Here is a 230,109-nt window from a genome sequence, read left to right as displayed (position 1 = left end):
TGTCTGATTGACACCATTACATCATACCTTTCACAAATGTTTTCATTGGGAGGAGTTATGTGATGCAAACAAATAAAGAAAAAGAAACTAATTAACATACAAATCAAAACATCCCAGAGTTGTGCTGCCTGTTATGTGATGATATTTCCAAGTATAATGACTTGTTTGAAGCCTGAGGGAATCATCTTGCAAAGTATAAACAATCTTGGTTGTCAGTCTCTATCTATGGCACTATTTCTGGCATTCTGCCCTTAGGTAAGTGATCCTTCTTCCCACCCCAGGGCAGACACTCTGCTCTCTGCCCTGGATACTCTGCATGTGTTTGGACAATATTACATGGAGTTCTGGGAAAGCCGCTGGTGGTGCAAAGGCCCTGCAGCGTTTAGTTTCTCTGCAAGAAGTAGTTCATCAACTGAATATTCATCATAATCAAGTTCGAGCATCATAATTACTCAACGTCACTTCATTTGCCTTTTATCTCAGTTCAGCTTTTTATGTTGTAAGTCACAAATATATAGACTAAATGTGCTTTTATGCAGTTACTGAAGCGTTCAAACGTTTCATGGACAAGAGCGGAAAATGTGTTTTGGTTGGATTTATATGCTAAACGTGACCTCGCATTGGTGTGATGACTGTTGCACAATTTGCATACAAGCACATTTTGTACTTTTACACCTATTGAGCAACATCCATCAGGATCATCAAAATATGATAATACAATAATATAATTTTTGATGAGAAATGAAATGAAATGAGAAGTGAACTTCAGGACTGAGGTCAGATTTGTAGGATTCAGTGTGGAAAAAGAAACAAAAACAGTGAAATTATGAATTTTTATATTATGAAATATAAACCGGAAAAACAGACTCAGCATGGAGCCAAGTACAACTCCAGGGTTATTACAGTAGTAGAATTACATGCATATACTCTCTCTCTCTCTCTCTCTCTCTCTCTCTCTCTCTCTCTCTCTCTCTCTCTCTTCCTCTCTCTCTCTCTCTCCTTCCTCCCTCCCTCTCATACACTGTGTACAGTCCATTGAACGATCAGCGGTCCCTGATTAGAGGGAGATTATCAGCGCAGCTCTCCGCAGAGAAGCTGCCGTGTCACCGCTCGAGCAAATAACAATTCATCTCCGTGTGCGGCATCATCCACTGTGAGCAATCTAATTAAACATAATGTCAAACACAGCACATTTACACACTTCCAGAGTAGTCGTACAGTAATCACGACTTTCTGTTCACTAAACCAAACACAGCACGATGGAAACACACTTCCCATGCATTCACCTGCTGGGGGTTGATAAGGATCAATCCCCTTAAGATATTTTGTATTTACTCTGTATGTGCTGTATGTGTGTTTGTGTGTGTGTGAGTGTGTGTGTGTGTGTGTGTGTGAGAAGCAGACTGATGAAGTATCTTGCTGTGAGTAAATATATTGTAAACAGCAGCTCTATTAACTCTAATACAATAACATATTACTGATAAGACAAGCTAGTGAGCTCTATTAAGGTGCACATGCAGTGATATTTAGCTCAGGCCTTTATCTGAACTATTCATCTGCATTTGGAATTCACACGATTGTAAGTTTGATAAGAGAAAGCTGGAAGTAATTCAGGGATATTTAGAGACGTTGCAAAATTGCAGTGGTGTCAGCGAGCGCACAAAGTATTTCAAGAGTTTACAGACATGGCTTTGGCTCTTCAACTGTATTTATAGCCTGTTTGGGGCTTCATACATTGATGCAATCTCACAGGCTCTTTCACTGCTTTGCTGACAGACAGGAAACACACACACACACACACACACACACACACACACACACACACACACACACACACACACACACACACACACGCACGCACACAGACACGCACAGACACGCACAAATGAGATATTGCTGCAAACCATCAACAGGGTCTCATCTTACTGAGCGTCTGAGGATTTCTGCTGTTATTCCTGGAATCAATTAACTGATTCGACATTCGACAGTCATTTGATAATTATTACAAAATCAAACTTTTTGGTTGAACTAGCAGGATGTTTCAAGCAATTAAGGATGGATTTCAGTTAAATCTGGTGGACAGGTCGGACATGAGTCACAACCTTGAAACCCAACACCTGGATTCCTTGGGTACACCTCCAGTTACCATGTAGGCCACGCCCCTTTCTGCCTAATGTGCCGCAATTTTTACATTCCTGTTTTTCCTGTATTTCCTCCTACAGTTTGGGGTTGAAGTGTTCTGCTCTTAACATGCCGTTATGTGGGAAAGTGAATCTTTGTTTTTTTTTCTGAACATTTACCAAAGGTCCAAAATCCTCTAATCCTCTTCAAAGTAGATACTGTATGTCGTCGTCCCGCTGATCCGTTTCTCTACCTTTGTGCAGTTCTCACAGGATATCTTTGCACCTCTCATTCAAAGGAATGGTGTGTCTCACCAGGCCTGAGAAGTCGGCTATTAAGTGGACACTTTTGCCAAATTCAGGCCAGTTGAGGCTCCGCCAGACACAAATTGGTCTCTGTCCGCTCCATGACAGTGTGATTGCTGAACATCGGCGCAAAACTAATTCTGAGGGGCTGACAGACAAAAACTGAACATTAACCAGATATTTTAGAAAGCTGAGAAGAATCCTGCCGTAAAACGCCAGTGTCATCACCCCATGACATCACTGTAAAGAGCCAAAGATGTGTTGCAATAAAGGAACACAGAGGGGCACCACTAAAAAGGAGGATAGGTGAAATGGGGGCATTGATAAGTGATGCTTGAAATGTGCAAAGGTTGTGTCAGGCATTCAACCAGACTTCAATTACAAAGTCCAAGCCAGTTGCGAGGGACATTAGCGTCTCCCGTGTTTAGGGACGACGCATTGCAGTACAAAGAGTGTTTGAGCAGTGAAATGAACAGAACACAGACACAGAGCGAGACAAATGGTCCAACTTGGAACAATTCACGGCAGATGAACCCCCAAGATCTGGTTTGTAGTTGCACTCAAATGCAAGACCACCAAATACTGCAAGGCAAATCGACTGCCTCATAAGAACTACAATTAATAAAGGCTATCCGGATCGACGACGGAGCGGTGTTAAGTGCTTATGCAACGTTTTAGACCGTATGTGGCAGCGGCTAAGGATTATTAGAGTATTAATAGTATTAGAGGAGATGGACGATCTCACAAACAACTGACAATGTTTGCATACTGCGTTGCGAGGTTTGATGATTTGTTGGGCGACCTACACCAAACCTTAACTAGAAAGACAAGACAAGTTAAGTCTAAGTTTAAGTTTAATAGTTCATGGAAAAGACTTTGGCTCAAAGGGATACTTGATGATTGCTCGTCTAAGAGCATGAGGTTGATTAGATGAGTAAGTTCCAGCATGAGGCCTATACTGTTTTAAAAGTGTGAGATCTTTGCTGTAATTCTTTTAGTTTAGATGACATCAATGGTTTGTTTGATGAAATCATTTAAACATTGGAAGCAACACAGTTAATTGACCTCAGAAAGTACAGTTCGAACATGAAACATTTAAAGGACGTCGGCGTGACAAATGCTGTTTGTAAAGCTCATCTAAGAGGACAAAATACTAAACTTGAAAGTATTTTCATACATATTAGATCTGGATGTCTGGTGTTTTGCATTTCACGTCCCTATCTATCCCTGTTACTAACTCGCTAATGAAATGTAGGAGGATGTTGCAGAGTGTGACAGGGTTAGTAGAAGAAAGTACTGCAGGACCATGGCCATCATCTTCTTTGTCCTTTAATGGCGGGTGGATTCCAGCTGAGTCACCACCAACCATTACGCAACAGTGTACCTCTCAAATACACACATACTCACATAACTACTGATCACATACAACTCGGGACTGAGTCTGGAGCAGCGAGAGCCTGATGGAGCAGCCAGTGGAGAGTCATACTGGGACAATCTCTCTGAAGGGGGTCACGTTATCCTCCCTCAGGACCTGGATCTCCACAGTCCGGGTCTCCTTTTCCTCCTGGCGCAGCTGGAGCTCTGGGTTTTGGTTTCAAGTGGAGATGCTGACTCATCAGAGGAGGAAGTACAAAATCCTCTGGAAGTTTCCATCAATCAGGTTTAATAAGGGGTCAGTGATGCAAAGAAAGTGAAAGCTGGTGAGCTGTCACTGCTGATTTTGTCCAAACGTGTCCATTGATCTTGACCGAGCTGTGCAGAGAGACAAGAGGACATTAAGAGAAGAGAAGACGTGCTGACACTGATACTCCAGAGTTCACCTAAGGTACTGACATCAGGAAGAAGTAGAAGAATCCTCTCAGAACCATAAATTAATCATTATTAGTAAATGCATTAAATCAAACTGTTAGCAGAGGCTGTTAAATATGTGACGGTGATAAAGAGAAGATTTAATAGCCACTACAGAAAATATCTATAAAATCATTTTCATTTTATTGAATGCCAATTAGTCTGAATATTGATTTACGCACAAGCACGTCTGGAAACATTGTTTCACTCTAAAGTGTGAGAACAGCAGGATTTCAGCTCATCGCTTCTTGTTAATAGAATTTCAAATGTATGTAAATTAAGTAAAAAAGAAACTGCAAACCAAGATTCAAAACCTGATCCTGCTCCTCCTCAGGTAGACGTGCCGGCTTCTTTCATCTCCAAAGGTGCAGATGAAGCTCCACCAGGCACTAAAAAGATCATAGCATGAAGAAATTATAAACATTTTGCTGAAATATTATAGACTGCTGCTTAGTGACCACAGTGTGTTCTACCTAGACTGAACAATCTGCTTCCATGGAACTGCAGACACACACACACTGCTCAGCCTGAACAAGAGTGACGCTGTGATTACAACAAAAAAAGAAGAAGAAAAGAAAATTCTAGATCACATAAGTTTGTATGGGACTGGAACATCAGAGTGAAAATTGTCCAGTCTGAGTGAAGCAGAGGGAGTCGGCTGTGGAACAAAGAGATTCAGCAATCTGGTGTCATCGCTGCTCCGTGTCACACCAACCAGAACTGGTGACGACTGGAAAACCACTAAAGAATGAAAATGGATCAAATAAAGATTAAACATTGAAGCAACAACAAAAGAGAAATGACACGTTTGATTGAATCAGTCAGTCAATCTGGAAATTTAGATCAAGAAATATACACAGCTTATAGAACATTATTTAGGAATTTAGCATTTACTGTACTTCCTCCCAATGTGTGTGTGTGTGTGTGTGTGTGTGTGTGCGTGGTGGTGGGGGCGGGGGAGGTGCCTAGTGCTGAAATCTGCACTTTTAATCTCATATTAGACATCTGTTTAGTTGTATACAGTTGTATGAAATTCACATAACGGCAGCATGAAATTGAGCTTTGTAGAGATTTAAACTGTTTCTTCTGGGTTTTGTTGCAGGTAAAGAGGAGAAAGAGGCAGAATGACCTGCCTGAGATGATCCATGCATGTAACAGCACCGCCTGCTGTGCAACAGGGAGATGCGGCGTCCTCTTTTTGCAAAATTCTTTTTTTCTTGATGTCTGGGAGGCGGTGATTTCCTCCCCGGGGTTGCGTAATAGGCTCCTTGGAAAATGTGGGCCGCTCATCAAAAAGATGAATCAGTGAAGTTCCTCCAGAAATGACTCAAATATGCCTTTGATACGGACCAGGAGTACAGAGGAAGAGACATTTCCAGACAAAAAGAATATTATGATCACAGGGCTCCCCCTCCCTCTCCCCCCCATTACATCCTGGAGAAAGGCTTCTGCTGCATCACACACACACGTCAAAGTGATGGCCAGACCCATTTTCCCCATCTTACTGTGATGTGTGTGAGCCACACACAGCAGATTTGTGAACCTGCACCTCAGGACGTTTCTTTTGAACTTTTAAATCATTAGCCACAGAACAAACTGAGCCCCCTTGGATCCCTGGGAGTTGTTTCGTCGGCGCCCCTTAAGTTGATATACGAGAGTGTGTCCAGACCCCCAGATGATCCACAAGAGCAACCAGAGCAGCTCCTGGGACTGGGACCATTACGGCAAGACCTGCAAGTTGATCGTTTCCCCTCACAATGACTGTAAATCAATGAATATAATGCTGAATCTGTTCCAGTCTGTGCTCACCTGTATGCAGCTTTAGTTTGATTGATTAGTTTGTGTTCCCTGAACAGGCTGACCAGTAGCTGTTGATTATTCTAATTTGATTGATTTCACTGCGTGGCAAGCTGCAGTTCGCTTCCGATTGCAGATGTCTGAAGGCTTTTGAGTGCAGAGGACCTGCATCGTAGCTGTAACCAGCCTGGTTCTGCTGTATGGCAACCGTGAGTCACCAAGTTGCAGAACGACACAGAAAGCAGGTGGTAAAGCGACATGGTAGCTAACAGGGTGGTGGATGTTCTGTCTGGTTGTGAGCCTAACAGGCTGTGGGCAGCATGAAGTCCATTCGGTGGTCCTCTGCCTGCTTCCATTCTACTTAGCCGACTCGGTACCTGCAAGTCAATTGTGGGGGTTTGACTAACAAGTGCATTCAGCTGTGTGTTGTGTTTGTGTGTAGGAGGGGAGAACAATAACGACTGTGATTATGGGAAAACAGTGGGAGGTTCCAGATGCAAAAAGTGTTTGGCCCTTAAAACACAAACGACAGAAAAATGACATTGTCGGAGAGTCACATGCAATTAAACCTGAACATGGAAGGAAGATCTATTTCCAAACCCACCTTGTTAAATCTTAAATATGCCACTTTTTAAAAGTCCCATGAAAGCCTCATTTCACCCTGATAGAATCCATGAATGCTCAGTAAAGGATCGTCTCTCTTCTCTCTGCATCATCACATCATCAACGACTCCACCAAACTGCACCTTATCTTCCATCTTCACATTTCTGCTGCACCATAACAATGCAAAGACAACAAAGAAGAAGATTTACATTCTCTCATTACCTCCAATACTTTACTCTGGACCGGTTTTTGCTTTGGTGTCTCTCTGTACCCGACCATGCGTCCCTGCAGGCTCTCTGGGTTGGACGCGGTTCAGCCACTCAAAAGAAAACACAGTAAACAAATAGTTTAGATCAGCACTGAGAGAGAGAGAGAGAGAGGGAGAGCGAGGGAGAGAGAGAGAGAGAGGCCTTGCACACTAGGGAGCGAGTCAAAGAACAGATTGCCGGTGGAATCCCTTCGTTATTGCTCAAAATAAACCTTTTCAAAAAGAAGCTCCACCGTGCAGATAATTGCTGCCTGTGCAAAGCGTTTCCTCTGAGATAAAGGTCACTCGATTCATAACGCGCCGCGCCGAGTAGCCGTCCCTCATTAGAAGTTTCGCTGAGCTATCTAACCCTGCAATCTGCTGTTATTCCAGATCAAAAGCATGCTTCAGGCCCACTTATTTAACAAACTAATAGGCCAGGAACACCGCCACTGGACACGAGACCGGCGTTACACGGCAAAGCGTTTGGCGTCGACGGATCACGGATTAGTTTGTTAAAAAAAGTACAGAGAAACTTTTATAGCTTTTTGCTTCTTTCCATTAGAGGCATTGGATGCTTGGTGGGTGAAAACACCTTCTGGGCAGCTCCCCTGCTGTGCTTTAAACTATTTCTCACTTTGTATGATGATCGATGATTAGGGAAGAAGGGAGACAAAGACAGACAGCGTGAAGGAGGGAGCAAGGGAGAGAGAGAGACGCATAGTTTGTCATACTGAAATACGCAGCTTAATATCCAAACCCCAGACACCCTAGAGAACGAGCTGTGGAGCGATTATTCCAACACTTGCCATTCATTCAAGCTAAAAGTGCATGTAATCCTCTGAACACACTGAAACAGAGGAAACAAAAACATATAAAACATGATTTGCCACCCGCCAAACTAATAATCCTCAAAGAAATGGAAATCTCTTTCGTTCTAGCGTGAATATTCCATCTTTTCCACTCTTGTGTGCTTCTAAGATGTGATTCCAAGTGCCTGCAGGCGAGTGCATCTCTGCAGTGCAGGCTCCCAGGGACAAGTGGGGGAAATTTAAGGCGTTTTTTAGTTTATACGTGTGGAGGAATTACTGCGGCGTGTGCAGGGTTTATGGAGTTTGAATCCCATGAGAGGGGGAAACTGGCCTGTGATGTGACCGCCCGGACTTCTGGAGGGGGAACGGCTCAGGGGTGTAGTTTCTACTCTGGCCCAACAGGAGGAGCTATTGACTCATCGCCTTAAACCACCAGGGGCTGAGCTGTATGTTGGTGATATCAGGCTGAGATCTGGTAAACGTGGTGACGGGAAAAACACGCTTGTCTTTACTCACCGGCTGCAAACCTGCTGGACTGTGACCATTGTTGTGAACAGGAGCCTGAATCTGATCCTCTTTCCGTGTTCGTCTCATCCAATCATTCTGGACCACATGCACAATCCACTACACACACACACACACACACACTCCCATTATCCTGCTCAGCAGAGGTCGTAAACAGACTGAGGCGTGGATTAAGGTGTATTAAAGATATCTGGAGCATCATATCATCACCCAGAAGGACACGTTATCGCCTCACACCCCAATTACACTGACATGGAACATGATGTCAGCATGTATACACACGCCATCTGTAACTCATCCCACCTGAACGACACTAATGCCTTCATATTTAAAATTCAAGCTTGCTATTTGCTCAAGATTAACAGCCGCAGATTTCCAAAGAACGTCCACAGGCGTGTCTCCTGGTGAATGTACAAGGTGGGACTCTCACCCTTTAAGAGCTTTCACACACATCAACCCTGAATTGAATTAATAAGGAGGATCCTCACTGTGTCACAGCAACCAAAAGACAACAGTGAATGGAGAGCGGCACTCACCAGGGACTGCTAGTGGATTTAATTAGTCTGTGTTTACCTCTTTGTTTGATAGCTGAGAACCTGATGCACTATCACAAACACACACGCACACACACATACACACACACAGCTGTAAATGGATAGAATATGAATGCCTTCAGTTTATCAGCGAGTAAAGCATGGGCGCTCAGGAAATGCCAGACGGAAAGCAGCGTCTAAAGAAAAAAAGACAACAAGAAACAACGACATCGACGTGCAATATTAGTGTTTTGTTTGCATCAGGGGGAAGAGCAAGAGAGAGAGAGAGAGAGAGAGAGCGAGAGAGAGAGAGAGAGAGAGAGAGGGGAAACTAACAAGCGAGAGATGAAGCTGGTGTGAGATGAACGGTTTGTCATCAGTGCTGTTCTATGGCTATCAAGTGCTGGTGTGGGAAAGAGAGTGAAGCCGTGCAGAGGAAACATCTCTGTGTCTCTGTGTCATCTCCTCTCAATGTGCACTCACCCAGTAACACCACCACATCTCTGACCATTAGTGGAAACATCAAATGAACCGTCAGATACTCACGTCACAGCTACATGATGTCAGTACGGGTGTAAACAGGTATGCACAAATACATTTTTCACACTTTACAGCACCACTGGGCTCACAGAGTGAAAACTAACCGTCACCGTCTCTTTAAGTAGCTCCTTCTAGGTTCTGATTGCCCACAACAAAGTGGATGCAGTTGAAGGCCACATACACACAGGCAGAGGAAATACTTCGCTGTAGTACTTAAAGTGTGTTTTGGGAGAATTTGCACTAAAGTGGAGTTTCTAGTTTTCCAATTAATTGGTTTTACTGCAATACATTCACTGAAATAAAACGCATACTTACGCCAATACATTTGTTGAAACTACAAAAGCGGATTAAGGCCACTGCTGATAAAAATAAGAGAGAATTCTGGAATAAGCAAATACTGTGAAGAGAAAAAAGTAAAAATGTGTGGAGAATAAAGTTGTAACGTGGGTCCAAGTGTACTGAAGTGTGACTGTGATGTACTTTATCCAGCACGATCAGATTTATGGAGAGTATTAAGAGCTGGTGTTGGAGTCATCCTTGCCAAAAATTGCAATGTGGACGATTATGTTGTTTCCAAATATTTCTCACTGAAATAGTATTAACTCTAAAGCTTTGGTTGTGGGCTTTGCTCCTTATCGCTGAAATATGTCTTCCACCAGAGCAGCAGCTGATCTTTGAACCAGCGCACCGTGATGACTACATTTTAAGTGGCGCACTTACCGCACCAGCGTTTGCTCTCGCCTCATGGTGCTCGACGGAGCCTACAGACTGAGTGGGTTGTGGGTTAGAGCTTTAATATGCATAAACTCCACTCCCACATACATGACAGATAGTTTACTCACCACCCCATGAAACCCATCTTCTCTTTCAAACCTGCTCCTGTTAATAATGGATGCCAAGACGAATATGCGAATACACAGGGAAAGCCTTGTAGGCAAAACATGTCCGTTCGCTATTATTAATTCAGCTACAAGGACTGGTGTGCTGACAAGTGTACCGGCGTTAATTTTTTTCCAATGCGCTCGCCGCCTGTAGGAGATGGAGGAAGCCGAAGAGAGCAAATAATGTGTAATAATAAACCTTTGTTTCTCAGAACACCGGGGGAAAGAGTGCACGTCGCCAAATAGCCCAGTGGAGGCGCATTAAGAATGCTTGACTGGGCTTTTGGGAGGAACCTGCAGTCCTGCTGGCGAGCGAGTGAGCGGGCGAGCTCTCCATCAGGCTGAGGAAGAGAGGAAAGCAAACCAACCCCCCCCCGCCCCCCCGCCCCGCACACACACACATCCCCAGCCCGCCGTTGTATAACAGCCTTAATGTATGGATCAAGGCGAGGGTCGCAAGCAGGAACGGACGGGAGCACAGATATTTTGTTTCCGCACGGCTCGCCATGGCAACAAGTGCCTGACCAATTAAAAATCATTAACAGGATCCCTTAGGTGTGTTTGTGGCTTGAGTGCGATGCGGCTGTGCTGTGCTCTTAGCCAGCGTAATTGGATTTTCTGATATAAATGTCCTTGCACGAAGGCTGAAACACCATGAGGCCTTGGGTGCAGCGACAGTGTGAACAGGCTTCAGGACAAACGGCCTTCAAGCAAGAATGGGCACAAACTTTGAATTAAACCATTTGTCCTGTTTGTGTGTGTGTGTGTGTGTGTGTGATTGATAGGTGTTACGAGGTGAAAGACGTTTATATAACTGAAGACCACACTTGACATCATCTCTCTTTCTCTCACACACACACACACACACACACACACAGGCGGCACGTGCACACACACACATGTAAAATCAAACTCAATCACTTTTGAACAATTCTTTTATAATCAAAAATATCATCCAAGCATTTACAGTGTATAACAACCAATGATTCTATAGGACTGTTAACAGCCTTTACCAAATATATCCACTTTGATCTATGTTACAAACCAGGAACAGCAAAAAAGCGACGTGAGGGAGGCCCAGGGGGGTCAGGGGGGCTCAAAGTGTTCAGTTAGACCCTGACCCCCCTCCCTGGGTGGCCCTGTAGTCCTGGCCCACACTGACAGCATACAGAGCCAGACACAGGCTCAGACAGTACAGCGCCCTGCCCGCTGGGGGCGCTCATTACATCACAGTCCAGTGGCTATAGAGTCGATGCTCACTGGCGACTTCCGCAGAGTGACGTCTGATGATGTTTGGAGACTGAGGAGCTCGTCGAGGCTTTGCTGCGGTTTGACGTCGGCTCTCTTGTAACCATGGTAAAGCTGCGCTAACGCCTCTGCCGCCTCCGCCGGCTTCCTGAAATGCTCAGGCAAGATTCCTTCCTGATCCCGAGATCGTCGCTGAATTTTTCAGTGTCCTTGTAAAATGGGGTGCAGTCCGCTGTGTCCGACTGATGTGGGCTTCAGACGGTTTCCCTCCTTCGTGGTTTTGCGCGTCGATCTGCCCGCCCGCCGTCTCGTCCTCCTGCTGCGCAGAGTCTACGTGCTCTTGATTCCCTGGAAGCCGCAGAAGTTCCAGCGTTTTTCCAGGCTGGCTCCCACCCCGGTCAGCTCCTGCCTGAAGGTGCAGGGAAGCCGGGAGAGCAGGGCCTCCACCTCGCCTGGGTTAATCTGTGGGCACACACACACATAAACACACACAGCAGGCTATGATTAGATACAGCATGCATTTACGATGATGGAATCACACGCAGTAGAGAACGCCGGTCGCCGCCAGCCGAACCTTTGCCACCAGCATCTGCCAGTTGAAAGAGTCGGAGACGCGGCCGGTTTCACAGAGCAACCGGTCGGAAAAAAGTTTCATCTTTATGAAAATAACACACAGACGCGGCAACCATGAAGGTTTGGGTCGACTCCAGCAGGAAACGGAGGAACAGCTTTGTCTGCTCAACTTTAAACGAAACAGAGGAAAAAAAGCCATCACATCTGTCTCGGGCTTTTCCAGTTCCGCATGACGCAACTCCGGCCAGCTGCAGAGACACACAGCACGTGAGGAAAAGGAGAGCTGTAAACACACATCTGAGATATGAGAGCGTCTGTGCTGTTTATAGCTCAGACACACTCGGACCATCGCCAAGAGACAGGCCACCTCTTTGCGTTTGCGTGTCTGAAGGGGCGTTAAGGATCGCCTGGATGACAACTGAGGACAATTTAACACCTGCTAACAAGAACGCACGAGCACTAATGTGGCTGCTGATGAGCACAGTTCCATATACGGTCTCATATGGAAGCAGGCCTCAACGCCAAGCTGCAGCCTGTAACTCCGTCTCACTCCCTCCTCCAAGTGCTTATGGCTCACCTAAAGTTGGCGGAGAAGGAGGAATAGATACTGTAAAATATACTGAGACACCTTCCAACTTCTAAGCTGTGTGTGTGTGTGTATGTGTGTGTGTGCAGTTAGATTGAACAGTCTGTCCATTTTCACATCTGATCCGCATTGTGGAGGCAGAACGCTCATCAAAGTTTCCTGGCGGTTCCCGAGACGTTCCCTGGCCTGTTGGGATGTATAATCCCGATGACATAATCCCTCTGGGGACTCGGGGCTCTGCTTATTTTGCTGCAGACACACTGCAAATTGGTCCACTACATATAAGTGAAGTCGACAAAGCCTAAAGTGGACACATTATACAATTTCCGTGTTCTTCTTTTCATCTAGGGCCCTAGTTTAAAATCTTCCCTATGCTTTACCACCAAATCTGCGCCCTCTATCTATTGTTGCCGCACCACCATGCACACTGAGTGGAAACCGGCCGTTTAAAGTGATAGCTCTGCGGACTTGGGAGGGCTACTCTAAGATGCAGCACCTTAAACGCCCTCCTGAAGGCTCCTCATCTTACAAATGAGGGAAAGGAACAAAAAGAACAGAGTGCCCTCCACGTGGAAACACCACACTTTGTCGCCACGCTCACACTTCCATCGTCGCCGCACCTCCTCTCACTCCTCTAAACGTAGTCACACTCGCAACATATTCACTCACCACACATCACACCCCCAGAGAATCACCGCGTAAGCAAACCTAGAAGTGCATAGTTAGAGGCACGCGCACACACACAGGCACGCACACACACAGGCACGCACACACACAGGCACGCACACACACAGGCACGCACACACACGTCGCGTTGGGCTGAGGTACAAGAGTGGGTAAGAAGCCTGAGGTGACACGGTGCCAAACTCTATTGTCGAGGCCGGTGTGGGCGACCCGCCACCAGATTGTGCCGAGCCCCGCGGAGGTGTCGCGACGTATTAACGGGCCGGCGTGGAGATGCGAGTGGCGTGTCGCCGCAGACAATGGCGTCGTGTGTGGAGCCCGTTGATAAGCAGGGAGGATGAGGCCGGTTGTGAGCGTGTCTAGTCGGCGGTATTGACAAAACTGTGGGCTGTTTGATGTGTGCTGTGGAGAGTTGGTGTGGGAACAACAGATGCACAGGCAAACTCAGACGCACACAGGCAGAGATGTGTGGGTGATCAGACGCGCACACACACACGCACACGCACACACACCCGCACGCACATTAGACAAACCTGAGGGAGATCTTACACTTCTGTTCCTTGCGTGTGTGAGCGTGAGTCAGGGTGATGATGGGCATATTCACACTCATTTCTTGGGCCAAACCTTGCCGATTTGGTAATTATTAAGTTTTTGTAGATGACAAATTTGTTTATCTAAATGAAGAGGAAGTGCGGGTGGTCGCAATTTTAAGGTTGTGGAGAGCTGAGCGCGTCTGTATGCTGTGTGACTCAGCGTGACTTGACAGCGAGAAGGTTTCACAGACCGCTCCCGTTATTGTGGAGCCTCTCGTAAGTGACTTCAAAAGCTGGTCTTACTGTAACTTTGCCGAGGTTACGCTGAAAATTGCCATTTTCCAAGTGTGTCCCTGCGAATGAGGCGGTGAAGAGTGATAACAACCGCCACGGATTGGGGATAAAATGGCTTCAGACGGGCCAGAATCTAAGGGTGTGTGGGGATTTGGGAAGGTGTTTGGCTTATAGTGTCAGAATGAAGGATCTTGCATCAATATGCTCCAACATCAAGGGAAATCACACAACAAAGCAGATATGAGTGAGATAGTGTCGTCATGTGTGTGAGTGGAGCAGGAGACCAGTCTGTGCATACGTTTGAAAGTATTTCAACACAAACTGGACTCCTCATCTTCTTGTGACCAAATGCTATTTTGCCCCAGAGTATACAGCATATATCAGCAAAAACTCTACATTCTATTTCCTCCTTTTGGGGAATTTAATGTTGATTTAAAACGCTCTGGCTTCACTCGCAGACTAAGTGAATCCATTTCCTGGGAAATGGGTTGTCAAAGCATCAGCGAGTGCTGCCTGTGTCAAAGGCTGTAAGAAGTGCACAGCAGGACCCTGGCATAGCGCGCACCCATACGCCGGCTCTCTCCGAAGAACTGACACACCACGCTTGTGTGTTTCCATGTGTGCGTGTGTTTGTGTGTCTGCCTGTCGATAGGAAATGACTGTAGAGTGTCAGTTTCTGCAAAAGCTGCTCTGGATTTGTATGTAGCGGCTTGTGCAGTCTTAAGAGTCTTCATTCCGGTGTGCTGGTTACCTTGGTATCCAGGCGCTGCAGGTAGGAGCAGATGTACTCGATGCTGGCTCCAAATGGGTGAACGTGAAGGAACGTCGAAATAATCCCTGGGGAAGAACGAGCAGAGGGAAGGTAATGTAAAGACATACAGTGCATCCGTTATCACTTTCAGTCACCTGTCAAACATGAAAGCGTGACGCAACACCTGACTGTCTGGATTCTCTTGTATATTGTGGCTCTAGACAGAACAGACAGAGTGCTTAATCACAGCTTTGATGCTGTTTTCTCTCCCATCTGCTGCCACTTCACTGATAGGGCCACCACAAACATAATCCTCCACCATTGTTTGCTAACCGGCAATAGACCAACAAGGGAGAGCTGAAACAAACACCTGTGCTGCTAACGGCACCTAGTTTTCCACTGGTTGAAACGCCGGAGGAAGAAAATCGCTATCACTTGCGATGACAAGAGCAAAATGCGACTCAGAGACTGTGTTCCTGCCACCTGCGGGAGCTTAGTCGATACTTGCACACAAACAATGTGGCAGCCTGGAGCTGCTCCAATGACAACAAATGAGAGGCTGATTTGTGGAGTCCAATGGTGCATTCAGATCTAGTACAAAGTGGAATTTCATGTCGTTTTATTTTCATGAATTTAACTGCTGGAGGGCAATCTGTGTCTGACGCTCACAGCTAATAGAGGTGATCACCAGTATGGACGTGTGCTGTAACAACATGGATCCACTGTGAGTGTGTGTTAGTGTGGAGACTGATGACATAAGAGTAGCAAAGCTCATACTTGGAGCATTCATACATGCATGTTCAAACTAGTATGTGAGTAGCAGTAGATCTTTGCCTGCAGCCACATCCAATTCCGAGACTCCCAGGGCAGATAGGACATTTCATCCCTTCAGCATATTCTGGGTCTGTCCCTTGGTCTCTCCCCAGCTGGAGGTGGATGGTAAAACCTTCCTAGAGGAGGCTTACCGCTACACCGTATTCTCTGGTTCCTTTCAGTGCAAGCTCTTCATCTCAATCCAGAAAGGTGATACTGGAAATTTAGACTAATAAGTAATTTGAGTGCTTCTCCTTCTGGCTCAGCTACAACTCCGCCTTGACAGTCAGTTTCCCGCTCCTCACCAGTGAACAAGAACTTTCAAGATACTTCAACTCCCTCACTTGCAGCAGCAGCACTCCTCCACTGTTTCAGTATCAGAAATCTATTTATGCTTGCATATTTTATCAGTGTTATTACTGAGACCTGATGTGTTGCATGTTCACCTCATCAGGTGGATGTGTGATTTCTAGGTTAGAATTTCCATAATGTAATAATTAGACCTGCAAACTCAAGAGCAGTGGAAAAGTCTACAAGGTGTAAAGATACATTTAAATATACATATAAAGTAAACACATGCTCACGGATTTCAAAAACTATGGCCACTAAACTACATTTCCTTCAAATCTAGGAAAATACATTACGAATTGTGTTATAGACAACAAACAAAATCCAAGGAACAATCAGCTGTCACACTGGCAGCAACCTCAACTGCAAAAGGAAGTAGGACCCTGCACCGCGTTCTTTTGCCCTGGGAGAGGAAATCAGGAGCTGGGAAACGCTTATTCAGTTCATTAAGTGCTTGAAACTCTGCAAATACTAAAAAGTGTATAGTATATTGTATTTTTGCAGCAATGGGCCTTTGTTTTTAAACTTGCAGGTCGGGCTTTTTGGTCAAATGGGACGTTTTTGGAACTATTGGAATGTCGGAATAAAGGACCTACAGACGAATGGCACAGCTCTTTTTGAAGATCCACATTCTGATTTACTCTGACACAGCGTAGACTCAACAAAGCTCCGAGCAGACGGTGCTCTGATCTACACACATGCGCCGAGTTAACGAGTCTGTGTGATGAGAAACAGAAACTTAACTTTCATGCTTCTGAGCCAAAGGTTTTGTATAAGATTGGTGTGATGTTAATAAAATAACAAAAGCACCTGCAGGAGACGAGGTTCCAAACCTGCTGCGATCCAGGAATCCTCCTCCTCATATTCTTACTTTCTCATTTGTGTAACAACAGGATCTCAGGAAGGCAGAACAACCACACACTGTGACTTCAGGTTTCCTCTCCCATTTTGTTATTTGCGCCGTCTGCTGGGAATCCTAGGCAAATGGCGCCACCTATAGAGAGTCACTGCTCTACGGAAGCTACCGTCTGCATTTTTTTAATTTCAGAGTGACCTTCGTGCATCAGTGTGTAGATCTGAATACCACACGGACGAATATTAAAGCAGGATGAGGCGACGGAGGCGTCAGTTGTGTCAGCGTACCGACGAGCAGCGCTTCCCTCTCAGAGTGAACGGGACTCTGTGGACTCTTCTCTGGAGGAGCTTCCTTCTCCTGACTGCAGGACACCACGGAGGACACGGGAGCTTCCTGAACACACAAGCAGACACACACACACACACACACACACACACACACACACACACAGTTAAATGAGATAAAACCGCCGCCACTGTTTACGCCGACTCCTGCAAAACAGAAGTCCAAATTTGAGTGGATCCATGGAACACAATTAAAAATAAACACAAAGCAGTGGAGTGTAGGCACTTCGATGACAACAACAACAACAACAACACAATCCAGAGAGACAAATAGAATACGCATAATGAGGAGAGAGAGGATTCCGCCGGCAGCTCTTCCAGAAAGAAGGACGAAGTGCATGTCAAACCCACCCACACACACACAGGCGGCGAGAGTAGGAAACTGATCAAGCATTGTGGGTCAGGACTTTGACAGGTGCCAGCGAAAGTCGCGAGGAACAAGGGGAGCCTCTTTGTATGCTTCTTGCGCTACATAATAATGTGTGTAGCATTTTCTCTCCTTTCGCAGAATGGCTGCTGGCCCTTTTTCTGTTTGCAATCTGTCCCCGACACCCGGCGAGTGTGCGTCTGTGTGTATGCATGCACAAGTGCAAAGTGATTTTGACTTATGCGTCTCCTCCAGGCCACGCAATAGTCAATAGCGCTTGTGGTTGTTATGCGTGCGCGTGTGTGCGTGTTTGTGTGGGTGCCAGATTCTTTATTTTGTAGCCCAGTTGTGTCTGGGTGATTTATTCAATGACAAATACAGACGCTGTGAACTGGATTGGCCTGTAATGATCTGTCATGTCACTGGAGGGGTTAGGGAGGGAAGTCAGACGAGGAAGACGAAGGGAGACCTTAGCAGGAGAAAAAAAAAAGACAACAAACATTTGGAGAGGAGCGGAGAGGGCTCAGCCTTTTACACTTACATTGGTTTGATTGGCGCTCTCCTCGCTGCCTCTGTCGTCCTTCCTCGACTTCTCTAGCTGCAGTGTATAGAAGCATATGAGGGAAAGTCGATGAGAAACAAAGAAAGTGCAAATGTAGTCAGACTGCTGAGCCGGGAAACAAACACACACACACACACACACACACACACAGGCGCACCCACACCCACACAAATAGCAGCATAGATATCATTTTTAACAATGCTCAGGCTTTTTCCTTTTGTTTCATCTTAGTCAGACCACACAAAGACACGTAGAGAGTGTGTGTGGCTTGTGACGCTAATGGTGGTAATAGTATAATGAGCTGCACTTGTGCGATGCAGAAACGTGAAGTGGCAGCTCGGTGACAGTGATCGGACGAGTGAGGCCGAAGCGGTGGCGCACGCAGATCTCGTCGCCATGACAAATCACTCCTCAATGCCCACTAATCTACCCAGAAAGCCCCCCCTAAAATTGATTTCTCTTTCTGCTGTTAATGAGACTGCCTCTGATGATTCATGATTGCCCATATGCAGGATTTAATCACCATATTTCCCTCGACCCTCTGTTGCGGGGACACATTTCAGTGCTGTGCGACATTCTAATCAAAGTCATCAGCACTACGCCGCGTATTGACAACTCTGTCACACAGCTCCGGCGTGGAGAAACACATGGAGCACGCTCCCCACATGGTTTGCCTTTGTATTATAATCATCCAATTTAATAGACGATTGAACCTGCGCCTCATCTTAATGACAGCTCTTCCGCTCATTATACTGAGCCAGAAGGAACATTAACAAACATTAGAATTTGAATACTGGGAAAGGGGGATAACACCTGAAACATTAGTAAAACACGACACGCCTAACTGAGAAAAATGATCCATGAAACTTGAGAAATCGATGCGTGTGTGTAGCCGTGCACCAGAGGTGAATGCAGCTGGACCAAATGAGTTACAGTGACATTAGTTACGATTGGGGGGAAAAAGACATTTCTCTGAAAAAGGGGTGAGAAGCTCGTTTTGATCAATTACGAGTGTGTGATGTTGAGATAGATGACGGTAACGGGGAGGCAGTAGCTCAGTGGGTAGAGCTTCCACTTGGTAACCGGAGGGTTACCGTTTCGAGTCCCTGCCGAGGTGCCCCTGAGCAAGGTACCGAACCCTAAATTGCTCCCCCCTCTGCGAAGGGTGGTAATGTAATGTAAGTCGCTTTGGATAAAAGCGTCTGCCAAATGATTGTATTGTAATGTAATGTAATATAACTGCTGACGTGACCAGCGATTAGACAGCACCATTCCTTTACATTAGCACAGCGACTCTCAGTGAGGGGGGCGGGGGGGGGAATTGAGATTGGAACTTATGAATAACTGGATTTCAGGAGGGAGCAATGAAGAGCAGGACCGAATTTTAAATTACATGACGGTGACCAAAGGAACAGGTTGGCTGAAAGTCAAGAAAATACGAGTCTAATTTGCTTAGCTTGTTAGCTGAGAGTGTGAAACCAATAGAAGAAGACACACAGCCCCCATTTACAAATTGCATTAACTGTTTCCAGATACGGTGTCCTGATAATGTTAACTGTATGGTGTGGGAGGCTGAGAGCCGGCCCTCCTCCTTGCAGGTGCCTGAACGGCCAGTAGGAGTCGCTAGTGTAGAGACAAGGACTTGCCGGCATCCAAGCCACAAGCCCGGGCCTTTGCGGTGGTGCTGTTTGTCCTTGTTAATACAATTGTGGCTCATCATTAAATGAGTGTATTTGTATTTGTATTTGTGTGTGTGTGTGTGTGTGTGTGTGTGTGTGTGTGTGCGCCTGGAACATGGGCAGGAATGGGCCACTCAATAAAAGGTATTGATTGAACTTGAAAAAAAATGGTTAAGGCTCATCCACGGAGCGAGGAGGGAACGCTGGCGTCAATGCATGCAGAGACAGAAATCACATTTGTACGCAAGGTCACAACATCGCCCTCTGCGTTCACACTGACAACCACCTGCCTGCCTGGATGAGCCTGTGTCACTGTGGTGCCTGTGCTGCTGTAGCAACGGGTACAGAATGTTCAGGAAAGGACAGAGCACGAGCGGTCAATGTGAAAGAAAAACCCAAGCTGCAGATGAAGAGTCCTTGCCTCGCCAAAGAAAGAAGCACTTTGAATGAGGGTCGGCCTTGCTCGGTGCGTTTCCAAATGGGGAATGAAATAGAAAAACATTATTGAGAAAAATGTCCCGATTGTTGGACGAGTACAAAGTGGAGTTGAGTTGCGTTTAGTTTGTGTGATGAGGCCCGGAACGACAGTGGGTTCATGAACTTCTGGGTGAATTAGACATAGACCTACAGGGGAAAGTGAAGTGAAACAAAGATATTATAGTATCGCCAGTACACCAGTGATGGAACAGCTTTCAATGGGAACCTTCTGAAGTGATTCAAAATGCTGCATTCGGTAAAAAGACGGCGAAGAGTCCTTCATGGCGATTGCGACTTGTAAATATATCTGGTGGAACATACTGTTCTGCAAGAGTAAAAGCAACATTTAGGGCGATCATAAATATCACTTTAGCGCCCCACTTAAAGCTTCAAAGCTGTAATATCCACATTTCATTGGGGAAATGAGAAAGTGTGTGTTGGAGTGTGCGTTTAAAGAATGAATTAAGACGCCTGAGAGGAAACAGCAGAACACAGATTGAAGCGAGGACTGATCTGTTCGCTGCGGTCGACTCGCACTCCTGCAATGTTGATAAGAGAAACATGCAGCCGAGTAACTAATCTGGGACATCTGACGAGCTTTGAAAATCAGTTCAAGACTATTTCTAATCAATAACTAATCTTCGCGATATGTTATAACCGGCGCGTTCCTTCGTTGTGTTTATGATGAGATATCTCTCCGGTGTCTTCCATGCGTTAAAACTCATCCGAAGCTCATTTTTCTCTGATTAAAGTGCAAATCACATACGGTTTACTTCAAAACAAAGAGTTGCCCCCAAACTACATTCCTCATAAAACACAAGCAGCCTTCAGAGCTCCTTTGCTCAAACCAACCTGTAGTAAGTGTGTGTCCTGCAGGTTCTGGAGTCCTTCCTTCAGGTTCAGCACTTGGTTCTTGAGCTGCAGTTTGTCCTCCGTGCTCTTCTCCAGCTCGGCCTCCCGCTGTTTCAATTCTTCCCTCATCTTTAACAGTTGCTGTGAGACGAGAACAGCGGGACAGGTGATGAATTCACTGATATCAACAATTCATTTGAATCTCAGTGGTTCTGACAGGAGAGCGTGCTGACATCACTTGCATAACACAGCTACTTGTTAAAAGGTGCTAATTAAAACATTTCCCGAGTGAAAAAAAAACACGTTTGATTGCATTCCAACCTCTTATTCGTCTGAGAAAAGTAATTTACCAAATCATTTGCAAGAAAAACAAAATTGCACATAGGACAAAAAGGAGAAAATGATCCTTAATTGGGTTTGTCATCTCTTTGGGTGATGCTAGCATTGTTTTTGACAAAGCTTTGATCCGTAAAAAGCTATTAATCAACAAATTGCCCTCTGAAGTGATTTTTTTTTTCTTAACACCAAAAGAAAGGATTCACCCCCACTGTGCTCGTTTCACAAGAGAGACGCTCTGCGAGGGTGTGGGCATGAAAGCGTTTCTCATCAGCACAGCGGTGCTTTTGTGTTCCAACAGTCACATGCACCGTAATTCACAAAGAGGAAACAGGCTGCAATTACATGGTGATAGTATTTCATGGACGTTTGTGTGGCAGTGATGTACAGCGCGCTGACTCGGGCAATGAGAGGTTTCCAATTTCAGCGTCTTCCATTTCATTTAATCCATTCAGCTAATCTTTTCATAAACACACCAAGAGAGACGTATGTTGGAAAGGTAATTACTCTCTGCAAGGCAAAATGAACAGCGGGGCCTTAATGGATTCTCTTCTTCTAGACATGAATCGATCATAATTTCCATTGCCTGTGACAGCTACCTGATAGGGCCACTTGACAAATGAGAGAACGAATCAATTCTGTATTCCAAATTCAAAAGGTAAATTGAGGCCTTTTTGAATATGACGAGGTTTGTGCCGTTTCTTTACTTGGAAAATCTGTCAGTCAGCCTGTACCCTAATGGTTAATATGGCTTTTAAGGTTTGAAGACATTGAAACATCAGAGGATTAGAAACGTACGCTTTTCCCATTTGGAAAGCTTTTACCATGACTCAGCTTTGTGCACAAATGCCTCACAGGCATAAAAGCTGGGGGGGTTTAACTCGGAAATTGAGGGTTGGAGGTAACAATTACGGGCAAATATGATGTTCCAGACATATTTTCAAGGACCATTCTTTATTCTAACAGCCTTGTATTTGCCAAATGTTTGACTGTTTGCCCGATACAAACAACGCTCCAATTCAAAGAAATATCCATTCCACAGGTGATATTAATGTATAAGGTTTCACTAAACCAGAATAGAACCAGATTATTTTGCTTTTTGTTCCTGCTGCAGACTGCTGCACACACTCACTCCTTCCCTCACGACTTCCTTCAAAGTTCTACGTCAAAATCATATGTCTGTGGTGTCTTTCATTCAATACGGAAACCTAAAATAGCCTTTGTTTTTAATATAACTGTCAGGAGATGTGCTCGTGGACACACACACACACACACACACGCACGCACACACACACACGCTACCTTCTGCATGCCTTGCAGAGCCTGCTGTAGGAAGCTGAGCTGTGCGTGGTCCTCCTCGCTCCGCATCGGTTGATTCTTCCCCTGTTCCTGTTTCAGGAGTTCCAGTTCGTTCCTGTAGGCGTCCAGCTGGCAGCGCAGGGAATCATTCTCCTCCTTTAAGGCTTCTGCTTGGGATACACCTACAGGGGACATGGTGTTTATTACAGCTTTCAACTCATTTGCACGTCCCGTCCCCCCCACCTGGGCCTTGCATCAACACCTGTCCTCCTCGATAATGTCTCGATAATGAGGTCATGTGTTAATAAAGGTATAAAGGCTCACGGAGCACACTGTGATCAGATCGCTGTCCCGCTTGTCTCGCGTTGTGACTGAATCTTTGTCACAAGTATCCAGGTGTAAGCACATTCATTCACGTGAACGTCACTCCACCTCCTCGTCACCACTCTGCTCGCTCCCATTCATAAGAAGCTAAGTGAACGGGGGATCTGTCACCGAAACGCCGCAGTGACAGCCGAGCACAGAGCGTATTAGTTATTTCATGAATGAATGAATGATGATCGTCCGCTGTGCAGGGTGGAAGGATGGACTTAAGGAGTGTGACTGGTGGTCTATTGAGATCTCGGTATCTGGAGGAAGTACGTATACGGACGGTAAGGTTGAACAGACACAGTACTTATGAGAAGTACTGAGGAAAGGTAGGCAATTTCCGGGCATGATAGTGAGAGAGTGGAGTCAGACTGACAGCTGTCTACTTGATTTATGTCTCCTGTAACCTAAACAGCATTAAGGGGCCCCATAGCTGCAACTCTGCATACACCCATTCCTACCCTACAAAGGTAAATTGATGTCACACAGTGGGTATCAGTCACTTATTTGCCACATCTGGAGATCCAACAGTCTTGTATGGCAGCACCGTGCACACTGGAGTGAAACCTGTAATAATCCCACGGTGCTGCTTTGACTGGACACCTCCTGGACATCTGACCTGACCTATTAAACAAACAGAGAAGACGGTGGGTGTTGCTGTATGAGACCTACTCAGCTGGAGAGCTATCCTGATTCATCAGCTCTGCTCTCCTGTGGGCCTTGAGGGAAAGCGCCTTGGGAAAGTGCAACACACCGACTGGACTGCGGAGATAACGCCTGTCGTGTGTGTGTGTGTGTGTGTGTGTGTGTGTGTGTGTGTGTGTGTGTGTGTGTGTGTGTGTGTGTGTGTGTGTGCATGAGCGCTTGTCTGCTTAGATTTTGTGTGGGTGTTCACGAGTGCTGCCTGCAGTCTATCATGAGAGACCATTGGCAGTACTAATGAACTCTTGCTGTATGTGTCTGTGTGTGCGTGTGTGTGTGTGTGGGTGTGCGTGTGCGTGTGCGCGTGTATTTTCCTCTCGGCAGAATGAAGGTTTTGGGGTGAGAGGGGTATTGATCACAAAGTCTCATCATCTTGGTGTGAGGGGTTGTCAACCGCTTGGTGAGATTCGGAGCAATTACCGTTGTGTTACATAACAGGCAGCGCTATCGACCAAAAAAAAACATTGCTGTGTGTGTGTCCATACACAGGAGCGCACACACGCCCGCTTTCGATTGTGGAACCGTGTGAGAGGACGAGTGGAATCAATTAACTTTTTTAAGTGGCTGCAGATGTAACGCAGGTGTTTGGGCTGACGTGTAAACACGGCCCTTTGCTGAAAGGTTACTGAGCAAAAGGAAGGCAGGTTAACACAAATACCAAGGAGTTTACACCTGTCACCTCAGCCAATACTGTAGCATCAAACTAAATGACAGATCTCTGACAGCGATGCTAATTAGAATATCTAAATAGCAGGGTTGCCATAGAGAAGAGGCTGCGCTAATGACTATATTTACATACATTTGCATGTTGATCAGAGAAGCTGTCATATCTGCAAATGCCAGAGATCGGAACGATTAAAAGGAAAGGGGAAAGAAACAAGCAGATTGGAACAACACAGAAAATCATATGACCCCACGTGCTGTGCAGAACGTTGCCCTGGCGACTGCTGATGAATGTTAAGGGATATTATAATGCTGGTATATAACAGTGGCATGGTTTGTTTTTCTCCTTTGTGTAGGAACGGGATATTGTCGCCCCTTAGAGCTCTGGCGGCTGTGCGCACACACACACACACACACACACACACACACAGGCACGTGGTCACATCCGCAAGGGAGCATCTAATTTGGCAGTTATGTTCAACATCAGCTCGGTAACCCCTGCGTGGTGTCGACATCTTGATGTACTTGGAGGGTGTTTTTTTATTCATGTGGCGTTGTCAGACGCTTGTCAGATGCCTGTGCATGATTACTGTCATCCCAGTCAAACGCCACTTATTTAACATTCTCTGTGTTCTACCTCGGGAGATCTGGATCAATCTCTGCGCTGTCATTTTGAAAGAGGTGTCGAACGCTCAACACGTCGTCCCTGCCGCGCATGCATATGCATACCTGAGTCCTCCGAGTCCTTGCAGTCGAGAGCGGGGGCGTCCTCCATGTCATCGTCCGACATTTCCATTTCTTCCTCCCTCCTGATGCCCATCAACTGCTCGTTATGCATGTTTCTGATCTCCTGTAAACACAATGTAAAGCGAGGCGGGTCAAAACAGCAAAGACTCTGGGGGTGATGCACCCTGCAGCAGGTGATGAACTACACAGCAGGTTCATCCCGAAGAAACACTAATGAATGTAGGACCTCCTTACTCCATAGTGTAGATGAAAAAAGATGGAGGGTGGTCTCTTTCTCTGTCACATGCAGTAGAGCCAGACATGACAGCACATTTAATGCAGCTACTGCGCAACGCAAGCCGCAGCCCCTGACAAAAACAACACAGCATCGCGGCGGCAGAAGGTTAGGCGTGACTGGTGTGTATCGATTCAGAACAACAAAGCATGAGATGAGTTTCAATACTTGTCTCGAATCTGAGCTAGGTTCACACCTCTCTCCTATTCTACGTGTCTACGTGTGAACATCTGGAAAGTCCAGCTGTGGCAGCGCAAAATGCCATCGCTCTGTTTCTTCTCACCAACGCCAACGCCAACGGAAACGATTACTGGGCTGCAGCAATCTGGACACCAGAACCAGTAGCAGCTTTTAAATGGTTAAGGGATTAAGGTCAAGTCTCTGAATTGGACTGGCTGGAAATTAAACCAAACCGTCCACGTCTTGAGTCTAAAGAAGCAAAATCCTTATGATAGATGACACGCTCCATGCTTACACTACACCATGACATCATGCCTTTCAGAATTTGTGTTTGTGTTGGGTTTTCTAATAGCATTCATGCTTTTGCTCCCTGATGGGAGTAGATGTTGTGGCCACAGTGGCGCTCTGTGTGTCTCCCTGCTCCACAGTGCCGCCCTGCAGCTAACGGAGCAGGAGAATTGGGAGCACAGCTAAATGTTCTGTAAAGAGACACAGACTGATACAGTTGACCGTCGGGGGGTAAAATGCTGCACTGTGGCAAGCGATCCAAACAGACGACCTACAGTGAGATGTGGGTTGGACCTGTGTGTTTAACAAGGGACATTTCTCATCTCAAAATCTATCATTTTCAAACACTTGTTCTCAAGTAAGTGTGTAAGTATCTCACTTAGAAACAAGCAAGTCCACAAACCACCACTGAATACAGACATACAGAAAGGGCTCTGTTGAAAACACCACAGACTGTGAAGAACTCTCAGGAGTAAAGAAACTTGCAACCATCTGGAAACCGACTTCATCAACCTGAGCACACGGCAGAGGTCAACCAGGTAGACAGCACACACACATCCCAGAGTGGAGCGAGCCCTGCGTATCCCCCTCACTCTTGCATACACCCCACCCACGTGCGCACTAAACACCGACACACACGAGCACACGCCGTCTCATTGAAGCCTGGGAGCTGCAGCTGGCCTGCTGGAGATTCACACTGAATGTACAACAACACGACCAAGAGTGAGACTGGCTGCCTTCGTGACGATCAACTGGCCCTTGGCAACTGCACTTACCTGCCTATGCAAACGCCACCGTGGCGTTTGAGATTTAAAATGGCCGCAAACGATTATACACAAAGGAGTATGATCAGTAAAATATCTTACAAGTATCCACTGTTGCAGTCAATCTGTTTGCACCCTCTGTCATCTTAAATGGCATGTACTGTATTTCTTTTAAAAATGGGATTCTAACTTTTACCAGGGTTGATGTTTTCCTTCTTTTTACCAGGGTTAAACTTTGACAATTTGTGTGTGGTCTTACCTAAAGTAGCTGCTGCTGAGATAATTCCCTAGTGTGCAAACGTTTTTTAAAACCTGGATAGATGGAGATGACTCAGATCTCTCACACACACACACACACACACACACACACACACACACACACACACACACACACACACACACACACACACACACACACACACACACACACACACACACACACACACACACACACACACACACACACACACACACACACACACACGGCTGGTATATCGAATAGCACTAAACTCTATTCTCATGGCTGTTGTAAAGTATAAAAAAGCCAGAAGAGATTTTTCTTTAATGGGATGAAGATGGATTATGTCAAAACGATAAGTTAGTGTTATTTAAATGAGCACCTTTGCAGTTTCGTGTGAATACTGTTGCAATGGAACATTTATGAAAATAGTAAGGTGGTATTACTAAAGTCACACATTGAGGCATTTACTCAAGCGTTCTCACATAAGCACGTACCAGCCGTCTTCCTACTTGCTCAAGTGGGTGTGAAAGAGGCCGCCACACAAGCTACCAACGCAGGCACACCATCCATTATTGTGATGCACATTGTTCCAGTGAGCACTTGGAATGACGAGTGTGTGTAAGACACGCACGACACTCGCGTTCTCCCACCAGCTGCCGTTCAAATGGAAACGTTTTGTGTTTGTTCATGTTGGTCTTTTCATGTTTCTCCGATGACGTGGACCGACACCTACCTTCAAAGAAGTTTTTCAAATAGTTTCAGAGGGTCGATGATTAATTACAGCATTAATTAGCTGTGTGTTTTTGGACTCATGATCAAAGAAACTTACCGATCAAATACGATCACATATGGTCCATTAGACCCATGACTGTGCCACACCCCACAACCCTCCATTATATACTGTACACACACACACACAATTATGCTAATTAATGCACCATTCAGGCGGACAGAAAAAGATGAGAAAACAGTGAATGGCAAAAAAAACACGCTTCAGTGTCTCAAACTATTGAACGCAACATTTTCAACTCAAACAACCCGGAGATTAGTTCTGTGTATCCGAATAAACACAACGAGTAATGAGGCAGGTCAATGTTGTACAGAGTTACCTGTGTCCTGGACACCTTTAGACATGGAACACTCACCCAGCAGCTTGTATCCCTTCATGGGGGAGGACAGTGATGAAGGGAGGGGAGGAGGAAGGGCCTGTGTGCATCTCTGGGCAGGCACTAATGCTGCAACCTAGCTTATTTAAAAAAAAAGTACTTACTGTACTGTGAAAAGAGTCTTCACTCCTGATCCTCAACCTAGTTTTAAAATGCCCTCTCTATGCCTTTTACAGTGTAGGCTCAAAATATTATATCAATAGAAAAATCAAGACCTCTGAGGAGGAACACAAATTAAATGGGGGTCAAATTATAGGACAAAATGGGATAAAGACTAATTTTCAATGAGAAAAGTGATCAAAGGAGTGAAATCAGAGAGTACCAACCTCTGCTTGTTTTCGCCAAATGTCCAGGTTCTTGCGCTGAGCTTTGGAGAAATGGTCCCATGCCTTTTGTTTGGAAGCAGCTTGGAATACAGAGACAATCTGCTCAACTGTGGTAGGACGCAGGGAAGGACCAGAGACCATCCAGAGACAGAGAGAGAGAAAGACAGGGCGGGTGGGAAGGAGCAGAGGAGTGAGAAAGTGGAGTCAACTAGGGATGTACTATATTTACCTGTGTGTGTGTGTGTGTGTGTGTGTGTGTGTGTGTGTGTGTATATAGAGTGTTTCTGTTGGTGTGTGATCAACTTACCAGCAGATGCTAATGCATCATCTCGAAAACCATTGGTCAAACAATTCCGACATTGATTTTGATAAATAAATACTTAGACTTGAAACGATAATCCAATTTTACAAAATGTAACGACTTTCAGTGAGGTCAGTTGCATCATTTGTTGGAGCATTGTTGGAGATAGTTGCAAATTTGCTTACCAGGTCCGTATGCCTTTGAATGGACCCTTATGGATGTTGATTCCCAAAAAGAACAGTTTCATGCTGGTGGTAACGGTGCTAAGGTATTTTTCCTTTGAAAATCTGGCACTTGCACATCTTCACCACATTCTCTCAGCTACATCACATGAGGTGACATAGTGCAGAGCAGCAAACTGATGTGTGAAACCACGGAGAAGTTGCGGTAGGATAGAGAGCCATGAAAAATAACTTTAAACATGTGACTTCTATAGCCTTTCAGTGCTTTTCAGTGCGTTCCCTGGATTGTTTTCTGTGCCCATTAGGGTCCATTGAATAGACAGATCTGGTAAGTGAACACAAAAAGCAGCAGAGCTATAACCGACAAAAGACAAACAAACAATGTCAATGACCTAGTTTGGTCATAATTTCTCGAAAAACGTGGAGTTGTGTGAAAGCAAAAAGGAAAAAGAAAAGTATCACTTTGATTTAGAACAGGGCCTTGTCCCCCATTAACACTGATACTCTGCTGCTATTGACTTCTGTAACCTTTATTTAATGAGGGAACATTAGCAAAACATGTTCACAAGTGGCAGTTGCCAAAAATAACCCATGCCTGCCACTGTTGACCACTGTGCTGCTGCACTACGGCACTGGCAGGTAATTCATCTCCGAAAAACAACCTGATGAAGGAACATTTCAGTTTTCCCAGTCCAGCTGTGGCTGCAAGACTGAGATTGATGGCCTCCGACCAAATCTCCCCTTTGCTTGTAACCTATGGATTTGCAATCCAATGGAAAAATCAATGTATCCTTGTCATCTAACCTCTACTTTACAATTCATCCATAAACAGGTGTAACCCCAAGAGACCAGCCAGCCACTGTAACGCACCCAACAGGAAGAGGCCTTTTGCTACTGACAACCAACATCGTGATCATTTGCAAGGAATGGAACACCTGGAGGGTGGGAAGGTCAAAGATCAAACAAGAAGACCTCAGTGGATTTAGCTCAGATGGGTCCTTGTTGCTTGCTGTGATCCTCGTTATCCACCATGCGATTCTGATGATGACATCACCAAGACCGATTGGCATCAAGTCTGGGGCATGCACCCGACATTATGCTTCTGTCCCCTTGACCTTTCCTTCACACATGTCAGGATGATGTGCGACTGAGTGACGGTGTAAAGAAATGGAGCCACCGCTTCGTGCAAACAGCATCAGGCAGCTTCACTAACGATGCATTTCTTCATCTTGCTCACTCAGAGGCTGAAGTGTCCCACAAATGCACAAATTGTGTGCTTTTGCCGGGATGCCCTGTTGGGTTAGCTTTTGCAGTGCTCTCATTAAGCTGCATTATTATCCTTGGGATGTTCCTCAATGGAATGCCAACAGGTAATATCACTTATTTCCCAGCTGATCCTACATGTACTAATTTGGCCTCAAATGACATAGTGTTAGATCCAATTATCTCCTTCCAGAGCCACTATGAATAATTTATCCCCAAAATCCGACCACAGTTCCTTGAATCTAATCTCATTAACTCCCGTGGTACATCTGTTATTAGGCAGATGGACCTGAAATGGGGCAGCATACCTTCTACTGTTTGGTATGTAAGTTAAATGGGTATAGTACAGTAGTTCATTGCTCCCTATCAGATGCTGCAACAACTGTTTGAGTCAGGAATTGATTATTAGATTACTTATAGATATTGATTACTATGTCACAGTCTGCAGATATGTGATATAAAAAGACTTTTTAACTTACAATCCAATCCATTTTCTACAACACATGGGATTTTAATTAGATCTGATCTCTTATTTGTTTCTAAGCCTAGCAGTTACAGAATGCTGAGTAAGGATTTTAGAGGTACAATGATTCCCCATCACTCTGGGATTGGGCATTCCCATTGATGGATCGTGTGTCTGTGCTCATCCAATAAATGTTCATAACTGGGGATGTTCCAAACCACAGCCCAGCCTTTCATTTTTCTGGAAACATCTATCTCGTGTGATGTGGGTAGTCACAGACTCCATGGGTGCTCAGTATATCCCTGAAGCCCTAATGTACACAGGTGGAGTCAATAAGTCCACCAACTAAGTGTGTATGTGTGTTTGCAGAGTGCTGAGAGAGAACAGTACAAGGATCAATAGCATCTTCCGAGAACCCTGTAATTTGATGGAGCAGATCGATGGTGAAGGCAGAGAAGAGAGGAAAGGACATGGACAGACTCTTAGGGCTGCAAGAGTTTATGGTGGTGAGAGTGTGTGTGTGTGCGCGCATTTTGCTGATATCTGACCTTCATTAATAGATCACGTCATGAACTCAAACTCTACAATTGAACAGGTGGACTCTAAAGAAAGATGATGAGGAAAGCAACAGAGACGGGTGGTCCAAACAATATTTGCTTGATAAAACAACCTTCAAGAGTCAAAGTCTCATTCTCTACCCTAATATTTCTATTTTACTTATTTGGAGAAGATTGTTTTCAAGTGAGACAAATAAAACCGCTGCACAAATCAATTCTTTGCGCTATCATCAGTAAAAGCGGCAATGCAAGATGGTTAAGGAGGGTTCCTGATTAAGTGTATGTTTGTGCTGTTATGCGGGGGATGACTAATACAAAGACAAGTCTCTCTCGCTGTCACACACACACACACACACACACACACACACACACACACACACAAACCTCTATAACCTTCTACACTTAGTTTCTTTTCTCATAAACAAAAAAGGGACTCTGTGTTCAGAATGTTTACCTTCTACTTAACATGCACATACTCCATGTTGGTGTGAGACCTGCAGACAAAGTGCTGCGGGCAGTAAAGACAAAGCAGCAAGGGCAGTCGATATTGCCTTTGGCCTTTCATCACTTTAAAAGGATCTAATAAGGCATTTATAGCTTTAGCCTCGACTGTCCAACATGAAACAAATGTGTTGGGCTTCTGACTATTTCCAAATGGAGGCCAACTTAATAACATTCTACTGCTTTCACTTCATCCATGTGTAGTATAGGCATTAAGGAGCAGGACACTGAATCACAAACGGTGCTGCAGACTGCTTTCGAGTACAACACTTACCTTTATGCTGGGCCCCCAACAACAAACTAACAAGCACGGGGACCTCCATGACCCTATTGAAGTTTAAATGCATCATATATAGTGTGTTTACTGCGATGGCATTTGCATTTTGTGAGAGTGCGTAGGGGGTTGTGAACAATATTGTACTTACTTTTGAATGTCAATCAGTGCTCCAGCCACAACTGTGTTGTCTGTGACCTGGTCTCATATTCCGCTGTAAATGGTTGTAAACTGTATTGCATTGTGTGTACAGTTCTACCATGAGAAACTTACACTGAACCAGTAACGGACGTATACAACACAAGAAGAAGCATGCCAAGTGTAATAAGTGGTGGTGAACTGAGTTAAGGCCAAATTTTACTTTCCGTGTCTACATAACATTAAGATTTCATCAGCTGGTTACATCAGTCGATGTCGGTGCAGATGTCCATGAACCACCCACGCGGTGTGGAGTCGCACGTGGAAAGCACCGACTGGATATGCATAAGACTGTGGGAGGGGTTGGAAATGTATGCAGGCAGACGTAGAAGTGGAAAAACGGTATAAGCAGCCATGCCGCCTGGCTGCGCCTCTGGCTTCATTAAACACTTGGGACATATTATGTTTTCTCCCCCATGCTCTGCTGGTCCTCCCTGCAGGGAGACTCGATGATGATGATGAAACTGTCTTTGCAGTGGGACAGGAGACCGGAGCACGGGACGCTCCCACAGTCAAAGCATTCAGGTTAGGTGAATTGGAAACTACATTTGCTGAGAGTGTGAACAGGTTTGTGTGTTTGTAAGAGATCGCCCTGTTTGCGATCAAATCCAAGATCGGCTTCAGCTTTCCATGACCCTACAGTGGATATCAGGGACTTTGTGGATCGCACCCACCCAGCAGACATTAAAATGTAGTGTACGCAGGGCACAGACGATTGCTGCTGACCATGCAATCGGTTCTGTCCGCTACTGCCCGTGTCTGCAACCGTTCTGAAGTATAATTTGGCCTTTACTCTCCCAGTGTAAGCAATGCTGAATTCATACAAACATGACTTTATACTGTGTATTCCCATCAACATCTATAGATGTGTAAGTGTGTATATATAGACTCACATTGGCCCAGTATTCCGGCTAAGGCGATCTTGAACTTGTCTTTTGCCTCCTCCACCTCCTTCTCGTGCTGAGATTTCTCACTCATTAGTCGGCGGATGTGGCTGTTAGAGGACTGGATCATGGAGTAGAAGTTGTTGGCGTTCCTGCGGTTGACTTCACCTCGTTCCAACCAGGTGAAGAGGACGCGCACTGCTTCAGCGAACTTGCCGTCATCTGTGCAACGGGAAGAGATGAGGTGGAGAATTCAAGTGTCAGGCTCTTCACAGGAGAGTAGTTAAATAAAGCATTGTGTCAAAAGTCCTAAAACACTTGGTGGTGTTGAAAGCAACAGCTGATGAGCTAAATATACGAAAAGTGAATATAAATTAGCCATAATTCATGATAGGGAAATGTAACCAAAAGAGCTTAGTGTAGTATCAATTGGAACAAATTGAAAAAAGGATAGCAACAAGTGTATTTTTCTGTGATGGGGAGGAAAGTACAGAAGTCAGGGTCAATTTAACCAAGGTCATACTGGGAAAAAAAAAGAATAAATCCTCAGCAAAGTGAAGAGAACAAGGACAAGGGAACAAAGAGACAATTGTAGTGGCAGATGAAAAGGAAAAGATGAAACATGGAGAAAACTGTCATATGTACTTGGTAACAAAGAGCGGTTTCACAAACCTCAATGACACCTGAGGGACAGAGGAGGAGAGGCATTTATAGGAAAAGGTAACCGGTTCTAGATAGACCTCATTTTGTCTTCTGGGTGGAAAATCTAGGATAGATTAAACCTAAATCCGTAACATATAGCCTCAAACCTGATGCTCAGTAGGATTGATCAAAATCTGTGCGAGAACCCACAAACAAAACCAACATACAGTGGCTAATATCACAATTTTTGGCTCTCTGGTGTGAACGGTTTGACCACAGCTGCACACCAAACATCGATAGATTGTGTTCACATTGATCAGGAATGGCGGACGACGGGCATGAACAGCTTGCTGTGAAGTAGATAAACACTTGCATGGTCTTTATATGCCACCTCGTCTCCCAGCTGGTAATAGGTCTTTCCCACCTGATTTTGCATAACGCCCGTTCTCAGGGTTCCACCCAAACTACAGGGTGTCGACTCGGATCGGCTCATTAACGCTGAACCAGTTTAATATAAGCCATTTCTGAGTGAGTTCAGAACGAGTAAGGGCAGAACGGAAAAAGACACAAACAGATGGCGGGAGGAAAGTCGGGCATTTTGCTGTCACGTAAGTATGATTTAGACCTGGATGTGTCACTGCTCATTAGTGAAACAAGTTTATTCACAAACAGGACGGCATTGAGAAAATGGGAAATGACAACAGAGAAGAAAAAAAGCACAGTGAAGAAGAGAGCGGGGAAGATCAGAAAGCACAAGGCTTTTAAAAATAAATTCCCTCAACCTTATATCATAGATCTAAATGGTCAGTTCAGCTGCTCCAATCATTGACAAACCCTGCAATCCCTGGCATGGCCCTACTTTACTACTTACATGAGGAATATTGATAGGGTCCCTGCTGTTGTGCATCATATTGTATTTTAAATGCATTGTGTCATAGTACATGTACGATCGACATCAACCAACCTTTGATCTTGTCTCCCAGCTGGCTACACTCGTGCTCTGAGTAGTGGACTATGGGGGGAGGGGAGGGCGGCCTGAGGCGATCCTCTTCAATCTTGCGCCGGTGCCTCTCTTCTCTGGCGAACATGCGCTGTCGACACTCCCACTCGTAGAGGTCGTCTCTGGCCTGTGCGTAGTCCACGTGGAGGCGACCCGTGTCTTTTTTGTCGGTGCTGGAGCCCAAACGGACACGGTACCCTGAGGAGGCAATTGTGGTGGAATATAAAAAAGAAATGAGATGGACGAACAGAAGGGGCGAGTCAAGTCAAGTCAAAATCATTTATGCGGCGCATTTATAAAAGGACGGTTCAGCATTTTCATCTTCATACATAAGGTTTTAGGAGTGGAAAACGTACATTTGAAGTGGAATACATACATAAAATGATCCGTCAAGACACAGTTTGATGTGCCTTTTTCACAGTGTGCTGATGAGGAAAATGTCCCCAACATTTTTATCATTTTGTCTTTTTAGGAGAGAGAGAGAGAGAGAGAGAGAGAGAGAGAAGGTGATGAGTGTTAAACCCCACTCTCCTGATTCAGACTCTGGAGGACGTCACAGTCCACTATGACCATGCCACCAGGATGCCTCAGCGAGTGCAATCCACTTCACATGTCCCACTCAAACCTATGAGTGCTACACTATTCTCAAACTGTGCTCATTTCTCTGCGTATTATCATGATGCAAACATAAACATGTTTCTAGTGGGCTGTAGTGGCAGTAAAGGATGGAAACGGGAGCCTGAAAAACTACACAATAGAAAGCAGCTTGTTGTTTGCCCAATAATGAGTCCCTCTTCAGCATCAAACACCTCCCCTACTATAAACTTTCTTTAAACCGCTGGACAGGTAATAAAACAAGCTACTTAATAAACCATTTGTTTTGGTCTACCTGTTTTCACCTTTATTTACCGATGGTGTCGCCTCCCTTGCCAACTGGATCCTCTATCTAAGTCGTATACGTATTTGAGTACCAAAGGCACGTTTCCTTTTGTCAACACATGAGTACCATTACTGCTGTTATGGATGACTGCAATATCCCCTGTTTTATCATCACTACTTCCCTCTCATCCCCACTTTACATCCTCTGCTTAATTTGCAGTAATGGCTGTTTCTGGATTTGAAGTGGAATCACGCCCGTTATGTGATTTGATTGGTCCAAACGATCAGAGGGAGTATGGGGATCAGGGCAGTATAATGATGCACAGAGAAGACGCGGATAGGTCGATCTCGGTGTGGTGATGCTGATGGAGTCTGCGTTGCTGTCGGGCACTATAAAAGCACAGGAAGTGTATCTGTGTGTGGGTTATTATTTATGGAAGAACAACAAAGCCCCGTCATCTGGCTAATATCATATATGGCATACTGCTCCTATCTCAGTCTCAGTGCAACAAAGGGGGCAGAGGAAGTCAGAGAATCTCTCTTTCAAAGACACAGACACACAGACACACACACACACACACTTTTCAAAAGTCAGAATGTATGACTAGCAGTGTGCAGCGAGATTTAACACAGTTGGGCTCTATGAACTGCTGAGAAAATGGAGATAAATAAGAATCCATAAAATGGTGTCACGTGGCATGTAGAGATGTTTTCTCCACTTCATAACGGTATATTTCACTGTTTGTCAGAGGCACTAGAACGCAATATCTGAGTGGCAGATTCACTGATAGCATTCTAATCAACTACAAGGACCCCTAACAATGCCCAATGAATGCCCTTACAAAATGCGAGACAGTGGTTTTAGTGTTAAAGCAGCTTACCAGACAGAAAGAGAGCCTTGTCCACAGTGAACTCCTCAGCAAATCTGATATGGCAGAAGTTCTTCTTGCTCTTGCGGATGGCAACGATTTCCCCACACTGGCCAAAAACCTCCACGATGAGCTGCTCAGTGGCATTCTCTGGCAGACCCCCAACAAACACCGTCTTGCACCCAGGGGGGCGGTCTCTCGTGGCAGGAGGAGGGAGGTCTGTTAAAAGTAGCCCGACAAAGACTGGGATTTATAGTTGGTCGACAATTGTGAATAAATAATCAAACTTGTTTTGGTTCATCTGCTCCAAAAGATTGCAGTTTTGATGAAAAATAAATGGTGCTTTTTCCGAAAAGATGGATGTTATGTAAGGCAATTATGGCTTAACACACAGAATTCACAGTGTTAACTGGTGTGTCACATTGTATCTCGCTGAATAAAAGAGTAAAACGATCAAAGAGTATGGAAATCAGCAGCCCACATTCTGCAGCTTGATCTAGCAAAATTCAATTAAACCAGGTTATACACGCTATGGCTCTTATGGCCTAAAAAATACGAAAGTTAATGCATAAATAATGATAACTTGAAGCAATATGCTCAGATGATTTTTTCTTCGATAAATGTTAATATCCAACCATTCCATGCATGAAAATGAAATCCTTGTGGCTGCAAAATGATTACAAATCCAGTCATGTAGAAGGTCCCCTGCATCGCACAAAATCACTAATTCAACACAGATGAGTGTTGACTGATCTAATCGCCGATAGATCAGGCTTCCCATCCATGATGAATGTGATTAGCGAGGTCTACGAGGAGTGAACCAGCTAATCAATGGGATGCTGAAGATACTACATGTCTGGCTGACTGCTGCAAGAGTCACGCTTTTAATGTTGCTGATGCCAGAATGCCCCCTCAGAGAAGCAGGGTTGCCCTCATTCATGACGCCGTCAATGAACACCGTCCGGTTTGTATTTACTGAAGTGGAAAAGGTTCCACTTATATGATTAATGGACAGAGCTTGTTCGGCTATGCCCTGCAATGTTTAGCAGAGTGGTGTTTTCTGTATCGTTATCTGTACATAGTTCGCCTTTCTAATGCTCTGCATGGATTCGACTATTAAAGCCATAACAGTGGTTTCACCCTTTTAATTTGTAATGTATGTTTTGCAAAACCTGGCAAGTCGACAGATTTTTTAACCATTCTTAGTCTTCCTTGACTCCTGTATATTTATTCATTTATTTTCTCTTATTTTTTATTTAAGAAAGCATTTGACATGACAATAAGCAAGGCATTATGGGACATGGAGATTGTTAAAATCATTTATAAAAAGAGAGAGGGAGAAACTAGAAAGAAAGAAAGAAAGATTGACTGGGATGTAAGGAAATGTGATACACATGTCGACAAAATGTACGGGGAGGAAACTGTGACTCCAGCTAATGACTTACAGTATACAGCCAGGTTGTGAATAATAGCGTTGTTGGTGATGAATAATTGTGTTCTGTACCTGAGTGATACTAGTGAAGCCACTACTGTTTGACTCACAAAGTGGGCACCACAGGCTGGTGAGTCACAAATGCAATCTGCTGCAGTTGAAGAAGAGAGTGGCAGCACTGAATCTGAATCCACTCAACACTAAAGCCATTGTTAATTTTCCTTTGTTTATTTTATTTTCAGTCATCGTATGTCACTGGTTTTGTAATGTCTTTGTCCTTAATTCATGCTGTTGTTGACTGTGGAAACACTAGTTTTAACAATTAAAATAATAGCTTAAAGACATATTTGCATGATAGTAACCCGTATTAATATTTGAAGCAACTGTCATGAGTTTTATCAGGCGTACTTTATTTATGAATTCATTTCTTTAGGCTGTAACCACAATGTCAAAACAAATGCATCGAGCAAGAATCTACCGCAGGGATATGCTTGTGAAAGGGACATTTAAAACGGTTCTGCTTGCCTTGTTGCCATGATGACAGACAATGATGCAAACAAGTGGCTTGAAGAAAATAATAATAATAAAAAACTTTTGAAAATGTAACCAAGTGAAGGGAGTTAGGGGAACGCCAAGCAATGACAACATAATCCAAAGTCCAAATTTCCTTCTGGCTAAACACAATTATCACTTAAAATCCTCCTGCTGTCGGAGCTCTGTGTACTCTGTTGCAGTACTCTAAAGAGTTGCAACAAACTGACAGTGCCTGGCTTCAAACCAGCACACCGAAATAGATGTGTCCCTGAGGCTTGCTCTGGGCCATCACCATCCATCACCTGGACTGGCTAAATACCTTTCTATGGCCATAGGTCTGCTCAGGGGAGGAGGCCTCAACCCTCTAAGGACTTTTATTCAGAAGACAAACTACATATATGCAGTCAAGTACACCCCATTGGTGTATTTACTCACATGTGAACAAACTATAAACCTGAACTGGCAAATGTAGAAAAAGGCAGCTTAGTCGTTAGAGATCTCATCCTCTTACATCCCCAGCTTCTTCTTCTTGGTCGTTAAAATCTGTAAACAGGGACTTTGGGTACTGAGAGAGTACTGAGAGATTTCTTAGAGTTGATACAGTAATAGGAGAATGACCTTCAAGTCATTAGTCATAACAGGAAAATGATATACATCTGTGACAACTGACATCACAAGTCTTTTTAAAACATCTTCTGCAAGACTGAATCTGATATTCATCTAACTACAGTATTTGTTGAAATACTACACTCAAGAAGAGCATGTCATGGTTGTAGCCAAAGAAAGGTAAAGGTTAATAATTATCAATCTTTAAGCAAGGCCACAGACCCTGACATTCATTAGAAAATCTTAATAAGCTGAGATATGAGAGGGTTGTACTTGGAAAAGCAGCATCAAGACATCCTGGAGAGGACTGACCGGGGAGTATACCTGCTCTAACTCATAGCAAATCAGTAAGCTCAACATAAAACCAAAGCTTGGATCAGATATTCATATTCTATATATACAATTTTGTGACGACAGACCCAACATTGTAGGAGGACCTGAAATTGTTAATGAACTGTTTGCCACTTCCCTTTGGGGTTGGTGATCTATGACTGCAGCACAGACGCTATAGGCCAGAATGTAGAAGTGGTTACTACAGAGCCATCATCAGTCCGAACCAAACTTTATCCCTGTATCATGCCTATAGTTCCCCGCTGTGGTGTCACTTGCATTGATTGTTCTTTTAGGGGTCTAGTGACCCACACTACAACAAACACACACACAGTCAAGATAACGTGCTGGTCAGATTGATCTCCAGTTCTTTTCTCTGCAGACTTTAGACTTGCTCCATTACGTTTCATAAGCAAGCGTTAAAAGGTCACCTCTCTGTCCATTTTATGTATCGGGAAAACTTCATGAAGATACAAACAACTAAACCACCAAGTTTCATTGAAATCCATCCATTACTTTTGGAGAAATCCTGCCAACTGCCTCACAAACAGACAGACACGACCAAAAACACGGCCTCGTTGGCAGAGGTAAAAAGAGAAGCTGCAGCATCAACGATGGCACATTTGGCACATGGAGTACACAGACAGAGAAAGAGGGAAATGGTGTGACAGCTACAGGGCTGTTGTTGCTCGGCTAAAGGTCAGTGAGAGAGGATGCTGCATGTGGTGTCAGGTTGAGTGTGTCTCTCCAAAATGTAATGACTGCATGTGATGGATACCCTCGACAACCGGCAGCCCTTTCTTAGCGGCACAAAGCTGACGCTATCTTATTTTAATTTTCTCCCACACATACACTTGTCAGCCAGCTACGTGTCACCTGCTTCTCAATTGTGCAAAAGGGGAAACAATCGCCCATGCAGACTATATACAGCGAGCTTTATGCCTAACCTTACCGTACACTCTTGGTAGACACAATAGCAGGTGCACAAAATTGAAATCTTTTATTATATTCTCTTTGTCTCTCCTCAGAGCTGTGTGCTCACGCTGTACACTTGTGCACCCCAAAGTACTTGAGGCGGCATGCATCATAAAATAATGATATGCCTCCATCAGCAGTATTCCCCTCTCATCTCCCTGTGACCCTCACCCAAACTGAGAGGTGACACAGCTTAAGCGAAGCAGATGCTGACAATATCCTTCACAATAACTCTCATTTACAACCACGTCTGATATATTCTGATGTGAAAGGTCTGCTATATTTTATCTGCTCATTAGACTACAATGAACCCTGTGTAAGATGACAATGAAACCACATACTGACAATATCAGGTACAGTTTTGAAAGTACAATCTGTGCTCCTAAAAGAAAATAGGCGTCTCAGAAATCTAAACACATCATTGGATTGCTGCTGTTGCTCTCAAGGTTACTGATGATGTGACACAGCATAAATGTACGCTGTAAAGAAAGTTAGAAATATGAAAGAAAGATGTGGGAGACATCAGAACAGTGTTGTGTCGAGACATTTTGAGACGGTTAAATCGAAAGATTGAAAAAAACATTAGGCATTTGGAGCCAAATGCTTTCAGGCAGAGTTGTATACTTTACATCAGAGATGTCTTTTAGAATTGTTCTAAAGGAAGACAGAAACAAACAGAGAGATAAATAGAGAGAGCGAAGACGGTCACTCAGCGAGCCTCAGGCATGTACCTTGATTGGGTACATTACCTTGATGATTTTGTCCATTTGCCAAAAGTAGTGAGGTTATGTGAAACTTTTAATTGGCTTGTTAACTGTCACTGTGTCCCTCTGCAACATACTGCAAGCCACAGTTTGCATTGAGGCCAAATGCACACCACAGATAACCACAAGGGGCAGTGCAGGGCAAAGCTCTCAGATCCAGGACTTTAGCTATACAAAAAGTGATATCTAACAGTGTAATCTTAGATTTTCCACTAAAGAGAATGATTGACAGATATACACATCATCATCATCTCCCACATACAGCTCCATCCGTCACTTAACCCACCACTTTTCTTGCACATTGAAAAAAGAAAGGGGATCATTTTTGGCGATGTCGTGTGTCGAAAAAAGGGGGTGGTAGAAGCATAATATTAGGACTTACTGGGGTTTGCAGGGAAGAGGGTGCAGGTCTTGCAGTGGATGATCTCCTTTACAACTGGTATATCCTGGGACAGGGGTGGAGGCACCATACCCAGGCCGGGCATCATTGGGTTCATGGGGGTAATGCCCGTCATCATGCCAAGATTGGGGTCAAAGTCTAGAGGGGGGAGAATAACACTGGATGAGATGAGCACATAGTAGCTGGGACCTGGAAAAACAGCAACACGTCCATTTACTGTATGCATTTAAACAAGGACGAAGCTTTGATCTCAGCCCACACTGAATCTTTTACATTTCATTTCATCTGTGACATACAAACAGCATACACATAATGGAATACACAGGCAGTCATGAATAAGTCATCTTGTAAACAACATGTATATTTTAAGAGGTACCCCTCTGTTTGTCACCACTGTTAGAAAAATTGCTTTCAACCTAAAAGATACCGAACACGCTGGCTCTAAGAATCAGCATAACATCGGTGCTTTACTCCCAATATTGATTTACATCGCAGCTAAGAAGGGATGCACAGTACAGCGCAACATGTGCGTTTTGAAATGGAAATGACACTGCCCCCTGTTATGTGACACATCATCACCTGCTGAGGATATGGACTTGACAGTTATGCTGCAGTGGCATAAGGCGTGCGTGCGTGTGTACATACAAATATGACCACTGCTCCCTACAGCTACTGAGGGAAATGTGCAGAACCCAAAGTCGTGTATGTGAAACAAACTGAAGAAACTGACAAAGCTAAAATAAAACTGCATTTACAGAAACAAGAAAAACACACAAAAACGTTGATAGACAATGAAAGTACCATGTATAACAATTCATCACAAGCCTGATTTTAGCACCGTTTCCGTTCCTGTTTCTACACTTTCTACACGAAGATTTCAGGGAACAGTGAACAATTTTAATAAAATGGGATTTAATATCAGCTTTCTACTGTCAATAGAAGTAAATATGAGGGAAAGTAAGGTTCACAGTTCAATATTACAGAGCATCATAATGAGATAAGAGATGGGCATATTCACTAGACCAACCATAATTCGCTGCCAGGGACATATACTTTTGTGCTGCAATCCTTCAGTTATGCAGGGCATTTACAAACAGTGATTGACAGGACAAAAATCGCTGTTGTGAATCAGATTTCCATGGTCATACGAAAGGAAGAAGGTGCTAGATTCATAAGGCATAAACCCCGACGCACAGTTTTAAGTGACAGAGACACCTCTCTGTCATGGAGCCACAAAGCTTCAGTGTGGCCCCTTAGTAAATACAGAAATAGCTCTATTTCAGTGGTGATAAATTAATTAGCATTTCCTGAAGGACAACATAGAAGTCTGCCCATTATAGAAAATTGATCCCTGCAGGGGGAAGTTGCGTAACACACGCTGTTTGAAGGCCACTTCAGGGAAACCATAAAGGCTTGTAAAAAGGAAAAATCGTTAAAAAAGATATTATGTACTCAAACTAATGAAAGTGAAAGAAAATACATTGAAAGCAATATGCTTACGCTCGTCTCCAGCAAGGTGCCGCAACAGAGGGAAGATGTTAAGAAACACCCTAGTTGCCAGGTGATTGATGACGACTTCTGCTACAGAGTCACGTGCAGGAATGGAAGACTGTTGGAATCGGACCAATCATTATGCCGGGAAAAGGATTTGGGACTCATAATCTGGCAAACTGTATTTCTAGAAAACACGCAAACCATTTTGTAACACATTTAGACTGTTTCACAGGTAAAAATAGGAAACATTTTAGTTTAGAGTTCATGTGTTGTATATCGATGCAAAACCAATATGATTTCATCTCAAATGGAGGAATGATCTGGTTAGGGGATCAAGGCACGGCTGGTGCAATTTCACCGCACTGTTGCTGATGTTCCCTCTGGATTGCGTTACTATCTAGCACCTCTGTTCGTAACAACAGGTTTATTTGTTCCTATGGACTTCCCATATCTCCATTTTCAACAATCAAGCTTGAGGAAATGTTTCATCAGTAACTGACTTATTCATTCCCTCTATCGGTGTTACTCCTAATGTCTGTTTGGGGAGATGAACACACACAGGCAGGTTCATTTAATCTAGAATAATCACTATACCTGCTTTCTAAGGAGTTGGACTGTTGTTTTCCCAAGTGGAGTGGCTTCCTCTGCCTCTTCCATCTGTTGCATCTCAGCACCTCCCATAACAGATGCCACTGGTGTGCATGACATGGTTGACAACGACCCTGAAATGCTCCCTTGTGGTGATTCAAAGACTTTCAAGGGGTTTAGGATTTTCCCAAATCACACCCCAACAGTGGGAGGAGCCAGAGAGCCCAGTTTATTTTTCACAAAGCTCTCAATTTATACATCCCCATTTGAATTTTGTGAGGACTTTGGCTCAATAAAAAGTGTTTTTTTTTGTACTTACAACAGTGTGTGAAGTATTGTGGATGCATTTGTTCTTTCACCAAAAGGTCTTGGAAAACAAATTAAGTGAAAAGCACTTCATATAAGACGATTTGTTTTGCTCCTGACCGTTTCCCATTTGTCTTAAGCCTCACAGCAAAATAAAAGCTTCTTTATTCCTCGTCTAAAGTTTCCTTATCACACCTCTGAGACTCAAGTACAACAGAAGGAGCTCAATTCTTTTCTTTTGAAAAGGAAAATATAATGTGTCATTGTTAAAGAACACAATGAAGACAAGGGTGAGTACACATGCTGTGCAGAAATGCGTTAATGGTAACGCAGTAAGTTTCCTTCTCACTTTCTATCTTTCATGGCCATGGCCAGATTTTTCTAATGCACTGCCAGGGATGAGAAAAATAATCCAAGACTTTTCAATAATGGAAAATGCTAAAAAAAAATAAGCTGAAACTTTGGGCCCTTCGGCTGCTTTCTTCATCACCTTCAATGAAAACTTTGATGCTGCTGGCTCTCTTTCCCCTGGGGAAGGCTGTGCAGAGCGAGCCGTGACAAACACAGGCTGAGGAAGGTAGATGCCGACTTGCTCATTCTCTTGACCCTGACCTTTGTTAATAGCTATTGCTCACAGGGAACCGCCAGCTGACAAAGGTGAAGGGAAGCTCATCATTTGTCATGGGCAGTGACAGTCACCTCCTCTTCTTTTTCTTGCCAACCCTACCGTAACATCTTCCCCAGCCGTTCCCATGGGCCCGAACAACCAGCCTCCCCTGATCCTCCTTCCTCCCACCCCTTAAAAGTACAACACTTTGGAGTTTTGTACCATGTTCCTCCTGAAGTTTCGACCCCCTTCGACAGCCCTAGCTATCACCACTAACCCCAGCCTCCCCTGACCCTCCTTCTTCCACCCTGGCCCTCCTCTACCAACACTCCCTTGGGCACTTTGGGCACATCTACTTTTGCCAACCCTCCCATAATATCCTTACCCAGAAATTTCATCCCCCTTCATCCCAACCCTAACCATTTCTCCATAACCTTCATGACAAAACAAACTACAATGATCATCAAGCTGCTTTGAGATGGTCATGTATTACCTTCACCATGCGTGACATTTCTTCCTCATCCTCTCAGACAACTATCTCCTTTACTTTCTCTAGTCGATGTTCAGTCTGGTGCACACTATGATACCAGACCGCACAGGGAGAACTTTTGTCCATTTTGAAGAGGCTGAATGATGTGACATTAATGACAGAAAGTGGTCTACTTGAAATATCACTGCAATCCAATTTTACTACTTCTAAGTGGTATCCATCAGTTTGTCCGGGACATTTGTTTGTTGAAAATATGTTACATGGAATATGAAAAGCAAAGTGCCAGTTATATTGAATATGGAATAAAGAATGGTGGATGCCAATTACTTTTGTTCGTTTCAACTTATTTCAGAGAGAAATGTGTTTTTTATTTTCGTTCTAAGGGTATCAAACATTTGTATCCATGTCTGTAACTGCAACATCCTGTCTCCATCCGGTTCTTGTCACTCAACCACAAGCACCACAAATGCCCACTGCAAAAGCCCATAAGTACTTCTAGGCCCGAGTCCAAGAGTACCATTAATGGTAATCGATAACATTTTAAAGTCAACCCTAAATTGCATTTGCAGCCAAATAAGTGAAACTAAAAACAGGGTAAAATACAGTCAGTGCACTGGACTAAACACTCGGGAATCATGAGTGAGACAGCTATATCCACACACCACCAATCTTTAATGTAACAGGGTTTGCTGTGTGAATGTATCCACATCACAGGCATTTTGTTGAAACAATTCTACAACTGCCCCAGATATAATTACAAATATATATACTGCAACATCACTGCCCTCATGTCCAGCTTGAAAGGTGCTGCAAACGCATCTCATTCAGATATTCAGATGGGGAGCAGTTGCATCAAAAAGAAAAAACAGGCCAGGTGCAAATACTGTAGGTGTGAAAATGAGGCGAGCTCCATGTGCTGCATAAAATTGTTTTCTCCTCACTTATCACGTTTCTAATTTCACTTCTGTCCTTGTTCACCGCTGATGCGCAGCAATCTCTGTGTTTGCAGCAGGGGAGCTGGTGTGTTTTCAGACAAGAGGAGAGTGAGCCAAATCAGGATCCACATCTGAAAGATGGCCAGGGGACTGATGTGAGCCGATAGCCAGGCTCTCCCTACGTCTCCGCTCTGAGGTTTTGAATCACAGATGGCACAGATGGCATTCAGCACACATCAGGAAATGCTGCTGCCTTGGTCTTATCTGTAACATTTTGATTTTGTTTCCCACAGCCTGATACTGACTTCTTGTACCCATGAGTACTTCTGCTTGACACTTAACCTGCTGCTTGCCGCGACGAACAAAGACAACTATTCTACAAAAAGTATGTACAGTTTGGTACAGAAACTAATGAATTAAACCGAAAAGCTGGATTACTACTGAATTTATGAATTAAAAGATCCAGGGGTATGTATACTGAATAATGACAACAGGATTGGATTCAGAGTTGGCACCTTACCTAATCCTTTGCCCATAATCTCTTAAGACTCAACAAAAGCCACAGAGTTGTCAAACAGGCACGACAAAGTCCAGTTTAAAAAGGCAGGATATATGCAGATTTAAATGCTTTAAAATGACTTAGTAATCAAGCCCAAATACTTGTACTAATCTCTAGGGGAAACAAACAGCATTTATGTGCATCTTCTTGTCCAGGGGATTGACCAACCCATAGGCTACTTGAATCATTCATGACCTTCAGAAGACCTTTTAGTGCTGAGGTGAACTCTAAAAGTGAAAGCCACTGCGACCATTACTGCTCAGGAAAGTAAATCATTCACCTGCTTCCGGATTCTCTCTTTTTTCCAACAGTAGCCTCGATATAGGACCATTCAGAGCAAAGACAGGGCTTGTTTAGGGAACCAGAGCCAGTATGACATTCATTAGGGGGAGTTTTAAAACACTAACTCTCAAAAGCAAGGTTACTACATTACTTGCAATCCTTGAATTTGATATCTAAAGATGAAGCACATTTATGGAAAAAATCCAAGTTCTTCACATTACATTTGAAGGGTTTCCAGCCCTGCTTTGAATTTGTACCGTCTCTGTGTACCAAGTGTTCTTATTTAAACAATTATGCACATCTTACAGATATCAAATGGCAAAACACTGTGTTCAATATAAAAATGGTGAGTGCGTCTCTTTGAGTCAGCAAACACTCAGAGGGCTGAAATGGCTCCCACATTTGTGTGTGTGCGCCTGATCCTTTTGACCTTGATCGTCAGGCTCCATTATTACACTTGTTGAAAAAACTGAAAGCCACAAACGCATCTAAATCCTACTGTAATATGCACAGGTTACAGGTGCGCAGTTGACCTCAGAGGTTATTGCACATTCCACCTTTTCCTTCTTGTCCTCTTGGTGCTAAATCTATCTCCTGAAGGATTGTTGAAAGTAATTACATTTGGAGCTGTCCGTCAATCAGTAAGTGTGAGGAGAAAAAAAAACTGACATTCGATTGCGTGAAGCTCCTGGCTATTCATGCCATGCTCCACTCCTCTCCCCTCCCATTCGGTCTCCTCTATGAACGCCAGGGTAAACGTCGCTTCAAGCCGTCTGCGCTGGTAGGGGATGGGGGTGGGGACACTGGATGTCGCTGTGAGGCATGCTGGATAATATTATCTAATGAGGCGCACTTCCCTCACCACCTGGAACCCTACCAGTGGCTAAAATCTGCCTCTTTCAATCTCGGCCAAAAATCCCCCCCCCCCCCTTGCATTTTCAAGTGTCTCCCACTCTGGCTCTGGCTAACAGGACATTTCCTCTGAAACCTGCAACACAGACGGAAAAAAGAAAACCCTCCCATGCATACCGACCGTTTATAAAACTTAGTCCATTACGTCTACATAACAATCTGCCTTATGCTGCCTTCTAAAATCCTTTTCTCTTTATCTGACACCTCTGTACTCAAATCTCTAGAACAAATCTAGCGTTTAACAATATCTAACACAAAATCTTGCATATCTGCTATCAATAAGAATAACTGTCACAAAGTCCCATTTCAGAGGTGAAATAAGTACCGCTCTATTTTCGCCCTGACATCCTGTATCTCCGAAGTAAGGGAGTCTTCATCTCTCCCCTCTGTCCGCCTACGCACACCTTAAAAACCTCTGGCACCTCACCATGAGTTGGCTCCTGAGCAGTCAGCAGAAAGGGACACGTTCAGTCAGAGCCTAGGAAAGTGCTTACGGCAAAGGAATAACTGTCAGCTAATGCATATCCCGGTGTTAGTCCAGTTGAGCTAACGTGGGAAAATGAGACCATTCTTATGCCTCGTCTTGTACTCTCTAAATTCGCATAAGGACAAATGTTTAGGTGATTTGTTATGTGGCTTGACAACTATTTGTGTGTGAGGGTGAGTTTGCGTGTGCAGTCAGTGGTTGAGTATGATACCAACACGCATACAGGAGAAGTCATTGTCAATTCAGAGAAGAGTCCTCCGTCCCTGGAGCCTACTTATGTATTCGCCAAGGGTTTGTGTGTCTACATTAATTCCGATGAAGCATAAATACGTGTGTGTGAAAAGATAAATGCTATCGTTATAGTAGTGTGTCTAGCTGTGTATGTTGCGTGTGTATATGTGGTCTTTGGTTGGCTATGCGTGTCTTTCTCACTCGAATAATGAGCTTTGACTCAAGGCGGAATCCAAATATGAGAAAAGTAAATTGGCTAATCAAACCCATCATTCCTGTGAAAAGAGACATGCATTACTATTAGAGAAGCCTATTACAGATGTCTGGACTGTGAGGCTACGCTGGTATTCTTTGATCATTCTAGGTCAGACTTAATTGGAAAACGAGAATGCCAGGTGAAAACAAAAAACAAAAGCATTAGTGCCATTTTCTCATTTCAGAAGAACATCGTGACATATCCAGGACTGAAGCTTGCTCTACGCTTTCATCCTGAGCTCATTCTGATCAGCATTCTCACACAACTGAACAAAGGAATTATGAAAAATAGGTAGGTGTATAGGAACTGCAAAATCTTAATCAAAGTTCCATTTAGCCAAATTCTCAATCAAGCCATCAATCAAGAGGAGCCATGTCTGCCCCCTAGTGGAGTACCCTATTAATATTGGTTTTAAGCAAAAGAATAACAATGACACCTTCAGATCAAAGCTAATTGTTCACAACTCAATGTGCACAATAAAGTTAACATATTGTCAGTGTCATGCATGAAACAATCGTGGGAGGTCTTTATTTCTGTGCTGCGTTATAAAAAAGCAACTCGGCAGCTTTCCATATGGTTCTACTTAAAGTCTGGAAGTGGGAGAAGGAATGCCGATGAAGGCGAGGGATATACAGGCGAATGCTCCTGCAATAGGATATACTCGCACTGTCTCCGTCACATGTCAAATGTATTGAAACCAGATGTTGATTCTTGCTGGTACTGCTGCTGCCATCTTATGCTCCATTCATGATGTGTGAGCTCTGTCTGGGATTTCCTAGACTAGGTTTCTTGCCGACCACACGTCATAACTTAAAGCCAGTTGTTTGTTCTAGATCATTGATTTGCTTTGCTAGGGACGCATATATGATATTAACTCTTGAGTATCTCAAAGGTACAGTTTAATTCCAATGAGTTTCCCGTTTTCCATGAACACCAGGGATCCCCAGGCAGATCTAACCCTACCAAGTACTATTCTGTGATCAAACATGGGTCAATGCACTATGACTTTTTCCACAGTCTGCAGTACAGCAGCAATTCACTAAAACAGATAACGCCCACTGTAGTGACAACAATGGCATCCCAAATCTCCAGTGAGCAACCTGCCACTGCAGCTATTCTGACAACATAACATCAATAAACTATTGATGCCAACGGCCTAGCAATTCAATTTTCCCTAGAAAATAATACAGTCCAATCTCCATTCCATAGAAGGAGCCAGGAGAAGGGATTTCCTAAACAGTACACTAATGTATACTATATATATACTAATAACAGTCTAGTGTACACAATCATTGTTCAGACCATCTATAGAAATAAAGCTGTCATCACTGGAGAGGTACATCAGGCTGTGGAGTTTGGAAGCCCCAGCTCACAGCAGTTGTTTATTCAGCTGTCGGTCTGGATAAATCCACTTGGCCGAAGGCAAGGAAAGACTCGATGGTGAAGAAACACATTTCAGGCCCACACTGGCTCACAGCAAACTTCAATGTATAATGAATACATCCCAACACAGGCATTCCTTTTTAATGACAAAGCCGGAAACCAGCATAGAATAACGTATTAAAGCCACATGCAGGAAACCTATGAGTATTCATACACACTCAGACGGTTGAACTTGGAAAAATGAGACAGAGATGATGTTGAGCCATGATGGAGAATCGATACCACATCCACATGGATTACTTCAAAGGCCAAAGCTACTGCATGGCAGCAAGAGACTCCATGTGGTGCTTAGTACATGAAGACCCTGTGCGGTCGCAGAATCACGAAAAGCTGGAGGGACTGACAAGAGGGGAGAGCAGATGTTACGTTGAGCAAAGAGACATGAACAACGATGAGCTCCTTCTTTCTCTTAAGCTCCCTCAAAATGAAAAAGAGGGATGAGAGGAGAATGCTCACTCTTCAAACTGAACAATCTCCCGATATTCAACCAATGCATGGGCGGAAAATATATGGCTGTGAGGAATGTACTAAAAATGGAATGCCTTTGAAAGAGGATATACAGCAAAACATTTCCAACTTTTCTTAGATGCACCTATATTTTTACTGTTCATCCGGGAAGGAAAAACTTCCGCAAAACATCCATAACTTTATTCTTCTCCCCAAATCCATACAAATAAGTTTAGTCTGTCTAGAATCCTGATGCGCTCTACTTTGGCGGGTCCTGTGGGGTGTGTGCAACCGCTGGGTTTTGGTGTGCTGTCTGTCTGTAAATCTCTGTTGTTGTTTTTTTAACGCTGGGGTTCGGCTTCCTCACTTGTCGGCCCGGGGCGCCTGAGTCCGCCTGGCGCGTTGGGTTGTGGCAGGGAGGGGTGAAGTGTGAGGTCAGGAGATGAAGATGGGGCACAGTCTCTCTCTCTCTCTATAGCTGTAATATTGGATTTTTTTCTGTGGTTCCTATTGCACACCTGGCCAATTTGAAGAGAGGCAATCTCTCTTTGAATTGCCTCTTCCAAGGTTTCTTGCTTCTACTTCTAAATCAAGGCAGCGGTTCCCAAAGTGGGGGGCGCAGAGCAATTGCAGGGGGAGCGCAGTGCGGGATCGGAAGAGGAGCGTCAGACTGATCAGCCGTCCCGTATTGTTTTATGTTAATTGGGAACCACTGCATTAAGGGTTTTGGGAGTTTTTCCTTGTCTTCCTGGTCAGCTATGGGCTGGGTCGTGAACTGTAGGTGTTGTGGGCCTGTAAAGCCTTTTGAGATATTGTACAATACAATGTCTCCAGCACCTTACAATTTCTATACCTGTTCTCCACTACAGTTCACACAAAGGTATTAAAGTACCACAGCATAGACTTCATGTCTGCTCTCACTATCCGTTTAACTGCAGAGATGTTGTTTTGACCCGATGCATTAACGGTTAGAAGTTAGAATGTCAGCTACTGTACATGTATGAGATGTCAAGGCACCGACTCAAGATCAAATGAGGAAATTCATGATGTCATTACGTGAGATGATTGAGAACAAAGCAAAGAGGACAGAGGACACATGCCACTCCACAGAGGGAAATGGAAAATAACTTAAACAACAACCTTCCATTTAACTGCCAATCAAATGCAACTGTGAAACTGGATTTAATCCTGGTAGGAACTCTTCAACAGAGTTTAAACATTAATGTACTCCACTGTTGCTATGGTTATTTGCAGTCTAATATGGGCTGAGCAGCCTTTTAGAACAGCGATCAAGCTGTTGATCAGAACTGTTTATACAGTTGCCACAAAAATGGAAGTAAGAAGCAAGTACTTGCCATGGCCACGGTGTATAATCTGTATTCATCAACTGAAAATTAGGGAATCCCCCATCAATTACAGTTCTTGCCAACTGTGGGAGTACCGCTTTTTATTTACACACATTTCTGGCCCAGATGAGCATTTCAGAGTGATTGAGTGCAGTCTAAGTGAATAAAAGGCTCACAGCTCTGAGAGGAGCAGATGTGGCTGGAGGTTACAGTGGCCGACTCAGCTGAAATCAGACATTAATAAAGATGTGGATAATTTAAGATGGTAAAGGAGGCAGCGGGCACGGGGAAAGAAGTGGGAATCACCAGCTGCTCGTCCAGGTGATCCATGAGTGGAGACACAGCTGTCCACTCCACTCCCCTCCCCTCAATCCCAATCTCCACCTCCTTTCCTCTTTACACTACACTGCTTCTGCTACAAATGGAATATTATTAACCCAACTGAGGCTTAATTTATTCATTAAGCACATGCATCACAGCTTCTTACACAGAATGATTCCAATTACACAAAATCGGTTCATATATAACTAGTAGGTAACTGCAGCAAAGAGGTTTAATAGGTAAAAAGTGTTGCTAAAAAGTACAAGAGCGGCTCAATAATTGCTGCAACACTAACTTAATAGAAATATCTCAATAGGGAGACGACCACACCTTCTCTCTTCTTAACTGGAATGTTTCTATATTCGAATTCTTCCCTTGCATTTTTTTCTACGCTATCTGTTTCTCCTAATATTTCGAAAAGGAATCCTTTTAGTCTGCATGTGTCTCCAAGTGTTTATGTGCACAGACACACAGATACGGTACGCACACAGGCCTGGCATATTTCAAATATTAAAGTGCATTTCAGCTAAGAAGTGGGAAGTGATTTATAAAAGGCTTTAGGGAAATACTTTCCACGGAGCAGAGAGAAAAGACACCATGGAATAAGTCTTTGGAGATAGAGTGGGAGGGTGCTGCTCAATCTAATGTTATAGATAGGAATGCGGTTGGGTGAATACTGAAGCAGCAGATTGGAATACAGTAGATGAGCCTTGATTTTAACAAATGCCTTCATGATTGAAACTGAATATACTGCATAACCAAATCAATGAGTCCTTTATCTTTTCCATTCATATTACCTACTGATTGTTAACTCTGCACTGGATGCCATTAAAACCATGACAATTGATTTCATCATTCCACACAGTGCGTTCTTGAGTTCTATTCATAGGTGCAAATGAAATTTTACGTGGCTGCCATGTAATGAGAGGCAGTATGGCAGAGGAAAATCCAATAGCTGTGGCCTATAGTAAAGATGTGCTACACATGTTTTTGCTTGATGTGTATGAACGCTCATACTGAACTGTGATAAAAGGCTGCTGCTGCAAAACGTTGCTTTGCAAGTGGGACATAACTAGAATCTTTTTGTAGGCGTGAGGGGCGAACATTAGCTCATGCTGTGTGTGTGCATGTGACTCTGTGGGCCTGTAAAGCCCTTTGAGACATTGCTGGTGACATTGAGTTAAAAAATAAGCTTGCATTTTATATTAGGCTGCTGATAAAACAAAAGCAAATATGTAGAAAACAACTACAAATGGGGTAAAAATTGATGGGGGAGGGAATGACCATGCATAATTCATCAAAATTTGCTGCGTTCCTCCAACTGATTTACACTGATGCAGCATTGAATCGTATCAGAGCCTCTGTGTGTCTGCCATCCTGCGACTGATAACAGGGTCATAATTCCATGTTACTGACTCAGCTCAGACCTTTTGTCTCAATATATCTAAGCCAAATGGCCAATGCAGCAGAGAATCCCCTAGCTCATCCTACAAGGCCACAGTGGCAGACGTGGCTGTCCTGAAAACACTAATAAAGCCAAGGGAAAATATATTAAAAAAAAACATGCCATAATGTTCCAGTTCTACCTTTTCAGATGCATTCAAAAGTGCTGATATCACACAGATGTCAATACACTTTACACAAAAACATCCCCTGAAATCCATCATGTGAATTTGCTCAGCATTCAATTCCATGTGGACCAGATGCATCATGTTTACACAGGTTTCTGGCTGCTTTGGGTGTTGATGGAGGGAACCCCAGGACACAGACCTGCTAGGTTGTAAATTTGTCACTGATCAAAAATACTCTCGAAACAAATCTGGGCCTTGCATCAACTTGAACAAGAGGGAACAAGTGTTCAGTGCATTTACATGAAAAAGTTATTGTGATATATGTAGTGTTTGAAGTTAAGAAGTCTAAGTTTGGCTTTAAACTGAGAGCTAAATAAATAAAATCATTTGAAAGTATAAAAAAAAAATGTGTGAAAATATAAAAGCCTGCACACAGATTGTTTTTCAGCCATTTCACAAGAAAAACATAGATTTATTCTAAAGAGAAGTCCTTGGCATTTGTACAACCAGGAAAAGAAAGTGTTACCAACATTGCACTGACCATATGGCACAACTTTGGTCTTACATCTGCTCCAGTTGGTTAGTGAAATAAACTAAGGTTTCTCTGTGTCCTGGTTTGGGTGGCACAGATGTTTAAGTAATGTCGTACCTGGCATGAGTGGCGGTGCGGTCATGCTCATCGGAGCCATCCCCAGGTTGTTCATGGCTGTTGCCCAGGCGTTTGGATCCGACATGGGCATCGTCATAGAGTTGGAGTCCATGGGTATGTTATGGATCCCTTCTGGAGGAAAAAAAACAAACAAAAAGGCAGGGAAAGAGACAGAAAAATGAATTAGTATTACTCCTGTGACCTTATAAGTTATTGCAAGGACTGAGGTACTGCAGATTTGTTACAATGGGAAGTTTTCATCGCTTCCTCCTGCTTCTTTTTTTTGATGAGAGGCCACTGTGACCCGGCAATCAAACACTTCACTAACTTTAACAACACTATTATTTAGAATCTGTTCCTCCTGATGCTCCTGTTTGGTCACCTTCCCGAAAGATGTCAAACAGTTTGGCTTTCCACGTCCACGTTTGAGTGACTTGTTGAAGCTCCGACTGTGACCAAGGCTAAAATGAAACGTAGGGATGGATTTAAATGCTACACATAACATCCTGTTGATAAACTAAAAAGCGTGAAGACAAACATAAGCGCTTTCATTTTCCAGCCAGGAAGAGAAAATGAGACAGCATAAATACAAATGTATTGTGGCACTGAGCATAAATCCTGATAGAATCAGGCATTTGCTAGGCACCCTGGGTGCTAAAAACACAGAAAATCTCCATCTTATCCCAACAAATACCTGCACACTAATCAATATTAAACTTAACCTTAGACTCCTGTTGTTTTTTCAAATGTCTCACATAATAAAGCAATTTTGCACATTTACATCCTCAGTTAAAAGAACTACCCCTGCAGTAAAGTCAACAGGAACACATCATACATCCACAAGCGGCTCATTCTCCCAGCCCCGCAGCGTACAGTATTTCACAGCTCTAACGCTCTTTAATTCTCTCCTCTGGCTGACCTCTCTCTCCCTGACAGACCTGTAAATTGCCGTGACTGTGGGTGAGCCATGCAGGCTGCCTCTCTGCCGATGCCAAAACTAACACCACTGTTAATAATGAGAAGTAGTGCACCCTCAACATACTTCACACCTCAGAAAAGTCTGCAGTAATGTCCACTGCTGAGGTAACACCATGTGTGTGGCTGCACAATAAGCACTACATTGACATTCCCTGGTTCTAAAAGAAGCTGGCTATGTGTAACAATGCTGCTTGCCTGTTTGCCAACCCTCTACAAGACACTAATTTCAAAGCAGTCTGATGCTGCGAGATGGAGACCTGATGAAATGGCCTCTGTCCCTGTGTCATTCTGCTAATGCTGCTAACGACTTCACAGGCTCGTTAACCAACACAGCCTTTTTAACTAGGGACACTTGGAGGACTCGAATGACAGAAGTGGTGGGAGGTGTTTTACTGCAGTTTGAAGTAGTGGCGGGCAACACCAGCTTCAAAGGTCATGTCCTGAGTCTGACTGAATGATCTTGCTTTGCCCGTCATCATCACCATCAACAATAATTATAATCCACAGTAAAAAAACAAAGAATGTAATGTAATGCAAGCCTGCTCTATCTTAGACTATTATAACTTTGAAATAAACAAAAATACGTATATTTCTTGTACTGCCATCTAATCTACTGAACTGTAAGTGAAAACAGAACAAAGCAGTGCCCTTGCGGGCAAATCATTGTGCAGGTCATTGGTTTTCCAAAGACATCTCTGTAGAATTCCTTCCTACTCCTCACTTTATTGATTGTGCGGCCTGCATTCAGACGAGGGTGTTTGGCTGGGGGAGCCTCAGATGTCATAGTGCAAGTGGTGGTTTAAGGTTAACCCCTCCACAGTAGCCTTTGTACCTCACTGACAAATAGTTTGTACTTGAGTAAAACCCCCTACAGCTCACCATCTCTCTCTCTCTCTCTCTCTCTCTCTCTTTCATTCACTTAATGCAGCCAATTCTTGGGATGCTCTTTCCAGGCCCTTTTCTACATTGGATGTTTTCTTTGATGGTCCTTGCATGGGCCATCCATTGCCTTGTGCACCCACACTTTCGATCAATACATTTTGCTTTACATATTACTTGCTCAGTGCATTAATCTGTTGATTTGACTGCGGTATACACGGCAACCTTGAGTCTAGGAGTCAGGCTAAGGGCTGCTTTTCAGGCAGGCCCTCTCATTGTGACGCCATCACATCAATATATAGAGCAAATTGCGTATAGAAAAGAGATGATGAAAAATCAACAAAACATACATACAGGGCACAGGCACTCACAACATGTGTGCTGACGTTGGCAAAAAAGACAACATTTTGCCAGTGGGAGAAGCACTGAGAGTAAACATTTAACTGAAAAACATGGATTGGAGCAAAGTCGCTGTTCATTTTGAAACTAAACCCCTCTGCAGAGTGTATCGAGAACCTAATTGGAATTCATTTAATTGTTTATTCATGGTCAAACGATCAGATTGAAATGATTCAATGGGGATGAGAAAAAAAGTGAGCCAAATGACTTATTTTCAGCGGTTTAGTTTGAGCTCATACAACAGCCCAAGTAAATGAATATAACAAATAAATCATTCCTTCCCAAGTCCTCATGAGGCCTCCTGAGGTATCCAAATGTAGAACTGTGTAAGCTTGTTATTGCCCAAATAAACTTGTTATTGCCTGGCTTGATAGACAAAATAGACAATGTGGATCACAATTGTATACCTGTACACCAGTTAATACAAAGTAAGATAACATAGACAGATTAAAGGTTGAGTTGTTGTTAAGGTATCAATTCTCAGTATGAAGGGTGCAACTCTACAAAAACAACACCAAGACACAATTCTGGTTGTGGCCTGAGGCAATTGTAGTGCTTACAATTTTGGCTGTAGTCCATCTCAGGCCTGGGTCTTTCCTCATATTCACTCTCTGTGGACTGTGATTGGCTTTAGGCTTCACTAATAGCTCCCCCCCGGGGGATGCAGGAAATTAAGTCATTTTAAGGACCATTGGCCTTAAGCCCCAGCAGCAGGCACAGAGACACTGGGGGCCATTTAGTGTAAAAAGGACAAGGTGTTAACAGCTAACTACAGATCTATTACGACCTTTACAGAGACAGAGAGGAAGGGAGGTAAAAAAATAAATAAATGGCGGGATGATTGGAGGGTGAAAGGTCATTTACTAGATTTTATGCTTTGGAGAAAGAAATTAGTAAAAGAAAAGTGAAGCAAGAACTTCATAATGCCTCTAACTGTACTTCAAACATTGCAGCAATGCAGAGGTCTGATGATAGTCATTATCACAATGTAAGAACTGTAAAACCTGTAATTAGTATGCAATATACTGTAATGTCACTTCGGAACAAAAGGGTAGCGCAGGCAGAACTGGTGGTCATAATTAAGTTTTAATAGATGTCCTTGAACTAAAGGAATAAAAGAACTACAAATGACTGTTATTGGTTTTATGACTTGAGACACCACATTCCAGTTCTGCCCATTCAAGCCACTTTGACTTTGAGAAGGGGGAATGCATGACCAGTACAAAGCAAAAAAGCCTTCAGTGCAACATTGTCCCCTGAGAGAGGATTCCTCTTTGAACTTTATCATCTTTTTCAGCATGTGTGTCAAAGTGCATTTGTTTACGAGTACAGAAAGATCATCCTCATCCCAAAGTGAGAACAACCCAATCATGTCAAGATAAAAAAGGATAAACTATAAATGTACATGTACATGTTATTGAAATGCACACTATTGTAATAATAATTTTAATACACAACTATTGTGTATTAAAAGTATAGACGAAATAAATAATATTGCAATTTAAAAACAATAATATTCCATTTTCACGGCACTGCTTCTACAGGCTACATATGGAATGCACTCAAGTTTGTTGTGGTTTAATCCTTTTCTATTACATCTACCTGTTTTAAGAATAAAAAATATCCTCAAATTAATCTTTTCTCCAATGCCTTCTACTTCCATTCTCCCTTACTGCAGCACTGCTGTACACACCAAGTGAACATATGCTTTCTTCACTGTAGTCTCTGAAAGTCCAGGAAGATCACCATCACAGTGTTTGCTCCCCGACACACACACTTGAATAATATATGTCTGCCCTTCTCTACAATTCTTTGATTTGTTAATTATGATAAACCTGGTAGGGGTCTGGTGATTGGTGACACAGTGAGGAAAGCCCTGGGTGTTTTACTACACACGACTGGGATGGGAGACAATAAAGTCAGAATGAAAAAACCTGAGGGTGAATTTCCCTCCCTTATTTCGCTTCGTCACCTTTAAATATTAAAACAAAAAACAAGTTTAATAAGAGCGCTGAGCTGTGGGAAGCTGCAAAGAGGGGAAAAAATGTCTGAGAAGTGGAAAATCCCAAGTGACTCATCATGTCTCAGTGTTTGCGGTTTGTACAATGTCTGGGATGTTGTAGGAAAACACTGAAAGAGATGCACAACAACATATATTAAAAAAACATCTTGTACAGTAATGCATAGCTGAACAATGTCATAATCAGATCAATAGCTCAATGTAATGTAATTAATCTTGTAAATCAAAGTGCACCCAAACCGACCTGCTCTATAGGATTAAAATTATTCTACTGACCTTAAGGCCCACAAAGACACTCATCAGAAAGCGAGCCATTATTTACTAAATCTAAGTGATTTACGCAAATCCATTCCGGCAGATTGAGCCTACATTTGTATAGATCTATTGATGAGGTGCCACTGTTCACAAGATCTATGGAACGGCCCAGTTCTCTAATCATACAACTCGTTAAACTGTCATCACAATGGAATTAAAGGCAATTGAATGGCAAGACGCTGACACGTCGTCTCAACATGCCATGGTTACATAAATGACTAATGCTATGTTTTCAGAAAGGCTTTAGTAGTTACTTAAGACAAGAGAAAAATAGCACTAGTATGTATTCATTCCTATTTGTGCAATGCCCCAACCTGTCAGAAATTAATGATATTCTATTTCTTCCTCTGTAGTATGATGACAACTACACTTATAACACAAACACTTATTTTACCTCTGCATTTCAACTCCACTACTTCAGCTATTGTTAATATCATATTTATCCTTGATTACATCAATTATATGTCCCTTTGAGTTAGGTAAGTAAGAGGCAAACTAAATAGATGGTTTCCCTACCCTGGTACTTAAAATGTTTATATTAGACGATGGAATAATTCATGCCTTTATTCACCCCAACAAATCCTCCAAAATGAGACATTGAATATATGCTGACATGCACTACCAATCTTTGCACAGTAACTAGAGCTAAATGCCTAATTACAGTTTCCTAAATGAGATTCAATGTTCTGTGTGAATGACTGAATGCTGTGAATGCCTCTTCTAAAATAACTGCATGATTAGGCAGTGCTGTGAAGCAAAGGCTGATGCAACGTTGGAGAGAAAGAGATACAATTAGCATTTATCTCTGAAGTCCTCCTGAAGAATTCCCAGGGGACATTACTTTTCGTAAACAACTTCAATTTCTATTGGCTTATTCCCCCTTGCCCCCCCCTTTTTAATACAAGTGCATCAGAGGCACTTCTGTTTGTGTCAGTGTTGTCGAAGAGGAACATCTATTCCTGGACAGGAGCACGGCTCTGTCTTAGTCTTAGTCTTATCAGTGTAAGAGCGGCGACCGACAACAGATTGCTCCGATATGGAAGAAAGAAGGATGGAGGAAAGAGAGCATGAAAGACAGAAAAGGAGGAGAGATCTAAAACAACGAGTAATGACTCACAGTAATGAACACTAGAAAGAAGGCTATACAAAGCTGTTTATGGACATATCTTTTATGGTGAACACAGGGCCTTAAATGACTATTTCTATGAGTCAAATCTTTCGAAAATTACTATTTGATGGATGAATCAATAAAGACGACTTTCCACACTGCCTGGCAATGATTCGAAACTGATGTATTATCATGAAAGTGCACAGGACGAACAAGACAACTCATTTTCAGAGGCTTTAGTTGGTAATAGGGACTGGAGTAACAGCTCCAGTAAGGATCACCATAGTGACCGGAAATATGACTGTGCTCTTTTGTGCTGAACTGACTTTAATGGATGAAACTTTTCAGCCTCAAGTTGATTCCCAGCAGAACAAAGTTCAGGCTGAAAAGCTGAAGAACCATAACAACCAAGTGTCTTACAAGACCTACCATACTGTCTTGAGCCATTGCAGACAATGGAAATGATTCCGCAGCAACTTTCTCTATTACTCAGTGTAAGCGAAACAAATGAGAAAAAAAGCAAGCCTGAATCGAAACAAAAACCAAACAAAACATAAAATACTCCAGCAGGAAGAACAATGTTTGTGCTGTGACGAAGATCACTCCATCCACACACACACAACATGCAGCTATTGCTCTGTCTGAGAACACACACACGCCACACTAGGATCAGCGCCATCTGAGTGCACACACACATACAACTAATGAGATGATCGTTGCCTTTAGTGAGCAAAAAAAACAGATGACAAAGACACCATTCTGAGTGCAGTCGAGTATCTTAGTCATATTTATCGGAGACTGGTTGGGGAGTACAAAAATGTTCCGGTTTTGGATTGTCGCTGGATCCTGAACAGACTAGACGGAGCCGGGGAATGCTAAGGTGTCTTTATTTCCCATTTCCCCCTTTAGGCCATTGTAGGCTTAATATAATTAACACGTTTATCAGTAGTAATCAACTTGGTTAAATTAACATGTGTTGCTAGGTTATTAATGTGTGTTGGTTTGTTTTAATGCAATATAATTTTTTTAATTACACAGTGTAATGGATTCACTGCAGGCCTGCTTTTACCAAGGTGGCTAGACGATGTGACTGATTAAACCCACTGTTTGTTGCATACCGGTGTGCTGTGCATGTACTTTTCCCCAGAGGATTTCATGAATGTGGTAATGCTGGTGGTCCAAAATGATGTGGAAACCCTGGTGTTGGAAAAAATTTCACATGTCCCTGCTTTGAGAAATGGCTTTCTATTGAGGAGAGAAGGAACTATGAGAAACTAGAGAGAAACACATCTTTTTTAAACTCTACACCTCTTGTGCCGATACTCAATGTTACCAACACACTGAATGTAGGGAAGTCTAACAGGTACAGTAACATGAACACTTCAAATGTCGTCTGTCTTCTCCGTTGAACTGCTTTAATGTATTGATCGATGCTGTAGCCACACTGAACTAAAAAGACAATACTGACAGCCACAAGCAGATTACAGGATGAGTGACAAGATACAGGAACAAAGTGATTGCATCATTGATCCTAATGATGTGACAGAACAGCTGCAGCTAAACTGTACGACTGATGGGCTCCAAGTTAGCCGGAAGTTACTTTAATGAACACATTTACTGAAATGACTGTTGACAACCCTTTGTCCACACTGACGGTGCAGTAGATATGTCCAATTACATAAAGGGTGATTGCTGTCCTGGATTTCTGTCGCATCAGCGAGAAAGCACAGCTGGTAAATCTGGAGACAGAATTTCATTGGGCACTTCCTTCCCTTTTTTCATCGTCATTGGCTGGCTTTTTAATTTAAACACGCATGATAAATCACAGGAGCATTACACGATACTGTAGGAAGATCCATGTAAACATATGGCTCAAAGCATACAAGCAGAGTTTGTGATGAGCATTATATTTTAACAAAACAGCAATCTGGCACTGTACATGTGCACTGAAAGAAACAACTGCTACAGATGTCATTACTGAGCAAGAGAAATGCTTTTCCCATCATGATGTACAGCCTCTTCTGTCTTCCACCGGACTGGAGGGCAAGTGTGAGTGAGCAACAGCGCAATCAGGATGGATCAGATATTCTCCATGATTGCCAAGCTGTCACATCACTGAATATAGATGCCATGTAATGTAATTTAAACAGTGTGGAACAAATGTGAAGAAACTGGCACCATTAGCAGATCAGTTTTTCAGGTAGAGAAATACAAGGTGCAATCTGATCACTTCAAGTTAACCGAGTATAAAACATACAGGGCCTGAACCGCTAGTTTCGCTTTATGACACGGGAACAGCAGTGTATGTACAACTACAACCCTATGTGTTTGTGTTCTCCATATATGAATGAATTTGATGCTAGACTCAAAAGCACAGACAGATGACCAATAACATGCCTGAAAGTTTCTTGCCAACTGCCAATTTAAATACCATTTATTAGATTGGCAGATGTCTTTATTCACAAGCATTCGTGTTAGGTAACCTTAATGTCTTTGGCACATGAAGGAAACCCACTGAGACATGATGAAAACATGCAAACGCCGCATAGAAATGTCCCCCACTGGGATTGAATCCAGGAAGAGGTTCCTATAGAGCGAATGATAAATACCAACCCACTGGGGGAGACAAAGCATCATTTCCATACAGAAATAAGAGTGTATCATACATGCTGGTTGAATCAGATGGGAAATGGAACATCTGTGCATTTGAATTGATCCCAGATGTGATGTAAAGCACACAGCACAACTCTGTGTTCATGCCTTTGAGAGGTTTGTTCACAGGAAAACAAGAGAATTCCTCCACAGCCACATCTGATTGGCATTCCTGGATTTAGTATTTTGCCCATTAATGTGCAATTTCACAGTCAGTGTTAGTGGTGAAAGGTGTGAGGTTTGAGTTTTCTCCTCCGGTGTTTAAGAACTGTTTACATTACTGCCATTTCCACCTCCCTGCATTTTTCATCCTTTTTAACCTTCATTAATCAAATGAGTTTCATCATGAACAGCCCATAATTACAACACAGGACGGAGGTATTGGAATAGGAACAGCCATTCATCAAGTATCCTGCTGCCAGCAGTTCATTTGAAGATAGAAAGAAAAACATTTAGTAATCGATACAAGTCTTCCAGCACAAATGTTACGATCTCCATTTAATTGTACAATCACTTCCTCTTCATTTATCTTATCTTTCCTTTCACTGCCCTTTGATATCCTTTTTAGATTTAATGACATATACATCATTGCTCAAAACAAGATGGAGGATATATAAGCCCATTAGGCATGTTTATGCTGAATATTTTGTGTTGCCTACCTGCCAGGAATGTCATTTATGTTCTCCTGCAAATTATTAATCTGTCTGCAATCCCAACTGACCTCCCACCATCCACATTGCCAAGCTACCCCCTCTGCAACATCATCAGCTTACCTGCATAACTTGACTGCCCCCAAACTAGACTACCTGTATGAGCTGCTGCCCCAGGTGAGACTCTCAATAATAGGACTGCACTGTATTGCGCTTTTATCCTTCTCTCTGTCTTTCTCTGCCTGTCTCTCTCCCTCTTCTCTGGAGTTTTGCCATGTCTTCCCGAAGAGCTTTGGGCGGGGTCGTACATTTTCCTAATGTTGTGGGCCTGTAAAGCCCTTTGAGACATTGAATGTGATTTTGGGCTATACAAATAAAGTTGACTTGACAATGAACTGCAGCCCTAGGACTCTTAGTCTTAAATGGCCAACTTTTAAGAAGACAACAGAATACAGGCAATCCCAAGCCAACACATTAATTGCTATAGAAGGCAATGTGAAAGTGAAGTTGAGGTCCTTGGTTAATTTCTTTGTCAGTGTTGTCAGTTCATATAGTCTCCATCTCCCCAGAGGATTTGCTACAGAACAGCAGGGGAAACCCCAACTGAGATATCTGACAACATAACAGGCAGTAAGAGGGAAATTACAGAGATGACCCAAGGTTACAACGTGGCTGACGGCACAGATGAAAAATGGAGGACCCAAGAGGATCTGCTAGTGTTACTTATGATAAGTGCTGAGCCTGACACACAAGGACGAGCACAAGGACTAATGAGGCATAGTAGAGGCAAGTGTTTGTGCCCCTCAACTACATTTTGTGTGCGATTGGTGACACTTAGTTTTAGGGGCTGTTTAGCAGCGTAGTAATAAAAGAGAATGCAAAAATAAACACTAATAACTACTGTGTAACCGTAGCATTGGTTAATGGATAAGTTATGGTCACACAGCCACGTTAAGTACAATAAGGCCAGGACAGATTCCAGTGCAGAACTAAAGCGGAAAGAAATCGGGAGTACTTGGTTGATAGAAAAAAGAAAACAGCTTAAGTAAAATATCCAAGTAGTTGACATAAAGTGAAGGCACAACAGACCCAGCACAAGGCTGTGAGCTGAGGCAAACATTTAGCAGTAGCTTGCCAGTTGCCAATTCATTCACTGCACATCAGGCTATAACAACCAACCACAATGTAAAAGGTTTGGGAGCCGAGTATTGGAAAAATAAATTTGGAAAAACAAATATATACTCAAAGCCTTAAAATAGTACTAGGAGGGGGGGGGGGGGGGGGGAGGCAGGGCTGTGGCTTTGAAGCAGTGCTGCATCCACCAAATATTCACCTCACCAAAAAAGATGGAACCACAGTGACTCAGATAATGAAGTCATACTCATTGGAATGATTTTTTGGACAGCACAGGAAAACCTTGAAACTATGATAAAATACAATACTTAGTACAAGATTATGCTGAAAATAAATAACTGCGTCAACTACAATTCATTTTGGTCCATAATTGGGACTTTAAGGAGATTACACTGGTGTAAGAAGTTGTCAATCGACCTTCATATATTGTACCTTTTCATTCAAACTGTTATTGCTGAAATACAAAACCATACCTTACCGAGTATTTTTTAAAAGTCTCTATCATCTAGATATGGCACAGCCTGTATTCAGTTTCAAGCCCTGTAGAAGTTTAGATAATAGTCACTACACAGTCACAGCCTTGTTGAGTACGGGACACACAAATTGAAAGTGTCCATTGATGCCTAAAGGACAGGGGGGAAAAACAAGCTTCAGCTCTTCTTAAATACTATTTTTTTTCTGTCCTTTGCAGTTTAAACTGTCAGAAGACGAGAGCGAGCTCTCATAAAAAAATGAAAAAAGCAAGCTGGGGGACTGTCATTCTTTGTTCTGGTGAAGGGGAAAACAGTGCTTGTGTCTGAAAGTCTCCGAGACGTGTTACATCACAAAGGGACACGAGAGAAAACATCTTTGATAGGCATGGTTATGCGACCGCTGAGTCCTGAAGTTAATTGAAGTTTTTGACAGGCTTCAACCTTCTAAACATTAACCAAAGTAATGTCTAGTAATTAAGATCACAGCTTAAAATTGGACAGCAGTGACACACTGCTGTCCAAGCAGTGTCTTAGCCAGAACCATTGACATAACCCGCTGCCAAACGGTGGCATAATAATGGAATAGTGCCTGAGAATTCACCATATGACTGGAACACTAGCACTGATACACAACCAGGTCATATTACAATGTTTCCTAAGAGCACAAGGCTTTGCTTTCCTCGCGTACCAATAGATGAAGAGAATCTTGATACACACACACACACACACACACACACACACACACACACACACACACACACACACACACACACACACACACACACACACACACACACACACACACACACACACACACACACACACACACACACACACACACACACACACACACACCTATTAGACAGACTCTGGAGATGGAAGTGCTCTAGATGGATTTTAGATGACGTAAATTGCAAGGTAATGCTGTTATTAACCAATAACAGAAGCATAATTACCTCCTTATGATCCATCAAAACCAAAAATAAATCTATCTGAATGCTTTTGTGCATGATGCACACTGATATAATAGCTTGTAGATCAAGAAGTACAGGAAATAAGTTTGGTGGGTTGAGAAGGGGGTTCTTTAAGTGTGTTACACAGTGATCTTGGATAAGGACACAATAGCACAAAAATGCCTTTATCAGCAGTTTTAGCTTAAACCCAGGAGACTCCAGACTCGTTCTGCCAGCAGAAACATCTGCTAAATGTATGAGTGCAGCCTGAAACTTGACCAAATGGGCTAACATTTCATGAAAAAAGTGCCCCGGTTTTATGCATCGTCGGCCGAATAATGCGCTATGTGCAGAACTGGGTTACAGAAGAAAAATTAGCCTTTGTGGCATGAGTGGCCTGGTGCCCCCTGGATATAAGATTTACAGCTACAGTAAATGAAAGAAAGGCGCTTTCACAGGACATCTAAAAGTATACTTGGGTCATAATTGACATAATCTCTGTTCACTACTTTCTCCCCTGCAGGCAATACAATGAGGTTTGTTGCAATGGAAGCCATTCTGGAGTGGACACTTTTTTTTGTAAACATATTCACATCAATTGAAAGCAGGTCAGCCAGCAGTTACAGTAAACGTGCCCCTGTGGATGTAGCTGCAAGCTACAGTTAGGCACTTAGCAAATTATCCGAGCATTCAGTGTGTTACAACTGGAATGCAATAATGGCCAGTTAATGTCACCCTGGCAACAACAAGCTGGGAAAGTGTCTCTTGGAAAACAAGGTTCAGGGCCTTGACTCAGTCATGTCCGCCCACCTATTCCTGATGTTGTCATCTCACCATGCTGCTGGCTACTGCAGCGGCTGACAGTGGCTTATCAGCAGCTGCCAATTATAAACATGGGAATCTTATCAGCAGTAGCCAATTATGACCCAGGGAGTTGTTGTGAGGATATGTCAACAGCTCGGTGAACTTGGTGCAGCTCTTATCTGGCCACGCTTCTCGATCCAGGCAGCTTCGAGTCTGCTGTCAAAGTAACAACCGTCGGTGCAATGTCGTGACAAGAGCAGCGGAAGGCAAGTGTTCAGAAGAGGAAGCTTTCCAGTAAGAATTCACACTTCCTCCAGACTGTAATATTTTCGTACGCTTTGACAGTTGGTGACTAGACTCCTACAAAATTCACTCATTATGGACTTGGCCCCAGCTGGGTTTGTGTTCAGTCTGCATACAGAAGCTGACAAGATATTAAAACCAAATCAAAGACAAATGAGAAGTGTGGAACACAATGCATTTGCCTCTGTAACAAAGGCTTCTCAGATTGATTATGGTGAAAGATTAAAAAAACAGTTAGTCCTTTTTCAAAACTCCCTGAGGCAGAGAACAAAAAGAATATATTATTTTCCACTTTCAAACATCTGTTCACCTATCTCCTCTCAGGAATCAATAACATGCTTCAGCAGCTGTTCTCTATAATATCTGAAAACCCACAAATAGAGGTGTCGAAATGCATTGTTTGGATTTTCTATCCAATCATGGAGCACTTATCTGAACGGCTGTTTTGATACCAACTAAAAATCGCAAAGCTACTTTAATTACTTCCTTCCATTTTCATTCAGTATCCAACTTAAACGGTTACTCATGTCTGCGTCATGTTTTTGTTTCTCCTGTCTGCCACTACTTAGGACAGTAATAGGAAAATTGAGAGGGTATGCTATGACAATTCCACTCTTGTGACACAGGCACATAAAAAACCCCCACACATCAACTAGTTAATGTATCACAAATCTTGGAGAAACATGGAAGCTTAGGTTGCTTTTAAGACCATATACCGTCCAAGCCAGTGGCCTCCTCAGCGTCAATGAACAGTGAATGAGTCATGGTCTAGTGCTTCTGTACTAAGGGTTTTAGAATGGAGGTCATTGTGGTTATTTCAGTGGCTCATCTTTCCTATAATGGCGGCATGGTCCACTTAAGCTATGAAATACTCACAAAGGCAGAAATGTGGAGCTTCTGGAGAGGGAAAATGTGATACCTCGTTCTCCCTTTTCCATTGGATCACAAAACACTATTTCCCTGTGGTGTAGTGTGATGTGACCTTATGCATTTCCATTGGTAATCTTTCATAGGTAATACATGGGCTAAACAGTGAACATTTCCATCTGCTGTGCTGCAGGACAAAATGACTGGCTCAGAATGTTTGGTCAAGCAGTTCGACACTCAGACATTTACTCATCTAAAAAGCCTCACACTTTTCCTGGAACTGTAATGAGATCTGTTGTGTTGAAAATGGAAACCCTACCACTACCCTACTTTCTACTGAGGCCTTACTTCAAACCTTAAGAACCCTTGAAAGCTTCTAATGTGACGCAGTTACTCTGACATAGTCAACTTTGAACTGCCGTCTAGATTTCTTGCATTTTTGGAATGCGTTTCCATTTCAAATCAGTTTCAAATACTGAGAAGGGAGTGTTAGATGTGACCACAGCAGATGATGATTGGATTTGATCAAGACTGGTCATGGCACATGCGTTCACACCTGCTGCCCACAGATTTTATGCAGGAAGTATGAACGAGACAAAAGTTAACTTTTACTTCCCTGTGTCAACAACAAAGTTGTCCTTTTTCCTGCCCATTAGAATAGAGACCTTTACCTGAAAGCAACATAAGGCCGAGTGTAGAGGGATGGCTAGATAAACAAACCTGATGGAGAAGTAATGAAAACTACTTAAAAGATGCTTAGCGGGTTTCTTGATAAATGGCTAAAACTGTTCTGGTCAATACCCTAATATAACAAACATTGGAATTTAACAACCCAATCATTTGGTGTGTTGACATTAGATTAAACTCATTACCCCTCCTCATACACTACAAACACCTAAGAGGGGAGCCAAACCAAGCAGGGAAACATCAAAAGATTGCTAACAAAGCCACAGTTGCTTTGATACAAACATCAATACCCTGTGGCCTCTGCAATATATATATGAACCGACACTACAAAAACAGCCTGGCTCTCCTTGTAGCACTTCAGTTTGAAACTGCAGTTATCAGCAAATACACTAACTTCACAAGTCATATCTGATCATACCAATATAGCTATGATCTATCCAACTGCGGTGTGTTTTAATGGTCTGCTGTGATTACGAAAAATTCAATTGAATGAAAACAGTTCTTTGAATTGAAGCCTGTCAGCATGTCAGTATTGGCTTTTTTATCCTTAATGTCCAAATACGTCACCTTTGAAAACCAAACCACCAATTCATGTCAGAGACTCCTATTTAAGTCTTAAGATAAGGCAATACCTCTGTGCCAGTTGCACAACTTGCACAGTATGCAAAGTGTAACAAGGAAAAGGAGCCTTTGGAAACTTGAAACACTGTCATCTTGATTCTTCACCTCCCCAGGAGAACTGAACCATGTCAGAGGAAAAGCAAGGTGAAAGACAGATACTGAATAAAGGAACTGGGACATCAGTAGTCCAAATTCTGAGCAATGTAAGTCGCGACTGCAATAAAGTATATCTATCCATCCATCTATCTATTTATCTACCTATCTTGGCATGGAGAAACTCAATGTATATTTGTCTCATTAACATGTCTAGGAGAGAATGTGACAGATCTAGAATGAGAGCCAGACAGGAAAGGAGTAGAAATTGAGAGATTTTCTTTAAATCCATCAGGCCTTTTAAAATGCTGATATAAACGTTCCTCCATATGGAGATTGGCATCCTTTAGGAAATCACCAAGTCCAAGTAAAAAAAGGTGATAAAACAAGAGGACTTAAACGACAATTGATAAACTATGATAAGGAAGTATACGTTCACAGTTAGCATGCTGTGCAATGGGTTATCATCATGATAACAAAGGGCTGAGGTGTGAGTCGCTGCTAGCACCCTGAGAACACAGATGTCAGATGCTTGTATGTTTTTAAGCTGTAGAGTTGGACTACAGTGGCAATAGGAAAACATCAGGCTGGAGGTAATACTGCATATCCATGATTTTGGCCTTCATGCATAATCACAAGCTCAGAGTTCATGATCAACCACATTGCAGCTCTCCCATGAGCCATTCTCAAAGATGCTATAAAAACTGTGTTTGTCCTCTCTGTTCTCTTAGCCTCGCTTCCTACACCTTCTTGGTAATGCTTGCAGCTCTTGAAATTAAGAACTGTTTATGTACATACTAAATGGGCCAATCTGCCTTGAATTATGGTCATGTGACACCCTATGAGTAAGTAGTACTCATAGGATGTACCAGTGAGCCTTTTTAGATGTACTGCAGTGATGACGCAAGGGGTTTAGGGGGTCTGAAGAAACTTAAATGTAAAGGAAAAAGGTACTTGTGCTAGTCTACCTGGTAACCTGTGCATTGCCTAAGAGCACTAAGAGCACTAATGTAAGCTTCTGAGAGGCAGCTGGTGTTGATCAGATGACAACACTAGAAGTGAGGGAGAGGAAGGAGAAATAGACAGAGGAAGAGGGGAGTCATGTCTTTTTGATGTGCATACTTCAGATGTTAAAATTAGATTCCAACAGCTTCTCCCCATGACAATGGATGTCAGAGTGCAGAATGAGTATCACATCCTATAAAATGTGATAACATATCAGTTATAAATGAAGTCAGAAGTAATGTAAGTCCAACACAGCAGAGTATTACAATCTACTATCAAAACACACAAGGCTAGTTGAGATTAAATGTATGCCTGAAACTAAGCTTGCCCAGCAGGGCAAGGTACATAATTCATCAGGCAACACAACCCACCTCAGAAAGTGGTAATTCCATGGTTATTTTATGGTACCTTCACAAAAAAGTCTTGAGATAAAATGCCTCAACATTGGTAATTGAACCCTTTAAGCTGTTAAATCTTCCTCTGGTGGGGAACATGCTCTCAACAGGAAATGGCAGATTCGGTTTCAAACTAAAATTAGGAAGGATATAAGAGGACACAGGCAGTACTGAATTACAGCTTTGTCTTTCTCTGCATTTGTTTCAAATGCTTTTGGATACTGTGGTTTTGTTTGATTTTGGGCAAACAAGAATTGAAGTCCTACAATTCAAGGGCCAGAACAAACAGAAGAGTCCCCCAAGTGATTGGGGGGCAATGAAATGAAAAAATGAAAATACAACTTTACAGTTGGAGCTGTGCAGCCAGTTTCCTCATTTCTAGCCTGCAGGAATTGCCCCGATTAGAAAACATATCAGAAAAATGGCAGAGACAGAAGCCAAAATGGATCTGGAACTATTTTATGAAAATGGCTGCAACAACTACTTTGGCTTCAATTCTCCTTAGGTAGCTTTGTCCCCAAGACTGATGGGGAGAGAACATTTTGACTGAGACCTAATGGTTCATCTTCCCTCTAGACTTGCTGTCCCGGAGTAAAAGTAGCCATTAGAGGCAGGCAATGTGTAAAACAACACTACAATTTTCAGTGATAGAAACACAATTTCCCGAATCAGGTAGCCATGTGGTACAGGAGATCGCTAGATAGGGAGTGCCATCTATGTATCCATTTTCCCATCACTCCCATCTATCACAGATAACTTGTGCACTACATATAGGGAAAGAAACGCACACACACAATAAAGAGTTACAGTGCGTCTTTCCATGCATTTCCATACTACACAGAGAGGCATACTGTCAACTGTTCTGTCTTACTGAAGCAGTGGAATCTTAAAAGAAAAATCATAGTCCTATTTCATGTCTTTGCAGCTTATTACTTATTTAAAATGGCATTCCCTTATAGTGTTAAAACATGCACAGATGTAAAATTGTACAATACAACAGAAGCATTTGCCCCATGTAGCAGCTGATTGCAGGCTACATACTGTGAAATTACTTCATTAACCTTTATACTCTCCCCTGCATGTCTGTACAAGCTAATGACTTGGTTTTTAACATCAGCCTGCCATCCTTTGTCTCCCATCCATCAGCATCTTTCCTAATCCTCTGTGTCACTATGTGGCCTCAGTGTCGCAAACACTGACATCAAGCTGTAGATCTCCAGCAGTTTGCTCAGAGTCGGCCTCAACACACCCAGGCGCCAGGACACTCTACACCCACACCAAAATACTACACACAATAACTCTGTGACAATGACACTGCAATATATTTAAACGGGCGGTCAACTCTGTCAGCTAAAGTGGCCCCTCATATTATTTACATAAGAAGAGCCCTGCCATTGTTGGGTCGACGACACATAACTCAAACAAAATCAATTACTTCCCAAATAATGTCACAACATTAAAGACATAAGTGTGATTACTTTACAAGACATCATTTCTGTTTTTTGCTGTCACACAAACAGCCTGTGTGAGCCAATGGAAACATTCAGCATACAGTAACAAGGCAAGTTGAGAGTGCTTCTCAGGTGCAAACCCTGACAACAGATGGTGAAATCAATACGTATATGTGCACTTTAAAACGTTGATTATACTCCAATTAAGGCAATCAACCGGGTTTTCAAAATGTCATGTATGGACTTAAATCAGATTGAAATGAGCACAAATCGAAGTAAGCTTGATGTGAGCCTTTTTCAGGAATTGAAGTGAAAAATTAGACCGCGGAAAGATTTCCCAGAGAAAATCTTATTGATATCTATTGATCACTACCAGTTGGCAAATATTGCTCTTACCTGAGTCAAAATCACATCAAGTTGCTAGTTCTGTTCAAATGTGTTCAACACCTTGTAATCACATCTCCCTTTAGTATTTACAATGGAATATTGGAAAGCCTAGTTGAATTGGCCTCCACTCTTAACATGCATCTGTATTTTCTTTGGTTTAATGAATTTAACCTTTATCCTGAGCAATCAATAGCCTTTTATACTGCCCTTCGTTCTTGAATCCCACTAAAGGTTAATGCATGGGAGATTCAATCAGTGATTCTGTTATTTGCTACTACTACAAATCTGAACTGGCCTTTGAGGTAAATTTAATGAATTGATTTTCATAGACTAAAAGCACAGGTGTGAGAGATTGCTTTAGCCTTGGTACTAAAACTGTTTTTGATAAATCCATATACCACAAGGGCTTAGGTTTGAAAACTGGCTTCAGTTAACTATGCAATATTGTTTCCACTCATACAGCCTTCTTACAAGGGTACTTAAAACCCATTCTGCTTAAGGCCAAGTGTTCATCTTCAAAGAGCACTTTGAAATAAACAAAAGTTAGTGTGGAAAGACATCGACAGATGTGAAAGAATACTTTCACTGCAAGCAGTCTGCATGATAAACCGTAAACACAAGAGACATTTGTAGATGTACAATTATTTACAATAAAACATGTCCTCAGGTTACATATGTACTGGGAAATCAAAAGATTACCAAAGCTTCAGTGGGAATATTTTTAGGTTGTGCTGTATTCCGACCCTGTGGTCTTATCGACCCTAGCAAATTGAGAGGGAGAGCTGTTAATTATGCATTGTCTGTTTGTTGTTTAGCCTTGAACGTGTGGTGCTTTAAAGACAATCAGTATAAATGAATAATCTGTCAGCAGGGTGGCATGGAGTCTAGAATGTCATGAATTTCTCATGGGCCTGTCAAACAAGCATTTTGTTGTTGTCCTTTCAGACTATTAATAAATAACAGTAAAAAAAAGCTGCAGTTGTATTATGTTTTGAGAAGATGGTTTGTGTTGGTATGTGTGCTGGCATGTATGATTGATAACGAAGGGTAATGGCAATTATAATGAGAAAAATGTGCCCATTAGAGCTCCTTAACGAGACTTAATCCACATGGTTGCTAATGAGGCGGTGCTCCATCAAGCCTCCTCATAGAGCTGGAGAACCTGAGACAGGAGCAGACCTGGAGCCAGACAGAAATGGAGCCTCTAAGCTAGTAAACCTGCAGTTCCAGCTGTTCTAGACGCCCATTAATTAGCTGCAGGTCAGGCATTGGATTCAAGCTACCAGGCAGCAATAACTGACAGCAGACAGCGAGGTCGGAGCAGGCCGAGTGAATGCCAATTTCTAATCAGCGACCTGCCAGTAATGAGAAAGACTCATTCACTGGAGGTGTACTGCAAAGACTTCTAATGTTTAGTTACTCCGATTGGTTCTTGCACCAATCAGGGAGGAGCGATAGATTGTAGTTCTACAGTGATAAAAACTTTTTTCCAACCTGGTAAATACAAATATGTCATTTTTGTAAGTCTGAATAAGAATGGAGGTGCAAAGCTTGACAGCATACCACCTTAAGATATTCATTTTGTACTATTGCCTATTTGATAGATCACAAACATTACAAAATATGGGATCTAATATGGGAATTTCTAAATAAAAACAAAATGAGCTTTCGAGAGTTGATGTCTCACGGTTTTGAGTCAAGCAGTTGCTTCTTGCCACCTACCTAATCCAGAGTTATGGCCTCAAAAACAGTTGCACTGAAAAGTGTAGGGCTGTGTTATGATCATGTGGCCACAGAGCAACTGCATTGTCAGCTCCTGTCATTTTTCGAATTGTCTTCAAGGAATATAAAAGGGTACAAATGGAAAATGGGAACATTTGACAATTCTGAAGTGCAAAATGGGAAGAGTAATGGAGTAATCGGCACTGCAGCACAGTCATAGAACCGAGTGTCTAGTAGGAGAATTGTATTGATATTTTGACGTAAGCCATAAAAATCATTAATTTATGAGTATCATTGAGACATGAGCAAAACTGATGGCTTTTGCAGGCCCTCTTAAGCAAGATTTCTATAAAATGGACTGCAGAAATAGTACCAGCTCAGCCAATTCTACAGACATTAAATCAGTGATCAGTATTGTCTGGGAAAAAAGCTTGATCATGGACTTGTCTTGTCTTATCCCCCCCACCTACAGCCAATGCGGCTTTAGGTGCTTTGTCTGCAAACGTATCAAATGAACTGATCAAGTCTTTTTGTCCTTTTTCTTGTTGTTATAAGGATGTTGTCCCAATCGTATGAAAGTAATTACTGTGAAATGAGTTTGAACAGAATCAGAATGGCACTTGACAAGTGTGCTGGAGGGCAGAGACATTCCCGCCTGAGCAACATCATTTGATAAACCATTTTCTGCTGCAGATGGGGATGTCTTGTTGAGGTAATATTGCAAAAGCCATTTGTATTTGCTCTCCAAGCTGATGTTTGAAGACGAAGCAACTTACACCATTGATTTCTAGGGGGTAAACAACACTGAAGAATGAGATCAGTGATGGGGAAACAGGTTTTAAATATAAACAAACTATGTTTTCTAGCATTACGTTACAAATACTGCAGTTCCGGGTATTAGGGCAAAAAAACGCACCAGCACCAACTGGCTGACAACTGAACTGGAGCATAATTCGTGTAAGCCATTTAGATTATTTTTTTTGTAATGGTTTTAGTTTGGCCAATCAAGAATGGCTGATCTTGAGTTCAACCAAATCAAATCCATCTTAGCATTCTGAGCCTGTCCCTCTCTATGGAAAACATGGCGGCTGTGGCAAGCAGGAGATAGAGTAGTGTGCCTGAGGAAGACGTTTGTGCTGTGCTTGCTATCTGTCCGTCTGCCAGTTGGATCATCCCGACCTGACAGGGGTCTGTTTTTCAAGTACCACACTACATGTATGTATAGTTTCATTTTCAAGCCTGGTTTACTTTGCTGTGTGAGGTGGTTGTGCAAAAAAAAGGAGGATATCACATCACAAAAAATGGCAGAAAAAAAACACACACATACACATAGCATTGCTACAATAGTTCCTCTTTTGGTTGAAAAAAGTTGTCCTGGTCACTTGGTCTAATGTAAATGACCGTGATGTATAACTGAAAGAAGGAATGGTAATTTTTACCATGTTGATGCAGAGCGAAAATAGGTCTTATCACCAGCAGGGCAGACTATATTTACACACAGCTGAGGCTTTAATCTCAAGCCTTTCTGACAGGCTTTTATCTGAGGATATATCCACAAATATAATACTGTCTGCTGTTGCAGTCAAACCTTTTTCAGATTTTTAAGTTACTTTGCATTTCTTAACATGGTTTTGGAACAACAAAGGAAAAAGAGAATATTCACTCTTCCCGTCACATATAACGGCATACAAAATAATGCCTTATTTGCATATCTCCAATTATATTATGACTGCCAAAAAACAAGCTTTCAGTGCTGTAGTGGAGAATTTGACAAGGGAGACGTCAGACAACTCAAACACGTACGCTTCAATGTCACATTTATGTTATAATGAACCATACATTTATAAGATTGCTCACAATCAGACAACACATTTTATTGACACACTAATTGTCAGGGCTCTTAGCAGTTCATACAGATGAGGCATGCACTGACATACATTACCTCACCAGGGAGGGGATGTGTTTTGATTCTTCTCAGAATTTCGTGACAGTGAAGTAAAATGGGCATCTTTTATTTCTAACACTAAGGTGAGTCACTGAGATGTTACACTTAGGCAGAGGGATGATGCCATATATTCTATTGCTCCACCACTCATGAATATTTAGGGTTTTATTAAATGTGAAGACTTAAACTATGAGTGGGTGTGGCTCCTTAATCCATTGGACTAACTAACTATTTATATTACAAATGCCAATGCCTACTGTTGCATTTTATTAAAACATGAACTTCAATATGGTTGATGTGAAAAAAAAGAAAGATGACTTGTCAATTAGTGCCTCAGTAATGTGAGCATTAATCCTGTCCAATTAACATTGCCAAGACAGCAATAAACAACAAGTGTCTTTAGGGTCCTTCTACTTCCATTGGTTCCAATGCAATTAATTTGCCAGTGCTTCTTAATTCCTTAATTAGAAAATCCTTCTTTAATATGACACATTACCAGGCAACCCACCACTAATTAAAATGAGTGTGAAATAATGTAAAAGTAAAAGTAATTAAAGCTCTCCAATACATAGAAACACAAGCATATACGGTCATACGTCTCAATGCATCCGTCTGTGTGACAGGTCAGTGCGTGTCAGAAAACTAAAGGCGTAATTTGAGTTTTGAGTGGCAGGTGCTGTTGGCTTGTTGACAATCTGGGGTTGAGCAGTCCTGCTGCAGCTGTTTGACCTCCAAGCAGGTCAGGCAACCAGGACTACAGGACATTGGAAAGCTAATCGAAAACCACAAAGGCTGGACGGCCGGAGCACTTTTTGCCTTTGTGCATTCAAATGAAAGGATTATGCCAAAATTCCCATAACAGTGAATGTTGGTTGAGAAAGATTGTGAGGAATCTCAAAGAAGAAAATGTGCAAGGTGGCTTTTCATATGCGCATATGTCTACAGAGGAGCGGTGGTAGATAGAGAGATTAAACTATACTTCCAGAAGGACACAGATTTGGACAAGTACTCTCCACAGAGACCCTGCTATCATGAGTAAGGTCGTGAGCCAGTCGTTTATTTGGTGGTTAACAAGGTGATCACACCCAGACACACACACACACACACCCACACCCACTCATTCACACATTTGGGCAGCTTCCACTCTACCTGAACTGCATGTGATTGGACTGTGGGAGCACCGCCAGAGCACTGGGAGGAAACAAATGCATCCCAGTGTTTAATTAACCAGAGAGCAGCTGAGTGCAGAAACAGCAGACATTGCCTCTTTTGCTCTTTGTCTCTGTCCCCCCTGTCTGTCTGATACGCCCATGTTCGAGTCTCATGATATTAATTGAATTTGCAGGACTTGAGAGCGTTCACCTGTCGTGTACAGAATGGAGAGGTGCATGTAGAGGTACAACACCAGATCCCAATTGTACCTGCAGCAGCACACACCCTCAGTACCTATGTTTCTAAGCATCATAATCGTGTTGAAATTAAAGAGGCATTATGACTTTGAAGCCTATACCTTGTATTCACAGTGTGTGTGAGCATTCCGCCCCACTAGTTTGAGCTGTTGACAAAACAGAGCAACAATAAAATGGAACAGAAAAATATGCAGTGATCAGGAATTTCCTTTGTGAAGGGATTTCATTAGTGTTCCATTGCCACTGGAAATGTATTGTGTAACTCAGTTTCCTCAGAATGCAGCTGGAGAAGCTGATAATTGACCTGGCTGAACATTCAGGTTACTCATGTAACCATGTCACAAGACTTGGTATCTGGTATCTTTGTTTACATGATTGAATGAAAATTAAGGGATGATTTATGATTCAGGCCCGACATTGCACCCTTCTGAATATAGCATTTAATCCTACAGGTTGTCTAAGTACACCAGCACAGCAAATGTGGATGAACACATAAGCATTGTGGAGCGCAAAGATAAAGTGGCATAAGGTGTGAAGTGTTGACAGTACCGGGAGGCAGGCTGGCTCTCTTCCTCTTCTTGCTATTCTCAGCTGTGTTTTCCAAAGGAGCGCACTCCGACACCAGGGGCCCGCTGGAACCGTTGAAGTGGAGAGGGTCGTTGTTGGCTGATGGGTCAAAAGGCAGAGCGTTGAGTCCTGACAGAAACAGAGAGAGACAAGTGCCACAAATGTGAGAACACTGCATAACCAGATAAAGTGAAAGCAAATGTAGGATTCCTCTGAGCTTCTGGCACACCAGACACACAAATCACTTAAGACCTCCTTAACAGCGATGTTTCAATGATCATAACAACCTGGCTGGAACCATGAGGGCTATAATACAGTCAAATTCAAGTGAAATGAATATACCTCTGATAGACTATAATCATTTTATATTCTATGTCCCGATCCCACAAAGCTACTGGGATCAGACTTAACAACTGGCCTTTCTATATTGTGCGCACAGCAATTCTCTTTTCCTAAATAAAATCATGCGAATAAACCGAATGAACGCAAAATGGAACTTATTTTGAATTACATCCAAAATAAGAATTACTCAAAGCTCAAAATATTTCATAGCCAATAAAGAACTTCAGCATAAACACAAGTAATTCTACAGCAGGGGTCTAAATAAAACTGTAGCTGAGACACACAACAAGGCCAATTTATCACACTGTTCTGCAGAGGGCAGGGTTTTCTTTGACATTTCTACTTTGCTCAGTTCTCTTACAATAACAGAATCAACAGTTATAAAAAAAAAAAGAACACAGTATCTATAAATAATGAAAACAAATTATGTGGAAATTGCTCCTGAATCGCAGGAAATGGTAAGTAAATGAACTGGGGTTTCCTGTTTAAATGTACCAGCTATTTTTTTTGGCATCTTAAGAGAGGTGTATTTGTTTATAATTCAAAGCAAAGTCTGTGAGAGACTGTCTACATTCATGAAATATTCATGACTCTTGTTTGCGCTTAGATTTGTTTTTCCTCTCCATGGCACAACAGATCAGAACCCTGTATAACTGCTGGTCAAAGACAATCACCTCAACTTTGTTCAGTTTGTGCCATTTTTAATCTAAACTACGAAATGTAGACACTATTTTAATCTTACATGAGACGGGCATACAGTTGTGGAAAGACAATTCTGTCTGTGCCACTGTTTAAAAAGTAAGGAATGTATCTTTATTATGATTTTTATTTTTTATTCAAGCAAAATCACGTATATCTGATGACCCGCCCTTTCAGCCCTGGTTGTCAGGGTTTTCTGTATGCAGATAAATGCTTTGGCTATAAAATAGTGCACAATGGCTGGAGCTGCAACACTGGTAATGTGTCTGCAGGGATGCATCTGCCATCTTTCTTGACTGATAGCACTGCCAACACTATACTGTATATGCTCAGTGGCAAAAGTTCAGATAAGCACTCTACAGAGCCAACATCAAGGAAACCGCTGTTGGCTATACATCATTATTTTATCATACATCGGAAAGCCTTTTCTCTGGGTTTATGCTTTGGATCAGAGCTGTCAAGTTTTCAGAGGCTATGACTGGAAAGTTATGACCCAGCAAAGGAGCATAATGTGAGATTTGAATATGACGGGTGAGATGCTTACAGTACATCTGATGTCTGTTTGTGTGCATTTTAAACCTTTATAATGAACGTGTTTTGGCTGGGTTATTGCCCCTGTCTGCTGTGCTATCTCTGTGTGTCTGCAGTCTGACGGATGGAGTGTTTAAGCTTCAACATCTGGCCAAAGGGAGGAGTGATGTCTCTGAATATCACTACCCAGGGGAGGATGAACATAAATACCAGGAGACTGGGTGGGGACAAGAAGCTGAGGGCAGGAGGCCTGTAGGGTCAATTTAGGAAATAAAAATGCTGAATCTGAAAACCAACTTTATGACCTCGGGGTAAGAAACGAAGGATGTAACACATAAAAGAGGAAAGTCACCAAGAATACATTCACAATTTGCCCTATTAATAGTATTAATAGTATAGTGAGCCAGGAAAAGACAAGACTATTGAACACACAATGTGGATCAGTGGATCGTTAAAACAGCATTTAACTGCCTTTGACCTACAATCTGTTAATACATCTCTAACGCTGTGGATTTCCCTGGAGAATGTGGGGTCCTTCTGCAAAATGGGAGGGCCTGAGATCATATAGTAAAGCAGAAGTCATTGCTATTAATTGTTCTACCACAGAAACACTGTAACAGTAATGACCTATGCCACTTGTGTCTGAACGAATGAGCTGAATTCCACCAAATGTTGAACTCCCATCACTTCACTGTGATTTTGAACATTCTAATTAGAAGAAATTGAAACACGAATATTAAGAAAACGTGAAAATGTGTCTTTACATACATTCTGTTGCTGATGGTTGTTTTGGCATCATATTTGCGCTCATTTCCTGTCGTCCTTACTTAAGCTCTTTATCAGCAATAAAACGTATGATATGAAATATGTAGTTGAGAAAATATGCACTAGAAGAGCATTGTTTGAGGCAAGCGCTTTAATGGGAGGACTGCCATGGTAGTGGACGATTCATCTTAGCAAGCATTGAGAAAGTGTATAGAGGCGATCTAGAAAACTGTTCATCTCTCTGATAATCATAATCAGTAAATAATTAGGCTTCTGTGATGTTTATGAAATTGAAATTAAACTCCAACAATCTGTCTCATAAAAGACATAAATGTTTTAGCACATCTGCTTGACAGGTCTTATCATTCAAACTGTTGTACAGTCATTTCTCTACTCAAAGGACCGCCGTCTGTCAAGTTTTGTCTCAAAACCATTTTATTTAAAAAATGGAATGGTAAGGAAATGCGTCACGACACAGCAAAAACGGCACCCTTGGCGACACTCAAGAGAGCAAAACACTACTTTTACCTTACAGGGCTTTAAGCTGGGGCAGCAGGGGCAACTCTGCTAAATCAATGCTGTAAAATGAAAAACATCTTTTCACATTAATCAGGTTAAGTCCAGCAGAGAGGGAGAATTGCCAATGTTACTGGCTCATTGCAACTGCAAAGCCAAAGGTTCAGAGTTGTCCTCCAACCAGAATGAATCCTTTTTTCCACAGCTCCCCTTAGTCTAAACTTTCAGGATTTCAGATAGGCAGGATATAAGTCATTTCAGATTTCATTGATTAGTACAGAGAGCTGACCAACAGTGCAATACTTTGCAGACAGGCTGCTGGGAACAGACAACGAATTTCGCCATTTCTTATACACAGACAAACTAGCATTCTTTACACCAGTATCACATAAAAGATTCATTAGGGGGTCAGTGGTTTGTAAACAAATGCCCTTTTGCCCAAGTCCACGTGAGCTACATTCCAATTACAGCCTATGAAGTTTAGTAAAGGTGGCCTGCATTTGAGCCAAAGCGTTAATGATGATTACAAACGGCAGAATAGGGGTTCTAGGGGATTTATTATCCACAATGGTTAACAGCCGGGCTCCTTCTGTATTGCAACCACCCCACCCACCCATGGGTGATTGTGACTCACAGCAGGCACTCTAAAATGCTCTAACTCTGTCCAGTTTGTCAGCAGTTGGTGAAACTACCTACAGCATCCAATATTAGCCTTACTGGTAAGTCACAATGCTTCCATGAAGTCTTATGGAAAAGTTCTGGTATCGAAGCTGTCATCACAATCAAATGAGCTTTGTTGCTCTATTTAAAGCCTGGAGTGGCCATCAAAGCAATAAAGCATGTTTTGGCCCAAGACTATAGGCACCAGCTCCAAGCCCCATAAAAAGGTTGGTGACTGTGACATTATGAATGCCCTTAGCAGATGAATAAACAAGGTGTCTGGCTGATGTGGCAGAGCGATTGAAGGAAAAACATGCCAAGCATCTGCAGTATTCTCATGAGGCCATTAGCCAAGCTTTTCACTTTGAGCGTATTTATAGCAAATAGAAAGAGCAGTTAAAACTACGGGGAGATGATACAAACGAAGGCTGCACAGGAAGCCTTTATTTACAGCTGTACTGCCCTGCAGGGTATTGCTCATTTAACATAGAGGATTAATACCCAAATACAGCTGCTTCTGTTAGCAGAGGCTACTCTCGCTAAAGGGGAAGGTCAAAGCTACAAGGATTTGGTCACTACACAACATATGTAGGCTGCATGTTCTTGACAGTGAGTGTGGGACTTCAAACCAAGGTGAAGCCAAACCTCTGCTGTAAGAAAGCTGGAGACAATTAAGAGGCTGTTGAGGCAGCAGCCTGAACTGGTGATGCTTACGAACAAGTACATTAAGTAGGCGTGTCAGTGTGTATCATAATAGAGTTGCTGAGAATATGGAATCACAGGAGGTCTTGGAGAGGACTGCCCATGCTGAATATAGTAACCTTACTGACAGTGTTAACTGCGGCGATCTACTCCTGGAAGATGTGGTACAAGATGCTCTTTAGTGTGCTTGTTTCTATGGAGAGTCGTCAAATGCTGAGACAGAACTCACTGCTGGCTTAACTATTAGTTCTGTTCCACGTGCAAAAGAAGAAAGAGATGGTGTTGCAATTACAATGACATACAAAAAACAGATTTTCTTCCCTACGCTGTATATTTGTAGTTTTAGACTTCCATTTGCATGGCTTGAAATGCATGTATCAACACATTTACTGGTGATGCAAAGCAAGAAGGCAAACTCAACCTTCTCTCCAGACACAAAGGCCTGGACTGTACAGATTGCCACAGAAGCACTAATTAAGAGAGCTGACAGGGAATCTATTGTAAAACCAGAAGAGGTATGTCTCTGGACATGGTTCTTCTTAGGGCATTGGGTTAAATTCTGCTTTTTAGTTGTAATAACTTGACTTATTCCAAAAGAACAGTTCACACTTCCTTATTTGAGAATGGAGCAGGTGCTGCCAGTCAAGTGAAAGCAACATAATGACAACACTGTTGCACAGGGATCACAGGGAAATGAAGTGCAAAACTCCACAGCAATGAATATTCATCACCACAGAAACCGCCAAAAAACAATTACCACATGGATTGCCACTTCAGAAGATGATTAGATCTTGGTAACAATTTATTTAAGAAATCTAGGCTAACACAACAGTTCCCAAATCGACTGATGACAAAACATGTGTCTTTTTAGCTGTAACCAATAGTCGCATTGACAAATTCTAGTAGTGTCTGTCTTCATATCCTCAGTTAATACAGATAATTTCCAGACAATGCAGCATTTTGTGTCTAAGCGGATGTCATAGAAACTACTCAGGGTTAAATTAATCCTGAGTAGGCAGGAAAAAAAATGTTTTTACAGCAGGGACTTTGGTAAAGGTTAATCTATTCTCCAATGTTAAGATGACATTTTCAAATGATGCAAGCGTTGGATTATCTCACTGTACATTTACCAATTTCACCATCCTCAGCATGTGACATATACTTACGTATGAGCTGCAGCAAAGTACAACAAACACAATCCAGGGAAAAGCAATTTGAGTTTGAATTAAAGTTTCACCATTTTTCAAATGATTCATTCTCACCTCCAGTGTCCAAAGCTGCCTCCAAAATGATCTCAGGTTAGCATGAAAGCCGAACGAGAACCGAGAACTAGTTCGCCGTAATGACGTGTAATGATTATTCATAACATCAGTGACAAGGAAAGCTCTTCCTGAGTCCCCTTCTGTCATTCCTCCAGGCCTTGGGGAATTCACTGAAGGTTAATTTATTTAAATCTCTCCCCCACTCATTTCTATTCCATTAAAGTCAACTAAGAATCTTTGGTTTGCAGTCTAAGCCGCTCTCTACTGTCAAAGGTCCGTGCCCTTTCTCCACTGCTGTGACTATGTATTTGTGTTAGCTGAAAAACAGCAGTTGATAAAGGTCATATGAGCTTCTTCATGCTTGCAAAGTGTCCTCTAAGTGCATTGCATACTGTAACCATCTTTGAGCCTCTCATACCATGAGTCAAAAGATAGGATGCTCCTCCTAGAACAGCCCACTTCTAATGTCCTCAAAGTCTCAAAATCTTGGAAATTATTCCATCAGTGTCATCTTCCGATATTACTGTCATGCCCTATATATGGTCACTTCTCAGATCAAAATAGCAATAATTAGGCTTTAGTACGAAGGTGATCCTGTCTCAAAGGGCAATCGGTGTATCGTTATTATAGTATGACATTACAGGCACAGTTGCCCTAATGCTACAGATAGAGAAAAGGCATGCCCTTCGCTTATACAGTTGGCGTTATGTGTAGTTTTTTGGAAAGACACAAAGCATATGTAAATGTGTTTCTGTTCCAGAGGGTCGGTTAATGGGCGCCTCATTGGCTCCGGTGTGTGTCAGCAATAGCAAGCTGTTGAGCTGTGTGTGACTGGATGTGTGTATGGCAAACAAATGGCTGTAAATGGTCATCACTAGAGTACCACAGGCTTGCCAATTGACAATGTCCATTCTTTGCTAACTCTATTAATGCTTTCTCACATGAGGAGATTCGCTTAAAATGCATCATCTCTGAGATTTTGCCAGACAAACAGAAAAGCACTGTGGTTGTGTGGCTCTTTGCGGCCCTATATGCATCGTTTAGCTGACCAAGCACTAATTTACAAAAAATAGCATAGTTCTCTGGATCAATTTAAGCAAATGTGATGCTACGTGATAGTTAGGTTCTTTATAAAGTCAGCTTAAATCTCCTACATTAAATAGATTAAGTTGCAGATGAGACTCACTTTTGAGATTTCATATATATTTTGTCACAATTGTAAGAATGTAGTTAGTATTTATATTTGTAATAATAATTGTAGTCTGATAGGTGAGGGCGTACATAGGAAAGTGGAAGGGTTAGAACTTACGTCAAACAGGGGGAGGGGTTTTGACTCTTCATTGTGTGAAGTGAGTGAAGCCATGGCGAGCTCCACACCTAGCAATCCTCAATGCCGTATTAAGACTTTACAAAAAAATCTGAACTACCAAAGCAAGAAGAGCGGGCTGGACCGAACTAGTACGGCCTACACTCGAGTGGCATCGGTCGAAGGTGACTCAAGCCTCTCACGGTCAAATACTCAAGTTCCCGGCACATTAGGCTGAAAATAGGCAACTGTCTTTCTCAGATTCTTAATTTTGTTTCTCTTTTCTAGTGCTTACATGCTATCCTCAACCTATATTTGTTATGTCCTTTTTCTGGACGTCTGGACTTGACTGTTCAAAGCATTCCCTTACCATTGCAATTCTGAAAATTCTCCAGAGGTAAATACTACTTTTAATGCACACTTCCCTAGAGTTTGCTTCAGACAACCTATATTTTTCCAAGGGAAGGGATTGAAAGAAGAGTCACAAACGATTTATGATGTGCAGCTGCCATTAGTGACACATGCTTTTAAAAGCAGCAACTTCTCTGGGTCGAGCGTATTGCCTTTGATTGCCATAGTCTGACTTTGGTCGAAAAATAGAAGTTCTGTGCGGGAATGGCATGTTACTTTCTAAAGCTATTTACTGTTTTATATTAAGTGTTTCTAGCAGCATAGGGTCAAAGACTAATAAATAGGGTATTTAATTTTAAAAGAAGAACATATAGTGCTGCTCATTGTTTGAGGAAAATGCTCATACAAAAGGAAAGGATATCTCAAATAGAAGAGCAATTTTTGTCATCCAGCTCATTCTTAATGGCCATTTTGTAGAGACCAAATGTAACTGTATTCACATCCATTTTCGTTTTCACAAAACATTTGAGCAGATCCTGTTTAAGCTTATTCCCTTTTAGTACATGAAGAGCATCCAAGAAGCAGTGCTGAATTCACAAGGCATGGACGAGATCACATATTCCCCCGAGAATCAATTAAGCTAATTCTTGCAAAAAGTGTTTGATTGTTAATATTGTTTTAAGCAAAAGGCATCTTCTCTTTTCCACTCGGAAATAAGGGTTATTGTGTATCCGTCTCCAACTCTCAGAACCCCTGAGTGACAATGCAAGAGCAATCTTGATGCTCGGGCTTCAACAAACCAGTTTCAAAAGACAATGTTTTCACCTTTGATGCTATTTCAGGATGTAGTTACTGAACAGGTCTGAGGAAAGGAATTGCCAGATGGCTACTTGTCATTCTCCACAAGTACAAACTCCTCTTTGTGGTCCAGAATGCTGGAGTCCTTGCGTCTGATGTTGATCAAGATCTACATTGCCAACAGGAATGCATATGCTGGCTTGATAACCACTGATTAGCATATAAATGGTAGTACTTTCAGTGTCTTCCAAAGATAATTTTGTGGTAACAACTTCAAGGCGCTGCTTGAGGGTTGTCAATGTATTTTGATGTAGATTTTGTTGTGATCAATGATACGATGCAATATTTGATTTTCATTTGTAACACCATTAGACAGACATCCCACAACTGTTTTGGCCCTGCTTGTAAACTTTTCACCTCTTACATAACATTAGTGACCGATTGGGCCAGTGAAAGCCAGTGAAATTGTCAGCTGAACCCTGTATGGAAATATGTACAGGAGAAGCACATCATGCACTGATCTGGCTTGCTCCACAAAATATTACGGCTTATAAGACTGCATGTACGTATAATAAATATAATTTAAAAAGATGCAACACGTTTAATTTTTATCATAAAATTTAGCTTAATTCACCTTTAAGTCTTTTTGTTTAAAATCAGCTATCAAACATTGTCAACATTACTCACTGATGTTTGATCGCTACATAACAGCTTTACTTCCTCCAATGTGTCCTTATCCTCAATGCCATCAAGCATTGGACCAGGACACATTTTATGACTCCACTGTCATTGCGTACAAGCCAAACCCCTTTTTGTGAACTATAAGTCAAGATGCTTGTTCTGAAAACTGGCTATAAATAAACCAAACTATCTGTCTGGTCTTTCTGCGAATCTTTTAACTACCTCTGTGCGGCTCAGTCTACCATCCTGGAACTAAATGAAGTGCAAACAAAAAGTCAGAAATCAAAACAAGATAAAGAGAAAGAAGGCACAGAAAACATTCAGGAAGAATCTGCTTCTTTTTGTCCATTGCCAAACGGTACTTGGATTCCATTAAATTGATACTTCAGAGTCTGCACTCATTTAGTATCTTTTCAGCCCAACCTGAAGCGTGAACAATAGTATGTCCACTCCACATACTTTTCAGTCACTCACTCTGGCTGTTTGTTCTCAGCCCACTCTGTGGCTGTAAATGGGGTCCAAACAAAAAAGCACAAAGCCCATTCTACAGTTGTTGCTCCACAGATGAATTTGGTTTCTCTTCTCCTTTAGCTCTCAATCGTCAATCCCACAGAGGCGAGAGGAAATAATACTTCCTGTGCTGCTCTCCCATTCCCATGCCTCTCACCCAGTGGAGAAGATCTGCAGCACAAATATGGCACAACACCCTTGAGTGAGATAACCATCTGCTGGTCTCTTTGATTTCACTCAGGGGAATAGCTACAATAATTTCAGATTTAAACAAAACAGTATGATTCCCACACATTACCAATTTCTCTAGCCCTCTACTGTAACTGAGCATCTCTGATAGATATTGTAGATCTTGGACAGGAAATGACCTTTTCAGACAGTAAATGGCCTGGTCATGGGAGCCAGCAGTGCAAAGGCAATTAGCCAGTTCATAGATCCCACTTATGCCGGGATACAAGAGGCAACCAAGCCCGGCAGAGCCCATTCAACCAACATAATGAAGAGTTTTGCAAAACTAATACATCAATTTGGAGCATATAGCCATTAAGAGATCTAATGCTTTGAACAAATGTAGTGGTGGAAGTAAAATTTGCAAAGGGAAATAGGGTTAACAGGATAGCACTTCCTTGATTTGATTCTGTGTTCTCACCGCCAGGCCTTCATATCTGCAGCTATAGCTATAGTACTGATGCTATTTCAATTAAGTTTGGGAGGGAACAACTAACAAGGACAACAAAGACATTGGAAAATGAGGAAAACATTTTTTTCTACTGATGTGTGATGTCGTATTTGTACTCCGGACATGCCAATACCTAGGTCGACTCCAAGTTTCCAAGTTTTACAAATTGGTACTACGACAATCACCTATATTCCCTTTATTCATGTTTGTAATGTTCAACCTGGTAGGATAATTCAATTACTACTGGCACTTCAAACAGGTTCTATACTCTTAAAACTTATGTAGGATAATCTAGATGTCATGAGAAAACTAACCCAAACGGATTTCAAGGGATGCTCAAAACAATCTGCTGGCGTGCTGAAGATGTGTGGAGGTATTGCAGACAGATTAGCAAGACCTTTCATTGTGCTGGACTGGCCTGGATGAAACCCCGGCATGGTCAGCTCTCCAAATGCCCTGAAGCCCTCTTGTAACCAGTCTGTCCCAAAGCAGCTGGCAAACAGCTTGTGCTATTTCTGTATGATGGACCACAGCAGAAGCCTAACTCTGTCTGTGCAAGGCCATGACCTGTACAACTTGTGTGACCACAGTGAGGTACCATAGAAAAATGATTGCTAAAGTATAACAACTGATGTTGCGATGTCACTTTATTGATGGAAAGTCTATACAGGCAGTGCCCGATTCAGAAACGCCGACCAACGTCTTGTACTTGCGTGACAACCTCTGAAAAAAGTTAAAAAAAACAAACATTACATAGAATGGTTCGTACCGTGAATTGTAAACAAATGGGCGGACTATTTTGCGGCTGTGTGAATCGCGTTTCAAAATACTGTGCATTTTCAGCAGTTTGACGACAGCACAATGACGCTGAACCTTAGGTAATTGTTCAGACATTCAGCTCAAAGACATACTTAAAATAGGAACTTGTTTGTAACCTCGGGACTGCCTGTATTGTAAAACCTTGGGAAGTAAGGCTCAAAAATAAAATGAAAGATGCTCAAGTTATATTTGATTGCAAAGGAGCCTCGACAGAACGGTGAATAGCATCTGATAATTTAGAAAAAAGACAATGATTCCTTTCAGAGCAACAACAAACCTTATGTATCTTACACTTGATATATTAAAATATTGTCTTATATAGTGCTGACATATGCTTGCAACGGGGTTAAGTTTAGATACACTCTAAACTTTAATGTAAGACGTCCAATCTTGTCTTGCTGTATTACTTACTGGAATGGCTCCAGAAGAGTTACGATCGTCTATGCAAATTAATTTGGCACTGAATTATAGCAGGGCTCTGCAGTGGCACCTTTGTGCCATTTTATGACCATTATAAACCAAGATGCCCATTCCCTGCCACTCCATGTGCAGTGCTTAGGAGCAAGAAGGCCACTACAGCTTACTCAATTTCTGCTAGGAGAAGTAGCAGAATGCGCTCGACTTAGATCAAATAACAATTTAATACATTCCCTTGGTTGAAAGGTTAAAAATTAGCATTCAGACAGGAAACTGGAAAGTGTTTTATTACTTCTGAGGGGGCAGATGTCGTTGGTCCTTTCCACTGTTGTGAAAAAAGACAGCTTTTGTTTAAAACGCTTGTCCCTATATTTAGTAGAGGTACTGAGGCAAAAAGTAGGATAATTAACAGAGACAAAAAGCCATTGGAATTGGGAGACAGCAGGCAATGCTACGATCGCTTCTTCTCCTCTCAGGGCTGCCTGGTCATGTTAAGCCAACTCAATTGCCCATAGAATATCTTCTGACAAGCAAAAAGAACACAGCATATGTACACATATCGAAAACCCCCAAACTCAAATCCCACTGTCACCATCTCCCTCACCCTTTACTTGAAGAAGCTCACCTGGTCAACTGTTTGTACCATACACTCTTAAGTACATAGAGCCAAAGTGTAACACAGAGAGAGTTTAGCTGCAGAAAACAAACCTGGAAGTGACAAAGACAGTTGAGTCTACCATGAGAATCTCTCCCGTCATAACAAAGTTGTACCATTTGCCAACTTTTAAGTCCTCCCCTGCATCCACACCTGATGACAATCCCTGCATCGTCACTCAAACACAAAAAACACCACCTCCATTAGACAAAACCAATGTGCTCCCTTCTCTGCTCTGACCTTGTGAATCTCTTAAAATATTAATTTGCAGTCACAGAGACATCCTCTCGAGTGCTGTCAAAGAGGTTATCCCTTCTCTTTCCGTTCGTTAGGTGATACTGTTGGCTAATAAGGATCTGGTCAGGAGGCTAACTCTGACAGCTCAGCTCTTCAAAAGCCTTTGTCAAAATATAGCTTGGAGATTTGAGCCGCTCACTACCCACAGGAGCAGTTATACCATGGTCCTGCCTTCTTACCTGCAGGCTACATGTCCACCTTCTGAATGTGGCTACATGTCCACCTTCTGCATGTGGTGAGCCACATTCCTCAATGACAGAGCCTCAATAAATTAAATCACCATACAGTAAAAAAAAAAAAACATTACGAAGGCCAGATGATATGATGATGCAATTCCAGCCAATTTAAGTGGGGGGTAAATCCTAGTTGTGAATTTCTTACTGTCAATCAACAGCAATTTACACCAAAGCTATGTTGATGTCTGCTTCAAGACCTATCATGATACAGTCTATGATTAGAAATCTGGACAGACGCCATACTTTGATATTTGACTGCCAGGGCGATGACACACCAAGGCCAAGCTCTGAACAGGGAAACAAGGAGTGAGTTGAGTAAACAAAATGAATTTCCTCCATTAATAGAAGTGCTGTGGGCTCTCCTGCCATCCCACCATTCATTATCTGCTCCTACAGGAAGATTAGAGGAGAGAACCGAAGCCAACAGCAAGATTTTACTGAATGAGTCTCCCCTGTTTAATTACTAAAGCAGCACAAACAGATGAAGCCCCATAGATCATGCAACAGCTTAGCCTCAGAGGCCCTGATCTGGCTGAGCCTGGATCCACATCTTTTTTTCTTCTCTCATTTTCCCTCCCGTCTCCACTTATTCAATCAATCCATCCATGGTTCACCACACCACTGTAGCAAGGGACTTTTGGCTAATGGCAAATGTAATTTGAGAGGAACCGGGAAAACTGAAGGGCGAGACAAGAACAAGATGGTTATGTCAGAATGATTGTTTTATAGATAAAAAAAACGGACATTTTATAGGTGTGTTCAGTTGTGTTTACCACTTCATATTCTGTCTTGCCCTTAGCAGACTCTGTTAAAGTTTTAACGTTTACTCAGCAGAAAGAGAGAGCAATGTAAAAATAATCTTATACCTTCTATTACATGTACAAATTACTATATTATTTATGTCTGTGCAATTCTGGAAGTGCCCACTACTTTAACACTGTCAAACTGTGTTGGCCATAGTTCCTCATCATTAAAATTTAATACGTGAATTGCTCAATATATGAGACATTCAAATTTGACGGAATTCTCTACAACAGAGCCTCAGCTTCAGACAGACTGCTGAGCTCAGAGGACCCCGCTGACTGCATGGTCCAGCGGTCTTCCAGCTATCAAAAATGTACCCACTCTCTGCTCTGAAATTTATGCCATGTACATTCAGTCGACTTCATTAAATCTGATGCTTTCCCTGTCTTAGAAGCAGCTGCTTGTAAGTATACGCCGAGTCTACACTCACCATAAATATGTGCGTGTCCATCTGGAAGAAAGGCTTGGGTTGTTATTCCTGTGTATTCACCATGTAGACAGTCAGTCACTAGTCTAGAGAGCTTGGAACAGGTATAGCCATACACGTACTGAATGCTGATGCAGAGAAACTACTTGGTATTCAATGACACAGCATTTTTCAAATGTTGGTGGTGTTTGAGTAAAATAAATGTACCAAGCTTCATTCCAACTGTGATTTGAAAATGAGATTGTGTGTGCATTGTGTGTGCGGTGATGATTTCACTGTTTGCCATTGCAGCAAAAACTCACTCGACACAATTTACGTCTGTTCTTTCCCTGTTGGAGACGTCTTACCACAACACACTTTCACTGAATGAATATGAAAGTCTGACATATACTGTATACATTATATATGCACACACACATACACACACACACACACACACATATATGGACATACACACACAGTCCAAACATACCAAACTCCTCACCAACACTGATGGTGAAGAAATGCTTGAATAAGTGGGTATGGAAAATGACTAGATGAATAATGTGCAAATCATTCTGAAGTAAGAGACACGGCCAATTCTTTCAGCTATATGCTCATCTTTTTCTTCCATCAACGCAGACAGATGATCCATACGCCATTTACTGTGATATAATCAACCCCTGACATCTGCCTGCCAATACTATCAGATTGCATCAGTCACAACTTAAGTTTATGATTCTTACACACTCTTTGATGTGAGATACCAGACCATCCACTCCAGTGACCTTCCAGAGGACAATTCATCATTCTGCTGCTGACCAAATTCTGTCTTGCCTAGGAAGTACAGGTCCCAGGAGAAGGGGTTGCACAAACATAAGGTCTTGATTAATGGGCATGAAATACTGATATAATACTGATACTAAGACATACATATGCCTCTCAACAGAAGCGGTTTTACCAGTGAAAATGACTGCATACTCATAGTAGATATAATCAAAAGGGACACAATATAAGAACTCATATCCACCATAGTGTCCAAATCAAGTCATTGAAATGTTTCTGTCCAAAGCAGGGTAAAGACGAGACCATATAGACACCGTTTCACTCACACCCTGGGGTACCCCTCCATATTTCAAGCCTCAGAGAACAGTTAACCTAACACTGCGTTTTATTGAAGGATCCAGGAGGTTCCATTAAGCCCAGAAAATGCTTCGATCCCTGGCCTGCCTTGCGGTGGTGCTGAGCTACTCTGAGCCACTGCATTGTGCCAGTGGAGCCTGGCCCAATTTTCTCTCAGCACAGCTTCGGTCCAGAGACCACACTAACAAGCTCAAGTCGAACACTGATGGAAAAGGAAAGCACTGGACGCTCACTGGGGGCCTAGCACTGCATGTTGTTGGTGCAGGCCTCTACCTGGACACAGCAGTCAATCTTTATATCCATCTACCTCCCTGACTTGGTTGGGATGAGCACAAACAGAATCATTGAGAAGTTGCAGTATGTTTTGGTTCTTGGAGAGATGTGAAGATAACTGTACTTATACCAACCCAACCACTCTCCCACATGCTCACTCTGGAGACTCATGTCTAACAGGGAGAAATCAACCAAACAAGAAGAAGTCGATATGTATTTAAGTGTCTTAGAGCCATGAGTTCCACTTAAGGGTGTGTATCAATACCTCTCAGACAATACACATTTGGCTTACATAGTGTATGATACAATACAGTTAAATCATTATTGAATTTATGTGTTTCGACTAGGTACACACACACACACACACACACACACACACACACACACACACACACACACACACACACACACACACACACACACACACACACACACACACACACACACACACACACACACACACACACACACACACACACACACACACACACACACACACACACACACACACACACACACACACACACACACACACACACACACAGTATATGTAGTGTATAATTGCACCCAAACTACTGGCGTTTTTTGACACCAACAATAACAATAAGAAGTGATGCGCATGAAAACAGTTTGGGCAGTTTCCAAGGATACATTTTTCACTGAAATGCTGCCAACTGGGTTTTGTGTACCTCCTTTCCAGGGTCAGTACCATCTGTCTCAATGTGGCATTTTCAACAATGCTGTAAGGGCACATGTCTTTGCAAATAAAACAGCTTCTTCCTTCAGTTATCGTCTTCGAACGGCAGGACTTGGAGGTCAGTGTCCTTTGGGAGTAGCTGCCAATATTTGTGTTAGGTGCTTCAGGTTGACTGCTCCTGCAGGTAAAAGGTGCTCAATTCATCTGCTTTGATACCATGATACTTTTTTCACATTCCAAAACAAACTATTCTGGAACTTTCTGGGGTCTGTTCCAACTGACTGACTTCAACATAAAATACAAAAAATAGCGAATAACAGAATGGTGAAGAAAGGCAATTCATTGAGGTTATTAATTATTAATAATTGTTACTGATTGAGATTTTTTTTTTCAAATAAAACAAGACAAAAATAAAGCAGTGCGACCAAGCAATGTGACCATTGAACACTTGACTAGACATCATATTGGGGACATTCAGGTTATAGATTCCACTATTGCATTTCCTGACCAGTTTCCCTGGGGTGAAGGGAGAATGCTGATGCTCCTCTTACTCTCCTGCAGCTGTTTCTCTCTACCACCAAGCTCCTCTGATAAACTGCCCACCAGTCTCTGAAATATGACCCATAAAGTCGAGTGCCACCATAAACTGAAAGCCACGGCTGATTTGTGAATCTAATTAACTTCCCCTCTGTAATGGGTGTGTTCAGCGCCATGATGTTAAGTCAGCTGTTGTCAGCATATGTCCTTAAGGCCACAGCCTCCACGGGGAACAGCATTCAGCATCTCGGACAGACCATCTAAAAACTAAGTGAGGTATAGCTCTACAGGAGGGTTGAACTCTTTAGGGCTCCTTTTCCTATTGGGCCAGGTTTCAGTGCCCAAGCCTGTTTTAAGCTTTTAAGTCTGTCCAGCTGTGTAGGCAGGAAGGAGCAGAGGGATGCTCAAATGTTACAGAATGATGAAGAATGAATCAGGAATCTTTCCACAAACATGTGGGAGAAGTCAACGCGCTTTTAAAATTGTATAGACTGCATATACTGATAGAGACCCTGTGTGTAGAGTGCGGTGGGATAATGTATACAGGGCAAAAAGCAGGGGGAGGGTGTATGTTTACACTACTCACTTGTTTTTGACAGAATGTTATATACTTCTATTGGCAGACGCTTCCACTCACACAAATTGTCAGACTAGTATGCGAGTGTGATCTAAATCTGGCACTTAGGGTTAGGCTAATTAAGTAGTTTTATCATTGATCAAATGATGAAGTGCTCAAATTTAATGAGCGCAGTTTTCCCAATTATATTAGAATATAAATGGAATACCTCTACTTTGTTTTTTTGGCATTTTAAAAAAACCCTGTACGGAAACACATTTTTTGTGTTATTCATCATCATTGCACTTTTTGTCAATTCACTTTCATTATAAAGCTTACCAACCAAAAGGACAGCCTGACACTTGCACTGGCAATTCATTGGACCACAATTCCTGTCAGCTTTCTCTCAAATACAATAAAAGATGCCTTTCAGCTACAGTAACATATATCCCTGTATTGAAAATACAGATAACCACACCATCACTGTTAATGGTTGTGCACATTAAAACTACTAATATTCAGGACCAAGGAGCAACCTTGTGGAAAATGGTAAGTGGTTGGTCAGCCAGCAGTTACCAACTGATTTTGTGACAGCTAACAATTAACTGGTTTGGTAATTAAACAACCACAGATAACCACTGCTGCATTTTGGTGCAGGACTGGAAACAATCTGAACCAATAATTGTGCAAGGGGTTATTGACCAACAGCTACAGGTATGAGGTTATGTAGTAAGATAAGTGATTTCAAAGGAAATATGCAGAGGACAGATTTTTAGACCTATTAACACAAGTAAGCCACCATGAAAGTGTCTGGTTTTGAACTCATGTCTTCCACATGGTTGTCCTCAGTTCAACTTCACACAACTGTGACACCACGAGAGCTCTTGAGTTGGCCCAAATGCTGACCTCAGCTGACATTCCAGAGTCCAAAATAGACAGAGATATACTTTTAAGAACCCAACTGAACACTACACCCCATTCCCTGGTAAAAAAAAAAAATGTTACACCGGTGGTGTAACATGTCCTCATAAACACTGACCTCCTGTTTCTCAAAAAGAGTCAGAAAACAGCTTACTGAACAAATATCGTCCAGTAAGATGTGCTGAGCACAGAAAAAGCAATGCATTTATCCAACAGCGGGATGTGAGTCTAACCAAGCTTAGTGCAGTAAACATGCAAGTACAGGGCTTCCTTTGAGTTCAAACACCAAACCTTTCAGAGCAGTCCCAATGACATTTTAGATAGGGTTTTTTTTCCCTGCACTGTGAAAGGTTCTGCACAGTGGGGATCTGTGAGCACGAGTGTGTTGATGTAAAGCCAATACCCTAAATCAGATTCACTGCAGAAATGTGGTATGGAAATGGAAAATTCCTAGGTTACCCTAACTCCGAAACTTTTTCCGGTCAACATTCTTTGGCCCAAGTTCTCATCTAAACAGCACTCATAACCTGGAGTTATTTGTTAGTGGATACATTCCACTAACTGACTTCAGCTTCAGCATTGCAAAGAGGAATAAGGCACTTTACTTTAAAACACACAGAGAGGGCAGTCTTTGATTCAGTGCCAAAATGCCCCCATAAGACAGACCGCATCCAGAGTGCCTCCGCTGTCCTATTAATAATGCATTCTTGGTTACATTCTGTCCATTAATTCGGGGCCCATTTTCTTTTTTCATGCTTCTCTTTTCCCCTTCAGCCATTGCTTCCTCCTAAAGTAAGAGCCATATAAATCAGGGCTCTCAGTCTCTATTACAGCAGACTGATGGCTGCTTTCCAGACAAGCAATCTCTGTGGACATCCCTATTCCGAAACCACTGTACCACAGTCTCAACTTTCACCAGGCTCTCTTTGGGGGAAATGTTCAGCATATGAATGTTTGGAAGAAACTCAGCATAATAGCAAAACTATAAAAATGTCTCTAATGCCAAAAAATGATTTAGAATCTTGACAAATGTTTCTACAGAATATGAAATTGCAACTCCTTGTGATGTTCATAAACCAAAGCAGGAAATCTGCACAATGCAACTTGTGCATGAAATTGAGATTTGGAGGGTCAATTTATCATCCGGTGCTAAGGCAGCATATTTATTGTAATATGATCTTTGAAGCAGCAGTGGACACAGGTAACTTCAGAGATGTACAGCAGTAGCACACTCCATCCCTCTGGTGATCTATCATGGCTTGTGTTGTGCTACTTTCAGTTGCATCTTCTGGCACTGGTGGTGAGGGAAAACGTGTCATAGTAAAAACACAAACTCGGTTCAGTTCCTCCCCTGAGAAAGCCATAGTGCCCGTAATATGCAATATTGCTTTTTCACCCAGAGACGTCTTGTCTTCTTTCCCCCAGGACACTAAAGTGGGACAGTCCAGAAAATAGCATGTATGTAATATGTGCACATTATAGTGACAGGTATAAGTATGCATTCTACAGTTACTAAATCACTAGGACAGGCAGTCCGCAAGGTTACCAGCGAGTTCCATTTTTAGGTCTGTATTTAAGCTGAATTTGTTTGCAAGTCAGAATAGTAGGCATAGTTGTCAGAGGTCCTGGAGTTGACTTGAGTTCAAATATTTTACAGCAGATCTAATTAAGATTGTTGGATGAGTGTCAAAACATCTTCAAGACCAAAGTCCATTCATCCTTTTGATGTGGTACTTCATGAACCTTGCTGTGGTTTAATTTCTCAAAATACCAGCACAAAATGCCAATCAACTTGAATTAATAATCATTCAACCAAACACAGTCCAACAGATATAATATCATAAGTCAAAATGAAGAAGTGAATGACCAAGTAAACAAAGTGTCATAAATCACAACAGTAACCAATAGGAACTCACACTCTTAACATACCATCTTTCTTCAATCTCTTTGAGCTTCCAGACAACAGGATCTTGAGGATCGCTTTATTATCCCGCCACTAAGCCTTTACCGAGTTTGATTTATATTCTGAAGAAACGTGCTGGGCAGATGATTCTATAGAGCAAGCCTCTCAGCAGACGGAGACATGTTAGCTGGGGATCACACAGACACAGCGGGATGTTGGGGTCACTGTGTCACAGACCCTTCCTTGTGCTCTCATGAATCCCGGGTCATGCAGATGTTGACTGTGCCATAGTAAAGCTACATAAAGGGGTCGAAGCGATTCCCCGGTCACTATTGGATGCTAGTGGGGGGTGAATGGGAATTACAAAGAAACAGAATTGCCTGTTTTTAAAGAAGTACAATTTCTGTCACAGGTAAAACGCATCAAATTCCTCTTTGGCCCAGTATGTATGCTGAAGAGCAAAGTCTTAGTCATATCTACCGTGAGTACTTTGAGAGCAGAGTTGAAAATGTATAAAACTGCTGTCATGGAGCAACTCCCTGGTGAACAGTTTAATCCAGCGTCGTTAAACTTCTCAACTCTTCTGGGCTTTAACATGGCAGAAATGCAGCTATAATCTTACGGCATTCACTGCTAAAACATGTGGGGGTGGGGGTGGGGGAGCTCCTGTATTGTGTCTGTGTGTGTACTGTGCCTCCTTAGCTCCAATTTCAAGGTTTCCTGCGTGGTTGCATATCTTGGAAGTGATCAGAAATCAAGAGCTCTGACAGTGATATGGTTGGACCCCCCGGGGTTGGTTGGTTTCAAACTGCCAGGCCATTTTCCTTACTCAATACCAGATGGCAGGTTAAGCTGCTGCTACTGCCAACACTGAGGATCCTCACAGGGATCCTCCATACAATCTAATGCATTTTTCTCCAACCTAAACGAATTCCAGTTTCACTTTAACACTCGGGTTGAGATTCAGTTATCAACAAGAGGTCAGGCAAAAAAGCTCCACAAATACTGAAATTCAAACAGGGATTCTGGAAGACATATACGAGGGAGCTTAAAACAGGCTGAAACAACAAACATCACACTAAATCATCCTGCAACAGTGATTTCGGATGAGAGATGAGGCAATCAAACAATCAAGTTATTACACTATCTAAACATCGGCCCAACAGATGGTGGACTGGAGTGATAGCACTATAAGAAGGGGAACAGCTCGTCAAAAGGCAGCCAAGCATCTTGTAAAAAGTAATGTGTACAGAAACATCTACACAGGGAGCTTCATAAACTGTTTAGAATGAGTGGCTGTTGTTATGTGATGGTGTGTTTAGGATATAACAGTGTTCCACAATTGTTAGAAGCTCTTCTTTTTCATATCTCCATTCATGTAGAATCTGAAGTACCACACTGCCCTAAACACCATTATCAGGTTGTAGAAAGAAAATCACACAGCTTCCCTTTCATCAAATTTTTAAAAGGTTCCTTTGACAAGAGGCACCAGCGTGTTAAAAGCAAACCTGGTGCTGCTTACCAAAGGTTTACTAAACAGAAGTTCATTTATGTCCAAACAGACTTGGGCTGTAGCAGTAGCAGTTATCTGTAAAGGGACAAACTTTCCAAGTAGTCAATCACTGAGCTGACACATGCATACCTTATGTCACAAACACAGACATCTTAAGAGACGGTGCAGAAATGAGAACCGTTGCCTAACAACTTGGGAGTGAAACCATCAAAACATCCATTGAAATAAGGCTGAGCAAATGTGCAGCCTTTATTACAGCGGTGTAACAGCAGTCTATTAATAGACGAGAGAGAGAAATTGTTTGGCTGGATTGCATTTAGTTGCCAAATATAATTTGTCTGACAGGTTAATGTTCTGTATACATGATTTGCTTGACAGATGATTTTGTGTTCCAACCATGAAAATGATGCATGCTTTCAAATTGGTCGGACTGTTAATTCTATCCAACAGGCATGTCGCAAAATAACATGTAAAATAGAAACCCGGGGAGAAACCGAGTATGTGTGGTGTCACATTACATCAAGTCAAGCCAGGTTTATGTACCACATATACCAATATCACATAGAAACTCTCACAAGGGTTTGCAGTGTGGTTCCTGACCCAACCCAAAGTTCTCTAGAAAGACATGGCAAACACTCCCTAAAGAACCTTAACATGCAAGGGGAAAAGGGAGAGGAATTCAAAGAGATTCCTTCTCAAACAGCGAGGTGTGTCAAATGATCATAAGTTGTCAATGATAAGGTAAGATGTTATATTACCTGAATAAAAGATTCATTTAATATATTCACTATTTGTTTTATACCGTTAAGTCATCTTCTATTCACTGCTCACTCTGAAAGTTACATCTGGACACTTTTGTCTGTTTTCCAATAAAACTTTATTCCGTTCAAACCATGATGACTACTTCCAAAAAGCCTCACCAAAGATTTGAGGTGTCCAAAATTGTAATTAGTACAACGTTTACCTGCCATGGGGCTAAATTTTACATCACCAGCCACTTCCTTCTGATAATCATATGACCGAACACTGCTCAAACATCTGATATCACTTGTTGCGGGTTCCAGAGAAAAACAGTGGCTCCAGAGAGGAAATGTACTAATTTCTATGACTCATACTTTGACCTTTTCCCTCTTCGATTTGTTATTTCTTATTCCTGAAAGCCATTGTAATGAGAACCCCAGCTTAATATCCAAAAATAGTCATGCGCTTACCAATTACCAAAGCTTAAGCAGCCAAATCCCATCCCATTGTCTGCATTCAGCCTTAATTTATTCTGAAGTAAGATCATTTTGTGGCCAGAGCAACCTAAAATATTTCATCTTCTTCCCAGGCATTTCCATTTGCATGAACCACCCCTTAAAAACCTCTCATATGGATCCAAGCAAAGTGCCCCACTTCCATCATTAAAGACGATCTGCCAATTGGTTAATGGTCGAAACAAAGCCTGATGGACCTTTCCTCTCCCAGTGGTCAGAATGGAGACACTCGACCCTCATTCACAGAATTTGATTTAAGACACGTGGGAGTCTCTAGGACGAGAGGAAATAAAGGAGAGGTGAACTGATCTGTTCTGTGTCAGAAAGAGAAATGCCATTGAAACAGAATTTACCAATCTGAGTGGGACAAATAGACATGTTTTCATCCACTAGACAGAGGAATTTAATCCCGTTTTGCAGGTCGTAATGCAATTGCTGTACTGAATTTCTCCCATAGCAAAACACACAACAAATGTAACTTATTTTAATCACTACCAGTTTTTGTTCAGCAATAGGCTTCACTGTCAAATATCTTACAACAGAAGGACCTTACTTCACGAGTTGCTCACAATTGTTAAGGATGTTTCTCAACATGACAATGAAGTATATAAAGACTTAATGTTCGGCCATATAATTGGAAACATGCTTGCTGATTCTGAAATCCATTTCAGATTTCAACTGCGCTGAAAGCCGCACATCAATGCAACTAATCTTTGACAAGTTGTGCGATCAAGAGCGAAAGTAAAGCAGCAATTATGAACACTCTCACAAGGAGGAGGCTTGGAGGCATTGGTGGTAAATTTACCGTGACTATAAACAGAGGCACACTGGAGAGGAAGGTGGCAGAACAAAGCAGAGTAAGCAGGTTAACACAAGAGTTCAAATAGCATCCCTACTTAATCAGCTCCTGTGAGTGCAGAGAAAATGTCCCACTTAGAATTGAGCCTTTTCATGTGGGAACAAATGGCACAGAAATCTGAATAGCTGCATCTGACAACTTGTACTGTATATAAAAAGACAAAACTCACAAGCTCCAACATGATGGCCCTATGGGCTACACACAATATGACTCACCCGGATCTATATAATGCTGCCTTGCATAGTGTAACAGCAGCTGGATTGAACAGCATCTGAAAAATGGATTTAGTGCGATCGGCTATTAAATCATCCTGAAAACTTCGCACACAAACAGCTGCAGCGACTGCATAATGCAGCGTAAGAATTCCGTAAAGATAAATAAATCTAAATGTGTTGATGGTAAATAGTCGATCCTCATCACAAAGCACACACAAAAGCACATCACATGCCAAGACAAGTGAAAACACAAAGAGAGGAAAAAGGCAGCGGCGCTCTTATGCGGTCTCAACAGCTGGTCTACGCCCGACAATTAGAGATTAAACCCGGCGAGGAAATCTCACATCTTCGCCCTGATAACTTCAAATACACAACAGCACGTATGAGCCGCCAAATGTGGAAAGAAAGCTCCTGCAAAGCAACTGACAGTCAATGATATAGTGAAGCCCGCAGTCAAATAAGTATGGATATACAGTGCTGGCAAACGTCTCGTACCGGAGAGAAGCGATACACGGTGCACGCAGCATTTTAAAAACTTGGAATGTGTACCTGTGTACTGCAAGAGAAACATGGTCCAAACAAGGCGAGGTGCGTTTACGGCCGGTCCAACGCTGTAGGACGAAGCGTGCGGCGTAAAATCCTTGACTGGAGCCCGGGCTCGTCCCCTCAGTCGGTCCGCTCCGCTCGGCAGACTGGACTGCAATGAGAGCAGCCAGGCGAAGCGGGACCTTTTAGCTACAGCGAACGAGCCCGCCCTCCCGACGTGACCGGTCCACAGCTGAGCCGACTACACGCTCGCTCGTTTGCCCGAGAGAGAGGGAGAGAAAGAGGGGGAGGGAGGGTGTCGGTGCGACGGTGGGCTGCAACAATTAACCGGCTAACTCCAGCGTCAAAAAGGCGAGTCCGAGTCCGAGCGGTCAAGGCTGGATGGTGTAGTGGTGCCGGAATCGCCCGAACGCGATGTCACCATCTCCGTTCCAACGCAACAAAAATCGTGCCGTGCATCTGATTTTTCTTACAGCAGTGTGTTCCACGTATGTCAGCCAACTATAATAATTACAAAAATAAACAAGTGAAATCGCCCAAAACTTCCCACGGAGCTGGTTCTTTTAAGAAGGTGTCATTCTGCCGGTTGCCAGCTGGAGGAGGAGAAGCAAAGTAATGTCCAGTCCAGCAGCGTGATTATAGCGTGGAGAGGCTTTCCTGCCTTCCAAATGACTCGGGAACTGTACTATGTGGATAAGACATTCATTTGTGGAGGGCCTGCCCTTTCTGGAGATCAGAACCAGTCTTTTTACTCGCTGTTGACTCAAATTTAGCCATTTAGTAAAAACGTACTGTATGTCTGAGGGTCAGAGTGTGTTTGCACGTTTTGAACTACAGTGCCTGCATTCATCTTCTCCTCTTTCGTTTTCTGTTCACACTTTAAACAGGAGACTGAGTGTGAGACCACAGGGGGGGAGGAGGCAGAGAAGAGTGTGTGCAATATCTCAGATATCAAGACTTTATCAGGGGTTGATCAGGAATGATTTTAATGGAGTGTAATCCTCTTATTGTGTAGGCATGCGTGGACAACATGTTCATGTTTATGCAACAGCACTGAGCACAAGATTAATTACCCTCAAGGGTCAATAAATCCGATCAAGCCCCCTTTATATTTTCAAACCTGCAAGCAAGGTTTCTACTTTATCACACATTGTGTATTTTTTTTGTCAGTGGCTGCTACTGATCAGTTCAATTCCACCTAGATGTGTGTGTGGAAATGTCAGTGTGAACCCTAATATGAATGACAGGTAAAATGGCTGAGTGAACAGTATTATGTTTTTTATAATTAGACAAGCTGTGTGAGAAATATGTGCATGTGTGTGCGTGTGTGTACCAGGGTTATCACAGCTCTGCATTATAATTCAGCGTCGACAGGTAACCGCATTGGGTGTACCACCAGCCATGGTTGGCAGTGTGTTATCTCAGAGAACATCTTATTTGACATGTTTGCAATTCTTTTTCATGAGAAGATTTATCCCCTTTTCTAGAACATGTATTTCTTATGGAGGGTAAAGCACAGATAATATGACTGGCTGTTATAAAGATGCAACGTACAACTCTAGATGATGAGAACATACATCTACCAAATGTGGGCTTAAAGGAAAGGGCGATAGTCATACAAAGACACAAATACACACATACATACAGGCAAAATTGAGGTTGCAGAGTGTACATTGAACAGCTTTGAACACTTTGTAAAAAGAAGTCTACTGGTTCACATTATTTTCAACTTTCCCCTTCCATTAAGACCGCCTCCACTGCCATTCCAACATAATTTCACAGGTTATTTAAGGTGTTTACAAAAGGCGAGAGTGCCAGTACATGTTTTCCTTAACTCAAAACTGTTCGCACTGTTCTGCTACAGAGGCGACATTAGACTTAGAACAGTAACTTACAGCAGTGTGTCTTCCATCTGTTTTTGTAAATGTCAGTAGTGACTCTCCCAACAGCTCCATGATTGATGTAGAGGAACAAATTGTGTTAGTTCCTTATCAAACAATATGGTTTGTTCAATATGCAGTTATTTGCTGGAAACAGAAGGCGGAATTGTTGACAGTCAGCCACAATTGATGATGTCAAAACAATGCAAACTAAAAGATGACGTGCAGTGTAAAGGCCGACTGGGACCTAGAAATGAACGTGTGACTACATTGGAACTAGGCTAAAAAGCTCCTTTTAGGTTTTACTTAACTCCTACAGGAATATGGCGGATACAGAGGGGATATACAGGGATATGCTCCTGTGTTGAAGCAATGATAAATGTGACAAGACTTTAAAATGCCAAGATAAGAACATCACTCTCTCTGACAGTGATTGTTACATCAAAGCACAAGCCTGTGGTATTGGTTACTTCTTAAAAGTGACTCCTCTCGTTTTTACACCATACGATAAAACTGGTTAGATTGATGGACTGTTCTGGAACAAATCAAGGAGTATTTACCCTGTTTTCATGTAATTAACCCAAACTGTGAATTGAACTTGATGACAAATTAACACAGGCATCTGTTTTTGACCGCTTTCTGGATGAAGTGCATTATATTCTATATGCGGACATCAATGGATGCAAAATTTAAGATTATTAGTCAGAGTTACTGTATATGTTATTCATCATCTACGTTTAAAGTTATAAAAACCTAAAGCAACCCACTGTTTTTCACATCGTCCATGTTTTTACCACAAAGGACAAACAAACAAAAGACTTTACAGGCAGAATTCAATTACCCATGTCAGCCAATGGTAATGAATAACAGCCAGTGCATGCAATCATTCAATTTCTGTGTCCCTAAGGAAAGATGTTTGTTGGTTCTCTTGGGTTTTTTATTTTTTTTATAACAATGGTGTTCTTTCTGTGGCCTACATAGTGTAGCAAAACATCCAAATCAAACTCTAATCTGACTCTGTGTCTCTGCAGATCAAAGCAGCCTCAAAGTGCTTCCATGATTTGTATGGGAACTTATGAATTAGTAACATTACAGCTTCTTTCGTCACATAAACTGGCTGACTTGGAAGTGAAGTGAATATTTTATTGCTTTCTACCGTTTCAACATTTTAGAGAAAGCGTTATAAAGGTGTCAGAGAAAATAAAGATTCTTCCCCAAGTCAGTCATCATGACTAGTAGATGGAAAATGGATATTGTTCAGCTCCTCTCCTTATCCATTTAAATATTAAATCAGGCTCAACGGATTTGTTTTGATTTATTTGCATCATAAATGAAAGCTGCACTATGTGAACACCTTGACATCATGGGTGTACTGTGTATTAAAGGGCACGTATCATAAAGACAGACATACATGCTGCAATAAACTTGTTTTGGGGCAATTCAAGACCAATGGATTTGTCTTTTGGATGCCTGAATCTGTAGTTTTTCTGTTTTAACAACGTTCAACACATACTCTTTTGTACATTGAACTTAAAACTAAAATGAGGGAAAACAAGAAAAAGCTTAACATGTTCCGTTGAGAGAAAAAGACATCTGCATTTCTGATTTGCACTCATTACTTCCCTGTACACTTAACAGATGTATACATTTTTGTCCAATGAGATTTTGGTACTGATTGCCTGCATCTCATTAGCAATTAACCACATCCAACACTATTGTTTTTACTTAATGACAGTACAACATGCTACAAGCTGTGGCCTTTCCAGTTAAACAATTGGGCTCATAGCAGCTCCATAAGGCCTTTCCATACAGAGAGAGGATGGTATTTGAAAAGGTTCTGCTCAGCGGAAACGCTGTCAGTTAAAATGAATGCGGTGGTATTTGGTGTCATCCATTTTGAAATCAATGAATGCTGTGTTTGTAGCTGAGGCACGAGTGAAAAATGTTATTAACTCCCCTGCCCTCTATAAGAGAGCTTGCATAGTCTGCAGTCCTGAAGAAGGCAGACACCTCTGTCTTTTGGGTTGTTGCTTCTTATCTTTGACCGCTGTCTTCCTTAATTCTTCCCTTTCTAATTACTTTTCTTCTCCCCCCTATTTAGCTTAAGTTCCCTGAGTTGACTGATGGTTAGCAGGTGATCATTTGGACAGGAAAGGTTGAGGTGACTCCCCAGCTAAAGTCACACCTCATTAAAAGAGATGCCCATTCCACATACTGGTGTATTCTTATACAGATTGATTAAATGGCATGGGGAGGCATCTGAGGGTGACATACATATATAGTAGTGTGATGTGTTTTGCATTGCAGAATTCTACATGCTACAGTTTTCCTGATGTGAGGCTTGGTGCCTTGATGGTTCTAAATCTCATTTGGCAAATGGTTTAGTCTAAATTTAAGACGGCCATTGCCCACTCCACAGAATATTCTCCTCAGCATGAATGTTGATGTAAATGGGTCTCAAACCGAGTGCAGAATTAACTATTAACCCCTCTGCGCCATTTAAATGTTGTTAACATCACAGTCTGCTCTGCCATCATTCACATCCCGAGGATCACTTGAGTCAAATACCACTCATATGTATTGCTACAAATGTAACCACAAGTAGGGGTGATGAAAAATCACGTTTGTTTGGTCTGCAATATTATCGCACAACATTAAACTGCTGCAAGCCCTCTGATTCAAGCAAAAAGTCTTTATGAGAGCATGTGGGCACTGTAATGCACTTTGGCAGCTGGGTTGCGTGGCATGCTTCTTGCAAAACCTGTAACCAATTGCCATCAGCCTTACATTGTCCCATGGCTAACATTAACACAGGCGTAATGTCTTGTAGTCACACCTCTAGCTCCAGCCAAAAGGTCCACTAGAAATCATGGTAGAAAATTTGGGATAACAAAACCCCCCGGAGCTAAGTGTGAAATTCTATCTACTGAATCTGTATCCTTCCGTTTCAACTGTTCCAGCCTGGTCACCTTGCACACTTTTATTGCATGATGATTATATAAGTAAAAACAGCTGTAAAAGTAAGACTCTAATGGTGAAAATATGTTCCTTCAGAACAAAGGTCAATGTCTTGTCCAACCTTTAAAAAACCCAAGTTGTAGATGCGGGCCAAGAAGCTGGATCACATGTTCTGCATTAGTACAAGTGACCTTATTCTGATTGGAAGTGGCTATCGAAAAAACACATGGAGTAAAAATACATGGAAAACACAAGGAATCTGATACTTTCCTTTCAGTCCACATTCATATTACGTAGAAATAAATCCTGAAAAGTATCCAATACCTCTCAGTGCAACTGAATTTCCCAGCAATTGTGTCTTACGTGTCAACAAATGTGACACTGTTCAATTTTGTCTGCATATGACTGACATAGCAGCAATCACTGCAAAAGGAGCTCTAATCCATCTTGTTGGCATGAAAATATAATTAAGTCATTTGAAAGATTTGAATAATTATTTTCTGTCTTATTTACATCAAGTGTGATGCTTTGTTTACTTCAGTCTTTGAAACTAAAGCCCTGGACATCAAGACCTGTACTGAAAATGTAGTTATAGTGAGGGGCGAAATTAAAAAGTGGCAGAAATTGCTGGTGCAAGACATCAATGAACACACTCCAGACAATCTAATATTCCACTTAAAGGCAGCCACATGTCATGGCGCATGTTGAATACCAGCTGTGCCACTGTAATTCAAAAACTTGCGGTGGAGATGTTGGGGAGTCAGTTTATCAGCTTATATCTGTCCCCCAGCCGTTGTTGAGACATTGATCTCAATTTGGCTCGCTCTCCTCCTGTTTCCTGTCTGAAAACAGACCACCTCCACTGCTGCCAACACAGGGGAGATTAGTGCAATTCAGGGGTGAACACAGACAGAGAGTGTGAGGAATGAGGAGAAAAGAATTTGAGGGGCACATTCCACTTTTCCCATTTTCACACCTATGCATGCCTGTGTGATGGCTGCAGAAAGCTGGCATGACGGTCCGATTGTTCGTTTTGAGAAGTTACAAAACAAATTGCTGAGACAGATCCCATAAATCTCAAAAGGGCTTTTCTCTATTTTTTAAGCCTCTAGAGAAGCACATTGGCTGCAGCATGAAATCAGCTCAAATGCAGCTGATTAGACCTACAGTATCTTGAAAGATGCTGTAGGTCAGATTCTTATTTCTGCCGACAAGATGTGGTGAAATGGTTTAATCTTCCAAGTTTATCCAAACTGTCTAAAAATGAATAAAAGGGAAAATGTAGCATCTGTCATCTATCCTTTGAAGTCAAAAGTTGTGAAACACGTAACCAATTGGAGTGTCGAAGTACCTGTCATTGCTTATGTTTGTCAAAGTAGGAAAGTGGCCAAACAAGAGTCTAGAAACATACTTCAAACACAATCATTCAGACAGTGACTCATGCCCATTGTTCATCGTGAGTTGCCAACAACAGATGTGGTGGCAATTCCCACATCACTCGTGTCCCTCTCCGTCTCCTAACATTTTAATCAAATTTACTTTACGCATAATTATCAGCAAGTCATCCTATTTCTTCTAAGACTTTGATGGAATCCCAACAGTAATTTGATGCTCTAGCAAAGAGATTTATTCTTTTCATTTGAAAAAAAAAATCTTTGCTACAAACACAAATAAATCAAAAACAAGAGCTGACCTCAGACATCCTGCTGTTACAAACTGAGTCATACAATTTTCTGGTACATATTCAACTACTTTCCAGAACGAACTAAATTCATAAGAAGTGATACAAGACAAAGAGAAAGTAAACAGACTGCCAGCCACATACTACAGTGTAACTGGCTATATTTGCTTTGCCACAGGGCTGTTCAAGTGACCGACAATTCAATGCAGAAAGTGGAGTCTAAAGCGACTGAACCAAATGTGTCTTTTTGTTCACACAAATGCAACTAAATTAGTTGCCACAGTGAGTAAGCGCACAGTCAAAAGAAAGGGAAACCAGGCACCTTAATTAGCTCACAGACTGACCTGAGACTACTTTTAAGAGCCCAGTGCTCATTTAATGGAGAAGGCAGAATTGGCTGGATTATTACACCTACTTAAGGCAAAATAAAGTGGCAAAACATGCAGGGCAAGAGACAGAAAAGGGAAAGACGGGACAGAGGAAAGTACAAGAGAAAGCAGACCAGAGGAGTTGGAGCAAGGGAGGAAAGGCCAAACATCAGACAGGACATTCATTACCACCCGACTGACCTGCATATTGCACAGTGTGAGAGTAATAGGAAAGGACACACTTGTCGGGCCGAAGCCCTGTAAGAAATGTGGCTTTCACTCTCCCTTTTCCACTGTCTGCTTTATTTTATGCAGTCTATCCGTTTCTTATTCCATCCTATTTATATCATAAGCCACTGTAGCCTCCCTTGTGTTTGAAAATACAGTAATAACACCTCCAGAGGCCCTATTGATTTGCAAATGTATTTCTAAGAATGGCTACCTATCAGCAAATTGTCCATTTAATGGGGGCTATTACTAGTTTTCCCTTTACTGGCCCCTTTCTTCCAGTAGCAGTAGCGAAAACCAAACATTCCCATCAGCGAGTGTTTCTTGTAGTGGGTTTGGACTGTTTAAGCATATTGACGATGGCACTAAACAACTAAAGCTGCAGCTGTGTAATCCCTCAGATTTGGACTGATCTTAACATTTTCCATTTTTCAGTTCAAGTAACACGTTTGAACTGCTATGTCATATTGCATTGCCACTGCCCTTAATAACCTTGTAAATAATTCACACACTTCAATGCTGTGCTCTCTGTTTCCATCTAAGAGGCCATGGCATTCATGCAGAAATGTCCTTATCATGATAACTACACAGATTTGGAGGTATTAATAATGCCACATGTATTTGCACCATCAATTTATATATTACATTATATTTGCGTATTTTTGCTTGCCAGATTAAATGAGCTTTCATGTCATTTATATGACAGTGTGTGACACTGCTCTTTATCCACTCTTGAGCTGCATATGAATCATATTTGTAAGCGTTAATGAGATTATGACAGTCTGGATCAAAGCATTGACGCTAATAATAAAGATGACAGACTGAGATGTGCAAAGAAAAAAAACAAAGTGAACATGAAAAAACATAAGCCTGATAAAAGACTGTGAGACCATGCAGCAACTTGGTAAGTTGTTGCAGATGAGAAGAGGTTTTGAAAGAAGAGAAGAAGACGAAAAGACCTTTATAGCGGCAGTGACTGTGGTATCAAGTGTGTGAAGTAAATCTGTTGTCAACAAACCTTCTTTGTTTTGTGACACGCCATCTGTCACTTGAATAACTACTTCAGGCACTGTAGAAGTAAACCTAAAGGACCAAGTACTTAAAACAAAACAACTACAGATCAAAAACTGAATAGCTTGAGCAGAGATGCAACCAGCCATGTTATAGTTACAACCAGTCTGGTGTTATCGGAGGTGTCGCGACAATTTGTGCCACTTTCTGAAACATACTTGCTGTGCCCATGTGTGGCATAAACCGTAATCTCTACTGATTGGTGGATAGTGTATGTAATGTAACACGACTTCAATGTAATGTAAGTGATTAAAACACTGGACTACCCATGTCTATTTGAATGTAGCTACTGTCTTGTCCTGAAAGGTCTACTTAGTATAGAATATAATGGGGCATATGCCAACACACAATCAAGCCTCTTACCTGTGGCTCTGCTTGATCGGTAGTCGTTGTACATACTAGGGATGCAGTGTCACATGTGATCTCAGCTTCTCTGGTCCTCCCGCAAATCTGTGGCAGAAAAACAACACCGAGTACAAGATCAGTCAGTGTTTCCTCTATTCATGAAAAAAAGCCACAGCTACTCAACCCCAATGTATCCTTTCTGTAGCTGTTCAAGGACACACAGCAACAGAGGCAGTTCAGATGGCCCACAATAAAAGGGCTTTGTCTTGAATGGGGGAGAAGACAAACAAAGGAGAATAAAATTCATCTTCTTCTCCAAGAGACACAACCTCCCAGCTTTGTGGAGCCGACGCTCATCTGAGCCAGAGAGGGCTCTGAGGCTCGGGAGGGTCCCATTGACTGCATTATTAACACTTAAACTGGGGGATCAGCATAGAGGAAATACAAAACACAGCCAGAGAGATGAGCACTGAATTCTATAGTGCATTTCATTCCACCGAGAAGGGCCCTGAGGGTGCCGTGATGATCAGAGTAATTGGCTTTCTCCAGCTATGACAATCTGCATCAGTCATGCTATGCCAACACACTCTCAGGCCACTGAGAAGGTCACAGTGATCCCCAAACCTCACTCCAGTCTGTTCAGAGCCTCTGCATTCCTGCTGGCAGAACGTAAGCAGCAAAAGCTAAATCATGCATCTATGGGATTTTACCTTGGGTTCAGTGACTTATTTAGATAGTTTCATGAGATCTGTGTGTCAATACTTGACCTTTTGCAATTAAATAAGAGCATATTGTTAAAAGTTACAACTTTCTTTGCAAAATACATTTTCTAAGTATGTGGTTTAATTGTAACGTTCATATATATTCCTTCAGTTATTATACAGTGCCATGTGTGTTCCATAGTGGTGTTCTTTTCAGTATGTGATTCAAAAAATGTAAAATGGCACCAATGTGACGAAAATATAAAAAGCTTGAGTCAGTTCTGCATGTCAGCAGAAAAAAAACTCCCCGACTCGGCACTACTGCTGAGGGTTGGAACTATCACTTTTTTTTTATCACCGTTTTAATTGTGATAATAAAATAGGCAAATTTTAACACTCACAATCACAGTGATTAAGTAAAAAATTAGCACATTGGCTTACACCAGCAGTAGATTTCCATTAAAAGTGTTAATGAAATTCAGCCCGCCCCTGCTGAAGACAATCTCAACTTAAGCTCCAACAATAACAAAATTACGTTCAGTCCCAGTGAAACATTTCTTTTTCATTGTTCTCCAAATGAAATCCTCCACAGCTGATATGGCATCGTTACCTAGAGCAAAGGGAGTGTCCATGTTTGCTCAGTTCTTTATGCGTCAGGCTCTGAACTTATCAATTAGCCTCTCTGTATTGTATACGGTCTAATTAAAAGCATTAATGTGTCATCCTGTCATCCAACACGGGGCTCCTCTAACTAACACACAAACAAATTAATTCAGTAGAGACAATCTGATGACATTAGTACAACCTCTTGAAAAAATTATTTAACGAGATGAAATTCAATAATGTAACAATTGTGCATTCACTCACTGTGAATGCTGTATTGTTTCTTTTGATCCACACAATTCAAATATGGAAAGCCAAGGATAATAATTAAAAGTGATTGAATGACTGACATGGTAGATATGGGCTCTCAAAGAATTAATATTTCCCCAGAAGCCTTTAAAGCACACCATAAAAAAATACTATTGCCATAAAAACAACGATGGCTCGTGACATAACTGTTTGCAACTGTTGCCTATTGGAACAATGTTGTAAAAATCCAAAAGAGCATAAACGACTACCAAGGAGAGCACTGAACCAAGACTTTTTGGTATTTTGTCCTGAGCTTGAATTGAGATTATGTGATCAGAGAATGCTCAGAAGAATATAGAAGAGTACTACATCAGCTAAACTCCGGATCAGACAATGTTTACAGCCAGACTACTGCAAAACAATCAGACCTGCTGTTACCATAATGTGTTGCACATTACTGCACAGTCCATAGGTAAACAGCAGAGAAGAACAAACAGCAGCTCATTTTGACTGCACTGCATTGCTGAAAGTATGTGTTGCACTTGTACCAACAGGCATTTGATCCTGTAAAAAAAAAAGAAGGAAAATATGACAATAACAGCAGGTTTAGTTTGGAAAAATATGACTTTTTTCCATGAGGAGTTCTTGGGCAATTGCATGCACGACTTCAGCATATGGCATCCATCTCTCTTTCCACCCACTTTCCCATCAAATTTATTATTACCAACATTTTTCATTTCTACCCACTCAGGATTATAAAACGTTATTATTGTTAATGAAAAAAACTTGTTGAAGAAAAGTCAAGACAAATAATTATGAATGATGCAGTAGAGTGGGAAGTTCCCACCATTTTCTTGAAATCACTCACTGAAACTGTGATTTACATCCAGCAGACCCGCTGAAAAGACTTCAGATTGTAGACAAACGCTGGGAGAGTGTTTTAGAGGGTGTTTTTATGCAGAGAACAGCAATTGTTGCTCAAAGGGCAGAGGGAAAAGCAGTCGATCCACTAGTTAGAACTACACAAGTTACTTACAACGATTTAAGGGTTGATGATTGGTCTCATTTTGTAGCGGTAAAAATGTCTCAGGGGCATTGTACACAACAGTCCTATTGGTGATTGTGCATGTTTAAGTGGTAAATCAATAGTGCAAATGGAAACGTCAGTCCTACTGCTAGGAAATATCATTAAATGTTAATCTGTCTTGTACATCCCCTTGTGATTTCACCTTAGAGCTATTTATTGTGGTTCACTGAAGAGTTCCATGTGTTTGATGTGCGCATGTGTGCGTCTCACCATATGTATTTTCACACACATTGAAGTGCATTAGTCATCTTGACGAATGCTGAATGAAAGCGCAGAGGCCAGACACCTGGGTCTAGCAGGGATCAGAGGAGCCACTCAGTGAGGAGAGGATTATCAGAGTCAACCAGCCCGTATGGTGATGGAGGAGGGAGATAACCCATAATAGTTGTGACAGGTCCATTCATCTTTGCTCGCCACAGCAGGGTAACAGCGGGCACCAACCAAATTCAGCCTCTGCAGCAATTCCCCCACATCGGATGAATCATTCTAACTTCACCAGAACTGATCAGCACTTCACAAGCAACTGTCTCGTTCCTCTACTGTCCTGTAGCCGTCCCTCAGCCTGCGTGCTCATCTCTGTGATAAAGCACCTCCACTCTTCAACAGGAGCATTAAAGCCAGACAAGGCTTTTACATTGTCTGAAAGCCACAGAAATACTGTACGGCCACAACCGTATATCAAACACAAACATGACCTATTTTTGAGAAGGAAGAAAAGCTCAAGTACTCAGAAGAATGAATAAAAATACAACATGATTCTCTTCCTTACTTTGTGCAACAGTCTGTTTTGTCCCTTGGCTCCGGCATTAATCACCTTTAAAACATCACGCCATAGTACAGAATCCATTTTCAATTCCATTCGCATAATGGTGCCAGAAAAACATTCACATCTATTCTTGGCAGATGCTTTAATCCACAGACGCATACATGTGGTATTGCAACTTCATGTGTATGTTAATGGACTGCATTACTGTCATTTTCACTGTAATCACTGGACTGTTACATATTAGTTTCCCCGTTTTTCCCCCTGTTGAACTCTTTTCTATACCTTCCCTATCATGTATACATACAATTATGTGGCCTGGCTCCACTGTTGCATTGAATTTAGATGCACGTTCACAGGATATTTTGCTGCTGCATGAAAATTGCTGGTATATAACTTTGTAATAGAGAGGGAGGAATTCTAATTTTCACTAGCCAGAAGTCAGGGGGGTTATGATAAACACAATTTTGTGTCTACACACTGCTAAGCCTGGAAATAGAAAGCTTAAGAGTTATGACATACATTTTTGGCTCGCCAAAACCAAAATCATTTCTACATAACACAGCACTGCAACCTCTGCATAGCTCTTATGTGTAAATGCTTCATAATTCTGACCAGGTCAATAAATGTTACGAGCTTTTTACAAAGGTTTACGTTGCTTCTATTGTGTGAGTTTGAAGACATTCAGCATGTTGTTTTCAGGATAAGAGCAAATCGTCCATATATCCTCAATGCTGCCATATAGCGACTGTTGGAAAGTGTAACAGGTTATAGAAAGCAGTTTTTAAGAATATTATTTCATTGTCACATATCAGAAGTGGATTTGGGAAAATGTAAATATTGACTGGCTTCATGCAAGTTCACATTCCAAAAATCGAGATGCTTTCGACTCTTTAAATATAAGAAATAGTAGCTGTAAATGATGTGCTATAATTCTAGCAGGAGCTGTTCCCACACTTTCACACACATGCAATCACGCAGAGCAGCGTTTGTTTGTTAATGCCTCATGCTGACATGCTGAAGAGATGACAGTCTGTCAAGGTTTCCTACACACAGAGTAACAAGACGTGTGCGAGATGACAGCACCACCATGCAGAAAGACGTGATGCCAAAACATGTTTATAAAAACATTTTTAAAATGAATACACAAAAGACTGAAGCAGGCCAAAAACCACTGACATTCCATTTGTTTATCCTATTATTTACCAGTGGATGATGAAATATGAGAAATATTCAGCGTAATTCAGTGTAAATATGAGTTCAGGTGTGAATCTTTTTTTCAGCCGATTGGGTAGCCGTTGAAGTCCAAGTTTAACATTACACATATAAAGATTCTTTTTTAAAAGATTAGAAATACGTAAACTGGAATAAAATGGCAAATGGAATGAGCATATAGCAACTATTCCCCACCAAATAACGTTCAAAGAGAAACGACTGGGCACAAGATGGATGCATCTCCTATTCGGACATGCTATAAGCTCTCTACGTGAGTGGCAAAACCAGAGGACCAGCACTATTTCCTCTCACACCAAGACATGAAACAAGAAAAAGGAGACAAAGGGAGGAAAGCAATAACACGTGTGCAGCCTCAGGCACAAATTAAACTGTATTTTAAGTTTATGGGAAAAGCTCACATAAGCCTGTCGCTTTTTGTTGATTAAGTATTGCACAAGCGAAGATACTTTATTGTCTACACAAAATAATAAAATAGATGCAGTTCGGAAAGTGCTGGTAATTAACAGGCCAGAAATATCATTTAACTCGACAGGAATAAAAAGAAATATATACTGTTACCATGAATCTAGCCGTGATCATTGTCTGAGATGCTCCTCTGGGGGCAATTTGGAGAGAAGGAAAGCATCCAACATGCATCAAAATACCGCCAATAAAGAAATTAATGAACCTAACCCGGCTGCTTTTCATAATCTGTAAACACCACTGCCATCCTGTGAGTCACAGGACAGCGGAACTGACAGCCTCAATGGTGGTTATGGGAGACGACCTCATTGACTGAAGTGTTCCATAACGGCAGGCTTGGGAGAGCCTTTCGCTCGGTTATTTATGAGTGGGCCTGGAGCCAGTTCGCGTTGTTTAACGGGCACAGCTACGTGTTCTCGTTGCATCCATGGCCAACTAGGGGGTTGGGGAAATCATTTTCTCTTTCACACTCACGGACACATTGAGCTCCAGCCCAGGATACAACTCGCTACTGCCAAAAGATGCCCAATTTCTACTCAAAAAGGGAAAAAATAAAGATAGAGAAGCAGAGACAGTGTTCGGTGTCTGCCAATAGTTTATTACATTAATTAAAAGATGACAATAAAGAGGACCAATGCAGTTTCATTGTTAAGATCTTAGTTAGCAATTAGGAAAAGATTTGGCTTTCTGGTCTGAAAAATAATAAACTCTTAGTGAGGCAGTCTTTCAGTATGAAGACAATATACTATGTATTAGAACATTGGGTTAATAGTAGCCCTACTTAAGATACCCCTTTAGTCTGAATATGTGGCAGGAAAATGGTTGAAAAGAGCAGAGGTGTTGAGTCAACCACCCCCTGGAAAATAAAAGTCAAAATGTAGTCTTGCATGTGAAGGGGTAGATTGGGCTCAGCTCTCCCCGTCACATATAATTACGTCAGGGAAGGAAGGTAGGAGGGCAGAGAAAGCTGGGGGAAGATGAGAGGAGGAGGCCAATGCTGTTCCAAAGAACAGACTCACCTCTTAATCTATGACTTCCTGCTAAGACCTAAGACACAGGGACCAGAATATTAAATTCATATCAACTGAGGTATCGCTATTACCAGGCTTAATTCTGTGACAAATCGATAAAGAAATCCAAATTATAGCCCATCTGCGGGAAATCCAATTCCAAACAGTCACATTATCGACAGCCCTCTTCCAGTCGCTCTGGTAAATGGGGTTGAATAAGGTTTTGGAGACCTGGAAACAAACTCCAAAGCACCTGGCTTCCATTTTATTATACTTCAATGGACAAAGCTACTGACTGAGCTGGCAGAGGAATTACCTTATATCACCCTGTATTAAAACACTCTACATGGGATGCTTTTAAAATCCAAAGAAAATAACCACAGGCCGGATGATATTTTTTCAGTTATTAATTCTCATTTTCCTTTGATACTTGTTTTTGCTGAGTACAAAGAGGGAAAGGTAGAGCCTTACAGCCAGATTACATATTTATGAATATTCTCATTCTGTTCGGTTTGCCTGATCTACATGAAAGTGAAATAAAAGTAGTAGTAATTACGCCACAAATAAAAGGTGTAAGAGCTGTGCATAATTCTTACATCTTTTCATACTTTGTATACCACAATAAATGATTTACAATATTTGAAGCTCTTAGTTGCTTGAATGAACAGTATTTATTTTATGATTACTCAACAAAATAACCTCAAAATTCCACCATTCCTAATAATGACATTAAACTTTCCATTGTCCCTGTACACATTAAGAAGAGGCAGTGTCATTTATCTTGTCAACTGTGTACTCTCCAGGGTCAGAGCAGAGTGAATAGCCTTTGATTGAAAAGCAGATGAGTCTGTTCTGCTGGACCCTTAACAGCTAATTAGCTTGTCTCAACACTGAAGCCTCTTCCGATAGGAGGCATGAGCTGCGTTGAAGCAGAGAGAAACAGTTCAGCAAACGTCCGCAATTAAACTTCAGGGTTACTTACAAGATGCACACAGCCCATGAAGGTTCTATGCTATTATCCTCATTCATTTGTTCCATAAGTGTTTTCAGAGACCGTCTGAATTCACTACAGTGGAATAAAACCACAGCCCAAGTTCATTCGAGTATCAAACAGCGTGATAAAGTGTGTCCTTCACACCACTGTTCATAACCACACAAAATGAAAGTCTTATCGTCTCATTTTGAACTAGCATTTAAAAGCTGGGGTTAAGATTTACAGTACAGAGGACATATTTCTTAGACTTGGGGTAAAGTGCAAGTCATTAGAAGAGGAATTATGAATCTATTGAATCTTTCATGATAGGCGTTCAGTATTTTTTGCCAACGTTAGCAATAATTCAAACTGTACTTAGGGTTGTGTGTAAAACACTTCGCACAATTACAATGTAGTTGGAATTCCGATGAGATCAGCGAACTGAAAAGCGATGGCCCACGGCCCCAATCGCAATTATTTTGGTACGATTTATTTAATACTGCTGCTCTGACATTAAGGCAAAGCTCTTTTTTACTCTCCTCACCTCTTACCACGCTGCAGTCATCCCCCTCTTCACCAAATCTTCAAGCAAGGCATAAATAATTCATTGTCGGAAGAAGACACAATGAATACCAATTCCCTCATATTGCCTGGTGCCATTATCAAGGCTGATTGAGCTACCTGAGCTCATTTGCTTCATTGGTGGTAACGTGTCTGCAATCTTAACCCGTCAGATCAGCGTGCTCACACCGAGGTTAGCTGGAAGCCTGGTAGACTGACAGGTAATCCTTAGTCTGCCCGGGTGCCGGCCTACATGGGGCCAAACTGAGGTAATAAGAAGTGCATCAGAGAAATTCTGTGTGAAGATGGGGTTATTTGAGGGATGTATTTACAACATTGTGACTTGTATGCCGATTACTAAACTAAGGCGAGACTCTGTAAAGTGATTTTCATGCCACACTTTCATGACATATTAATGGCTGCCTGGGAGGGGAGAAATAGCTTTAAAATGTATAGTATGCTTTGGAAGAAAGAACAATGAATTCCAATTAAGAGGTAAAGGGGGCTTCAGTGATTTCAAAATTGGTTATAAAATATGAAAAAGATATATATAACAACTTTAGGGAGCGTCATACCCGAGGCCTGACTATGCACATTTTTGGATACTAATGATAGTGGAAGGGCAGCGAGACAGCACCAGAATTAAGAGTTAATATAGGATAGCAATACATGAAAATTCACATTTCTTTAAAAAGTAAAAACAGGGAACAGTGAACATATTTTCTTGTAACAAAAGTTAGAACATTTCCAAGTTTCAGCCTATGAACTTGTTCTCCCACTATCTCCAGACTGCTACAACTTACATAAAAAAGTGACCTAAAAAAGATAAAATTTTTTACAAATTTTCTTGTTGTATTCATAATCAGCCCGCATCCACAGAGCTCTTAGCAAGCTTCATTAAAGCCTTTTTGCACTGCGGGAGCTTTTTCTTCATCAGGTGCCATTTTGGTACTGAACTAAAAACTCCTTCTCCTGGGTGAATAATCCACAATAATGAGAATGAGAACAAGGACCTCCAACTCCGTGTACATCTTCTAGGTAAAGCAGTTCCTAATTTACTTCTAAACTGTAGGTGCAAACGCTTAGTAAAGTGTTCTCACAAGGATGTTTCATGGCACACTACACAGGAAAGAATATCTATGCTCATTTTTATTCACTCTACCCCACGTTTGTTGGATCAAGCGTTATTGGTCTAATATCGTGCAGCATGGGTGAGCTATAAACGGCTTTATAGGACTTGCGCTCATAATGAGAGTAGCTCCATTGCCTTGCTACCTGTTTCCTCACAAACTAAGCTTGGCACTCAGCAGACTGCTCATCTTTGTCTGGTGCAGCTGACTGATGGATTTCCAAACTCTGCATCAGCCAAAGCTATTAAGTGGTCTGCTGGAGCGAAATGACTTTACTGTTCCCAGAGTGCAACATTAGGCTCAGCAATTCCTGCCTGCTATTGTCTGGGGCCACTGTGACAAAGTTAATTTCTTGCTAGACAAGCACAAACACTTATGCCGACACACACAATAAATAACAAAAACACACAAAAAAAACTGAATCAGCCGAATGACTCCATTTTCTCCTATTGCTTGTCGGAAAGATTCCGGTCGCATTAGGTGACCCTTGTCAAATGAGTTTTCTTCAAGTGAATGGCTCCTTCTGTTCATGCTTGGACATAGTTGACATTGTGAACCTGTAATAAGTCTGAACCCATTACGTAATAATCGCCCACTTAAATGGCTTATTCATTCAGTGTCAGAGCAAGGACTAGATCCAAGGTTTGGTGCAATCATAAAATTTAACCTACTACTGAGTGCAGTGTCCAAAGCCAACATTACAAAAAGGACACACTATAATAAAAAGCTGTGGCTTCATGGAAGGAAAGTGTGAGAAAGGAGTAAAAAGGATGCAAATACTTCTGCTCAGGGCTGTCTGTTTTTAATCTTCTTTATTCCTGGTCCTATCTGAGTCTTTTCAGATAAATCCTCCTCTTTATATTCATGGTGACAGACTGGATGGCGCAGGCACCTTGTGGCACTGTGTTATTTAAGTTTGCCAAACATGGAGCTGCTCCCCTGGTCCAGAACACTAGCTGTGGGAATTGCACAGCGGCTTATGAAGATGCAGTGCAGATTCAGAACAAATAACGTAGCCTGAGGATAAAAAGAAGACCGAGGGAAAACACCGCCTAATGCAAGCTCGTTGCATTAGTGTGAAAGAAGCAGGGAATGAAGCTAAAAAGCCAATAAACTAAAAATTAAAAAAAATAAACCTCTGGTAACATTAAGAGCATAAAGTCAAGTACCGTTCTACCTTCATAAGTAGCATAGTGAATAGTGCACTCACTTTGAGTCATTTGTGAGAAAACACACTTGGGCCTATTCCTAGATTTCAAATGGTGTGCATTACAGAGTCACATCTCCTTAAGACGTTTATCTCAACGGGGAGGAAACATTTATAAAACTCGTCAGTAAAAGTCTTAAGATGAAGTGTCTCAACCCACTAAACGTTGTCGGTAGAGAAAAATGCCAAGAATATGAATGGACTGTGAATTAGCCTCTTATTTAGAGGCAAGATCAGTAGCTCCATTATTGATCACAGTAATATGGCTATTATGAGTTGTCAGGGCATATATATATATATATATATATATATATATATATATATATATATATAAATATACTGTACATTGATGCATTGAGGCATAAATGACATGGCTGCTGACAAACATTTTTACGTGTTGTGATGGCACTTTGTTTTTGACCTTGGTGTCTGACAGAAGAGCTTCGTCACTGCCTACATGGATCACACACACATCGTTTGTACAGGCTTTAACAAAGAAGATGTGAGTTCAATGATTTCTATTGTAAGAGTGCTGAAGCTTTCCTGCAGTTCTCTGGCTGAGGAGCATAATCCCACTAATAAAATCTAAATCCTGCTTTATTCATTATATGGATCATGGCTTAATTGCATTACAATTGTCTATCTAAAGTTGCAAGACGGAAAAAACCCCATCTTTAAAATGAGGTCTGCCTGACAGTATGTTTAAAGTAAAGAATTTAACTGGAACAAACTGTCAAGAGTAATTAGTCACATATCCACTTCATTGTAGCTGCACTGCGTCTTTGTCTGAGGGTCTTATCTGGCTATAGAGCACAGAGCTCTGCACTGGTGTCTCTATTGGCACGGTGATGGAGCGAAGGCCTGCCTGCCCAGATAAACCTCCCTCTGTTCCCCCAGCAGCACAGCGGGCTTCATGTTTGCTGCAGGTGTCACAGAAAATGTTCCCATACTCATTAGACTTTAGCACTGCTGGTGACATGTTGGCACCTCTGACGGGAAACGATTGAAGGTGGGGGGAAGTGATGAAAGGAGGGATGGAGACAGGCAACACAGGAACTAGACGAAGACAAGGGGAAAGTTAGATAGGGATGGCTTTTAAAGGGCTTAAGATGCAGCGGGGAAATAGGTAAATGACAACATTGATTTGAATCGGAATTGTTTTGTCACCACAATTCAACATCTGTACTGCAGAAAGCTCAATCACCGGTAATGTTGTTAAGTAAAGTATCGCCTGTAAATGTTGATCATCCTAGCATGCTGAAAAAGCAAACTAGATGATACTGCTGAGTTACAATCACACATTTTCAGCAAAACTAAAAAGGAAAAGAAAAAGTGCAAAGAGGAAGAAGTCAAGCTTGGAAAATAGTGTGTGATGATGCCTGCACCCAGGGAAGAAAAACAATAAAGGTTGAAGTAACGGCACAGTAATGATGGCTGTGGTTGCTGCTCCAAACCTGTCACTGGGGGAAAACATTGTTATTCGGAATATTTCGCTTCCATATTGTTTCCGAGTGGCAAGACACTGGATACATGCAGTCATAACTAAATGTGCAGAATTCTAATGAATGAAGTGTCTCCTCTTCAAAATAAGGAAACATCACCAAGAACGAGTAATTTACAATTGCACAGGAAATATGAAAAACTGAAAAAAGCATTTTAGCTCGTGACTGAAATACTGCTTTTAACAAGCAGAGAGCTTCGCATTTTTTGTGTCTGAGAAGTGCAATAAAAACAAATCTCTTAATGACATGAGAACAGATGCCCAGTCGGGCTTGGCAAAAAGTGGAAAACTACACAAAACTGTGGACTGACAAGGTCCTTCAATAAGGAGACCCAAAGTGGTTTTGGGACCTGAATGTCCTTCAATAAGGAGACCCAAAGTGGTTTTGGGACATCCATTCAAACAATACAACAAACAATAACTTAACAAGAGGAATACGTTCATATGTACTGAGAAAAAAACTCATTCAAGACACCACACAATTCCTACTCTGGACAGTTCTAGTTGCTTTACTTTCAAACTTTAGGTCCAAAGCTGTCTGTGTTGGGGATAAAATGTGTAGCATCTCAGACGATCTATTGGTTTTTGTGTTGTGTTTGAGAGGGTGATAAAGTAAGTCCCGTATTTGGCCACACATTCATCAGGACACCAGAATAGTAAAGGTTTGCACACGGGTCGCAAGCTGACCTGTGTGCACTGAGCTCATTGTTAATGTGGGAGCAAACATCCGCCACACCACTGCGAGTCAGGAAACGGGACAGATTAGACCACCTGGCCCTGCCAGACTGTCAGCCTATTTATACCAGGGACAATAATTTACACCAGGGCTGCCCACAGGCAGAGACAGAGAGCCCCAGAGGGAGGCATCTCTGTGTGACATTCCCAGGGTGAAGAAAAAAAAAAAAGAGCTAATGGACACTGTGATGACCGCCAAGCCTCTTTCCCCCTGGAACCCCCCAGAAGAGTGAACTAATGACAGTCCCTGCCTCCTCATTCCTGCTATGTGAGAGAATTTCCTCAATGTCTGGGGGTAGAAGGAGAAAATTCATGCTTAAACACGGCCGGTATTTCCATAATGCAATTACATGTATGTCAAGGTTAAGACTTGTCTAAGTATGTATATCTAAATGTATTTAAAATGTTCATCCTGGCTGGGGATGACACTGTGGCCTATATATGTTGAACATTGCACAGAGCCGCAATCAAGACTGTGATTACGCTCATGTCACAGCTTGATGTTGTCATGCTGTCAGAATTGGTGTCACAAGAGACCCTGAAATTTACAAAGCAAATCAACACAGTGCTTAGTTAATTTAGTAGCTCATGACTAACAGTGGGCATGAATATGAATACGCGTTATGTTGTATGTGCTCTGCAAACCTTTTAAAATATGGTTTCACAGTGAACCACAGTACAATTAAACCAGGCAATGAGTTGCTTAAAGTCAAAACCCCCGAAGACCTCTATTTTTTTTTCCATTAGCGACACAGGCGTTGAATTTGGCAGCACCAATATTCCCTTTCAGAAAGTGTCTTACACAGTAATGAACATGTCACCAAAAGAGATTAATGTGTCAGCGTCTTACAGATCCAATAAAGGTACAGAGTTTGAACCAAAGAGAAATTACATATCAGACCGTTATCTCGTTTCATCAAGATCAAGTAACCGTTACAGTTGCTCCAAGTCAGATTTGAGTAGTACAAACATGTCATGAACTGAACAATTTCACTTGAAACAAAAACAGATGTATTCTTATCTAAATTATACAGCTCAAAATGACGATATGATTATGGCAGGCTAAGGCGGCGCTATCAGCAAACCATGAATGGAAAGAAAGAAAGAAGGTTCCAAACTGTACTGCTATGCTACTGTGTCCCAAGGGTAAACATTGGAAAGGGGTATAACCTGCAAATACAGATTCAAACTATATACAAAAGTTCAGACTTCAGTCGTCTCCACTAGTGGATTTGAATTTGAGTCTGATCCCCTTCTGTTACTGTGGTTCAATATCCTTCTAAATACCAATCTAAGGTTTTTAATCTCTAATGTCTGCTCTACTTTGAGAAGTTCAGGTATCCAGTCGGGCTGTTGAGGATTAGCCAATTATCAACTGTTATTATTAATTGTTGTAAAGAACACATTTAATCGATAATGCCATTATGTCATTATATGATTACAAATAATTGCTGTTGAAAATAACTTTCCATTCAGTCTTTGTCTCTCCGCACGCTCGTAGGAGTCAGATGCCTGAGGAAGCTGCATTGCAAAAATGGTGTTATTTGGGAAAATAAAAAGGTTTCTTCAAAGACAAATGTGCATTGTGTTTCATAAGGCGGAACAGTACATCTTTGTCTACTCTGGCCAATGCCCAATTTAACCTTTATCATTTTAAAACCCTAAAAGACCTAAGATCCAAAGCATCACTGCAAAGTCTGAGTTGTGATGTTTGGTGGATAGTGTATTCTTACCAGCTGCAATCATTCATCAATCATTGAATGTTAAGGTGATCCAAATCGCCATCAACTAAATTGTTTCAAATTTGCCGGCGTGCTTCCAACAGCTGTTTCGTCTTGTTAGATGTTATATTCCCTGCCTTCTTTTGAAAAATACCCCATTTGGAGGAAGAGATGAATCAAATATATTATAATTAGCTGGCAGCATGACAAAGCTGTTGCAGTGGAAACAGATAGTCAGGGTGACATTCAAGATTAAACCAATATCACACCACTTGCAATCATATTTGTGTCATTTGCATGACTTTATCCACGCAGTAATCATGCTCTGCAGTTATATGCTGTGTATCCAAGCGAACAGACACTCGGTTGGTTGCTTGCATCAATGGTGACGAAAATAGCAGCTCAGGTATGCAGATTGAATGTACAAAGTAGATTGCCACAAAGACATAAACACCACATCTTGTCTAAGAATACAGACGGCTGAGTGAATTATAAAAAAAGACAGTTCGATTATCTCTGCTGACATGTTGTTTGTGACTGGCTGTCATAACAACTGGTGTTAAGAATCCTGGAAACCACATCTGGTGCGGATGTTTATTGTGCAAAGAGGTGAAAAAGAGCTTCCGCTGAGCTTGGCAAACAGGTGGAGCTAAGCAGTGTGAAGTTACAACGTATATGTGTTAAGTCAATGTCAGCACTGTGAATGGAAACTAACATTTCAAAATGGCTTTTATCACCTTGCAGCAAGTTTAACAGGGGGTATTTCTGCCCCTTTTTGAGTGATGAGTAGCAAGTATGTAGATTACAAGGACACTGTTGCACCTCTTTCTACGGAAACCAATGCAAAGAAATTAATACGCAGGCCAAACTACTGCATTATCTTGAGTTGTACGGATTATTTTGAAAGTTCAATTCAAGAGTACCCTCATAGTAGCTGAAAGTCTTTTTTTGTTGGCCTCCAGTGGTCCTCACACTGTTGCAGTACTGAAGAAGTGTGTTCCAGGGGCACTTTTTCTAACTGATCACTATCTACCACAGCTTCACTACAGTGTCGTGACACATTAAGTCATACTTGCAGTTGTGGGTGGTGTTTCATATTAACCATCAACTCCAGCAAACCTACAACAGCCAGGACATGAACAGTAGTAAAAAAGAATGTGACTAAGCACTTGGAAAGCACTTGGAGCACAGGAAATGGTCCCGTCAAAATGACAAAATTAAAAACTGACACCATTTCATGACAGTCTGTACAGTTTCTGCACTAGAAACCCAATAACAGGCAATATGCCCTCCATTTCAGACATTAGTATCTGGATTGCTCTCCAATGTCAAATGGCTGTTCTCAGTAATAACCAGTAAGAGGTTGATGAACATTCCACCGGCAAGTGTCTGTGGTCCTTCAGCAACAGATATGTCATTATTGCTGGCCAAATAACTGACACTTCGACCCATTTCATTGCATTCTGGAAATTAAAGTAGGACATTATTCTGTCAACTGACTATCGCTTTGTAAATCTAGTATGTGTAAAATTATAATGAGAATATAATAAGGAACCGAAAATATCAGAGTCCAGGATCCCAATTTCTTTACACGAGGTGTCATAAATCATTCTGAGTTGCAGTAAAGACACAATGAGCTCTATTGTAGATAACTGCACTGTGCGGCTTGGCTGAAAGCTTTAAAACGCTTCTGTCTCCTGCCTCAGAAAGCATGACTGACCCACAGGCCAACTGGAAAAAGGGGAAGGGAACTGGGGCTTTTTCGACCATTTGGTCCATTTTTCACTCCGGGTAAGATCACGGGATAAATATTGAAAATGCAGCAAGAGAACAAGGAGCAATGACACACAGAGTTTGCGGCTAACTGCTCCCTTACTTGCACTTTTGCGTACGTTTTCCCAGACTGCCTCATGTGAGGGGTTGGACCACACACTAAGGTTTGCCTGGATTAATATGTTGTGCCTAGAAACGACAATAACCTAATGTTATATAGGAACATATAAAAATGACTTCACCGGAAGACAACAAGGTGCATTCACACTGCTTAATACAGTCGTGCTCACATTTAGAGTATTTATGAATAACAGCTTAAATGTAATCCTGCTATTTACTGATAGTGCCAAGCAAGGCTGAATCCTGTACTAATGAGCTTGATTGTGGGTGTTGAACAGGAGACGAGTGCTGGCATTTGACGTAAAGCAATTAACTGTAATGCTGCCAAACTTTCCCCTTCAAAACATTGATTGAGCTTGGGAATTAACTTGGTCACACTGCTGCGACGAGAACCGTTTGAATTTTACACGCAGATGGTAAGATGCAAAGCCAGTTAGTGAGACATAAAAGCAAAAAAGTATTTATTTTTTGAATAAACATATCACTCGTGCTGCATAAAGTTATAAGTGTTAAACTCGAACACAGTGAAGCTGCAAACAATAATAAAAGATATTCAAGTATTTCCATGACACATTTCTCAGTGGCAGCTGCAATAACCCAGTTCCTTTACCAGGGCCGCCTCAAAAGTCCATGATTCAAAGTAGTGTTGCCCTGACCATTGTCAAACTTGTAATTTTTCACTGGATCAAGACAGCATGAGATAAAAGACAAACAGGCTACAAAGTTTGTTCAAACTACTCTTGTCTCAAAATCCCACTCCTGGCAGCTTTACTGTAACAGGAAAGGAAAGATGGGTGATGGCAAATCTGTAGAAACCATTGTAACCCAGACATGCAGAGCTTTGCAATGCCCTCCTCACACTCCAGCTCAGTCTTAACACAGCTCTGGCCCTGGGCTGGCAGTTTGCAAGGTCAGCAAACTCAGACTCCAGTACCAGTGCCACTTCAGTTTTACAACTTTGCATCATGGATGTGAAAACCATGTAAAAACTCTAGGGCTGCACAATATGGAAAGAAATTGCTACGTGTGATAAACAATCACAACAATATGTGATGCAATTGTGTGCAATGTCAGTGTCTCCTTTTGAATATGCTGCCTGCAAGAAAGGATAGACCAAATAATACAGAATGAATATAATAGATATGTTTGCAAATAAAGAACATTTTTGTTGACACTCTCCCTATACCGCTCCTTATGGTTGTATTTTAAGTGTCAGAAGAGGTTTGCTGCCTTCGCTCGACTTAGTTTGCACAATATCTGGGTCTTCAAGCTAAAAACCGAAACACTGCCACATACAGAGATATGCCAAACAAAAACTGGAGAAAGCGGAAAGGGATTTTGCTGTACAATGCACAGCAACAATCTAATGTTCTGCTTTGCAAAGCCACACCTTTATTTTCTGATGCCGCAATGGGATAACAGATCTGGGCTCAAGTTGTGTAGCTGGTTGCAGAGGGCAGCGTTTTCAACCACACTATATGGAAGGAAATCCTTGAAATAAAGTAAAAAAAAAAGAATTATTCACTTCGCTCTCTGGGAGTTACTAGGCAATTTGTGCAGTCGTGCTGGCTAGTGTAGAGACCAAATCTTCACGGGTCTCACTGGCATTCTCTGTCTCAGGATGCACGTCTCCACTCATCAGCTACTGATAAGCACATAGTCTCGCCACCCGCCGCTGGCGTGCAAGCAAAGAGCAGCCAGCTCTAAAAAACACCAGAATGTCTTTGAGCTGTACCCATATAGCGCTTTTATCCAAAGCGATTTACATGTACCTCATACTCATCAATTCACACACTGACAAGGCACCAACCTGCACAACAGAAGCAGTTAGGTCTTGCTCAGGAACACGTCAACATGCTCCCTAAGAGGAGACCAGAGTCACGCCACCCCTGTGAATCGTATGACGTTATTAGACTTATGGTAGGTGGCCAAACTTGTTTAACATGCAGTTGCAGGACTGAGGCCAAGAATAACAGTATTTCTCATAATTCTTGATGCAGCGTTTACATATAGTGGAAATATTCAGTATGTATACCCCCCTTAGATAGTAGCATCACTAGACTGACCTGTTGCATCATACTTTCCCACGTGCTGGAAATGGAACTAGCAGGGGGTGATAGAGCACTCATTCATCTCAAATTGACTGAATACTACTTCAATACACTTACTGTCTATTAAGAGCCACTGGCAATAGGCTCACAGTGGAGACTCAGTTAGTCACAGAATATCACTCACTTGCTACCCTGAACCTGTGTGTGACATTATGACAACAGATGTCGTTTTTATCTCAGTCACACAATCCCATCAGCACAAGTGGCAGGTCTAAACTCTCACAAGTATAGTATAGTATATATATATATATTACTATGAGCACAAAAAAGATAAACTGTTCAGAGACTACTCAGCTTATGGTGCCTGTCTTTCATCGTTTGCCCTGCCAACACACCTCTGCAATGCTTTTAGTTGATTATATTGTAATTTCAAGTAATTGATGTGTATATAGAGTGATATGCTTTCACTTCCTGAATTTAAATTAAGGATAGACAATTACCCCAACAGAAAAGAGGTATATTAAAACAAGTGAGCTTTTCATTTGTGTGTACCCAAAAGCACTAACAGAATCTAGTTTGGGGAAAATTAATTGACATGAAGCCCACATCTGTGGTAGTTAGCACTTATTGGGCACCAGGTAATTACATGCTGAGTCTGAGAGGTAAAAAAACAGCCTCTGGGATAATAAAAAGAAGAAAGAGATTTCCTGCAAGCCAACTACTTTCAGAAGTCTTTATCCTCCTTTTCTGAGGCTTTATGAAATACAGAGACAAACTGTGCCAAAGCGACAGCTGTTTGTTTTGGCACCCAGCACTCATGCCAATAAGCGAAAGACTGAGGGTGATGAAATCATCAGAATGTGACACAGTCCAACTGAGTTTTGAGGTCAACTTCTGATGACCTCAAAGAGGAAGGAAAAGGCACAATTGGTTGAAATTGATTAATACTTAGACGCACTTTAAAACTTTATGCTGCAATTGAGGAATGAAATCACCCCTCTCAAACGTCTGCTATACAACTTACTGTGATTGAAAATGAGCACAAATCAAAGTGTGGTTACTCAGAGGAACAGACCTAGATGCATTTGTAAATTGATTTATTCAGGCATGTAAAGGTTTTTATTGGAGCATGCTGCTCGTGTTTACTTGGAGAGCGGCAGACTTCTGCTTATTCAGTCCATATACTGTATAGGGCTTCATTGCATTGTGCCTTAAAACGCAATAAAGATATATTGAGCGCATCCACAGTAAGTGTACCGAGTGATACACAAAGAACAAGTCAGATGTGGGGAATATACTGCAAAAACATTGAATAACATTGACATTACATGGCATAAAGATCATACCTGTTTACTTTCCAGCCATCCGACATCTTCTCTAAGCACTGGGTCACCTCACCCCTGCAACGATGGTAATACAGCGTTTTGGCTTCATCTCGGAGCCTGCGAACACAAACAGTAGAAAATTCATACAGTACGGCTAAAATCTGCATTTCTAGAATATATCGCATCATATTTTACTTATAATATTGTACATTGCACCACATTTTACTTCAGGATGTACACAGGTAGGACTTGGTATTGAACCTCAAAGCCTTTTCAGTATATGCTTGATCAGATACTTGTACTGTAGTTTCTGTTTGGAAAATGATAAATACTGGTACATTAGAGGTATACATTGGTACGAATTTGCTAGTTTTGTTAAATAAAAACAAAGGAAGGAATTGATGACTGACTTCTTCTCATTTGATGCTTTATTTGACGTTTCCCTCATCAGCATGACAACAGAGGAAAGCATCATGAAAGCATGAATAAATGGGCAGGAACCAGTGTCTTACACTATCAGCTCTGCACTTGGTTGTTCAAACCTCACCAGCAACATGCCCACACCAGAATCCACAGCACCATTCATCTTGTGCCATAGTGCAACTGCCAGTACAAAAGCACCTTACTAATGAGACGTGATAATGAGCAGACAATGCTGCTGTAATCCCAGTTTGTTTGATTGAACTCAAAAACAGCCCACCACTGTACACTGTAGAGTATGAAATTGTCCAATGGCAAGCAAAAGAAGAATCGTCAACCCACAAAGGAAAACAACTCTCAGGGCTGCTCACTAATTAGAGCCAAAGGATGAATGTAACACATCGCTTAAATATGCAGAGCTATTTATTGCAGTGTGAGTGGAAAGTAACTGCGTCGAAAAAAATGCTATAGGCAGGAAGAACATTCTAACATGGGATTGAAACAATGCAACTCAATTTTTCATCTTCCTCCCTGGTGCCTTATCAAACCGGTTCTATCTCCATAGCGTGGGAGTGTGAGGTGATGTCTTTGAATAATCCTACAATTGTGAAGGTTGATTCCTTAGATGGGTGAGGGTAATCAGATGCTTACATGCCTACTATGCTCACCATTATTGTCTCTGTTAATGACAATGAAGGCAGGAGGTGGTTTCTAAGTGTATTGCAACAGGACTGTGACAAACACAGCCAGACTGTTGACCATGGTCATAATAAAATGCTTCTGCCCCTCCCCAAATCACCACATGCACACTTGCCTGCTCACACCCTCCAAAGCATCCGGCTCATGGTGGCGAAGAAACCATTAACAGAAAGGAGAATCGATGGGGTGTTAAAGGTATTGGCAATCCAGCCAAAGAACCGCTCTTGGTGCTGTCTTTATTAGACTGCAAAAGGAATGCTCTAAATAGGAGTGCATTGATCAGTTGGCCAGGCTTACAGCAAAGGCTGTCAATCGTCTGTTGAGTAAGCCAAGGTCACTCACTCACGGTAGTTCACACCCACATAGACATGACCAGAACACAGCTCACCATGGAGGCAGAAGAAAAATTCTTTCTTCGCTCAGCAAATGAAGCACATCAATAATAAATCAGACATATCCTCCGTTCCAATTACAGTATCTGCACCCATTACACCCATTACTTTGCATTCCACCATCACTAAAGATGGGTGTGCCTTCATTAAACAAGCATGCATTATGTGCATTCCTATTGCGCCTTGATGACAAATAGACTGTCAATAGTTTATTACACATAATAAATCTATATGTGATCATAATGTTCAGTTGTGTTGAAACTAAGAAGTGTTAATTAAACTGTGGTTATTAAAACACATTTGTAATGTTACGTCCATATAGATAAAGTAGTGATTATGCATTTTGTGCAAGAAACACATTACAAACATACATTTTCCATATTACTAAAGCATGTAGTTCTTTACTTTTCCGCCTCTGTGAATGTTCAATGGGTTAACTCTCTTCCTGGGTTTACCAGCCCAGGAAAAAGAAATAAGTTCTTAATGTCTTTTTACTCTATATGTCACAGGTTCAAACACTTTAAAAAAAACAGTCAAATCCTTTTCGCACAGTAATCCAGATGTCTGCCTGCTTCAAACCCAGAGCTCCGTCGGAATTGTATCCTGGCTTTAGAGTTGGACTCGTTTCAAATGGCCTGGCAGCTAATCAGCCCCTATTTTTCATCAAAGTCATACAGACAGGGTAAAGACTAACTCTACAAAATCTTCAAGCCTAGGACATTGCTTGAGTTGTAGTTGAGGGAGATTACCTTGTACAGCCTAGTAAATAAATCCAAGGTATAGAAGAACTCCAGCTTCCAGCCCTTCTGCAAATGTTTTCCGGATGTATTTGATGCTCTCCAGAAACCCTATAGCATATACAGTACCCAACAGAGAGAGACAGACAACTAAACTACTAAACCTCGGACAAAAGAGCTGGTAAATGCACTGCAGAGCTGTTAATTCCAGTTCCCATCGGCTTGAAACATGTAGGTCATACATAATAACCAAGGGTAAAGGATAAAATGCTGCAGTTATCACTTTCCCCCTTAATATCAAAGCCTCATAGCTTAATCACAGTAACCCAGGATTTAGTAGAATTAATAAAATTACAACTTATAATCAGTACCATCTGGTGAAAATAATTATATTACTATTAATAAAAGAAAAAAAAATTATTATCTTATTTATTGCAGTAATTGTGGACAACATGGTTAAAAGGCTTAAAGCTTTAGCATAAAACAAGGTGTGTATTCAAGCTTGCCTCACAGTTTTTCAGCTCCTGAATGTGAAAAATCATGCATATCTGAAATAAGGACGTTTTTGGGTTTGATGAACACTGCAAAATTTCCTGTGCTGGATGAACAAGCCAGAGTACATCCACCTCTTTGTTAAATTTGATGCAACAGGCTGCTTGCCCAGAGCAGTTTTCAGACTTACTGGGGTATGAAATTAATTTGCTTCACACTTTTCTCAAAGTTCATCTAAGATCAGTATCCATTTAGATCTGATGAGGACATTTACCCTAAAGGCCCCGGTATACTTCATAAAGAGTAGAGCTTTCAGAGCAAAACCATGTCTTGCAAAGCTCAACACGAAGTAATTCAAGCTTTTTGGTGTTCTTTGTGCAGGACCCACATAGTGAGCCTTTGGTGTTACGCGCTTCTGATTCCTCCTAGTAGTGAGGCAGTGGCTCAGTGGGTAGTGCTTCCGCTTGCGAACCGGAGGGCCGCCGGTTCAAGCCCCTGCCGAGGTGCCCCTGAGCAAGGCACCGAACCCTCAATTGCTCCCCCCTCTGCGAAGGGTGGTAATGTAATGTAAGTCGCTTTGGATAAAAGCGTTTGCCAAATGATCGTAATGTAATGTAATGTAATGTAGTAGCTGTAATTGATCCAGAGATCACTTTGGATGCATCACTGCTGGGAGCCTGTGGACAAGGTTCAACTCTCGAGTTCAACTCTAGTTTGAGTTGATTCATTACTTCTGCTGCTGGCTGCAACACATTTAACACTGCATTTCTACAACAAACAGAACATTCTCCATATTTATTACTTCTTCCAGGGGTATGTCTTACCATTAGCAGGATATGTCAATAATTTATTAATTGATTTCAATGAAACTTCATAGGCAGGCTGGACATGATCCCAGGTACCCATCACATTTTCTGTTTGTTTTTGTTCAGAATATCTCTGGGTGCTTCACTTACACAGTTCCTACTGAGATTTAGAGGATGAGCCTACCATCACTTCATCTTCTTTGCTGCTTTTTTAAAAATCACTAAATAAACTATAGACACTGCCAAATCCTGTCTCATCAACTGTAAACTTCTTTCACCTCAACCCACACCCGCTACCAAAATAAAATTCAGGACTATGACGATCCTGTTTCTACGTACTGGATGTTTGTCCTACTTGCATACAGCCAAGTTTGTCTCTGTCTTTACATGGGAATTTTTACTATCAAATAAAGCTGTTGGAGAGAGAGGGGTCCACTGTTCTGTTTTTAAGACTCCTGGGAAACAAACACTGTTTGTTCCCATACTGTCACAATGCAAATGTATTTTTGTACTGGGAAGGTACAAGATATTTACAATCATGACACAAATTTACATCTGAGTCATTTGAGTGAAAAGAAAAAGAACTCTAGGTAACATCAAACCTCTAGGAATGAGGTGGGTGTAATTAAATTAGCTTGCCAACTACATGTTTGTTTCTTCTTGTTGGCATCACCTGCATTTATTCCCTTCACCATGCGAAGTTGGAAATAAATCAATCGTTCTACCAATCATTTTTAAATTCCTTTGACTTTATGCTGCATATGCGTGAGGCAGAAAAGGGGAAACACATTTCAGTTTCATCAGCCATTTTATCAGGCTAATGTGGATTTTTGAGAATAAATATTGCTGAAAAATGATCAGCATCACAGAACCAACGGGTAAAGAAACTTTTAGCAGTTGCACCGCTGCCAAACGGAAGATGACAACCCTGAAAGTGGTCAGTAACAAAATCTCAACTTTACTTCACTGTATTGTCCATCAACATGGGCACAAATCTGCAGGAGCCAGAAAACTCTGTACAACAAATGCTCACTCACTCCTACTCCAAGAAACATTTTAAACCAGATGAATTGCCTCGAGCGGTTAGTGTGGTCACACCCTAGTAAAAACGCATTAGGAATGCACTGAGCTGAGTCATGGGAATAGGACCAGAGCTTTTCATGCTTCTCATCATGCTTCTTTAAAACATGCGTCCTATTTGATAGCCAACAGAATTGGAAGCACGTGATGCACACTGACTGTTTAAACTAATCTTTGAAAAACTGTGCATTAATCATTTGCAGATGTACCACAGCTCTGAAGTTCTGCAGTTGACTGAAAACTGCTTTTGAACTTTTGTATTATATCTACGCAGTGAATGAAAAGCGGCTGTGTTCAAACACTTTTCTCCACAATATACATAAAATATATAGCTAGAAAAAGACCAGTACAGAAAAGGGTCTGATGCATGCTACACTTAACCACCCAGGTGTCCGACATAATAGCTCCATTATTGCAGCTGTATTATAGGTAATATCAGCACCAGGTTTTGACATATTGTATGCTTAAAAGGCTTGGATCAGTATCTGGGAACAAAAACACTTGACCAGGATATCTCAAGTGAGCTTGCAGTAGAAAGGATAAAATGTCCCCAAGAGTATCTAAGCATCTTCAACTATCAATACTAAAATTTGAAAACAATACCAATATTAGTTTTCCACAGTATCAATTCTACAGTCAACATGTACCTATGCTTTGCTTTTTTTTTGCAGCTTACATAGTTTATAATTTTACCGTTTATTTGAGATTTTCTATTTTATTTGTATTATTTGAATTTATTGACATTAGAATGAATGCCAGTTTTAGAGGCGTTTGGACTACCATTATATTTATCTGTTGTTAAGAACACAATAATATCCTTCAAACTCACCCTCCTTGAATCGAAAATTGTATTGAATTTTGTCAGTCTAAATATCATATAAAAGTTTGAGAGTTTAGTGTCATGATAACCCATGATAAAGGGATGATGATAGGTTGTTGTCAGTTCTTTGTCAGTGACTTAACAAATGTCTGAATATGAAACGTACATAGACGAAAGAGTACAACCTACAGTTAAGATGGTTGAGAAACAAAAAATTAAAGTCTGAACGAGTAATCCGAAAAGATATTCCAGCCCAAATAATAACAAATACAATGTGTTAGATTTTCCCTCAACTTGTGTTGTTTTGTGGAGGACTGCAGGACTAAAAATAGGCTATTTATTGACTGGTTCACGTGGTACTCTTTCACCACCTGCCCCTTCCTTGCCAGCTTCCATATTCCCTTGAGGGTCAATAAAACATCTCATAATGAGAAACGTCACCGTTCCTCACCCGGAGTTAGATAAAAACAATCTGGTTCAGACCACAAGAAATGTTCTAAACATAATGCCAGCTGCCAAAATAAGGATAGCAAGATGGCCTTGGGCAGGAGGGTCCAGTCAGACATCTCATGGATGAAATTGAAATGGTATTGGGGTGAATTTGAGGGAGATGCCATAAAATAGTAAAGAAGAAGCCTGCGATATAAAATGAACGAATACAACTTCAGCAAGAAATGCAAAAATGTTATCAAAAGCCAGATCCCTCAAACCCAGAGCCATACTTCATTAAAAAGTATATATGTAAAACTTTAAAGTATGTACATTTTGTTGAAATATTGTGATTTTATGCATTGGCGCCGCTAGCTGTACACAGAGTATGCAGTCTGTGTACATCAGAAATAGCAGCAAAATAACTTTATTTTTTTCAATTTTCTTTTACAAAATTTCTATTAAAATTGAATGAAGTCTCTGTGTCTCCATTTCTACAAGGTTGAGAAACCATAATCACTTACTCTCGTCATTGTATTTCCAGGTTATTGTATTTGCCAAGTTCTGCATATCTTAAAAATTTGAAAGGGGTTGGAAGACACCTTGATTGAAAGACGCCTTTGAAAGTAATTGGAGGACCACCTTCCTGCCATGGTTGATTTTCCTTGGACAGGAAATAGAAAACTCTGGGAGTCCCCAACTGTGAGCGGCAGACGTGCTAACGTTACCTATCCCAGCTGTGAATGAGCCAACAAGCCCGGCCTAGAATAAGTCAGCCAAGGAACCGCTGACCACTGCTGCCGAAGATAAGCTAAGCACCCCAGCCATGAATCCAATAACCACCACATCCGAGGATCTAACCACCCCAGGTAGTCTAAGCAACCCAGCTGAGGATGAGCTAACAGCACAACCACATGCACAAAGACAGAAGGTACACAAAGAGCAGCAAAGATACTAGAAATGCATTATGCGTGTACTCAACAGTCGATCAGTGCTGCAATGGATTGTTCACATGGGCTGAGCATGGAGCCCAAGTCTGGGTTGGAAGCCTGTGTACAATTAATTGCTATGTGTGCTAAACAGAATTTGCCAATACGTTGAAATACAGATCGTAGCAATTCTCTTAATCTTTTGAAAGATCAGGCAAAAGGCGATTCAGCCCTGAGAGAGAGAGAAAGACTCACAGCTTGCCCAAGCAAACACTAATTACTGCAGCCACAGGTTTTCAGAATGAACTTAATTGAACTTCATGGCAGATAAATACTGGATGATTTTCGGGAGAAAAAAAAAGCAGAAATGCTAAGTGGTTCTCTGTGGTCGTTTGACGAAACTGCTGTCATAAATAATGCAGCATTAGTCGCTTTAGTTGTGTTATGTGTATACTTTAAAAGGACTACTATACACAATGCAAGAATACTTTCTGGGGTTTGTGGCAGCAGGGGGAAGCACTCGCTGAATTAATGTTGGACTTTCTGAAGTGATTCAATCTAAATATCCTGATAACCTAGCAGGGCAAGGGCATGACAGGGTAATCACCAATGATATGGACTTGCATACGACTATTTCTAGTCTACATCATGTTTGTGTAGGATAGTTACATCAACTAGTCAGTGTAAGTTGCGCAACAGCTTGATGTGCCCACCAGTTCCATTCTGTTTTGAGATCAGGCTGGTAAACCTGACATTGTAGAATGTCACCACTTGCACCTAGCAGATTTTGCATTTAAAATATTGTCTTAAAGAGTTCAGTTGTCACAAAGGGTTCATATTGCAATTAAGACGACATGGCCAACCCATAGCGGAAAAGATTTGTTTGGTGGGTAGGTTTCCATTACCATTGTTAACTGGCTGTAAAATATGTGTATATCTGCTGCGTGATTACATTACATTACGGCTATTTAGCAGACGCTTTTATCCAAAGCGACTTACAATAAGTGATTGGTCCAGTCGTTGTTTATCCAGACATTTCTGTGTGTGTGTGTGTGTGTGTGTGTGTGTGTGTTAGGGCTGGGAGATATGGTTAAAAAACAATACATCCATATTTTTAAGTCATATGGTAATATGCGCTGTATATAAGATCAATAAACCTGTGACTTTGTTTTAAGTGTTCTTATAAAGGCACTAAAGCAGAGACATTAAATATACCACAATAAACTACTTGTAGGGGGGGGTGTAGCATTTCTCTGAGTGCATTTCAAGTTTCCCACTGTGGCAGCTCCCTACCTTCCGCCAAAGTATGTTCCAATTACCACCTGTTTGTTACAAATGCTTAGAAACTCAACGATTGCAAAGTTTCACATTTTGAAATCAGCAGTGTGCTGTGAATAGCGGATAAACCTTTAAAAGGAGTGAATGATTCAAAAGTGGCTTTTATACACATGATGCACTGAAACAGCGTCGGAGGCACAGAAGCCAAAGGGAGAGACAAAGATTTGTGACTGAGATGGGTGAAAAGTCATTTCTGAAAAGTGAAACTGAAAATAAACAAAAGTAAGACATGCCAAGCCAAAGATTATCCAATTTTTGCAATGCAATACCACTCCAGAGGGCTGTTTTGTGTGTATACTTTTGATAACTAAACAGCAGCTTCAATCATGTCCACGACGGGATGAGCCATTTGCAAGTGAATATACAGTATGTCCCCCATTTTGTGGAAGGGTAAAGTTGTGCATGTAGACACACGACTGCAGATATCAAATAGTCAAAACAAGGCAACATAACAAGCACAACTGGATGTCCTGCTATCTTTGTTATAACTTCAGTTTGCACCTGGTGCCTGATGCTGCATTGAATATAGGGAGTTTATGGAATTCAGCTTTAACACAGAACATGTTAGATCGATGGTAGTGGTTATATCAAAGCAATATTAGCATAGATTACCTTTATCCTGAGCATAAACAAAATCAAATTCAAAAATAGTTTTCATAATAAAGTAATGTCGCAAAATGCCAGGTGAGTTCATGATTCATAGAATAAGATTACATGCTACCAGGTGGAATATTTTAAATAAATGATGTACTGCAGATCTATAGTATGTGTATCTAACCCTGTAACCCTGTAAATCATTAATATTCATAAGTCATAAGCTTTTCTCATGGTGTTAAATGAATCATATTTCACTCCCTTTACACATGGGCTCAGAAAGCAAGACTGGCCACCAATCACAGCAATTTCAAGCAACGCAAATATTGACCATATGGTGGAAAAAGGCCGTGCTGTTGTGGTAATGCATTTTAATGTACTATGTTAGGACTACAGATGGTCATAAAAGACACAAATATCCCTCCCTTGTGTCTGACAAACTGTGAAATGTAGAGGAAGGTTTATTGTCACAGACATTATGAATCAATCCGCCGCATGGCCCTTAAAGGCGTACGCATGAATTCATCTATCACAATGTACATCACAATTACAGCACATTTTCCTGACTTTCCAACTTGAAATATCCTGAATGACATGCAGAAAGAAAAAAATCTAATTTCAATCTTAAGAAAGAAGTGATTGCTAGAACAGTTTATTCATAATGAATTAATGAATTAAATACACCATTTTATTGTTGAGCCATTTATCACACTCAAAACCTTCCAGTAATGCAGTTAAAAACAGCACTCATAATTTTAATCAGTCCGTTTTGCGTGTAAGCTGCTTATTAGGTACCAGAACAGCCTTTCATTATGATGGATATAAACGAGGCAGGCCACCATGACAAAGTCAGGCTAAATGTGTCACAGTGGGTCAGATGAGGATGAAGGTAGCTGATGACTATATTTAGAGAAAAAGCCTTGTGATCGTAATGTCCTGTGGCATGGCGCGGATGTTTTGGATAACTGCTGTGTGTGACGGTTATATTAAGCGATTTGGGAAGAACATTCAAGATGCTTCATGTTTATATTCATGTTTCGTTTGAATGAAGAATGTCAACCATTAAATTGACTTATGCACCAACTGGTAGTTATGTTGAAGAGAAGAAATAGTGACAAATGAGCAAAATGTATTGATTTACTATCAATGTATTTCATTAGACAAAAAATTTAAACATGCATTCTCTCTTCTTATTTTAAGATCACATCCACATAGCAAGATCAGTGAGACATAATGTACATAAATTATACTTTTTTCCAATAACGCACAACAATAACTTATTGCCCTGTCCTCTCACCACCTCTGTTATACAAAGAATGTGCCTGCATAGCCCCTCCCATAAAGCTACAATGCTAAGAATGACTCCAGCCAAAGTTAGCAGTTGCCTTGTGTAACACATTACGTGAATTGAAACGATACCGGACCTTCTACCAACAACTCCAGCATTGCTCTCCTCATGGCAGCATGCTGTGCTCTCAGTAAGCAAGGTGCAAATCCATCAGCAGAGCAGTAGATCAGGTGACACTGACGTGGGTGCAATTTTTATTTGTACAAAGCAAGGTCATGGAACCGCATGGATGCTGGATCAATCAGACAGATTAATGAAGCACAACCTGCTGACATGACGAATATTGACACCCCTATTACATCTTGGACCTGCAGTCATCAACATTTCTCAGCTAAATTTAGACTCAAGTAGAGCCAGACAGCTAAACTTTTGAACCCAATACTTCACATGATAATCAGAAGACTGAATGAAGATAATTGGAACAGTGTTCCTTACTGAAATATTCAAATCGGAACAGTCTCGGAATTGATAAGCATTTTGGTAACTGGCAATCATCTTTGCCTGGGCGCTCAAATGATCCTCTTACTACTTGGCAGCCAATAAAAAAAGAAGAATATTGTTTTACCTGAAAGTGAGCCGACCTAATACTGCACACACACAGTTACATGTTGGCAGCTTGCCTCCGCCAAGGCAGAGTCGCACTCCAATTATCAAATTTAAACTGTTTGTGACTAGACCATGATTATGTACAGCAATGGGGTGTATCAATATGGATGTCTACAGGTGGACCCAAGGAATCCAGGAAAACTGATCCTCTAACTGATCCTCTCTAAAAGTGGTTATTACAGGCCAAGCAGTACCAACATTTTACAGATTCATCCCTGGACCTTGTTCAATCAGTTTTTAAAGTTTCCTTGAAATCTTTCCTTGAAAATAGCCTTTTGAGATAAGGGACACGACTGGAAACACAACCTCCTTGCTGTGCACAGAAAAAGATGAGAACTTGAATGGACCCGCTGCTATACGGACCATCTGCTCTGCAGCACAGAGGGGGACTTTTACTAATACTTCAATGCTGGTTTGCATAAAAGCTTCAACGACTTCAAACTTAATTTCGTTGCCCAGATGATGGTTGTACATCTGACAGCAGGGCCTGAGACTAAGCCAGAACAAAAGGCATCCTGACTTTTTAATCAATGTGAGGATTAACCTTTCCTATCATGGCGCCTCCCTTAGCAAAATGTGGAGTTAAAGATTTAGGATTACACCTAAAGACGACAAGCTTCAGCTCATTATTGGACTTAAATCATCAGACCTGTATGACACCACATATATCACTGGCATTAGGCTATCTTTAATACTCAGTAATCCTAAAATTCTCCCCCAAGAAATGCACCTCATCATGAGCCTTTCGGCAAATTAATGTCTTTTGGATAATGGCTTCTTGGATAATGATGCCATATATTTTTAGAGGTGAATATTGCACTTTCATAACCTAGATTAAAGCTGCTCCTCCAAAAACTAAGATAAATGCATTTTCATGCCACTAACACAGCACTCAGATTTAAACTCTCATCATTTGATCAGCAAAGTCATTAGATGAACGTTGCTATTTATGTTTCATGCTTGTGAGCTGATTTTGTTTAATTACCTACTCTAGCATTTTCTTTTCTCCAGATTGTGGATGTCTTTGGAACATTTTCTACTGATTATAAATAACTTCTCTATATTCCCATTATTACAATTTACTATCTCATAGTTTGAATGAGTAAACTATGCAACCTACATGATCTTTAACCCATGGTACTAAAAAACAAGTCATAATTACCTCCTCCATATCTCTGATTAGAGTTCCTCATAACAGCTGTGACAATTATATGCCTCATTATGACATTTATATCCAAATAAGCTTGAAATTATTAGATAAACCGCATATATATAAAAAGAAGGTATGACAATCGATTACCTCATTTTCATTAGTCAGCCTTGTCCTGTCCTTTGAATCAATTCATAATTTCACAGCAAAACAGATATTTTTCTATGAACGATGATATACAGCAGTCTATGTCATAACTACTAGACCTAACTGACCCATTAAAGGAATAGCTAACATCATCATGCCAAGGCAGACACAATCCTTTCTTAAGTTGTATATTTATCACATATACTAGTTTGACAATAGCAACATTATTACTTCTTGTATATACGTTTTTACAAGCCTTTACAACTCTTTTCATTCAGGTTCAGGTTACACATAAGCAATATTTCCACATTATTTATGGACATAAAATAGTTATGTTCATAAAATAACGAAAACAAACAAAACACGAACACCTACACTATATTAAACACTTCCATTTCCGGTTATTTTTAGTACACCCATGTATTCAAGCTAAAGCCACCGGTTAACATGGTCACTGGTTACTCGCTAACACCTAGACAGCAGGATGTCAACAAAATCATTTTTGTTGAAATATATTATTTATCCTGTCTGTTAAAGTAGAACAGAGAGCCTCCGTTGGCTTTATACTGCGGGTGTTAAGTTCTCCTGTCAAACTGCCCAGGGAGATTACATCTAATGACAAAAACAAGCTACAAGAAGCTTCAGAATAGCTACAGCAACACACTACACTACACAAACTACAACTAGACTGAACGCTGGAATGTGGTGTCATATTTTAGCAAATAATGACATGTTTTGTAATTAACGTAAACTTTCCGTTGTAGTTGCAGTAGTTCAGTCATAATGTTTGCTTCCCTGATGCTGTAAGCAGGTGTGGACGTGCGAAATGAGCGTAACTGCGAAAAGCAAAATCGTACCCGTTGACTGCCTGGCCTCTTCCGTGTTTTCTGCATCGGTCCCCCAACACTTACGAAACTTGGACGTTTCTTACGCCTCTTCTTGTTAGATATGTGTAGATGTGCTACCAGGAGAGCTGCAGGTTAGCAACATGAGCTACAATGGCGGCACCCAGTACGGCAAGCGGAAGGGGTGCACGTGTGTTTTGTTGACGTTTTTTTTTCAGCGCCCATGGAGGAGCAAGCGAATCATGCACTGTAGAAAATGTTTTATTAAATATTTTACCAATTGTGGCTTAAAAAAAAAATTTCTGAAAATTAAATTTTTGTGTTAACATACAAACAAAGAGACTTAATTTACCGTTTTTTCAAAGATAACAGCAAAATGTTGAGGGGAAATGTCTACTGACTGTTTTCAGTAAACATCCTTGTGTGTCAATGAAAGATTAGAATATCCCTGTTTTTTATTATCTTTGTTCTGACAGGACAAAAACACTTTTTAAATTATAGCAATCACAATCTGGTTGCCTTGCTGAATCAAACAAAACCAAAAAATACTGGCTTGTGATATCACTTGTTCCTAATTTAGCAATTGATGCCTTTTTGTGTGTAATTTCACAATGCTCTCAGTTGTCATGCCATGTCCCGTTCTAAGGCGTTTTGTCACTGTTGTGGTCACTAAGCTCTGTGAGAGATGCTCAGGCATGAACAAAGCCAATGATATCTAGTGAATTCTCATTACAAGGGGATTATCATATGTGCCAGCATTCATTCCACTCCCACACCATCAACTGTTTTGCATCATTTACAGCCTATTACACCATTGCTAATATTTAACATGTTGACAGCTCAGCATTAATTATCTTTCTTGGTTTGTTTGCAAAGGATTGGACCACCAGGTAATTACTATTTGCTCTCTACAAATGTGTTGTCCTATCTGTGTCTAAACATTGGTAGTACCTCTCTATGTCACATATGCTCCACTTACAAGACACTGCGCTCCATGAATACTGATCTAAGAGCTCAATCATCAATATTTAATTAGCCATTAATTTTCCCAAATGAGAGGTAATCCCAGTTTACATGTCTGTCTCAGCAGGGGAAAAAAATACTGTTACCTGGTTCACAGCAGGTTGCAGTAATTAAACGCCCTCTGCACAGCTTCAGCTACTCAACGCCAGCCTTTTATTATGTGGATTTACTGTACGAACAAGTGCACACACAAGGCCTAATTGATAAGTTATGAGCCTAGCACAGACAGGTCTAACTCAGGGATGATAGTTATAATTTGTCAACCTGATCATTCATAGAGGTCCTTTTGTTATCTGTGCAAAACATCTACTGAAATTACATCATTATCTGTGGCAAAATAGATTCCAGCTAAATCCTACATTCATGTTTCAAGATGAGGCCTAAAGCAAGGGGTCAATACAGTTAGTAAAAGTACAAGTAAAAGTGTGTCAAAATCATGGACAATGGCCAGCACACATACACACTGCATGGTGTCCCAAATTCCGATATGTTGTAAAAGTCACAGAACTTTGGGATGCAGTTTGTATTTTTACATTACTTCCACAATAAATGCAGTAATAGCACTTACTCCTTTCCGGCTCAAAACTTATCAATCAAGATACATACATTTTTATATGGTAATTTCAAATGAATCCAAAGTAACAACTCATCAAAAGTGAAGCTGACTAAAGGAGATGGACCACGAATATGATAGTTCAGCATGTACATGTTTAATTCCTAATGTTTATACTCCCAGATTTGTTTGAACGCCTTTTGTTGGTGTTTTTTAGCATGAAAAGAGCTCTGGGCACTGAGGATAAAGTCAACTTAACTAGCAGAATACATATAAAAGAGGCTGATTTGGCTTCCAATTGACAGCCAGCATTAAATCATTTGTTTAAATGTTTTTGCTGCAGGTTACACGACTTAAATCCTAAAACCTCCTTGAAGGATCATGAAAAGTGAAAAGAAAGAGATTACCTCCACAATATAAGCTGCTGTTGACCAGAGAAAACATGCCGCTTCTCATCAACAGTGTGTGTGAGGGCATTCAGTATCAGCCCTCCTGCAGGCATCCAATCTCTTCCTGAGCTGCTGTCTGCAGGTCCTCTGCCAGTCTATTCAGCTTTTCTCATTAGATTCCCTACTCTTGTGCATCCCAAGTATTTCTGAAGTGCATAGTGTGTGGAATGATGCAATGCATTCAAGTGTCAAACCTGCGCAAAACTCATCATGTCCAGGATGATTCACATATGGAAATGTCAGTATCCTAGCAACATCCAATAAGAAAACTTTTGATGCTGTATTGCGTGTGGCCCTCACAACGTCAATGCCTCTCAACAAAATAATGAGCAACAGTTTACAAGTAATCAAAAAATTAAATGAGAGCTGAACAGTGTTTTATCCTTTACATAATGGCATGTTTGTACATAGGCTTAGGGGAAATTGAACAATCAGGTATTTGAGCTGTGTGGTGATTGCTCACTGAATTAAACTGTCTCACTGTCTTTCACACTAGAGTGTCACATTTACAGATATCATTTTGTCACGTCACTTCAGCTGCCTTAATTGCTTGTTACTTGTGCAGTATTGTGTCTGATTTCACGGCAAATTTCACAGTTATAATCACCGCGATCTAGGCTTTTGGCATTTTCAAACTGGGAATGCCGGGCCAAAGCCAAATATGTAATTGACCATATTCCTTTCCATTATCATTGTCAACATATTCACTCACATCACACTTAAATTAAGAAGAGACTTTAACTTGCACATGAAAAAGCCATAAAGAAAGCTGTGCCAAAAATATTGGCGGAGTGAGGAAGGAAGCACATGTCATGTTTGTCACTGGAGGCTTTGAGCTGTTGCAGATTTGTACTTTGAAGCTGCTGATTTTTATGGAAAAAATAAACTTATCTTCCCTGCCAAAAGCATAAAACCCTGTTATGTGAGAGAATAGTCTCATGGTGTCTAACTGAGACCCTGTTGGTTTACAATGTTTCCCAAAATTAAATTCTGGCATTTTCTTCCCAAAATGTATGAGTAATAAGACTAAATCTAAATTTTAATTAAAACTCCTTCATAGGGCTGTGCTAAGAGAAAGCTGGACGCACAAATTTGGAATTCTTTGGTAAAACAACAGCACAAACTAGCTGGACTGGTCAAATGTGCTTGTCACACTGTGTTTGCCTGGTAGAGTGGTTGTCTAGGGATTGCGTGGCATCACCCGACTCTTATCTAGTGAGTGACATGAAAAACAATACACAAGTCTGTTTGTTGTTCAATCAAAGAGAATTTTTGATGGCTATGAGATGGAACTCCCTCCTTTAGGATACATAACATATTCAGCTTTCAGTTCATTATACACTCAGTAAAGTCACACACAGTACATTCTAAATACAATGTGTGCCGAATCCATGTTTTGACAGGGCCTTTCATATAAAAGACCTGTAATTAGCAGCTATTATTTAATTGCATGGTGTATAAGACTATGTTTCTTTGCATTAGCAGTGCACAGTACATTTAATCTCATCCAAGTAACCCAGTTAAATGAAAATGGCTGATTTTATTGCTGGCAGTGTAATGTAATTTATGTAACAGAAATAACCGTGTTTCTAATTTCAAATATGAATTATTGATTTTAATCCCCCCTCCCCTATTTAAGACAAACCCTATGCCATAATAATACTGAGGCTCTACTCCCTTTCTGTCACATTTGCTGAGTTATGTCAGTCTAACACTCTTTTTTGATTTTTGTATTGTACTTTTGCATTATTTTGTAAGACACATGGAATGAGGTACGACAATACGAGGAGTACTTACTGTATATTGAGATTGGTTCGACATTTTTCTGTATTTCAATAGATTTGACACTTTTTGTACTTTTGTATTGTTTACCTACTCTGCAGATGGCAAGTGCTGAATCTGGTATATGGTTCATTTACAAATCTTCTAGTATTTAACAACAATGTAATGACATGATGATAAAATGATGAAGGAAATACTTTTGCAACGTTACTTTAAAGATAATGAAAATGTTTCTTCTGAATCATCTTTGTATGCTCTTGTTTCATGTGGTTTAACTGATTGTACTGTATCACTCTGTACACTCATAGTGTCGCAGAACTTTCTTAGATTTTAAATTGTACAAGTTGCATTTGCATATGAAAAATGCTGTTAAAGTGGTTTTATACCTAACAGCTGTGTCATGCAGGTAGCAGTTATGGTTGGCATGTATTTATAGTCTAGTCCGGGAAAGGCAGAAAGAAGAGGAACACTATGTACCATGCAAGATGCAAAATGATACAGACAGATGTAATATAGTGAAATTGCTGATAAGAAAAACTCTGCAGCATAAAAATCCCAGAACACAGAATTATAAAACCAATAGGGTCCCTAAGCAGTGTGACAAATTGTGGATGATGTGGCGATGGTAAGCATGGGAGTATACAAGAGTGTGAAAGCAGACTTTTTAAAGATGGAACTTCCCCAAATGCCTGGAAGAAGTCTTTGATGAGGACACCAAAGCTAAGAGTTTGCACTGGGACAAAAACATGACAGATCATTACTTATGCAGCCTCCGCATTTATCTGGAAGTGTCCTCGAAATCCTAAGCTGTGAGGAAATGGACGGTGAGAGTTTAGGTCGTACTGCTGAAGTGGAACACTTGGAGTATCATACAAGTTTATCTGTATCTGAAATTCTCTAATGAGATGATTTCCTTTCACATCTTAAACACTGATGATCACGATTACAAGCAAGGCAGAGATGGCCTTTTTCTATCTTTTATTCTATACTGGGAGTCAGGTCAAAAAAAGACAAGCAAAGATTCAGTCGAATAATCCAATTCATTGTGTTGCATGATGTAAGAATTTCAATATTTTCCAACGGTTTACCATTGTTTCTTAGGTGTCATCAATCCCAAAGCTGTGTGTGTGTGTGTGTGTGTAAGCATTCACAGTACAATAAATAAATAAAATAAAGTGTTTCTTCTTGTTTCTTCTTCTTACAACCTGACAACTTAATTGACAAAAACAACAAAAGTGATAATTCTTCTCAAAAGGTGTAAAAAACCACAACCCCACAACAACCCCAGAGCACTTCATTTCCAACAATTAAGTTGTTTTGAACGCAGCCTTGGGGTGATATTGGCTGTGTCTGAGAATGATTAACACTCTAGTATGGAATAATTCTCACTTAAAAATGAACCCTGAGAAATTTGCCATATAGAATGGTGCTACAAGTGACTACACTATGCTACACTTCAAAATGGAAATAGATTTGATTTTTGGCAGAGAGGACAAATGCGATAAGATCTTCCTGGATTGCGATTTTTGTTGAGTATCCTTGTAGAACACAGATATTGGTAAACGTATTTTGGACACTGTAAGTCAAAGATAAATGTTGTACAGTGTGCCAGCAGATATTTGATGTTATTGTGTTCTGTGGCTGCAGAACATCTTTCTCTCCAGGAATTTGTGGTATAATGTAATTTCTGCTATTGGTAAAAGCTCGGACACACAGTGAACATATTTATGTCCTCACTGTATCTCTGTACCGGTTCAACTGTAAACCATATCTCCACCAAAGCCACCATAGCTTGGTAAACAATGTTGTTCTAATAACGCATGTTTTTCTAAATTGATCGCACTTTTCCACTGGGAAATTCCTCATCTGCATTTGATCTATTCTAACTACTAGGAGCAGCGGTCAGCCAGAGTCCAGCCAAATCCATGTGTACAGGCTTCTCCCTGGGTCAAGGGCAATGGAGGGAACATTAACCCACCTGTTTTTTAAGGCAACATTGTGTCTGAAGAGAAAGAAATATACAGTATAGGATGGAATAATTAGACTTAATTGCTTGATTTAAAAATGTGTCCATATCAAATTGCATAATTTAGCCAATTGGTATATTTTGTTTGTTTTTTTAGGTTTGTGTGGTAGTTTTGAAGTCATTGACAAAATATAGTCTTGTTTGTACTTTGGATTGGGTAGTGATCACATGTTGATGCAGCATCATTGTCTAAATCTGCCATATCAACCGACTGTGCCTCATTGATCCGTCTGATTGATTAAGTATGTGTGACCCTATATGACCTGATCTAGCTATCACCTGATCTACCTTTTTTATTTACAAAAGTGGAATTGAGAGAATTAGAGAACGATGATCCATTGCTTTAGGGATTTTGTGTCTTAAAATGTTGGCAAAAATATTCGAATGAAGATGGCAAGATACCTGTAATTTTGTGCAAATCTAAAAGTTTCATTCCTCCAGTTGTTGTTCCTCCTAGTCTCTTTCTGCAATGGGTATTGGTGGCAGAAATAACATGCAGTTGGTTGTATATTTAACTAATGAAAGAAAAACTCCAACACAGCTGATAAGAGTAATCCTTTTTTCATTTTCCTTTCAAAGCAACTGCTAAAATCCCTCCCTCTGCAAAATCATAATGTAAGCCACCACTGTCAGACTGGATAAACAATCTAATCTTACAATCATTGCCTCTGGATTACTGATAAGCTCCTTGCTCACATTTTTAAGCCTTATGCTCATAAACCACATCCCAAAAAAGGAGGAACAGCTGAATTTAGAATTAGAAGGATTTCATAAGCATTTGGTTATACCGAGCAACTTTTCTGTTTAGAATACAGAATACTTTACTTTACTCATAACCGGTTGAGAGTCTTAACCTCATAATTTAATATCCCTGTCCAAATATTGTAGATCTGGCATCACTTGACAAAGTCATTGACTGTCACATTATTTCTTAAATCAGAGCTCAATGCCTCATGCAGTGAAGTGAGGCTGTAAAAAGAGGATTAGACATATTGAATGTTTTTCAAGGTGCAACTCCTTGGAGAAATCAATTTTATCATCTTATTTGTGATGTGAAGGTTTAAGTGATGCACACATGACTCGATATTAGGATTGAGAGTTTGAGGTTATGGTTGTAGTTTCTGTAGCTTGTATGATAACTAATAACTGGCTGTGACATTAGAGCAGATGTAACATACATGGCATTACTGCTCCCCTCTAAGAATACTGTTTAATTCAGCTGCATCTCCACTGTAAATTTCCTCCTCCTTCTATGTTACTGCTGTCTGTGTGATCCAGTTGGATCTACGGTTGGGGCAGCAGTAGCTCAGTCCATAGGGACTCAGCTTGGTATGGACCAAGTAAGTGGACTGGTAGCTGGTGAGTTGCCAGTTTGCCTCCAGGGCACTGCTGAGGTGCCCCTGAGCAAGGCACCGAACCCCCAACTGCTCATGGGCGCCAAAAATGGCTGCCCTGCACCCCCTCTGAAATGCATGTGTTTGTGTGTGTGTGATATGAGGGGTGCAAGATAAATTTCAATTGTGTGCGTTGGAAGTCGCTTTGGACAAAAGCGTCTAGCTAAATGACATTAAATTAAATTAAAATTAAATCTATTGCATCCAGTAGAACAAACCCATGGAACCCACATATGAAACTGGCCTGATGCCTTCATTTTGTTTGGTCAGTTATCCATTTTTTGTATCAAAAAATGTGCATTTTCCCACGTAAAAGTGTTTTGCTGTTCATAGCTTTTACCACTTCAGTATGACACAGGTGGCCAATCAGAAACGTATTGTAATTCCTGAAGGCTTATAGACACAGGACTTTAAATGGCCTGTTTTCACTCAATGTGCACAACAGCTTAGAGCAGATGAGAATAAATGTGTCTTTTGCACATCAAAGCATTGTAAAGGTTTCAAATCAGTCCTCTAAATGAATAAATAACATGGCAATCTGCATAATCGTATGTAATCTGTATTACCCCTTTCCTGACATCAATGGCATTGCATCTAACATTCTTAGTAATGTCACGCAGCGTATGTGCTGAGCAGATCTCTGATGAAATGAAAGGAAATAGTGTAGGGAGGGAGTAGATGTGCAGGGCACACCAGGACACACTGCAGGGATTACATCTCCACTCAAGGTCCCCCCAGGGAGAGCTGGAGGAAGTGTTTGGGGCAATGGAGGTCTGAGCCGCTCTGCTGAACCTGCTGCCACTGCAATCCCAACAAGGATAATAAGTGGTTGGAAAATGGATCAATAAATTGAAGGTGTGGGTTGTTGTTGTTCTATTTTTATCCACATTTTCTGCATTTGCTTAGTGTTGAAAATGGTGAGTGATAAACAGTTGGGTTCAACATTTTAATCAACATACATGTAGATATGCACTGTAGGTACAACATCTATAGTAGTACGTCACACAATGCACAATATAACACAATGTACAACAACACCACAAATGATGACCTCACACTTAAATCAAAATCTCCCTGACACAGTCTCAACACAAACTTTATCTCACTTCACAGAGGTAGGATTTATTGCATGGCTTTTCTACTGGATTGCATTGGGCTACAACAGTATACGTGAAGAAATCCAAGTACTGAGGATTAAAGCTTCTCTGCAATTTAGTCTTGAGTTAACTGTGTCAAAAACTGCTGCTAACTCATCTGTCATCACCTCCAACAAGGCGGTTGTGTTTTTACAAGTGTTTGGCTGTCTTTCCACTCGTTACCAGGATGTCTCCAAAATTGATCAGATGTTGTTGATAAGTGGAACTTGGGTGAAACGAGGCGATAATTAGATTTTGTAGCAGAGCTGGATAGAGGATATTTTTCTTTTGCCTAAAGTTTAAGTCTAAAGTCTGAAGCCAGAAGGGGAAAATACCACTCTAACAATGATCGCATATTTCCGGGTCTACTTTCTGCTTTCATGTCGAATTTATTCATGGAGTTCTAGTTGTTTCTAACAGCCTTGTAGAACAGTCCTCCAGCGGTCTTTACCAATCTTTCAGTTAGTCACTCTCTGGCTGTGAGGCGCTATTTCTGAAGTGACGTTCATCATCTGATCTTACTTTTCTTCTGTTTATAGTGACCATTTATACTTTAAAGCAATAAAAGCAATTTGATCTGAATTTGACATATGGGTCCATCAGGCTCTGGGTTAATGAAATACAACAGGTGCAATTTAGTCCAAATCCAGATATTGATCTGAATTCAGATATTGGTATTGATCTAGAGCTGGCTGATTGATATATGTGCTTGGCAAGAGGATCACGTTTATGGTGTTGCTATTCATTAACAAATAAGGGCAGATATATGCAGCCGCCTCCATTAAGTATGACATGGGTTTAACATATTTTCTGATCTAAATCACTCAATTACTAACAAAAATTCAAAAGACGTTTTCATTGTACAATGAATTTGCATTCTAAATCTTTTTCTACATATCTTATTTCAAGGCAATGATAGTATAAGTCTTTGTTTATACCGGCAAAAAGGCAAAATCTGTATAATCTATTTAGCCTGGAGCAGAAGCCAAATAGATTCACAATTATTATGTAATTTTGATGTTTATCTTGTCTTTGAACAAATATTACCAACAGCAGTGGGGTACTGGAGTGGGATATGTTTTTTTACAATTGCCTCTGTCCGTCAGTGTTATTGATATAGGTTACATTCATGGTTCTGTGTTTGCCGTTTCATTTTTCCTCCAGGTTTATGCCAGGTCTGGTTCAGAGATTTGTCAAAGATGATCTCGGTAGAGAAACATCTCTATTGCTAAAGGCTATATACACACAATACTGAGCCGGCAGCCACCATCTGAACACCAAAGACATTAGTCCCATTTATTACCCATCCTGGCCGAAATTGTTTTTGTCCCTCACAGTTAGGGTCTTGCGGCATTTCCAATTACCAAAGACACTCTGTTGACCCTCAAGGGCATTTGGCAAGATGAGAAAAAATGTAGATGTGAGGAAGTTCCATTCTTTTCAATCAATATGCTTTTTATACTCTGTGCTCGTCTGTCAGAGGACCAGCAGTGTTTTTACAGTCTGCCAAACATCAGTGACACACGCTGAATCATGACGTGATATCTGTGAATCACAGGCACCAGTTTCCTGCTGCATGACATTGCTGAAATATGTTCACAGCGTCAAAGATCAGGGTTCCATTTTTGTAACTTGAAAACCCTGTTTGATATTTCTAAACTCTTTTAGTTTGAAAGCGTAATATATTGGTCTGTGACAGCCACTCAACCCTATTAATGTACTTCAGCACAGGAGGGGGAAACCTGGTATGGGAGATATGAGCTCCACACTCTAATTGGTATCCCACTGGTTATTATGGACACCTTTTGATTGGGTGATGGAGCGTTTGCTGGCTAATTGCCTAGAAGGTATTTCTGAGCCTGGTGAGCCACACAAAGACCCCAAGTGAATCCAGGTAAAATGCTTGAGTGCTGAGATGATAGGGTAAAGATTTGTGACAGCAGTTATTAAACTATTACAGAATTTGGAAGTATTTAATGCACCATCCCACTGAAATAATACGGAACACAAACCCACAGCATAGCAACAGTGTGCACCTGACTGGAATCCAGCACTCTGCCTTATGACCTTTCAGCAGTTCTCAAGGATAATCAATATGAGGTGTTTGGTCTTATGGATGTTGTCCATGTATTTTTCATTCAATGGGGAGAAAATTGATTTTACACCTTTATGCACAGAATTCTAGGTGAGAAGCATAATCCAACACCTTGATTCCATCAAGATGATGTGACATATTTACATCCACCTTGTTAATGCACCAATACATGCCATGTTTAACACCTATAACATCATGTTTACTCAGAATGCATTGTTAGTGTAATCCATGCATCCATCTTTAGTGTCCTGCAGGGATGTATTTTGAAAGAACCGCAACACCTTTATGTGTAAAAACACACAGATCTATTTCAACTTTGCCTTACAGCATTAGGAACTATTTCTTTCAGGCCCCTTCTGAAAAAAGTGTGTGTGTCTAAATAATTGTAACAAATTGTTGTTAAGCTATAATGAAGGTTAAGGACGAGTCAACAACAAAGTTCTATGGCCCTGGACCACTGGAATCACTGGATGCATTTCTTGTGTTGTGAACCTCACATTATGAAAAGGAGGGAAATAACAAAGTATAAATTGCCCCTTCTAAGTTTCATCATGTCTCAAAAAGCCTTTGGAAATGGAAATGTCATTAATGTTGTCAGCCTCCTTGGTGAGGTAAAACATAGAAAGATATCCTCACAATAACACACATGCAAATGGCTCATTTAAGGATAATTTGTGAATTACTTGGTATAAAGATAACTCAGATATCCCAGGTGGATTATAGTTCGTGTAGGCTGTAATCAGTTTTATTGCAGCAATCGTTATTCCATGTTGTCCTATAATCAAGAAATAATGACGAGTGAAACTGAAGGTTGCGGAGCATAGCAGTGATGTGCATTGATCCCTTTTTGACAATAACATTTAATCTTAATGGAATGTTTATGATAGTTTCTAAAACATATTTTCACCAGGTTTCATTTTCACAGCGAAACAATTTTCTTCTTTCTTGTAGATCTCAAGGGCAACAAATCCGCAATCCCCCTTTCTAAAAAGCAAACATGGGGCTAAAGCAAGCCAATTACAACCAATTGGAGCACATCTTCAACATTTTCATTTATTTTGAGAAGTAAATTAGGCCCTTCTCTCTTTACAGCCTTTTGCCAAATTTGCTACAATCCCTCATTTGTATTTTTCTGTTCATCACAGCTTTGAGATGATGAAAAATAATACAAACACGAGCATTACTAACTCAGTTTAAGAATTGCCTGGCAATCCTAACCAAACTTCAGAACGAGAAAATGAGATAAAACAATCACAATCAAGACACTGCTTGATCTAAAAATATGGCTTTATGGGGGATTTAAAAGATGAAAGTGATTAAGCTGGCATAAGGCCCCTTTCCACAAAGCTAAACCACATATTATCAGAAGTCTGATCATCTCGAGTCTAAAAATTGGACTTTGCACCAGCCAGAAGGGACTGTGCACAAGCTCATAGGGGATTACAAATGATAGAGTCAAGGGAGGGCTTTCGCTGTGCATTAAAGGAGATCAAATCAATCCAAAATCCAACAGATACCCAATCACCAACCAAAAAGCTTCATGAGCTTTCAGGGGCAAGTAAGGCAGCGAAAAAAGAGCTATTTTAATTGTAATGTGAATAAAGAATATAGGGTAATTATAGAGCTCATTAACTACAGCATTTTGTGTTAAGATAAGGGTCCTTTAATATTTTCATGGCCCATATTGAATAAATTGAGGCTCTTTCTCATAACCAGGCTCATAAAATTGTTGACGTTAAAATGCAATGTGTGCACTCACGTGAAGCACTATTAAAACCATATTAGAGGCCAGGCTGTAAAACAAGAAACTAAAGATTTGCCACCACATACGGTATATGTTTGCATTATAGCACTGACTGGGTAGGTGTTAGTACATGCAGATTGACAGCAGAGTAAATCATCATAAGGAACGAAGAAGAAAACATTTACAGGTTAAATTCCAAATCAGCCACGTCTTGTTGAAATGTTCTTGAGCTGAATAGCAAATCTACAGTATGCCTGTTTACTTGAGATGCATTGCAAGTGATATGAGCATCGGCTAAACATAGAAAATGTAAATTCAGGATGTCACGCTTTTGATCTCATTTGAATATTCTTAACAACACTGACTCTGTCCAACAACACCTCATGACTTTCCATCAAAACCATGTTATTTGAATTTGATGGAAGTTACCCTGCAGAATTAGATGTGATAAGTCGGCAGAAGTGTGTACAGCATGAAGGCTAATAATGGTCTGTGAGCAGAAAAGTACAGACACGAGAGGGCACTAAGGGATACCTCTGCCAGGGCAGATCGGCATGATGTTATAGTGCTATCATCAGGTAAATTGATTAAAAGTGAGTGCACATGTCAATACTAATTCATTCATGAAGTATTATACTCTGGGCCAGTAAAATTTGTCAGGCAATAACTGTAAAACAGTAAATATTACAAAACGAATAGAAATCTGCCCAGGGTGGTCCAGAGACTCTAGAAAACTATACAAAATGTATCAAAATTGTAAGAGTTGGTACAGAACAACAAAGCAAATGGTCATGACCTAAATGCATGGATGCAGATAGACCCAAAGAATCCAGGGGAAAGTTTTTCATTCTATGACTTCTGTTTCAAAAGTCACTGCCCAAAACATAAAAGTGATTAGTACAGCGCCACCATCAGGTCGACTGGAAACAAACTACTAAAAGGATTATGTCAAACCTGCCCAACAAGTTTCATCGGAATCTGTCAGTAACTTTATGGGATATAGATATAAAAATCAAATGGACAGACACAACCAAAACATAACATTTCCAATGGTTGGTCAAATATCTGCTTTGTACTGGGGAAAGTAGGATTCCCAGGCAGAGTGCAAGAGTAAAAGGTCCACAGTAGGTTGGGACAGGAAATGGTGTTTCCCATTATCCAGTTCAGCAGTTTGATGACAGCACAGCCTGATATTAACTGATGGGCCTGGTGTATGGTGCTGGTAGGTTATAACCTCATTTAACTGCAGATATGGGCTTTCCCGAAGGAGTGTTCACCCTGCCTTTTGCGTGGCACCACTTGTAGCGATAAATGACATAAAAACTTTATACTTTATCCAGCCATCCATCCATCCCCTTTAATCTGTGCAGGCTGGAGTGATGGAGCCTATCATGGCACCCATAGAGCGGGTGGCAGGGTATTTTCAAAATTTTTACCATTTCGGTACCATTAACAGTTGGAAACGTTTCTACACAGAGCTTTTCTAGTAGAATGTCATGGGTTCAGGGAATCACATCCAGATGCCAACCACCCACCGGTGCAACGACTAAACAGTAGGCGTCACTAGTGCTGCGATAAGGACATAATCCCTCACTGGCTTCCCATCCACAATTGATGCCAGTTGTGTTTCATGGGGCCCATAGCCGAGCTGGAGATGACCTTGCTATAGGGTCTGAACCTGCAGTAGAGTACAAGGGCTATTAGCCATATTAAACCTACACTCCTAAGAACTGACATCCTCTTACATCCTCTACAGTATCACAATTCCAAACTAGATGAATTTCATGTCACAGAAATTACATATAGACCTGCCGATATTTCTTTCTGGAGTGCAAAGTGCTCAGCTGAAAATGCACCTGGCAGCCACATGCCGCAAGTCCTCCATCAGAGCTGAATGGCCCCTGATTTCAGATGAAGTCTGAAAAGTGGTGTGAAGTAAATGAATTTCATACACCAGTAAGCCTGAAAACTCAGTTCTGACTGAGCAGTCGCCCTGACTGAGGCTGACATGTGGGTAACTGCACTATGCTAATCCTGCACAGGAAGAAAGTGTTGTGCACCTTCATACATGTTTGAACTGACTGAACAGCAATGTGAGACACTGTACACTTTAAAAACATTTCTTTTAAAACCACTTATCTATGGTTGTGAGGTATTTAACCCAGTTACTCTTGGTCATAACCCTGGAATTTACGGGCCTCTCTCTCTCATAAACACCATATTTTTCACACAGACAGCTGGTCAATGTTTGGCCTGATTGTATTTTTGCTCTTGGAATTGAGCCATCAGTAGTGATGGTGGTGATGAAGCATGAGCTGTTTGATATAAACTTGTGAAAGTGACAAGGATATCATGGCTGCCTCTTACCTTGGTCAATCTTGCTCGTCATAAATAACCCGCAGGGCATCCTTGCTGCTCAGGCTAATGGGAGCTAGATGTCTGTCACTGAGGAAGTGAATCTCCTACAATCTTTAACATGATTGCAGTGTCACTCTTGGTACAGTAAACTGTTTTTTTCTGAGCTGACACTGGGATAAATGCCTTAGAGTGGTATTTGTCCCCTTCGGTCATCACATAGGGGCCGACAGGTCTCCTTTAGGTGTGTGGAGCAGATGGCAGCATCCAGCTACACTATTTCAACAGTTGATTATCCTTTATTAATCTTTAATGACTAAATTCAGCCAAATAATTAACTATAATATGTTGCTCTGACAGCTGACAATGTTATTTCATGTGACCTTTTCACACATTTAGACAAAAGGCCTTCACCTTTTGTCCAAATGTGTCTGCCAAATACTCCCAATCACAGCCTACTGTAAGTAAAGGATAATGTATTTGTTGCCCTTTCAGTGCCATTAGGACAGTGACGTGCGGTGTAACGTATTGTCATCCACTGACATTACGTTGTCCTGCTTATTAGATGGCAACTTACCAAACACATTTGCTGAGCTTTGTGAAACAGCTGCTATAACTGTCCAGGTGGCTGGTCCCTTATCTCTTATCAAGTTCAGCGGTCACTACTATAAAAAATAATTCCTACCAGAAAGACAAGGAAACTTAAATGAACTTGAAGATATTTATTGAACAGATGCACAAGCATCTCTTTGGCATGGGCACCATGCTGTGGAACAGCATTTACAAATCATTAACGCCTCCACTAATCCTGCCGCCGTTGATGGCGGGGGTGAGTAGCCCAGTCCCGACAGCAGGGTAGGGACCAAACTGGTGGCAGTGAGGAGGAGGGGGAATGGCTTGAATCAGCACAATGAAAGCAGCAAAGAGAAAAGTTGATGAACTGTATTTAAAAAGGTGAGTGTGTATTCGATTGGACAGCTCAAAGAATGAATGGTGAAGTGGTAAAGCTAGTTAGCAGGTAGGAAACAGACCTGGTTGGTTGTAGCCGACCTGAGAGAGTGATAGGACCAGATTGATTGAGTGATGTGATCTATGAGTCCGCCTATAAGTGTCTAGATCACTAGACACTTACAATGTGTCTTACAAGTGTCTAGATTGCTAAACACTTACAGACCATAGAAGGCTACGACTGACCAATCAGAGAGACAACACAATAGAAAACCGTGTAACAAAAGAGCAAACAATGGCGAGAAAGGCAAGAGATATGAAACATTGAAACCTTTGGGTGCATGCAAATCATTCTAAATGGCAAGAGAGTAGCAGTAATAGCAAAAAGTATCTTATTCAGGTGAAGAATTTCTGGAGAACATTAAGGAAGCATTTAGCATCAGCCAGAGGCAAGTACATAATTATGCTTATGGCACTTCAGACTGGGGTAAAAGTTAATTTCATTAAATTATACACCTCCAGTGAGCTTTCACTCTGCATCTCAAAACACATATCACTGAAAAAGTACACAGGTCTGAACCAGCTGGCATTTATCAGGGATGATTTCAAAAGATCTTACTCAGATTATGCAGTCACGTCTGCCAGTGGTGGTGTTTTGTTCTCATCAATAGTTCAACACTCTCGGCGTTCAGAGCCAATCACAACTGAAATATTATCCTCCTTCTATCAAGAGATATACCATGAAGGCTGATTATCAAGTGAGACATCTGAATTCCATATTACGTCAAACCTTAGTTCAAGCAAAGACTCAGCTGGGTTTTGTGAAATGTGAGAGAATGACAATCATGCTTGTGCAATTGCGACAGACCATTTGGATTAATGTGCAGAAGGATTTGATCTGTTCCCACCCTGTTTTGGGGAGGAATGCAGACGCTGTGGCTGCAGATTGACACACTGCTGCGGCAATCTGTCATCTGTCTCCCATCCACTGTGAGAGAGAGAGGACCACGTGTTCCCACCACCAAAGGGACATCCTCCGTGTTCACCTCTGCCTTTGCAAATGCAGTGGCATGTGATGCACACTGGGAGCACATTAAACACAGATGAATGTCCCTCAGGCCTGTAGCACAGCACGCCACTGCCATCCCCCCTCCACGCCCCCCTTGCAGAGGAGCAGAGGGGAAACATAAGACAGGCAGGAACACACAGGAATGAGACTAGAAGGTCAACATGCCTTGTAGGTTATGCATGCATGCGCTGTGTTCATCAAGTTGACAGTTTCATTACTGATGCTTCGGCTGCTCTGTTTAGCACATCTGTAATAAGCAGTGTAATATAAGCAGTAGTAACAGAAGCTGGAGTAGCCGCTCTAACTTGTAAGTGCTGCACTTGAGCCACTTTCTGAGGAAAAACTGATTTTAAGAGGTGAGGAAGAAAGCAACATTGATGAATCAGGAAACAGAAATCGATAGAAGTATGACGATTTTATCACACCTTTTCCCACCTTCTGTAACTCACTGTTCCTCTGCAACTTCTGCAAGTTCTATATTGTAGTTGCAAGAACCCAAATTATATTACAGGCACAAAAATATCACAGCCACTGCTCACTTCTTTATCTATCAGACTGAGAACTTATCAATCATCTCTTGCACGAAAGCTGCTGCCAACATTCTGACTGCATAACTTTTTTATGACTTTTGAGTTGTTTACCAAATGTGAGATGCAGGGCCTCCGAGCTCGCTCCGTTTTCTACTTCCTTTCCTCAAATAGAGTTTCAGCCTGGCGATGAGCTGCTGCGATTGCTGCTGATCATAAAGAGAATTGACAGCTGTTGTGGCAAGAATTCAGCGGGACAATATGTTTTAGAGACTCCAATCCAACTTGCTTTGACCTTGGAAGACTGCAGCCTCGTGTTTTGTTAACTATGAAAGCTTGGGGCCTTGAGTATCAATACTCAGTCAATCAATATTTTTAAGATGTCTGTTTGGCCAGCTGTTTTGCTGCAGCGTGGGTTGGCAGCGATGCAAACTCAGACTTGGAAAGGCACTTAATGTTTTGAAATGGACTGTATAAAAACCACCAAACTGTCTCTTGACTATTATGTATGAAACCTAATCCCTTATAAGAGTCCAGGCTCCCGGATGGTACCTGCTTCAACAAAAAGCCAAGTGTGTGCCAGTGGTTATCATGCTCGGAATACTGAGGAAGCTGCTGAGATTTGCATATTTGTAGGATTATTGAAACAAATCCCTAAGCACCGATCGCAGAGATGTTGCCAATATGATATGCTAAATGAAAGGAAAATGAAAATATGCAGCACCCTCTTTTTAATCCAGCAAAGTATTCTGCCCTACAGTGATTTGTAATCTACAGTTGTTCTCCTTCTCTGGTGCTGTACTAAATAGATCGGCATGTTTTTCTGAGCTGTGGCGCCGCATGTTACATTCCACCCTTTGGCAGTAATTAGCGGCTAGTTGAAAGAGAGGGGCATAGTTACTTTGGGGTCTCATAGTTACTCTATTGGTGGATGATTTACAGCCGTGTGTAGCACTGGGGCCCCTCTTCCTCGTCTCTTAGTCCTGGGATTACAGCTCAGCTTTCCCCTGGCACCATAACTCACGGGCGCGGGCTGCAGTGCCATTCACAGAGGATCCATCTGTACTGGGAGCTGATGAACGACACGTTTGCAGTGTCTGGCTGATTGATGGTTGACATGCTGTTGTTAGATTTATAATGGGATCATGATGTGAGCAGGAGCTTCTCAAAGAAGCAGATCCTCTGTTGTGTCTATCGAACCAACTGGGCCACTTCCACTTTACAGTCTGTTTCCCTTTTTCCCCGCCTGATCTCGCCCTCCTGTAACACCCTTTGTCACTTGTTGTATGAAGAAAAAGTACGTGTTACTTTCTTTGCGATAGAGGATTTTTTCCTGTGAAAAAGCTTCAATGGGAAACAGCAAATCTACAAAATGTAAAAGCTTTCGCAAACGGTGTAATGGCTTGTTTACGTTTGTACTAAATCTGCAAGTGATAAAGAGTGACAAAGCAGACAATTACATACGACACACATAAAAGTGTCACAGAAAATGATGTGAAATAAATTAAAGCTCGTGTCTCACCAAAGCACATCCAAGCTATAGTTTCCTCCTGTGACACATTAGAATGCCACAGCGTCTAAGCTTGCGGGATATCAAGTACACGACTTGGTGCTATTGCCTCTCAGTCTGGCGATACTGGAATGAATTTTCTTTCAGATTCAGCTCAAACTCTGGCAGCACTATCTGCACTAATTTCCCCAGTGCCCGCGAACGCTGTGAATGATGCCAGCTATGCCAAAGTGTGTCTTTATGCCTCCTATTACCGTTCATCCTGTCCATAAAGCCCTTTTTATACATTTTCTTCTTTCCGTGTTCGTTCCTATGTTAATAGATTCTATGCGAACGGTTTTCCTGTTCCAATTTGCATTTCATCATCTCGCAGAGTGGCTCTTTTTCTTAATTTACTCTCATATTGCCTTTCTGTCCTTGCTCAATGTTATTAGCTGCAGATGTTAGCTAGTCTGTCTTTCAAAATGACCTGTGCTCATTACACAAAGCTGACATCAATACGCTAGTAATTTCTCCTCTGTCTTGATGGATGATGATGTATGTACTAATCACCTTTGTTCCAATGTAGAATCGATTGAAAATCAGTAATGTCTTCATTAAGTCCATCGTATACTGATTGCAATTTGTACCTCAACCTCGAGTTTGATCAATTACTGCGGAAACTAGATTCCATTTTGTTTAAATCCACTAAATAATTGATATGGGTTAAACAAGACGGATGGAAAGGCTTGACTGTCATAGAAGATGTATTATTGAACAAGAGCATAACTGTTGTTCGGACTTGGTTAAGTTATATGACCTGCTGCAGAGTGTGAAGTTTCAGTCCGAAATGAGGTAACGACTGTTTGATAAATGGTTCTTGCTTATGATTTATAAATCAATGCTCTCAGATGAAGCACACAGATGATATCAAAGAGCTTCAGAGAGATTCCAAGCACATGAGCAATGTTAGGCTGTATCTCTTGGGTGATTCTAGAAGAAGGGTGGAAAAAGTAGGGTTGACAAGTTTTAGGGGGTTTGCGTATTGTTGCACAAGTCAAGTACTTTAGTATTATAAGTATTATACCATAACACAAATGTGCCATTTCTCTAACAAAATGGAAAAGCAAAACGATTTGTTGAGAATGTGTGAAACTTGAAATCAATCGGAATTTTATACTGTGTCTATTTTTAAATGTGGAATGAAATAGGGTGTATCAAAAATGGGTAAAAATGTATTAAACCCTATATTCTAAAAGAAATAGAAGGTAGAAGTACAAAAAATACATTAAATGAAACCCAATGTTTTGTAAATGACATTTCATTGGGCCCTTTAACCACACGCAAAGCACTGAAGTGACGCATGTGTTAAGTGCAGCTGGGGCGTTTATTGTGTTGTTGTTGAAAGCCTCCTGTGGACACCTCATCCACTCATCTCCTGTCCTGCTCTGCTCACTGAAGTTACAGAGCTGCCAGGGATGAGGAGTCCTCTGTGATGAGCGCAGCGCAGAAAGGCTGCTTGCAAGCTCAGCAGGGTGCAGAAGTGCATGACGCATTGTCATTACTGCTGCAGCAGCTCTGGTGGACACACTGAGATCATTTGGAAGTCAATCCCCAAGGAGCCAGCGGGGCTGAGTTGTTTCTCTGCGGTTGGTCAATATGGTTTGTCAGGCACAACAAGCCAATTTAAAGCTGAAGTGTGTGTGTCTGTCAGATATTCAGCGCTTGAAAAATGACACCCGCTCCTCCTATAAAATGATTGATCACACAAAATCAATCATAACCCGCACAGAATTTAACAGTCAATTATCCTCTATATTTTATAGAAAGTTATTTAAAAAAGGCAAAACATTTTGAAATATCTTATATAATGTAACTTCACTTAGTTTGAACTTCTTTTTTTCAAATTGAGTAACAATTACTCTTCATTATCTCAAGATACAATCAGTCTGTTCCAAGAACATGGAATCGAAATCTTCAAAAAGTAAACACATGAAACTACACTTTTGTATCTCCTACTACAGTTTGTGGGTAATTGTCTCTAATTGTTACCTGATGGTGGCTGTCTAAAGGTGATATTATACAATCAATAGTTTGTTGTTGGGTTGGGTAATCATGTTTTAGTCCGTAACACAAGGGACTAACATCACATTCCTCTGCCTTGGCCATTAATTTGCACATGGAATCATCAGAAAAGTTTGAAAATCAGCCTATGCAGTAAGAAACAAATGGTGTCTGGTGTCGGCTCTAAAGCAAGGAAATTAACAGGTAAAGGTTGGATCATTTACACTGTGATGACAGACTGTTGTTGCAGCACGTCTGTGTATGATGCTTCACCTTCAATGACTTAACGAGTGTTTCAGTGTCACCACCAACCATCTGCTGTAAAAGAAGGGAGGAGATCTAGGGAATTGGATGCATCTTTTGGGACCACAAGTCCTCTATCAACTCTCCAGAGACCCACTTCACCGGTCCCTCCAGCTCTTTACGATCACAAGCTTTTAGACAAATTCAACAAAATGCTGCAAAATTTCGCGATGCTGCATAATTTTTTATTTATATATATTTGTTGAAAAAAGAAAGGGAAAGAAATTCCCAAATTCAGGAAATAGCAGCAGCAAAATCAGAAAACAAAAGGGAAATCCCAGAGGAACTGCTTTACAGCCCATTACTAACAATCCCCAACATGTTGTTCCACTCACATAACATATACATACTTCTTGTAATAACCTCCTTGCTGTATCATTTATGGAATGAGATATTAAATGAGCCTCGCTATGAAGCTATGTTTTTTGATGAGGTCTCAGTGAAATTGAAATGCGATGATAAATGATTGTGATGTAATAGCGCGCTTCCACACATCGTCTACATCCATTTTGATTGACACTAATTGTCATACATAGATGTGCCAGGTTTCAGTCTTTGGCCTCATGAGTATGTGGGTCCTGATGGAGAAGAAGATGATTGAAAAGGCAGGTTTGAAAAAAGATGACTGAGGGAGTAAATTGCATATATTTTATAGAAATAAATATACATTTTAGTGAAAGCTACTGTCTCTGATTCTCTGTGAGCAAATACTGATCGGTGTCCGGAGGTGAGTGTGGGGTTTTGTTTGTTTGATCTCAACATGGAAGGTCCAGTATAAACGATTCCTCTAAGGGTTTATTGTGTTGACTAGGGGAAAGGATGAGAGATCCAAAAAAGATCCAGCAATGAAAGATTTATACTCATATTTTGCATTTCCATTGCAAGATTTACAGAATAACACAAATACTGCTGCTTCTCATTTGCCGTTTTCACTATTCTGTCTGGTATCATTGATGTAATGATGTTGATTTCACCCTACACTTGGACCACCACGCATATACACCATATGAATTAAATTAAAAAAAAAGAGTAAGAATGTGAAAGTTCAGTTTTTTTTTAAGTCTTCAAATGTTTATTATGAGTCTGGAGTGTGGTGAGGTTGCTCCAGGTCCACTGCTCCCTCACTCACTATCAGTGGCTGAACAGAAATAGCTCATCACTCCAGACTCAGTCATCCATCTCTCCCTCCCTTTATCTCTATCTGATTCTGCATCTATCTGTCTCTCTGCTGGAGTCTGTCTGTCTGTCTATCCTGCTGGCTGGCTGTCTCTCTCTCTCCCTCTGTCTCTCTCTCTCTCGGCTCTGCCAGGTTGTGCAGGGGCGAAGTGCCCTCCCAGGGAAATTACATAGACCTCACTCGGCATTTAATGAGGTTCACAATGATTTATGTTGCCTTATATAAAGAAAATAGAATCAGGGACCCACTTATTGGCTTGTTTCTGATTAATTCCACACTCTTAATTTCACCTTGGATACATTTCAATATGATATTGACAACACTGCGATACCGACGACTTATTGCTTTACATGGAAGGAAATTAGTGCCCCTCCCTAATGAAGGTTTCACAGATCATATTCTTAAGTGTTTTGTTAATGATCTTTTTTTGTTGGTGAAAGGTCCTGTGTCCAATGATATTCCAATCAAATGTGTACCAAAAACCAAAGTAGACGCCCATCTGTCTTCCCTTATGTCTCCTCACTCGCTCTGTATTTTTCCCTCATGTTTCATCACAAGTCCATCCAATCTTCTCAGACAGTCCCTCCAACAGCAATTTGACCACACACACACAAAGATGCATGGTCGCACAGCAGTAAGATATCTATCTCATTTGACATTGGGAAGACACACACACACACACACAGACACACACACAGACACACAGACACACACACACACACACACACACACACTGTCACTTTACTGTCAAGTTACCACTGGGCTCTTATTCCAGAGGACCCTGCATTAATTCCTGCCAATTTTTAATTTACTAAAGCTGTCAAGTCATTAGTGTCAAATACTTTAAACTTTCTCTAAGTGCATTTCTCTGCTGTTATGTACACCTACTATCTGGTTCGGTTTCACTCAGTGACACCAGGCTCCAGCTATATTGCAGCCAACGAAGCCGAGCAGCCAGTCTGGTGTCCGGCGAGAACAATGATATCTAGCATCAGGTCCACTCCTTTCCTTCTCAATTTAAAAGCCAACAAGTCTATCTACAGATCGGTTAATAACATGGCACTTCTCCCCTGACCAGATCTTTTGCTCTGTTTCTATTAGAGTTCCTCTGGCTGACCTCAGATTTGGAAAGGGGGCCTCTCTGGCGGGCACGTCAAAGCCAACATGTCACTCACAGCAGCTGTAGGTTTGTGGAGGGGGATTAGCTGTAGAGTCTCGGTCTGTCAGGGACGCCAATGAAAGAATCAAGTCAGGTCAAACTACACCCAAGACTTTCTCTCAAGTACACGCTTTACTCACGTTTTTATCTCAAGGGGACAGATTTTACAGATTTGATGTTGTTTACCTGAAATATGAAATTTGATTATGCTCAACAAACTTTTCCTACTCTGTTATAATAGAAGAAATAAAGCAAAATAACACAATCGAGACTATGGAATGGTCTATGGAAAATGCATTTAATTTCACATTTTGTGCCCGTTTTTACTCCCATGTTTCCTTTCCTACATCGGACTGAAATGCATTTATTTTGTTAGACTTTCTATGTATACATACTGTGTCTCTTAGCCTGACTCTTATACGGCTATACCACCTTAATTTTCCCTCTTATCTCATCTTAAATTTGACAATAATTCTCTTTTTTCTTTGCCTCATATCCACAAAGCTTATTATGCTCATTTGTGGCAGAATAACAGCAAGACCTGCAGTAAAATAATACTATACGCTTCAGCTTTGTGAGTCAGGTTCTTCTCTCAATAGCTTAGAGAGATGGTGTGTGTAGTAGTAATGATTTAATTTGGAGACAAAACCAGGAGCTACTAAGGCGAATAACAGAACACGGTGACAGCAGGGGATATTACTGGAATATGTGGATATTTTCGGATCTAAACGCCAAAAAGCCAAAGAGCCAAATCGACTTATTCTCTCGGCAGAGGTTTGGGCCGAGGGGCTGTAAGTTCGGCAGTTGATTCAATAAGCAAGATGACATTTCACTGGCAAGACAAACAAAACAAACACATCATCAAAACTGATGTCAAGAGATGTGATTCTGAAATGTAACATGACAGGATTATGGATTTTGTGTTGACACATTGATTTTCATTTAAGGTGGACAGGGTTAGATTTTTCTGTCAAATCAGTGCAGTCGTACAGCGCTGCACGGTAAGTTCCGACTTTCCCCAGAAGTATATGATGACGCTTTGGCTATAAATACCAGATGTCAGGAAAAAATCACACTTCTCTCCAGTGGTTCAGTCTTAAGGGAGTGTTTGCCGTTCCTCTCTGTGATCACTGTCCAGCTCTGAGCCGGAGGGGAAGCAGAAACTTTACAAGTGTCCAAGTATCAGGCATTAGTCACATACTGTACACTCTGCCAACACTGCATATTTCTCTCCTTTACACTTTGAGGCCCCTGCACACACACACACACATACACACAGATCCAGAGTGTGTCTTTTTATGTTGTACCTATGCACGTGTGTGTCTAGCCCCATATAACCTCCCACCTGCTCTCGCTGCTAAACAACACTCAGCTCCTTCCCCCCTCTTTGCATAACAGACGTGCCTGCCAAAATGTTCCCCAAGCCCTGCGGCTGCATCGCTCTGTGCAATATCCCAGCTATTTAGATTGATTTAGCAGAACATGTGTTGCTCATTTGCTAGAATAACCTTTATTAGACTTCAAGATTTGTAACCATGTAACCAATTTTGAAGCTTAATATGTGTCAAACTGATTATTTTCTATTATAGTGTCTTTTTTTTTTGCGAAGTTAAAGATATGCAAAGCCCACGCGAACCAATTTGTCATTACTTAAGATTGTAGACAAGCTCCTGATCTTTAAATTAAGCCTCCGGAGATTAGAATCATTTCACATTTTACATTGAATTTGGCTTTCACCCCATATTGCACTATAAATAAAAGTTGAGACCCACCAACATTTAATTCCCAAGGCAATTATGTTGCCACAAGTTGAAATCTTTGTGCAAACTTCCGCTGCCTTGAAAGAATCTGCTTATCCCAGTGATTGACAGATACATTTAGTGGAGTGAAACGAGCTAAAATACAAAAATCTTCGCCGTCACAAATGCAAATCAGTTCAATCAACCGGCTGTGTGAGACATTACACATCCTAAACTACGTATACCTCAGATGTTGTCAGGTAAAATCATACTTAAAGCAAGAGTTTCATGAATAATCCTGTGTCTGCCTCGCATACTTAAATGTAAATCAAATGAAAAGTCAAACAACCACAAAACTTTAGCCTCAGAGGATGCAACTTGATCATCAGAATGCTGCTGACAGACAGCTAAAGCCAGTCGGCCTAAATCTGCCATAGGTGTCCTGAGAGGTGACAAGAAGCAAATAGACTGATGTCACCCACCGAATCGCTCAAGTTACCCTGCCTGACACTGACTCCAATACAGCTGGCTCCTACTCCACTCAATAACCAATTATAGCGTCTTTAGCCTCCTGTGTCTCCTCTCTACCTCCAGCTTTTCCTCTTTTCAAAGGAAGAGCCAAAGGACAGGATGTCTATTAATTAAAAAAGGCCGACTAATGGGAGCTGCAGTAAATGCCCTGCTTTTCACTCCCTTACTGTTAGAGATGAGATACACAGTAGTGCTGCTCTTGGTTGGGATGGCATATTAATTGACGCAACCTTCAGTACAAAGATATTTACGTCCACTGTTCGGCTTTGTGATTTATGCGGCTATCTTTGCACAGGGGCAGCATGATCTGATCCTGACAAAGCCCAAAGCCTTCCACAGCCCAAAGATATGCAAGTCAGGTGAAATGGGAAGTGGAATCACACTCTCACACAGCTGGTCTGATTCGTGTGTGTTAGCCCTGTGATTGTGACTGATGACCTGTCCAGTGTGTACCCCGCTTCTTGCCAAGTGAATGTTGCCGTAGGTTTCAGCCACCTGCAAACCGTGTACAGGTGTAGAGGAAACATGGATGGATGGGTTGATGGCAGCTTTGTACATTTTTGCTGAACATAGGTGCTGTTGGTTCATACACTTTATCGATGTGGACATCAAAGGTGCAGCAGTGTGTGTTAGTGTCGTACCCAGGTATAAAGCAGATCACGTTTGAACATCTTTAACCCCATCTGTCACTGCGGTAAAGGAGACTGCAGCGTGGGGGAGAGAACAATCTGCCCCCACTCCTCAGGGAAAAGCTTCACAGAGAAAAGAAGACGAAGAAGACGAAGAAGGTCATCACAGCGGCTATTTGATCAATTTTCTCCTCACAATGGTACCTCTGCGCTGCGTTCCCGCCCTTCCTCCCACTGGATCCCCTTGTCAGTGATACTGGGCAGTCCTGGTGTAAATTATTGTCCTGGGTATAAATAGGATGACAGTCTGGCAGGACCAGCTGGTCTAATCTGCCAGCTCACTGTCCCGCTCCCCGCCTGGCAGAGCGTTGTGGCACTCAAGTGGATGTTTTCCTCACATTCACACTGACCTCAGAGTGCTCACAGATGGCACAGTTCCCTGGCAAACCACAACTCTGCTGCTCTTTTGATGAATGGGTGAGTCCTTAAGTGGAATAATATTATTGTACACAAATGGACTCCATATTAAATCAATAGTTTGCTTTGTGAACTTAAACAAGGGAAAGAGAAATTACAAGTTATTAGTATTGCCTTTTTGTGTTCACACAACAGATTTACAATCCTATTTGTGAACTTTTAAACATCAGGACATGCTTGTAAGATATCCCGTGAACCCAATTATTTTCATCGAGTCGTTCTATCCTTTTAATGTCCAGACTTTAAGATGTTTCCATCCTGACCTTTAATTGATTACCCTGGTGGCTGCGCTCCTAGCTGCTAGCTGGGCGTTAAGGTCACCCATTTCATTACATTTTTTAAAAGTGTGGCAATATTGTGAGGGACATACAATTACCTGCATGACTTTGTGCTAAAGTAGTAAAGCTCGATTGGTAATAGATTTTTGATTGATGTATGAAAGCTGATTTAAAGAATAAATTTAATTATAGTTTATGATCCATCTTTAACTCCATCTCACTCTCGTTTCAGTTTTTGTATTCACACACACACACACACACACACACACACACACACACACACACACACACACACACACACACACACACACACACACACACACACACACACACACACACGCACACGCCTCAGAGTAGAAATTATGTGCTTCAAAATCCACACTGCCTCTGTAATTGAACACAATCTGATGCTTGGAGAAACACTGAGGGCTGTTTGTGCTCTGCTGCATGGAGTCAGTACCTACATTTACCTGCGTTGAACACAATATTTGTTCTAGAAGTAATCCATTTGTATTTTATTGTCAATCCCCTTCAGTACTTAGTTAATGATTATTAACACTAACCCTTGCAACACTGAGTAGAAGTTAACATATAGGCCGATAGAACATTCCTGAGAGAGTTTTGGGGCTCGACACACTGACTTGGACTGCTGCTTATACCAGACTACATTACCTGCATACATTTTTTATGGTGACTCCACCCAATTCTGCATTACTTTGCCCCAATTTGTTCTTCCTGCCTCCTACATCTCCGCTTCCTGTCCCTCCACCTTCCCCCATATTCTCGTCCCCCTTCATCCTTTATCTTCACCAGTCATGGAGGCCAGCTTGTCAGCAGCAGACCTGTTGGTGTCTAATGGTTGTTTCTATGATGCCCGCAGCAAACACAGAGCCTGCTGGGCTGCTGGGAGTACAGAGGGAGGTTTATCTGGGCAGGCAGGCCTTCCTCCATCACCGAGCCAATAGAGACGGCAGCGCAGAGCTCCGCAGCCTGATAAAACCTCCAGACTGAGCAGCACTGAAGCTCGACCCCCCCCTTTCCTACAATGGATGGGACAAATCAGAGACGATACGTGACCAACCATTCTGATAGTTCCCCTTAGTTTACGGCTTTCCTTCTCTGCTTTTGTCAATTCCTGTTTTACATCTCAACTCGGAATCTCACATAATTTCCCCAAAGACCAGAGTTATTTTTAAACAGTGGTGGGATGTTCATTATGATTGGAGGAAGATATAATTGATCAGTGTACACATCACTCACGTTCTGCAAGGACTTGAGATACGGTGGTGCATCTACTTTTGTATACAGTATAATGACCAGAGCACAATTACAAAAACACAAGAACGTAAAAGCTGACAGTAAATAGTAATCCTGAAACTTCATTGCCACCACCAGATGCATTATAAACGGCAACATAAACAGTTTTTTTTGTGAAGGGAAGATGTTGTGGCAAAGCATTCACAGCCTTGGGGTATTTTTTATGAACAAATGCAAAAATACATTTATTTAAACAAGATCCTGAGGGGGAAATGGCCACAAGAAATGTGAATCATGCAAAAGCGATTGCATTTTTTGTTGTTTACCTCATGCATTGTTTACCCTCCAACAATTTCTGCACATTTTCATTTACTTACAAGAAATCGGATATAATTTGCATTCCCACCAAGCGCTATAGCTTGTTAGGTTTTTGAATCTGTGTGTTCCTCCAAGCGTCTATCGGCCTCCACTTCAAGATTATAAAAGCTCTTGGATATCTGATGTTTCACTTGATGTTCCAGCCAGCTCTGAACATATTGTATTTCTTGCGATACTATGAAGGAAACTGTCCTTGTTTCTTTCCTTTGCACTTTTGTCTTACAACTCATCACTTTTGCTGCAGGTCCCTTGTGAGTGGAGAAAGTCTTATGGGAAATAACTGCATTCACAGACTTTTTGTAGTAGGAAATCCAGTTCTGTGTTTAGCCAACCATGTCAGGGCCAGAATCCCGCTGGGTCACTCCAGCCTGTCACCCTGGATGGAAAAGCGGGTTTTATCTCCTAAGACTTAAATCTGACCATGAATAATGTAGGAGCGGTGCGGAAAAACGGATCAGGGTGCACAACATTTATCACCAATCTTTGCTAATGTATCATCAAATCTGATTTACCGCTTTCATCTGCAAGTGTGCAATAATCAGAAATCAACAAAAGACGGTGTGAATTTCAAAACAGATGATTGGTGAGGCCTGTAACGGTCTCACAATAATAGAAGCATTTATAGCATCAGACATGCTGCTGAAGACAAAAACCTCTTCTGAGGGGAATTCATTCGGTTTGGTTCAGCTCTTCCATCTGAATTCTGTGCCGATAATGAGGGGGAACAAAAGAGCATGTTGGGAATGGGATTTTCTGTATTTCTTGGTTGTTATTTGTTATTTGTGTCAGCATATACGTGTTTGTGCTTGTCTGGAAAGAAATTAACTTAGTCACAGAGTTCTGAGACAATAGCAAACAGGAATTGCTGAGCCAATTGTGCAGCTCCACGGTAACGGTAAAGCCATTTCGCTCTAGCAGACCACTTAATAGCTTTGGCTGATGCGCAGTTTGGAAATCCATCAGTCAACTGGACCATGCAGAGATGAGCAGTTGGCTCCGATACGCAATCAGGGGACGAGGAAATGAGGGGTACGACAACAAACCTGCTCTTAACGTGAGTTCAGGTCATTCAGTGTCAAGATTTCTCACCTCCAATTTGATTGCTAAGACGCCAACAGATTACAACTCAATCTTGTCCGGTTTCCTGAAATGCAGATCGAGTCGGTGATGTAAGAATCAAATAATGTCTGATTTACATACAATCTGATTGGGACGAATGTCATTTCCCTAAAAATAACGTCTCCTGTGATTTCTTTGTGAAATGGCCTCAAAGCCTGTGCGACCTTTTGACCTGCAGCGTGAAGCAGAGCTGCTCTGCGATCCTGGCAGTGCTGGACCAAGGACACCTGTTGTCTTTTCTGCTGACAGAGCAAGTGCCTGAAAATGTTGGTGTGTGTGCATGTGAGCGTGAGCGTGAGTGTGTAGCCTGACGTTTTAGTGCTGATGTGGGGTGGAAAATCACATTGCACAGGGGAGTGCAGGATCCGTGTTATTTTATCCTGCTGGTATTGAGTAATGTCTGAGTAGTCTGTCATGTCAACATGTTGCAAATATAGGTTATTATCTTGTCAGTCTGAGGGACTAGAAAAACAGAACAAAATGCTCCCTGCGTGTACATTTAGTGCATATTTAAATGACGAATGACAACACAAATTAATTTCATCCATGTGTCCGTTCAATACATCAACCAATATGTGATGGCTATGATTAAACTGAGGGAGTTTGTTTGGTTATAATGATAAAAATAGCAATCATTCAAGAAAATAAGTGTTTGCACATACAGCTTTGGACTTGAGTCTTAAATGTATGATACAAAGGAAATGAAGACCAATATAACATGCAACATAACCCCGTTCCAGACCTCGTCTAGTGTCTTCATCAGTCCCATCAAATTTCTAAGCTACTCTGAAACACATTTATGTCAGAAAGTCAAACCCACGCAGTCACAATTCCAATCCAAATTAAGTTCAGATGTGCAGCAGTTGACATACAGCTTTGCCTCCTTCAACTGGCAGCAATCAGTTATGACTCAAACTTTCTCTGCTAAACTGAAGATTCAATTGCAGAGTTTGTCTAAGTTTAACAAAAAAAATTGATTGTGAGGTTACCGGAGGGGAACTTCAGAGTCTGCACATGTCATTCTGTTTTCCAGACCACAAATTCTTTATTGTATTTTTCTTTGGCTCATTCCTCAATTGAAATTGAATTGAAAAGGACTTGAGACAAAGCCTTGTGTTTGCTCTTAGAGTTAAATGTTTGACAGTATTTTCAGTTAACATCCATGCAAATCTGTAACACATTTGTGGGTGATGGCTGAGATTTCAAGAGGAAGAATCTGCTTTGATATCTTGTGCATTAAAACTCATCTGAGAGTCGAGTATCCGGAGAGTTCACATAACTGCTGACCAAGTGAAGCTGATACGGGCTAATGGAACAGAGAGTGCAAAGAGAGGAAGGAAATGTAAATCCGTCTGCATGAGTAGTGAACAATGCCTGGCACTCCACATTAATGTTTGCACAAAAGCTTTGATAGATACAAAAGATGAGTTACGCTGTGTAAATCATGTTCTAATACCTAGCAGGTACTCAGCTTCCCACAAATTACTGTCAGGAGGGCAAATGTATGTGTCATTCTGTGTCAACATTGTGTTGCTGCTGAGCTGTTTACGACACACACACACATTTCTGCTGTCTGTTGTTGATTCTTTGCAGGATTACTCAAAACATTTTGAGCTGATTCTGATGAAACTTTGTGCAAGCGTGGGCCGTAGCTGAGGGAAAGATAACCTATTACATTTTGGTGGTAGATACAGAAATTGGGTTTCTGAGACAGCATGTGAAGCAAAGTAGCCCAGATGTCTTTCTAGCCAGCCAAGTAATCCAGCTTTTCTTGGGGGATCCCAACATCTTCCCAGGCCAGATGGGATAAATAATTTCTCCAGCATATTCTGGGTGTGCCCTATGATCTCCTCCCAGTTGATTGTGCATGGAACACCTCCCAAGCATCCTGGATGCGTCCTGGATGCTTGCCCAAACCACCTCTGCTGGCTCACTTCAACGCAAAGGTGCAGCAGTTCTATTCCCTGCTGTCTCCTGATTCCAGAGCTCCTCAATCAATTCAGCCCCCTGAATCGTTACCTCATTGTTGTGGTTGTGGAAGGTTGAAGGACTTGCCTGCCCACATGCCTTCTTGATGAGCCCAAGAGAGGCTACAAGGGTCGGGTGCAGATGCATCAGGCTGCAGGTGAAGGTGGGGGTCTCATGAGAACGACCAAATAAATCAAATAGTGACAAATTACTGTTAAGTAATCCCAATCTAATCCCAATTAAAATGATGTCATCCTTACGTCTCATTTGCTTCCTATAAGATGACTCTGTAGTTTCTACCAGTCTCATTCAATATATTATGCTGATTTAAAAACTAATGTATTTCTAGTAGAGGAAACCCGGCCTCAGTCGCTCAAACTGACCAGCTAGAATAACAGACATTTCACCATGAATAATGTCGATGATTATAGATAAAGCAATCAGCCATGATGATGATGATGCTGGGCAATATGAGAAAATTGGTATTCATTGTGTCCATTTCTTACAGTGAATTATTCATGCTTGCTTGAAGCTACTGCTAGGTTGGTGTGAAGAAGAATGACTGCAGCAGGTTTAGTGAGGTGAGAAGAGAGATAGAAGAATGTTAACATCAAACGGAAACCTTATCTCTTCTTCTCACAGCTGCAGTTTGGAGCAAATAGTGAAACAGTTTCAACAGTCATTAATGTTATGGGTCATGTCCATTATCATTCTGACTAAATGATACACACAGATAAGACTTGAGGGATTAAAGTGCTTTGGAATCTTCTGTTTGCTACCTTCTGTACATCCAAAGATGTATTTTGTACGATGCAATCTATATATTTCCTCATTGCAAGGTGCCGCACTAAAAGAAACAACTGATATCAAATATGCTGCGGAGATACAAATCCTCTGGGATTCAGCTTCATGCCGACAACCCAATAAAATCAATATTATAATAACCACCCTATGAAAAGCCGGGCCTGAAAATAAATCTCAGTGCTCTCATCAGGGAGGCAGCACCACAGGCTGTTTGCCCTCAGGCGAGAGGACGTATTATTTCTAATTGATAGTGAAAAAAACATTGCGTCATATGCAACCATGTACTGTATAGCACAGACTGCACAACAAAAATAATTATACATTATATTCCAAAACAGCTTTCTGGGCAGCCTGCAGTAGAAAAAAAGCCTGATTGCTTAGGCTTGTATCTGAAAGCTCAAAATATAGCTGCTGACAATCAATCAATCATGGCTACTGAGACCTTAAAGTTTGGCTCATCAGTATTTGAGAAACCTGGCTGAACATTATGATTTTCCGTTTCACATGGAGAGGCTCTGGCTTGCTCTTTGAGCGTCAGCACCAAATATGAAAGCCAACCACTCCACTTGCAGAGCATTGTTTAGACTTGGGCCTGAAACAAAGAACGCACCTGAATTTGGGATGGCATGCCAAACCTTTCACAAGCTCAATAATGACGCTGCCCAAGTGCCAGTTAGGGAAACTGTCCAAATTGGACCCGTGTCTAGTGTAAACCTGACTCAGGTGATTTCCTGCATTTCCATAAATACCCTTTGACAGGTTCTTTGTCATCACGCATGAATGCACAAACACCTGCAAAATATTTCATGCGAGTTGGCTGCTTTTCATTCTGGCCTATACAGGCGAGAGTTAGTCCAGCCCAAGAAGAGGCTGGTGCTTGTGTGGGTTGTTGCACTTGTGTGCAGCCATCACAGGTTGACGAAACATTCACTGCTTTGTCTTTCAAAGCAGAAATCGTGAAAATTATCTGGACCTCCAGAGAAATGCGTCTCGTTCATTGCATTCTAATAATGTAATTTTTACTCATACATGATAGAAAACTAAGAGCAGAAGGGCAAGCAGCATAGGAAAATCTCTATGGAAAAGCTCTGTTACGTAAAAACAATCTCTTCATCCTTCTTTGATTGATTTTTTTCCTTTGTGATTGTTTCAAAAAGTGCACAAATGGTGAGTCAAGAATGAAGCCTTTGTTCTTTGATCTGGAGCCACTCACTGCTCATACCTATTTTTAAGTTTTAGTTTACTTTCTTTCTTTATCCTCCCTCTATCTTTTTGCTATTCTTTTGGTTCTGGACAGCATTTTGTCATTGCCAGAGCACACAAATACCTTAATTGGGGATCACAGGTGTGGGCAGTTATTGTGATTCAGTAACACAGCCACTTGCCCTCAGCTCTCTGTCGCCCCAATAATCATCCATTGTGCTGGCACCGGTGCAAACAATTGCTCCTAGTCTGTAATGTTGATTTATCAGAGTAGCATCAGCACTCCCACCTGCAACAATAGTATTGGCCTGCAGCATTGGATGGAGAGCTGGTTTGAGTATTTAATGAATGGCTGTAATGATTCAGTTCCCAGCTATTCGTACAATCACAATCAGAATAGATAATGAATGCAGAACTTTGAAATCCACCCATCCAATGGACCACTCAGCTATTATCTTAACTAATAAGCACAATGATAATTTCAGTTTCCATTTCATCAGGCAGAATGAAAAGGATATTTTGTATTGTATTGTTAGTTGACTCGGTTTGTGAATCAATTCATATTTTTAGAGCCGCCTTGTAAACAACCAGAGAGTGAGTGAGTTTCAACGATTTTTGGTTACTCATGTTTCTAGTTTCAAATGTAAGAGATCAATACATTCATTAATTTAAATAATAATAATTTGTATTTGGCGTTGGTGATCTAGTTTGTGGAGGCAGCAGTCACTATCTGTGTAAGGAGGCGTTTGTTGACGGTGTTTACCTGTCAATACAGATGGCTCCCCCGCCTACACACAGGCTGAATCTAGGGTCAAATAAGTGTTCAAGAGATTTTACGGAATTTTATGATTTTAGTGGTTAATATGTCGAAACTCTGGCACATTTTCTTGTAGATTGGCGCTGTTCACTTATCAGACCCAGAGTCTGTAGAATGAACCAGCACAGAACCACACATGGGACTAACATACAGAAAACCTTTTCCTATGACAAGCTAACTAAGTAAATATCTGTTTTTCATACATATATTGCTATTTCTTAGCAGTTCTGTCATACTTTCCCCCTGAATCATGACATTTAAAATTGCTTCACTTTCACTTTAATCTGGGTTTGCCTGATTCTGTAAATGACACTATGGTTGCTTAGCTATACGAGTGTGTCTGAAGTGACGTAACAACACTTTTTACGAGTGCGGTTTCCTTCTTGTTCTAATGAAGCAGATGCCAAGGTGCAAGTTGTTGTTACTTGGGAGATTAAGGAGATGCTAACAACACAACACAGTAAGCCTGATGGCAGTGAGATGCATAATTCCACAATTTCACTAAATGTGGCAAATAATCTTTGCAACTTCCCTGATAATTGAAGATGGGTAGAGAATCAAAGCAAATGCTGAACCATTTTCCCAAAAGTGACAATGCAACATTTTGAACAGCACATTGTTTAACCAAAGTCAGTTATTAGAGTGAAATTTCTCTCCACAGAGAAATCCTACAGTCTAATTTGCACCGCTAATGTGGAATACATAATAAGGACTCATTTGGTAATTCCACACTATTGTACAGTTTAAGAACACAACAAGGGAGTGATAGCCCCCTCTGTGCAAATGGGAAGGGTCATTTAAAACAATACTTCTAACAGAACCAATCAGCTACCATTAACTGCACTTCACATTTAACAACCAAGAACTGATAATTAGTACAAGATCACATGCCGTATACAAGAAGAGGAACAAATCTAACATAAGATTTAGTTAAATGTTGCAATGTTGTCTGTTTGTTACAAAGTAAAGGTGAAATTATAAGTGACCGATTCATTTTGCTCCTCGTCAAAGTATTTATCATCCCTCCCTAAGTAATTTTGTCATTCAGAGCTTTGGGTCATGGAGCTTAACTCTGTTCTCATTTTAATCAGCTTCTATGGCAGAATGAGGCCCTTTGACCCACAGCCAGCAGCAAGGCCAACTCCCAAACTAGCTTGGTTTCTCTCCAAATGATGTTGCAGCATATCCAAGTGAAAGCAATTACTGTAAGGCTTACAGATCTGATTATATCAAACATGGGCTTAAACCTCCACTCAAGAGCACTTACCAAAGCAGTCATCAATCTGATTCAAACTGCATCATCTCACAAACTCTTGAAATTTACCCAAAACGATGAATTGTTCATTCATTGCTCATAATTGTCTGGTATTAACCACAATCCCAGAGTATCTTTGACAAACAGATGTGCAGTTACGTAACATCACACCCAGAGATGTAAAGTAAAGTAAAAACATTTCATACCTAAGTGAGATAATAATATTTTCATCAATAGTTATTTTGACTTATCTACAGATCTAGAGACTAAAGTCAACACGTTTTGAGAAAAAAAGTTGTGACAAGCATCAAGTCATCATATCTCATCATTTCAACTTATATTGCAAAAATATTATGGATTGCAATTTATCAAATCCTTAAGACTGTACTGCAATGTATAATGCCAAAGTGAGGATGTGACATTTTACTTTCACTTTAAACTCTAAAACCACACAAAAAGATACTTGATTAAATTTGACATCAGCTGCAAAATTACTTGTACTCGCTTATTCTCTAATGAGCAAATGATACGTGAAACAAAGTCATTTTTGAATGCTAAATATAGCTACTTCTATCCAAGTACAGCATCCAGGTACTTTATCCACCACTGGCCAAACACCTCACTGTTGCTATTCGACGCCAATAGCTGCCTGCATGGTAGCAAAACACATTTACAGATTGTGGAAAAACGGTGGCCTGCCCTATCTTGTCAGAAGGTTACAATTCATTCTTCAGGCTGGACATTTTATTTGAGTCTACGTTTGAGACCAGTCCAATAAAACTTTATGGCTCATACTTTGTCACATTGTTTTGGGGAAAATTATGTTTCACAGCACGGCCAGCTATCGAAACAAACACTTTTTACATTTCTATTTCTATTCTCTTCGTACTTCCCTCTTTCCTTTAATTGTTGCTTGAGCAGGTGTTGCCCTCCTTCCCCACCCCATCATTTGTTCATTCTTTGAAAGTTGGTAACACAGGCATCGCACAGGTGCTGCCAAACTGCATCCTTGACTACGAGCCAGCGTGATCTATGTTTATGTGCACTCGCAAAAACGGGAAAAGGCTTGAAATGATTTTCTCATTTTACTAGGATGAAATGGATGCAAAGAGAACATGTGGCTATAGGCTGTTAAACAAGGTGCACCGGCTGCCAGTCCACTCGTAAATAACACGAGGGAAGCTCTTCCAGTGGTGCTGTGCTGTTTACGGTGCCAAATCCTAAAAACCGGGGTAGAGACTATGATTCTTTTGTCACACAGAATGTCATAATATCCTAAAACAAATCAGCATGAAGTGTTTCATTACCCATTTCAAATATTCACACATATTCCTGATCCAGTGTTAACACTATGCAGATACGTTCATTTAAATATGTATGAGGTGTCAAACTCAGAATAAGATGTTAACTTACTGATTGGGTCAGAGGTGAGTCAACACAGTGGTAATTGTTGCAGCCGTACTTAGTGGTGCTGTGGGAGGTGGGGGCGTGGTTAAGAGTGGTCTATATGTGTGTGTTCAGTGGAGGCAGGTTGTGTGAGTGGCAGCTGTGTTCAATTTATGATCAAGCACTCACTTACTGTGTTGATCTCCTCCTGCAGCGTGACTGGGGCCTGAGGGGACGCTGAGGGTCAGACACACGGACGGACAGAGCAGCTGTGGAAGCTTTTAACGAGTGGAAAGTTTAAGTTTAGCACCATTGCTGGATCAAGTTATTAACTAAAGTCTGAGCAGGTGACACTATGTCAACAGAAACTGAGCATTACCGGCTTTACCAGGGTCGGGCATAAAGCAAGGGGTTTATATTGGATTATACAGGTGCATCTAATAAAGTGGCCACTGTGTATTTTTCACATGTATTACATCTTGCAGTAACTACCATATCATTAAACTTATTTAACCTCTTAAAACATGTATTTAGCCACAGATTGCAATATCAAGTTTATATTATTTGCTATTTCCTAACAGTGCACCATATGGGCTAAGCAAGTACATATATTTTAATTAATTTTTGCACCTAAAAACCATATGGCTGACAATTTAATTTCAATTACGGGATTACAGTTACTGTTAACATAGTTAATGCCAGGCTTTCTCATGGGCCTTGTCCTATTTCTTTCCCTCCCTCCTTTATTGGTTATTTAGCATATAAATGAGGAGTCAGCTTTCACTTCTACAGACAGTGGAAAGTGCAAATTCTTAACATTAAGTACTGGAATTGCCTGAATTGTTGTTGAACCAAGATTTCTTTCCTCAGACCGCTCCAGCCTTTGTTATTCTATATTGATGGGATCCATTTGTTCTGTCTGGGCATCTGTTTTGCAGCACGGAGCCTCTGCCAGCTTTCAAGCAGACGTCTGCTTATTGGCACTGGGTAGTTGGTTCCTTGAGTGAATGAAAGCATGACAGCGGCTGTCATGTCTTTAATGTGTCGATGGGGACTCATTAACGAAACAAATCTGTGCCATCACCCCACTGTCCACGCCTTGGTGAATTGGTGGAATCACAAACACACAACCAACTGGTCTCACCATGTATCCCCCGAAGATTAAAACAGCCTTCGCCTTGTTATCAGATGTGACTAACTGATGCAGTCCAAACATGCGATGGAATATGGCCCACTATGGAGAGCTACGACAAAGAAAAACAATTATTTTCACTATCTGATCCAGTGAACAACTCTCCCAGATTACCATAGAGAGAGTGGAATTATGGGATAGCATGCGTTACTGCTGAATGAAAACATTTAGATTTATACTTGACGGTGGGTTAGATTGACACCGAGGCCCCTGTGACATCGCCTCTTGTAATATTCAACTACAGTGTGAAGCTTTTCAAACCTTTGACTACCTTTTCTGAATAAATAAACATCTCTGGGTGGAGGTGAGAAGAAGAAAAGCGGGGATGAACCTTTTGTTCCACCCACACAGACGCATCATGAACTCTGCCTCTCCGCTCCCTATAAGAATCCTCCTCTCCCAGCAGGACGTAAATAAGAAGTTCTGTCTTGCTTTCCAGTGAAAACGATGAGGTACTTCATCACAGAGATAAGAACACAGTCTGAGGCACCGCTACAGGGAAGGAAAGAGCCCAGAGACGAAGTATGAATCAGTTCTGGTAAAGTTAGTATGATTAATCCAGCGTTCGTTGGTGCGGAGTCGGTTGCTCGGTGCCGTGCTGAGCTGCTGTTTTCCCGCTGTGGAGCCTGGCAAGATGAATGGGCTCAGATGTGTTGCAGTGTAGTATCTCCCACCTCCATTACAGCATGGGTGTGTTGACTTTCTCTGCTAATCTTCTGATCGCGGAGGGGGTCTTCAAATCTGTGCTGGAGACAGGTTTCTGGCCCCGGCGATTACATTCAGGATTTAATCATACATTACGTGTCTGATTGCGTGCAAATGCATGTAAACACATGACGGGAGACCTACTCAATTAAATTTCTGTTAATGTTTGCAAGATGTTTATGATTACCGACAACCTCAGCTCTTGTACCTGCCACAAAATAACATCAACTGTAGTGATATGGTGTCATCATAAGCAGATGTCTCCAAGATCAAACTCAGCTTTGGGTTCACAGAGACCAAAGAATGCATCTAAGCTTCTCTTATGTTGTGAGCTGAGTTGTTGTGGAGATCCTGTAGCTTTACTTACACAGCTTCAATATCAAAAAGCAACATTTCTGTCTCTTCTCATGGTCTATGTTCATTTTTAAGGGGATATATCTTTTTGGCAATAAATGATAACACTTGCAGGGCACAAATAAGTGTCAATCTGAATATATATTCTATAGCGAGAGACAGATTTTAAGGAAGCACCAAGTCAGGTTGGAGTTCTCCCTAAATCTCGCACTGAAAAAAATACAGTTATTTGGTAGTTGTGAGGAGTTGTATAAATACATACTTTGAGTAAAAGGAGGGGGAAAAGGCAAAAATATGTGTAAGAAAATGTGTGTTATAACGGTGAGGAATGAATGCTGTTGATTTTGTTTTAGAGTAGTCTTCTTTTCATCCTGCGTTGGCTTTACAAAATTGGTTTGCATCTATCATTCCACCTTGGACAGCTGTGATTATAAAGAGCGCTACATTCCCATATAGAATTGCAACCTCCTCTTCTCCTGATTCTTGTAATGGTGTGATGTTGTATACAGGTGGAACAGACGATAGCTACAATTTCAAAGAGGATTGTGCATGTGTGTGTGGTTTTCTCTGCAGAAAACAGAACACAGAACAATGCAGATGCCAGCATTCCACCATGCAGCCTACTGGGGTTGAAATGTGGAATGCAGGGTGGTTACACACTGCAGTTCATCATTACACACCACTTCAGAGCCAAGTATCACAGCTCAGGCCCTTTGAATCAGACATAAAACACAAAGAAGAACATTATATAAACTACTCTTTTGTCTTGACTTCTCTTCTTTTCCTGTATCACAATTTGTGGTCTGCATACTAGCAAAGTTTGCTCAAAAATGGACAGCTGTGGTGAAGAAACTGTACAACTAAAAAAGGATTTGTAGTAATGTCAAGAGGTTTTCATTATGCTGAGTGTGAAGCAGCTGGGATCGCCTCCAAATCTGAGGCCACGGTGCCTTTTAACATTGGATTGTCCTCTCCAGATGGGGAGTGAAGGAGTTAAAGGATCTCTAAGTCATGTTCACAAGTGGTGGTGGGATGGAGCCGGAGATGATAGGTGGATCATCATGACTCTTCTGTTATCTGTAAACTGTATCCGACTGCTGTGGTAAAGACAGAGTTGAGCCTGAAGGCGAATCGTTCAATATAATGGTCGACCTACCTTCCAACAGTCACAGGAAATCATGAACTCTGGGTAGTGACCAAAAGAATCACAGCTAAAAGCGGCCCAAAATGGGTTTCCTCCACGGGGTGTCGGGCAGCGTGAGGGAATCAGAGCTCAGAGCTCAGAGTAAGACCGGATCGTTTTGAAAGTAGATAGCTGAGGTGTTTTGTGCATCTAATCAGGATGCACCCTGGATGTCTCCCTGAGGAGGCACTATGGCAGGTCCAGCTCTGAGGAGACCACGAGGCTGACCGGAATATATTAGAGGGATTATCATGTATATCCCATCTAGCCTCAAGAAGAACTGGAGTGTAAGACGAGAGAAAGGGCACGTGGACTACTTTGCTACGGCCTGGATAAGTGGTTGAAGATGGATGGATGGATGGATGGATGGATGGATGGTTGGATGGATGGATGGATGGATGGATGGATGGATGGATGGATGGATGGATGGATGGTTGGATGGATGGATGGATGGATGAAGGAGAGGAACGTTTAAAGAAATTTAAACCCTATTTGTAAAGTGAATTCAGGGTGGGGCACTCGCAAATGTCATACATAAATTCGCTGCATTAGAAAGTGAATGTTCTACAGTTGGCATTTGATATTTTGTATCTTTGGCATAATTTCCTCTCTAATTATTAATTTCCAAAAAACTATCCAAGCTGCAGTTTATTCACCTCAAATTTCATCCCAGTACACAAGGAGGGTCCATAAAAGCTTTTTGATGAATAGGTTGTGATTAGTGAGCTTGTACGAAACAAAGGAAGACATTCCTGTACCCTAAATGTGTCTAAATGTTTCACACTGTTTGGGGAAGTGGTGCCTCGATTAGAATCAGAGTCTCTGGGGTCGTGTTCTTTACTGAGACAAAAGCATTAAAGTCCTGTGCACCCTCATGATGAGCTCATTTTAGATGTTCCTCTCATTAAATTAAATTGGCTCGGGCGCAACATGTTTCTCAGGCCTGCCATCTATGTTAATGGCAATAACAGTGAGAAGCTTTGACATAGTCCCATAAAAAATAAAACATCCCAGGGCAGACATTGTCAGTCTCACAGCTTGTTCTTCAGTTACTCACATAAAGGAATCGTGTTCACAGTCAAGACTCTGACAAAACTGCTTGTGTTCAGCCCTGTTGCCCATTATTCACTGTGACAAGTGAGGTAGATGTAATGAACAACTTTGGCCCTGTGTTGGAGCTGAAGCTATGTCTGTCCTACTTTAAGATTGAAATAGATTATTGATCAGTCGTCCTAAACCATTATCTTTCTCTTTGGAATTCTGGTATGCCACAAATACGACAGACAGGATGCTGAGACGACAAGATGAAATTCAGACGAAAAGGGGGGCGGGGTGGGTAAAATGGACAGAGTTGCTGCTTATTTTCACACATTTAAGATAGCAAAGGAGCGGTACTAGGAGGATCTAAAGGAGAGAATCTCACAAGAGAGAGGAATCAAGCTGGAACCTATCAGCAAGAAAAGCCCTAAGCCTGATTGATACTATTCATCAATCAGACTGCATCGCCTCGTAGGTTGAAGGCGACATGATTGATTGTCAATATATCTCTCAATCGTTTGGAGATTTGTGGGACTTTGTGCAATTTCTCTTCAAATGCTGGAATATGTAAGCACTCCATGATGATGCAGATTATCATAAGACTAGCAATCTGTTAACTTTGATCATTTCAAAACTAAGTAACCAAGTGATTGCAGATAATGTAGTCAGTAGATCCCTCCCTGTGTTAAATCTGTCTGTGGGACATGCAAACACTCTTTTCTTCTGAATTTAAGACAAAAGTGTGACATTAAGCCTGCCAGTCCTTGAACCGGTGAGAGAATAGATCAACTGGAGTTCAAGGGTTTATAGTTTTTGTAAATTTGCTGATGTGTGCAAGAGAGATGAAAAGATAGAAAAAGAGTGTGTCATGTGTTCGTTTGTGTGTCTGCTGCTTTAGGGTTACGTTCCACCCCGCTGGGTTCTCACCCCGCTCACCAGCGACAGGTGGATTGTCCAGATTCTGTAGCACAAAGAGGATTTGCTGGCAACAGATCTGCGTCACAACTGATAACAGTGTCATTGTCCCCCATGAAGAGGTCTTTCCTTAGATCTGAAAGGAGTGCCTTGTCTTCTCGGTTTACTCCTGGACTTCCCTGCTGCCGGGCTCTTTTTTGGTCTGTTACTTTATCTGAAACAAGCTGCCGAGATGCACTTATCAAAGCCTACCTCTAACGCATTATGTTGGACCAGATAAAGCTACAGGAATGCAGAAAACAACACACCCACACTCAAATCAAAGCCAGCTCCTTTTTCATTTTAAAAGGACAGCTATGCATACAGAGCACATACATCCTGTTGGTTTGATCGAAGTCCAGCAAGTCAAGTGATCAAACGCATAATCTGGGGACCGTCCTCATTTTAATGCTGCAGCAACAAGCAAGGGGGGAAATGATAGGGTGTTAAGATCGTTAACGTTTCGTTTTAGCTGAAAAACATATGACACGCTTTGGAACAATAACAGGTTTACATTGTGTGGGCACGGCGGAGATAAAGGGAGTGGGAAAGAAAACGAGCGACGTAAGGGATAGAGGGGATGAGACGAAGATAGAGAGAAGGGGGATTGCAGCAAAGATCAAAAGTGAAGCTGATGAAAAAGTAAAGGGGGGGATAAAGAGAGGACTAAATGAGAAATTCCTTTCGAGAGATTAGAGCACATACTAATAGATGATTAGTACAGTTTTTCACTTCCATCCTATGGTATGTTTCCTTATATCTGTCATTTCTTTTCCATCAGCTTTGATCCCTCATGTAATCCTCACCCTCCTTTAAACACTCTTTCATTTGACACAAACAGCTGAAGTGCCCATCCAGGATTTGGCTCGGTCAGATGGACCCCAAGCAAGTGTATGACATCACATCGCTCTCTGTGTCAACTTTAATGGGACACTGTCCTTTCTGTGGCCTTCAGGGACTCAGACATAATTAAGGCAGAGCGACGGGTGTCAGGTTCAGGGCGGCTAACCACACCCTGTTAATTGGTGAGTGTGCGAGGTGGAGGGCAGGACAGAGGGCGCGGGATTGGTTAAATTTAGAATGCCTCAGCCGTTTCCTCCCTCCATTGTGCCTGGCACATTAATGTTGCCAGACGGGAGACGCGACTGTAATGAACCTGGAGTGCGTCTGAATGCATAATTACCCCCAGAGTAAGCATGCAGAGCCATGCACAAAGAGATGATGTGGGTTTAAATAAGTCCTACACAATCTTTATTTTGGCACAGTTAAACCAGGACAAACTTCAGGATTTTGACTTGCTAACACAATATTTTGTTTCAATGGTCCCCTCAGCTTTAACCTCTGCAAGTAAACACAGAGTCTGTCAGCCTTGTGTCCAGCTTGTCCGGCTGTGATGCTTATCTGCACAGATGGCATGTTTGGTGCCAGATATCGTGACCAGCTAGCTGCAGGATACAGCTGCCAAAACGCATTAGAATGCCCACTCAGTGTCATCGACCACTTGTGTCTGTAACAGAACCCTTGGCATTTTATGAAATAATATTATTATAGTATCTGCATAATCCTTGATCAAATGTAGCTCATTCTGGCAGGAAGCGTTGCATATAATACATCCTTTTCCCTCCCAAGAAACCTGTAGTAATGAACCTGGAACATTGACTTAGAATCTAGACTAAACTAAAAATCACCAAATATTTCCACTCCACAGAGTCTGTTTATAGTCATCATTTACATTTAGACCCACTTTTACAGTTAAAGTTATAAGTTATTTTTCACAGTCTAGAGAAGTGATGGTGTGAAGCCCTCACTACTGATCGGGATTCAGTGATAGAGAGGTTAAGAGCTGTTAAAATGTGCTCTGGGAGAAACCCTTCATCAATAGTCATGCTGAGAGAAAACTCTCCAGAGACTGAACGGCCTCCATTTGGATTTAATCCAATTTACAGATTGCTCCTTACTGACCAAACACCAATCACTTTCCTCCCACTTTGAGGAAACTAGTGACCTCAATACAGGGGTCCTGGTATGAAACACACCACAGCCACAGATTTTTTTTTTGCTGCTTCCCAGCACATTAATTCAGTCAAACTGGAACAATCCAGGCCCGTTCACAGGGACAATGTGCTGCTCAGTTAATGAGGTGTGGCTTTTGATGTGCCGCAGACTCACCACAACCTTCGCCGTCCAAATGATCGCTTGCTAATCACTGGTGAATGAGAAGGTATGGAAGGGAATCATGGGAAATAACGAGAATTAATGATGATGTGGCATGAAGGACAGTTAGCAGAAAGAGCCGGAACAGGCCGGCGTGAGAGAAAGTGGAAAAAAGAGCGAACTGGACAGCCATTCTCAAATATAAAGAGAGGGAAATTAAAAGCTTAAAAGACAAGTGCCATCATCTTGAGTCATCATCTAATCTGCTGGCTGTCTTTCCCTAAATATGGGCCAGTGGAGTTAATGAAACATCATCAACCTTCAGAAGTGACAGTTTTCCATTTTGGCTGAGTCACTAATGTTTGATTTAGTGCTTCAGGATATGAAATACTACTGCAGTTCTTTCCACTGAGCAAACGCTTTAATCCTCCTTTACATACTGTAGAGCAGTTAAACCTCTCATTAGAAAGGACATCACTGTGCCAAGCTACACTATTTACTCTGCACTTTGGACTGTGTGAAGCATAATGTATTTTCTAACTGCGAAATGTAGCAGCGAAGACGGAGCAACACAAAACTCCTTCTGTTATTTGGGCTCAGAAGAGGATGTAGAGACCTTGTGGAAAGAGTGGAACCCAGCTGTGATTTAGAGTGCAAGGAATGTGTGAAAGTACAACACCTGGATTTATTTGATCCATGCAGATCTTAGAGGTAAGATGCAAAGTCGTCAATTCTTTTTATCTATTCCCCTTTCTTAAATCCAGGGTAGCTTTCATGATGAAATTGGGCTGGATAAAGTTAAGACGTCAATGGTTTCCTCTTCATAACACAGAAGTTTCATTTTCTTTACCATGGATCCTCAATGAACCATAGGAAACAACTTTTTAGGAGTGACCAGTCATGCTGGAAACTTGGATTGGAATCAGCTGCCTTTAATCCTGTGGCACTCTGTTTGGTAATTTTATATTCATGGTCCTGTGATTGAAGAGATGGCCACTTGTGGAGATTTGTCCTTATTTCTAGAGAGAGTGCAAATGTTCTGGAAAGAATTATTTTGATTTATAACAGCACCATTTCCAAGCCACCCAGCTCACTTAGTGGTGCAGGACTGCTTTGTTGTTAATGCAAGGTGCCATCCATAAAAGCCAGCCAGGGTCTCTTGCATCTGTTAGGTATTATGTCAAATTAGCATTTGATTAAATTAATTTTCTGACTAAGCAAGGCATGGAGAGGAAAGTATTGTCTGGAAATTGAAGAAATGCAAACATCATCCCCCAGGCACACACAAATAGAATAAGAGCACATAGTGGCTTTTATTCATTTCTATTGGGTGACAGAGGTAATTGAATTTAGTCTGGAAACCATTAAGATTATTTATGACTACCTTACCATCTGTGAAAACACGAAGGGTGAGAAAGAGCCCTGTTTAATCGTAGATGTCTATAGGTCTTGAACTTAAAACGCACACTTCTCTTAGCCAGAAGATGATTTCAATTCTTTATTCCTGCTTTCTTGTATAAATAAAGATTTCCTGAGTGGCTTAGTGTTTTTTGCAGTCCCCTTTGCTTCCAGTAAATCTAGCCGCATCCCCACGACATCACCATCAATACTTGTGTTAATCAAGATTGAATGTGCTCAGACATGTGCACAACAGTTTAATCAACTTTCCCTTATATCACAGCACAGAGCATACTTGGCTTTATTTCCTCTAATGATAATAGTATACGTGTAGAACTACACGACACATGCCCCGAAACACTATGAAGGCTTTTGATTTACTGCATCTATGTAATCTATACAGTCCTGATGATGCAGGGACTGGCTATAAACATGTAATATCCATATCCAGCAATTGGCTGTGCAGATAGAGAAATCAACATTGCCGCACGCTGAACAACAGATGCCTCATTTATTTCTGTAATTATGTCGGAGTTGTTTAAAAATCAGTACTTGGAACGTTTCATCGGGCAGGATATATACACAGTGTGCCTAATTGTTTTCACTTTCCTGTTTGTCTCTGACTTTTCTGCTTTTCAAGGGTGAATATTCAAGGAGACATGAATGGATCCGCTCAGTTCGTTGGATTTCTGATTTGAGAGACAAAAACCACACAAGGAATTTCACAATCTGTTTTTGAAAAAATGTGGTCGGACAGGAATTTCTGACACATATCAATATTTATACATATATATTACAGTTTTTGCAGATGGTAAGTAATGGATAACTGTATCCTGTTCACACATCCTTGAGACTTATCCTTAAGGTTGATGAGATGTTCACCCAGAAATGTAAATGCGCTGATATACCACAGCATAAACAATGTATAACATACTAGTTTCCAAACATTGACTTTTGGTGGGAAAAAAATTGAAAGAGAGCCAAAACACTTCAGACTTTAGTTTCAGAATAAAAAAGCCAACAAACAGAATGTAAACAGACCTTGGCGTCAAATCTTAATAGGTGCAATAATTTCACAAAGGGCAAGAAGAAAAGCAGGGGTCGACTTTTGTTTGGCATTATACCAACTTTTCTGCTTTCAAGGATTGATTTTCCTCTCCTGCAGTGTTTGTAAACTGTGCATGTTTGTCAGGGCACAATATCACAAAATTGGGCATTTTCAATTTTCGTTTGATTTCTTTTCAACCATTCACTGACTTAAAAATATAACAATAGATGCTGCCAGCACATTTTTGGACAGGAGAATGGTTGTCCCTGACAGACTAAATTGCTGCTCTTTTGTACTATTGTTTCTCTGCTATGACTTTATGAAATACACAAAGAAATCGATATCACAAACGTAAGCACACACTGTTTACAGTTCCATGTCACACACAGCACTGTTTCATTGCAAAAAGCTGATTTCATAACAAAACTGAATCTCAGTGAGCAAAAGGTCCATTACTGAAAATATGCTACTCAGGGCAGATGTTGTTAGACTAACTACAGAGGCACGAACACATTTGGTTAACATGTGTCACTCTGGTCCTTTATTCTTGCCTGGTGATATCAGGCAATGAGCAAAAAGAAGATGGCAAAGAAGATGGAGAACCACATGGGCAGTTTGCACACCCAAGAGACCTTCAACCTGATTTTTGTTGGCTGAAAATACTTTATAATCCAACTGTTCTATTTTGTTTTAGATGTGCCTGACATGACATCTACAAACATTTTAATAGGATTAGTGCAGCCAGGCATATCTTGGTGGTGCAAACACTGTACGTTCTTCCTACATACCCCAACAGTGCCACTTTAAGACAAGAAAGTGTATCTGCCTTCAAAATAAAAGCACAACATCTATCTGAAGAACAAATCATAATTTCCAGTGTACATAACAAAGACCCCTTTCTCCTTACATACGTCACGATTTCATCCAAAGCAGCTTGTTATATAGACGGACAACCGCGTTGCAGTGCCTGTTCGCCAATGTGATTTTTTTGTGAAAGTATTCACCGGATGTTTTGATGTTGTAGCCAGTTTGACGCCAGCACAGAGCGGCGCATGCTGTCTGGCAGGCGATCTCACACACACACACACACGCACACACACACCCACGCGCGCGCGCACACACACGCACACACACACACACGCACACACACACACACACAGAGACCGAGCGCATCGTTAGCTGGAACACGTAGATCCCTGGCGTTTACAGGAACCTTTTAAAAAGGTAGAACTTGTACGATTCAAGGACTTACATCTGCTGACTTCTCCGGTTGGACGATTTAACACGAAACCTGCGGCTGAGGATAATGTTTCTGTTGCAATACACCGGTAAGATGTAACCTTACAGCACACGCACGAAACACTGGACAGCAGCTGAGGGAATCACCGCTGTAGAATGCTTTAAGTGCGTGTGTTTGACCAATAATTATAGAGTTATAGAGAGCATGTGTGCTATGTTATGTCTACTGCGGTGTCATTGCGCGCATGCAGTAAACAACAGAGTTTATAGTGTTTTGTTGTAGCTGAGTATTCGCATCCATCAAGGTGTTGCTGAAATAGATACACACATAAATAGATGTATTCCTTAATAACGTCATATGACATTGCTTAATCTATATTGCATCGTTGTTGTCATGTTAAATGCTGTACAGTTGTAGTTTTTACGCTGTTCTTAACGGTATGGAACTATATATTTATATAATGTGTTTATGATATTCATATAGTATTTTGCAATGTATTTCAACCATGAATGAACTTTTTGTGTTACTTCCTATTTGTCTCCACCTGCAAAGACTTCCCTCTGTGCTTCTCTGTTGTGTAGGCTGTGTTTAATGGTTGATGCATGCTATTAAAGAAAGTTTCACCATTATTCACTAAAACTTCATAACAGGATTTTCAAAATGAGATGCACATTGCTCATTTGACTTTATGATGTCATTTATGGCAATTCCACATCTTCACATTAGCCAGAGGGAACGTGTGGAGGTGTGAAACAACTGTTGAAAAATCATGTTGGATTAAAAAAACAACAACAATGTTTTATGTTCTTCAGTCATACTTTTGACAGCCAAGCTTCCCAAAGTTTTTTAGGCAACTGACTGATAAAGTTTTCACCCATATCAGAGTATTGCTCAGAGTTAGTGGTTATATGATAGTGGGGTATCAAGTAGAGTCATGCACTAACTATGCTCCTACATTTGGCTTGCATTAGTTTACAGGTTGTTTACATTATTAAACTATCTGTAAACTAAACAATTACTGTAAATTACTGTTTGTTAATTTAAAAGAGACAAGAAGAAGAAAAGAACACTTCAAATTCCCAATTTCAGTGAGTAAAATTGAAATAAATCATCATAATTTAGCCAATTTCATGAAGATATGATATTGCCATTAAAGATATGGATCAGCAAATGGTTTGTTGTCACATTAAGATGCGATGACGTCATGATACAAGATGATGTGAGTTGTTTAGATAGTCAATGTGCTTATTAAAATAAGACACCAAGGAGAATAAATTTGCCAAATGGACGAAGAGCTGTGGTCTGACTTGGGTGATTCTATCTGGGTTCGTATTGTCACCATGAAGAAGAAGCAGAATTTTGCTGTTATTTATGCTATTCAATCAATCCTAACCGCCCCATTCAGACTCTTACAGTTACTCTTCATCTCAGCTATCTCATTCAATCTAATTCATCCAAAGCATTCAGTAGAGTGCATTCCTTCCCAATTTCACTGTGACCCATATTTCCACTAAAATACCTGTTTATCACACTCAATTATCACACAATCACATTAACAGGCGTAAACCATTCAGCTTTATTCTCCGCTCACTTACACAATTTTATAGTGCTTTCATTAATTCAGAGCTTTCTCCAGGTTTCTCACAGCCGCTCCAATGATGAACGGCTCATAATTTCAACATTAGTTCCCCCAGTAACTAGCCAGCCATGTGCCGAAACATGCAGAACCTTTTAAATGGAGAAGCCGAGTGCAAACGCCCGTGCAGAATAAGGAGCTGACGTTTATTCTAAGCGCTGATGCCGAGGTGAAATCTTCAAATCTCTGTCATCTTTGCACATTAGAAACATATAGATTGATTGAATTCGGAAGGTGATGTTTTGTTTAACTACTGTTTATCTATATTGTTCAAATGAGGCGACATAATTGGGAGTCTGAGGTCCTTTAGGAGTGACCGTGGTTGAGTTAAGGTCCATCATTCCCTGTGACAGCCATTTACCTCCACACTGCACCAATCCGTTCTCTGATCAATGAGCAAGACATTGTTGGATTGCCTTTAGGAGGGAGGAGTTTGGAGGGAGGAACGTTGACAGAAATGCAGCGAGACAGAGAGAGGAGAGAGAGGGAAAGAAAGAGGGAGAAATATTGAGAGAGACAATAAAGGGGAGAAGAGCACAGGATATCTGCTGTGAAGTGAGTTCACTGTGGCCTCGGGAAATAATGGCGCTATGGCTAAATTAAAGTACGGATGATTCTTAAGTGAAACATTGTGACGTTAGAGGATCTGTCAGCTTCGGAAAATCTCCCTGTTAAATGATGAAACGTGAGCTCGGTTATGTTAACAATTTGGCAGTAAGTGGAGGTCTTGCAATGATGGCTATAGGGGAACGAGGCAGCATAACGAAATGGAATATAGAGTCGAGAGATAAAGGAAGCTCCCCCCCGTCTCTTACTACCACCTATTTGCGAGCGGATGGTGAGGAAAGGTAGAGTGCTGAAGGGTGGAGATCTAGTAACCTGGTTATGGTTCATTCCAGCGGAGCCTTGAAGGCCCGGGAAGACACAGATTTTCCTATCCTATCTGTTTAAATCTGTAGCTGGGTTTCTGCAGCTACAAGCCTCTCTTTATTTCTCACTGCAGTCTAATACTGTGGACTTTTGCCAGCACTGTTATCAAGAGCCAAAGGGTGCAGCTAAATAAATGATCCTGGCAAACTCCATGATGAAATCCCACTGGCTTTGTTCTTTTGTCTCCATTTGGTCCTTTGGATCTCTTTTGTATATTAGTTAATGAGTGTTGCTGGCCTTTGTGGAGAATTATGGCAACATATAAGGTTGTCAATTAGGTTTACTTGCATGTAATAAGATCATTATGGCTAATAATCAGAGAAAGGAATAACTGATTAAGGTGTTTACAGCGGTTGCTTATTGGACCATTCAATCCTGTTTCCATGCTCTAGAGCAAAGTCTGATTAATGGCTCAAGATGGTCCCATTCACATTGTGTTTGCACTGTCGCCTCACATAAGAGGCTCCTGGGTTCAGATCCAACTGGGGCCTGTCTGGAAGGAGTTTGGATCTCCTCCACGTGTCTGTGTGGTTTCCTCTGGGTGCTTCGGTTAAACGTCAGACATTGGTTGGTGAATTGGAACTGATTGCTGCAGTTTGAGCTGATCTGTTTCTGGTCTGTGTGTGTGTGTGTGTGTGCTACCCATTACAGGATAAACTGGTGCAGAGATTGGATGGATAGAACATCTTTTTTTTTCAAAAATGTAGTTCAGTTGTTTTGACATTACATGAAAGAATATGCACCAAACTGTGGCACGTTTGATGTGGATGTTTACTAATTGGTGAGGGCTATGAGCACTCTTTTCATTCACTCCTTCATTAATTCCCCAAAATGCCTCTCAAGCTCGCTGCGTTGCAATATTATAACTCTATTTGTGGTGCTACAAACAGCACATTATGATGCTGCAACTGTGCAGATTTCATAATATATTAATTTGTCTTTTTTGCTGCTGAAACTACTGTTTTTCTGGAGGACATTGCAGACTTTAGTGTGACTTTGTCTAAGCTTTCTTACTTGAATGCTCTATTGTTTGGTGGCTCTCTGAAATAATTTCTGGTTCATTCTGTGATTTCTATTGTCCCTTAATGTTTCCATCAGCCCATATTTTCAGGTGGCGCTTCATTTCAACTGCACTGTGGCTCATTGGGGCTGTTAGGCGACTGTTTATGTTATTATGTACAGAACTCATAATCCATGGCATAGTTCCTTTGATTGGTCCGGTTATCAGTTTCAGTCCAGACTATAGTGTGCAAATGTGTTCTTACCTGCAACAAACTGCACCGGGCTTCACTTGGACTGTGACCAGATCAGCATCAGGGTTCACTTGTTTTGTGGGCGAGTCGAGCACAAACAGGCCTAAAGAGACAGAAGACAATCATTTTAGCATGCAGGGTCCAGCAGTTAGGTTTCACTGTAATGCATTTAGTTGGATCAAAGCTCAGGGCATCAATAATGCTCTTAAATTCCAGTAATAAGTCAGAAATTGGTTTACTCTTTAAATATGTGTGCCATTATGCCTAACCAGCTATTAGCAATCTTCTTCAGGAATTGGTGGACAGTGGAAGGTGCATATCGTCTCCACCATGCAACATTACATGCTTAATATGATTGGATTACTTAACTATTCCCATTGTGCTGTCAGTCAAGGAGCATGAACACTGTCGCTTACACTAAACATCACATAGCCTTTGTGCCCGATTAAGATGTGGATAGCATGTTTTGATTGTGTCAGAATGGAGCCATGTTAAAGACCATTATAACAGCGAGTTCTCACATTTAATTGCTGTCAAAATGCCTTGATTTCCCTGTGACTCTGAATTTATATTGCCTAACTAATACATTACATTCTTAATCCTCTCCCGTCTGCACAAAGTAACTTCCATTTCATTTAATTGGTTTTCCCCACAAGATGAAGGGTAGTTATTTAATGGCGCATCTAAGGAAAATCTCTGAGGAAGACGAGAAGGAAAACAGAGCCATCATCGTCACATTTGGCTCGCCACAATCAGTTTTCATAATAAATTCCTTCCCTGTGAAAGTAGCACTGACAAATGCAATGTGAATCGTTTGGCATCTAATTAATGACAATTGTCGTGTTCGAGCAGGATGCCCGACAAGGTTAATTGAATTCCTAAAGAGCTCAACTTCCCATGCTAAGACCATCACAGAAACAATATTCAGTGACATTTGCCCCTAATTGTCATTAAGAGTCCTCAGCTGAATGTGCCTTCCTGCACAAACACTAGAAAGCAGACATGTTTGATGTTTCGGTTGAAGGAGAATCGCATGTTAATGGGCTGTTTGGGAGTAAATGAGTTTGTAATTTCCACTCTGCCCCACTCGTTATGAATCACAGTGGCTGTATACAGACAGTGTGAGTATCTCATGCATGCATGTACAGTTGTTTTGAAACGCAATATGACTGTTTGCCCAAAGTGTCGGAGTAAAAGTGGAGATGTGTAAGGCGTATAAGAAATGTTCCTGTATCCGTTTAGAGAGAAAGAGAAAATTGTGGTTTTCTATAGGGGCTACCATAGTAACATACAGGCGTTCTTCCTCATTGTGCATTGCATGGCTGGCAGCTTTGTTGCTTTCCTTTTCTGTCTGATTGTGGGGGTTGAGAGAGAGCCTTTGATTATGTTCTTGTGTAATGCAAAAATGTGATCTTTTAGAAATAATTTGGGTTTGTTTTTGCATTCCATGATGGTATGAAGTGTTGATGAGACGACATAAATGCAAAAAGCTAATTGGATTTGGCATTTGATGGAAGCAAGCGTGTTATAAGTCATGTTTTGAGACCTTAAGCCTGGAGACTTTCTGGAAGCTACAGCAAAACTTTTGAAAGTCTGTGTGTGTCCTGTCAGATATCACACCAGGAGGGAAGCAAGGAACCAGATTCATGTGTTGAAGGCTGATGAGCATTAAAAGTTCACCCGCAGCCAAAGTTTCAGGGCCAGTGAGCTCAGTTTGGTGGAGTTTCTTTGCTCACTGGGAACATCTGAATGGACACCCAGTGACCTGTTGATCATGTTGCTTGGAAGATTCAACAAACTAACTGGTAACTGATACCATTACAAACTCTAATCAATGAAGTTTCACTGCTTTACAAGTCACTACGTAGTCAAGCTGGTAGAGGCCATTTGTTCTTCAGCATAAAAAGGTCTTTATACATACTGCGCTTCAGGCAATAAATTGGTTTTTCAAACTAAATGCACACACCTTAATGCAGCTGAAATGGCCACAAATTGAAGTATGCCTACTCCGAGACAGGCTTAGATAATGCAATTGTAAATCGATTTGTGCATTTCCATGCATTTTTCTCAATGGGAATCTCACCTCATACTGCAGTTTCACATCCACCATATCTACAGTGCAATCCTATTACTTCCATCCATGTGTTCAGCTATATATATAAATAAACAGAGTGTGTAAATGCAGTGAATGGCAGCGATAACACATTTGTCCTTCACCAGCAGTTACACATGCAGGGCTGAGTGGTAATTTAATGTAAAGACAAAGGCAATAATGTAAATATAGGCAGTATTCTGCTACGCAAGATCTTCGAAGAATGTGCAAATAGGTCCATTGGTCAAGATAAAATGATTTGGTTAGACTGTTGTGTTATTCATCAAATAATTAAATGAAAAAGGGTAAACAATGAAAGAAATAATGAAATATGCTAATGTCTAACACAGGGTGGCTTTATAATAAAGGAGCAGGTGTTGCTGACACAATTCATTTATTCACTTTTGTATAATTAAAGAGAACTCTTCATGGGTAGAAATTTAAATCTTGAAATTCCCTGTAAATTCTACTGCATGATTCCTGTTTACATTGCCTTTTGCCTATGTTTAACTTTGTAACAGAAACTGTTCATCTCTCTCAAACCGCCATTGGTTGAGTCAATGTTTTAGCATCTGGAAATCCCATTTCTGACAGTAAAATTGCTCTTAATGGCTGCTTGTGTCTTGCAGGTGTGACTTTCTGCAGCGGAGTGTTCTTTTGTCATACAGGAATCGGTTCAGTTGAAGCGCGTTCTAAAGGATCCCATGGTAGGGCGTTGTTAGTGTCAGCAGAATCAGCAGCGGTTTGGCAGGCTGAGGTGTGTTTGGATCAGCTCTGGTGCTCCTCTGCACTCCAACCAACCTGATTGATGGAGCTGTTTGTTGCTAATCACTTCAGAGATAAAGTACCAAGCAAGGAACCTTGAAATTGGAGCTAAGGACTCAGCAGCAGCAGGTGCAGGAGCAACTCCAGAGTTGGGGGTCTGACTTAAGATCAGCACAGTAGAGCGGCAACATCTCAGTAGATTGCGGCTCACGCTGTTTCTCCCTGTGGCTTGCTTGCATTAGGTAATGGCTGCTGTTTTAGTTTACCACTAATGTTCCAATGACTTTGTTTACCAGAAACCCCATTGAGACGGTTTCATTGTTCTGTTTTTTTGCACGTTGAAGACCACCAATTCAGCATATTTTAGCAATTACATCAGTTTGAAAGACCTGTGTGGTGAATTGGTTTGCATGAGGATTATCCATACAGAACTGTGATATTACATGTATGCAAACAATACAGAGGGAGTCTGGTTCAAAATGTGGCAGCAAGACAGAAGGGAGAAATGTCTTGTATGATGAGAATTGATTAGAGTGAAGAAAAAGTAGGGAAACGATCATAAGAGAGCAGCGGGGCTAGAAATAGAAAAATGGGAAGATGGGACAGGAGTAGAATCTGGTTTTGAGAGAACAGCTCTTTGATTGCACTTTGCCAGATTCTTATCTCTGTTCTTGAGAAACAAACCTTCACTCTTCTACGTAGGTGTCAGGATTCACCTCAGCCTGTCAGCATAAGCCTCTACACGGAGGAGGGATAACCTGAACCAGAGATGGATTGATATATTCTGCCTGAAATATGAACATAGGCACCAGCATCTCATCAAAATGTCAGGCCTTCTGTTCACTCGGCTCCTTTAAAAATGTAAAAACCTAAACCAGAGTACAGGTACAGTATGGAACTGTTGATTATCTCTTCGGGACCTCTGTGCCTGTTTCTCTGCCTTAATGGATAGACGAGGCAGAGGACTGTCGGGGTTGCACTGTGGCAGCAGCGTGGTAAGCAGTCTCATTGTGACAGTGGAGCCTATTGCCTTTTACTATGATTCTGGCATTTGTCTCTTTCCAATTTTCTCACTCCATTTTTCTCCTCTGCTCCTGCACAGTGGATAGCAGCACATTTTGCACTGTGCAGTTAAATATACGGTAGCAGCTGTCTTACAGTTGGATGTTTAATTGAAATATACTTCACACACTTGTTGTATAACCTGACACAAAGCAACAGTGTTCAGAACGTAGAGCGATTTCTATTGGAACATTGTCTCGGCAAGGTCAAAACACTCTCAAAGAATCTGAATCGCTTCAGCCTGAATTACACGGAAATGTGTTGTTGTAGAGATGCAGCCATAAGTGCAATACAGCCTCATGGTAAAGCTACAAGACGAGACTAGAGACCGTGCGCGTGATGTGGTCACACAGTGTGGGGATGCTTTACACCAACATTGGACCGAAGCTTCAAAGTCAATTTTAATCATATTTTTTTTTAAGTGTTTCACACACGGTTGTCGTTATCTTTACATAATTGGTCGTGGGAAGACACTGTTGCGCAATAACTAATTCAAGTTTCTGTGAATTGGTATAACTTCAGATATTGCCTTTTCTGATTTGTGCTATGATGGTTGTTCATGTCTGCCTGCCAGAAGCTTCAGAACATCTTAAAGAGTGAAGTGGTGGATAAAGTATCTTAGAGTCATACTTGAGTAAACAGTAGAGATATTACTTGTTTGCAAGTCAAATTTGCTAATAAGAACAATACTCGATCAAAAGAATAAACGTGTCTGACGTTAATTTGTACTTGTGTATCAAAAGCATTTATTTGACCATATATGTCCTCAAATCAAACCAAATCAAATCAAATGTACTTGTATAGCCCAATATCAATTGGCAATACACAATTCAAATACTATACTATACTTTACTCATACCAACGTGAAGAAACAGTACTTGCCAATCATTATCCATGAACTGGCAGTCATTGGTGGTTGTTTCCACCCCAAACCTAAACAATAGTGAAACCTAAACAATAGTGTTCAATAGATATCCCTACATTGTGATATTACATCCCATTTTTCCCTGTTGAGTTTTCCCTGTGGAGGCGGTGGAGAACACTCAGGTTGCGGTTCACCGGTTTGGGGCAGGAAACAGCAGATTGCCTGTCTGAGAAGCAGCCGTCACTCCACGGTAACAGAGATAAAATACCACGAGGGCCCCTGATGTCAGCTTAGGGATGTACAGGTAAACACCAGCTCAAACAAAAAAAAAGGCGATGAAAACATGAAAGCTTAAGCTTAAACAAACATATTGTCAGTGAGGCTGAATATCTGGCTGATTCCTGTCCTTCGGGGCAGCTTGGCATGGAATGAAGAGCATCCCGCTACGCTTCACTGAATGAGGCTGAATTTTTATTTTCCCACAGGTAGTCAAATTGGCCTGAAGGGGCTGTTTTCAGATTTATTTTGGAATTACTGGAATAAGGAGGAACATCGTGGCATCCTGGTAGATTTCCATTTACCTGAGAGGGCTTTTCTGTGAATCATTTATTGGAATTTCTTCCCTGTTTGGTGTAAACATACTCCCTCGTACAGACCCCCACTGTGCAGGGCTTTCATAAACACAGAAGACGCTCTATCTAATGTGTCCGTTTGAGCTGCTATGAAGTATTCACTGTGTGAGCTGAAAAGAGGCCCTGTACCTGTGTGTTTACTGCACTCAGCTAAGTGAGAGCCAGACCCCTGCTGCTTTATAACTGTGGCTTTTCTTTTTCTGCATTCAGCACATTTTTACTGACAAATATATCTAATTGTGTACTGGATTATGGTCAGCATATACAAGGAAGTAATGCATCATTGGTGTAACATTTCAAGGGAAAGCAAAACGGCTTTCAGTGGAGTCTTCACTGGATTGCTGTATCTATTTTTAAACTGTAAAAAGCTCCTTTAAGTCAGCAGTAAACCCCATGAAAGGAAGTTGGTTCCTTCTTCACCAACGCATTCAGATTTATGGCAGTTTGAGTTAATTAAATGGTCAAAATGTAAAGATTTGCCAGTCTGCTTTTCTCTTATCTTTTTCCATTATTCTGTGCTTGAATTGTGTTTCAGAGGGTGTCAGTAAAATATCAGAACCCCCCTCATTGATCTAATATACATACATTAGATTAAGAGTAGATTTGGATGCAGTGCCATTAAAATGGGACTGAAAAGTACCAACAAAAAAAAGTCAGCAGTCAACAATTTGTGCCCTTAATGCCATTGTGCTCTGCTGGTTTAAAGAAATCCACAGAGGAAAAGTATAGCATATAAAAGCAAGGGGCAGCAAAAATCCAGTGAGGGACATCAGCTCCTATGGTTGCTGTCAGGACTCATTTATTCACCTCGAATGCTTATGTGAGTCCTTGCAGCCTTTTCGCTATGTGAATTCTCATCTACATTCACATCCCTCCTCTGCCTGTGGCTCTGCATCCAAACACCTTCCCGGTGGGGTTTGCTGTCTGCATTTCACTGCATCCCTCATTGATTTGGCCTCGTCTGTGAGCTGAGGAGACCTCCACCTGGGCCAGACCAATCTGAATCCCTCCTTAGGCAGTAGGCTACAGGTCTCAAACAGTTCAGATGCCCCCACTGATTATTTTTTCGGAGCCAGAGGAAATATAAACAGTGTGATAAAATAAAACTACTATTTTATGCGGAGAAACGGTAAGCATCTGCCTCGACGCTCCTGCTTTTTTGTTTGTTTGGCAAGATCTTTGCTGGCTCAGATGGAAGTTTGATGGGGAAACGGCAGCATCAAGGCAATGACAAATTACCAATTTGTCACTGCTACGGTATGACAAACTATCAGGAAATGTATTATCCTCTACTTACATGGGACTAGGATATGAATTAGATTAATCATAATATAAGATATATATAAAATAAGGATATAGATAAAGGTACATTTTTCAAAATGGGCCAGAGACAGGAGATATGCTAACAAACACAGCACGGTTCTCTCCTTTTCCTCCTCATTCCCCCCCTTCCTCCCCTCATGGCCTTTTCTCCCTGTTTTTTTCAGCAGATTGAGCATTTCACACCATATGACCTGACAGTGGTCTCCCGCCTGCAGGTGACAGACATCCCTGTGGGATCCCATTAGTCACTGGTTCATTTATGCATATCATTTCACCACTACTCTGATGGACGAGCCCTTCGCATTTTTTTAGGGCTACAGCATTCGTGTCCCACTTTGTCCCAAGCGACCAGGATATAAGAATAGAGTATAACCACTGTATACTATAAACAGAAGTAGACCTTTGAGTCCTTGGTCCCTATGGAGCATCACAGCTGCAGTGGACAGCTCCCACTGAGATGCTGCTCTGGTGAAGATTATCTCTCTGTCAGCAGCCTGTCTCTTGCCCAGATGTCAACTGCTGCCAACGGTTGTGTACCATCAGTTTGCACTCACACAGTGCTGTCATCGAACGCTCATCTCACCACTCCTCTGCAACCGTTTTCAATGTACAATCACATGTGAATCTCACTGCGTACATGTATAAAATGTTAACCAGAGTGGATTCTATTGTATGAATGCAGAACGGTGTGAAAGTGCTGAAAGACTTTTAAAAGAACTCACATTTTTCTCTATATTAGCAAGTGAGTCTAGTTTCCTTTGGTGTATAAATAGAGTTTGTTGACAAAAAAGCCCCTCAGTCTGTCATTTTTGAGAACAAACTGTTTTGGGTGGGCATTGACAGTATGCAAATGAGCCATGGCTCTGATGAGTTGTCTCTACTTGCGGCTGTTCACAAGGGACCGTCTGAAAATTACACTCACAGTAATGTGGTGTCCAGGCACACATTCTTGAAATAGTCGATACTGGCACAGTTTTCTTTAATGCTGGTTGTGCTAAGCAGACTGTAACTTAGATTTAATCCACACTGGAAGACGTTTCAAAAACGGTTGTAGGCGAGTTATTTAAACAGTGCCTGGACGCAGCATGACCTCGTCGGCCCCTTGTCGACAGCACTGATTTAAGCATTATCCTGAGGCTTTTATCAATTTTCTGGGTTGAAACAGACAAGGATGACCCACTTATGTGCAGAAGGGCATGGGAAATGTTTTTGTGAAGTGGGACTTGTATGTGAAGATTGTATGTGTATTGGAATATTAACAAATTACTGCATTCATGTGGAGAAATTAGTATAATTACCACACATCTTTGGAATCATGGCAAAGATGAGCAGGTTGCCACAAATATACAGGCTTTTGTGGAAAATGTATGTGGAAAATGAAACATGAAAAGGTTTAAAAAAAGCTATATGAAGCCTTTTCAATCTCGAGGGGAGCATATTCGACAGCAACAGCAACACCAGCTTATCTGATGGCGGTAAATAACACTTAAAAGATAGTTTCCATCTGCTATGTGCGTCTTATCTGAATGTTATTTTTGATGAGTACGCCTCTTTGATTGGGTAATGGACCATACCCTGAAGTTAGTGCTATAAAGTCAGTGTTGAGGTGATTTCTCCCAGAATCTGAATGTTCTCTGAGAATCTTTGATGACAGATGCCAGCAGCAGCTGACTTAACATCATGGCGGTGAACACAGCCATTACAGAGCAAGCAGTAATTGGATTCACAAATCAGCTGACAGCTCCGCGTTTATAGTAGCATTGAGCTTTATGGGTCGTATTTCAGGGAGTCGGCCAATTTGTCAGAAGTATTTTGTAGGTGGAAGGGACCTGGCACAGGAGAGCAGGGTTTTTCCTGCATAGGGAATTCTTTGGCAGCCGCCAAAGCCTTCTCCTGCCTGTGCCAAAGTGGAATAAGGGGCGAAAAATGTCACTTTGAATATTTTTTCACATTTGGTGCAATGCGGGCATCCAACCAGCAGATGATCTCAAGAAAAGAGTAGCAACCACAAATGGCTGAAGTAGAGGAAGCGTTCACCGCAACTGAAGCTGACAGTAAAACCAACACTACAATGTGTAAAAAGGCTGTCCAACCAGTCCATGAATGCCAACCAAGGAAAGTGCAGAATTAGTGACATTTAAAAACTGCGAACATGGTGCTAATCAACCAACCAACAGCTGTAAGTCTACCTGCTCATATCATATACAGGCTGTATAGCCAAGATGGCAGATGGTCGGTGTCGTTACCTGTGATGGACTGCAAAAGTGCTTGAAGTGTTATTTAAAGAACATCAGATTGACATTCTGAGACTACGCACAAAGGATTCATGATGTCAAGGTATCATTGTGAAGTACTCATAGAGAATGACTGAACACAGCATCAGCCTGGTGTAACTGCTTGTGTGAGCGTTGTACTAGTGGACGTTTCACAGCATGTCGCCCATAGGAAAGGGGTAAATGACAGATGGTAAGAAACAACTAAAAAGTAAAAGCACAGAGGTGTCTGTAGGTGTATCATAATACTACTTTTGCCTAAAGGTTGTCTATAGTTCACAAATGGTAAACTTGCGTGGCATCTAGAATTACAACTATTTACGATTACAGTTGATGTAAAGAGAGAGTCAAAAACTTTCTTTGCAAAGAGAGCACAGAGAGAGAAGGGAGATGAAGTGGAGCGTTGAGTGACCTTGAATTGGCTAAGAGGAGAAGCAAAGACAAATAACGGAGTCACTTTCTTTCTATTTTTCAAATGATATTTTGGAACGTTAGTGGTGTTGGTGTTTATCTCCAAAGAATATTTTTCATCTTGGAAAAACCCTAGTGGAGTGCTGGTAGAGCATTCATTTGTTGTCCAATGAGTCACCAGTATCACTCAGCCACCTTTAATTAAGTTCTGCACCATTGACCGGAATGACACATCCTTTTGATGGGAATTAAATCTTGACCTAGTGTTTCATAAAACCAGGCCAAGTGATCTTTGGCGCATTTTACCAGTTCCAATAACAGCTTTGAAATGTGTCACTGTATTATGAGTTATTTTCTGCTCACAGCCTGCTCATCCTGAGCTCTGGTCATTGACAGTAACTGAGCAGAGAAGATGAAAGACATCAAATGGAATGTCAGGCAGAGAGGCTTTTTGTACTCCCATATGGCTGAGGCCAGCTACACTGCATAGAGAGGTCAGACCATATGGCCTGGCACACTATGAGCCGACCTCTCAATCAATTCATCTCTATTTTTATTAAGGCCCAGTGAGCAGTCACCTCTTGTTGCTGGAGAAATGCTGGTTTCCCCTGGGTCATAGGAGGAAAAAATAAAAAAAGCCTAAATGCCGTAAGAAGTCAAGAGGTGCTCTCTCAAAATGCTCATCTCTGTGTCTCTTACTTATTCTCCACCTCGCTGTGCTTCTGACACTGGTCCAAACAAGAACCATCCAGGCGGGGAAATGAGGATTAATTGTTTTCCGCAGGTACAGAGGGCGATGGCAGCGCTATGCTATATCAAGCCCCCACTGAGCTTTCCATATGCTGGGTGAAATCTGTTCCTCCTCTCTGACGAGTTGGCTTGAGAATGTCAGTCCACACTCAGGGCCGCAGAGGCAGTGAAACAGAGCTGGGCCGAGCTCCAGAGCAGCACATTGTGGCTCGGCTCAGCTCCCAGCAGAGCCAGCGTCCAAATCCTGCTCCCATCCCATCCTCGGGGCCTAATGATATCGGCAAACGCCTATATGAAGTATTTGATTACAGCAGGATGGTTGTTATTGGAGACATCTGAGCCATTGTCGGCTCATTGTTTGAAGTCCAAACTTTTCTTAAGGTTGTCTTTTGTTACCAAGATCATTGATGCCTAGCTGGTGTCAATGAAAAGGTATAATGGAAGCAGTTTCAAAGCAGATGACCTATACAGTATGAACAATGCACTGAGACCTTGAAGATACTGTTTTGTTTACTAAGTCAACTTGCTCCTGTGTTTTCCCTTTTTTCAATTTCTGCTTGTCCTTGCGCTGAAGATTGGTTTGTGACAGTTCCAAGATAAATGGCTTATGTCCCATGGAACATATTTTATTTTGCTATGTCCAGTATATCATGCCAATAAATCAACAATAGATGTGTAACCTCCCCCACTGTAGCCAGTCCTGCTTGGGGTATGCCATATTTGGTCAACAGCTAAATGATAAATTCCCTTTCTGAAGGCCGCTGGAATATGTGGGTGTTGCAGTGTTGATTTATTAAAGAGAAAACAGAATGTGAGTGGAGGAGTTTTGTTACTGATGGGCTGGTGAATGATTTCCACACTTGCTGCTGGCAGATGTCAAGGAGTGATGATGTCACTGTAGATGTGCAAAAGATTGTCAGATGGGATGGACGATTGAAGGTGATGAAAATACTCCCTTCAGATGTATTTGCCTTTATAAACAATCTCCTCATACATAGTAATCTGCAAACGCTCATTTCTCTCCCTCAGATCTGTAACAGCATTGAATATTCTCTTAAATCCCACGCTTCCAGAAACGCCCAGTTATTTATCCTTTGCAATTCTAATTCAGTTACTCGTTTTAAATAATAGCAAAAGAATAAATTGAATCTGTGAACTTAATATATATATATATATATATAGCACAGATGTAATTGGATGAGATGGAATAGATATGAGACAGTTTTCCCTAAGTCAATATAATATTTAAAAGCACAGATTGTTTCAGTTCAGCTTGATCACATACTGTATCCTTTGATTTGACATCAAAGTGCTAATTACTGAAACTACTCTTATCGCTGCACGACATCTGCTCCTTGAGAATATCTTTAGGGCTCGTGTATATACAAGTTACACTTTAGATATAATCTGTATTCATACCTCTGCGATACATGACGATATTATGAATCTATTTTTAGTTGTATATTTAGTATCTTGGCGTACCATCTTTATCTGATAAAATTGGTGCCAAAAAATAAAGTGCAGGATCAAAAGCATTGTGCATTTGGTGATTTGTGTAACTCTTACAGTGAGAAGGTAAGCAAAATTGGATATACACACACACGCAGCTTTTCACATTTATTTGCTATTTATTTTCTTCAATTCTGAGTCAATGGTGGGCGGTTAACCAGCGTTTATCTTCTGAGAGTCGTTCACATCTTGGCCTAGATGACGCCTTTGGGCACGTGGGAGTCATGTGAGGTTATTAGTTAGGTCAATATTTTTTAGTTAAACAGCGGCCATGCCAGAATTACTGGAATCATTCCGGGTCACATGCGTGGAGATGCATTGGAAACACTGGGGTATTGAGCCTGAACCAATTCTCGATTGAAAGATTCATTCTCATTCTCAAGGACAAACAGAATGATTATGTCTGATTGTCAGTGTGACAGTTATCCATTTCACACAGATTTTCATTCTCAGCTTCATATTTTACAGCTTTAGATTGAAGCTTTATGAATATGGATTTGTCCCCAAGTAACATCAATATTCATGCAGCTTCTTACATTTCATTAGCTGACTGTTCACCATGCACACACCTATGCACACACACTGACTATACTATCTGACCTTCACTGCGCCATATGCCTGTTTGCTATAATAAAGCATTCTGCTGCGCTTAAGTCAACTCTACATCAATCAATATACAGTAGATCACGGGAAGGATACGTGGGATTGATGTTTATGTTTGCTGTTCTGAGAAATGCAAAATGGTGGAAATCTGTCTGTAAGTTAGAGGAACATACATAAGAGGGACAGAAGTGAATAGAATGGTGTGAGCACTCCAATAGCTGATATCCTCTGCCTGGTGTTGCTAGTCTCATGAATTAATGGAGAGAGGAAAAAACTAATTTGTGAGAAGACAGAAATTTAGTCAAGCAAGAATAGAAGCAGCTCACACTTCAATTGGTATTTTATTTTTCATTAGACTTTTCCCTTCACCAAACATTGTGTAAACCAGGTCTGGTCCCTGCCTGCAAGTGGAAAGGCTTGTTCAGCAGGAAACACAAGCAATATCACTTATGGAAATGACAGTGAGTTGAAATAGTCACGTATCATATGCCTTATATGCCCGGCATAGGCCTATATACCTATGCCGTGCAGCTGCACAGAATAAGTGGTTAGAGAGCATGGATGGATGATTGATGATGTCAAAATCGATGATGTAAAGTGATGGGCTAGATAAAGAAAGGAGAAGTGATAATAAGTGGCCGAGTCATAAAGAGAATGGTTATAAAAGCTCATATTCCATGTAAGATCAGTAGATTTTATAAAGATTTGATTCCAGTAAAAGTGACTTCTACAACTGTCTGTATTATTGGTCTTTGAAATATTAACCATTTAAGTGGTTGGGGCATGTAGGTAGGCTAATGGGATTTAAGGACATCACATCTACACTGTTCTGTCTCTTCACCAAGACGATCTCCCTTCAATCCCCATTTCAACGGCTCGCATGGCATTCTTAAAATCACTATACAAAAATTATTATTCAAGAATAGTTGTTTTCCAAAGAACACAGAAATAGAATAACTACCAAGACGGAAACTATTGAAGCAATACTCAGCCTATTAAGAAGAGCTGCTTTTAGAGTAGTGCTGACTTGAATTATTTATTACTTCAAGAATATAATAAATGTTGTATGTATTATTCAATATTTGGTTAGAAAGGAGGGATTCTCACAAATGGCAGGAATCTTTCATGACTGTAGTTTCCATTACTGAGATTTACTGTTAATTTACTGCCAGTTAAAAGTGTAGAAATTAGTTTATAGAATTTGTAATTAACTCTCTTTATTACATTTGAATTACATTTGTTGCTGCCCTAAAGAAAGAGACACCCCTTTTTTTTACAGCCTCAGTGTGATAACAGTGCAAAGTCTTTCAACCATGGCTTAATGTCATGCTACTGTGCCTTAAAGGGATTGATAAGTCTTTTCATTTATGCCTTTTTTATCGGCATCTCCAATTCCTTCTTGCTTGGTCAGAGCATTATTCACACTTTTAAAATATGGAATGACATTTTTTTTCCTGAGATAAGAACATTGTTGGTAATAGAAATGTTAGTATTGACTGGGAACAGAAAGTTCATTTTGCCACTGTGGAATATTCCCTGGGTTAAAGACTGCTAGCCTACATTAAATTGCCTTCTGCTTCCTAAGTGATAGCAAAACAGTAAAAACTTTTTTGGTATGTATTGGTTGGATCTGTCTTGGATCAAGAAAACATGTCAGAGTCATTAAGGAGTTCTGCAACCTTTATCTACTTAAACTAATGTAGCAGTCCTCCATGTTTCTCTATGTGGCAGGGTGGTGATTCTCTGATCTCTACTGAGTGAATCTGTGGATAAGATACATATCAAAATGACTTGGTATTTGAGTTTGGTATTTGCTGGTCATCTATTCTAGGGACCTCCAGTGGTAGCTTGCAACTGAGCGTGATCTGGCTGGAGTTACTGTATATACTTCTCTAAGTGATGGACGGTCTTATTAAGGGGTTAGATGGAGTTGGAGATCTGTTGATTGGCATTTGCAATGAAATAAAATCTATATTCCAACCCTGACATACTGTCATGGACCCTGGGTACAAAAGAGGGATGTTCAGATTATAAGCAGCTAAAAATAGTTTCTGCTGGGTTTTGGAAATCAACAGGATGTGGAGGTTGGACAGCAGAACAAAGCTGATTTGAACATGTGAATCCCTCATTGGTAACATGTTTTGTTTTTTTCTTAATTCAGTCATGAAAGAATTTGTTAAAATGTATTAAAATTTATATTAATTAAACATTTAATCAGAATTTATCATTCATTTATTCAAATAAAGTGCTTTGCAACAGAGCTTCATGGTACAAATTAAAACATGGAAGAAGACAAACCTCCCAAATGACCATATTAGCTGTTGTAGCCTTTATTCATTCCATACATGACTTTCCCCTTCCCTTTTCCCAAAGGAAGGTTGTCCTCCCATATTCAACCTCCAGATAAGAGAAGAACCCCGTTTTCTCTACAAATTGTCGCAAATCACTTGACTATTTCAAAATAATGATGGCTAAGAGAATTTCACAAGACGTAGTTCTGCACAGTGTCAAACTTTGCACAAGTGTGGCGTAAAATAATGAAATAGTGCAAAATAACTATCTATTTTTTGTGGCAGTGTAGAGCTGTCGTGTATTTTTCGCGAGGCATATCTATCTAATTAAAAAGTCTGCAGACCCCCAGGCAGTAGACTCTGGCACGTGACGTGTTGTTTTCTCTCATCTAATCTTTCTGTAAGACCAGATAATTAACAGTGTTGTGGCAGGGGAGCTCATCGCCATTAATGGAATGGATTCAGTTTGTTTACCCAACTTACTACTCACGCTGCACTTTCTTAATGAGGATGGAGCAAGGGCAAGCTGTCTCCATGGCAATCACAAGTTTGGGGCTTGTACATCACTCAGGAACTCCTTGTGGACAAACGTAAGGCACTAGAGAGGAATAACGATCATGAACTATGTGTTGGCATGCAGTACTTCTTTGACCCAGTTGTAGAGTGATATGAGTGAAAATCTAATTATCTTAGTTTGTTGGATTGTATATAAACAATTCTTTTATGGGCATAGGTCGTGCATATATTGTTTTGATTGCAATAAAGCAATCAAGGTACTCTGTATTGCCTTTTTCAGCATCAGTGAATGATTAAAGAACATGCAGAAAGTAGATGCACTGGCTTTCCCAGATTTTCTGCAAAACATCCATCATACTTGAAGCAGAGATTGATAGCTTTATGCCAACAGCGCGTTTGTAAATTTGATTTGTGTATTTCTAGTTTTTAAAAAAGGCCAGGTAAAATATTGAGGTGGCTGCAGTTTTGCTAGGCGCAGATTTTTCCATACATTCCTTATTCTGTCAAGTAAATGGAGCTATTCATTCAACACATTGTTGTTGACAAGTGATGAGATTGTCTCCAGAATGCTAGTCGGTCCAACACTCAGACATATAGCCTGCAGGTAAACAGACCAGTGTAGAGATGAGAGATGTGCCCAGGGCAGACTTGCTCCTGTGGGGAGCATGCTGTTCACATCCCCCCAGAGCAACTAGCTGACAAAAGTCTTTGAAGAGATGAGCTGTCAGCTGCCCAGATGGACTTCGGAAAGACAGGAAGATGCAGAGACCTTTGAAGTTAAATGAGAAAGGGCTAGATGAGAAAGAAAAGGGGGCAATGTCTTACTTAGTGTGTCACTCATAGGCCATAATAGGTGCATTACAACCCTTTCAGCATGATGAGTAGGTGACTGCAGAGATGTGGAACAGGGAATATGAATAGAGAGAGAAAATGAAATCCCACTTTCCTATCTCAGTGGACACAAAAGCCTAGAGAAGAAGGGTATTTCCTCACATTCTCTATTGGAGCTGGTCACATGCCAAAATTAGGTGGGAATGGTTGCATTGGTCAGTCCTCAGAATGTGCCAAAAGGTCACCTATTTCTTAAAAATGTCTTATCATAATGCAGTGCATTATTGATGGAAAAACCAAGAGGAAGAAAGTCTGAACAAAACACTCAAGATGCACTGTCAGTGTCCATTCCCTAGAAAACTTCCAAGTATCTTCTGCTGCTGCTTTGATCACTTGACAGCATCACTACAATGCCATTCAACAGAAACTCAGTTTTATCATTAACTTATGTATGCTGCTCATACCAGTACAGAGGGAGCGTTGTGTGAGACTGTTGGCTGCTTGAAACTTTGAGGTCTTCATCTACAACCCATCTACAAGGTAGTGAAGGAATATCCTACCACACAAGTTTTGCTCTTTTAACCATAGTCAAGGTTCAGGTATTTCTTGGGACAGACAAACTACTTACCTACTGCTAACGACAAACAAGTAATGTTTACAAAAGTTTTGGTGGTGACTAGATCTGGCTAATTATTCCCTTCCAAAGACATTCACTCTTTAAACACTCGGGAAACTCGAAACACACTATAAACATGATGATCACACACAGACTCATTCATACCTTAGGGCAGTTTCCAGTGTACCTAACGTGTGTTTATTTTGTGTGGTCGTAACAAAAATGTGTGTGTCGCGGGGTTTCTCATGCCAGTTTTTTGCAAAACACATGCAAATTTTTAGAAGTCAAGAAATGTCGAACACAAATTGGCAGTGTGTCCATCAACTCTGGTGCATGCACAGGACACACACTGTACTCCCACTGAATCCAGGAAACCGTAGAATAGTAGGGAATACCCTGCTCACAGAGATGCATGTGAGTGTGAGTAGAAATACAGCAAAACAAAATGCTGTAAGAATGCAAGAACAAGACGAGTTGAGAATTGAATATAGTGTGTATCAGGTCAACTCATGTTCAGATTGTGACGCACAAATAGGGACACTTTACGAACTTATTACTTGCTTTGTTGTAGTTTTTCCTTGTCACAGCTTCTCATTAGCTCTACCCTTAATTAGCTGGGACATGTGCCTCTTTGTTGCTTTTTTTAAATAGATGTTGGCGCTAGACCTAACATTATATTGCACTACCTCTGGTGTTGATTTGTCTCACCATGGGCTGACGTAGTTTAAATAGAAAAGCAAGTGTGCCTAAACCTGACAAGCTTCCATGCAATATCCCTGTTCAGATGGCGTTTTGTCACTGTTAATTATCTTCTTTTTAACCGTAGCTGCTCTGCGGCCAAAAGGAAACAAGGGTTTGATTTCCACTACTACTTTTCTGTGCTTTGCTCTTGACAACCTGAAGGGCCCAAAGCACTTTTTTGGCTCTGTGGTTTGTAAAAAAAACATTTCAGACAAAAGCAGGTCAATGTATTATGAAAGCCTTGAAGGAGTCAGGACAACAAGATGTTTTCATCTCTCAGTGCAGTGTTAAACAAGCAGATTGAAAGGTATAATGTATTGAGACATGTGAAAGATTTTGCTTTAGGTTCATACAGTACGGCTACAATTGATGCACTATATCTATTGCTTTGTCCTCAAAGGAGCTTTTCATGAAAAGGCCTCTGTGAATGTTCACATCCTGACTTTGGAAGTGGTCAAAGCAGCTGTTGTGGTTGGTTGTATGTTATAATAATGATATTTAAATAATATCACCATGCTGATTATATACTGTATATTGCATAACTGATAAACTGTGTGTGTGTGTGTGTGTGTGTGTGTGGGGATATGGGGGTGGATTGACACAAAGCAGTACTATGGCCACTTGCATGTAAATACCTATGTTTTGCTGAGTCATGTTTGCAGAGACCTTTAGCTGTTTGCCGTGTGTGAGCAGAGCTCTTTTACGAGAAGTAATTCCCCTGCATTGTGTAATCCTTTTAATTTCGACAGTTTTAACTACATGAAAATGAATAGTCAAGCTGGTAAAATCCACTGAGTCATTAGTCCATGCTATGAATCATTTAGCTCCCGGCATCATATCATTTCATTTGTGATAAGATATTTCTTCCACTTTAAACACACCTATTATGCCACCCACATCGTCTTAGTGCTCAGGAACAACCAACAGAGAAATACAGTACCAATTAGGTGAACAGTTCAGACACTGGATAAGATTGTTCATACGCAGTACTGGAAATCACAGAGGACATCAGCGGAGGTGTTTGAAAAGTGGATATCAAGAAGCTTCAAGCGAGCAGTGAAAATGCTCCACTGAGGTTTGCTCCTCTGATGCTGACAGGATAGACTGGTGAAGTAGACCAAGTCCAGACTGTTCTGCCAGACTTTTTTTTTTACTGCTTCAATACTTAATTCTCTTTGGTATTTTCAGTTTTTAATTTTGGCTTCCTCATAAGGTATTCAACTTTCAGGTGATGGAGATTTCAGATGGAGTTTATAACGGTCATAAAACGGCACAAAGGGTGTGAGTGGAGGGCTTTTCAATGACTCACCACTACATTCATTTGCATTGACCACCATAACTCCTAGAGAGCCCTTTCAGAGCTGTGCTACAGGGTAGAATCCAGATCCTATGTTGTATTATAGACAAACTTCCCTGTTGAAATTCTAAGATGCATCTTCAACAAATATAAATGGATGACTTTTGCTTTTCATTAAATTTGAATTACTTTTGCCGAAACACATCCAGTTATTTCCAGTCATTTTCGCAAAGAATCATTTTGCATGATTCACATGTCCCTAGGTGATCTTTTCAGTAAAAAAGGGCTAAGCTGCTTAAGCTCGCTTTTTATATCAACAGTCTTGTGTTATTATAGTTTGGATAAGACGAGAAATAGGCCTCAAGTAATCCTTAGGATAATTAAGACTGAACAGCTTGGGATGCATCAGTTGAAGCAATGTGACTTTCAAGATGCAAGGTGTGGAATTTCCTCTGCAAATTTTGTTTTAATGAGACACTGTAAGTGTGAGAAATAAAACGCCTCTATTAACATTGCAAACAGTAAATCCAAGTTTTGTTTTAGTTTTACCATCTGGTCCTGTGTGAGATTGTTTATGACAACATCTGTGGAATTCTCTTCCTGCATTTCCATCCCAAAAATTGCTACTATATATCTAAATATCTTAAAATTCATATCAGATATATACAATTGTGTTTCTCTTTCTGAGTGCATGCACGTACATACATGTGCACTACTTTTTTATTTGTGTGCTGGGAAAATATTTTATTCTTAAAGCACAAATCTATTAATGAAAGTCAAAATATCAACGTCCCCTGACAACCAACATGGCCTGTAGTCGCAGTGGGTGTCGGTCACATCAACTGTATGGTATTGGGCTGGTAATTTCAACGTATTATGGGTCATCGCTGGTTCAACACATAGCCTGGGGTTGGTTTCTCGATCAATGGAAAATACGTAATTGATTTTCGTACACAGATTATAGGTTCCCAAATAATACCCTTGAGATGAAATTTTAAGATGAGCAACACTTATGTGAAATAGCTATTTTTTTCCTCTTGAACTTTAGCCTTTCTCAGCATACTCTGGTATGTCCACAGAATCAAATTAAGCCGCGGGGAAAATGTCGAAATAGCTTTGATGACAGCTATTATCATTCAGTTACAGTGGCTCTGAATCCTAACATAGAATTTCGGACATTGAAAGAGCAAAATTGATGTTGCAAGGCGCTTTGTAATGTAAGTTAAGTAGACTGACTGGATTGGTTGCTCTTTCTCTAGCCGCTTAATTGTGATCAATGAATGGGAATTATTCTTCTCCTTTGCCGCTGTAAGAGTCCGTGACTCTGTTTCCTGTCTGGAAAGGTTGATTCTTTTCTTGCTATCTCGCGATTGTGGCCATCAATCCAAATGCCACACGTCTAGCCGGTGCGGAAAAACTCTAATGAATTCGCACATCTGTTTTAATTCTTCAACCCTCTTTAACAAACTATGCCCGCCTCGGGCAAAGGCAAGAAATAGCGTAAACAGCTGAGAATGCATAATTACCTTAAAGGGGCCCATCAGGTGGTAACAGTTGCTACACATTACATGGGTCAGATGAAAAGAGGAAGAGCTACACACCTGGTGAAGCTAAAGGCCCTTTTGGGTGGTGTGTTGACTGAAGGGAGGCACTGAAGTGAAATGCAGACTGAGGATTAGCAACGCCTGCCATCTTAATGTCTGCAACAGGGCTGTATGGTTTGGAGTAAAAGAGCAATATGTGATTAAGTTGTTGATTAATGGAATTACAGTAATTATTATGACAAATATGACATTAAGAAGTGGACCATTTTAGTTTTTTGTCCAACTAAGTCTGGGCCAACCATTTAATTTGGGTGGTTTTGATCATTATCACACTATTGAGCCTTCACATAAACCGAAGCAATCTCACAATCCCACAGCTGCTTTTACCCTGATTTGTTCTCTGGGTGACGTCAGACATCTGTAACATTTTAATCTAAAGTCCCGGCTGATGAACTGTCGGGCTTTCGGAGGCGTCTGTTGTCCTGATGGGCCAAAGATCAGCCATGCAAGGAAAGAGTTTCAGAATTTGATTGATTAAGCTTTTCCCCCGCACCAGGTCCATCTCTGCTGCTCTGTAAACTCCCAGCAAAGTGTTAAGTGTGAGGTGTTTCTAATTTTGCTGTGTCAGATTTTCCATTACATTTATGCTCTCTCTCGGCAGCTCTCGATGTTTTTTCACAGATTCCGTGATTTCCAGTGCCATCCTCTCAGTCTCAACCTCAGGACCAATTAACACATCTGTGTCATAATATATTGAATTCACACCTAACCCAAGTTATGCATCAGCCTGAGAGTAACAGCGTTCGGTGTTAATTAGGGATGAAATAGAGAATGCCTCACTGTCTCAAAGGTCATTGGAGCAAAACTTTCCTCATCTAGTCATGATAAAACTTTCACAGCTTTGCAATTATGCTACAGCTGGTGTTACTATGTGTGGAGATACCATAGCAGGACAGAAATGTCTTGTTACCCCAATGAAAGTGAGGGATAATAAGAATTGTGGATGTGTTGTTTGTCTTTAACTGACATATTGTTTCTTTTTTGGCTGTCCGCCCCTCTGCTGTCATCTAAAGGACACTTACAAGTTGTTATCTTGATAGCTTAAAGTGCCAATGACGTTAAAAGTTTCCTCTACCATGTGAGAAGTGCTGGTGTAGAAAAATAACAGACTTAAATTTGAAATGTCACAGCATCCCTATTAGGTTTGCTGGAGTGGAACTGAGAGCTCAGACTCCGAGAATGACAAGCAGCCATCTGGCTAGGCCTCTCCCAAAGCTTATACAGTAACAGCATACCGATATAGCTTCAAAGGGACAAGGTCTCTTCTCTTGAAAGGAGGTTTTTGGCACTGAGGCTGTCCCCTGTGTCATCGCTCATGGGTTATAATTCATTTTAAAGCAGATTCAATCAGACAAAATCAACCTCGTCTCATGGAAAAGGAACTTAAGCTCATTGTGCTTCCTGCATGATGGAAGAGAAATGCCGCAGAAGGTCCAGAGAGGGAGAAATGCCAAATTGAAGGATTAGCGCTGTGGTGAAGACAAGCTCACGCAACAGTGACTTACAGCAGGGAGGGATAGTGGCCACAGTATGATGACCTGGGCATACTGTGCACAGAAAATCACTTATGTCTGGATTTGTCCCTGGCAATGCTGCTGCTGAGTGTTGTCAACTTTTACCAGGGGACAAATGGGATTAGTAATGCAGGACAACTTCAGTCAGGTAATCTGGTTTATTGCTTGATAGAATTTTTTATGGCAGTGTGGATGGCATATTGCTTAATTTCTCCCATGAATGACCATTTCTAGCATATTTTGGAATGTCCTGAATAATGCAAGTATTTGTCATTTATGAACCACAGAGAACTGATTCAGATTTCACCACACTGAAAACAACCCAAGACAATACAGTGGAAGCAGATATCAGATGACTACATGTGTGCTATGATGCAAAGTTATTGTCCCATTGCATTTAACTGTGAAGCTGTTTGTGGAAGAGTTGGCCTTTTTTTAAGACCTTAAAGAGGGATTCAATAGATGAAGTACAGGAGGATAACTCGTTCCTCCACTGAGGGACAACTGCATATGTTGGTGGGAATATGAAGCATCATTCGTTTGCTTTTTGTCTGCCATCATGAAGGGCCTGAACTTGAGGCAATCAGCTACTGGAAGCCAGTGGGGACAGATGAGAATCAGGTTGACATCAGGGTGCTGGAATACTGAGAGACTGCATGCAAATATGATCATCATCACACCGTATTGGCAGTGGCAATGAAACCCAGCGCAAACATCAGACATTACTTGAAGAGCACCTCTTCAAGCAAATGTTAAAGCACTTTGAGCGACATACGCAAAGATTATTGTTATTTTCACGATGCTGTGAGGATGAGCGCAAAAACAAATGGTGGAGGGAAATAACAAATGCCATAATGGTGCATTTAGGCAAGGACATGGCTCCAATGCAGACCGTGAAGAGAGATGGATTGAGGCGGATGGTGAGAAAAACATTGAATTGTCGGTCTGCCTAAACGAGACGAAGCTACATACTGGAGGCCAAACTGCAAAGACTTGAAGACAGTTTGCTGTTTGTGTTCATACACAACTATACATACAGACTTAACAAAGCAATGTTGACTATATGCATATATCTATTCATATTAAATATTGCATAATAAAAATAGTTTATCATTTGTTTCTGCATCAGTGGAAGAAACTATTGCCCATACGTATGTGTGCTGAATAACACATTAGGCATCGTGTTGTTTCCTTCTGGTCTTGCTCAGTGGTCAGGCTATAGAAGCATCTCCTCACTGATTGGGGCTAAAATCCACACTCGTTAACAATAAATGATCAGCTCAAAGCAATGAAATTACTTAGAAATCCTGGCAAAAGCTGCAAACCTTTCCATTTAACGGTAATTCCTTGTGATTTTCTTTGATTAGGATGGTTAAAAAAGTGCAGTAATAAAAAGAAAGGTTAAGAGAAAGACAAGTAACATATAAACACCCTAATCGATTGTAAAATAAGCAATCAAAGAAACCGCCTGTGCGGCATTGGTGGCAAGAAACTAAAATCAATGGAAGAAGTTTGCAGCTAAACCGAGAATCCCAGTGACTGACAGTAATTTGTGTTCTTCAATCATAATCCTTTTATTGAGTTTAGAATGTGCTACCTCTAAAATAAGATTGCACAATGGTGGAAAAGTAACAGAGCTGTGACAGACTGGTTTGTTTACGTCCCTAATTCTGCTGCTGCTTAGCTGGAGCTGTTTTCAAAACTCATGGCAGCAGAAGGAAACGCTATGATTATAATTTTGTGACATTTAAAGCAAAATGTCAGAATATTACTGTTTTTTCACAAGGAATAACAGTCTCTCAGGCAGGAAACTCTTCTATGGAAGTGATTTAGAAGAAATAATTTGGTCATGCTACACTCTAAGCAAAGTGCAGAACCTCCCCCCCTCCTCACTACCTGTGCCCCCCTGTCCTCAATTAAGTCCTCACTCTATTTGGGGGAGGGGGGTGACTCCAATGATGATCCATGTGGTTGGTTGATGCTATCACTCCCCACACTAGGTTGAACTGAAGGAGGAGCAGGAAAATGTCTTCAGTCAAAACTTTGGTTCAGTGATTACAATCAACCTCCACAGCGTTGGTTCTCAATCTTGCCCCTCAAGCGCCGCAGCAATGGGCATTTTCCATCTCGACTTGCTCTATCCAGATCTTGATTGGCTAAAAGTGATTCAGCTTATCATGTGACAAGGGAGCATTGAGAGATGGTAAATACGTAGCGGCGTGGTACTTGAAGACAGTGTTGAGGACTACAGTCTTCGAGAAAGCCAGAGATAATGTTCCATAAACACACATCCTATTTTACATACTGACTGACATGACAAGTTAGATTTGGAGTTGTTGTTAGGTGTTTTTGTATGCTTTCTACGCGGTTGAAGAATTCACGTTTGATTGATCCCCCAGACACATAGAAAGGGACAGCTGTGATATCTTTTGAGGAAGTAATCAGTAGCAGAGGAACCCAGAATATGGTCGTGGTAATTGAACTGTGTAAAACATGGAATTCCCCTCTTCATAACTAAGGGCCCGATTCAGAGTTGGTGAATAAAGTGGAGCGCTTAAGTGGGACTGCTTAAGTCAAAAGATCCACGGTGAAAGTTATTCCTATGCAGATTGGAGATACATGGGCACTGAACTCTATTTCCGGGCGGCACATTCAAATTATTGAAATTTGTCACGCGTGCTTGTCCTTAACTCTGAGGTTGCCAGAAGCGCTGTACAGCTTTCTGGGAATTACATTTTTCAACATCTCCGGTCCCTCCCTTTAAAACAATCACCTTCCTGTAATCTTTCCAAAAACCTGTACGAAAGAAAAAAAAAACTGATTAAAGAGTAATGACGCAATCCAGCAACACACGTTTCATGCTTCGCCCTTACTGTGCAGAAATGGAGAATGACATTTCCAGTGTCTGCTGGTGGTCTCACTGATATGCTGGATGTGTGCAGTCATGTGCAGCGATCATATTTGGGAAGCCAGCAACAGCAAACACAACAAACCAAACAAACTCTTTCTCGCACGGCTCCTTTCGTCTTTGCGCTTCAGCATTGCCCTTATGAAAGCGCTGACGGCCTGGGTCACTAACGCAAGATGACAGGACAGGAAACACACAGGTGATGGAGAACAAAGAGGGGAAACGGATGTTCTCCTAACATCTTAAAACCCGAGTGTGAATCATGGATAGCTGCACACACTCTTGTACTCTTTTGCTCAACCCCTTTTGCAAATTGTTCTATGTGGACATTCTGTTCTAGTTTGTATTTTATCTTGTTAGATTTGTGATCTTGTTGGATTTGTTTCGTATTGGCTTGTGTATGATTGTGCATGTGATGATCAAACTTAATTGGATTTGAGTCTGAATAGGGAAGACTGTAATTTTGGTATTAAATCCCACTTACGTGCAGGTTCAAATCAGGTTCTGATTCAGATCTCAAATCTGAATCAGGCCCTAAATCTTTATATTCCTATCTTCTCCACACACCTGAAGCCCACATCTCATCTCTGCAAAACACTCAAGCTGTCTTTCCAACCTGATTGAGAGAAAAAATCCCAGACCCCAAAACAAAACCCATCAAACTGTGAGAGCCATCGTGAATTTAAATACAAGTCTATAAATTCTGTTAAGTTTGAATCGTTTGTAAACACACTTTCATGTCTGAGACGATTCACGCTGTATGTTCCAGTCCATTAGGTTTAGTTTGACACGGAAACTGTTATCAAATGTATTATTTGTATGCTTAGTAGTTATTAAGGAAGCAACAAAGTCTAGCAAAGTCTATTGGTCACCTGCAAATAAAGGTTTAATTCTTTTATTCAATTATCAAGTCTTTTCTTGTTTTCTGTTAATAGCCAGGTACTAAGGGGTCTGTGACTTGTATAGAATAGACAAAGTAGGCCAACATATCATTGTTTCCTGCTCTAAAGTAGTTTCAGTTTCACCTCTTCCCAAACATGAAAGATATTTTAGCTGTAGCCCATTTCTTCAGATGATGACATTGTGTGAGATGTGGAAAAACAGCCGAGAATAGAGCTTGAGATAAAAATCCATTCAACGTGGCAGAAGTGTGTCAAGTTGCAAAGAGATTAGGTTGAAGAAAACAATAACGCCAAAACCTCTGATTTAGATTTGTGCTATGCTCAGAATTGATCAACCGTGACAGCCTCTTAACCTAGTTTTAAAGTAAGTGGTAGCAAAATAAGGTAATAGAAAGTGAAGGTGCACTTCAGAGTGACATACGCACAGAAGGCAACTTTAAGCTATTTCTACCTTGATATTTCATATTTTGACCAGTTGGGTAGTTTTTTTGACAGCCATGACTTCACTCAGCGCCAATTACGTGATACTAAAAGCATTTTTAAGGTCAATCCCTGTGTGACACATGAAGTGAATTGAGTTTTATTGTAATACACAGCGCCGTCCTACCAGGCCCCCAATAGAAACGGTTGTGTTTGGGGAAGTTTGATTTGTTTGCATTGTCTTTTAGATGTTTTAAATGACGTTGATGCCATGTGGCTGATGTGATAGACATTCATGCTTAAATGTAGTGAAATGAAGCCAAACAGCACCATGATTTCCGTTTTATGTTGCAATTAACTTTTGAAGCACATCACCACTTCCACGTTAGGTCATTTTAATAATGACATTTTATGTACTATTGGTTGCTTGAGGTGACTGAATGCGCTTCAGTGGGTGACGAATTAATTTAGCGGCTTCCTCACACTATTTCTATCATCTTTGCATATTTTCAGTGAAATGCATGCATTGAAATGGACAATAAAGCTGTAAATATGTGGTCAAATGGATAATTATGCAGCATTGTTAAATTTGCATTGAATTCTGCGATCAGAGAGTGACACAAGATGGATGACAGGAAAATAGATTCAATTCAGGTCGTATTACATGTTTGGTGGCTAATGTGAGAGATACATAGAAATTCAAGCATTTTGTGCCAGATTCACTTTCCTTAATCTTTGCAGCTGAGTTTCATAATGGTTGGTTTTGACTTCATGCTGAATCTGAGATTGTTGTAAATGAGGCTATTTTAAATAGCTTGGAGAAAGTTTAAAAATTAACGACATTCGAAAGGGGAGTTCCACATCCCCTTTAATTAGAAATGGATTTTCATCCATCTGGCTGCATTGCGAGGACACCGTTATAGTTCAGTAAATCTTGTGTCAGATGAGATCCGGCAGCTTTCCATCATGAAACTTTTGTTTGTGCTTACTCTTTGCCCACCTCATTATTACGGCAAAGGTGAATGAAACATTTGAGAGGCCCAAGGCAAACGAGGAGGGAGCAGTATTGCAAGAACCAGGGTTTTGCCCTTAGAGATGGTCCAATGCAGATAGCTCACGGTTGAAATATGATGTAAATAAAGAGGCGGAGGGCAGTGAGAGAAGAAAATATGAATGATACAAGAGAAGAACAAGATAGGAGAGAGGAAAGTAAAGGACATATAAATAAAAAAATATGGCATATGGCAACAGAAGCATTTTAGGACATATTTCCATTTTCTTGCTCTGTCCTGTCCTGTCTACAAAGCTGCCTCTTCAACAAATAACCTCGCTTACCTACTTAAACCTGGTTTATACTTGACTTAAACGCAACACTTACAACCAGATTCTCTATGAGTTGTGTTATAGACATACTTGTTGGTGTAGTTTTTATCAGTAAACCATAATGAATACAATATTTTTTGGTGAAGAATCCAAGGATGTGATTGATCATTTGCTTTCACGTGACACTGAAATGCTCATGATTTAGGTTAGGGTGCCACTTAAGCTGTTCGATTGCCTTCTAATCTTAATGAGACATGTTGCTAGTTGTCACTGTTGGCACAGTTGAAGTGACAAAGGTTGACATTACTGCCCCCGAAATGTTTCAAGGTACTGCAACTTCCAAACACAAAGCACTAACACAAGATGACAATACTTCAAACAAACTCAGGATATGCATGAGAGCCACCTTGTTTATTTGGTCACAGTGTTAATGGCGAGCATAAAGCCAATTCACAGTACTTAAACACACACACACAGTTATTACAGTGTGCACTGACCCAGTCTACCAGTGTTGAGACCTACTGGAGCCTGTTTGCATATGATAACTCCCCTGCTACTCCAAGCACATCATTCCCAAAACCTCTTGAACATAACCAACCACATTGACTTGAAGGAGAAGATCCTCTCCAGCAGACTGCAAAAGACTTCACTGACTATTAAACCAACAGCTGAGCTCATCATCGTAACAGCATCTGTGTAACGCTGACATGACATGCTGTAATAATGATACACCGCTTGTCCCTGTACCCAAGGTCCCCTTGTAGCTCAGACTAATTGTTGCTATCATGACCACAGAGGTATGACCACACTCTTTATTGTGAGGAGAGAGGACAGATGGGAACTAAAGGCTTAGATTTTACAGGACCTCTGGGACATTATGAGGCACGGGCCTCTGAGAAGCTTCTGTCACTTAATTTTATTACCCCCTACCACGTCGGCTGCATAAACCAAGCTTTCATGCTACAATTAAAAGTATTTGCATCTGTTTCCACATGTGTGAACCCCCGTAGCCACCCTCCCCCATCACATGACATCCATTGATCCTAACATGACCGTACCTGCTGCCATGTTGTCTTTGTGTGAACATCCACAAGCGTGCTCGTAAAGAGCAAATGAGACGTTTGTATCTGAAGCAGAAAACAGATTACACAGCGACCTGGAGATTTATTAGTAGAGTTTAATGGAATAGAGATGAGTGGATGGGAGATTTAAATAAATTAACCTTCAGTGAATTCCCTGAGGCCAAGAAGAATGACAGAAGGGGGGTGAGAAGAAATTTTCTCCTTGTCACTGCAGGAATGAATACAGATGACATGGTGGTGGCCTGAACGCACTCTGTTCCTGTTCAACCATGAGGTTTTGTGGTTTGAGGCCAAACAGGAGATAATAAGGACAGTGGGAGAATGAATGAATGAAATCAGCTTTGATGTAGTAAAAATGTTCTTCTTGAATATCTGAATGTGGAAAATGTTTGCAATTTCTGTGTGCAGACACATTTTGTCAATTTGCTTCACTTGACTATGACACAACCAATGCGTCATTGTTGAAATTGTGCTGACAAATTCACCTTCAACAAAGCTCACAGCAAAAGCTTGTCCAGACATTTATATAATTTGTACTTTCAAAATCCTTTCATTATGGTTTGAAAACAGCACTACGTAACTTCTGAAGCCCTGTATTGGGAGGTTATTGTGATTTTGTTTACAATATGTTATTGTTACAAACCTTAAAACCGCAACAACGATGCTTCCATAAAAGGTAAAAATCAAAAACTGTTAACCGTTAAAGCCAGTTACCTTCTGAAATAATGTTAAGAAATGTTAAAAAGCTATCTGTCATTGTGTATGTGTGTGTAACACCAGCAAAACCACGGTGTGAGCCTCCTCCATGCAAGAAACACAAAATAGAGGAAAAACTACCAGACAGCCATGGAGCCGTTTGTCTACAATCCGTATTTTAACATGATCATATTTTCCAGTCAAAACATTACATGGTGCAGTTTTAATTAGTGGCCTTATTAATGTTAAATGTTGATGGGATGTGGCATCACTCATGTTATTATGCAAATCATTATAACTGCGAAATACTGAAAGTTAAAATTATAAACTCTGCATAGCCCACATCATGATGCTTGGTGAAAGAAACCCAATTTTAAATGTCACTTTCTCAGAGAGGAAATTATTATGTTTTTCTAAGATCTGACAGTTCAACCATGTTTTTTCAGCAGTCTGCATTTATTACCCTGCATTAATGAGTTTATGACAGAATTATTATTATTACCTTGTGGTTATGTAATAAGCCATTAGTCATCTATTTGCAGTTGGTGTGGTCGTTGTTGTGGTCATTTCCTTTGTTGTATTTGATTCTGATGTATAAATCCATCTGTATACTGCAGTATCTCTGCATAGGGAAAGTGAGTAGGCATGAGTGCAATGTCAATGAAAACAGCAGCCTTTTCAGTATTTTATACAATTCTCTCTGCTCCTTACTTCTGCTAAACCTGTACAAATGAGGCCGTCTCACCCCAGCAACCTCATTCACTTCTGCTGCCCCAGTAAATGTTCTGATGCTGTAAAATCGGCAATTGGCCTCTTTACACAAGACTGTTACCAAGCACTCCGCACAAAGGCTGGTTTATAGAAAAGCGAGCTGACTGTTTTCTGTTCCTGTTAAGCCTGCTTTCACACGAGGGTGTCAATTTGATAAGTCAACACTCTTGGCATAGAAGACATGTGCCTGTTTTAGTGTTGCACACTAAAATGCATGTGGCTGAGTGTGATACAGACACAACAAAGGGAGTGTGTCGGCGTTTGTGCTTTGGTACGCCTGTGTGCATACAAACTGGGTGGCTTATTGTGCTTGGGTGCATGCACGAGTGTTTGGACCTGCGCGTGCGTGTCAGTGCACATCCTTGTATGAAAGTGACGGTGTGTGTAATTTCTTTTGCAGCCTGCCAGTGTATGTACAACATGGAGCTGACAGCTGGTGCAACTGAGATCTTTGGTCTCTCTGCATTCAATACATCTGTGTGGAAGTGGCAAACAGAGCAACAGCATCCAGTACCAACACCGACACATACTGCACCTATCACCAGACTGTTCAATATCTGTGTCAGCATCATATAGTAAAACAATATTACTGTAGTACTTTCTGTTTTGGTACCAACAACAAGGCGTACCACCTTGTTGTTGGTACCAACAAGGTTTCCGCATCACCTTTCTTTGCTCTGGATCGATTCTTTTAAGGAAATATTTTACAGATCTTGAACAGATAATGTCAGCCCTTTGAACAACATTAGGGTTAAATGAAGTCTTCAGACAATCATTCCCACAGAGCTTTCGCTGAATAAAACAGCAAAACATTAACATCATTATTATTTGTTAGTATTCAGGAGGTATAAAGGGTTCATATTCAGCCCCAGGCACCATGGATACACAAATACCTGTAATGTATAAATAACAGATGAATTTATTTTGATTAACTGTTCCATCTGAAATTACCAGTGTGTATTATCAGTTGTTTCGATGTAACAGTGTTCTAATTGTTCATCTGTTTGTTTAATAACAGTTGATATCACAGAAAACAACAGTCTTGTTTGTTGTTGTTTTTCATTTCTTGCACTATTCTTCACTTGGCATGTTGAAGCCACTGAAACTCTTGCTTGTTTGCTGTACATTATTGCTGAATATCCAGGCCTTTCACTACAGGCATATGTTGTGTCGGTTGGCTGCCAAAATATTGATGAGTGTTCTTTCACATGTCTCATTGGACCTGGCACACATTAAGTGGCATGCAGTGCTGAGAGCGGCTGGGTGACGGCTGTCAGTTTGACCGTCTGCAGCCTTAAGGGCTAATAGATTAGTTAGAGGTGTCTTTTCAGACGTGTGTCCCTGCTGACTGAGAACATAAATTCATGGACAACTGAAGAAACCATTTGCCTTGAGGTCAAATCTATTTATGGCAGTTTAATTTTTGCCAGGGGTTATTGCTGTGTATGGAAAAATGACGGACGAACCTTAAGGAAAGAGTCCGAGATAATAACAGGCTGTTTGTTTTTGTTTACTTTCATCTACAGGTCTGCTGTGCAAATTCGCCCCCTTATTGTTTTTGCTGCTGAAAATACCTGAGGACCAAGTGAAAATCTCGGTCTGGAGCCTTATGAGAATGCTTTAGGCGCCTTTAATGTGCTGGACCCTCTATTGCTAAGCCGGATCAGTCAGACACCTTGTTTATTCATCTGCCAGGGTCATTCATCATTCAGCATAGTGTCCTCATTCTTATGGCTAGCTTGATGTTAATGCAAAGCATGTGCGACCTTCGGTAATGTTGTGTTGGTGAGCCGGACAGGCCGAGCTATGAATAGACAAACGACTCGTTTCACTGGTTGACTTATCTGTTGGAAGCTCTTCTCAACTACAACCCCACAGAGGTCTTATGACTGGGTTTAATGGGCAAACCTCCACATATGGGAACATTGCCTCTGCTCGTGACAGGAAGCTAATTTTGGATGGTACACCCTGGTGTGCTAGCTGTCACCACATGGGACACAATGGCAAAAGTGTCAGTTGAATATGACCAAGAGCAGCCAACCCTAGGAATGATTATGAGCAAAGAGATGTATGTAAGCGGTGACGATGAACCTTCAACCTTGGCTGTGACAGAAAGAGAGTTATGGCCGCTGTGACGGATATCACTTTGGTTAAATGCCTGGCCATCATTCTCTGCCAAGAAACCTTTGTTCTGTATGCAGATCACAGCTAATTCATGTGATAAAAGAAAGGTTACAAAGGGTTGAGCTTCATACCAGCGTCTTTATTGATCCCTCAGAATAGGACGTTTGAAGTAAAGCAATGATTCAACAATGGCTGAAGTGGTTTATGTAATGTTTGTTTTTTTCCTCATAATAAAGCATTGAAAAACCTCCAGTCTCTTGACACGAAATATGACAATTGCTCATCAAGCTGTCAGTACATTGCAGGTGAGAAATACGACGCTCTGTTAAAGTGGCTCTCTTTGTGTGCCTGACCCATTTTATTCCACATATTAAATCACATTTTTCAAGATATACTGTCTCAATAATGATATTGGATGTCATTATAGGACTTGCATTAACATGTTCTCTTTATCTGCCTGTTCTGTGGATACCAGGGTTGTGTGCATTGTAATTGTACAGGTTGTCCCAGCTATATAGAATTCAAACTTGGCTAGTAGTGACTGAGATCGGATCAAAATTTGAGACAGGCTGTATTTGGTAAGTGTTCTGTCAGTTTGGATTACATTCTGATCTCCATGTGTGCACATTTATGTTGTGTGTTTTTCATCCCTCGTGTCAAAGGGGTCAGGGTTTGTTGATTCTTAAATGCAACTTACATGTAAACTGAGAGGAGTGGGCAGTAGCAGTAGCTCAGTCGGTAGAGCTTCCGCTTGGGAACCGGAGGGTCGTCGGTTCGAGTCCCTGCCGAGGTGCCCCTGAGCAAGGCACCGAACCCTCAATTGCTCCCCCCTCTGCGAAGGGTGGTAGTGTAATTCAATGTAAGTCGCTTTGGATAAAAGCGTCTGCCAAATGATCGTAATGTGAATGTGAATGTAATGAGTGGTGACCCTGGATCAGACACCCTGGATCTGGAGTGGCTGAGATTGGTTGATCCAGGGTCACCACTCCTGGTTGCTTCTTTGTATCTTAGAAATAAAAGCCTAATTTTGGAAATTGCTTTCCATTATTAACATTTAAGTAGTAAAAAGTTTTGCATCCCAATAGCAGCGCAGCACCTGTCGTTTCATGGCTTCAGCTTCAGAGCATTTCTCAGGGACTCATATTATGCAGAGTGAGGAGTCAGGGCAACACAGAGCAGCTGATAATAGACAAGGACATGGTGTCTGAATTCATTTAGAAAAACAAAAAAACACTTTTTGTTCCCTGGTCTCTTTTCAAGCTACAATAATTTAATGCCAAATACTGTCTAAAACCTTATACATATGAATTAATACTAAATGAAAAAGCACAGCTAAATAATATTTACCTAATTCACTGCTTGGTGCTGTGTATTATCTGTCATACACATGAAAAGACAGTGTGAAGCTTTAATTCAAATGTGTGTCGACAGCTCTTTTCTCCCCATGTTCCCGCTTGATGTGTGTCTTTATGGCTAAACATATAATTTTCTGTAAACCCACATTACCATGTAAATATATGTTGTTATTGGATTGGGCTTAAATAGATTTCTGGTTTGTATTGGTGCTGGATGAAGCACATTTTCGAAAATGCAATTTCTTTTGCATTTGTGAGGGTTTCTAGTTGCTTAGAAGTCTTAGCATACGTGTTAATCCAAATTCTTCCAATGGGCTTAACATTTTTCATTGCTAGGTGTGTGGCAATGAAGGGCAAATGCTTGGAGCTAGACTATATTTGAATAAGCACCAAGGTCTGCAGGAAGTTCTGTTAAAGATCACGGCCTAATTCCTGAGGTCAATGATGTGCTACTGTTTTTATGTCTACCATTGCGTCTTTCAGATGGATGAATACTTACTTATCTATGTCTGAACTCTTTTTATGCTTGGTTGCTTTGGCTGTGCTGCTTCTCACTGCTGACTCTTTGCCAGACACACATGATTTAACCCCATTTTGCCCATTTTCTGCTGTTCATAACACATAAGATCGATTGGTCTGCGTGTTTTCAGAGCCGATTTACTCGGCTGAAAAAGTTTCAGAGTAGAACAATTGCACAGTAGGGAACAATGTGGAATGGTGACCTTCCATTAAATATTTAAAAAACAAAGTAAATCAAAGATTCTTCTATAATATCAACGTAGTAAATGTGATGTGGGGAGTATTACTCATTCCTGGGTTTACTTTTCCCAGGTTAACATGAAAAAGGAAAGGAGATCTGTTGAGAAGATCTGTTGGTTTTGCTCTTGTTCTGGTATGAACATTCTATAAAACTGGTATTAAAACTGACTATTAAAAACTGTCTTGACTTTATTACAATACATTTTCAGGAGGCGACTGTGTCACTTCCACTGGGAGCCATACTTATACACACACACATTCAAGTCGGAAGCATGGCAGGCTTGTGTGCCTCCACACTCCGACAGTACTCAATCTATTTTGAGAATCTTTAAACCTTTGTTGCAATGGCAAGTGAGGCCAGTGGCTCGAGAAACAGCGCCATGTCAGGAATAGAGATGTCGAAAGTGTATGTATAGGCTGTCTCACATTAATTCACTACACTTGCAGGCCATGCTATGAAGAAGCTCTGAGGAAGATTGAGCTGGCCATCGGTCATCATCAATCAGCAAACTATCAACAGATGGATCATCTTGTGGTTAAATTATAACACACACACGCACACACACACACTAGTCCAGTCTATTTAAGGAAATGTTTGACTTTTGTTGTCCCCACTGCATTTCATTGCTGAGTTGAAAAGGGCTTGATATAGCATTTAATAAATAAAGTTAAACTTCAACTTATTTTTAGTAATTTTAGAAGCCATTTTTAGAAGCAATTTTAGAATTTTGAGAGTTATTTTAGAAGCCAAACCATTTTGGCCTCCACAGGAGCTGCCATGTTGACTAATATCAGGAAAACTCCAAAGTAATTTGAATATCCTCAGTGCTCCAACTTCAACAGCTGTTTATAGTACTTCATTGGGAGATCGGACATGTTCAAGTTCGAGTGTCTTAAATGCAGCGTCACTGCAAGAGAAAATAAATGAGGGCTTGATTGAAAATTAGATGCAGCTGCTATATATACCAGCTACGCCTGAACATTCATCACAGTAACCTACTTCTACACAACATGTTCTCATGGGGCTTGCCAATAGGAATGTCACTATATTATTTCGAGAATCAATTCATCTATTGGTTATTGTGATTAATATTGAAGT

The 230,109-nt window shown here is 41.2% G+C and overlaps 1 protein-coding gene across 4 annotated transcripts; it reads right to left on the bottom strand.

The window, feature by feature from the left end:
* Positions 1-11,505: 11,505 nt before the first annotated feature.
* LOC142999399 (ecto-NOX disulfide-thiol exchanger 2-like) lies at positions 11,506-142,920 on the bottom strand. Of its 4 annotated transcripts, XM_076148938.1 has the most exons (18): positions 142,769-142,920; positions 129,946-130,041; positions 128,359-128,437; positions 110,735-110,821; positions 78,313-78,459; positions 54,514-54,645; positions 41,572-41,727; positions 36,561-36,767; positions 34,765-34,998; positions 33,168-33,380; positions 28,536-28,642; positions 25,279-25,399; positions 22,819-22,997; positions 21,181-21,321; positions 18,152-18,208; positions 17,187-17,292; positions 14,883-14,968; positions 11,506-11,923 (listed from the first exon to the last, which is right to left on the bottom strand). In XM_076148938.1, the coding sequence occupies exons 4-18, from the start codon at positions 110,766-110,768 to the stop codon at positions 11,792-11,794; spliced, it is 2,052 nt and encodes a 683-aa protein (XP_076005053.1). In that variant the 5' UTR covers positions 110,769-110,821; positions 128,359-128,437; positions 129,946-130,041; positions 142,769-142,920; the 3' UTR covers positions 11,506-11,791. The 4 variants fall into 4 exon arrangements, with proteins under 4 accessions (XP_076005053.1, XP_076005052.1, XP_076005054.1 ...); XM_076148937.1 differs by lacking the exon at positions 128,359-128,437; XM_076148939.1 differs by lacking the exon at positions 128,359-128,437 and having other exon boundaries at positions 54,514-54,642.
* Positions 142,921-230,109: the final 87,189 nt, after the last annotated feature.

Source organism: Genypterus blacodes, unplaced genomic scaffold (assembly GCF_046128005.1).
Source record: "Genypterus blacodes isolate CSIRO-AG114 ecotype Tasmania unplaced genomic scaffold, CSIRO-AGI_Gbla_v1 ptg000044l_1, whole genome shotgun sequence".
Lineage (NCBI taxonomy): Eukaryota > Metazoa > Chordata > Actinopteri > Ophidiiformes > Ophidiidae > Genypterus > Genypterus blacodes.
This window is presented reverse-complemented; position numbering and strand designations above follow the sequence as displayed.

Coding starts and splice junctions, on each gene's coding strand:
- LOC142999399 (XM_076148938.1), bottom strand. CDS start 110,768: ATGTACAACGACTACCGATCAAGCAGAGCCACAG. Junction 41,728..54,513: donor CGCACCGCCACTCATGCCAG/GTACGACATTAC, acceptor TCCCCCCTCTAG/ACTTTGACCCCAATCTTGGC. Junction 21,322..22,818: donor CTCTGCAAGGCATGCAGAAG/GTAGCGTGTGTG, acceptor CTCGTCTCACAG/CAACTGTTAAAGATGAGGGA.